The 285,549-nt window shown below is 47.4% G+C and overlaps 8 protein-coding genes across 16 annotated transcripts in view; 2 read left to right on the forward strand and 6 right to left on the reverse strand.

The window, feature by feature from the left end:
• LOC128420565 (C-type lectin domain family 4 member F-like) overlaps positions 1-1,782 on the reverse strand; it is a 16,041-nt gene extending 14,259 nt beyond the window's left edge. For 4 of the 5 annotated variants that reach the window (XM_053402191.1, XM_053402190.1, XM_053402189.1 and 1 more), the window contains exon 1: positions 1,684-1,782. The gene's annotated coding sequence lies outside the window, so the exon portion shown is untranslated. The other variant, XM_053402188.1, reaches the window with a different exon arrangement.
• A 7,473-nt stretch (positions 1,783-9,255) lies between these two features.
• LOC128420566 (C-type lectin domain family 4 member F-like) lies at positions 9,256-20,197 on the reverse strand. The gene is made up of 6 exons (XM_053402193.1): positions 20,032-20,197; positions 17,687-17,794; positions 13,749-13,835; positions 12,027-12,187; positions 10,595-10,698; positions 9,256-9,671 (listed from the first exon to the last, which is right to left on the reverse strand). Exons 1-6 carry the CDS (start codon positions 20,120-20,122, stop codon positions 9,506-9,508), a joined length of 717 nt encoding a protein of 238 aa, XP_053258168.1. The 5' UTR covers positions 20,123-20,197; the 3' UTR covers positions 9,256-9,505.
• Positions 20,198-29,750: 9,553 nt separating this feature from the next.
• LOC128420567 (CD209 antigen-like protein C) lies at positions 29,751-45,500 on the reverse strand. 2 transcript variants are annotated; one of them, XM_053402195.1, is made up of 7 exons: positions 45,101-45,500; positions 41,237-41,404; positions 39,163-39,270; positions 37,085-37,171; positions 32,032-32,198; positions 30,510-30,613; positions 29,751-30,022 (listed from the first exon to the last, which is right to left on the reverse strand). In XM_053402195.1, the coding sequence occupies exons 2-7, from the start codon at positions 41,400-41,402 to the stop codon at positions 29,866-29,868; spliced, it is 789 nt and encodes a 262-aa protein (XP_053258170.1). In that variant the 5' UTR covers positions 41,403-41,404; positions 45,101-45,500; the 3' UTR covers positions 29,751-29,865. The 2 variants fall into 2 exon arrangements, with proteins under 2 accessions (XP_053258170.1, XP_053258169.1); XM_053402194.1 differs by lacking the exon at positions 45,101-45,500 and adding an exon at positions 42,532-42,735.
• A 12,585-nt stretch (positions 45,501-58,085) lies between these two features.
• Positions 58,086-62,230, reverse strand: AP5S1 (adaptor related protein complex 5 subunit sigma 1). The gene is made up of 3 exons (XM_053402196.1): positions 62,123-62,230; positions 60,774-60,962; positions 58,086-59,712 (listed from the first exon to the last, which is right to left on the reverse strand). Exons 2-3 carry the CDS (start codon positions 60,944-60,946, stop codon positions 59,286-59,288), a joined length of 600 nt encoding a protein of 199 aa, XP_053258171.1. The 5' UTR covers positions 60,947-60,962; positions 62,123-62,230; the 3' UTR covers positions 58,086-59,285.
• Positions 62,231-74,637: 12,407 nt separating this feature from the next.
• Positions 74,638-103,451, reverse strand: CDC25B (cell division cycle 25B). 2 transcript variants are annotated; one of them, XM_053402199.1, is made up of 16 exons: positions 102,853-103,451; positions 97,674-97,783; positions 95,146-95,197; positions 89,226-89,267; positions 88,406-88,442; positions 87,617-87,727; positions 87,367-87,483; positions 86,490-86,633; positions 85,314-85,391; positions 83,203-83,382; positions 82,195-82,290; positions 81,948-82,010; positions 80,933-81,031; positions 79,503-79,636; positions 78,592-78,703; positions 74,638-77,161 (listed from the first exon to the last, which is right to left on the reverse strand). In XM_053402199.1, the coding sequence occupies exons 1-16, from the start codon at positions 103,035-103,037 to the stop codon at positions 77,021-77,023; spliced, it is 1,701 nt and encodes a 566-aa protein (XP_053258174.1). In that variant the 5' UTR covers positions 103,038-103,451; the 3' UTR covers positions 74,638-77,020. The 2 variants fall into 2 exon arrangements, with proteins under 2 accessions (XP_053258174.1, XP_053258176.1); XM_053402201.1 differs by having other exon boundaries at positions 83,203-83,379; positions 102,853-103,450.
• Positions 103,452-121,215: 17,764 nt separating this feature from the next.
• On the forward strand, positions 121,216-134,690 carry SPEF1 (sperm flagellar 1). Of its 2 annotated transcripts, XM_053402202.1 has the most exons (8): positions 121,216-121,472; positions 123,720-123,831; positions 124,817-124,970; positions 126,236-126,298; positions 130,589-130,637; positions 133,048-133,102; positions 133,862-133,973; positions 134,318-134,690. In XM_053402202.1, the coding sequence occupies exons 1-8, from the start codon at positions 121,361-121,363 to the stop codon at positions 134,423-134,425; spliced, it is 765 nt and encodes a 254-aa protein (XP_053258177.1). In that variant the 5' UTR covers positions 121,216-121,360; the 3' UTR covers positions 134,426-134,690. The 2 variants fall into 2 exon arrangements, with proteins under 2 accessions (XP_053258177.1, XP_053258178.1); XM_053402203.1 differs by lacking the exon at positions 126,236-126,298 and having other exon boundaries at positions 121,218-121,472.
• An 8,413-nt stretch (positions 134,691-143,103) lies between these two features.
• ADISSP (adipose secreted signaling protein) lies at positions 143,104-215,421 on the forward strand. 2 transcript variants are annotated; one of them, XM_053402204.1, is made up of 7 exons: positions 143,104-143,229; positions 172,392-172,508; positions 180,385-180,527; positions 191,673-191,811; positions 207,727-207,849; positions 213,310-213,387; positions 214,661-215,421. In XM_053402204.1, exons 2-7 carry the CDS (start codon positions 172,490-172,492, stop codon positions 214,693-214,695), a joined length of 537 nt encoding a protein of 178 aa, XP_053258179.1. In that variant the 5' UTR covers positions 143,104-143,229; positions 172,392-172,489; the 3' UTR covers positions 214,696-215,421. The 2 variants fall into 2 exon arrangements, with proteins under 2 accessions (XP_053258179.1, XP_053258180.1); XM_053402205.1 differs by lacking the exon at positions 214,661-215,421 and having other exon boundaries at positions 213,310-213,539.
• A 4,028-nt stretch (positions 215,422-219,449) lies between these two features.
• On the reverse strand, positions 219,450-270,682 carry HSPA12B (heat shock protein family A (Hsp70) member 12B). Its single transcript, XM_053402198.1, has 13 exons — positions 270,593-270,682; positions 259,425-259,486; positions 249,497-249,597; positions 248,688-248,812; positions 246,558-246,744; positions 244,119-244,223; positions 241,342-241,458; positions 238,467-238,638; positions 231,636-231,722; positions 229,091-229,195; positions 226,576-226,834; positions 225,031-225,134; positions 219,450-222,528 (listed from the first exon to the last, which is right to left on the reverse strand). Exons 2-13 carry the CDS (start codon positions 259,465-259,467, stop codon positions 221,885-221,887), a joined length of 2,049 nt encoding a protein of 682 aa, XP_053258173.1. The 5' UTR covers positions 259,468-259,486; positions 270,593-270,682; the 3' UTR covers positions 219,450-221,884.
• Positions 270,683-285,549: the final 14,867 nt, after the last annotated feature.

Here is a 285,549-nt window from a genome sequence, read left to right on the forward strand (position 1 = left end):
TCATCCAAATTGGTGGCCATCACTGCCTGCTGTGGCAGGGAGTTCCATAGTTTAACCATGCACTATGTGAAGAAGAACTTCCTTTTAATCTTTAAACATTTAGCTTCATTGAATGCCCACAAGTTCTGGACACTATCTACTGATTATATGAAGAAATATTATAAGCAGACAATTAGCCTAGCAGGATGGTAATATTTTCAGCAGTGTAAGTTAGAACTAGAGTTAATGGGAAGAGCAGAGAAAGACTGGGGAAACTAAGAAGACATAAGAGGAAGTGGAAGTTAAAAGGAACCATGTATTGAGAGGAAGGGAAGTCTGACAATGACTGTATTTTTTAAAATGTAATAGAATATGTAATATGTAATAATTTTCAGGTTTTGTTTTGTTTTTTTCTTGCATTGTAATGCAAATAAAATAATAATAATATTATAATAATAATATCCTTCAGCCTTTTAAATTTATCTGTGAGAAGGGGCGATTGTTGTGTTGTTGTTTTGCTTTAATTCTTTATTGTGTTTTATCTTGTATTTTATTCCATGAACCACTCTGAGATCCTTCAATGAAGGGCAGTACATATTTTTTAAAAAATAAAATGCCCAGGAGTTTTAGCATTATGAGAGAGCGAGTTGGAAAACTTTTTTCTATCCACTTTCTCCATGCCATGCAAAATTTTATGAACTTCTATCACGTCACAACTCAATCACCTTTTCTCTAAATTAGAAAGTCCCAAATGCTGCAACCTTCACTCATTGATCATTTTGGGTTGCCCTTTTCTGAGCCTTTTCCAACCCCACAACACCTTTTTTGAGGTGTGGCGGTCAGAATTGTGCCCAGTACTCTAAGTCCTTTCACACCATAGATTTGTATAATGACATTATGACCCTCCTGAGTCCTGGCAGTTTTGTTTTCAGTTCCTTTCCTAACGATCCCTAGCATGGAATTTGTCTTTTACACAGCTACCGCACACTGAGTTGACATCTTTATCTGTCTATCTACTACAACCCCAAGGTTTCATTCTCGGTCAGCCACTGCCTGTTCAGATCCCATGAGCACATACAGTGGTACCTCAGGTTAAGTACTTAATTCGTTCCAGAGGTCCGTTCTTAACCTGAAGCACCACTTTAGCTAATGGGGCCTCCTGCTTCTGCTGCACCACCGGAGCACAATTTCTGTTCTCATCCTGAAGCAAAGTTCTTAACCCGAGGTACTATTTCTGGGTTAGTGGAGTCTGTAACCTGAAGCGTATGTAACCTGAAGCGTATGTAACCCAAGGTACCACTGTTTGTGAAACTAAGGGTTTTTGACCCCAGTGTCTATCAACTTGTTTTCACGGAATTGCATTTGCAATTTTACCACCCATTCACTCGACTGGGAGAGGTCCGTTTGGAGCACGTCACAATATCTCTTTGTTTTACTGGCCCTGAACAATTGGTTGACATCAACATATTTCATACACCTCACTGCTTACTCTAGATCATTTGAAAGCATAGATCCCAACACTGATCCCTTGGGGCCTCCACTTTCTCCATTTCTCCATTCAGGGAGCTGGCCATTTCTTCCTCCTCTCTACTTTATGCTACTTAACCAATTCCTGGTCCACAAAAGGACCTCTCCTCTCATTCCATGACTTCTACGCTTACTCAGGAGTCTTTGGCGAGGCCTATTTCTCTTTTCTCCACCTACCTTTCTCACTTTCCTATCTTCCCAACATAGTGCAAGCAGCAGCTGTGTGAGTCCAGCTGCTTGCTGATTGGCTGCCTGCTCTCCTCTTCCACCATACACAATCACAAGCACACCTGTAGCTGAAAGGTAAAATGCATTGTGATGTCACTGAGGGGGGTGAGGCTGCAGACCTTGGCATCCCGTGTCAAACAAAGCAGGGCAAGAGGATCCTCACCCATTGTGGGTGTAGATACCAGCAAGTTTCTCTTCTCAGTCTCTTCGTTTCCAGCCGAAACATACCCGACTCCCTCAACTGTTCCTCACCAGGCTTGGTTTCCAGACCCTTGGTCAATTTGGTTGCCCTCCTCTGCACATGTTCCAGCTTGCCAACATCCTTCTTAAATTGTGGCACCCAGAACTGGACACAGTATTCCAGGTGTGGTCTGACCAAGGCAAAATAGAGTGGGACTATTACGATACGATACGATACAATACGATAATCTTTATTGTCATTGTCCCATACAGAACAACGAAATTGAAAATATCCAAATAAGACATTCAAAAACCAACAAGACTGCTATCCCTGCTATCCCAACCTGGTTAACCCCCTAAAAACTCTGATACCCCATTTTAAAATACAATATACTCCCATAGAGACTCCTTACACTGCATTTAAAACCAAATCGCATTTGAATAGAAACTGTTTCTCAGCGAGTCCTAGTCTTTATAACCCTGTAGCTTCTTCCAGAAGGCAGAAGCTGAAAGAGATCATGTCCAGGGTGCGCACTATCCTGCACTATCTCTGCAGCTTTCTTGTGACACCTGGAAGCATAAATTTGACCAAGGTGGGAAGAGTGCACCCAATTACTCTTTCCGCAGTCTTTACAACCCTGGACAGCATTGTTTTTTCCCTGACCGTGCAGCTCCCAAACCACACACAGACCATAAGTTAATACACTCTCCACAGTACAATGGTAAAATGCCATCAACAGGTCCTTTGAGAGATTGTTTTTCCAGAGGATTCTCAGAAAATATTGTTGATTCAAGCCAATAAAAACCAAAAGTCAGAGGAATTGGCCACCCTCCAGGTGCCCGGCTTGAATCCTTGTTGACCTCCTGTCTGCGACTCCCGGCAAGATCAAGGCGAGGTCTTACTCGGCGATTCTTCCCAACGTGAAGAAGAACACACCACTCCTCCCCCCCTCCCATTGCCAGGGAGGGGAAAGAGACAGACAGAAATATCTTTACATGCTTTTATTCCTGTCTTTCCAGCAGTACAGAGAAAACATGTCTGTACACTCTCATCACCAACTGCAGAGAGAGAAAAACTCCACCCATGTACTTCCAGTACAGGGTCATGTGACACTCTGAGCTAACATCCGGCGCTCAGTGCACAGAATAGACTGTCCCTTGTTCCTACGGTACAGTCCCATAACATTCACATCCTGTTTTGCATTCCAGCCACCTGGAGCTCGCTTCTGCATTGCTCCTTTTTCGTAACATCCTTCCCCAAAAGAATCAATGCGTGTTGCGGCAAGCAAAGCGTGATCCAGAGAAGAAAACAAACAGTTGTTATACACATAACACTCCCCTGTTGTTTCAGTTCCACCCTTGGAACTCCCCGCCACTGGTTTCCCCAGTGTACCTCTCTGGTTGTCTGGTTTCCAAGGAATGAGTGCATCTGCATTACCTTGGCTAGCAACTCTCTGTTGTGTCTTTGTCTCTGACTTAGACACAGCTCCAACCTGTCCTCGGTTGTGTACAACAGCAACACATGCAACAGCTAAGTTAGCAAACTGTTTTGAGTACCTCTTGGGTGGTGCACCCTTTGTAACTCTCTCAGACCTTCGTATGAGGTGCTGATCCTCTCTGCTCACTGGACTCACTGGACTCTTTGGAGAACCAGTTCCAATAGTAAACAGTGGTTCTTCCTTCACCTGTGAAGGCCTATCCATTGTGTGAGATTTCCTCTCAATGACTGTGACAACTGAGCTCTCCGAGCTATCATTGTCACTCTCAGTACCACTGTACTCTGTAAAATCATCATCATCATCTGAATCGTCCTCAGTGGGAAATGTGTGTACTATCACTCTCTCCTGTTCAGGAGCACTCTCTAGAAATTTTGTGAGAATCACCTGACCAGATTCAGACAAAATTACTCTGTAGAGACCCTTTTCATACCCCACAAAAATGCCTCTGGCATTCTTTACTCCACCTGGAGCTTCTGTTCTCACATGAGACCCAAAAACCTTGAAATGGGCAACAGAAGGTTTCCTATGGAACAGTTTCTCAAAAGGAGAACTCCCCAACTCTTTTGAAACCTTTCTCATCTTCGTATAACAATACGACATCAGCGACTCAGCCCAGAACTCATGTGGCAGATGTGAACTAAGCAATTGCGCATTCATCCCCTTTTGCAATTCTTTGTTCACCCGTACACAGACACCCCTGTTCCATGCTTCCGCTGAAACAGCAACCTTGTGTCTTATCCCTTTCTTCTGCAGGAACCTCTGGAAATCCTGTAAAAGAAAAATCTGCTTCTCGTCTGTGAATAGACAATCAATGTTAGCATCATGCATATTTTCAACCTTGTCACAAAACTCCTGAAACCTTTCCAAGGCTTCCTGTGGCCTCTGTAACACATAAATCCAGACAAAGTTAGAGAAATGATCCACACACACAAGATAATATCTTGCATTGCCTCTAGATGGCTCCAGAGGACCAATCACATCAGCATACACCCGCTGAAATGCTCTGTTGACCCCGGTCACCTTCTTGGTCACACCTGCAAGAGAAACTAGGTTAGACACAGATGAATTACATTCCATGTAATCACTTTGGTCAAAAGTCAACAAATACAGTCCATCTTTCTCTCTGGCAGAAAGAAATAACTCTCCATCTTTGTAGATCTTGCAGCTCTCAGCATCGTAGGACAATTTCAGTCCTCTCTTTGCAATCTGCGAAACACTCAGCAGATTGAACGTCAGTTCAGGAACCAAGTAAACATTGTTTATAGTCAAGTTCAGACTCTTAAGATACACAGTCCCTATCCCGGTCGCTTCCAGCTCCTGACCGTTGGCCTGTTTCACAGCGAAGCTTTGCTTCTTAAACGTTGAAAAGAGTCCTTTGTGTGGGGACATATGAACGGTGCTTCCTGCGTCGATTACAAACGAGTTGCCAACATCTGGCGTGGTTCCTTTCGCCATCAAAGCCTTTGCAGGTTTCACCGAAGACTTGGTATGACCTTTGCCTGACGCCTCAGGCTTTCCTGAGCGGCCCTTAGCTCCTTTTGGCTGGCGTGGCTTCTTACAGTTCCGCTGAAGATGCCCAGCCTGTCCACAATTGTAACATTGGACAACGTTCAAAGCTACAGCTTTCTCTCCAGTAGCCTCATCGGTGGGGGAATTAGAACTCCGTTCCTGCCTCCCCCTGTCCTTTACTTCCAGTGCAGCAAGCCGGTTGTGTTCATCCAGAACCACGGCACTCAGGGGAGGTGGATAAGGTAAGCCTTCCCCCTTCTTGGCATTCATTCTGAATCCAAGTCTTTGCTCTCTTCCTCAAGCCTGTAAAATCCAAAAGTTCTCTTTTGGTTTGTTTACTGCTTCACTGGCAGGCACTCCACACGCTGTTTTCAAAATCCTTGCACAGCTGCGTAGTCAAAACAAACTTTGACTTCCCAGGCTCTCTGACTGAGCCTGTGACTTTCCAAGCCTTCTGGCTGTCGTTGCCTAGCAACCTTTCTCGGGACAGGAAATCTTATCAACCACAAGAATTCCTGGTATGCAGCCTTGCTCTCAGAGCTGTTTTTCTAAACGCAGCTCCTTTTTGTGAACCAGAGAATAAATCTTTCTGCGTTCACACTCTTTAGCCCGAAATTCAGCATACCTTTTGGGCTCCGTTGCCTGGAAAACACTCCTCTCGGTGTCCAGCTTGTCTGTTCAGCTTCTGGCTGCAACGCAGATGCTTTCTTTATCTCCTTAGGTGCAGAGGATGGCAACGATTCATCGACCTCTCACCTCTCATGCTGATTCCCATGGATCAGTAAACCATCGGCATTGCTACCAGATGTTGATTCAAGCCAATAAAAACCAAAAGTCAGAGGAATTGGCCACCCTCCAGGTGCCCGGCTTGAATCCTTGTTGACCTCCTGTCTGCGACTCCCGGCAAGATCAAGGCGAGGTCTTACTCGGCGATTCTTCCCAACGTGAAGAAGAACACACCACTCCTCCCCCCTCCCATTGCCAGGGAGGGGAAAGAGACAGACAGAAATATATTTACATGCTTTTATTCCTGTCTTTCCAGCAGTACAGAGAAAACATGTCTGTACACTCTCATCACCAACTGCAGAGAGAGAAAAACTCCACCCATGTACTTCCAGTACAGGGTCATGTGACACACTCTGAGCTAACATCCGGCGCTCAGTGCACAGAATAGACTGTCCCTTGTTCCCACGGTACAGTCCCATAATATTCACATCCTGTTTTGCATTCCAGCCACCTGGAGCTCGCTTCTGCATTGCTCCTTTTTCGTAACAAATATAACCTCTGCTGTGCTCTCTTCATCAGGTCTTTGCTGTTTTCTCCCCAAGTTAGGTCATCTCTCAACTCCATTCCCAGAAATCGAAACACCAAGACCTGTTCTACACACTTCCCCTCAATAATAATTACTTCCCTTGATTGGGATACTAGACTTTTCTTGATGCTGCCTAGAAAAGCACTGGCTCCTTTTTTGCTGCAGCATCACACTGTTGACTTACGTTAAGCTTATAGTCTACTAAGACACCTAGAACCTTTTCACATGCACTACTGGCAAGTCAGGTGTCCTCCATCTTATATTTGTGAAGCAGGTTCTTCCTGCCTAAGTGCAGAACCTTACATCTGTCCCTATGGACAGAAGAAGCGAGCCAAAGAGGAAGCCCTCCAGTTCACGCCTCTGGTTAAATGGTTCCGGCCACACACCCCTGGCCAGTGGATTGGCTGGCCAGGTTTGGACATGGCCGGGATCCCCCAGGCAACAGGGGACTAAGTCCCCCGCCCCCAGAGGGGAGTGGGTGGTCATGCGGTCCACCGCAACTCCTCCCCACGGAGAAGTGGAGCAGATTTGGGACACGGATGGGGGCTGTGCCTTTTCAAATATTGGAGGGCTATCAAGCCCATCAGCCCCAGCCATCATGGCCAAAAATCAGGGTTGATGGAAGCCGCAATTCAGCAACAGCTGGAGAGCCACACATTCTTTTAAAGCTCTGTCAAATGCACGTCTTGGGTTAGGGAACCATTTAGCAGGTTCTGTTGGGGGAGGGAGCTGTTGGTATTATTGATATTAATATCAATATTAATATGTGCCGTGTAGGACATCGTCATGAGAAGAAAAGACGAAGGAGTAAACCCAACACAGATCTGGAGTGGAGTCTCTACGGCAATTGGACGGCACTTTGAACGCCTCCTTCCAGCAATTCCTGCAGCCGAGCTGGAGCCAGATTAATTGCTCTGCTTTCCTTTGGACCCCATCCGTGAGGCCGAGAGGGGGATGTTGTCATCTCGGCAGCCCAGGACCTTCAGACAAACTGCCCAGGCTTGGGCCCCAGAGAAGTCACTTGGGTTCTGCAAATGCAGCAAAAACAACACAGGAGGCAGCAGTTACGAGTTATAAGCTCAACCTGATTGGCATAGGGTATGAGCACCATGGTTTGCCTCCACCGGTAGGAGAGATCATTGTGTCTCACTGGTCAGCTGTGCAGTGATCAGAGAACAAATGACTGCTGGGAGAAACACAGAGAGAAGAAACACCATGGTACATCTGCAGCAGCACAACCGGAGGCCTTCATCTGCCCCAGCTGCAACAAAACATGTCTCTCCTATATCGATCCCTATGGCCACAGCTGTAATGCTCCAATGGTTTGACTTCACCCCCCAAAGGCACACTCCTCCATTGTCTCCTGAGACAGATGAGTGCTAGCACTTAATTTTTGTACAGTGGTACATCGGGTTACATACGCTTCAGGTTACAGACTCCGCTAACCCAGAAATAGTGCTTCAGGTTAAGAACTTTGCTTCAGGATGAGAACAGAAATTGTGCTCCGGCGGTGCGGCAGCAGCAGGAGGCCCCATTAGCTAAATTGGTGCTTCAGGTTAAGAACAGTTTCAGGTTAAGAACGGACCTCCGGAATGAATTAAGTACTTAACCCGAGGTACCACTGTATCTTCCTTTTAGACCTTATTATTTTTTTCTGTGGAAATTGCTTGATTTGGTCATGTTCTGTTAATGTACTTTTTATTGTTTATGACTAATTTTGTTGTGTTTGTAATTCTGTGGGGGGTTTTTTCATGTTGTAAGCCACTCTGAGCATGGGTTGAACTATGGAAAGCATACAAGGAAAATTATTTGTGTATGTTTCTATGTATGTAGCTTCTCCCATCACTTCCTGGCAGTTGAGGGGTGGAGTGGGCAGCAAACACAGCAGGTAGCCTGAATATTGCCATGTTCCAGCTCTTTATCTTCAACAGAGTAGCCCCTGCCAGCCATGACCTGGGAGGAAAGTGGCAACCCTTTGATGCCCCCCCAGCCCTCGTGCTTCCTTCCCAAAGCCAGGTAAGTGAGGTGCCCAACTTTCAGAAGGAGGTGCGAGTCTCTGGCAGGGTCCTAGAGTCCTCCTACCTCCTTCCCAAAGCTGGCAAAGCACTAACTAAGCTTTGGGAAAGAAGAAGAAGAAGAAGAAGAAGAAGAAGAAGAAGAAGAAGAAGAAGAAGAAGAAAATTTTATTTATACCCCGCCCTTCCCGGTTCAAAAACTGGGCTCAGGGTGGCTAACAACAAATTTAAAACACTTTAAAACAATTATAAAAGCAGCATAAAATACAGTATAAAAACATGAATAATCATAATCAAAAATCAATTAGATAATCCCCAGGGCTAGCTGGCTGAATTGGTCCTACTTGGGCCAGCGAGGAGGCCAGGGGAGAATTAGCTGTCGGGTCTCAGAGCAGGTAATCTTCATAAAAGGGGAGAGGGAGGAAAGAGAAGGGAAATAAAAGATCAGGCTGAATTCAAATTAAAGGCCAGGCGGAATAGCTCTGTCTTACAGGCCCGGCGGAAGGAGGTTAAATCCTGCAGGGTCCTGGACTCATGGGACAGAGCATTCCACCAGTTTGGAGCCATCACTGAAAAGTCCCTGGCCCTGGTGGAGGATAGTCTGACTTCCTTAGGGCCTGGGACCTCTAAGCTATGGTTATTCATGGACCTTAAGGTCCTCTGTGGGGCAGACCAGGAGAGGCGGTCTGGTAGAAGCAGCAAGGAAGCAACTGTGACAGCAGGGATCCCTTCCCAACAAAACTAAGACATTTCTTAATTTAGTTAGGTATTAGTGCAACTGCAGTGCTTAAACGGAGACCCTCCAAGTGCCCCTGTTTTCCAAAGACAGTCCCGGATTTACAGAAGCTGTCCCAGTTTCTGATTTGACCCCAGAATGTCCCACTTTTCCTTAGGGCATCCCTATTTTCATCAGAGATATATTGAAGGGGATGTCTCTATTTTCAGCGGAGAAATGTTGGAGGGTATGCTAAGTGTCCATCGTATCTGGGAAGAGGACCAGAACAACTGGTCATGCTCTGTGACTTGCTAGCAGCCCTGCCAGGTCCAGTAGGCACCAGTTTCCAGGTACCCATCACCTGAGAAACAGATCACCACAGCCAACAGATAATAACAAAGCACACTCTAATCTCTCTTGGTTTCAGGCAGCTAAAGGAACGGTGCTTTATGTTTATTCTGTAGCTCTGAAGGCTTTCCATGGGGTTGGATGGCGAAATGCAAAGCATTCTGTCTTCACACAAGCGTTGGTTCCCCCAACTTTACAGTTCTTCGATATCCAGGTTTTCCTTGCAAACCCATCTGCGCTCTTCATGACAGTAGGCATCCTTCCAGTTATATTTGTTACTCGCAGGCACGATGGAGACACAGTCCTCCTCTATTTCTCTGTTTTGCTGTCTGTGGGGAGGCTGGTTGTGAGACCAATACCTGCGGAAAGACTTCCCATTAAACAGGAAAGATAGAGACAGGCTGGGTCTACCAATGAGGAGGAAGCAAGGCATGCTGAGACCTGTGGGGTGAGAATGGGATGCAGCACCCTTGGATTGTGTGAGGCAGGAGGACCACATTTTTAGACGCTCCCCAACATTAGTATTTATTTTTTTAAAAGAAATCCCTGAAATTTAACCACACCTCAAAATAACTATGGGGCAGGTGCCTCCTTTTTCCAGGAAGAGGAGAGGCTGTGTCAGACTGTATTTGGACCCTTGCAAGATTCTGAATAGGGACACGGGTGGCGCTGTGGGTTAAACCACAGAGCCTAGGGCTTGCCAATCAGAAGGTCGGCGGTTCAAATCCCTGCGACGGGGTGAGCTCCCGTTGCCCGGTCCCTGCTCCTGCCAACCTAGCAGTTCGAAAGCATGTCAAAGTGCAAGTAGATAAACAGGCACCGCTCGAGTGGGAAGGTAAACAGCATTTCCGTGTGCTGCTCTGGTTCGCCAGAAGCGGCTTTGTACGCTGGCTCCCTCGGCCAGTAAAGCGAGATGAGCACAGCAACTCCTGAGTCGGCCACGACTGGACCTAATGGTAAGGGGTCCCTTTACCTTTACCTTTTAAGATTCTGAATAGTGTGGGACATTTGACAGGCAAGTTAAGTGTGCTCGTCTATACCTGGGAAAGAACCATCTGAACACCATAATACAGTGCATATCTTAGAACATGGAAAGAAGGTGTTCAGGGGTTTACTCCATTATGTGCCTCCTGCCTCCACATATACACACACCCTGGTCCAGGAATGTCCGTGACACAGGAAACACTCCTGTGTGAAATGCTGTAGCAAATTCTGCAAGATGATTTGACTTTTCCTCTAGCATTTGGGAACAATTCCTCGACACCGCCTATTTCAGACTTACTCTTTTTTAAATCGGGAGCCATCTGTCCATTCCCATTTGCCTTCCTCCATTTCATCTGTAAGGCCTATCCAAGTGGGGTCACTGAGCAGGGAAGTGACAAAGTTCTGTAGAAAGAAGGAACAACCTCACTCGACATTGTGTCAGGTCATTGAGGCAAGAAAGAGACAACAGCCTGCCTGGGGTAAGCCTTCACAGATTTGCCAACGTAACCTTAAATGTATGGTAAGAAAAGTTAGGTTCTGTTAAGTATAATTGGTTTAATTGTCACAGAGATGGAGAATGGCTAAAGGTATATTGCTGAAATGTTTAACATGGGGATATATTAAAGCCAAGAAGAACACTCTGAGCTCTTGCTGAGCTGAGAATTAACCGATCGTTGTTCTCTGGTAGCTAACATGTGAGTGTTGTAACCTTAGATCATGTGAGAGGTGTTGGGTTGCAAATTCGCCATCTTGAAAGCTTCCTTTGTCTCCTAAACTCATGGAATAAGGCTGCAAATGAAGTTCTCCTGAAGGGAAAGTAAGCAGCCTAAAGCCAATGGAGGCTGGAATGCAGGCTGTGGGGAGAAACAGACCTCTGCTTCTCGGTCTGCTTGGATCATTTCACCTTTTCTAAGATGTTGAGCCTGTGCTGGACAGCACAAGACAATGTATAGATATTTAGATTGTATCTTTGATGCTTGTGTTCTGTTTTTGAAGAGTTCTGCCAGTAAAACTTTGAATAATATTTTTATGGGCCTGGACAAGGCTTCATTGCCAAAGGCCTCAGTTCTTATGCTTCCAGTCGCTTCAAACTGCACAGCATTAATATCTGCAACAGGTTCAGTGTAACCCACATAAACAATTTTCATTTTAAAAAATTCTCTGCCCCAGGTTCTGAGCCAAGAAACTGCTTACACAACTGTAATGGAGCCTCTGCAGGTTGCAAAATATTCTGGGCTGTGTTCTATAATGAATTTACATTGAGATTCTACCATTGCCTACTGGGCTTCACCATCGCTGCATGTGCAATGGGATTGTGCCAAAGAACCATGTTCTCCTGTTCAAGAAAGGTCAGACGTGGAGGGACAAATGCCTTTCAGTGAAGCCTGCCTGTCATTTCTAACTTAATTGAGGAGCCTCTTGTAAGCTTTCATGGAGGCCCGGGACTATTTGGGACAGAATTTTCAAGCCATTGCATTGATGCTACAAAGGCAGAATAGTAGCAAAATCATCGAGTTGGAAGATACCCTGTGGATTTTCTAGCCCAACCCCCTGCAATGAAGGAATAAGCAGCTGTCCCTTACAGGAATCAAACCTGCAACCTTGGTGTTATTAGCACCACACTCTAACCAACCAAGCTATCCAGCTGGGATGTGTGGATAGGAAGCAGGCAAGAAATCGTACAATATTTGCATGCGAGAACAGAAAAAAGAGAAGCAGATGTCTATAACCTGTTCTTCATCGGTCAGGATGGAGGCCAAGTGGGCATCTCTGGACTCGCAGAAATTCTCAGCATCATACCAGCTCTTTTTTCCTTTTGAAATGTAGTAGAGATTCCTCCCGAAAGCATCCCACCTACCCGAAGACTTCCCACCTTTAAGGAAGAAGGATTCTAAGAAGAAATAAGTAGGAAGAAGAGGATAATGTATTCTCTTCTGTACATAGTCGAATTCAACCCCCCCTGCTCATCCCTGAGGAACAATGGGTGACGTGGGTGAATTCTTGCAGCTTAGCCTACCTCCAAGGGTTCTTGTGCCGATAAATTGGATAATCCAATCCATGCTGTTCTGAGCTCCTTATGGGAAGGGAGGGACCCCAAATATAAGAAATATTGGGAATTGCTGCAGAACCCACTTCTGGGTCCCATTAGAACTGAATTCATATTTCCCCATTTTCTGTGAGCCCGGGAACACCAACCCATCACTTCAGCACATGCTTAAAATCTAGAGCTCTGCTCCACAGTGAGGTGGAGCCAAGGTCCTCTTGCAACAGAACCATGACCCTCCCGGCCAGCACTTTCTGAAATAATGCATGACCTGAAATACAACCATTCCCCGAATTTTCTGAATTTTGAATTTCAGTTCTCCAGCCAAGGAATTTCACAAAAATACATATACTAAAGTGAAGTTTGTGTTAAATGCTTGTGTCTTGCGAAGGTAGCACACAAGAATGCATCTTGTGAGCTGAAATCATTTTGCCAAAGTATGTATGTATGTATGTGTGTGTGTGTGTATATATGTATGTGTATATATATATATATATATATATATATATATATATATATATCACAATTTCATATGACTTTGTGCGTATGAGGAAGAAATTTGCTGGTTTGTTTTCATGAGAACCTTTTCTTTAAAAAGACAAAACAAATCACAAGTGGATGTGAAAATCTTGAGAAGACCAGAAAAATGAGAAGCTGAGACAAACCAAAACTGACACACGCTTCCATCCCCAGAGGCAGAAGCTGAGAGAGGTCTGACCGTGAGAGAGTGGGTTTTGCATACATCTGCCCAGAGATCTGGATGCTGATATTGTCAGTAATTTATGCACTCTGCAACAGTTAATTGAAATGCCTGGGTCAGGGCCATGCACCTGGTCTGTCGACTAAGCTCAAGGACACTGGAGCTCAGAAGCTGTAAATACAGTTTGGCCTTGATACAGTAAGTGGCAGCAAAGGTGCCAACTCCTTGGGGCCTTGGGTGCCAGGCACCCACAAAATTCTCCACAAAGGGGTTGGGCACTCACAAATTTCGGTGCCAGAGCCATGCACACTGCATGGCACTCATGGCCCCGGGCACCCACAGTTGTGGGGCCAAGATGGCACTCCTGCATGGCAGGCAGTTCGAGGTGAACAGTAGGGGTGGTGGATGCAACAGAGAGAAAAGCAGCAAAGAAAAGGATTCTGTTTTGTATATAGTTTTCTGTCTTTCAATAAAATGCCATCAAATATTCAAACGCAGGCGCTTCTGCCTGTTTGCGCAAGAGCCAACAGATGTGTTTCATAACTTCCTCTCTGTGCCACATCTGGCGTTCAACCAAAGTGGCCTCTAATCTTTGTGCCTGCCAGCCGGGGGGTGTGTGTCCTTTTTGCAATTTAAGCATGCGCCTCTTGCCATCTGATCGCCCTTGCATTCTCAAAAAGTGCTGAGTTCAGGCATGCAGCTACTTACGGTACTTCAGTTTCCGTTTCTTGTAGGCCTTTTCAGCCTCTTCTAAAAGGTCTGGCAATGTCTTCACTTCTTCTGCTACCTGCATGGCTATAAGGATTCCCACAGTTAGAAGGTTTCTTCTTCACCTTCACCACCACAGACACATTTGCTTGTTATAGTTAAGTATTTATATCTTAGCCTTACAACCAGGGAAGTCTGGTGTGAGAACAATTCTAGATAGATGATAGATAGATGATAGATAGATAGATAGATAGATAGATAGATAGATAGATAGATAGATATAGATAGATAGATAGATAGATAGATAGATAGATATAGATGATAGAGAGAGAGAGAGAGATGATAGATGATAGATTATAGAGATAGATAGATAGATAGATGATAGATAGATAGATGATAGATAGATAGATAGATGATAGATAGATAGATAGATAGATAGATAGATAGATAGATAGATGATAGATAGATAGATAGATAGATATAGATAGATGATAGATAGATAGATGATAGATAGATAGATGATAGATAGATAGATAGATAGATGATAGATAGATAGATAGATAGATAGATGATAGATAGATAGATAGATAGATAGATAGATAGATAGATAGATGATTGATGATAGATAGATAGATAGATAGATAGATGATAGATAGATAGATGATAGATAGATAGATAGATAGATAGATGATAGATAGATAGATAGATAGATAGATAGATAGATAGATAGATGATGATAGATAGATAGATAGATAGATAGATAGATAGATAGATAGATAGATGATAGATAGATAGATGATAGATAGATAGATAGATAGATAGATGATAGATAGATAGATAGATAGATAGATAGATAGATAGATAGATAGATATAGATAGATAGATAGATGATAGATAGATAGATATAGATGATAGATAGATGATAGATAGATATAGATGATAGATGATAGATGATAGATGATAGATGATAGATGATAGATAGATGATAGATAGATAGATAGATAGATAGATAGATAGATAGATAGATGATAGATAGATAGATAGATAGATAGATGATAGATAGATAGATGATAGATAGATAGATAGATAGATAGATAGATAGATAGATAGATAGATGATAGATAGATAGATAGATAGATAGATGATAGAGATAGATGATTCTAATGGTTATGGGGTTGCTCGTGCGTAAGTTGCCGCCACTCCTGGCTAGGTGACCTGGTTAAACCTTTCCTGGCTGGACAGCCCCTCACTTCGTGGCTGTTCAGTCGCTGGCAGAATCTGACAGTGGGCGTTTCTTCAACCTTTTCCAACATAAAAGTTGTTTGACGCCCAGTCTCCTCCTAGCCTCCCTGCGCGGAAGCCTTCTGCGCAGGGTGGGTGTGGGTAGCGGAGGACCTGTGCTCTCTCCGCTGGTGTCCAGTGAAGAGTCTCTGAGCCTGCTCTCCGCTTCCCCCATTGGCCCCCCTCCATCCCTGGTGTCACACTGATTTTCTTCCCCAACAGGAAACCTGCCTCTCTCCCTACTTGGCCCCTCTCCAGCATCGTCACGGAGCCTCTCCTCCTCCTCTCGTTCCGATGGCAGTTCCCTGACAATGATAGATGATAGATAGATATAGATAGATAGATAGATAGATAGATAGATAGATGATAGATAGATAGATGATAGATAGATAAGATGATAGATAGATAGATAGATAGATAGATAGATAGATAGATGATAGAGATAGATAGATGATAGATGATAGATAGATAGATAGATGATAGATAGATGATAGAAAGATAGATAGATGATAGATAGATAGATAGATAGATAGATAGATAGATAGATAGATGATAGATAGATAGATGATAGATAAATGATAGAATATTATTGTCAGAAAAATGGAAGCAAGAAGAATTACCGACGAAAGAAGAATGGCAAATGAAATTAATGGGCTATGCAGAATTAGATAAATTAACAGGAAGGATTCGAAACCTGTGGGATCAGAGATTCTTAGAGGACTGGAGTAAATATTTGAATTATTTGAAAAGCAATTGTGATAAACAGATTACGCTAGTAGGACTGCAAGAAGTTCTGCAAGGAGGACTTTGTGAAATACTGCAAGGAAGGCTTTGAAAAGAATTATTAGTTAAGGACAATTAAAAGTAAAAGAGAAATTAAGAAATGGAGAATAAGTGATAAAGAACGGAAAATCATCAGAGGTTGTTGACGGAAGTCTAAAACATTGTATAAGAAGTTATGTTAAATGATTGTTGGAACTTATATGTTTAAAAATTAATAAATATATATATTTTTAAAAAGATAGATAGATGATAGATAGATAGATGATAGATAGATAGATAGATAGATAGATAGATAGAGATAGATATAGATATAGATATAGATATAGATATAGATATAGATATAGATATAGATAACAGAACCCACCCAGCCCAGCCTTCCTCTGCATGTGACCAGAGGTGGGCGTGACCTCACCTGCGCAGATAACGACAAAAGCACAGGGCAGGGCAGCCATCTCTCTCTCTTTCACCACATGCATCGAAGAAGCAACATCTGCTTAGCCAAAGATGCTCTCTTGGCCTCCAGCCAAAGAGGACAAAGGGACTGTCCTTATGAGATAGTTTAGCTTACTTTTCCAAGCTAAGTCTGCCTTCTGGGATCCCATTGTAAACAGAATGTGAGTAAACTCTTTTTATACTTTTATAGAAGACTGTGTTGTGTCTTATCTTTTATGAGGGAATAAGGGGGAAATACCAGAACAGTTATTATAGAGGCTTTAGCGAGCCTGAGCAAATGCATCTGCTGCAAGTTTAAAAAGGGGAATGTTACTCTGCTAAATTGTGAACTTGTTTACACAAGTTGGAAAGGCTATAATCAAACAATATATCCTCTCCTGCATCCCATAGATAGATATAGATAGATAGATGATAGATAGATAGATAGATAGATAGATGATAGATAGATAGATAGATAGATAGATAGATAGATAGATAGATGATAGATAGATAGCTGATAGATAGATAGATAGATAGATAGATAGATAGATAGATAGATGATAGATAGATAGATAGATGATAGATAGATATAGATAGATGATAGATAGATAGATAGATAGATGATAGATAGATAGATAGATAGATAGAGATAGATAGATAGATAGATAGAGATAGATAGATAGATAGATAGATAGATAGATAGATAGATAGATAGATGATAGATAGATAGATAGATAGATGATAGATAGATGATAGATAGATAGATAGATAGATGATAGATAGATGATAGATAGATAGATAGATAGATAGATAGATAGATAATAATGATGATAGATAGATGATAGATAGATAGATAGATAGATAGATAGATAGATAGATGATAGATAGATAGATGATAGATAGATAGATGATAGATATTCCCACATTGTGGACCTTACTCCCTGTGAACACACACAAGATGGATAACTCTTAGGCTCCTCACTTTGCTTATCAGGCTCTAGAAGCCTCTCCTGCTGTCTCTGGAGGCTCTCATGAGATCTCACAGGGCCATGAGAGATCTCAAAAGAGACTCTAGAGCACATGGGAGAAGATGCCCAGAACCCAGTAAGCAAAGTAAAGAGGTTAAAAGCTATTCTTGTGCCAGGAAAACTCAGTGCAAAAAGAGTTTTTAAGCCTTACATGCATTCAATTCATGTAATTTCAACTGCCTGGCCACCCAGCACATAAATTTGAAATCTTGCAAGTTAAATGCGTGTAAGTTGCAAGTTACTTGCATACCTGTGGGTGACATTTTCCATAAAGCCTGACCAAAAGTCTACATCTGTGTCTTATCTGCGATGCCTTCAAGGCAATCCTTCATATTTGCTTCAGTGGAATGGAAGCAGCCCCCATCCCCTTTTAAAACCCAGTCAGGAACAAACCATCCTTGCTTTTCCACTTACCATTTTCGGAATTGATCTTAGGACGGTTTAGTGAGGCAGCCATTGTGCTCCTTAGCGTGATCAATGGGTCTGTGCGAGGATCTTTAGGTGCTGTTTTCAGCTTGCGATCTAAAGTTATAAAGACAAGGATGAGTGCTAAGATTTGCAGGTGCCCAATTTCTGCCCCAGTCTGCTTCATTTGATACCTAGGAGCCTACAAAGGACTTTTCACTTTCAGGAGGCAAAGGAGAATACCACGCCAAGGACCTGTTGCCTTGCCCAAAGTGGCTGGGGCAACCCAGTCAGATGGGAGTATTATTATTATTATTATTATTATTATTATTACTATTATTATTATTATTATTTACATCATCTTCATTTGAATACTCTCCATTTTTCTAATCTTAAATGCAACGCTCCATCTCTCTGAAGCATTTTGCAATTATTATTATTATTATTGCTATTATTATTTTTAAAGACTCATGAAAATTCTTCAGCTTTCTCCTGTAAATTGCTCATAATAAGCCCATTTGTGTATGCTGTTTTGAGTAATGCACACACATTTTTTCTCCTAATATCTTACAAATTTCTCCTGTAATGACTTTTAAATGTGACATTCATTTTTATGCACATTCCCTGTGTTCTATACATTTTCATAAACGCTGGCATCGAAAAATTCAGAGACGTGCTAATTTCTGAGGTCAGCTGTATGTTGGTGCAGATAGATTCAGTGTCAAATGTTACCCGGACTGAGTTTCTCCCCCATCGCTAGACCCAACAAAGAATATTTGTATTACTGGTTGGGTTTTAAACCCAGCACGAGGTCTTAAATGAAGTTCTCTTGGTGCATTGCATGTGTGAAGGAGTTCTACAGCTTGAAGGAAAACATTGTCTGCCACTCACCCCCTCCAGGGGTTGTGACTCTCACTGCCCCTGTCCCCTCCCCATGTCCACCTGTTTAGTACTGAAGTCTGCAAAGCGATGGCTCCATGGCTCTCATCTGCCGTTGATCCATGCATAAGGTTGCCATATTTCAAAAAGTGGAAATCTGGATACAAAAGGTTGGTGTGTTTTGTTTGCAAAATCTCAAATCACCTTTAGTTTTGCCGGCTATGTCCAGGAAATTCCAGACATATGGCAACTCTCTCCATGCAACATCAGCTGTAGAGGCCAGCAGTGGGGACTTGGGTTTGAACCCCTCAAAGTGCAAAGGGCTTGAGGGGGCCACTTGGGAAAGCCTCATCTCTGGTGCATGAAGAACACCCAGCTCTTCTGGCCACATGACCAGGGATCCTGCCAACCGTCCCTTCTCATATTCACCAAGGGCACAGCCAACAGATGCATTCTAGATGTGGGGTGGCCTTCAGGCCCAACCCTGCGCTCCCTTGCTCACTAGGGCTGGGAGATATATTGATATACTGTCCAAAACCAGTTTGAAGTCCATATCGTGATATCGGTTTCATAATTTTTGACCTTGTTAGGATTCTTGCTCCATGTTTGCAGTCATGGGATTGTAATATATCCCATGACGGTGTATGTTTTCATTCCACAGTGTGGGAAGTGACGGAGACAGGATGTTAATGTTACTGTGTTCTGGGAAGTGGGACTATTGTCCTTTGTTCTTTCTCTCTTTGCTGTCTGATGAGAAAGAGGAAGGAACTAAGTCAGAATGCTCCGAGTGTATTATATGTAAATAAATGTAGATTAGCCAAAATGCTGTGTTACTGAGGTCTGTTACGGAAACTGTGAATACTCTGTGGATCCCTGTGTGCTGATGCTTCTTGGTATCAGTCGCTGTGATGTTCAGGCTGAAGAAAGCTTTTGAAGCTTCCGAACGATCGACCAGGAGGGAGAGAACATGCCAGTCACGCATGCCAGTCTCTGCCAGGGTTCTACACGAGGGTAGGACGGTCCTAACATATATCGTGAACCATGACGTGTGTGCTATGCAAAAATCACAATGCCAGGGAAACCATGAAGCCAGCCAATGCTCCATCTTTATTTCAGACATTGTGATATATTGGTATATCGAAATGCTTAGCTAGTGATATACAGTATCACAATGTTGGAAACCAGACATCGCCCAGCCCTAGGTAACAGTCTGGCCTATATACTCATAGTGGCTGTAGAGTTGGAAAGGACCCAAAGGGTCCATAGCTGTCAACTTTTCCCTTTTCTTGTGAGGAATCCTATTCAGAATAAGGGAATTTCCCTTTAAAAAAGGGAAACGTTGACAGCTATGAAAGGGTCATCGAGCACCAAACCCTGCAATGAGAATCTAGTCCCCCTTCAGCAGGAAAACCCACGTAGGACAATTTATTCAGGATTGTTCAGGGGAGTGCATGATCAGGGGGAGCTGAACTTACAGGAAACACCCATCCCGATTGCCACGCCAATTAAGGTTATTATAGCGATAGTGATGACAGTCCACACGACTTTCACGCGGGTTTCATTCATGAGAAGAACGATAGGTTTTCGTGGCGGTGGCGGTGGCGATCCTGGTGTGGGTGCTTTTTTCTTTGGAGGGGCTTTTGCTTTCGGTTTTGCTTTCGGTTCTGCTTTCGGTTTTGCTTTCGGTTTAGGTGCCATAGCTTGAATGACAAGAAGAAATTAAACAAAAAAAAAATGAGTGTGAAGATGGCTCATCGAGGGAAAGATTTACCATCAGGTTCACTTTTGCCCATCTGGGGTTTATTTACTTATTTACAAACTTTTTTTGAATTAAAAAAAAAAACCATAGCAAATGTAAAGTGTTGCCTTCTGCGACAAACGCATGTACAGATGTTAAACCTTGTAATCATCGGGCTGTACAGTGAAGTCTAAGCGGTATGCAATCAATAGTTTGGAAAAATGGGCAGATCAGCCCAAATGCATATCTCTCAAGGGAAGAACAGAAAGAGGCTCTCCAGACTTCTATTTGCTAGCCTCTCTAGCCTTGTTAGGAAGGCTGACAGATAGAAGGCCGGAGACTTCATTTCATACTCTAAACTGGACTGAGTTAGAATCATAGAATCATAGAGTTGGAAGAGACCACAAGGGCCATCGAGTCCAACCCCCTGCCAAGCAGGAAACACCATCAGAGCACTCCTGACATATGGTTGTCAAGCCTCTGCTTAAAGACCTCCAAAGAAGGAGACTCCACCACACTCCTTGGCAGCAAATTCCACTGTCAAACAGCTCTTACTGTCAGGAAGTTCTTCCTAATGTTGAGGTGGAATCTTCTTTCTTGTAGTTTGGAACCATTGCTCCGTGTCCGCTTCTCTGGAGCAGCAGAAAACAACCTTTCTCCCTCCTCTATGTGACATCCTTTTATATATTTGAACATGGCTATCATATCACCCCTTAACCTCCTCTTCTCCAGGCTAAACATGCCCAGCTCCCTTAGCCGGGAACTCTGTAAAAGGACGACTACAGACTTTGGTGTTCTGGAGCAGTGCATACAAAGGATGGTGTGGTATCAACAACCAACAGTGGGCCCAAGGCTAACATTTTCTGGGCCAGTTGGCTTCTACAAGTCATGGCACACACTTCCGCTTGTTCCCTGATTTCTAGATACAGGTCTGAGTGGTTTCCCCTTTGCCCTGCTGCTTTCCGATTTAACACTGAATCGGAATAAATGGCACCCTTTGGGGAACCTGGTTGCTGCTGGTTCTGATTCAGAGGTAAACCACAGTTTGCCCAGGGGGAAAGTTGCAGGGGGAACATGTGTGAATGAGCCATCAGACAGAAGACAGATTACTGTATCATTGTTACGAAACGATATAAATCAAGACCCTAGGAAGACAAAGCCATCTTTCTTTGTTATTCTTGTTATCGCCCTCCGACGGTCAGTTCAGCGTTCTGTAAGTGCTATATTCCACATTACATTGGGTCCACGTGTCTGTGGTGCTTTTCTCCCCCAGTTGGAAGCAACTATTTGTCTTGCTGCTGTCATAAGAAAGAAGATCGACTCTTTACGCTTAACATTTGGATTGATATGGTTTTCCACTGACAGCATGGCTAACACGGGGTCGGGAAAAAGGCGCTGCTCTGTAACAACGGGGAAATTGGCACTGTGCACAACACCCAATCAGCAGTGGGAACTGTCAACATTGGGTGGTCACTAAGCAGCGGCCGGTTGCACATGCAAAGGGGATTATTATTATTATTAATTTAATTTATATACCGCCCTATGCCTGGGGGACTCAGGGTGGTTCACGGGAGGCAGATCTTAGGAGGGAAACATCTTCAAGCTGCAGAAGGCTGGGAAAGAGCCGCTGCTTTTAGCAATTTAAAAAGTTATCCGATGAAATTGTTCTCTCTGCAAAGGGCCAGAAAGAAACCATCTCAACTCTAGTAACTGGAGGCTGAAGTGAAATACTCTGGGATTACAGCATTGGGGGGCCACATACTGTACCTTCTCCTTTATCTTAGGATTCCCTGCCAGGTTACCATTAAAGGCTATCACTTGCTCTTCCTCCGAGTTTGATGCAATTGATTCCTGCAATACTTCTCATCCGCATTGCCCATCACCACTCCCTCCTCCTGCCCTTACTAACTTCCTTTGTTTTCTCAATGTGGTGCATGCGACAGCCCCGGGAGTCCAGCTGCTTGCTGATTGGCTGCCTGCTCTCCCCTCCCACCATTCACAATCTCACCTGTAGCTGAAAGGTAAGGTGAATTGTGATGGCATTTGGGGGTGGGGGGCAGGGTGAGGCAGCAGTCTTTGGCATCCCGTGTCAAAGAAAGTGGAGCAAGACCATCCTCACCCATCTTGGGCAATGGTATCAACAAGCTCCTCACCTGCTTGGTGAGACTAGCCGTCTCCCATCTTCCTAGTCCCAGGAAATATTTTGGGGCTGAAATCAGGTTTCAGGCTCTATGAGACAGTTGGGGAGCAGTCATTGGGGGATCTGAAGCAAAGTTTCATCTGTAAGCTGATGACACACTGCTCTTTCTTTCTTTGTTTTTTTTAAGATACTTATTAAGATTTTACAGAATGAAAAAAAAGAAAAATACAAAATAAAAATAGTTAAAAAACAATTCCATCTTTCCATCACTTATTTTTCATTTGCTTGTTTCCCAGACCTCCTCACACCTCCCTTTTTTGTATTCCAATTCAATTTATTAGTTCAGCAAATCCTTTCCCTCTTTGTTTATCCTAGTCTTTAATCTTAAAATATTATAACATTAAGTTTTTACCTGTTAATAATCCATTTTTTCATATTCCTTATAGCGTTATAGCTAAAAACCACTTAACTTTTTATCCAACATCATTCTAACATTCATTAATTTTACAATATTTCTGTAGATAGTCTTTAAATTTCTTCCAATCTTCTTCCACCGACTCTGCTCCCTGGTCTCAGATTCTGCCGGTCATTTCTGCCAGTTCCATATAGTCCATCACCTTCATCTGCCATTCTTCCAGGGTGGGTAGATCTTGTGTCTTCCAATACTTTGCAATAAGTATTCTTGCTGCTGTTGTGGCATACATAAAGAAAGTTCTATCCTTTTTTGGCACCAATTGGCCCACGATGCCTAGGAGAAAGGCCTCCGGTTTCTTCAAGAAGGTATATTTAAATACCTTTTTCATTTCATTATATATCATCTCCCAGAAAGCCTTAATCCTTGGGCACGTCCACCAAAGGTGAAAGAATGTACCTTCAGTTTCTTTACATTTCCAACACTTATTATCGGGCAAATGATAGATTTTCGCAAGCTTGACTGGAGTCATGTACCACCTGTATATCATCTTCATAATATTCTCTCTTAAGGCATTACATGCCGTAAACTTCATACCTGTGGTCCATAACTGTTCCCAGTCAGCCATCATAATGTTATGTCCAACATCTTGAGCCCACTTAATCATAGCATGCCCTTTCTTTGTACCATCTGAATTGGATGTGGAAGTGAAGTTGGTTGGTTCTGCATTGATACCTGAGTGCAGTGGTGGACCGGATGGAGGTCAATCAACTGGTTTTAATTTTTTTAAATGATTTTTATTGCCATTTAAAAACTTTACAGATCTTACACCATCTTTTCTCTTTACAATTGCATCCATAATCTATTTTTCTTTCCTTACATATTCAACAAACTGGTTTTAAATCCTGGCTCTGTGGGTGAACGGCTCCTGTGTCCTGGAGATTGTTAGGATATTCCGTTCAGTACAGGCATGGCTGTTGTGTGTCACATGCCTGTTTACACTCCAGCACAGCTTGCTGGGAACTTCCGTTTGTGTAGAGCTTATGCTGCTTGCTTTTGGACACGAAGGAGAGAAGACATGTTTCCTTTTGTCCTGCTGTACGCTGAATAAACTGCTTGCAAATATGCTCACGCAGCCGTCTCCTGCCACTTCTGTTGTGCAGCGTTATTTGCTCTGCTGAGTGTGCGTGCCCAGCTTCTGAAGGCTTCTGAAGCTCAGGTTGCAGTTTCATGCTGATCCAAGGACGGGAGATCGCCTGGCACACTGGCCGGTGGGCTGGGACCTGCTGAGGGCCTGCCAATTGTCCATGATTCCTTGGCTGCATCACAACAGAGATAGGTTAGTTACCTTTTTTGGACAGGGTTGAATTGCCTCAGAAGGAAGAAGCATGTAGTCTGCAAGTACTTCTAGATCCATCTCTGTCACTTGAGGGACATAGAATCATAGAATTGTAGAGTAGGACGGGGCCCTGAGAATCATCTAGTCCAATGCATCTAGTCCAATTGTCAGAGGTTCCGTACGACTGAGCTGTAATAGCTCTCCTCCTCGTCGTATCTTCGAAATCTATCCAGGCTCTCACCCAACGATGATTAATGACCTAAGCCTTTGATGAGGCTCAGGCACGCTCCCTCCATTACTCAGAGTATCCAAACAGCAGAAGGAGCCGAGAAATGTGCTACGTTGCTACGTTTATTCCTAACTACGCAGGATAGAAAAGAATATACATCTGCTCTCTGTGAGCTGTAAGAGACAGTGAACAACTGGAACAAAGGAACAGGAAACCAGTAACATCAACATCTGTCTCCCGTATCCCATGCGACTTCCAGCAGTCCGGAATGTCTGGAATGTCAATAGAGTCTTGTGACTCCAAAAACTGCACAGTGGCATAACAGAAATCTAACAGGAATACGCAGCTGCCCCTTAGGAGAATCGAACCTGCAACCTTGGCTTTGTCAACACCATAGTCTAACCAACTATCAGTAGCTGGGAGTGCCTTCTTCCAGCTTCAGTTCCTAGGGCACTTATGGACTAAGATAGCTTGGCCATGGTAGCTTGAACTTTTTAAGTATTTTACTGCTGGCATCCCATCTTTCTTGGGGGACAACAGAAGAGCACGACTTCAAGGGTGAAGCCAAACCATTGGAGAGTTACAGCGCCTGTTGTGGCTAACTTCTTGTATATTTTGCTTCACTGTAAAACTTTGTGGTATATTTATGAAACAAATAAATATAATGAACCTGGCACTGGTAACTTCCAGAATGGATTACTACCTTGCAGTCTTTGTGGAACTTCCCTTGGTCTAGAAGTTGCAAGTGGTCAGCTGCAGTTCTGCCCCAATAAGAATCATGGAATTTTGCCTAAAATTGCCACCATAACGACAACAGCATATTAATATTGTTGTGAGTTGGGGAGGGGTGTCCTGCATGGTGCCTGAGTTCCTCCCAGTCCCCGGGGTCCTGGATCCAGCAAGGGTTAAAACCTAATAGAGGATCCCACTGTTGAACGAGCCGGGCAGGTTTCTCGGTGAGATTATGGCCCTAAGTGCCATCATTAGCATAACAAAGGAAGTTGCTCTGTGCCAGAGGACAAATGGGTGGCAAGGAGCGAGAAGGGCAACAGTGAGTGCAGGGGTTGTGAGAGAGCTGGAAGAAGGCTGCAGGCAGAAGCCAGGGTGTGAGAGCCATGATTGCTTTCTGTGGGATTCCAAGGCTTTGACTAGGGGGGAAGCAAGCGTTGGCATGCAACCAAGGAAATGGGGGCAATTGGCAGGCCCCCAGCTGGCTCCAGCCCACTGGCCGGTGTGCCAGGCGATCTCCAGTCCTTGGTGCAGCATCAGCGACCCGAGCTTCAAAAGCTAGGGCACGCTACTCAACAGAGTAAACGCTACACAACAGAAGTGGCAGGAGAAGTTGTGGGAGCATATATACAAGCAGTTTATTTAGCATACGTAAAGGTAAAGGGACCCCTGACCATTAGGTCCAGTCGTGGCCGACTCTGGAGTTGTGGCACTCATCTCGCTTTATTGGCCGAGGGAGCCGGTGTACAGCTTCCGGGTCATGTGGCCAGCAGGACTAAGCCAGTTCTGGTGAACCAGAGCAGCGCACGAAAACGCCGTTTACCTTCCCGCCAGAGCGGTACCTATTTATCTACTTGCACTGGTGTGCTTTCAAACTGCTAGGTGGGCAGGAGCAGGAACCGAGCAACGGGAGCTCACCCCGTCACGGGGATTCGAACCGCCGACCTTCTGATTGGCAAGTCCTAGGCTCTGTGGTTTAACCCACAGCGCCACCCGCGTCCCTTTGATTCAGCATACATCAGGACAAAAGGAAACATGTCTGATCTCCTTTGTGTCCAAAGCAAGCAGCTAAAAGCAAAAGCTATACACAAACGGAAGTTCCCAGCAAGCTGTGCTGGAGTGTAAACAGACATGTGACACACAACAATTCCATAAGGTGGAACGGAATATCCCAACAGCAAGATCTTTTGGGGTGTTGATGCTGTGATCCCCTCCATCCTAGGCTCAGACTGTGTATATGTGTAAATAAACCACATAACATAAAGACACTGCAGTCTCAGCTGTTGCTCATTCTAAGGAATCTGGACCCTGGATGAGAGCCTAGAACCCCTGGGATCTTCCACCGCTCTGAGATTAGAGTGGCATGCGGAAAATGTTAGAACTGTAATGTGAGCAGCAAAAGCAATTAAGCTGGTGAAATAAAAGGGAGTTGAGAATGTACTTTTGCTGTAAGCCATATGTTGTTGTTTAGTCGTTTAGTCGTGTCCGACTCTTCATGACCCCATGGACCAGAGCACGCCAGGCACCTCTGTCCTCCACTGCCTCCCGCAGTTTGGTCAAACTCATGCTGGTAACCTCGAAAACACTATGCAACCATCTCGTCCTCTGTCGCCCCCTTCTCCTTGTGCCCTCCATCTTTCCCAACATCAGGGTCTTCTCCAGGGAGTCTTCTCTTCTCATGAGGTGGCCAAAGTACTGGAGCCTCAGCTTCACAATCTGTCCTTCCAGTGAGCACTCAGGGCTGATTTCCTTCAGAATGGAGAGGTTTGATCTTCTTGCAGTCCATGGGACTCTCAAGAGTCTCCTCCAGCACCGTAATTCAAAAGCATCAATTCTTCAGTGATCAGCCTTCTTTATGGTCCAGCTCTCACTTCCATACATCACTACTGGGAAAACCATAGCTTTAACTATACGAACCTTTGTTGGCAAGGTGATGTCTCTACTAGACAGCATCTTGAGAAGTAGAGACATAAGCCATATAGAATCATAGAATTGTAGAGCTGGAACCCCAAGGGTCCTCTGGTCCAATCCTGTGCAATGTGGGAATCTCTGCTAAAGCATCCATGATAGATATAGAAGGGATAAGTATTCTTGGGGAGCCAGAAGTCTACTTGACCAGGTGCCCCTCAGAGCAATACTTTGAGCACATCTATTTGTGCCATTTCCTGGTAGGCAATTGAATTTCATGCTGGATCCTGTACACTGATTAGCTCAGCAAAGCATTAGAAAGGGAAGCAATCCTGTGGAACTAGCTGCAGAAATAGAATGAAATAGAACCCTCTGCCGTTCCAAAGTGCTCCTCTCTGGGGACAAATTATTAGGAATCTCGGGGTCACTTCCTAGGAGGTGACTTTGTACAGGTTTAAAATGGTCACTTCGCAATGGACGCTACCAGCACATTGTGTTGGGGTGGCCCCAGAATTTATTTTTATTGTGCGTTCTGCTGAAGTTTGGTATATATATATACTGTGCAGACATAAGGAGTCTGGTATGAGTGCTGGATGAAAGAATGAAGAAACTTACGTTTTATTATTCCTGGCAGACAAAGCCATTCTGAGAACAGACTTGGCATATGGACAGTAGGACTGGGCAATATCTGGTTTTCATCATCGTGGTATATCACCAGCTAAGCATTGCGATATACCGATATATCACGACGTCTGAAGTAAGGAGGGAGCGATGTAGAGGCATTGCCTGGCTTCACAGTTTTTCCTGCATTGTGATTTTTGCCGGTGTCAGTTCTAGGGATTTGCTGCCCCGCTGCAGAAGGCAGGGAGAGCTGAACCAGCAGAGTTCACAGGGGCTGCAGGAACTGAGAGAAACATTGGCTGGCTTCACAGTTTTCCCCACCTTGTGATTTTCGCATGGCACACACGTCATGATTCGCAATATATTGCCAGGCCAAAAACCAATGCCACAATATGGACTTCAAACTAGTTTTGGACGATATATCGCCCAGCCCTAATGGCCAATATGGAGTGAAGAGGTTAACACACATGCTCAGACACCCTTGAACTAGCTAAGCAGGAGAAGAAGAAACAGGGAAGCGAAGTCTGAAATGAATTGATCCAGCTTACCAACAAAAAGTTACTACTGCAAATGATAAGGAATCATTGAGGAGGAATGACAGGTCTGCTCTCGGTCAGAGAAATAAATCAGAGATGACAACCAGGTAAAATAAAGCAAGGCAGGCTCTTTAAGATTCATCTTTATTGATCTGCTGCAACAAAGTCACCCCCCGCCCCCAACAAAAGGAAGAGAAAGAGCCCTCAACAAAGCCAGGAACAACTTTTAAAACTGCAGAAAGTGTCCAGCGCCATTTGAGGACTGAACATGTTTGTTTATAAAAAGTGGCTTTGTTGGGTGTTATATTTGATTGGATGAAGCAAATATTGGTTTTATATAGTGGACATATGAAGAATCGAAAACCCTTTACTTTGGCATCTTATTTGTCTTATCTTTATCTTGTAACCTCTTTTCTACTCTTTGTTTATTTATTTCTTTTTCTATTGCTTTCTCCTCTCCAAAGAGAGGGGTTTGCTCTCCCAGACCTGAAATTGTATAACGAGGCGGCATGTTTGTGTTGGATGAAGGAATGGGTGGAACTAAAAAATGCCAACATCCCAGACCTAGAGGGGTTCAACCTATCTTTTGGATGGCATGCTTACCTTTACTATGGAAAAACCAAGCTGCATAAGGGATTCCTAAACCACATAATAAGGAAGAATTAATGTAGTGTTTTGGCAAGACACAAAGACCTTCTTGAAAGGAAGACCCTTGATTGGATATCCCCTACTAGGCTGTGGCAGTGAAAAAAGTAAATTTGGATAAGAATTGGGGTACTTATAATGATCTCCTTAATTTTAAGAGATTTTAAAAAATAAAATAAGGAAGGAATTCCAAATTGGATTCCAAATTGGTTTCAATATTTTCAACTAAGTGAGGTCTTTAAAAAGAATAAAGAAAGGGGAGGCTAAGAATTTGGGGGAAAATGGTATTAGGGAACAACAAATAATAACCGTAATTTTTAAGTGGGGGGATGGACTTTGGCCCGGCTCGTATACATCGCGTGGTCCGGCGCGTGCTCGGCACTGCACGTAAGTAAGAGGCGCCCAGATCACAGCCCAGATGGCCTCCCACGAAGCCTCCCTCTAAGCGCCTGGTGCCACAGAAGTGCCAGCAAGCAGATCAGGTGGCTTGCAGACTGTGCCATCCTTGCTTGGCGCCAGGATCACACAGGGCGCTTCCCTGCTCCGCTCACAGACTCCACAGGGAGGCGTGCAGGCAGCGACTCGGCCAGAAAGGGGCGCCCCACAACCGCTCCCGATCACACCCGTCAGATACCCAGGCAGCCATGGCAAGAGGGGACGTGAAGGGGCTTCCCTGAGCCGGATGCAGCGTGCTCCGATGGGTGGCTGAGAGGAGAAGAGCGGGCTGCCCCACAGCGGGGAAGGGAGCGAGCCCCGACTCTCCTTCCCGGACACTCAGCCTGTGGTGCCCTCCAAAATCTGGCGCCCTGGCGCCCTGCGCCACTAACATCTATGGGTAAGATGCCCCTGAAACAACCTCTCAACTCTCTTGGTTCCAGGGAGCACAAAGAACAAGGCTTGCGTGGAATAGTATATTTCTGTTCATTCTTTCTAAGCAGACTTCTCCTGAAGTTGAACCATGGGATGAAACCCATTCTGTCTTCAGTCACGTGTTGGCTCAGGTTTTGCCAGCTTAAATTTCTACGCTCTCCTTACAAACCCAGTTCCGTAGTTCGTGGCAATAGGTATCGCGCCAATTGTTTCCAGCCAGCGAAGGCACTATGGATGTGCAGTCCTTCTCCAGTCTTCTCTTGCTTTCTGTGAAGTAAGTGTTTTCCTCGTGCCAATACCTGGGACCAGAGAGGAAAGACTTCCATTAAATCTAAGACATACAGAGAGGCTGGGTCTACCAAGGCAACAGAATGAGGAGGATGTGAGAGGTGGCAAGACCTGTTGAGGCGAAATGGGCTGTGACACTGTTATGTACTGAGCTTGGATCCTAGAACAATAGGCAGGTAGGATCCTAGAAGACAGCAACCTGATTGGTCTTCAGGAGCCGCCCAATCCAGCTCCAGGCAGAAGTGAATCAGCAACCGGATTGGCCTGCAGGAGCAGTCCAATCAGGCTCCAGGAGGGGAGTTGAATCAGCCAATCACGCAGGACCCATTGTGTAAATCAGGGGTCAGCTGGCCTGGTTAGTTTGGGAGTGCATCACATATGCATGTGCAAGGCACCGCAGCAGATTGTGTTGTAAAGATTACTTAACTTCTTTACATGCTCAAGAACAGTTCCCTAACACCTCTTGAAATACCCCCCCCCTTTTTAAAAAAGACTTACTGTTTTGTTACCCTGGAGCCATCTGTCCATTCCCATTTGCCTTCCTCCTTTTCATCTGTAAAACCAATCCAGGCGGGCTCTTTGAGCTGAGAAGTGATGTAATTCTGCAGAAAGAAGGAACCACCTTAGCTGACAAAATGCCCAAATTCAGCTACCTAAGCCTGAGCAATGTGGCAGTAAGGAACTGCACACTGAATGCTGTGACTTGCTGCGAGGCAGACGGAAACATGTACTTTGAGGGAGATAATAAAAATGGCTTGGAACCTCTGCGGAGTTAATTTTTTCACTTGCCCCCTCATTGGGAGGAGGAGGGACTGGACTTCCAAGACTTGCCGGGGCTCTGGTGGGGCATAATTATAATTATAATTAATTGCTTTGCCTGGACGTGGAGGGGAGAACCTGGAGGCCTGCCAGGCAGGACTTTGGCAAAACATTGGGTGACTCCCTGTTAGAAATTGAAAGTGGAATTTTACAGCCGCATCAGAAGAGATGAGAACAAAGAGAGATACCGTATTTTTCATCCTATAGGGTGCACCGGCCCATAGGACGCACCTCGTTTTTTGGGGGGGAAATGAATAAAAAAAATATATTTCCCCCCCCAGCCGCGGCTGCAGCCCCAAGCCTTGCGCACACCTGCCCGAAGCACGGGGAGCCCTCTGGAGGGCTCCCCGTGCTTCAGGCTGCAGGCTGCCGCCCCAAGCCTCGCGCACCCGGCGGGACCTCCCGCCGGGCGCACAAGGCTTGCGGACACCCGCCCGAAGCAGGGGCGCCCTCCAGAGGGCGCCCCGTGCTTCGGGCTGCAGGCTGCTGCCCGCAAGCCTTGTGAGCCCGCGGGAACTCCCGTCGAGCTTGCAAGGCTTGCGGATAGCTTCCTGAAGCCTGCATTCGCCCCATAGGACGCACACACATTTCCCCTTCATTTTTGGAGGGGAAAAAGTGCGTCCTATGGGGCGAAAAATACGGTACCTCTCCAGAGTAACTCTGAGTCATCAAAGAAGATCAGGAACTAATTAATATGGACATAATATTTGATAACGGAACAATTGATGGAACTTAAAACCTCACACAGGAAGTAGAAAAGAGAATTTCGTTTGCAAATTTACAAACTACTATATGTGTTAATACGAATTGAAGTTAATCATTGTAGCTGTGGTATAAGGGATTTTATCGAGAATGGATTGCATTTGGTTTGAGCAATAGTCTGGAGTCAGAACTAAAGAGAACCAGACCCTGAAGTACAGCACATGGGAAGCCATACAAAATTTATAATTGGCTATGTAATTGATTTGTATCTGAATTGATATTGCTATTGGGTATTAATATAATTTGACGCATATTGGATTTTTGTAATTGAAAATGAATAGAAATTATTTAAAACAAAAAACAAAGCAGCCATGGAAATAGCTGCAAGAAATCATAACACATTTGCAGGCGAGGGCAAGAAGAACGAAGGTTGACAGAAGGATTGGGCACTAGAGAGGATGACCACTTTGTGGAAGAGAGAAAGAAAAATATATATAACCTGTTCTTCATCACTTAAAACGGAGGCCAGGTGGGAATCTCTGGACACACAGAAGTTCTCTGCATCATACCAGGTCTTTCTTCCTTTTGAAACATAGTAGAGATTCCTCCCAAAAGTATCCCAGGTACCAGCAGATCTGGCTTTAGTATCTTTCTTGTAGAGATTTTCTATGAGTGAGAGAGAGGAATGCCTGTATTGCATGGCGCATGGACTGCAAGCAGTTGTGTGATGGCCTGGGATTCGGACTCGGATGCTGAACCTGAGGGATCCCAGCCTGCACAGGATTCCCCGCCTCCAGAACCAGCTGAGCCGGGGCTGGGGCCAGAGCCTGAAAAGTCCTTACCTGTGCTGGATCCTCAGGTGCAGGCACCAGCTGACTCTGCTCTGGCCCCTGAGGTGATGGAGGACCCATTGCCTACAGGTGCTCCACTCTCAGCCCCATCAGGGGAAGCTGAGGTTGCCTCCGGGTCTGGTAACCCGCCAGCCTCTCCTGAGCTGCAGAGGCTCAGGGCAGAGAGGCGGAGGGAACTAAGTTCCTGCAGGAGGAGTGCTCGCCTCCAGGCCAGGAGAGGTGAGTCACCTGTGGACAGGCGTCGCCCTGTGCCTCGGGGCAGATAAAAGCTAACCAGCCCCAGTCCCAGGTTGCGGGAGCAACATTGTTGGTTGCCAGTTCCTGCCTGGGCCCTGTCCTGCTCTTCTGCCAGAGTTCCTGACTCTACCCAACTCCTTGCCTTGGACCCAGCTACAGCTTTGACGGACAGCCTCCATACTGCACCATCAACCTCGGACTGGACTCAGACCTCACCTCTCTGTTAGCCCCCAGGACCAGCACAAGTTGTGTTCAAAACCCTGTCCATCCCATGTGTGATGTGGGGCGCCTCATTCGCTCTTTTTTTTCCAAAAAAAATTATTGATTTTCCAAAAAAAATTAAACAAACACACATACATCTTAACTGTACTTAATCCAATCGTAGTAACATCGTTAAGTGACTTCCTCAAAACCCCCCTAGATGAGTTTCAGTGTATTTCATTGTGACTGTTTTTCTCATAAAATTAACTTAATCACTTAACATCTTTCTTTCTTTTCATTTTAACTTTAAACATATTATTCTCTAACATCGCATATTTAAATCCTAGGCCTATCTGGTATTTGCAAGTTTTTCCAATTAAGTTATCTTGGCATATTTAACTAGATAGTCTTTGAATTTCATCCATTCCTCCTGGTACTCTTCCGGTGAGGTCGGCTAGCTCCGAAAAGTCCATCATCTTCATCTGCCATTCCTCCACTGTTGGGACTTCTTTTGTTTTCCAGTTCTTAGCTAACAAAATTCTAGCTGCAGTTGTGGCATACAAAAGCAATCTAACATCTTTCTTGGGCAGTTCCAGACCTGTTATTCCAAGAAGAAAGGCCTCTGGTTTCTTAATAAATGTATATTTCAACATTTTTTTCAATTCATTATAAATCGTCTCCCAGAAGTCTTTCACCTTGGGGCAGGTCCACCACATGTGATAGAAGGTACCCTCTTTTTCTTTACATTTCCAGCATAGATTATCACTATTATGACAGTAAAGTTTATCAGGATCAGCCTCATGCACAAGTTTTGCCAAGTGGCTAGGACTGGTTCTTGACTGAAGAAACCATATGCATCGAGCACACAGAGGTGGTTTGAGGTTAGTGTGCCCGGTGCAGTCACACTACGTGTCCTGCTGCAGGGGGCACCACAAACCAAAAACCACCAGAATGCCTATATTACGCAAATCCAATTGAAAAAACACGTAAACATAATAGGCCGTATAGTAACAATTACAAAGTTAGTTAGTAGAAACTACTTCTCAAAAATTCAATACAGCTTCTTATAATGTCAAAATCAACATATAATATATTAAAATGTAGCTTTCTAGTTGACCACCAAGTTCATTATGTACAAAATACAAGTCCTATATTGTCACTGCCATGCTACATTCTACATTCTAATTTATTCATCTTCTCTTGTATTTTTCTGTCTGTTGTATTCCTTAGAAGAGTGGCGTGAAATAATCTTTGAAGTGTCTAATGAAGATGATTGGGTTGGCAGACAAAATAATAATAAAAATAATAATAAAAATTTATATTCCGCCCTCCCCAGCCGAAGCTTGGCTTAGAGCGCCTAACAACAATAAAAGTAACACAGCATTCTAAAATCAATTCATTTTAAAATCAATTCAAAATCAAATTACTGTATTTTTTGCTCTATAAGACTCACTTTTTCCCTCCTAAAAAGTAAGGGGGGATGCGTGTGCGTCTTATGGAGCAAATGCAGAAGCCAGAACAGCAAAAGGGATTGCTGCTTTCACTACGCAGCGATCCCTCTTGCTATTCTGGCTTCTGAGATTCAGAATATCTTTTTTCTTGTTTTCCTCCTCCAAAACTAGGTGTGTCTTGTGGTCTGGTGCGTCTTATAGAGCGAAAAATATGGTAACTTAATGGCACTGATGGATGCTGGCCCAGGCAGACAAGACAAGGATTCCTGGACTCCCTGTTTCGCCCAAAGATTATTTCCCTGCAACGCTTGGGCTTTTCTGCTGACCTGTGGCTCCACAAGTGGTTGCTTCAATGGAGGAGGGGATTTGATTTATTTATTTATTTAAAAAAAAAATATCTTTTTTTTAGTTTCAATTCACCATACAACACCAAACACTAATACAACAAAAAAAACAAAATAAAAAAAACAAAAAAGTAACGAAAAACATTACATAACAAAAAAACACACCAACAAATTAAACTTACAGTAACTAAATAATACAAGAACAATGATTGACTTCCCTTCAACTCGGTTTTGGAATATGTTACAAAAAGTTTTCTATGTGCAGTTTCACTTTCTTAAATCTCTTTATGTCGCAGGATCTATATCGAGCCTACTGTGATTTTTAAATTTCTTACATCTGTTTCAATATATGTCATAAATTTATTCCATTCATTATTAAACTTTGTACCTTTTTGGTTTCTTATTTTCTGTGTCATTTTTGCCAATTCTATTTATTCAAATAATTTAATTTGCCAATCATTTACCGTTGGGATTTTTGGTGTCTTCCAATTTTGTGCTATTAATATTCTAGCAGCCACTGTTGCGTATTGGAAAAATATTTGGTTCTCCTTTTTGATTTCTTCTCCAATTATCCCCAAGAGGAAGGCCTCAGGTTTTTTTGTGAAGGTATATTTAAGTATTTTTTTTAAATTCATTGTAAATAAGCTCCCAGAACTTTTTGATTACCTCACAAGTCCACCACATATGGTAAAAGTTGCCTTCCTTAATTTTACATTTCCAGCATGTTTTGTCTCCGGTTTTATACATTTTTTTCTAATTTTACAGGCGTGATGTACCACCTATACATCATTTTTTCCATGTTCTCTCTAAGTGTTGTACAAGCTGAGAATTTCATACCTTTATTCCAAAGTTTCCTCCAACTATCAAATTCTATATTGTATCCAAAGTCTATCGCCCATTTCACCATTTCTTCTTTTACTTCTTCATCTTTAGTGTCCCATTCTAACAATTGATTGTACATTTTGGATAGGAGTTTTGATTTACTTTCCAATATTTCTACCTGGAATCTGGATTTTTTTTCATTTATCCCAATCTTTTTGTCTTTGGTCCATAAAGCGTTAATTTGATGAAATTGAATCCAACCTGTTAGCTTGTTTTTTATCTCTTCATATGGTCTAATCTTCCATCCTTTTTCTGTTTTTACTAACAGATCTTCATAAGTCCATCTTTCTGGAGGAGGGGATTTGATTTAAAGGCCAACCTGCCCGATTTGCACTCTCCGAAACGACCTGAAACACGACCATTCCTCAAAAGTTACACTCCTCTGGGTTTTGAAATGCAGTTCACCAGCCAAGGAACTTTGGAAAAAGGGTGAAGGGAGTGTTGAAATGCCTATGTCTGTGATGACGACGGGGGACGGCGGGGACCGCATCCACTTCAGAGGAAATTACTTTGCAAATAATAATAATAATAATTGCATCTGAAGCAAAATTGCAAGCAAAACTGGGCATATTGAGGAGAAACGTGCGCTGAAATGCTTGTGCATTTTCATGACAACCTGTTTTAAATAAATGCAAACTGCTGTGGAAATGTGGGGAAACTGAGAAGATGAAGAAAGAAACCAAAATTGACAGAGCAGGGCCTGAGTAAAACACAAGAGAAAGCTGCCGAATGGCTGAGATTGAACACTGATATGTCCCAGCTCCTTCCCTTAGCCAGTGCTCTGTGCCAGCATTTAATGTTCATTCAGGGTGGCCTTTAATTTTTGTGGAAGCTAAGGGTGTGCCCACCCCCCCCTTTTGCAATTCTAGCATTCCAGGTGTTATGTACTGAGTTGAATAGGATCCAAAAGGCAGCAGTCTGATTGGTCCTAGAACAATAGGATTCAGAATGCAGCAGTCTGATTGGTCCTAGAACAATAGGTTCCAGAATGCAGCAGTCTGATTGGTCCTAGAACAATAGGGTCCAGAATAAAGCAGTCTGATTGGTCCTAGAACAATAGGGTCCAGAATGCAGCAGTCTGATTGGTCCTAGAACAATAGGATTCAGAATACAGCAGTCTGATTGGTCCTAGAACAATAGGGTCCAGAATGCAGCAGTCTGATTGGTCCTAGAACAATAGGGTCCAGAATAAAGCAGTCTGATTGGTCCTAGAACAATAGGGTCCAGAATGCAGCAGTCTGATTGGTCCTAGAACAATAGGATTCAAGATGCAGCAGTCTGATTGGTCCACAGGAGCCACCCAATCCAGCTCCAGGTGGAAGTGAATCCGCAACCTGATTGGCCTACAGGTGAATCCCGGAATTAGCCAATCACGTGGGGCCCATTGTGTAAATAATGTACATAGAGCAGACATTCTGGGGGAACTTCCATTCCTCCTCACCACTATGAGCTGAATAAAGAGCATGAAATCCACTCTCGACTCCAAGTATATTTCACCACCCTTTCAGTTTCTGGCTCACCGCCATATCCATTTGCCCCCTTGCATTCTCAAAGTGTGCCCCGTATTTAGACATGCAGATACTTACGGTAGTTTTTCTTCTGCTCTGCATATTCATGCTGGTTGCTTTTCAATGTGTCCATCAACGTCAAAGCAAAATCTGATACCTTTATGGCTGAAAGTATTCCCAAAATTAGAATGAGAGTTTCTTCAGCACCAGCCCAACCCAGACCCAGACACGTTTGCTTCTTCATTTGAATATGTTATAGGGTTCCCATATTATAAAAAGGTAAAGGGTAAAGGGGACCCCTGACCATTAGGTCCAATTGTGACCGACTCTGGGGTTGCGACGCTCATCTCACGTTATTGACCAAGGGAGCCGGCGTACAGCTTCCAGGTCATGTGGCCAGCATGACTAAGCCGCTTCTGGCGAACCAGAGAAGTACACAGAAATGCCATTTACCTTCCCACCGGAGCGGTACCTATTTATCTACTTGCACTTTGACGTGCTTTCGAACTGCTAGGTTGGCAGGAGCAGAGACCGAGCAACGGGAGCTCACCCTGTCGCGGGGATTCGAACCGCCAACCTTCTGATCGGCAAGCCTAGGCTCTGTGGTTTAACCCACAGCGCCACCCATTATAAAAAGGAGGACACCCTAAAACGTCAAAAAAAACCCACAATTTTTTAATTGATTTGCCTAAGATCTAAAGTGCTGCCTTTCAGAAATTCCCTCCCCCCCCCCAACTGAACTCCCAATAATGAGGACAAGGCAGGGATGCCCCCTGTCTCCACTGTTGTTAATCCCAACATTGGAAGTGTTAACTAGAGAAATACGGGGAAATGATGAAATAACAGGTATTAAGGTTGGGCTGAGAGAGTACGAAGTCAAAGCCTTGCAGACAACTTTGCGTCGACATTGGAAAATCTGATGGAAAGTGTCCCAAGGACAATAGAAACTATAACAAAATTTGGCAACTTAGCAGGATTCTATATAAATAAGGGGAAGGAGGGAATGATAGTTAAAAATCTAGACTCACAGGCGAAAGAAAGACTCGAGAATATTACGAGAATTAAAACAGGGGGGTTAAATATTTGGGAAAATGGATATCAGCAAAGAACTTAAACCTTTTCCAGGATAACTATGTTACAATTGTGGGATGTAATCAAAGGCAACATTCCTTCCTTAGAAAGTTGTTTTAAACTGTTATTAAGAAGTTTCAGTTGTGCTAGCATTGTCAATAAATATTAGTGCTGGCATGTTCGCTGCTCTGACTTCCTTTGAGGAAGTTGGGGGGTTTATCTAAATTATAAGAATAAGTGCTATTTTTCTAGGGAAAGGGTTACCGGAACTCACCATCAACTTTCCCCTCGTTCTCTTAGAATGGCAATGGTGCCCACCTGAGAGGTGCCGGAACTCAGTTCTAGTGAGTTCCAGCTGGGAGGGAAGTCCTGGGAACATCCTATTATGATTTGATATTATGGTGGGTATTGCTAATTGATATTATGGTGGGTATTGCTACACAGAACCCACAAACTTCCTATAAAGGCTAGCCAAAATTCCACATCTGTATCTTCAGGAGTTGCCAACAAAGGCCCATATAGTTAAAGCTATGGTTTTCCCAGTAGTGATGTATGGAAGTGAGAGCTGGACTATAAAGAAGGCTGATCGCCGAAGAATTGATGCTTTTGAATTCTGGTGCTGGAGGAGACTCTTGAGAGTCCCATGGACTGCAAGAAGATCAAACCTCTCCATTCTGAAGGAAATCAGCCCTGAGTGCTCACTGGAAGGACAGATCCTGAAGCTGAGACTCCAGTACTTTGGCCACCTCATGAGAAGAGAAGACTCCCTGGAGAAGACCCTGATGTTGGGAAAGATGGAGGGCAAAAGGAGAAGGGGACGACAGAGGACGAGATGGTGGGACAGTGTTCTCGAAGCTACGAACATGAGTTTGACCAAACTGCAGGAGGCAGTGGAAGACAGGAGTGCCTGGCGTGCTCTGGTCCAGGGGGTCACAAAGAGTCGGACACAACTAAACGACTAAATAACAACAATCTTCAGGAGATTTCCGCCTTTTCTTTTCAGTCCTCAGAGCTATGGAAACTGTGCCGCACCCCGCATTTCGAAACCGGAATTGGAAATAAACAGTTATTTCTATCCCACTTACCATTTCCGTAATTGAGCTTAGGGCGTCTGTACGAAGCGGCCATTGAGCTTCTGAGCCTGTTCAACGACGGTTCGAGGTGATGGGGTGGTTCCGCTAGCATATTGCTATCTAAAGGTATTAAGACAAGGACAGGAACTCAGATTTCCAGCTGCCGAACAACTGCCCCCTCAATAACCCCATAATAAGCACATGAAACTGCCATATTCAGAGGTTGAGCCATGTTCCACCAAGCCTTGGACTGTCTTCTCAACAGGTAGTAGCTCTTCAGAGACTCCTGCAAAGCCCTCTACCAACTACCCAGCCTGAGATCACAGAATCATAGAGTTGGAAGGGACCCCAATGGCCATCTAGTCCAACCCCCTGCATTGCAGGAATCTCAGCTAAAGCATCCATGACAGATGGCTATCCAACCTCTGCTTTAAAACCTCCAAGGAAGGAGAGTCCAGGTGAACTTCCCTGGGGACAGCATTCCATAGACGGGGAGCCACTGCAGAGAAGGCCCCGTTTTCATGTTGCCACCCTCTGTATCTCTTGAGGAGGAGGCACACAAATGAGGGCCTCAGAAGATGATCTCAGGGTCCAGGTAGGTTCATATGGAAAGAGGCGGTCCTTGAGGTATTGTGGTCCTGAGCCATTTAAGGCTTTATAGGTCAAAACCAGCACTTTCAATTGGGCCCAGAAACTAATCGGTAGTCAGTGCAGTCGGACCAGGATCGGTGTAATATGTTCAAACCATCTTGTTCCGGTGAGCAACCTGGCCGCTGAATTCTGCACCAGCTGAAGTTTCCGAACCGTCTTCAGAGGCAGCCTGACATATAACGCATTGCAGTACAGTGGTACCTCAGGTTACAGACACTTCAGGTTACAGACTCCGCTAACCCAGAAATAGTACCTCAAGTTAAGAACTTTGCTTCAGGATGAGAACAGAAATCGTGTGGTGGTGGCGTGGCAGCAGCGGGAGGCCCCATTAGCTAAAGTGGTACCTCAGGTTAAGAACAGTTCAGGTTAAGAACGGACCTCTGGAACAAATTAAGTTCTTAACCCGAGGTACCACTGTAATCTAACCTTGAGGTTACCAGAGCTTAGACAACAGTAGTTAGGCTATCCCTGTCCAGATAGGGGCGTAGCTGGGCCACCAGCCAAAGCTGATGGAAGGCTGTATAGTTACTTATCTGCTTGGCTTGGGGGGGTCACAAAACGGCACACCCTCCAACATTTCTCCAATGAAAATAAAGACGTCCTAAGGGAAAATGGGACATTCCAGGATCAAATCAGAAATCGGGATGGCTTCTGTAAATCTGTGATTGTCCCCGTGATTGATATACACTCATGGTTTATAAAAATAGGAAGAATTAAGGAATGCTTTTCATAACATAGATGGACACATTACGTGTTGCTTGTAATGTTAACAATGTGTTATTAAAATTTGATGCCAGAGGTTTCTGCAGAGCAACCAGGAACCAGGCAATAGGCAAACTGCATTGTTACCAACAAAAAACAGGTAAGGGGTATTATTTAATGTACAGTGGTGCCTCTGGATATGAACGGGATCCGTTCCGGAGCCCTGTTCACATCCTGAAGTAAACGTAAGACACGACTGCGCATCTGCGCGTGCGCGGGTCGCGTTTCACCACTTCCGCGCATGCGCATGACGTCATTTTGAGAGTCTGCGCATGCGCAAGCGGCGAAACCCGGAAGTAACACGCTCCATTACTTCCGGGTCACCGCGGAGCTACTTCAACCCGAGGTATGACTGTACCAGTATGTCCTGTGACATTTTAGAACAAAGTATCTAATATTGTTCTAATAATGTTTAAAAGTTCAGCGTAGATCCAGCCCTGGAAAACAAGGGTGCTTGGAGTGTCTGTGCATGCTAAGGGCCCCTTCAACAAGCCTGCCGCCCAGTGCGGGGTGCCAACAGACGCATCTTAGCAGTGCCCAGCCCTCCTCCCCTGTTCACTGCACGAGGACACCTTGTTCAACCCTCTGTCCTTCAGCAAGAGAAACCAAGCGGCACAGTTTCTTCAGGAGCAGTTTGGGGAAGGTGTGTGTCAGCAGACAGAGTTGAACTTACAGAGATAGCCCATCACTGCAGCTATGGTACCGAAGACCAATACCGTCCCACCAATGCACATCCATATCATCTTTAAACGTTGCGGTGTCATGCCAGGATGTTCTGGTGCTGCTGGTGGTGGTGGTGCCGCCGCCTTTGCTGGTGCTGGTGGTTTCTTGGGGGCCATGGCTGCAATGACAAGAAGGAAGAAAGACCCATGAAGGCAACAAATTGAGGGGCAAGTTCATCATCAGGCCCCCTGCCTTTTGCCTATTCAGGGATTTGGGTGCTGCACTCAGGACCCAATAGGCAGAGGGACCCCTTAGCATTTGGTGGTAGCTGAGCGACAGGCAGTCACACCTGCGATTCATGGCTGATACTGCATTTCAAATTCAGACAAATCTGTCGTGATGCAATGGAGACCAAGGGGGTCTCAAAGGAGGCAAAGCTTAGGGCGGAGGGCTCAGAATCATCTGGAGAAGGTGGGAAAGGAGGGGCAGTTGCCTAACAGATTTTAACTGTTCTTTTAAGTTCTCAAATAATGATATTCACTGTGGAAAGGGTACAGTTTAAGCTCCAGTAATGAGGAAAAGGTAAAGGTGCCCCTGACCGTCAGGTCCAGTCGCGGACGACTCTGGGGTTGCATGCTCATCTCTTTCTATAGGCCAAGGGATCCGGCGTTTGTCTGCAGACAGCTTCCGGGTCATGTGGCCAGCATGACTAAGCCGCTTCTGGCCAACCAGAGCAGCGCACGGAAACGCCGTTTACCTTCCCGCCAGAGCGGTACCTATTTATCTACTTGCACTTTGGCGTGCTTTTGAACTGCTAGGTTGGCAGGAGCAGGGACCGAGCAACGGGAGCTCACCCCGTCACGGGGATTCAAACTGCCGACCTTCCAATGGCAAGCCCTAGGCTCAGTGGTTTACACCACAGCACCACCCGCGTCCCTCAAGTAATGGAGAGCTGAGGATAAAAAAAATCAGGGATTGCCTAAATTAGGGTTGCCATATTTCAAAAAGTGAACATCCGTACACAAAGGTTGTTGAGTTTTTTGGGCAAAATTGACACCCCCACCCCAAAAAAGAGAGGTTTCTGAGCTATTTTTAAAGGAAAATAGCCGAAAACAACACTAGCGACATAGGTTGCCATATGATCAGATTTTCCCGGACATTTTTTTGCGATTCTTTGCCCGGACATTGCTTCCGACTGCGGTATTCCGGCTATGTCCAGAAAATTCTGGATGGATGGCAACCCTGGCATAAGAAGCTCTTCCCAACATTGGATAATCTGCTGTCGTGTCGAGGCAACTACTGTACCTTCTGCTTGTGGTTCACTTTAGGATTCCCTTCCAGATTATCTGTCAAGGATTTCCCTTGCTCTTCTTCGAGTCTGATTCTCTTGAACCCTACACTATTTCTGCTCTATATTTCCCATGGATTCTTATGCCTCCCTCCCACAGCCTTATACTCGCTTCCTTTGTCCTCCCAGTTTGGTGCAAGCAGCAGCCCTGTGACACAAGCCGCTTGCTGATTGGCTGCCTGCCCTGCCCTGCCACCATTCACCATCACAAGCACACCTGTGGCTGAAAGGTAAGGCAGATTGTGATGGCGCTGGGCCTGTGAGGCAGCAGTCTTTGGCATCTAAGTAGGTGAAGGTACCAGGAAACTCCTCATCAACTTTCTGACCCCAGCTGTGACCCTCTGACTTGTGTTCAGCTTGTGGTCCACCAAGACCCCTAGATCCTTTTCACACACACTGCTAGTAAGCCAGGTGTCCCTGAATGCTACTTCCAGCCTTGTGCCAAGTGAGCAGAGCTGGCAATCCCAGAATGATGATAATAATAATAATAATAATAATAATAATAATAATAATAATAATAAGAAGAAGAAGAAGAAGAAGAAGAAGAAGAAGAAGAAGAATTTATACCCTGCCCATCTGGCTGGGTTTCCACAGCCACTCTGGGCGGCTTCCAACCGAATATTAAAAACAATACGGCAAAGTTGCAAAGTCATTGTGTTTTTAACCACAAAGCCCACAAGCCTCTCTCTGGCAGCATGACACTTGAGGATAAGAAAGACACAAGGACGCAGTGTATTAGATTAATAGGCTAAAAAAAGGCCACAACTTTATTGATTACAGCATGTGAGTGATATTGGCTTAGGCATTGGATAAAACAACAGAGCTTGACTCCATACCCTCAGGAAGGGGTGAGTCTATCAAGGGTTAACCACCAGTAGAAGGCCACGACTGGACCTAATGGTCAGGGGTCCCTTTACCTTTACCTTTTAGGTGAAAAACCAAGTGGCCAGTGCCAATTTGCCAGTTCTTACCAGGCCCCTTGGACAACCAAGGCGACCAACCGCAGGTCCATGGCAAGGTCAAAAACATAGCAATGAACTAAAGGGAGGGTGCGTGCGTGATCCAACGAAAAGCAGCAGCAGAAAGAGAGGGCAGTGCTGCCGCGGCCACATTTGAGCAGCTAAACCCCGCCCCCAAGCCTCTGCCCGATTGGTTGGCTGCCAGGGGGCGTGGCAGCTGGGACAGCTGAGCAGGGGCCGGAACAAGAGGCTTAATAGAAAGGCGTTTGTCTTAGAGGGAGCAGCTAGAGAAGAACAGGCAAGGCTGGTGGCACAGAGAGAAGGATGGCGCAAGAGATCATCTATGCGAATACAACGAAGTTTGAAGTCGGTGGTAAGGGCACACTTTAATGACAGGCTCCCTTCCCTTTTAAGAAATTTCTCACATTTTGAATCGGGGCTTGGTCTGCGGGAGCAAAGGCATTACAGCAGCGGATTAGATAGTTTCATGGAGAAGAAGGCTATCAATGGCTTCTAACCACAATTGCATCCCCTCCAGCGTTTCTCCAGTGAAAATAAGGACATTCATTGCTATTTTTCTAAGGGAAACGGGGCTGGAACTCATGGACACCTCTGTCATTCTCTTTGAATGGCAATGGTGCCCATCTGAGAGGTGCCAGGAACTCAGTTCCAGCGAGTTCCAGCTGGGGGGAATCCTTGGGGACATCCTATTCCATGCCCTCCAACATTTCTCCGATGAAAATAGGGATGTCCTAGGGGACGCGGGTGGTGCTGTGGGTTAAACCACAGAGCCTAGGACTTGCCGGTCAGAAGGTCGGCGGTTCGAATCCCCACGACGGGGTGAGCTCCCGTTGCTCAATCCCTGCTCCTGCCAACCTAGCAGTTCGAAAGCACGTCAAAGTGCAAGTAGATAAATAGGTACTGCTCCGGCGGGAAGGTAAACGGTGTTTCCGTGCGCTGCTCTGGTTCGCCAGAAGTGTCTTAGTCATGCTGGCCACATGACCCGGAAGCTGTACGCCAGCTCCCTCGGCCAATAAGGCGAGATGAGCGCTGCAACCCCAGAGTTGGACACAACTGGACCTTATGCTCAGGGGTCCCTTTACCTTTTTTTAGGGAAAAGCAGGGCATTCTGGGATCAAATCAGAAATGTGGAAGGCTTCTGTAAATCTGACATGGTCCCTGGAAAATAGGGACACTTGGAGGGTCTGCAATGGCTATGTTATCACTGCACTCTGGGGTGCAGTAGTGCTTCTGAATAGCACCAGTTTCTGAGGAGTGTTGCTGTTGCACCCAGGTCCCTTTGGGGTATCGTGAGACCAGGATGAATGGGAGCCCTCTGGCCTGATCCAGCAGGAATTGTAATGCACCTTTGTCCAAAGTGAATATCAAAGTGGGGGGTTTTGGGGAGGAGGTCTGTCTGCTCCTCTTTGCCCCTTGCAGTGTTTGAAATTCCCCAGGCACCAGAATATCAGAAGACCCTGCTGGATCAGGCCATCCATCTGGTAAATTTGAGGGGAGTGGCTTTCCTTGTGGAGGACAATTGCCTTACCTGAGCAATTGCTCTTACCTGTGGCAACGCAATCCTGCGAGCCAGTCCTGGGTCCGGTACTAGGAACCTAAGGAGTCGTAAGGTCAATTGCCGGTGCCCAATGCGAAGTCTGGTGCAAGGCATCTTTTGCAAGAATGGGCTTGTCAACATCCTGCTTCCTCTCTGCTTCTCAGTGCCCCAGAGTCCACAGTGGCTTCCTGTTGTGTGAAGGTTGAATTTAATCCATAATATGGGGCTGGGGGTGAGGTGAGGGACCAAACACACACCTACAGTCCTCCTGCGGGATGCAGTTGCTGGACTCCCATCCTCCTCTGAAAAGATGGCCGGAAACGATGGGGTGGAACTCAACATCTGCAATAAAGCTCTTGTGAAACTGCAGAGCTTGCAGAGTTTCACAGATGAAAATAAATAAGCTCTTAAGAAACATCCCTCCCGCCTGATTCCCACACCAACTCTTGTACCCCACCCAAACCAGGAATCAAGGGAGACACACTGCAGAACATGTCTGCAAATGGACCAGAGACAAAATGTAAAAATAAGACATTTATATTATGTTATATTTTTGACATTTTTTGTCTTTGGGAAGTTCTATATAATTGCCTGAAGAGTTTTGTGAGCTGTGCTTCTTTATCTCTCTGTATTCCTTTGTGTTGTGTTTTACAAAGGGACCAGAGCAGGTTTTTTTCTCTTTCTTTTATAGTGGGGAATTTATTATTTGTTTCAATTCAAAAATATATACTTATAGACTGCCGATTTGCATAGCGCATGGCACCGTAAAAGCAGAACGAAGTGCAATCCCACAATGGACCAGAGCAACTCCATCTCAAATGCATCCCATAAGAGTACATAAGGAGAGCCCTGCAGGATCAGGCCCAAGGGGGTCCCCCAAGCCTAGCATCCTGTCCTCACAGCAGACAAGCAGCTGCCCATGGGAAACATGCAAGCAGGATCTGAGCCCAAGAACACTCTTCCCTCCTTTCACTTCTCATATTGTTTTGGGAAGTGTGAATTAGATGGGGATGGGGGTAATTGGCTTTAAATGTGAACTAGAATCATAGAATCATAGCCTGGTACGCAGGATGAGACCCTCCCTGCCCGCAGACTGTCTCGCCAGAGTGGTGCATGTTCTGGTTATCTCTCGCTTGGACTACTGCAATGCGCTCTACGTGGGGCTACCTTTGAAGGTGACCCGGAAACTGCAATTAATCCAGAATGCGGCAGCTAGACTGGTGACTGGGGGCGGCCGCCAAGACCACATAACACGGGTCTTGAAAGACCTACATTGGCTCCCAGTACGTTTCCGAGCACAGTTCAAAGTGTTGGTGCTGACCTATAAAGCCCTAAACAGCTTCGGTCCAGTATACCTGAAGGAGCGTCTCCACCCCCATCGTTCAGCCCCAGACACTGAGGTCCAGCTCCGAGGTCCTTCTGGCGGTTCCCTCACTGAGAGAGACCCAGTTACAGGGAACCAGGCAGAGGGCCTTCTTCGTAGTGGCACCCGCCCTGTGGAACGCCCTCCCACCAGATGTCAAAGAGAACAACAACTACCAGACTTTTAGAAGACATCTGAAGGCAGCCCTGTTCAGGGAAGTTTTTAATGTGTGACATTTTAATGTATTTTTAATCTTTGTTGGAAGCCGCCCGGAGTGGCTGGGGAAACTCAGCCAGATGGGCGGAGTAGAAATAATAAATTATTATTATTATTATTATTATTATTATTATTATTATTATTATTGAATTGTAGAGTTGGAAGGGACCCTGATAGCCATCTAGTCCAACTCCCTGCAATGGAGGAATCTCAACAAGACCATACATGGATTTCTCTCCCTGCCGAAAGCACTATTCTTCACTGGGGCACCACTCAGTGCTACTCAGCCCCTCAGGTTTTTTTCTATCAAGTTTTATGTAAACTGCTTTGCTTGTTTTTAATGGTATGGTTCTAACCTGCCCTGCCTGGGACCTGCTGATGGAGGGCAGGCAAGAAACAATGCTGTCCAGGGTTGTAAAGACTGCAAAGAGAATAACTGGGTGCACTCTTCCCACCTTGGACCAAATCTACGCTTCCAGGTGCCATAAGAAAGCTGCAGAGATAGCGCAGGATAGTGCGCACCCCGGAAAGGATCTCTTTCAGCCTTCTGGAAGAAGGTAGAAGAATTTGGATTTGATATCCAGCTTTATCACTCCCCTTAAGGAGTCTCAAAGCGACCAACATTCTCCTTTCCCTTCCTCCCCCACAACAAACCCTCTGTGAGGTGAGTGGGGCTGAGAGACTTCAGAGAAGTGTGACTGGCCCAAGGTCACCCAGCAGCTGCATGTGGAGGAGCGGGGAAGCGAACCCGGTTCCCCAGATTACGAGTCCACCGCTCTTAACCACTACACCACACTGGCTCAGGGTTATAAAGACTAGGACTAGCCGCCTGAGAAACGGTTTCTACCCATTTTGGTTTTAAACGCAGTGTAAGGAGTCTCTATGGGAGTATATTGTATTTAAAAATGGGGTATCAGAGTTTTTAGGGGGCTAACTAGGTTGGGATAGCTGGGATAGCAGGATTGCTGGTTTTGAATGTCTTATGTTGATTCCCCCCCGCCCCCCAATTTCGTTGTTCTGCATGAGACAATAAATGACAATAAAGATTATCGTATCGTATCATCGTATCGTAAAACCTTACCTGCCTCAGGGGGGTCGTGGTCCCCTGAAGCCTCAGGTTTAAGAGACAGCAGGGTCGGGGAATGAAATTTTAATCTTTCCCACCATCCTCTGCCTCCCTCAGCTTCTTCTCCATCTCGCAAGAGAGACATCTCCACCACCATCATTGTGACGCTCCTGACTCTGCTGCTCCTACTGCTGGCCACCTCCCTCATTGCAATGGCCCTTCTCTGTAAGTACAACTACGCGTTTCCAGTCTGCCTGATTTACACGGCTCTGGCACCTTATCCAGAGTCTGTCCATTGGTGCACCTAACTCCATATTATCTGCGCTGACTGACAGCAGCTGCCCAGGGTTTCAAGCACAGGTCTCTCTTTCTCTCAGCCCAACCTGGAGAGGCATGCAAAGCCCTTTGTCGGTGAGAACATCCTACTTTGAACTCAATTACATCTGTCCAGGCCCCAAAGAGGGGCGAGAGTGCCTCTGAGGACGTGCAGAATGGCACAACCATTTTGCTGCTTCAGGCAATCACACACAGGCTTGCATTATGTAAAAAAAATTTTAAGGTCTTTTATATATATAATAAGGCATTATCAGATAACCTGCCAGACAGGAGATAAAAAACGCACTCAGATTTCTGTTGTAGACCGCCTTTTCTGTGATGTAGGTATGATGTATCGGGGGGCGCGTCTTGAGCTACACCCCTTCTGTGATGTACCGTATTTTTCGCCCTATAGGACGCACTTTTTCCCCTCCAAAAATGAAGGGGAAATGTGTGTGCGTCCTATGGGGCGAATGCAGGCTTTCGCTGAAGCCTGGAGAGCGAGAGGGGTCGGTGCGCACCAACCCCTCTCGCTCTCCAGGCTTCAGGAAGCTATCCGCAAGCCGTGGGAGCCTGGCGCAAAGTCGCGCAGCTCTCCCAAGGCTTGCGGAGAGCTGCCTGCATCCTGAAGCCTGGGGCGCGCTGAGCTCAGCGCACCCCAGGCTTCGAGCTTCACACAGCTCTCCGCAAGCCGTGGGAGAGCTGTGCGACTTCGGGCAGATATCCGCAAGCCTGGGGAGACCAGCATGACTTCCCGCCGGGCTCCCAAAGCTTGTGGATAGCAGCCTGTTCTGGGGGCTGGGGTCGGGGGAAGCTCGGGCTTCCCCCACCCCAGCCCCGCGGCTGGGGGGGAAATAATTTTTTTCCTTGATTTCCCCCCCAAAAAACTAGGTGCGCCCTATGAGCCAGTGTGCCCTATGCGCCGAAAAATACACTATATATGATGTTTCTGGGGGTGGTGTTGGACTCCAGGGCGGGCAATTTAAAATGTCTATATAAAGGCAGGCACACCTTGGTTCTGGGTCCTCCTTTCCTGCGTGTGAGGGGAGCACCCTCTTGCAACAGATCAATAAAGATCAGGCTTAGGAACTGCTTTGCTAATACTACTACTACTACTACTAATAATAATAATAATAATAATAATAATAACAACAACAACAACAATTTATTATTTATACCCCGCCCATCTGGCTAGGTTTCCCCAGTCACTCTGGGCAGCTTCCAACAAAATATTAAAATACAATAGTCTGTCAAACATTAAAAGCTTCCCTAAACAGGGCTACCTTCAGATGTATTCTAAAAGTCTGATAGTTATTTTTCTCTTTGACATCTGGTGGGAAGGCGTTCCAAAGGGCGGGTGCCACTACAGAAAAGGCCCTCTGCCTGGTTCCCTGTAACTTTGCTTCTCGCAGGGAGGGAACCGCCAGAAGGCCCTCGGCGCTGAACCTCAGTGTCCGGGCAGAACGATGGAGGTGGAGACGCTCCTTCAGGTATACTGGACCGAGGCCGTTTAGGGCTTTCTCTGGTTGGCCCCTGTTATTGTCTCCTATCAATGGAGAACCTACAAAGGACTTTATAAGGGCTCTTGTGTCCCCCATAAGGGAATAAGGGCAGATTTTGTTTACGACAGTTAAAAGCTAAATGCTGATCACTGCCCACCTCTAAAAATACCCTGCAAAAATGAGAGAACCAGAGCAAAGGTGAGGTTTTTCGAAGTGGGAGGGAAATTAGCCTTGAACGCGATGGTGGGGGAGGAAGGGATTTGATCTAAATAGGAAAGAGTTGGCTGGCCTGCAGAAAATGCCACCGGGCCCATTACTGCCAGGAAGACCAGCAGAACAAAATCTTGTAAGGGCCCAAGTGCCATTGGTATTCAAGAGGCATGCTCAGGGATGGGCTGTAACATCCCAGAAGATACTGCAAGGCTCCCTAAATCAGGCATAGGCAAACTCTGGCCCTCCAGATGTTTGGGACTACAATTCCCATCATTCCTGACCACTGGTCCTGTTAGCTAGGGATGATGGGAATTGTAGTCCCAAACATCTGGAGGGCCAGAGTTTGCCTATGCCTGCCCCAGATGTACATGGGAATTTGCAGGAGAACATGAATGATAGGTCCCTGCTCCGTGGTGCTTACAATCTAGAATTTGGCAGGGCAGGTAGAAAACAGCAGGAAGGAGAGGCAAGGATACTCAAATGGATTGTGGGCCGACGCAGTTCCGTTTGTGCCTCCGCTGCAGTTGGGAGGAGAACAAAAAAAAGTTCCGACCCTGTTAAATAGAAAAGGGGTAGCAGTGAGTTCTGAGCAAAACTCCAAACTCCGAAATCTGTTCAGCGTTTTCCGATTTTTGGATTTCCTACTTTGCACGCCCCCTTTTGAGCCACTTCTTGCCTTCACCGGCACTTTTATTTGGAAGTTAATCCTGCATGTCTGCCATGTCAGGGCAGATAAAAGAAAGTCCTTCTTCACGCAGCGCACAGATAAACTGTGGAACTCCCTGCCACAGGACAGAGTGATGGCCACCAATTTGGATGGCTTTTAAAAATAATTGTCTAATAATATTAGACAAACCACAAGAAGGGGGAGTGCTGCTCTTGTGTTCAAATCCTGCTTGTGGGTTTCCCACAGGTCGGCCATTGGCTCGATCCAGCATGCTCTTATCATGTTCATATGGTTTGTAGATTCCCAGAAGGAGAAGAAACTCCAGGAAATCGAAGGAGCGATGGAGAAGATCAGAACCTCCCTGTTTCTCAGCAATATCTCTCTTTCACCAGCGGAAGCATCTGAGAGTAAGTTGCAAAACACAGAAATGAGGACAACCCTTAGAGTATGTGGGGATGAGAAGGGTTCCTATTTTTAATCGTTTCCCTTTCTTTCCTCCAGATGATTTGTGCTCTTCGTCATTTAATTTGCATAATGTAAAGTGTTTGTCCTCACAGCCAAGCTAGGAAAGTATGGTGGGTTATTGTTGTGCCCTTTTTACAGCTGGGAAACTGAGGCTGTGATAATAGGCCACACACACTCTCTCTCCTCTCCTGTAGTTTCCAGCAACTGGCAGATTTTAAATACCTCCTTCAGCGATAGGGAACAAACTTTTTCTCTGATGAGAGTACCCTGTGCCTTTAAACAGAAACCCAACAGGTGCAGCTGCCCCAATCACTACATCTCAGTGATTTTCTTAGCCAGAGAGAAGTTTATGAAAATGTTACTTTTTGTTAGAATTCCTGCTCCGTGATTGCAGTCATGGGATTGTTGTCTGTCACATGACGGTATATGTTTTGACTCCACAGAGTGGGAAGTGACGGAGACAGGATGTTTGTGTTACTGTGTTCCATTAAATTGGGACTGTTGTCCTTTGTTCTTTTTCTCTTTGCTGTCTGATGCTAGAGAGAGAGGGAGCCATGTTGCAGTGCTCCATGTGTATTTATATGTAAATAAAGTAGATTAGCCAAAATGCTGAGTTGCTGAGGTCTGTTACGCATGCTGCACAAACTCTGTGGATCCCTAAGTGTGCTGGTATCTGTTCGCATCAGTCGCTGTGATGTTCGGGCTGAAGAAAGCTTTGAAGCTCCTGAACGATCGACCAGGAGGGAGAGAACATGCCAGTCAGGCATGTGTCTCTGCCAGGGTCCTACTTGAGTGTAGGACGAGCTCCTGACACTTTTCTCCTAGTCTCCCATTTCACAAAGCTCACTTTGGTCTGACACTACACTGAACTCTGCCCTTCCAGGTGTTCAGCTGCTCCAAAACATCTCTGAGGCTTTCTACAAGATCCAAACCCGCCTGGGGAACGTCAGTGCATCAAAAACCGCTATCCAGAATCGTCACAGTAAGTAGGGGTCAAAATCAGTGACGAAGACCTCTTCCAATCCCACCTTTCCTTCAAAGGGAGTCAGCAGCCCAGACCATCTCCGGTTCTGGACATAAGCGTTGCCAACTTCTTAAACGCCTACTGCTCCTGTAATTGAAACATATTAGGAGGTGGCAATGTTGGTTCTTATTCAATTAAAGGACTTTGCCACATGATTTCTGCATATCACGATCCAGTTAAAGTTGCAAGGGCAAAACCAAGTCCCCACCCCAACTTGAGTTATGGCGATCCTCCTGGCCAGACCTGGAGCAACCAACTCCCAAGGGAGTCTGTTCCTCTGTTGAACAGCTCTTAACATCAGAAAGTTCTTTCTGATGTTTAGTCAGAATCTCCTTCTTGTAACGAGTAGATTTCCGAGCACCATTCAAAGTGTTGGCACTGACCTTTAAAGCCCTAAATGACCTCGGTTCAGTATACCTGAAGGAGCGTCTCCATCCCCATCATTCTGCCTGGACACTGAGGTCCAGCTCCGAAGGCCTTCTGGCGGTTCCCTCATTGCCAGAAATGAGGTTACAGGGAACCGACAGAGGGCCTTCTCGGTAGTGACGCCAGCCCTGTGGAACGCCCTCCCATCAGATGTCAAGGAAATAAGCAGCTATCTTACCTTTAAAAGCCATCAAAGTGCAAGTAGATAAATAGGTACCGCTCTGGCGGGAAGGTAAACGGCGTTTCCGTGCGCTGCTCTGGTTCGCCAGAAGCGGCTTAGTCATGCTGGCCACATGACCCGGAAGCTGTACCTCAGCCAATAAAACGAGATGAGCGCCGCAACCCCAGAGTCGTCCGTGACTGGACCTAATGGTCAGGGGTCCCTTTACCCTTTACCTTTAAGGTATGTATGTTCAAATATTTCTCACTGTCCGATTTCCGTGACCATTCACCAAACTTTCCGGTCACACCTTGTACATGTAATGAACAAGTAAGAATGTTCAAGAACTGTGGTTTTTCACACCTCTGCATGACAAGCTCCTTCTTGAACTGAATGGGGGGGGAGTTGGCTATAAATGCAATACATAAATAATATTTATGCACACACACCATGCTTGAGCCCCCATCCCTTCTCTAGCACACATCCATTCCCTTTTTTGAGATGCCCATGCTACATCCTCGAACAGACGATGCTCAGATCCAGCCCCTCCAATCAGCCTTTCCTGCAGTTCAGGGTTCCTGAGACCCACTCCCTTTTTTTCTCCCAAAGGGGAACTCCTGGCATTGCTCTCCACAGGCTGGAAGTTTTACAACGGCAGCGTCTATTTCCTTTCCCAAAAGGCAAAGCCCTGGCAGGAAGCTGAGGACACCTGTAGAGCCCAGAGGGCACACCTGGTCTCCATCACATCAAAGGAAGAGATGGTGAGCACACACACAGGGCCGTCTTACCCATAGGCACTAGCGTGTGGGGTGTTAGTTTCTGTTTGCCACTGAGCACCTGCTTAGAGTCACAAGGCTCTGTTTACATTCCAGAGACCTTCCAGGCTGTTGGAAGTCTCACGGAGGCAGGAGACGGATGTGATGTTTACTGGTTTCCTGTTCCTTTGTTCCTTTGTTCCAGTTGCTCTCTGCTTTCATAGAGAGAGGGTGTATTTTTCTTTGCTGTCTGTGCAGTAAGAAATAAAGCGTTGCGATGTAACCATAAATTTCATCACTTCCCTGTGCTGGAAACTCTGCTGAACGGGAATGTGCCTGAGGCCTCATCAAAGGCTCAGGTCGTAAATTATTTGACGGAGGTGATTCCGAAGGAAGATGAGCTTTATCAGCTTGGCCAAGCGGAGATGCCGACATGGGGCACCTGGGCGCCAGGCTGAGAGTCCGGGATCCGAGAGTTGAGTCCAGGGCAGAGCCCGTCTGTCGGTCGGAGCGCTACAGTGGGCTCTTCTGCTGCGGGTGGCTCTGTGCCGCGAGTTCAGGGACAACCAAGCCAGCAAGACGCTGAGGCGGCCAGCCGGCTCCGCCCTCCTGCGCACCTGGGACTGGGCAACCTGGGGGAGACGCAGGATCTTTGCACCCCGGAGCCACATATGCTTAAGACAGCCCTGCACACACACTTCAAAACACCTGGATTTACCTGCTCAGCTAACGAAAACACCAACACCTGGGCTGGCCCGAAACATTTTCCTGGCCCAAGCAGCCGCCTCAAGACTGCACTGCCATCTTCTTCGCTGGCCTCTGCTCCTGCGCCTTTGCCAGCAACTTAGCCTGCCAATATTGCCAGGCCAGTCCCCTTCCTAGGAAAAGCAGCTGCTGCTGCTCTCGGCACATCAAGCAGCTGCTAGAAACATAAGGGTTTGTTTTCTTGGTCAGTTGGCATTCCTAGAGTTGAGGGTCCTTTGCACAGAAGGGGTTAGGCACAACTCGCTGATTCCTGAAGTCCCAGCCTGCCTCTGGGAACTGGGTGGGGCTTACTTCTGAGTAAATGTGCGCAGGATCAAGCTGCCCAGCTGCAAATCCAAAAGCCATTTGCTGCTGAGCCAGAATTTGAGAATGGTATCCTGTCCCTGAGCCTAGTTCTCTCTCTCTCTCTCTCTCTCTCTCTCTCTCTCTCTCTCTCTCTCTCCAACCCTGGACAAACTGTTTTGCAGGAATACCTTGTCAGGGAAGCCAGAAATCAGCACTTTTGGATCGGACTCTCTGACCAAAATACAGAAGGCGTTTGGACCTGGGTGGACGGCACAAAGTACAACAAAAAGATTAGGTGGGTCTGATCAGCTCTTTAAAAAAGAAGAAAACACAGTGTGTGGCTTTCTGTATTCTTTCACTTCAGGTGCCCCTACAAAACAGACTTTTTCATATAGTCTTCGCCTCCGTCCCAGGAGACCCCTGGAAAAGTGCTACTCTGTGATTTCCTAAAACAAAACAAAATCAGGAAAGATAATCCCTGACCAATAGGGATCTTTGAGTAATAGGGACCTGACTAATAGGAGCACATCATGCTCCTTCTTCTGGGATAGTTTGACCACCTTTGGTCGCACTCAGCTCTCACCTGTGGCTCCTAGAATGTGTTAGCATGTGACAGTGGCCACACCCCAGGAATGGCTTCGACTGGCCGGCTAAAGAAATAGAGGGGAGCTGATGGGTCTCACGCCCTCAGTGAGTTAGGGACTTGCAAAGACAGGCTCTGAGAATTGAGTGGACGAGACTAATAGTGGGTCCAACTGTCAAAAAGGCGATTTCTGCACATGCTGTAGAGCATGGGTAGGCAAAGTAAGGCCCGGGGGCCAGATCTGGCCCAATCGCCTTCTAAATCCAGCCTGTGGATGGTCCGTGAATCAGCGTATTTTTACATGAACAGAATGTGTCCTATTATTTAAAATGCATCTCTGGGTTATTTGTGGGGCAAAGGAATTCGTTCATTATTTTTTTCCCAAATATAGTCCGGCCCCGCACAAGGTCTGAGGGACAGTGGACTGCTCAAAAAGTTTGCTGACCCCTGCTGTAGAGGGAGGAGAGGGGCAGGTGGGGCTCATCCACCTGGGAAGGCAGCCCATCTAGGAGAAGGAAAACTCTGATTCTAAACTTCTGGTGCCTTGTGGGACATCTTCCAGAGAAGAAAAGGCCAAGGAGTAAACTCTACACAATTCCACAGTGGAGTCCCTAAGACAGTTGGCTGGTGCCTTGCACGCCTCTTCCAGCAAATGCTACAGCCAAGCGGGTGCCAAAAATATTGCTCTGCTTTCCTTTGGACCCCATCAGTGAGGCTGGGAGAGGGGTCTTGTCGTCTGGGCAGCCCAGGACATCCAGGCTTGCATCCTGGGGGGTCACTGTGGCACTGCTAACATAGCAGTTTGACTTCACCCGCAGAGGTGCACTCCGTTGTCTCTCAAGACAGACGGAGGCCAACAAGGGATCTGTTGCACTGCATGCATAAAGGTAAAGGGACCCCTGACCGTTAGGTCCAGTCGCGGACAACTCTGGGGTTGCAGCGCTCAACTCACTTTATTGGCCAAGGGAGCTGGCGTACAGCTTCCGGGTCATGTGGCCAGCATGACTAAGCCACTTCTGGCGAACCAGAGCAGTGCACGGAAACGCCGTTTACCTTCCCGCCGAAGCGGTACCTATTTATCTACTTGCACTTTGACGTGCTTTCGAACTGCTAGGTTGGCAGGAGCAGGGACCGAGCAACGGGAGCTCACCCTGTTGCGGGGATTTGAACCGCCGGCCTTCTGATCGGCAACTCCTAGGCTCTGTGGTTTAACCCACAGCGCCACCCGCGTCCCTAAGATATATATATATATATATATATTAAAGCATGCCAGCTATATAATCACAGCCTCTCGCCTTCTTCTCCAGTTTTTGGGGACAAGGACAACCAGACAACTGGCATGGAGCACCACAACACGAGGAAGACTGTGTTCACTTCACAACGCACTGGAATGACGTCAGCTGCACATACAACTATAAATGGATGTGTAAGAAGGTCTTCTCCTGAGCAGATGCCCCACTGCCTTTCCAGGACAGGACTAAGGGGCCACTGAACCCAGTGTTCTGGATCCAGCAGAGGACAGCCAAAGGTCTCCAGAAGCTCATAAGCAGCTGTCACTCCAGGAGAGGCCTAGCCCCATGACTGCCAGATTTTCTTAATCGATAGGAACACTGCAGGAAAACCCTCCACCCTCTTCCTTTTCCCTAATCTGCATGTCAGAATTTTAAAGGCCTGGAGGAGGCAAGGCTGCCTTTGATGGACTTTTGCCAGACGGAAAAAGCAGGTCGAGAAATCAATTTTAGAGTTGCCTTTGTACCAAAGTCCCAAACTTTTAGGGGCCACTGAGTCCCCTACCCCATAATAAGGATTATTCAGAAGAGCACTATGCACAGCCCACGAAGGAAGACAATAACGTGACAGAATTCAATAGAGAGGCAATTTATCCAAAACCCAAATAAAGCTATTTAGTTTGCTCAATTCAACAAACTTGATCCAGGGAGACCAGCTTTGCACAGTCTGGTTTACAGCTCCCGCACCCACCTGCTACCTTATTGCCCCCCTAAACGGCCTCGATCCTGTGTCCCTGAAAGAGCGTCTCCACCTCCATGGTTCAGCCCAGACACTGAGATCAAGCCCCGAAGGCCTTCTGGCGGTTCCCTCATTGTGAGAAGTAAGGTTACAGGGAACCAGGCAGAGGGCCTTCTCGGTGGTGGCGCCCACCCTGTGGAACACCCTCCCTTCAGATGTGAAGGAAATAAGTAGCTATCTTTAAAAGACATCTGAAGGCAGCCCTGTTTAGGGAAGTTTTTAATATTTAATGCTGTATTGTTTTTAACACTCGACTGGGAGCCGCCCAGTCGAATTATTATTATTATTATTATTACTCTGCAAACCACCAGTCTAGTTTCTTCTCACACACATGGCCATCTGTCCAGGATGTTTTAGCTGAGATTCCTGCATTGCAGGGGGTTGGACTAGATGACCCTTGCTGGGGTCCCAATTCTACGATTCTACTTCTCTGTCCTCCACACAGGCAACCAAGCAGCATGATCAGAGCTCAAGGACCAATTGCAGCCAGGCAAAATCCCTCAAGGAGGCACGAAGCAGGGCTGGAGATGGGTGTGGCAGAGTCTCGAGGGCCAGGCAGAAAGGCTCGGAGGGCCGCATTTCCTCACCTAGCCCCCCAGCCCTGAGAGCTTATGGTTCTCCATTCCTGATTTATGCCATATGCTTTGAACACTGAAAAACCACAGCTATGTTTTATTATTCGAGGCAATTACAAGAGCAACTCTCCTATACAACAATTTCCCCAGTCAGGGCCTGTTTCAAGGGAGCAGAGTTTTGTCATGTAATCTTTTATTGGACTGGGAATTGATGGAGGAAGAAGTGAAAGAAACGATGATTAAATGGTCTCAGGATCTCGGACATACAATCCATCTAGAGCAATGGGAGAAACTCTGGCGAAAGGATATACAATTTACTGCCTCATATACAATTAAATTATGGGACGCGGGTGGTGCTGTGGGTAAAAGCCTCAGCGCCTAGGGCTTGCCGATCGAAAGGTCGGTGGTTCGAATCCCCGTGGCAGGGTGCGCTCCCGTCGTCTGGTCCCAGCGCCTGCCAACCTAGCAGTTCGAAAGCACCCTCGGGTGCAAGTCGATAAATAGGGACCGCTTACCAGCGGGAAGGTAAACGGCGTTCCGTGTGCTGCGCTGGCTCGCCAGATGCAGCTTGTCACGCGACCCGGAAGTGTCTGCGGACAGCGCTGGCCCCCAGCCTATAGAGTGAGATGGGCGCACAACCCCAGAGTCTGTCAAGACTGGCCCGTACGGGCAGGGGTACCTTTACCTTTTTATACAATTAAAGAAAATTTTGTAAAGATGTTCTATAGGTGGTACTTAACGCCAGTTAAGTTGGCAAAGATATACAAATTGAAATCCAACCTCTGTTGGAGATGTGGTGGAGAAATAGGAACAACAAGACATATGTGGTGGAGGTGTGAGGAAATTAAGAAATTTTGGGTAGTAGTACATGAAGAACTAAAGAAGATGTTGAAAATATCAATAGCAAAGAAACCACAGACATATCTCCTTGGGTTGATAGATGAAGAGATACCACAGGGGGAAGAAAGAATTTTTCTATATGCAAGTACAGCTGCTAGAATAGTGATTGCTACTAGGTGGAAGTCACAAACGATACCCACAAAGGAGGTATGGATTTGTAAACTAAATGAATATTTAATTTTGGCAAAATTAACTGCTATAAAAAGAAATCAGTCGAATCAAAAATTAAAAAAGGAGTGGAAATGTTTTGATGAATATATGGCAAAATATTGCTCAAAAAAATATACGCTAATATGCCTAGATTAAAACGTGAAGTACTGGATGGAAGAAAAATTAGTAAGGAAAGATAATAAGAATATGTAGATGATTTGAGAAGGTTGTAGAATGCAAAGATTATTGTAAATTGTATAATTTGGAGGAAATCGAGTGGGGGCAGTGGAAGGAAGGAGAAAAGAATAATACGATGGAGGAAATATAAATGTAATGGGGAGGAAATGGTGTTGGTTTTGGTACATCTGTATTGTAATGTAATATGTGAAAACCAATAAAAAAGGGGGGGAAAGAACTCGAGTTTTTTGGCAGAGAAGCGGTAATAAGTCTCTGAAGCCCCATCTCCTCTTCTTCCTCCTGTTTCTTCTCCATCATGCAGTGTGGCATGTGCCGTTGCTGTCGCACAGAGCACATTTCACCCACCTGCAGCCCCTCTGGGTGCTTGGGACTACAAATCCCATCGTCCAGTGCTGGCTGTGGACGATGGGAATTGTAGTCCCAAGCGCTCGGAGGGGCTGCAGGCAGGTCCAGGCTGGCATAGGCAGTACGCAGCAAACCAGCTGACCCATCCACAGCTGCCCACGGCCGTTCAAGCCTCCATCCCTTTGGAGATCCTTCATTTGCAAAGCGCCGCACTCGCCTCTCTCTCCAGGCCCAGAACAAACTGGTCGTTCAGGAAGAGCAGCTGCCCGTGCGGCAGGAACTTGTGAAGAAGGACCTCTGTCCTGTCGGCCTTGAGGACGACGTCGCTCCCTGAGCTCAGCAGCTTGAGGTGGTCGACGAGAGTCTTGGCGAGGTGCTTCAAGGTGCTCTCGGCCAGCAGGAGGTTCTCGTGGGGGTCGCAGACCAGAGCGAAGCCCAGGCACTGGATGCCCAGCCACAGAACGGTCTTGTCCTCAGAAAAGGGGTCCCCTGTGGGGAGGCGGAAGACCCCCGACGGGGCATCCTGGAGAGAAACGGGTTCGTCAGGGAGCTGGGCTAGGTGCTCGGACTGAGGCTTCCCGGAGGCTTGCTGGTGGAGTTTGCAGGCTGACTCCACTTGTCTGTGAATAGAGAGGATGCAGAGTTTTGAAGTTTATCGGAGGGAGCTTTCCTTCCGTGAAGGAGCTTGCGGGGAGAGAGAGAGAGACGCAGAAAAGTGGTGTGCATAAAAAGAGCACTGGTGGATCAGGCCAATGGCCCACCTTGTCCAGCATCCTGTTCTCACAGGGGCTGACCTGTGGGAAACCAACAAACCACTACAGTGGTATCTTGGTTCTCAAACTTAATCCGTTCCGGAAGTCCGTTCCAAAACCAAAGCGTTCCAAAGCCAACGTGCGCTTTCCCATAGAAAGTAATGCAAAATGGATTAATGCGTTCCTGACTTTTAAAAAGAACCCCTAAAACAGTGTTAACATGAATTTTACTATCTAATGAGACCATTGATCCATGAACTGAAAGGAATAATCAATGTACTGTACTATAAAATAAGTAAGACAGTATTGTAGATGATAAAAATTAAAATTATTTTTTTTTTCTTACCTGCTCTGATGATAGACATTGTTTGGATGGGGGGCTTTTATCCATTTCCACAGTCACACAATCAATCAATCAATAGCTGAACTGGGTTACACACAGTCACAAAAACAAATGAACCGAAAAAGCCTCAAAAACAAAAACGCAAAATAAATAGCAAAAAAAACACAACAACTCCAAACTTAATCCATTCCAGAAGTCCGTTTGACTTCCAAAATGTCAAAACCAAGGTGCAGCTTCTGATTGGTGCAGGCGCCCCGGAAACAATAGCCAACAGCCACGTCGGACGTCTGGCTTCTGAAAAACGTTCGAAAACCAGAACCAAGGTACCACTGTCAACCAATGCACCCCTTTGGTTCCAGACAGTACATGCGTAGACGAGTCTTAAAAGCCTGGGACACAAATTTTCATGGCCCTCTAGCGGCTATGGTGGCTCATTCACCAGAAGTGACGTATTTAACATTAATTCTGGAAGTTTATATTCCATTCTGACCAAACTAAGCCGCCTGGTGTACATTTTCCCCTAGGAGGCTGAGTTTGGTCAGAATCACGTACACTCTTCTAGAGCACAGCACGAGAGTTGTGTTACCTGGCGATGGCCAGGATCTGCTCCTTCTTGCGCAGCCGCTCCTTCTCGCGATCCTGGGGACCAGCATCTTCCAACCCTTCAGGGCCGAAGACCCTGGAATAGAGCACTCGGCAGCAGCCGGCCTCTTCCCCGGGTCGGCAGCGTAACGTCTGGATGAAGAAGGCGTGGACCATGGCAGGAGGCTGGGCACTGGGAGAGAACACAGGATAGCTCAGTCGGTAAAGTAGACTCTTTTTCCAATAATTTTTTATTGTTTTCTTTACATATGCTTTCTTACCATACATTAAAAGACACCTGCTTCTTGGGAGAAAAGCAATGACAAACCTAGACAGCATCTTAAAAAGCAGAGACATCACCTTGCCAACAAAGGTCCGTATAACAAAAGCTATGGTTTTTCCACTAGTGATGTATGGAAGTGAGAGCTGGACCACAAAGAAGGCTGATCGCCAAAGAATGGATGCTTTTGAATTATGGTGCTGGAGGAGACTCTTGAGAGTCCCATGGACTGCAAGAAGATCAAACCTATCAAACCTATCAATTCTTAAGGAAATCAGCCCTGAGTGCTCACTGGAAGTACAGATCCTGAAGCCAATACTTTGGCCACCTCATGAGAAGACTCCCTGGAAAAGACCCTGATGTTGGGAAAGATGGAGGGCACAAGGAGAAGGGGACGACAGAAGACGAGATGGTGGGGCAGTGTTCTCGAAGCTATGAACATGAGTTTGACCAAACTGTGGGAGGCAGTGGAAGACAGGAGTGCCTGGCGTGCTCTGGTCCAGGAGGTCACAAAGAGTCGGTCACAACTAAACGACTGAAGAACAACAACCATACATTCTTCAACACCAGAGTTCAAAAGCATCCATTCTTCGGCGATCAGCCTTCTTGATGGTCCAGCTCTCACTTCCATACATCACTAGTTCGAGTCCTACGTTGGGGAAAAGATTTCTGCATGGCAGGGGGTTGGACTAGAGGACCCTCAGGCTCCTTCCAACTCTATGATTCCAGTCACAGCCCTATGCTCCATGAATTTGTTTCTGAACTAGGAGGTTCCTTGCAGCAACCTTGGCTAAATATCCACTGACAGGCACCTTTTCCTCTCCAGGTTCAGAGGCAGACACTGGGCGGCCATCTGCTGGGAATTCCGTAGCTGAGATCCCGTCATTGCAGAACTAGATCTGATCCCCACAGCGGCAACACTGTGAAATGGGAGACGCAGGGGCTGACCCCGCTCCCTCTCAGCTCTAACCACTGAGCGACTCTGCCTCTCCTGCGAAGAGCCGCCCGCGGAACTTTCTGCCACAGGAGCATTGCCAGCCCCCCCCCAAGACCCCCTCTACGCCCCCACTGACCTGTCTTCCCAGCGGCAGCGGCCAGAGGCTCCCGGACCCTCCGAGAAGCGAAGGCGAAGCTGCAAAACAGCTGCTTCTAAAGGGGAGGAATTGGAGAAACTACAGTTCCCAGCATGCCGCGCGGGTTGAAAGTGGGCGCAGCCGCCCGCTGGAACGTTCCGCTATGCACTCTGGGAGATGTAGTTTTGTGGCACAAAGCTGGCCGCCCGTCCTGACTGCCGCTTCCTTTCGCCAAATGCGCATGCGTCTGCCTGTTATTCTTACTATGATTGGCTAAAGGGCTAAAGGAGGCGCGGCTTCACAATTTCCAGGTCCGCAGAGCGGTGGGCGTATCCCAAGTACGAGTGGCAGGCGCTCGGCCAATAGGAGGAAAGGGGAGGCTTAGGGGGCAGGAGGCGGGGAAAGTCTCCCAAAGGGAGCAGGCGCTGATTGGGCCGCGGTTCTGATAGACAAGGCTGTACCCTCCAACGATTGGCTAATCTTCAGAATGCAAATTTAGGCTGGATTTTGGAGCGCTCTGCGCCTTTTGATCAGGCATAGGCGAACTCTGCCTTCCAGCTGTTTTGGGACTACTACTCCCATCATCCCTGACCACTGGTCCTGTTAGCTAGGGATGATGGGAGTTGTAGTCCCAAAACAGCTGGAAGGCAGAGTTTGGCTATGCCTGCCTTTGATCTTTTCCTTTTCACAGCTTTGGGTGGGTTTTGGATGCATTTTGAAGTAAATTCCTCCCCAAAATGAACTCCTGCAAGGGAAGAGGTTTGCAAGAGCAGCAGGAGACTCTCCCCTCACCCAGGTGGCTCAGAATCCTCCAAATCCCAGCCTTCCCCTCTCTCTCCTGCTTTAATCAAAATTTATCCGTCGGGGAGGGGGGGGGATCTGATAAATTTTATATATATATAACAACTTGTTTGTGCTATCTAAATGACCCACAGCACCCAGCAATAAAACGGCTAGCACATTTGCAAAGCTAAGCAGGGTCCTGTATGGTTTCAAAGTGGGAGACAGTATGTTGAGATTCCTGCATTGCAGGGGGTTGGCCTAGATGACCCTCAAGGTCTCTTCCAACTCTACAATTCTATTATTCTAACTCATTTGTAAGATCTAAGTGACCCAGGTCACATCCACACACACCACACATTGAACACACATAAAGCACATGTTGTTGTTGTTGTTGTTGAGTCATTTAGTCGTGGATCTGTCCTTCCAGTGAGCACTCAGCTTCAGGATCTGTCCTTCCAGTGAGCACTCAGGGCTGATTTCCTTCAGAATGAAGAGGTTTGATCTTCTTGCAGTCCATGGGACTCTCAAGAGTCTCCTCCAGCACCAGAATTCAAAAGCATCCATTCTTCGGCAATCAGCCTTCTTGATGGTCCAGCTCTCACCTAGAATCATAGAATCATAGAAGAGTTGGAAGAGACCACAAGGGCCATCGAGTCCAACCCCCTGCCAAGCAGGAAACACCATCAGAGCACTCCTGACATATGGTTGTCAAGCCTCTGCTTAAAGACCTCCAAAGAAGGAGACTCCACCACACTCCTTGGCAGCAAATTCCACTGTCGAACAGCTCTTACTGTCAGGAAGTTCTTCCTAATGTTTAGGTGGAATCTTCTTTCTTGTAGTTTGGATCCATTGCTCCGTGTCCGCTTCTCTGGAGCAGCAGAAAACAACCTTTCTCCCTCCTCTATGTGACATCCTTTTATATATTTGAACATGGCTATCATATCACCCCTTAACCTCCTCTTCTCCAGGCTAAACATGCCCAGCTCCCTTAGCCGTTCCTCATAAGGCATCGTTTCCAGGCTTTTGACCATTTTGGTTGCCCTCCTCTGGACACCTCCATACATCACTACTGGGAAAACCATGGCTTTAACTATATGGACCTTTGTTGGCAAGGTGATGTACATAGCTTCTCCCAAAGAGGCCTGGGAACTGCAGTCTGCCCTTCAGAGAGCACAATCCCCAGCACCCTTAGCAAACTACAGTTCCCAGCATCTTTTGGGTAGAAACCATGTGCTTTAAAGCTTTGGTGCGGGTGTGAAAGGTGCAAAAGGACAGAACAACATTGTCAGTTGTCAGCCAGCAGGGGGAGCTCCAAGATTGGGTTTGCAACCTGCCACAGTCTTAAATCCAATAAACACACAAGGGGTAACCCGCTGTACATTTGAAAAAATAATATATACTATTCATTGTATTGAATTGTAGATTTCAACAGAAATAACTCATAAAGTTCAACAAAAAATGTAGAAGACCCTTCTACTATGTTATAAGATCCACTGTCCTGTGATATCATATATGAGCCTGTTCTACTGATGAAGCCCAAGACGGCGAAACAAGGATAATATTCCGGAAATCCTTGTCTTAGACTCTGTGAAAGGATTCTGTGGAACTGCAACAACCTTTTGTGTGGATTGTTGGACTTTATGAACAGACAGGAATAGACACTTTCACATATATGGACCTTATGCATAAACTGATTAGATAATGAACTGATCCACTGGGTCTTCTACTTTTTTCGTTGAACTTTATGAACTACTTCTGTTGAAATCTACAATTCAATACAATGAGTAGTATATATTATTTGTTCAAACGTACAGCCGGTTACGTCTTGTGTGTTTATTGAATATGTTTCACGTAACCAGAGGTTTGTTGTTGTTTTGTACAGTCTTAAATCCAGCATGATTTGAAATTTCAAATGGAGAGCCAGCGATGCCAAAAACGTAGAGAAGAGAGAAGCAAAATACATTCATTGCAATTCACTAAGTTCATATTAAACAATTAAAATTCGTAGTATACCCACACTTTGTTTCAAATTTGGGTTTTAGTAGCCTTCCATCTCTTAATCTTATGTATTCAGGTAATTTAGTACATTGGGCTGATTCCTAAACTTTCTTATCCAGTCTCCCCCTGTTACAGGTTTTTTGCTGTGATTATATATACCGCATAGCTGTGATTCCTGCATTGCAGGGGGTGAGACTAGATGGCCCTTGGGGACTCTACAATTCTATGGTTTGCCATAATTGATTTAGCAACTGTCAAAAATAAGAAAACATTATAACTCAGGCCTTAAGCATCCCAGAATACTATGCTTCTATAAAAGCTTCAAGCTTTAGTTCATATTCAACTGCTGTTTGAATTCCAGCTAAGTTCAATTCAAAATAGACCTGCTGAAATTAGGGGCCCAAAGCTTGCCATACCCATTAATTTCAATGGCCCTACTCTATTCTGGTAAACGTTAGATAAGGATACGGAAAGAGCCCGGTAGCTGGATCAGGCCAAAGGGGCCCATCTTAACACGAGTCAACAGTGTGACGATGCAGCAGCAAAAATAAGCGAGTGCTTTTGCACACACAAAAAAGCAACTTTTTCTTAGTAATAGCAATAATAATCATAAATATATCCCCTGAATCTCCTGTGCTGTGATGGAAGCCTGCCTGTTTTGCACCACCATGCCCTGAAAGGCTGCAAAAATCAAAGCAACAGAAACTAGGAAATTGTAAGGGTTCTTTGAACTTATTCCCCTATCCAGCACAGGAGCAGTTTTAGAAGGTGGCTTTCCTTTCCATTTGCTTGCTGTCAAAGTTTCCCTCCCAGATAAATGCCTGTGTGTGTGTGTGTGTGTGTGTGTGTGTGTGTGTGTTGTGTGTGTGTTGCTGCAAGAGGAGGCTCAACACAGAAAAGCAAGACCAGGCTTGAAAGTTGTGCCTTTGGGAGAACTTTAGTGGAGGTTACGAATTTTCAGACACTCCCTCAGTTTGCTTCCCACGCTTCTCCTTGCCTGGGGGCCAAGACTCCCAAGTCCAGCTCCTCCCCTTCAGATTAGGGAGCCAAACCAGGGAGGGTGCAGCTTCTTAACCCTTCTTGTGCTTCTCCGCTAACTCCTGGTGGTTTCCAGAGAGGTTTTTTTTAAAGGACCGTTCAAAAGAGGACTTTGGTTTTCTCAAGGGGTCAGCAGTTACGCATCCTTGGCCACTATGACAAAGTCCTCAGGCGTGGGGGGGGGGGGACAGCATGGCATAGTGGTTAGAGTGTTGGGCTGGGAGCCTGGGTTCCAATCCCCACTAACGCATGAAGCTGCTTTGCTTGACCCTGGGCTGCTCAGCATCTCCTGGCAGAGTCTAGCTTGCAAGGTTGTTGTGAGGGAGAACCACCGTATGGTGCAAAAGGGGGGGGGTGAAATGCACTTAATTATCGAGGGCGGAAGGAGAGGGTTGCTCTTTCTTTATTTCCCAAAATTTTGCAGGCAAGATGGGAGGGGAAGGAGAGGGGAAGGCGATGTTTCGGCTGCTGAGTCAAGGTGTCCTAGAAAAGGTGAAGACGGCGAGAGATGAGGGCCAGTCCTAGGCCGGTTTATCAGAAGAGGTTCCATCCAGTCCCCATGTTAAGGAACAAATTCCGCTCAAAATTTCTGATCTGTTACCCACCTACACAGACACACACACATGCTTCAGACGTCACATCAAGAAGATTGTTGCCTCTTTGAGCCCATTTTGCAGGGTTGCCAACTGCTGGTGGGGAGGACAGATTTGTATGCAAAAAGAACAGAGTGGAGTTTTTTTACAAAAGTTGGCAAACCTGCTTCTTTCTCTCATTTATGCCTTCTCTCTACCTCTCTTTTAAATCAGAAACAGTGAAGGTCCTGTGTGAGTGTCTGGAGGTGGTTGGAGGATGGATGGCGGCTAACAGATTGAGGTTGAATCCTGACAAGACAGAAGTACTGTTTTGGGGGGGACAGGGGGTAGGCTGGTGTGAAGGACTCCCTGGTCCTGAATGGGGTAACTGTGCCCCTGAAGGACCAGGTGTGCAGCCTGGGTGTCATTTTGGACTCACAGCTGTCCATGGAGGCACAGGTTAATTCTGTATCCAGGGCAGCTGTCTACCAGCTCCATCTGGTACGCAGGATGAGACCCTACCTGCCCACAGACTGTCTCGCCAGAGTGGTGCATGCTCTGGTTAACTCTCACTTGGACTACTGCAATGCGCTCTGTGTGGGGCTACCTTTGAAGGTGACCCGGAAACAACAACTAATCCAGAATGCAGCAGCTAGACTGGTGACTAGGGGTGGCTGCTGAGACCACATAACACCGGTCTTGAAAGACCTACATTGGCTCCCAATATGTTTCCGAGCACAATTCAAAGTGTTGGTGCTGACCTTTAAAGCCCTAAACGGCCTCGGCTCAGTATGCTGAAGGAGCGTCTCCACCCCAATCGTTCAGCCCGGACACTGAGGTCCAGCGCCGAGGGCCTTCTGGCAATTCCCTCACTGCAAGAAGCCAAGTTACAGGGAACAAGACAGAGGGCCTTCTCGGTGGTGGCGCCCGCCCTGTGGAACGCCCTCCCTTCAGATGTGAAGGAAACAAGCAGCTATCCTATCTTTAAAAGACATCTCAAGGCAGCCCTGTTTAGGGAAGTTTTTAATATTTAATGCTGTATTGTTTTTAACACTCGATTGGGAGCCGCCCAGAGTGGCTGGGGAAACTCAGCCAGATGGGCAGGATTTAAATAATAAATTTATTATTATTATTATTATTATTATTATTATTATTATTATTATTCTAAAACACCGCCTGCCATGTTCCCATCAGCCTTCCCTGTTGCCATTCCTTCACTGAAGTTTTATTCCCTCCGCAGGCTTTCCCAGTTTAGTATTCTCCATTATCTGGGGGCAGCGTTCTTTCCCAAGCCTTGTGCTTGAAATCCCGGGGGGACTGAGTGTGGTTTGTGCCTCGGCAAAAAGTGAATAATAAACATTTCCTTTTCATTGCAGGCCTCAGGAGAAAGCATGGCCAGGCAACAAGAAGTGCAGAAACAGTATTTCTCAAGCTTGTCCCTGTGTGTGTTTGCAAATGAATTATGACCTGTTCTCTCCACTGTAATAAACTTCACTCCAGTTAAATTACAGAACCCAAGACTTTGCGACTCGTCTGCCACACACCTCTTAACCTGTCGTGAAATAAAATCGTGCCAAGTGGCCGGGGGGGGGGCCGGAAATACCAACCATAGGACAGAGAGATCCGAAGGCTTTGCAGGATGGGATTTGTGATTTTAGAAGGCGGAGGGGGTCCTGTTCTCCAGCATGGGACGGAGGAAAGGGCCTCTCTTTAGTCACATGAAGGAATGTCCCATGTGCGAGGTTTGAAGACCGAGTGCGGTGGCTTAGCATAACAGTGATTCACAATTCCGGGAAGACTTGGCACAGAGTCCGGAAGCCTGAAATCTAAAGCTGAGCAGGAAGGGCCTGCCCTCCTCACTTCTGCAAAAGTCAGCCAAATTCACATTGCAGGGACACGTGAGAGGGTTTCCCTCAGCCTCACACGTGGCTCTCTGCCCTCCAAAAAGAGCCATTATTTAAACCCAAACATCCCCCCCGCTGCAAAGCAACATCCTTGTTATGTACGACCATGGTCGTCGCTGGGGTTGTTGATTTTTGTATACTTCTCGTTGGTGTTTTGTGCATATGTATATACAGTGGTACCCTGGGTTAAGTACTTAATTTGTTCTGGAGGTCCGTTCTTAACCTGAAACTGTTCTTAACCTGAAGCACCAATTTAGCTAATGGGGACTCCGGCTGTCGCCGTGCCGCCGGAGCATGATTTCTGTTCTCATTCTGAAGCAAAGTTCTTAACCTGAGGTACTATTTCTGGGTTAGTGCAGTCTGTAACCTGAAGCGTATGTAACCTGAAGCATATGTAACCCGAGGTACCACTGTATATAGACAGACAGATCGCAAACACACACATTTATTATTTCCTAAAATGTATACGTCACTTGATTGTCAAAAGCAAACAAACCTCAAAGCAGTTTACTACAACGCAGTTATTTGTTTAAAAAAAACCTCAAAACGATCAAAAAGATTAAAAACCAGCCATAAACTAAGACACACACCAGCATTCTAGCCAACTGGGTTGGCTTGCCCAGTGCTATTTTCCTAGAAAAAGAGGTGCCAGAGTTCACCATGACCTCCTGCCCTCTTAGAATGGCCAGGGCACCTACCTGAGGGGTGCTGGAGCTGAGCTCCGGCAGAAAAAAAAAAAAGCCCTGGGTTTGTGTAAACAAAAATGTTTTCAAGGGTGTGGTGAAGGAGCCTGCCTGCTCTCAAGTGGCAGGGAGTTCCAAAGTGTAGGCACTGCTACACCCAACAGCCAAGTTCTTACCAACGCGGAACGGGTATTAGGTGGCACCTGTAATAGTTCCAGTTCTGATGATCAAAGCAGCCAAGAGGTCGTATCTGGGGTAAGGCGATCTCACAGGTAAACTGGTCCCAAGTTGCTAAAGGCTTGTGTACTAACAGTTGTAGAATCATAAGAGTTGGAAGGGAGCCTGAGGATCATCTAGTCCAACCCCCTGCAAAGCAGGAATACGCAGCTGTCCCATATGGGGATTGAACCTGCAACCTTGGTGTTATCAACGCCATGTGCTATCCCACTGAGCTATCCAGACTTGTTGTTATGTTTATGCCCTGTCTTTTGCCCTAACAGGGACTCAAGGCGGCTTACGGATAAAATAATAACAGCTAAAAACAATTACACATGAATAGAATTAAAACTATGATTTTACACCATGAACCCTAAGTACCCCCAGAATCACACTGCTATTATCTCCTTCTTCTTTAGGATGGGGACCAAATGCCTTAACTATGGCATGAGAATCTGTTCAACAGGTCCAGCTCCTCCCATCACAGATTCTCTCCAATGCGAACAGGCAGAAGGTCCTACACCTGCAGGCGGAGCTGAGAAAGCGTCCCTGATTCCAGAGCTGCTGCCAGCCTGTGTAGACAAGACAGCAAGGTGGACCAATAGCGTCACTCTGTATAAAGCAGCTGCCTAGGTATATCTCACCTGTTGCCTTCCGGTGAAAGCACAGGTTGTCTAGCTACATTTCTCTGCACCATGTCTGATCTCTAAAGCCCTATTGAATCACACACCCACATATTCATAATAATAATAATAATTTATTATTTATACCCTGCCCATCTGGCTGGGTTTCCCCAGCCACTCTGAGTGGCTTCCAACAAAATATTAAAAATACAATAAAGCATCAGACATTAAAAACTTCCCTAAACAAGGCTGCCTTCAGATGTCTTCTCAAAGTCAGATAGTTGTTTATTTCCTTGACATCTGGTGGGACGGCGTTCCACAGGGCGGGCACCACCACCGAGAAGGCCCTCTGCCCGGTTCCCTGTAACTTTACTTCTCGCAGGGAGGGAACCGCCAGAAGGCCCTCGGAGGTGGACCTCAGTGTCTGGGCAGAAAGATGGAGGTGGAGGTGCTCCTTCAAGTATACTGGGCCGAGGCCGTTTAGGGCTTTAAAGGACAGCACCAACACTTTGAATTGTGCTCGGAAATGTCCTGGGAGCCAATGTAGGTCTTTTAGGACTGGGGTTATGTGGTCTCGGTGGTCACTCCCAGTCACCAGTCTAGCTGCCTCATTCTAGTTGTAGTTTCCGGGTCACCTTCAAAGGTAGCCCCACATAGAGCGCATTGCAGTAGTCCCAGCGGGAGATAACCAGAGCATGCACCACTCTGGCGAGACAGACAGCGGGCAGGGAGGATCTCATCCTGCATACCCGATGGAGCTGGTAGACAGCTGCACTGGACACAGAATTGACCTGCGCCTCCATGGACAGCTGTGAGTCCAAAATGACTCCCAGGTCCTACAGGGGCACAGTTACCCCATTCAGACCAGGGAGTGCTCCACACCCGCCCGCCCCCTGTCCCCCCAAAACAGTCCTTTTGTCAGGACTCAACCTCCATCTGTTAGCTGCCATTCACCTAGGTTCCAAAGTGTACCCTTAAAAATGCTCACCCAGAGTCACACAGACATTGTATGCCCTTGCCTCCCCAGGAAGAAACCAGACTTCCATTTCCAAATCAAACCATTTCAGGTGGGGGCGAAACAATGATTTCTTTGCATGTGATGTGGAAACGTCTGCTGAGACAGGCTCATATACCCACCCATTTGGCTTGGGCAGGGCATAGACCACACAGGCATCTGACTCCAAACCAGTGGGGGCGAAGTTGGTGGTGGGGCCTCCATTTAAGCCCAGAAGGCCCCACGCCCTTCTGTGTTCGTAGTTCCAGACACGCCTTACATTCCAGTCATAGCCCTCCCTTTCATGAATGGAAAAACATCTCTTGTGTTAAAATGCAAACAGTCTGAGAAGCAGCTGTGCTACTCATTCAGAAGTTGCACAAGTTTGGGAGGGCGCCAGCTTGGGAGACGGTCAGATCGCACATGCCACTGTTTGCGCATTTACTTTCTTTGCAAATGGCGCAGGTTTGCAAAGGCCCAACAAAATTTAAGCCAGACAAAAGCGGTGAGTGAAACCCCTTGCGTAAGGCTTCCTCGATTTAGGTGCAGGGACCAATCTAACATTTTTAAGCAGAAGACGCCTGGCAGGATCCTGACCCTTGCACCAGGTGTGTCCAAAAGGAGTGTCGGCTTTCAAAACCAGAGCGGGAGCCCAAGACATTTGGTGGCCTGAGGCAGTGAAGCCATCAGCATCTCCACCCTCCAGTAGTCAAGGTGCCCAAGGCCACTCAGGTTATTTTGGTGCCTGAGGCCAAGCAAAAAAAGGAAGAATACAGCAGCAGTACATTAAATAAAAAAAGGGATGCGGGTGGCGCTGTGGGTTAAACCATAGAGCCTAGGGCTTGCTGATCAGAAGGTTGGCGGTTCAAATTCCCGCAACGGGGTGAGCTCCCGTTGCTCAGTCCCTGCTCCTGCCAACCTAGCAGTTCGAAAGCACGTCAAAGTGCAAGTAGATAAATAGGTACCACTCCGGCGGGAAGGTAAACGGCGTTTCTGTGCGCTGCTCTGGTTCGTCAGAAGCAGCTTAGCTGTACGCCGGCTCCCTCAGCCAATAAAGTGAGATGAGCGCCACAACCCCAGAGTCGGCCACGACTGGACCTAATGGTCAGGAGTCCCTTTACCTTACATTAAATAATGAGCTATTTGCTTTCTCCTGATACCCCAAGTCAGCTACTTCATTCCATCTAATGGCAGAGCCAGGGCAGGAGACTTTTCTCAGTCTGAGGACCAGTTTCCTTCTGGAGAACTTTCCAGGGGCCTCATGCAGCAGTTTTGGGGGCCATCTGTTAGTGATTCTCCAGTTGCGGTTCCTGCGTTGCTGGGGGGTTAGACTAGATGTCCTTTGAGGGTCCCTTCCAAATGCGCTATTCTACGGTTCACGCGAGAGAAGAGCAATGGATACAGCCCTTAACTTTCTACAGCGAGGTCTTATTCCAGACAGACCGAAGCCGCGAGGTTTACACCTGGGCAAGCAATTTCATTCTGACCGGCTTTGGAGAAGGCTGTGCTAACTAGAGCAGTGAGAGAGGAGTTCCACAGCCTTGCCAGGGTTTATTTTAAACTTTCAACGTTGACGTGACCAAGGCTCCCTTCCAAGGCATGTGTTGGGACAGCTTCCCAACTTTTGAAGAGCTCACATCAGATTTCCCCTCAAATGCTGCCAGCGAATCGCGCAAGCGAAGGGTTTGGCTTTTTGAACTGATCTGGATAAAGCAGCACGTGGTTCTGCTCTGGGTGGGTAGAGGCATTTCGCTTCCCAAAAACGTGAGCCACGTGAACTTCTGCCCATTTTGGCAGCCGTCGATTGTAGGTTAGGGAAGCGCGTGCCAAGGAGGCCAGCAGTGGCAACGTGACACAAAGAGGCCGTTTAATTCCTGGTTTTAAAGTTTAAAAAGTTAACCGAGAGCTGCCAGTTGGGATCTGCTGTGAATGCAGTTTATTTTGAAGGCTGTTTGGAAAACAACAGCGCCTTTTCTAACCACCACGAATTCAGTGGGGCTTGTTTATTGATTGCCTTCATAGCTCACACCCCCCCCAAAGCTATGGGTATTGTTGTCTCCCACAAAAAACCTGTGTGGAAGGAGCAGCCGAGAGGCAGTGGATTGGCCCGAGATCACTCAGTGAGCTTCTTGAGCGAGTGGGGATTCAAACCCTGGTTCCCCAGGCCCTAGTGCTACACTCTAACCACTGCACCACACTGCCTTTGGACAGGATTATGTTCTGCAAGCTATTCTTCTGTATTTTGATTGAATAAAGTCTCCAGCTAAGCCAAGCTTGCATTTCAGGTGGTTTACAGCTTGCTAGCCTGTGCATTTAATATAGGAGAAAGCTCCACTGGGCTTGATTGGATTTACCTCCAAGTAAACATGCACAAGATCAAACCTCTCCATTCTGAAGGAAAGCAGCCCTGGAGTGCTCATTGGAAGGACAGATCGTGAAGCTGAGGCTCCAAGACTTTGGGCACATCGTGAGAAGACTCCCTGGAAAAGACCCTGAAGTTGGGAAAGATGGAGGGCACAAGGAGAAGGGGACGACAGAGGACAAAATGGCTGGACAGTGTTCTCAAAGCTACTAGCATGAGTTTGACCCAACTGCGGGAGGCAGTGGAAGACAGGAGTGCATGGCGTGCTCTGGTCCAGGGGGTCACGAAGAGGCGGACATGACTAAACGACTAAACATGCACAGGATTTGCTCTTAAACCCATATTCCCACATTTATAGATTCAACCAAGGCAAAACGTATCATTACTACTATATTGTAATATTCCTATAGGAGCCACCTCCTCCAAGCTGATTTGAACCTGGCAACCCTCATTCATGTCTCTGAGGTCTCAGAACTGGACTAAAGAAATGTTATTTGCAGAGCACTGCCTTAGAAGATTCAAATCCCATTGATACCACGGTTCTGGTACCTAGTCCTCATGAAAGTTTTTATCATTTCTAGGAGGAAAGCTAGGATCCCACCTGCACACACTCTTTTGTGTGTGTGTGTGTGTGTGTGTGTGTGTGTGTGTGTGTGTGTTTCTTCAGCTTTGAGGGGTAGCCCCACACAGTCATCCTATCCCTGCCAGGTATTTTTTGTGGGAGTGGCATATGAATTGAATGTGGCAGTAGCAAAAGTAGATAAGAGGGCACAGTAAGGCCAAATGCCTTGGGAGATGTGGAGGGGTGACAGGCCAGGCAGGAGACTGTCCTACATAAACCTACATGGTCTACTCTAAGCAATGTGGGCAGTGGAAACAGCCCTTGAGTGTTAAGAAACCAGGACAGCAAATAAACCCGACGCCATGGCGAAATACCAAAAGAACTGCAATTTCTGGGTAGAGCAGACTTTTGGGACAGATGGTGCAAAAATTAAAAATAAATTGACAGCCCTTCTTTTCCTAGAATAATGTTTAGGGGTACTCTCATTTTCCTATTCATATTGAAATACTGCCCCCCAAAAAATGTTTAGGGGTATGTGTACCCCTACTTCCCCCCCCAAAGAAAGAAAGCACTAGTCCTGTGGACAAATCACCAACCCCAGTCAAGTCGCATTCACACAGTAGAGGGGGAAATCATGTGATTAGCTGTGATTCCTGGACTAGATGCCCTTGGGTTACCTCCCAACTCTGCCGTTCTGCGATTCTGTGAATCTCCCGCTTCAAACGAAGCGACCACCGCAGCTCGCCAGGAAAGCTCTGCACAAAGACCAGCATTTGAGACTTTTTCTGAAACAGCTTCGCAGTTTATTCACTCCCTGATTACACACGACAGCATTAGGGGTGGGGCGAAGGAACAAAAAGAGTGTTTTTCCTTTTTCCAATGGAAGAAATGTCCAAGGGGTGCATAGAGCACACACTGGGTGTACAAAGCAAACAATCATCATTCTTGCAATATCCGGGAGCCCCTCTCCCCCCTCAGGTGAAAACACAAGTTTAATACACACTGGCAAACCGGATTCAAGAGTTTCACAGATGGTCACCCTGACGCAGAGAACACCCAAGTGTGGGCTTCAGGATCATGAACCATGAGCATAAATAGATATATATATACACACACAAATAGGGCCTTTCCTCTACATCAGAGCAGGGTCTCCGTGGGAACTTCAAGCGCGAGGTGGAGGGCCCCAATTCCCCGGTTCCCTGTAACCCAGGAGATGAGTCAGGGATGCAGGATTCACAGTAGAAGCGATGGCTCCTAACTTGCGGAGATTAAGCGCCACCGTGAAGACGCGGGAGACACAGCAACCGGGTCCGAGCCGCGTCCAGAATTAGGTCGGTCAACAATGGCAGTGTAACCGCGCGCCATTCCAGGCGCTTGGGAATACATTGCCCATCAGCCCCAGCCAGACAAGGTGCATGATGGGTGTTGTAGTCCCAAGGCATCTGGTTAGCAATGGCTGCAGGGTTTATCACAGTGATGTGGAGGTGGTTTATTAAGAGACAAGTGCAAAATGCACGTACACAAGGTGGAAGCCAGCAACGGGCAGTAAACAGTTCGAAGTCTAGAGTCTCCAACAATTTGGTGGCACACACAAAACGCCACAGATCTAAGCCTGACCAGTGAGCAAAGGCCTGGCCTCTCACGCTACAAATCAGTTAACGGAAAGTCCTTTTTCTCTAGACGGAAACGTGCAGCATTTGGGTGCAGGACTCTTCCCCTCCCTAAACCTAAAAATAGTTTCTTCAGGACGTTTCTTCAGAGCTCTAGGGTTGGGTTTCCAGGGCAGGGAGATGGTTCCAAGTGCCAAGTACTGCTAAAATTCCTAATACTGAAGCCCATTAGACTGCTTGTCACCCAGATACTGACAGTTTTTTTTGGGGGGGGGGGCTTTTCATAGAGGACAGTCCCCAAATACTAAAATGCAGAATTTTTTTCTTCAAAATGTTTCCCTTCCGCTCAGAACTTCTGTGACATCTCTGCCCAGCATCCTGGGCTCACTATAAATAAACTGCATCCAAATTTAAAAGGTACATCTCTGTTTTCCGTGCATCTGCCACACGCGGTGGAAACAAAGAGGACTGGTAGAATGGGTTTGCGGTAAAAACAAAAAATTAAAAGCACTCCCCAATTTTTTTAAAAAACACACGCAAAATCTACAATTCTTCTGTATCTGAATTAAACATAAAAGGGGTTAAGAAGAGTCTGATAGGAGTGATACACCCCACAACTTCATTAAAAAAAACCAACAGCAAGTCGTTCTACTTTCCGATTTCAACCTTGCAAAAACACAGAACGTGGGAATCTTTTGCAAACTAAGAGTTCCTTCGAAGTGCTTTCTCCCCACATCTGCCCCCCCGGTCCTTTGCAGTGTGCAACTGGAAAGAAGCTTTCGTTATGGACAGAGCTGATAAACCTTTGCGCCCACACTTTGGGGTGGAAGAACCAGAGATGGGAGGCAGATTCCCCAGCCAGGAGCACAGACTGGCTTACTGCGTTTCTTTTCAATGGTAGTCCTGGGGTAGAAGAGAGGAAAATACTTGCTTCCAGGGCGTGTTTTGGCCTCCGAAATCTTCGCCTCCAAGCGGACAGGCCCTTCGATGGGGCTCATGCACAACACACCATGCACAACCTCGATCTCGCTTCCTATGCAGTTTGTGGGGCAAGATTCCTCGTTGCCCCTATAGTGGACGTTTCCCAATAGCTGCCTAGTTCCCCCCCCCCTCTTGAAGGGAGGCGGCGTCACAAGCCAGAGGGTGCAGGAGATTCTCCCCCAAGTTCTCCCGGAGAAAAGGTTCAGAAGCTGGCGATGGAAGCACATCTCCGGGGTCGGAGAGAGAGAAAAAGACCCAAGCCGGCAGAGGGAGATTCACAGCATGTGAGGCAGGTTCCAGCCCGCTGGACCCAGAGGTATCGCTATTGCTGGAGTTGCTGTTTAAACAAGCAGTTGCAACTTCCCCCACCCTCCCCAAAAAGCAAATCCCAGAATCTGAAGTCTCCAAATGAGCAGTCGGTGGGGGGAAAAGAAATGTTGATTGTTTTTCCCGCGCTGCACAAGTCCACCCTGAATTAAGCGTGTGAGGAAAAAACGGCTGGCTCCTTAATTCCCACAGCAGCAGTCCCTCTCCCCAAATATCCCCCCCTTCCCAACCACTCCCTCCCCGCCTTAGAAGTTCTTGAGGCGGCTGTATAGCTCTCGCTTGCTTTTCTCCCCAGCCCAAGTGCGGCTCTTGAGGCGAAAATTGCGAAGGTCTTCTTTGAAGTCTTTGTGGTGCATCGGGCGGTAGTTCTGGGGTTCACAGTGCATCTGGTTTGTGGAGGGGGAGAACAAACAGTGCTTTGTTTATTTTTGGGATTGCTACTGTTATAGGAATTTTTAGGTCATATATATAAAATATATATATATATATAAAATAAATGTTCATAAATGTACCAAGCAAACACATATATAAATATATAAACCACATGTCTAAAACCCACAGGAAAAGCCATTTTGACTCTTTTGGTCAGCTCAAATATTTCTCTACAAGGTCAAAGGAAATGCAGAAACCTCCCCATTGTCCTCACAAATGCTGCCAGGCTCCCCAGGTAATCCAGTCAAGTGACCATTAACAGGTAACCTGGCGGATAGGGCAAAAACAACGCACTCAGATTTCTGTTGTAGACCGCCTTTTTGTGATGTATGTATGATGTTTCTGGGGGTAGTTTTGGACAATTTAAAATGTCTATATAAAGGCTTGCATGCATAACTTGGGAGAGTGTGAGGGGAGCACCCTATTGCAACAGTTAATAAAGATCAGGCTTACGAGCTGCTTTGCTTCTCAATATTCTCTGGTTGGCCTCTGTTATTTTCTCCTACCAATAGGGAAGCCATGTAAGGACTCTATATGGGCTCTTGGGTACCCCATAAGGGGAAAGGAGTAGCTTTTCACTTATATCACTACAGTCGTACCTCAGCTCCCAAAGGCCTTGGGAGTAGAACGTTCCGGCTCCCGGACAATCAAAACTGAAAGTGATGTGTTCCGGTTTTTGAATGTTCTTTTAGAATCCGAACATCTGACGGGGCTTCCGATTGGCTGCAGGAGCTTACTGCAGCCAATCAGAAGCCACACTTTGGAAGTCGAACCGACTTCCGGAACGGATTCTGTCGACTTCTGAGGCACAACTGTATTTTGTTGGTGTTGTACAAATGATAAAATGCTGCGTTGATTTGTTAATCTTACAATGTGACTTTTGGTTTAACGGTGATGTTTAGCTTATTTTCATAGAATTGTAGAGTTGGAAGGGACCCCGAGGGTCATCTAGTCCAACCCCCTGCAATGCAGGAATCTCAGCTAAATAATCCATGACTGATGGCCATTCAACCTCTGCTTAAAACCCCCCAAGGAAGGAAGAGTCCACCGCCTCCAAAACGAGACCATTCCACTGTCAAACAGCTCTTCCTGTCAGAAAGTTCTACCTGATGTTTCTGACTAAATCTCTCCTTCCTTGTAACTTGAAGCCATGGGTTCGAGTCCTTCCCTCCAAAGCAGGAGAAAACAAGCCTGCTCCCTCTTCCATGTGGCAGCCCTTGAGATATTTGAAGGTGACCTTCATTATCTCCTCTGAAGTCTCCTCTTTTCCATGCTAAACATGCCCAGCTCCTTCAACCGTTCCTCATAAGGATCAGTTTCCAGAGCCTTTATCATTTTGGCTGCACACATTCCAGCTTGTCTAAGCCCATCGCAAAAAACTCACTTGATATTGCGGGAAGAATTCTTTATAGCCTCCTTTCAAGACGTACAGTTCAGGATAGTGCAGAGAAGGGTAATCGTTGCTAGCACGGTCTTTTTCCCTGACAAAACGGCACCTATGGAGGAGAGTGCAAATTGTTAACACACATAAACTTAAATACGGAGATGCAGGTGTACACACACACACACACACACACACACACACACAGTTTTCTTGCTGTTCTGGGCATCAAAGGACTAAAAGTACAGGGTCAGGTTTAAGGTGCTGGTTTTGACCTTTAAAGCCCTATGCGGCCTAGGACCCGTGTACCTACGGGACCGCCTCTCCTGGTATGCCACGTGGAGGACCTTAAGGTCCACAAGTGACAACACCTTGGAGGTCCCAAGTTGCAAGGTGCTTAGCTTGGTCTCAACTAGGGCCAGTGCCAGGGCCTTTTCAGTACTGGCCCCGACACTCTGTCACAAGAGACTAGGGCCCTGTGGGACTTGACATCTTTCCGCAGGGCCTGCAAGACAGAGCTGTTTCGCCTGGCCTTTGCTTTGGACTCAGTCTGACCCTTATGTTTCCCTCCCCTTATGGTCTTGATCTATGGGCTACTTTTAAAATGAGGCTACATTTTGAATTGCATTTTAACCTGTATTTTAAATTGGGTTTTTTCTTTTCTCCCCTCTTTTCTCTCTTTTCTTTTCTTTGTTTTTACTGTGATTTTATTGGTGTTAGCCGCCCTGAGGGCTGGGTATAAATAATAATAATAATAATAATAATAATAATAATAATAATAATAATAATAATAATAATATGAGATTTCCACTTCAAGCCCCTAGTCCTGAAGGAAACGGAAATCTGAATACACTTATTTCAGAAAAACTGGGAGTGGCTGGGTTTCAGGAGAGGAGGCAGCAGAAGCTACTCACGTTCTGGGCCCTCTCTCGGAGGAGAACTCGCAGTGGAAAACAACGATCACCCTCTTTGCCGGGTCACATGGCACAATGGGCTTCTTGAGAAGGAACTCTTCCACATCCTTTTCCAGAGGAAGGTTCACAGCGCCCTGGAGAGAAAGAAAGGCAGGGTCAGGACAGGATCCATCAAACAGAACCATAGCAAAAAGCATCACCAGTTCCCTCCCTTCCACACCTGGTGCGCAAACACACTTTTAAGTGCAGGTATGCAACAAAATACAAAATCTTGTATTTTGGGAATCCATCTTGAGTGAACAAAGATTTCTGTGGGTGAGCAAGACTCAGACTTTCCGCCAAAGACTCTCACTGCCACTTGATGCTAAGTCTCTAGTGCGATACTTTCCGATTTTGTAGAATCAGAATTGCAAGGGACCCCCCAGTGGCTATCCAGTCCAACCCCCAGGATAGGAAGATGTCAACAATCCCTTGGCTAGTCCAGGAATAGAGAGTTCTATAGGGTCATGGGTTTTGTGCTTTGCCAGGACTCTTGAACTTGAATTGAAATGAACTGAAGGAGCGTCTCCACCCCCATCGTTCGGCCCGGACACTGAGGTCCAGCTCCGAGTGCCTTCTGGCTGTTTCCTCCCTGCAAGAAGCCAAGTTACTGGGAACCAGGCAGAGGGCCTTTTCGGTAGTGGCACCCACCCTGTGGAACGCCCTCCCACCAGATGTCAAAGAGAACAACAACTACCAGACTTTTAGAAGACATCTGAAGGCAGCCCTGTTCAGGGAAGTTTTTAATGTGTGACATTTTAATGTATTTTTAATCTTTGTTGGAAGCTGCCCAGAGTGGCTGGGGAAGCCCAGCCAAATGGGCAGGGTACAAATAATAAAAAAATTATTGTTGTTGTTGTTGAAATGCGGTCCAGTTTTAGGAAGCCAGCAGCTGAAGAGCCGGACATTGACCTGGAGGACAAGGGGTGATGAAAGGTCACCACTTTCCAGACTTCCTCTGGTAGCCTTGAATATCCATCAATATACAGTTTACAAAACACTGAGGATATTCCCTTTTTAAAAAACAAGCTTAGTTTGGCCTCTGGGGGGTTGCCCCCACCCCACAAACGCCCCCACTGGGAATAGCACCATGTATTGGCGTTTCCAGAGGTGGGGCGTCGTGTGGAAGGAGCAACCAACTCCCATTGGAAACACGACCCAACTAAAATACTACAAAAAGGTAGTTGCTGGTGCCCTGTGTCCTGTACAATCCTCCAGCCTGATGTTGTTTTATTGTCACCAGGAGGGTCCCAAGCCGGGCAGGACTTTGGCAGGGCGATCCCTCAGCCCCTTGAGCTGCGCTTGGGACAGGGGAGGTTCCTCGAACCCAGGGCAGATACGGTCCAGCACCCGACTCCAGTCGGTGACCTCAAGCAGGCAGAGGGGCTCACCTTGATGTGGCCTCCTTCGTATTCATAGGGGTATCTGCAGTCCACAATCACACAGTTCTCAATGAGGTTGCTGAATTGGCCCGTTAGCACAGCCGCCATCTGTGGGCAAACGACAACAGTAAAAAATAAAGCCATACGCAGAATCACTTGTATTATTCTGCACCGGAGACTTTAAGCACTGCTTGCTGACACCCTGGGAGTGCAGCCTGGAAGAGGCCACTGGTGCCGGACTTTATTATTAAGTTTTTATTTATACTTTTCACGTTTATACATTTCATTAGCTCTGTTGTAGGTGGTCATCTACAATCATTTTAACATTTCAAAGTTTGACTTCCCCCTCTTTCTGCGGTTCCTTAAATTTATCATCTTCTGCATATCCAAATTCATTTAACTTGCTTATTTAATTATCTACTTTAAATATATACTCTTATAATAATAATAATATTGATAATAAATGTTTATTTATACCCCGCCCTTCCCGGTTCAGAAAACCGGGCTCAGGGCGGCTAACAACAAATTTAAAACACTTTAATTGATGCTACAAAAAAAAAAACCAGCATAAAATACGGTATAAAACGTGAGTAACAATAAAATCAAAAATCAAATTGATAGGTAGGATTTGGTAGGAGTCTAAAAAGCCCTGGACACAAATTTTAATGGCTTTCTAGCGACTATGGTGGCTCATGTTCCAGAAGTAATGTTTTTAGTGTTAACTCTGAAGTGTAGACTAGATTCTGACCAAACTCAGCCTCCTGGCGTATATTTTGCTCTAGGAGGAAGTTTGGTCAGAACCAGGGCGCATCGGTTTCTAGATGTGAATTTCCTCCCAGTTCTCCTTCCCCCACTATGTTATTTTTGAACAGTTGCACTGGGGCACAAGATCCGTGGGTAAAGCAAGGCTGTATGACCAGGTCTCCCAGGTGGTGCCCCCAACAGCTGTGGAAAGCAGAGCTACAGGTCGCTTGTGCGAAAGAGGAAGAAGCGAACTGGAATATTGGATTCTGAGCTTCCTCACCATTTCTGGAGAGATGTACTTGAGGTCCTGGTGCTTCCCTTCCACCGTTTGCAAAACGTAAGCCTGGAAGGCAAAGAAATGCATTTTAAGTCCTTCTGAAACGCTACGATTTCATTCGCTTTTGCATTGTTTCGTGTTTGCACTGGTACTGCAAGCAGTCTTTTTTGGCCAAAAGGCAGTGCACACATAGCATAGCATAACCTAACACAGTTTGCAGGGATGCAAACAGCGGGATTCTTGCGGGTACCTTCGAGAAGTCTCCAATGAGCTCCCGATGGTCGTTGTCCAATATGTTTGCGATCTCGCTAGGGCAGCAGGAGCGAGAGCGAACCAGCCGAGGTTTCTAGGAAAAGCAGACGAGAAGGACTGTTAGGGAGGCCACATCCAGGATGCCAAACCCAGTAAGCGCCCTGAGATCGGAACAGGGAACCATCGGCCCTGTACTGCGACTCCCATCAGCCCCAGCAAGCATGGCAAAGCATGGTGGGAGTTGTAGATCACTGACACCCAGAAGGCCAGAGGTGGGAACTTTCTCCCACTAAAACCGGCAAAGACTCCTTCCTGGGCGCCAGCAATGGGCTCAAGCAAACCATTTGGGCAGAAGCTACATAAGAATCTCCTCCCAGGTTTCTGCTTTTTAAATAACAACTGATAATGTTATCACTATATTCTGCTTTGAAACTTTCGTCGCAGTCAAGCGCTATACAAATCTTGCAAAATGAAATAAACAAACCCACAATAAGCGTACAAAAAGCCGCTGTCACCCCTTTCTTCTGATGCAGCCCCCAGAAATTGAGCAATACCTCACAAGAAATATGTGGCAACCCATCTTAAAAGACTGGGCCAGAAAGCGCCCTAGGACTTGGAAGGCTAAACAACAAGAAGCCTTCACATCAGCAGCCTGCCTCCCCCCAAATGTATTATTTAAATTCATTAGTTGCTTTTTTTGCCGCAGTAATTTGAAGCAACCTCCAACATCTTAAGCAAAACACACACACGTTAAAAAGAAAAATCTGAAAGTTTAAACTACATTAAAATATCCCTGCAAAAAGGCCGCAGATGGTTCAAAGCCAAAGGCCTGGTGAATGAAGAACGTTTTTGCCTGGCGCCTAAAGATATGCAACGATGGCGTCAGATGTGGAGAGCATTCCACAAGCAGGGAGCCACCCCTACAAAGGCCCTGTTCCCTTTATGGCTGCCTCCAACCCTCTCTCTTCCCACATCCTTTTGAGGCAGCTTTTGTTGCATGAATTACCGGTTCCTCTTCCTTCTCTTCGATGGCGCCGCCAGCCAGACTCTTCCGCCTTTTGTTTTTCACCGGCGTCTCTTTGTCCTGGGGCCGGTCCAGCCGCTTCAGGATGGGCCGGATGACAGCGCTGGGCATGGACGGGGAGCGGAAAAGACGGCGGCATTTGCCGGTTCCCAGGGGGCTCTGCTTCAGTTTGGGGGAGAAAGAGGGAAATCGTGAGACTCCAATACTGCATGAAAGAGAGACGGACCTTGGCACGGTACTTTTTATTTACTGTATTTTTCACTCCATAAGACGCACTTTTTCCCTCTTAAAATCTAAGGGGAAAATCTAAGAGACGAGCTCTGGTAGCAGCGGGAAGGCTGCGTGCTACCGCCACACTCCGGAGGCTTCGGGTTGCCTTCACTGAAGGCGACTGAACGCACCTTGAATGCACTGGACGCACCTTGTTTTAGAGGGGGAGAACAAGAAAAAATTCTCCCCTTCTCTGCGCAGCGCCCCTTCAGCAAAGCAGCAGGAGAAATGGAAGGGGCTCCGCTTTGCTGAAGGGGCGCTGCGCTGAGAGGTAGAGATTTTTTTTCTTGTTCTCCCCCTCTAAAACAGGGTGCGTCCTATGGTCGGATGCGTCCTATAGAGCAACAAATACGGTATATAAAAACGCAACAAAGACAAAGGCATTTCACATGGCCTTGAAAAATATAGTTTGTGGAAATATCGCGGGGTCAGGAGCAAAGGCCCAAGACAAAGCGTTTTCCTGCATTGCAGGGGGCTGGAATGGATGACCTTCAGGACCCATCCAACACAACAATTCTAGAAATTCTCCACCACTGTTTCTTAGCAAGAATCAAGTTCCACATTGAAAATTAATTTTTTAAAAATTGGGGGGGAAAGAATCAAGTTCCACATGGTGGAGGCTTGAATCAACTTGACTTTTCCCTCACAAATGTGGGGCAAGGCTTTGCCGACCTGGCAACCTCCAGAGGCTTCGAACTACAACTCCCATCAGCCCCTGCCAGGACACAGGAGTCACTGAAACAGTCTAACATGCAGACAGTTTCAATCTCAGCAAGTAGTTGGAAGGCCAGGCGGCCATCCAGCCCTAGCATATCCAGAGCAGTTTGCAGGAAGCTCCAGAAGTGAGCGGCCCGCTCCCAAACACCCCACTGCAATAACTCTCTATTAGCAAAAAAACCACACACACTATCTGCACAAGTTTCAGGCCTAATGAGGACAGCAACTCATATCTGGTAGGTCTTCCCCTATGAAGCAGTTGATGAGACTGAAGGTCCCTGATTCCCCATAGCTTCCCAAGTCTCCTCCTCTCCAGGATTTCCCCCAAGCAATCGGAGACTGTGCCTCTGTGAAGCCAACCTCTCCTCCGCCCTCTTTGTTAGGATATTTCCGTTCCACCTTAAAAGGGAGCAGGCTTTGTGAGTCACAGAGTCTGCATATTTCCTGTTCACAGGATGTTTATGTTGTGTCAGTTGCTTTCGTTTTCTTCTTGTTGCCTGAACATACCGATGCAGGTGGTCATGGTTTCTTTGTTCTGACCAACGCTGAATAAACTGTAAATATGCTCTCCTGCTGTGCATCTTTTGCTGTGTGAATTCTGCTGATAGAGTGTGCACCAGCCTAAGAATGTGGCATTCTATTATTGAGGCTTCGTGTCGCTAAATGCAGATACTGCGTGTCTACGGGAGATCGATGGATCGTCCGGCAGCCGGCTTGGGGGCTATGATGGACTTTGTCTCCCTGGCAGTATCCCAACACTCTTCACGCCTCTCCTGGTTCTTCGAGATTCATCTCTACCTCTCTCCTGCTTCTGCCTCCACTGAGCCCTGTTGCCTCTTGATCTTCCAACCCATCTTCTTCCCAGTCCTCCCGCTTTAACCACTCACTGTTGTCCCACCACCACTCCCCACTGGGGAAGGAGATGGGGGTCTCAGGAGAGGAAAGAACGAGGGAGAAGGAAGGCCTGCCCTCAAGCTGAAGTTTCTCTTTCTTGAAATGCCACACCAACACCAGTACCAAGACCCTGCTCACCCACAGAATAAATTCTTTTTTGGAGGGGGGGACAGGGGACAAACAAAGGGTGTTAACACGGCACTGTCACGTACCAGGCTGGATTCATCTTCCTTCCTCACCAGAGGGGCCATTAGCAAGTTCTCCATACCCAACGGGAAATTTCCATCGCCCTGGAGAAGGGAAGGTAGGACCCATTTATTGAAGTGGGGCTGGCTCAGAAGACCCCCACCCCAGGCTGGGGGTTTGTGCAATAGGAAGAGAGGGCAGGGGAACCCCAAAGAAAACCCAACAGCGATACGAAAGGAGCAAGGAGCTAAATCTAACAAGCAGCCAGCCTCAAAACACATCAGAAGAAAGACACCCAAAGTAAAGGAATTCCAATAAATCAAAGCCAATAAATCAAAGCAGCCGATTTTAAAAACTTAGGAGAACAAAATATTCTGTACTAGCTGATTTCTGGGCCATTTTTTGATGGCTGCCCCGCATACAACACAGGACAGTACTCTTATCTGTATATTCGAATCTGCCATATGTAGTGACGCTACTGGATCAAGTTACACGAGATCTGCCAAGGATTCTTTACTTGTTGTTTTAGAGCCTGGAAGACCAGGGTTCGAATTCTCTCTTAAGCCATGAAGCTCACTCGGGTGATTCTTCAGCCAGCTGACATCTCTCTGCCTAGCCGGCCTGACATGGTTGTTGAGAACTAGGGATACCACCATTACCTTCCTCAGAGGAAGGTTGGAATATGAATGTCATACAAAAAGGCGGTCCTTGCACAGACCCACAGCGCTGTTCCCTTGGGACTTCTACAAAATTCTACAAAATTTTGTAGAAATTCTACAAAAAACTGCCTTCTGTCGAGTCTGAGCTGCAAGCAATGACAAACTCCACACAGAATTCAGAGAAAACCTCAATACTGATAGTATATTTTCTATCCAGGTCACAAAGACTAGTTCAAAAATTGGCCAGCTCTTCCCCTTCTATACGCCTAAGAAGCAGACAAGTCTAATGAATTTTGTTATTTTGGAGGAAACTCAACAAAAAACAGCAGTTCGCACACAGACATCAAAAAACAGCAGCAGAAATGGCAGCACAGGCTGAGGTTTGCAGAGTGAGCTGTGAAAGTTATATTGCAATGCCCACCAGGTTTCTTTGGGAATTTTCACCACTGAAACCTACTTCCAAGTCAGCCTTGCTTGGGACTGCAGTTCAAGCTGACAGAATTTTGCTTTCTTTGAAGCAAGATAGGATCTTAAAAGCCTTACCTTCAGGTCTTCTTCATCCAGGATTTCCAAAAACCCATCATCATCATTATCTTCATCAACCATGAAGGAGGTCAAGGACGAGCGGCGGAGGTAGACATGGCTATCAGACCCTGGGCTCCTGTTCTCTTTCTCTGGGCTCGAATACTGAAAGACATTTTGAATTTATTAAAATCCTTTATGCCCTAGGAGAAGGCTACCAGAGTGGCTTTTTAAAATAACAACAACAATCATAAATTCAGTAGCATTACTCTTGGGTTTGCAATCTTAAAAAGGCACGTCACAAGAGGAAAAATGGACAGGAGGGAGAAGGAAAACATGCAACAGTGAAAGACATGAAATGGGAGGGGGCTGTTATGTATTTGTTTCAAAGCACCTTGCCCCTGCACCTTGTTCATTTTATTATGGTCATATCCTGTTCTTCATCAAACGTAGAACAATGGCAGCAGAATGTAACAGGAATCCCAGGAGATCTCCCACGCGGGGTCTGTCTAGACTAAGACCTGCTTAAACCCAGCTATGTGACTTTAATTGGCAGTATCAATTGGCTGCAAAAGAAGGAAAAACCTGGGGGGTTTCTATGCTTGCCATTTCTGCAACAAAAGCTGTTCTCTCCCTCCGCCCGCCAATTCTTGAAGAAAAATTGAGTGCAATGCTCAACATGTAAAATGTTCTCCCGAAACGCAGCAACTGCTGGGACTGTGCATGTCTGCATCTAACCTAAGCTAAGAGTCACAGGCACAGTTATCATCCGGCTGAGAACCAAAAATCCATCTTGGATTTAACGCCATGAATTGGGACCTGGGAAACGAGAGGCGACCAAAAACTGCAGAAAAGCAAATAAATCAGAGAGTATTGCTCTTGCAAAAGAAGCACTCACCATGAGGTCTGGAGCAGAGTTTGGCCTCTGTGCAAAGGGGTCTTTCTTGCCAGCCCCACCACCGGAGAGGCACAACCTGCCCGCGGGTCGCAGGGGCTTCTTGAAGATGGCGCCTTCCTGCAGGGGGAGGAAGTAGAGATGCGCTGCAACTTTCGGAAGGACATGAGGAAGTCGCCCTTCAGCAGCGCTGCGCAGTGGGCGGAGGGGGGGGTCAGGGGGCCGCACCAGGAAGGCAGTTCTCACCACTTACATTTTCCCCATTGCCTTGGAGGCCAGAGTCTGTCTCGGCCGCCGCTGGGCTGTTGAATTCCTTGCAGTTGGAAATGTTCCTCAGCGTGGGACTTGAGCCCAGAAACTGCACCTGTCAAGCCACAGAAGGAGGATGAGTTTTGCACTCAGGTTTAGATTCTCATGGGCAACCCCACAGGACAAGCGTCTCCACCCTCCATCGTTCAGCCCGGACACTGAGGTCCAGATCCAAGGGCCTTCTGGCAGTTCTCTCACTCTGGGGTTACAGGGAACCAGGCAAAGGGCCTTCTCGGTGGTGGCACCCGCCCTGTGGAATGCCCTCCCATCAGATGTTAAGGAAATAAACTACTGTATCTGACTTTTAGAAGACATCTGAAGGCAACCCTGTTTAGGTACGTTTTAAAATGTTTGATGTTTTATCGTGTTTTTAATATTCTGTTGTGAGCCGCCCAGAGTGGCTGGGGAAACCCAGCCAGATGGGCAGGGTATAAATAATAAATTATTTGTTGTTGTTGTTATGAAATGCCCACAAAAAGCAGGGAATGAATTTCTGCAAGCACATCCTACATCACTGCAGTTCCTTGCATTGCAAGGGGTTGGACTAAAGGACCTTTTGGGTGCCCTCCAGTTCTATGATTCTACAATATGGCTGCTGAAAGATTAGGACTCAGCCTATCTGCACAAAGACTCCCTTGCTCCTGAGCATGTAAAGAATATTTCCGTCCCTACTTCTCAAGATGAGGAGGCACCAAGCGAAGCTTCCCGATTTTAAAAAAACTGGTAAACTTACCGGCAAAGATTGGATTCTTCTGATGGGAAGATAATCACTGCAAGGAAAAAGAGAGAAATCATCGTCAGCTGCAGACTTTGGAACTCTCTCCCACTGGAGATTTTTATCCTACTCTGAATCTGTGCCTGGTCTGAAATTATTTAGGAAGGTTTAAAAAATTGTTTTTGCATATGAAGCTGCTGTGTTTATTGTTGGTGTTCTATTCTCAAATCACTTTGCAATGTTCCATAAAAAGACATTCACATGTGAGTCCCGCTTGGTAAATTCTCCTTCACATGCAATAGCAATTTCCACAAGGGACATTTTCAGCCTCTCAACAACACCCCAGCAATCCCAAAAGGGCAGATCCAGGCAGGACTGACCTCTATGAAAACCTGCAGATAAACAGCTATCAATCAGTGGAGGCAATACTGAGTTAAGACAGTACAAGGCAGCTTCCTGCATGCAGACCAGGAAAACCTTGCCGCTCGATTCTGCTGCATGCATAGGCGACCTAGTTAGTTCAGTCTCCCCAGCGCCATAATGGGAGCCTTGCCAATAATAATAATAATAATGAGCAGAGACAGGAAAAAAGCCCACCCCCAGCCCCAGGAACCTGGAGATAATAAACCCTGAAATATTATTAGCGTCTGCAAGTCTTGGCGTGCTCAGGCGACGTGCAGAAGGTAGCAGATGGTTTCTTAAGCAAGACAGGAGTGGGGGGGGTGAAGCCCTCAAGGATGGGGAGTTGAGAGCATCTCAAAGGAGAAAGGGGGAGGGAGAGAAAGAGTCAGGGGGCTTTCCTGGGTCATTGTGCCACTGTAGGGTGTAAAGAACTTACTTTCTGAAGACTCTTTGAGACCCGAACATGTTCCTCTCAAACCTGTTGGATGAAGACAGGAAAATCATGCAGGTTTCGCTCAGTGTCAAGGGGCACCCCCAATGCGTTGCTGCGAGAGTCCCTGACTGGGGGAGGCCAACAGCCTCCCAAGGGTGCCGTGTGGGCTAGTGTGGGTGCGAATCAGGGCCAGCTACACCCTAATCCGGGCTGCGTTGCCCCAAAAGCAGAGAGGGAGGCAGAAATCCTCCCATTCATAAAGAAGGCACACAAGACCATCAAAAGAGCCTTCCTGGATCAGGCCCAGCTAGTCCACAATGGCCACGACCCAGGTGCCCCAAAGCAGGATTCGAACACAAGAGCAGCACTCCCACTTCTTGTGGTTTCCAGCAAGTGGGGTTCAGGAGTGACTGTGGAAGCAGAGCAGAGCCATTGTGGCCATAACCCTTTCCTCCTCCTCCTCCTAATCCACTTCTAAAGCCATCCAGTTTAACTGCTATCACAGCTTCCTGTGGCAGGGAGTTCCACAGTTTAATGGACAGGTGGACTTCATTCTATATGTCCCAAATTTCCCAACATGCAGCTGCCTCGGACGTCCCTGAATTCAAGCGTTAGGCGAAGAGGGAAGAAAACTTTTCCCCACCCTCTTTCTCCAGTCATAAACTTCTGCCGCCTGCTCTCTAAATCAAGCAATTCACCAAAAAAGACCGTCAGCTGACCAGCTACGAATTTTTCTTTTTCAACTCTGCACTTCAGAAACTAAAAGCACAGTTGCCCAATGTCTTGCTTTTTTGTGCCGAGTTCAGATCCCACTCCTCTATAGCCATACCATGTTCAGCCATTCCTGTCTCCCGCTGTGCAGTGGTTTCACACGCACGCACACACACAGTTTCCCAGCTGCCCTGAACTGGGGCCCCTTGTGCTGTGGCCACTTGAGAGTTAATAAGCGTGGCCCGGGTGGTTGCAGGGTGGTCTTTGTGGAGACATGAAAGCGGCTGCCAGCTGCTGCCAGCTTTGGGCAAGGATTCAAGGATCAAAGATCCCTTTCTGCATGGAGGCTTGGGGAGAATGAGGGCATTCCCATGGCAGCGGATGCTGCTGCAAATCTGGGTGGGGACTCTCCCGGGTGCCATCTGCCAGCTACGTGGCACAAACCCAATCCTGCCCCCGGCTATTGCTGAACACACACGCCCATTGCCAGCCTTCTGAGTGAAGTTATTCCCCTCCGCTGTTAAGCAACATTTGCAACGGAGGATCGGAAGTTCGGCTTAATTCAGCCAGGGTTGCGCAACAGAAAACGCAGCAAGCCACACGCCGCAGATCACTGATAAGGATGGCAAAGATGGCAGGATCAGGGCCAGGGGCCCATCTGGCCCAGTCAAACAGTGGCCGACCAGTTGCCTGTGGAAACAGGCAAGCAGGATCTGAGCACAGTAATAAATAATAAATTTTTATTTATACCCCGCCCTTCCCAGTTCAGAAAACCGGGCTCAGGGCGGCTAACAACAAATTTAAAACACTTAATTGATGCAACGAAAATCAGCATAAAATACAGTATCAAACACGAATAACAATAAATTCAGTTTTCAAAATCAATTTAGGGAGGAAATCTATCTAATAAACATTAGATGATCAGCAGGGCTAGCTGGCTAAATTAGTCCTATCTGGGCCAGTGAGGAGACACTGTGCAGTGGTCCGGGGCTGGCTTGCTGCGTAATCGCACAGAGTTGACCTAGATCAGGCTTCCTCAACCTCGGCCCTCCAGATGTTTTGAGACTACAGTTCCCATCATCCCTGACCACTGGTCCTTCTAGCTAGGGATCATGGGAGTTGTGGTCCCCAAACATCTGGAGGTGCCGAGGTTGAGGAAGCCTGCTCTAGAGGAAGATGCACACAAGTCCATGTTCGTCCAGGCACACCTGGCTGGGCTGGGCTCACAGCCCACAACCCGCAGGTAGGTCCCAACCAAAAGGAAAAAGGATTCAAAGCCCACCCAACCCCTCGCTGCAGGCTCTGCACAAAGGCAATCTCCACCCACCGCAGACAAAAGAGACAGTGCAGTGTACTGGTTACAGTGTCAGACAAGGGCATGGGTTCAAATCCTGCCGTGAAGCTCCCTAGGTGTGACCTTGGGGCCCCATTGCTATCTTATCTCAGCCTAGCCTACCTCGCAGGGATGTTGTATGGGGGCGGTTAAAGAAAGAGGGAAAAGAATGGATGCCACCTTGAGCTCCTGGGAGGAAAAGCTGGGATATAAATACAGAAAATGAAAATACTAATAGGAAGGGAAGAGAACTAACTTCCCCCCAATGGAAGGCCACTTCTCACAAGCCGCCTAGACGCGGGGGGGGGGGAGGGCTCTCTCCAAGGCTTTCCCTTTGCAGATACCCCTTTGCGTCTGTCCCCCAAGTACAAAAGTGCCTCACTGAAGCAGCCCCCGTTTCAAGAGGGGAGCCTGTTGCATCTCCCGACACCTTTGAAGATGGATGAATGCAAGAGGAGGCGGCAGAAGAGGAGAGAAGTATTTAAGGTCCTTCAACTGGACACTCCCAAGGAATGCAAGCTTTTCTCTCTAAAGACCAAGAGGCTGCGGCTCAGAAATCCAGGCAGATGTTCCCTGCTTCAATAAAGGGGGCGGGTGGAGTTCCAACCATCTGTCTCCGATCCCCATTCACTCGCCTTGCAGCTGCCAGGCCAGAACAGCTCCCCCCCACAGGGCAGGTGCAAAAGGGGACTTTTAACTTGTTAAAAAGACCAAGCCGAACCCGCTTTTAAAAAAAAAATCTCCAGCCCTGTGGGAAGCGAGAGAAGCTTCTAATTGCACAGTCTCAAAAAGGTGCCTTTTAAAATAATATTAGGAATGGGGGAACAGGACACATTTTGCCTGGCAAAAAAAGTGTGTCAACGCTGTATTCAGTTGCCAGGTTTTGAGAGGGAAACAGATGAACTTGCCTTAATTCCAAAAAATCTCCACTATTTGGGAAGGTTCCATTGTCACAGATGGACTGGCCCTGGTTTCAGTTACAACCCCCCCCAAAAATGCTGGCTTGACGGCTTGCCTTTTGAGTGCCCAGGGGTCCCCGCCTGCCTTCACCCCTCCAACTAATGGGGAGGGGGTGTTTTAATCAAGTTTCTAAAATGTTGGCAAACTGATCAGCTGCAGCAACAGATTAAAAACTGCAGTACTTTCAGCATGACCCAGCCTCCTGTGGTTTAGAAGGGGGGGAGAAACTGAAGGGAAAAGACCCCCAAAGGACACACGTTTCACACACACACCCAGGCCCAATGAGTCCCTGGCATATTGGGGGTTCAAGTAAAATAAAAAATGCAATTTGCTGTGGTTTCCCAACACACACTTTTTATTAACTGTCTTAAATTGCTCTGGTTGGTTTTTCCCATTGATAATTTCATCTCTCTTTTTTTCCTAACTGCTTGCAAACCGCTTTGAGGTGGGCGTGTTATTTTATTCAATCCGGTGCTGTGCAAATTTTACGAAACAGATAGGGTAAGAGCAGGCAGCCTTTCGAAAGCAAAGCAAATTTTTGAAAGGAAACCCTCAGAGTCTTTCCTGTTAGACTCTGAAGACATCAACAACAGGAAACCGTCAGGAGTGCGGTTAAGACCTTCACCCATCAAGTCCCAAGAACTAGACAGCCCCACACCTATTTTTTTGGAGGGCAGGTTTCAAAAATACCGGTTGGGGAAGAAGCTCTTATTTTCCAACCGCTGAACCATCTCTTGGCAGCGGCATGGCCCAAAGTTTTTTGCTTTCTGCTGGCAAAGGTGGAGCTTTCTTAATTCTCCCACGGAGGCTGGTTTTTCTCAAGGCTGCTGAGAGATGGGAGAGGCCTGTTTTCCCACAAGACCACACCTGTCAACCCCTCTTGGCTCGCTGGAGGCAAGGGAAGCCTGGCCCTACCTGACTATGTAAGTGCAACTGCAGGGGGCTGGACTAGATGGCTCTAGGGTCCTCATCCAACTCTCGTGGTCTGCCCCGCAGAGGACCTTAAGGTCCATGAATAACCATAGTTTAGAGGTCCCGGGCCCTAAGGAAGTCAGATTATCCTCCCCCAGGGCCAGGGCCTTCTCAGTGATGGCTCCGACCTGGTGGAATCCTCTGTCCCATGAGACCAGGGCCCTGCAGGATTTGACCTCCTTCTACAGAGCTATTCCACCTGGCTTTGAATTTGAACTTAGCCTGATCTTTTAGTCCCCTTCCTTCCCTCCCCCTCCCCTTTTTTACCCGCTCTGGGATCCCACAGCTAATTCTCCCCTGGTCTCCTCGCTGGCCCAAGTAGGACTAATTCAGTCAGCTAGCCCTGGTGATCACCTAATGTTTATTGGATGGATTTCCCGACTAAATTGATTTTGAATTCTGAATTTACTGTTATTCACATTTTATACTGTATTTCATGCTGTTTTTGTTGCATCCATTAAGTGCATTGCACACCCTACAGATTTGGTATTGATTTCAAGCACCTGAACACAGAATCTCTATTTATGCTACCGGAGGCCATGCAAGCAGATTTTTGGACTGTTGCACGCAGCCCTAGGCACAGAACAGCATTCTGGCGCACCCTGGAATGCCGGCGCGATATGGGAAATGGATTAGTCACAGTGGATGCAAACTTCCAGCGAAGACCAGCATTTCAAAGTATTGAAATCTGGGCACTTCAAATACATTCGAGGAGAGAACAAAGGCCACTCCAATCCACAAGCAGTAAAGGGATTAAGAGGGCCAGAAAACACATCCTCAGCTTTGAAAAGTCACCTGAAAACAACCAAGCCATAAACCTGCCACACACACACCCAGCAAACCTGAAACCAGCTACCTCAACCTCTCCAGCAAATGCAGGAAGGTTCCAGCAATCCCCAAAGAATAGAACCAAATCTTTTATGTTTCAGGCCCCTTGGGCTGAACTACAGATCTGAAACTGTTTTTTTAGTGCCCAACATAGCTCCTGCTGAAGAACTTCAGGAGATGCATTCTGGGTGCAAGTCCATGCCACAGCAGATTGCGGTTAACAGGAATGGAATTCACACAGATTTCAAATTAGGGGAAGCTGCCATGTTGTGGTCCTTTCCTTGACAAGGCCAGATCATTTTGAATAACGGTGGAGAGAGGACCCTTGTTTTTGTTTTCCAGCAAACACAGTTCCACCGAGAGAGTCAAGAACTCTTATCCCCTTCACCAGAAAAAGGTCAGGACCCACAACTCCCCACCTGGTCAACATGAGCCATTTGGAATTGGCACATTTACAGGGAAGAACGTAAGAAGAGCCTGCAGGATCAGGCCAGTGGGGCATCTTGTCCAGCATCCTGTTCTTACATTAGCCAACCAGATGCCTTGTGGGAAACCAGAAAGCAGGATTCGAATGCAAGAGCAACACTTTCCTCCTGCGGTTTCCAGAAACTGATGATATTATTATTATTATTATTATTATTATTATTATTATTATTTATTCTTCTTTTATATATTGTGATTTTATGTTGTGAACCACCCTGAGATCTACGGGTAGATCTCATTATTATTATTATTTATTATTATTAGTTGTAATAATCATAATCATATGATCTACCTTTAGATCTCAGGGCGGTTCACGACATAAAATCACAATATATAAAAAAAAGAATACATAATAAAAGCAAAACTAAAGGCAACCCAATAATCTCCCCTTCCACAACACAATTCTTGAGCAATTTGCTGTTGTTTCTTGGAAAAAGCCCTTGGCCCTTTCTGTTCCAAGAAGCTAGCAAACCTTTCTACTACGTATCAGCAAACTGCATCAGAAGACAGAGCCTCGGGATTAACGCTTTTTCACGCTCCATCAAATCCTCATTTAAAGCCTTTCTGCTGGGAGCTGATACCAAACAACCAACACCTCCTCACCCTCCAAGGATCAGCCAAAAAAATCCAACTTACACATCTTCCAAGATCTCCAGCTCTGGCTCCATTGGGGAATCCGGGCCCATGCCTGCGTCAACAACAAAAAGAGGTTCCCGTGAGGAAAGAGAAATTCAAGCAATATCGCCCCCTGGCTTTTGAGGTCTTCAGTGGGGTTCCTCTCTTCTCGCCAGAGTGGTGCATGCAGTGTGGTCTCCCGCTTGGACTACTGCAATGCGCTCTACGTGGGGCTACCTTTGAAGGTGACCCAGAAACTACAACTAATCCAGAATACGGCAGCTAGACTGGTGACTGGGAGCAGCCGCCAAGACCACATAACACCAGTCCTGAAAGACCTACATTGGCTCCCAGTACGTTTCCGAGCACAATTCAAAGTGTTGGTGCTGACCTTTAAAGCCCTAAACGGCCTCAGCCCAGTATACCTGAAGCAGCGTCTCCACCCCCATCGTTCTGCCCAGACGCTGAGGTCCAGCGCCGAGGGCCTTCTGGTGGTTCCCTCATTGCAAGAAGCAATGCTACAGGGAACCAGGCAGAGGGCCTTCTCGGTAGTGGCGCCCACCCTGTGGATCGCCCTTCCAGCAGATGTCAAAGCGATAAATAACTACCTGACATTCAGAAGACATCTTAAGGCAGCCCTGTTCAGGGAAGTTTTTAACGTGTGATATTTTACTGTATTTTTGCTTTCTATGGAAGCCGCCCAGAGTGGCTGGGGAAACCCAGCCAGATGGGCGGGGTACAAATAATAAATTATTATTATTATTATTATTCTGCTAAGAAGGAGCCTGACAAAACTAGACGTTTCTCAGGAAGAGCTACAAAGAGGCTCCAGAAGGCACATTAGGTTTGGGGAGCTTATGGGACAATGGTGGGGTGCAAGCATTTGAACGGGGAACCAGAGAGATGGCATATATTTGGGCTGCCATACAAAGATTCAGGGCTTCGAATGGAGAGGGGCACTTCTTGTGTTCCAGGGGCACAGAAACGCTGGACTTTTTCAGGTACCACGGAACTGAAATTTCCCACCCCCCAAAAAAAACTCTGGCCACCGCCCCCTTAAGCTCCATAAACTGAGCCCCCGTGCCCCCTACCCCATAAAAAGCATCCTTCAGAACTGCGGCTTGCACAACCCACTAAAGAAAACGGTTCAAACTGTTTAGTTTGATTAATGCATGGGTAGGCTAACTAAGGCCCGGGGGCCGGATCTGGCCCAATCGCCTACTAAATCTGGCCCACGGACAGTCTGGGAATCAGCGTGTTTTTACTGTCTTAGGACAGTGGCAATAAAAGCTCCCCCCGCCCCCCGCCAGACCCTCCAAGTGTCCCTGCATCTCTGGGTTATTTGTGGGGCATAGGAATTCGTTCACCCCCCCCCCAAGAAATATAGTCTGGCCCCCCACACGGTCTGAGGGACAGTGCACTTTACACCTCCGACGCCCCCCTCCCCGCCTTTTACTGCGCCCCCTAGATAATCGACTTGTTCTGAGTGCAGCCACCCTGCAAAAGGCCACACATTCTCCTGATCCCAGATCATACAGAATCTGTGATCCTGGATCACAGATCGTCTGCTTCAGGCCATGCCAACCTCTGATCTGCAAATGCAGGATACCACCCCCTAGGAAAGTCTCAGATGCTTTTTGGAATCCCCTGCTTTTACAGATGAAGGGTTTTACAGATTAAAGGCAGGAACACCTCTGGAATCTTATCAAGAGAGATAAACGAGGTGGGGAAACCAGCAAGAAGTTTCTCCCGTCAGGCTTCCCCAAACTGGCGCCCTCCGGGAAGCTTTGGACTACAACTCCCATCAGCGCCAGATGCTGCGGACAATGGTCAGGGATGGCGGGAGTTTTAGTCCCACGCTTAACTGGAGGACCAGCGGTTAGCTGCCTTTGCACTCCAAGAGATCAGGAGAGCTCGCCTGCGCCCAAAGACGCATTATGACCGGCAATGGAAGGGTGCCTATTAGAATTAACAGGCTTAGCTGAGATGGCAAAATCGGCATGTTTAATCAGAGAAAGAGACAAACATCCCATAAAAGACCCCAGTCAGAACTGCTGTTCCCAGAGAGTAAGAGCCACTCCTTTCGCTTTAATGGGGGTCGGTTGTTTTTGATTGCTACTATGACATGCATTTTTGTGTTTTTATATTGCAAACCTCCTTGTGATCATCGGATGAAAGGAGATACAAAATTAGTTATTATTATTTAACATAATTTAAAGTTCCATATTTTTATTCATGTTTTTATATGGTATTTTATACTGCTTTAATACTGTTTTAAATTTGTTGTTAGCCGCCCTGAGCCTGGTTTTTGCACCGGGAAGGGCGGGGTATAAATAATTTTATTATTATTATTATTATTATTATTATTATTATTATTATTATTATTATTACAGGGTTGGAAGACAATTCAACAGGGGCTGTTCTCCTAATCCCATCTCTCCCCACACAGTGAGCAGGCAGTTTTTTCTTAACACCCCCTTGACATAGTTTAGTGAAGCACAGGAGCCCGCTTTGGGGAAGGCGGTTGGCAGCCGCCTCCAAAGACCGACCTGAATCTCCCGATTCCTGCGAGGACTCGGAGGAGACGGAATCCTGCGAGGACCACTCTTTCTTGAAGTCAAGGCCCAACCGCTTCCTTCTCTTGGGTGTGTCACAATCACTGCAAACCGAGAAGAGAAAAGACCAGTGATTAAGAACCTTGGAATATAGTAGTATTATTATTATTAATAGTGATAATAGTAGTGGCACCCCACCCATCTGACTGGGACCCCCCCAGCCACTCTGGGCGGCTCCCAACCTATATAAAAACATAATAAAACATCAAGTATTAATAAAACATCAAATCATTTCATCTGCACAACCACCCTGCGAGGTTGGCCATGCTGGCCACATGACCCGGAAAGCCGTCTGTGGACAAACGCCAGCTCCCTCGGCTCAAAAGCGAGATGATGGAAATGTAAAGAAAAAGAAGGAACCTTTTACTACATGTGATGGATGTGCCCCAAGGTAAAAGACTTCTGGGAAAGGATTTATAATGGACTGAAAAAAGTGCTGAAAAACACATTTATTAAAAAACCAGAGACCTTTTTATTTGGTATAGTGGGGGGTGAAATCCCCAAAAAGGATGTTACTTTTTATCTGTCTGCCACAACAGCTGCAAGAATATTACTAGCGAAGAATTGGAAGGAACAAGATTTACCAACTATCGAAGAATGGCAGATGAAGATGACGGACTATATGGAACTTGCCAAACTGACCGGGAGACTCCGAGACCAGAGAGAGGAGACAGTGGAAGATTAAGGAAGTTTAAGGAATATTTGAAAAAATATGTTAGTGTTATATCTTAGAATAGCTTTGGAAGTGGGTTTAGGCTGTAGGGTTAGAAGTAGAAGATAGTGTATTTTAAAATAGCATTATTTGTAAGTGATAAAATGTGAAGGTTTTTTATGGTTAAAGTGTAATAAAAAAATGGTTAGAAATTATGATATGTAAACTGCTAAAGATGAGGTGAAATGAAAATCAAACAGGGGGGACTTGGGGAAGCCCACCTAACAATGTTTAAAAAAATTAAGGATAAGACAAGAATCTGTCTGTATTGTTTGTTTTTCTGTTTGTGTTGATTGTGTTAATGAATTTTTAAAAATCGTGCCCCTTTCAACTAACTTCCGTTTTACTTTTTTTTAAAAAAAAAGGATCTGGGGAAGAGTTTTGTGAAACAGAGAAAGCTTGCTCACTCCTTTGCAACTTCCCGTTTAAAAACTAAGGAGCGAGGGACATGCTTGCTAGGTTCCAGATTGTCACAGCTCCGCTTGAACTGGGGGGGGGGGGCACACCAAGTTTCAGGCCCCTGGGCAACGTACAGAGTGCCAGGCACCTTATCATAAGCCACAGCGAGATGCCAGCTGCTCAATGATTAACTTACGGGGCAGGTCGGCTAACTGATGGGAGAGGCTGCTGGGCAAGGTCAACTGCAGACCCAGAGATAAAATAATATATCTCGCACCCATTTCCTCTCCTCCACCCAGCTGCAAAAAAATTGTTCTTGCCAAAACCCCCAAGGGAGTGGGTGAAAACACAGAGAGCCCAGGAGAAGGGAAGGGGGTGGGCTAAGGTCTCGCCTGAGACCCCACCAGCCTGTCTTTGTGCTTTAAGTCCAGTGGCTTCTCTGCTAAATCTAGGAGTTTTTTCTCCCATACACAGTAGGGGCTTCACTACCCACTAAGCGGTGGTTCCCCGTCCCCCCCCCACACACACACTCCCCCCACATGTGTTCAGATTGCAAACTGGGCATTTCCAGCACCCAATTCACTGAGTAGAAAAACAGATTTGTAGAAATGGTAGGGACCATGGGGGTCATCTAGTCCAACCCCCGGCAACACAGTACTCGAACTCACAACCCTGAGATTACAAGTCTCATGCTCTACCGACAGAGCTATCCCCAGTTCTGCACTCCACCAGAGCCCTCCCCCCAGGAGATGCTCCTAACCTCGCAAAGCTGCTACTGTTGTTGGACTACAAATCCCATCATTCCCCGACTGCTGGCCCCACTAGCTAAGAGATGATGGGATTTGTAGTCCAGCAGCAGCTGGAGAGACCGAGCCAGGTGGACCCCAAAGGCCTTATTCACAGTTAAGGCAGTTTCCTCTACTCCAAAAAAAAACACTCTTGTCAAACCCCCCCCCCCCAAAAATCCTGTGGTTCAGACAGGGTTACAGACACCATAATTATAAAAACAGTCATGCAGTCACAGTTTCACAAGAGCCAATTTTTCTGCAAAGCCTTTTGCTTCTACCAGGCAAGAGCAAAAATAAAAAGTCCTGTGCGCGGCCCCGCCACATGAAAGGCATGCAAACATTATTTGCTCTGCTGCACACCCTGGCAGGAAGAGGAAACCACACACACACACACTCCAAGCACGCATTATTTCTTCTTTTTGAACAGAAGTGACATTGTGCAGGCAAACAGTCCTACTGCGAGAAGGCAGCCCTGAGAGGCAGGAAAGAGTGTTTCAAAGAGGGGAGGGAAGGGAAGAGGTTAGAACAAAGGGGGGGGGGATAAAGAATGCATGCATGCAACCACTGGAGGACAAAAGAGAGCATTTAAAAAGCAACCTAAGAAAGCACGTTTACATGGACTATGCCCTGGATTTAACAACTGAACTCAGGTTTCGATAAATCCCCATTTGATTTTCCTGTCCCGCTGCTGAGCACATGTGTGCAGCTCCAACCCATTACTAGGCCCCCCCTCGCCCAAATATGCATGCTTAGGATTACAGCCTAATGCACATTTTTTTCCAAAAGGGAAACTCCCTTCAGAAAGCCTCAGGGCTGCTGCTTGCAACCCACCCACCCAAAACTCAGATGAACCAGTTCTCTTCTCCAACATGGAGGCAAGATGGTTGCATGGAGTGGGGGGGAGGGAATGGTATATTGACAGGGCCCCTGAACAACCACAGCCTCCCCCCCCCCCACAATACTCCTCTCACCAGCCAGACCCCCCATCTTGCATGTGATTATTCAGCAGGGCACCACACATTAGCCAACAGAAAAATCCCACAAGACAAATGGAAAAAGCAATGGATCTCGTTTCTAGCGCATGCATGCAAGTTCCTAAAGGCTGTGTGGCACAGTGCTTAGAGCAGGCATGGCCAAATGTGGCCCTCCAGCTGTTTTGGGACTACAACTCCCTCCATCCCTAGCTAGCAGGACCAGTGGTCAGGGATGATGGGAATTGTAGTCCCAAAACAGCTGGAGGGCCAAATTTGGCCATGCCTGGTCTAGCAGATGTCACTCAAAGGGGTTAGATTGTGGCCACTGTGGATTGTTGGTTTTTTACACATCTGTTTATTTATTTGCCTTCATGAAAACATTATTAGAACTTGCTTTAAAAAAATTTAAAAAGAATCAGTTTAGTTTAGTTTTACACTATTCAACCATGTTTGGAATGGCTGGTTTCACATCTGACCAAAAATAAATGTTATTTCCAAGAAAGCATGCACTGTGTTGCAGGGGGTGAGGCTCCTTCCAGAAGAAAAGCGCCCTTAAATTCAACAAGCGCATGGACCACACAGCTCAATGCATCAGGTGCGCTCAGGTGCACGATGCACAACCCTGAACTGGGAAAACAGGAGTGTGTATAAGTCTGCGCACACTCAAAGCGCTTCTTGCAGCCTTCCAGGAAAACAGGATGCTAGGCTTAGATGGGCCTCTGGCCTGGATCCTGCTGTGTTACTCTTACATTTGGGGAGGGGGAGAGAATGAAAGGACGGTAGGGCAGAGGAAAGACCCTGGGCATTGCAGTGGGGCTGGGCTAGAGGACCTCTGGAATCCCCTTGCAATTCGACAATCCTAGGACGAACCAAAGGAAAACTGATCAGTGTTTAGGGTATGGCAAGGGCACCTTCTAGATGTTGCTAGATTCCAAAGGCCGCCCCAATAATCCCAGGCCAGATCCTGCTGCAAAACTCTTACACTGGGAGTGGAGGCAAAGAGAATGCAAGGAAAGGAAACTGGAAAAGATTTAGTTTCTTTGCAATTCCTGCGTGGCAGTGGGACTGTTCTAGGAGACCCTATATGTCAGAGAGAGGGGGGGGAGACAATCCTATATGGCACCCTCAAGGGGGGATGGTTTGTTTTGTCCTTATTCTGCATTTTGAGTTTCTATCTATATAAGACAATGCTATATTGTTTTAATGTTGTATTTTAATCTTGTTTTTTAAATTGTATTTTAATCAACGTGTTTTTATTATTGGTTGTTAGCCGCCCTGAGCCCGGTCTTGGCTGGGGAGGACGGGGTATAAATTAATTAATTAGTTAATTAATTATTAGGCAATCTCGAGGGGGGCGATTTGTTTTGTCTTTATTCTGCATTTTGAGTTTCTCTCTTGTATATATATTGCTGCCCCTGCCCGGAGCTCTGCAGATGAATATACAAATTTATTTTTTAAAAATGGAGAAACCAAGGGGAACTAACCAGTGCTTAGATTGCGGTAAAACATGAAGGGGGGGGCTCTTCCAGATGTTGCTGGCCCATCGCTCCCTCCCCCAGCACAATCCCAGACCGTGCAGCTGCGAGTCCCGCAACATCTGGAAAGGCGCCTCCGGCCTCTTTCCCAACCAGCCAGCTTGGGGGGGCTCCTGCAGCTCCGCAGGGACCCCGATTCCTCCTCGGCCCCACACGTGTGTGTCCCCCCCCTACCCCCAGAAAGCCCTCCGCCTCCGGCCCCCTCCGGCATTCCTGATCCCGTTAAAGGCTCCCTTTGTCCGGCTCCCACGCGGCCCGGGCGCCCCCCCCAACCCTGCAAAACATCTGCTCGCTCTTTCCACCCAGGAGAGAAGCTTGGGGGGCAGGAAGCGGGGGGTGGGTTACAGACTCTTGCTTTTTCCAAACGCACAAAAAAAAAAGCCTTGCAATGTTGCAAAGCCGCGCACGTGGCCTCCCGTTCCGTCCCGCAAACTACCCTTCCCCCTTTTCGCGTGAAATAAAACCATGGAAGACTGCACGTGAGGATCGGACTGCTCAGTCGCTTGCAAAAAGCGACATGCACACCCCCCACCCAAAAAATAAGGAATTTCCTTTTAGGCCCGGTCTGTTTTTATACCACCCCCGGGCAAATCCTGCGTGCACAAAATGACATGCAAAGCTAAATTCCTGCAACAACCCCCCCCCCCGCGGACCTGCAAGATCCCCAATTTTCCTCCTCCAAGGCGCTAGTCCTCGTGGTCTTACCTGCCCAGGCCGGTCAGCTTGTCCATATTCAGCGCCAAGGTGGTGACCGGGGACATCGCGGCGGCTCCGTCGCCGTCCGGGAAAAGGGTCTTGGGCCCGACGGCCAGGAAGCCCAGGGTCTTCCTGGATCTCCGGGCTTCGCGGCAGGCCGGGGGGGATCCCGCGGGTACCCGTGCGGTCTCCATCTGGGGCTTCTGCGCGGAAAGGCGAGAGGCTGGAGAGGCTCCGCGTTTCTTTCTAGAGGGCGAAGCGCCGCGGAAATCAGAGGAACCCGATCCAATGGAATGGCTGCCCGCTTCGGCTGCGAAGACACGTGTCGGGGCGCGTTCCCACGAGCATGCATCCAGGCTCGGCGAGAGGCTGCCGCGCCGAAGTGCTCCCTGGTGAAAGAGATGGTGCTTTGGAGAGAAGCAGAAATAAATATCCCGGAGGCTTCTTTTCAAAGGCTGGCGCTGCGAGGACTGAGCAAAAGGAGAGAGATGCTCGTTGCACAAGAGGCTCAGGGATGCGCGTCGCCCCGAGGGGGGTTTTTATAGGCGGCTGGGAGGCGGGATGCAGGCGAGGAAGCTCCGCCCGGCGACGTGGCTGCCTCCGCGGATGCTCCGCCCGCATCCCTCGCCGCGCCGCTTGCATATTCGAAAAATAACAGAGCCAAGAGGAGAATGTTGGGCAGCCAATGGCAGCGGCGCGGGAAGAAAGGAGGAGGAATTTGCAGGGGGGGGGGTCACCGCGAGAAAAGTGCACGATGCACGTGCACGTGCGAGCCCGGAAAAGGGGCGAGGGAGGGGGGCAAGATTGCACGGCCTCCAACAGTGCCCGATTTACGCATAAAATAAACAAGCTGCAGTTTAGGGCCCCACTCTCTTGGCCCCCCCCCAAAAAAAAAATTAAACGGGGGGAAAAACCCTGGATGTACATTTCCAAAATATAAGATAAAAAAACAAATTACTTTGATAAAAAAATGCATGTTTTGTTATGTGCAAATGGCTTTAAATACTAAATTAAAGGGGGGGAAACCTGGATGTACATTTCCAAAATATAAGATAAAATAAAATACATATTGCTTTGGATACCTATTAGGCCCATAAATGACCATATAGCATATATTTAACATAAAAAACGGCGGCAATTTGTTGTTGACAAAGGACAGCTGGACATATAAAGGGCTCCATTACGTTCAGTAGTTTAGGGCCTCATCAAACCTCAACCCAGCCCTGGAAACAGGAACGACCCCTTCCATAATGATAATTTTACTGTTTATACCCCACCCATCTGCCTGCGTTGCCCCAGCCACTCTTGGGCAGCTTCCAACATATATAAAAACATAATAAAACATTAAACAAACACAGCATGGCCTTCAGATGGCTTACGGGTCGGATAACAACAATAATGTTATTATTTATACCCGCCCATCTGATTGGGTTGCCCCGGCCACTCTGGGGGGCTTCCAACAAATACGTAAAGGTAAAGGGACCCCTTGCCATTAGGTCCAGTCGTGGCCGACTCTGGGGTTGCACGGTCATCTCGCTCTATAGGCCGAGGGAGCCGGCGTTTGTCCACAGACAGTTTCTGGGTCATGTGGCCAGCATGACTTAGCCGCTTCTGGCAAACCAGAGCAGCGCACGGAAAAGCCGTTTACCTTCCCGCCGGAACTGTACCTATTTATCTACTTTCACTTTGATGGGCTTTCGAACTGCTAGGTTGTCAGGAGCAGGGATCGAGCAACGGGAGCTCACCCGGTCGCAGGGATGATGATGATGATTATTATTATTAATATTTATGCCCCGCCCATCAGGCTGGGTTTCCCCAGCCACTCTGGGCGATTTCCAACAAAGAATTTAAATACAGTGGTGTGTTAAACATTAAAAGCTTCCCTAAACAGAGCTGCCTTCAGATGTCTTCTAAAAGTCCGATAGTTGTTCTTCTCTTTGACATCTGGTGGGAGGGCGTTCCACAGGGCAGGTGCCACTACCGAGAAGGCCCTTTGCCTGGTTCCCTGTAACTTGGCTTCTCACAGGGAGGCCCTCAGCACTGGATCTCAGTGTCCAGGCTGAACGATGGGGGTGGAGGCGCTCCTTCAGGTCTACTGGGCCTTTGAGGCCGTTTAGGGCTTTCAAGGTCAGCACCAACACTTTGAATTGTGCTTGGAAACGTACTGGGAGCCAATGCCAGTCTTTCAGGATTGGTGTTATGTGGTCCCAGCGGCCACGCGCAGTCACCAGTCCAGCTGCCGCATTCTGGATTAATTGCAGTTTCAAGGTCACCTTCAAAGGTAGCCCCACATAGAGCACATTGCAGTAGTCCAAACGGGAGATAACCAGAGCATGCACCACTCTGGCGAGACGGTCCGCGGGCAGGGAGGGTCTCATCCTGCGTACCAGGTGGAGCTGGTAGACAGCTGCCCTGGACACAGAATTGACCTGCGCCTCCATGGAGAGCTGTGAGTACAGAATGACTCCCAGGCTGTGCACCTGGTCCTTCAGGGGCACAGTTACCCCCTTCAGGACCAGGGATTCCTGCACACCCACCCGCCCCTGTCCCCCCCACAAAACAGTACTTCTGTCTTGCCAGGATTCAACCTCAATCTGTTAGCCGCCATCCATCCTCCAACTTGGGGGGGTGGGGTGTTCAAAGCCAGCCAGGAAGGCAAGGTGTATAAACTATATAGAATAAGAACCTAAGACGGAGAGCTTTTCACCCCACTGGACCAGCCTGCTGAAACAAAAACGTCTCTGCGTCCGACGTGATGGAGGTGGAGAAGAAGAATCATGGAAATTCTATAACTGTGACGTTGGAAGAGACCCTGAGGATCATCTAGTCCGGCCTGCAGGACTCTGCCTCTACCCCATACAGGGATTGATCCTGCAACCTTGGTGTTATCTGCACCTCCCTCTAAGCCAGGCGTCCCCAAACTCAGCCCTCCAGCTGTTTTGGGACTACAACTCCCATCATCCCTAGCTAACATGACCGGTGGTCAGGGATGATGGGAATTGTAGTCCCAAAACCGCTGGAGGGCCGAGTTTGGGGCTGCCTGCTCTAAGCGACTTAGCTGCCCTGTGATCATTTGCAAGGGGATCCCTTTTAATTCCACTGGATCAAACCTTCCCCCCCAGAAACCATAGGAAAGGATTCTTAGTTCTGTGTGTGCTCTGAGCACTTAGTTTGCTCTTACTGTAGTTCTGTGCTCTTAGTTCTGTGTGCTCTTAGTTCTGTGTGTGCTCTGTTGCCAATGAACCTTATTTTGGGGGGAGTGTCCAGGGGAGGGCAAGGGGAGCAACTTGGGAAGGGGTGCCTGTGGCAAATAATAATAATAATAATAATAATAATAATAATAATAATAATAATAATAATTTATTTATATCCCAACCTCCCCAGCCGAAAAGCCAGGCTCAGAGAAACTCTCTGCTTTCCCCAAAAAAGTTGGCAATCCCGTTTCTTTAAGCGCTAAAAGCTCTGATGGATGATCTGGCTATGCTGCAAATGGCAAATGACATGGTAATTATTATTATCATCATTATTAAATTTATTTGCCTCCCCTCCACCAGCAGGTCCCAGGACAGCTTGCAACAATTTAAAATCCAGTATCAAAAACAGCTAAAACAAACTACAGGAAGGAAAGAGGAAACATTAATCTCATAGCATCTTCAGGAGTTTTAAGGATGAGTGGTACGGAAATATTCTTAATACGTAAATATATAAATAAGGAAACTGCTCCTTTATTTCGATGGAGATGCTTGCAAACCAAAAACAAGGCACTAATTAACGCCATCAGCTTTGAGGCTATTTTTGGAGTTGAATATTTTTACCTGACCTGTTTTCCCATTTAAACTTTTAGGTACTGTAAGATAAAATGAATGGGTGGGGTTGCTGCTGTTGTTGTAAAGTGTTAATGCTGTCATTAGCAGGGTGGGAAGAGCAATGGAGAAAGAACTGGAAATTTACAGCCTGTGAAGTATTGAGGGAAAATCTAATCAAGATGTTTTGTAGATGGTACTTAACACCTACCAGAATAGCTAAAATGTATAAGACAAAAACAGATCTGTGCTGGAGGTGTGGTAAAACACAGGGGACACTTATACACGTTTGGTGGACCTGTGAAAAATAATCAAAAGCTTCTGGAACACAGTGTATGATGAGCTTAAAAAATGTTTAAGTATAACTTTATGAAAAATACAGAAGCTTTTCTACTAGGGATAATGGACACAGGTATAGGAAGAGAAGATCAGAAAATATTCCTCTATGCCACAGGAGCGGCAAGGATCCTAATTGCTAAAAACTGGAAAAAAGAAACTGTGCCAACAAAAAAGGAATGGCAAGACAAAATGTTAGAGTATATTGAACTGGCTAGATTAACAGAGGCAATTAGAGATCACACTAGACAAGAGTTTCAAAAAGCATGGGGGAAATGCAGAGAATACTTCCCAAAACAGTGCCCTAAAATACATACCTGGACTTGTTTCGACTAATGTCTGCAGGAGACTTTGTGGATATTTAAGTTAAAATTAGAAAAATCTTAATAATTATCACACTAGACAAGAGTTTCAAAAAGCATGGGGGAAATGCAGAGAATACTTCCCAAAACAGTGCCCTAAAATACATACCTGGACTTGTTTCGACTAATGTCTGCAGGAGACTTTGTGGATATTTAAGTTAAAATTAGAAAAATCTTAATAATTATTCAGAAAGGAAACAGCTTATAAGAAGTAAATAAGGAGGCCAGATCCAGGATAAAGGAAGTCTTTTATTTGGTTGTTTGCATTGTTGTATGTTATGTTTATTGTATTTCTGTATTGGGGGTGGGGGGATTATGTTATGTTGTAAATAAAATTTGCAATAAAATCTACAAATAAATAAATAAATAAATAAATAAATAAATAAATAAATAAATAAATAAAGTGTTAATGCTGTAGTGGTATTTACACTTTTTATTATGTATCGTTATTGCACTACTGTATTTCGAATATTTGTTGTGAGCCTGGTTGTGTTTGTGGAAAATTCGGCCTACATTGGCTATGAACACCAGTTTGGAAAAGCGAAGGCAGCTTTCTGAAGAAAAGGAATGCAGCAATTCTGATAGAAATTACTGCACCGCCCTTTTAAAATCACCTTATTTTTGTATCCCTTGCACTCCTCTTACAATCCTGTACATAGTGTAAAGGTGAAAACAATTTTCACCCCTTTAGCTCCAGAATGCTCACTTTGAAACACAAAGGAAACTAATTTAAATTTTATTTATGCACTCATTTAAATTTTATCTAGGTGTTTGTGGGTAAACTGCACATAGCTCCTTTCGTCTGTGATGTTGATTGGATTTTATTGATTGGATTTCATTCTCCAGCTGCCGCCCCTTCTTTCTGAAGAATGCCAGGGTGCATTGTGATGGGTTGTGGGTTTGCTTGGGGATGCAGTTTTGAATTTCAAAGCACTTTTATTCAAGGCAAAGAAGCACCTTGCCACAAGGTCACCAGGGATGCGGGAGCTGAGATTTCTGCCTTGCAGGACTCTTCTAACTCTGCAATTCCATGATTCTAAGCTAGTGCCTACCCTTCAGAGGTTTTGGACTAAAGTTCCGGACACTTGGCCAGCCAATTATTATTATTATTATTATTATTATTATTTATTTATTTATACCCCGCCCATCTGGCTGAGTTTCCCCAGCAACTCTGGGTGTTAAAAACAATACAGCATTAAATATTAAAAACTTGCCTAAACAGGGCCGCCTTCAGATGTATTTTAAAGATAGGATAGCTACTTACTTCCTTCACATCTGAAGGGAGGGCGTTCCACAAAGCGGGCGCCACCACCGAGAAGGCCCTCTGCCTGGTTCCCTGTAACCTCACTTCTCACAGGGAGGGAACTGCTAGAAGCCCCTCGGAGCTGGACCTCAGTGTCCGGGCTGAACGATGAGGGTGGAGACGCTCCTTCAGGTCTACTGGACCGAGGCCGTTTAGGGCCAGATCTCTCAGGACCGGTGTTATGTGGTCCCAGCAGCCACTCCCAGTCACCAGTCTAGCTGCCGCATTCTGGATTAATTGCAGTTTCAAGGTCACCTTCAAAGGTAGCCCCACATAGAGTGCATTGCAGTAGTCCAAGCGGGAGATAACCAGAACATGCACCACTCTGGTGAGACAGTCTGCGGGCAGGAAGGGTCTCATCCTGCGTACCAGATGGAGCTGATAAACAGCTGCTCTGGACACAGAATTGACCTGCGCCTCCATGGACAGCTGAGTCCAAAATGACTCCCAGGCTGCACACCTGGTCCTTCAGGCGCACAGTTACCCCATTCAGGATCAGGGAATTCCCCACACCCACCCGCCCCCTGTCCCCCAAAAACAGTACTTTTGTCTTGTCAGGATTCAACCTCAATCTGTTAGCTGCCATCCATCCTCCAACCGCCTCCAGGCACTCAGGCAACCAGCCTAGGCAATGGTCAGCGATAGTGATGTGAAAAATGTGGACCCCCCCCCCACAATTTCGTATGCCAGCCCTTCCTATAATTTTGAAGGAAAACGTCACCAATCCACTTTAATTTCTCTAATTGCAATGCTTCCACAGCCAGCCATTCTTTAGGAAACACGTGGGGTTTTTATTCCTTCATTGTAAATGCAGCCTTACACTGTCTACTCAGAAGCAAGCGCCACAGTGTTTAAAGGAGCTTAAAGGTAAAGGTAAAGGGACCCCTGACCATTAGGTCCAGTTGTGGCCGACTCTGGGGTTGCGGCGCTCATCTCGCTTTACTGGCCGAGGGAGCCGGCGTACAGCTTCCAGGTCATGTGGCCAGCATGACTAAGCCGCTTCTGGCGAACCAGAGCAGCACACGGAAACGCCGTTTACCTTCCCGCTGGAGTGATACCTATTGATCTACTTGCACTTTGACGTGCTTTCGAACTGCTAGGTGGGCAGGAGCAGGGACCGAGCAATGGGAGCTCATCGGCAAGTCCTAGGCTCTGTGGTTTAGACCACAGCACCACCCGTGTCCCACTAATTATCAAGTGATTAATTGCTGAAATGGATAAAATGACAGATACAGCTCAGAGAGAGGGGGGGAGAGAGGCATAGGGTGGTTTGCTGGTGCCCGGGGCAGGGCAAGCGTTGCACCTCCTTGGTGGACTGGGCAGCTGGGGTGGGGGCACACACCAATGGGGGCACGGAGCCTACATGGAGGGTGAATGGATCCTGCCTCCAATAGGCTCCTCGACCACTGGACCATCCACCTCCCCATTGGACCAACCAATCCTCTGCCAAACCTCCGCTGCTAGGGCTCTAGGCCTTTCTTGGGGGTGCCTGATCCCGTCCCCTCAAAAATGTGCACCTGGGGCCACTGCCCGCCCAGCCTCCCCACATTTTGCCTCTGGAAAGAGGGCAGTTCACCAAAAGGAAATACTTTTTCAATGACTTTAGGGAGTAAGTGGACTCCGGCTTCCAAGTCCTGGGACTCTTACTATAAGCATGTAATACATGGGTAGGCAAACTAAGGCCCAGGGTCCGGATCCGACCCAATCACCTTCTCAATCCGGCCCACGGATGGTCCGGGAATCAGCGTGTTTTTACATGAGTAGAATGTGTCCTTTTATTTAAAATGCATCTCTGGGTTATTTGTGGGGCATAGGAATTTGTTCATTTTTTCCCTTCAAAATATAGTCCGGCCCCCCACAAGGTCTGAGGGACAGTGGACCGGCCCCCTGCTGAAAAAGTTTGCTGGATCGTAGTCCCGCATACCGTTCTCACAGGTTGAAATTTTAATCTACTTTGACTCACAGGGGAACTGCATACTGAATAGTTACTGAACTGCCAGAACGAAAAGCACACACCATTTTAGCTTTAAGCAAACAAGCGACTGAGCTATGGATTCTGCCTAAGAACTAGACAAACGAAAGATGGCAATATTGTTAGTTCCTGAATTCCCTATGGCTCAGAAGAGTTAACCAGGCCTTTGTGAAATCCTAGATTTCATGGAAATAGGTGGCAAAATCTTGCTTGCTTCGGAGGGCAAGTGTCTCTGCCCACGGCATAGGGCAGCCTTTGTTTGTTGTGCGAACCGAGTTTTCCTCTGATCAAACACTGATGGAAAGGTTGGGCTCTGTTCAATCGCTGGAATGTTTGTTGTACAATGGATGCCTGGGTTGCGAACGTGATCTGTGCGGGATGCAACTTCGCAACCCGCAGCATCCGCAACCCGCAGCGGCGTGTCTGCGCATGTGCAGGTTGCGATTCGGCATTTCTGTGCATGTGCAACCGCTGAAACCTGGAAGTAACGCATTCTGGTACTTCTGGGTTTCGGCGGTCCACAACACAAAAGACGCAACTGAAGTGTCTGTAACCCGAGGTATGACTATGTTGGACAAAGGTGTCTTTTCAATTGTACTCCCAAAAACTCAGAAAAGGGGTGTGTGTGTGTGTGTGTTTGCATCCACATGTACTTCACCTTTCTGCTTCCTTACTCTATAGAATCACAGAATTGTAAAGTCGGAAGGGACCCCGAGGGTCATCTAGTCCAACCCCCTCTGATGGAGGGATCTTGGCTAAAGAATTCCTTGCAGATGGCCATCCAACCTCTGCTTAAAAACTCCAAGGAAGGAGAGGCCGCCACTGGGTGAGCTCCCGTTGCTCGGTCCCTGCTCCTGCCAACCTAGCAGTTCGAAAGCACGTCAAAGTGCAAGTAGATAAATAGGTACCGCTCTGGCGGGAAGGTAAAACAGTGTTTCCGTGCGCTGCTCTGGTTCGCCAGAAGCGGCTTAGTCATGCTGGCCACATGACCCGGAAGCTGTACGCCGGCTCCCTTGGCCAATAAAGCGAGATGAGCGCCACAACCCCAGAGTTGGCCATGACTGGACCTAACAGTCTGGGGTCCCTTTACCTAGATTCAATAAACCAGCAAATAAAATGGAAATTCTTTAATTCACCATGTAAAAAACCATTGGGTGACATCCAACCAAGTCATACTTCCTGAGTAGGCCTCTTGATATCAATGGAGTATGCCTAATATTGGCAACCCGCCTTTAATGGCTGAAAGTCTTGTGACTGCTGCTATTTTGAAACCAGCTGTGACCACGAGAGTCAGGCCAGAGATGCTAAAAGGTCAGATGTTTGTAAGTGCCTTGCGAGTGACTCCATCTTTCCAGTGTGTTGACCTTGGGGGAACCAGGTGGCAAACGGTGCCTCTCCAACTTGAATTCAGAGATTTAATTATCTGTTGGTCACCAGGTCTCAAGGTCGCTTGCTCCCTCTTTTAAAAATAGCTGTGTAAGGGGAAGTATGAGAAACCACCCGCCCCATGGGGGGGGAGGCTTCTGAAACCCCATTATCACCAGATATCCTAAAGTAATGGCTCCAGTGGGATCAGTGGCAGCTGGAGCTGGCAAGCAGCAAGTGATCTAATCATCGGTTTTGTTATGCAGATGCGGCTCTGGGAATGCGTCAGAGCTCTGAGAAATCAGCAGGTACCGGTAAATGGAAAATTAGTTAGGGGGCAGCTGGACTCCTTGATCTGCTCCTCCTTGCCAGATTGCAGAAGCCACATTCAGAGAAGTAAGTGCCTTTGCTCTACCAAAGGCTAAGCTGAGGCTGAAGGAGCCAGGAAAAGATATGCCAAGAATATCTGCAGCTAGAGAAAGCGACCGGCCAACCAATTAGGAGGCCAACCAAAACAAAAAGTCTATAAGGAATCTTTAAAGAATATTTAGAAAACTGTGGAATAAAAGGAAACCTCTTGGCAGAATTAGACTGATCCCTGTATTGTATAAATCTAAGTTCGTAGGGAGGTAAAAAGAAATTATGTAAGAAATATGTAACTGTGTGGTATAGAGTAATGGATAGATAAAGTACAGTGAGATTAACTGGAAATCAATTTTAAATTTCTTCTCTATAAGTTTTATAATTGTGTTCAGTATCAGGAGTATATATGATGATAATAATTATATTAATCTTCTTGTATCTTACAGTGTGGTGGTTTGTTTGATTTTTCTGTTATTTGTATGTTTTATTGTATGTTTGTTTACTTGTACGTAGTCTGTTTTCCCATAAATGTACTGTATTTATTTTAAATTAATAAAGATATATTTTTTTAAAAAGGAATGCCAAGAATATTTTTGCCCCAGGAGAGAGGTGTCGCAATGCTTGTGCATTCAAGTATTTTACATTCTGGATTTGGTGCACTTGAAAAAGAATATAATGTTATTTTTATTATCTGTATATATTATTATTATTATCATCATCGCCCGTATATGCCCATTCAACCGCTTTGATCTGCAGAAATGAGCCCTATAAAAGAGGTCAATAGGTGTCAATAGGCAGGGAGTTCCGAAGGTTTAGGTGCTGCCACACTAAAGGGATTCCTTTCCTAAAATGAGGAACGGGTATTGCGTGGCATCTATAAGAGTGCCACGTAATGGCAAAAGATTGCTGGCTGCGCATCACCAGTTAGCTTTACGGCTGAGCAGGGATGTGATCCCAGGTCTCCTTGCTCCTACGCTACATTTCACACACCACACTCTGCCATATGGCTCCTGTGTGACCTTGGTTGAGCTGGCTTGGTGATATATGGAATGACCCAGCAGCTCAGGAAATAGAATAGTCCAGCTTCTGAGACTGAAGGAAAAGTTGTCAGTCTGGCTGGGGTTAAAGATGGACACGGAGCAGGCTGAGGATTTAGGAGAATGAGGTTTAGGGAATCTGAAGGATAAGGAGGCCAGACAAAAGGAGACTGAAGATAGCACTTGGAATCGGGGATGGACTGATAAAGAAGAACCCAAGGGGTCAGTTGAGGCCTGAGGAGTCAGGGCAGTGAGGCGTGGAGAAGTGAATCTAGGAGGGCGCTGCAAAGTAGCTGGTGTTTGAGCAAGCGAGGGAAACGATTGGGCAGAGGCTATGGTGGGAATTTTGAAAATCGTCTCCAAAGGATTGTAAGGAAAAGTGACTCCTGCACAGCCTAGATGACCCCTTTGGGTCCCTTCCAACTCAACCATTCTATGATCCTATGAATACCTGTTTTATGAAGAACTGGCCTTCCACACTTGCCTAAAAGGGGCTAGATGAAGGATTTCGCATGGACCGCCAAGACGACTCTTCCTATCCTTTGGGTGTTGAGTTCTCAGGGAACCCCAAACTCTTGCCAGACCCCACAGAACTTTCAGCTTGCAACAGATTGGGACTCGATGAACTCATTTATTTCACTGCTTTCCACTGCCCATGGCAAAGGTGTCTTGGTCCTCGGCCCTTCCTAGCTTTGTCTCCCAAGCCAAAGACTGGCTTCTCTTTTGAGGCCATTGGAGAGGCACTGAGCCCCTTCTTTCCTGGGGAGAAGGAGGTGGGATTCAGCAGAAGAGTTCAGGAGGAAAGTGACCGGTGCTTTCTCCTCTGCTGGAAGAAAAGCTCAAAATGTTGCTTTTCTTTAAGGGCAGGATTCAGGAACCGTTTGCGTCTACACCTGGAAAGGAAGCATATACAGTAATCTCTCAAAAGCCAGCCAGATTTCAAGGGGGGCGGAATGCACAGTGTTTTGTTTTTTGTTTTTTTAAGACAGGTCTCAGACGCAAGGATCTTACAATCTACTTGGGGCTCAGAAAGGAGCGGAGGGGATACAAATGGCAAGAGCACCAGACAACGAAGTGGGGAGGGGGGGCGTAATAGGAAGGGCAGCGCTGGTATAGTGGTTAGAGTGTTCAACTACGACCAGTGAATCCCATGTTCAAATCAGCTGTGATTCCTGCATTGCAGGGGGTTGGACTAGATGTCCTTTGGGAACCCAGTCAGATGGGCAGGGAAGAAGAAGAAGAAGAAGAAGAAGAAGAAGAAGAAGAAGAAGAAGAAGAAGAAGAAGAAGAAGAAGAATTTGTCGAAAGGAGAATGGCAGACGAAATGAATGGACTATGCAGAATTGGACAAAATGACAGGAAGGATTCGAAACCTGCGGGACCAGAGATATACAGAAGATTGGAAGAAGTATATGAATTATTTGAAGAGCAACTGCAATCAACAAATTACGCTGGTAGGACTACAATAAGTTTTGTAAGGAGAAATATACGAAGTGTTACAAAGTAGAAAAAGAGAAAGATATTGGTTATGAGTTTTAAATGTAATAGGGAAAGTAAGAAATGCATACTAAGAGATTAGACTGGAAAAATTTTCAGACAGGACTGATGGAAGTCAAAAAAATGAATAAGATGAAAAAGTACGTATGTTTAATTATTGCTGAAAGCGGTATGTTAAAAAACCTAATAAAAATTTATATTAAAGAAGAAGAAGAAGAATTCCTGTCATTGTTTATTATTGATGGATAATCCTAATATTTCTTGCCATAGACAGTGGTAGCCGAGGAGAGAAAGCCACTTTGCAGAAGTCCACCCAGCCACCCACACCCCAGCTTGGAGGCATCAAAGCACTCTCCAGCGATTTCGGCTGCTTGTTGTTGCTGCTTGTTGAAAATGAAGTCCATGCACAACCACGAATCTCTTCTCTTCTTCCCACTCCCCGCAGCCTGCTGATGAAAAGGAACTGGGCCTCCAAGCCAAACTGAAAAAGGCGGATCTGGCAGGAACAGGAATCTGGGAGAATTTGCAGGAGAACCACGACCCAAGCGAAGCAGGCACCGAGAACCAACCATATTAGGCAATGGAGTCAAAACACGTGTGTGTGTGTTGCATTCTATAATCCTTTAAAAAGCTCCTGGGGAAATGTGAGTTATTGTATTTGACTGTCACTGGGAGGGATTAAATGACTTGCATTCTCCCTCTTGGAATTTATTCCCCATACGCCTTGATTTTTGCAGGCGATAAACCCAGCAGTCCTGAAAGAACAGGAGAAATGCACAACTCTTCCCATTCCAGCAGCTCACTTCCAGCAGGACACAGAAGTTATAACACCCCTCCACTGTTTATTTCCAGCATCCAATATTCAGATATATACTGCTCCAGGACATGGAAGATCCATGAGCGATCCACTTTAGCAACACTGGGAACAAGGCATAAATCACTCTTTTTAGTGGACTTCGGAACTCCCTGCCACTTGACACCAGGCAGGCGCCTTCGCTGTGCTCTTTTCGGGGTCTGCTGAAAACAGTCTTGTTCAGACAAGCCTGCCCAAGTGTTGTGAAGGTAGACGAGAGTTTAATCTGTTTTTAGCCTGCTGCTATATTCAGAAGTAAATTTTAGGAAACAAATAAACAGACATTCCTTCAAATGTTGGAAGGAGATAAAGAGACATACCTTCAAATGCTCAAAAGCGAGATGTGATTTCCTAGCTAGCCTCAAAGTGAAAAGAGCATTTAATCCCCCCCCCCCATATTCAGTCTGCATGGAACTGGGGTGGGGTCTCCCAGAAGGGAAATAGCCTGCCCCACCTGTTTTGATAGACCTTGTGATTGCAGCAACAAAAGCCACACCAGGAATGACAATCTAATCAGTGCCCAGATTTTAACCAAATCATGCTTCCTTTGACCGCTGGCAAGTGCAAACAGGGACAGCCCTTTGCCCCACTGAACGCACAGACTTTACCCACTTACCTGGGAGTAAGTTCCATTGAAAACAGTGGGACTTACTTCTGAGCAGACAGATAAAGGTTGCTCAATTTGCAATAAAGGAATAAATGCCCACGTAATTCCTAAGACGTGGCTGAATGCGGAAGCATCGCAATGGAAGGATTTAAAGTGGATTAGTGACCTATCCCTTCAAAATTATGGGAAGGGCTTTGCATGCCAGCAAAGCCCTTCATTTCCTTCATTTGGAGCCGGAGTTTTAATTTCAGAATAAAACAGGGCTCTGTTTTTGCACCTACAACCCCCCCAACACCACTTTTAATTGTTCTCCAGTTGGAATTGTTCTACACTTGGAAGGGATGTTTGGGTTTTGGTTTGGTTCTAAATACATTTTATTCGATTTTCTTCCAACTACTGTATACAAAAGTGAAAATCACCATAACAGAAACAATAATAACAAACACACACACACAAAATTATATACCAAATCCAAAAATAGGGATTCTCTTAATCGCGTGACTTCCCTCCAGCCCTTCCCCTGGTTCCTTAATTTTTCTTTTCAACTGCATATCATTACTATTCAAAAAATCATCATCATCATCATCATCATCCAATTTTCTCTATTATATCTCTAAAACTACAAGTGTTCTTAAAATCCTGCCAATGTGTTAACTTGGTTACAATACTTTTACAACAAACGTTTCCCATTCTTTTCTGAATTTCTTGTCGTCTTGGTTTCTGAGCTTTCCAATTAATTTAGCCATTTAGGCGTATTCCATTAACTTGATTTGCCAGTCTTCTTTAATTGGGACAGCTTCTTCTTTCCATCTTTGGGCTAAGAATATCCGGGAGGCGGTTGTGGCATACAGAAACAATTTCTTTGGAAGGCATATTAAAGCAACATATCAGAGCAGCGGAGTCTCTACATTACAAATATCAAAACCATCTGAACTGCAATGGCTTCTCCCTGCCCCTCAGTTCTAAGAACTGCCACCTTAAAAATAAGTGCTGGCCTGTCCAGATCAAACATAAGAAAATAAGGGCAGCCTGGTGGGTCAGGCCAAGGGTCCCTCTAGTCCAGCATGCTGTTCTCACAGTGGCCAACCAGACAGGATTCGAACACAAGAGCGGCTCTCTTGCGGTCTTAAACAAGCAGCTTCACAATAGATTGGGAAGAAAGTGCTGTGAGTTTCTAAGCGAGGAAGGGGGCATTGAGGCCGTGAGCCCAGGGCTCTTCTAATTCCTGAATCCAGCAAGGATTCAATTGCTTCTTGATAGATAATGGCCACACTAAATATGGGCCATTAAGGGAACAAAAGAAGTGGCTGTGTGCCAGAGGACAATGGCTGGAGGGGCTCCTCCCTTAACTGCCTGATACAAAATCCTTTAATGCTTGTTTAATGCTTGAGTTGAGCCTTTAATGCTTGCTTATCCCCCCCCCAAAAAAACCTTTTCTTTCCCTCTGTATTTTTGTTTGAAACCACACAGACAACCCAGTCAGATGGGTGGGATATAAGAATTATTATTATTATTATTATTATTATTATTATTATTATTATTATTAGAGCTAGCTAGAAGCTAGTGGGCTGCAGGCTGGGCAGCTAAACAACAGAGCCATGCCTGATTTCTGCTGGGATCCGAGGCTGTGGCTATGGAAGAAGCAATGCTTTCTTGGGGTGCAATGCTGTGAGCCCCTCCATCCTAGGCTCAGGTTGCATATATGTGTAAATAAACCATATATCCTAAAGACACCAGAGTCTACGCTGTCCCTCATTCCAAGGAAACCGAACCCTGGGGGAACTCCTGGAACCCGAGCTTGGAAATTGCTGTGACATCGCGCAATCGCACATACGGAAAACAAGTTCGAATCCCACATGGATTTTTAGAAAATCTTCAAGGTTTGCTGAAAATCTTCAAGGTTTGGTTTGGTTTTAAATATATTTTATTAGATTTTCTTCCAAAAGGTGTAGAGTGCCTTTGAATTTGGAGCTTTCAACTAAGGAGCAGGTGCGCAACCTGGGAGTCATTTTGGACTCACAGCTGTCCATGGAGGGGCAGGTCAATTCTGTGTCCAGGGCAGCTGTCTCCCAGCTCCATCTGGTGTGCAGGATGAGACCCTACCTGCCTGCGCACTGTCTCACCAGAGTGGTGCATGCTCTAGTTATCTCCTGCTTGGACTACTGCCATGCACTCTACGTGGGGCTACCTTTGAAGGTGACCCAGAAACCACAACTAATCCAGAATGCAGCAGCTAGATTGGTGACTGGGAGCGGCCACTGAGACCACATCACACCGGTCCTGGCTTCCAGTATGTTTCCAAGCACAATTCAAAGTGTTGGTGCTGACATTGAAAACCCTAAACGGCCTCGGCCCAGTAGACCTGAAGGAGCGTCTCCACCCCCATCGTTCTGCCCGGACACTGAGGTCCAGCACCAAGGTCCTTCTGGCAGTTCTCTCCCTGTGAGAAGCCAAGTTACAGGGAACCAGGCAGAGGGCCTTCTTGGTGGTGGCACCCGCCCTGTGGAACACCCTCCCACCAGATGTCAAAGAGAAAAACAACTATCGGACTTTTAGAAGACATCTGAAGGCAGCCCTGTTTAGGGAAGTTTTTAATGTATGACATTTTAATGTATTTTTAATCTTTGTTGGAAGCCGCCCGGAGTGGCTGGGGAAACTCAGCCAGATGGGCGGGGTACAAATAATAAATTATTATTATTATTATTATTATTATTATTATTATTATTATTCATGGGACTCATAGCTGACAACACAGTGTAGTGGTTAGAGTAGCTCTGGGGAGACCAGGGTTCACACCCTACTTGGCCTGAATTCTCTCACTGCCTTTCCTACCTCGCAAAATTATTGAACCAATAAAATGAGATGGGAAACAAACAGGTCTGCTGCTACACAGAGGAAAACAGAGAGTAATAATGAATGAAATTAGTAGAGTGCTGGCTTCTGCTCCTCCACGATCTAGCCCCGTTTACAGCCATCTCAAAAACTAATTGAAGCTGCGTTTTGTGAATGCCACAAAATAAACTCTTTCACATTTTTTTTCTGTCCTGAATTCCCCTCCCCCCCAAACCTGTTTCACTGATCCTGAGGCTGTGTTTTTAAAATTGCGTTTTTAAATTGCTGTAACCCGGCCTGGCACCTTATGGCAAAAGACAGGTAATAAATCAAAATAACCACTGCAACGTAAATGTCTTTCTGCCTCCCACTTATGAGGATGTGCCTGGACTTGCTCTGAAATCAGAATATCCAACAGATACTCTCAGCTTTCTCTAGGCAGGAAGGCTCTAATAAGTGGGAGCTGCTAAAGGCATACAAACCTTTTAGAGAAAAATATGCCCATCTGAGTTATTAGCATTTAGCACTGTAGCAGAGCTTTACCAACCTGCCCCAGTTGTTTTGGACTCCTGCCAGTGATGGAAATTGTAGTCTGAAACATCTGGCGGCAACCAGTCGGCAAAGACAAACCTGTCCTAAACCGCCAACAAAACCAAGTTCTCACAAATCTAGCTGAGATTCCCGCATTTCAGGGGGTTGGACTAGATGACCCTCGTGCTCCCTCCTAAGTCTACAATTCAATGACCCTATGATTACAGAGTAGTCTCTGCTGCCACCTGGTGGTGTTCTGGCTGAAGGACGTTGAGACCTGAGTTCCACATGTCTCTACACAACAAAGCACTTTCTCTGCTATTTTGCATGCACAAGAATGCGTGGCCCTTATCACCAAAATTGGGAAATAAAATTATATATGGGACAGCAAAGGATATAATAGATTCTTATAGAATAGTAATATATTGTAACTAGAATAGAAGTCTAAAAGGGGAAGTAAATGTACTTTTAGTATTTTCATTATTGTAATAGTTATTATTATTTCTCATCGGTAGAAGGTAATGTTAATTTAGGCTTCTTTGTTTTGCTTTCTGTATATGGGGCTACCTTTGAAGGTGACCCGGAAACTACAACAAATCCAGAATGCGGCAGCTAGACTGGTGACTGGGAGCGGCCGCCGAGACCACATAACACCGGTCTTGAAAGACCTACATTGGCTCCCAGTATGTTTCCGAGGACAATTCAAAGTGTTGGTGCTGACCTTTAAAGCCCTAAACGGCCTCAGTCCAGTATACCTGAAGAAGCGTCTCTACCCCTGGACACTAGGGTCCATCTCTGAGGGCCTTCTGGTGGTCCCCTCACTGCAAGAAGCAAAGCTACAGGGAACCAGGCAGAGGGCCTTCTCGGTAGTGGCGCCCGCCCTGTGGAACACCCTCCCACCAGATGTCAAGGAAATAAACAACTACCTGACATTTAGAAGACAACTGAAGGCAGCCCTGTTCAGGGAAGCTTTTAATGTGTGACATTTTAATGTATTTTTAATTTTTGTTGAAAGCTGCCCAGAGTGGCTGGGAAAACCCATTATCATATTATTATTTGCTTTGAAGAGTAGACCACCTCACTTCTTGTTTCCCAAGCGCTGCAGGGGGTTGGGCTAGATGACCCTTTGGGTCCCTTCCAAGCCAAGAAAAGTACCAGCTGCTGATTCCTGTTGCTCAAGCTGCGGTTAAAGTTACAGGAGCGAGCCAGGGAAGATGTTCGAAATCCCTTGTCGACCTTAGCTGCCCTTGAACTTATGAATACGTCCCGCTCTCCTGGCCTCTGCCCCCTATTCTCGCACGCTTTTTGGGCCCCCAGACACACAAACAGCCACTTTCAGGCTCTTTCCCCCCAGTTGCCTCTTAGCTGGCCAGCTCCCATCCCGTTGCTAGGCGCCTGCTAAGATGCTGCGGTTGCCTAGCAACCCTGCTGTTGCCTTGCTGTTGCTGGGCATCCGTTCAGAACTACCGCTCCCAGGGTGCTTTGGGGCCTGCCACACCTGAGATGGGGGGGTGCTGATGTTGCCATGGTCACGAAGGCAAACAATATGGCTGCGCCCAGCCCTGCAGGGCAGAAGGGAGCTGCAGGAGAAGCTCTGAGCCCGGTCGAGAGGGGCACCTAGAGGCTGCCAAGGATACAGGGCAGACGGGCATCAGCATGGCCAACGGGGAGCTGGACGAGGAGAGCCTGAACGACCTGTACAGTTGGGTGGATGCCATCCCTCTTTCGCGCCCCAAGAGGAACATCGCCCGCGACTTCAGCGATGGAGGTTTGGGGTGGCCAATTTTGTGTGTGTCCTGGCACTTGTATATGTGTGTTTCACAGTGGATTATAGAATCATAGCATCCGGGGCCTTGGGCTTGGGCCGATGCCAGCAGCTGCTGAAAAAGTCATGCAGACTCAATAATAATAATAATAATAATAATAATAATAATAATTCCCATCCTGTCCATTGGGCTGATGCCAGCAGCTGCTGAAAAAGTCATGCAGACTCAATAATAATAATAATAATAATAATAATAATAATAATAATAATAAATTCCCATCCTGTCCATTGGGCCGATGCCAGCAGCTGCCGAAAAAGTCATGCAGACTCAATAATAATAATAATAATAATAATAATAATAATAATAATAATAATTCCCATCCTGTCCATTGGGCCGATGCCAGCAGCTGCTGAAAAAGTCATGCAGACTCAATAATAATAATAATAATAATAATAATAATAATAATAATAATAATAATTCCCATCCTGTCCATTGGGCCGATGCCAGCAGCTGCCGAAAAAGTCATGCAGACTCAATAATAATAATAATAATAATAATAATAATAATAATAATAATTCCCATCCTGTCCATTGGGCCGATGCCAGCAGCTGCTGAAAAAGTCATGCAGACTCTATAAACTTCAAACATTAAAAACTTCCCTAAACAGGGCTGCTGCCTTCAGACATCTTATAAAAGTGTCCCTATTTTCCAGGGACAGTCCTGGATTTACAGAAGCCGTCCCGCCAGCTTCCGATTCGATCCCAGAATGTCCTGCTTCTCCTTAGGATGTGCCTATTTTCACTGCAGAAATGTTGGAGGGTTTGGTGGGACAATCTATACTTTCATTAATGTTGGACATTTTGGGGTTATTCTACCCTTGAGAGACAAGTAACTATACAACCTTTAGAAGGCATCTGAAGGCAGCCCTGCATAGGGAAGTTTTTTTTTAATGTGTAATATTGTATTATGTTTTTATATACATTGGAAGCTGCCCTGAGTGACTGGGGCAACCCAGTCAGATGGGCGGGACATAAATAATAATTATTATTATTATTGAATAGGATGGACCTATTTTTGTTGGAGAAATGTTGGAAGGTATGAGTCATAATAATAATAATAATAATAATAATAATAATAATAATAATATATTATTTATACCCCACCCCTCTGGCTGGATTTCCCCAGCCACTCTGGGCAGCTCCCAACATAATATTAAAACACGATAAACATTGAACATAATAATAATAATAATAATAATAATAATAATAATAATAATAATAATATATTATTTATACCCCGCCCATCTGGCTGAGTTTCCCCAGCCACTCTGGGCGGCTCCCAATCAAGTGTTAAAAACAGTACAGCGTTACATATTAAAAACTTCCCTGCTGAGATGTGGGGCCATGTGGGGCTCTTAAAGTCACATCAACACTGAGTCATGCACGCACTGTACTGAGGCAGACTCGGAGACTGCAATTAATCCAGAATGCGGCAGCTAGACTGGTGACTGGGAGCGACCGCCGAGACTACATAACACCAGTCTTGGAAGACCTACCGGTACATTGGCTCCCAGTGCGTTTCCGAGCACAATTCAAAGTGTTGGTGCTGACCTTGAAAGCACTAAACGGCCTTGATCCAGTATACCTGAAGGAGCGTCTCCACCCCCATCGTTCAGCCCAGACACTGAGGTCCAGCTCTGAGGGCCTTCTGGCAATTCTCTCACTGCGAGAAGCAAAGCTACAGGGAACCAGGCAGAGGGCCTTCTCAGGGGTGGCACCCGCCCTGTGGAACGCCCTCCCACCAGATGTCAAAGAGAACAACTACCAGAGTTTTAGAAGGCAGCCCTATTTAGGGAAGCTTTTAATGTTTGATGCATTACTGTATTTTAATATTTTGTTGAAAGCCCAGAGTGGCTGGGAAAGCCCAGCCAGGTGGGTTATAAATAATAAATTATTATTATTATTATTATTATTATTATTATTATTATTATTATTCTGCATGTAATTTTATAAGCGGCTGTCGTGTTGCCCAGCCACATGGGTGGGGTATAAATAATAAATTATTATTATTATTATTATTATTATTATTATTATTATTATTAAGGTTTCATTTGATAGTTTCTGCTCGGATTGGAGACATGTCGGGCCACCATAGATGAAGTCTGCAGGAAAAGCCAGGGATGGGGTGGGCTTGGGGGGGGGGTGATCAGCTGATTCTGCACCTACTTCTCCCTTTGATTTCCCATGCAGTTTTGGTGGCCGAAGTGGTGAAGTTTTACTTCCCCAAAATAGTGGAAATGCACAACTACGCTCCGGCTAATTCTACGCAGCAGAAGCTCTCCAACTGGGGACACCTGAACAGGTCAGTGACACCCCTGAGCTATGTCCTGAATTTAAAACCCACCGCTGCCAGCTGAGATATGGGACGTGTCAACTGGGAACACTGAATGTTAAATGCTGCTCGATTTGCTTGGTGATGTCCTCGTCTTCTTTGCGGATTTTACTGCATTTCGCTGCAAAATGGAGCATAGTGGGCTGTTGAACTTTGAAACACCTTTGGAAATCCATCACAGCCTTCCAGAGCTGCCCATGTACTCTCAGGAGTCAAAAACCTGGGTGCCTTAAGCACTTGGCAACCCCATCCTGATGCGTCCAAGGCATTGCACCCTATGTCCCAGTGGGGACTTTGGATACGCTAACTTGATTTCATTGCAACTAATCCAGAATGCGGCAGCTAGACTGGTGACTGGGAGCGGCCGTCGAGACCACATAACACCGGTCTAGAAAGACCTACACTGGCTCCTAGTACATTTCCGAGCACAATTCAAAGTGTTGGTGCTGACCTTTAAAGCCCTAAACGGCCTTGGCCCAGTATACCTGAAGGAGCGTCTCCACCCCCATCGTTCTGAGGTCCAGTGCCGAGGGCCTTCTGGCAGTTCCCTCCCTGCAAGAAGCCAAATTACAGGGAACCAGGCAGAGGGCCTTTTCGGTAGTGGCACCCACCCTGTGGAACGCCCTCCCACCAGATGTCAAAGAGAACAACTACTACCAGACTTTCAGAAGACATCTGAAGGCAGCCCTGTTTAGGGAAGCTTTTAATGATTAATAGGTTATTGTATTTTAGTGTTCTGTTGGAAGCCGCCCAGAGTATCTGGGGAAACCCAGCCAGATGGGCGGGGTATAAATAATAAGTTGTTGTTGTTGTTGTTGTTGTTGTTGTTGTTGTTGTTATTGTTATTGTTATTATTATTGTTATTATTATTATTATTATTATTATTATTATTGCACCCTGTGTTCCAATGAGGACTTTGGATACGCTTGATTTCATTGCCTTTCTTCTTCTGCAGGAAAGTGCTGAGCAAGCTTAACTTCTCCATCCCAGAAGACATGGTCCGGAAGATTGCCCAGTGCACCCCTGGGATGGTAGAGCTGGTGCTGATTCCCTTGCGGCAGAAAATCGAGGAAAAACAGAAGCAGGCCAAGATGTCTAGCTCCTATCAGGTTAGCAGAGCCCGGAAGGAAGGAGGGATGGAAGGCAATTAGCCCCGGCCTGTTGCATCTTGCACTGTTACAGCATTTCCGTTCACTGCAACCTTGCAAGTCATCCTAGCAACAGGAAACTATTGTGCCCATTTTACAGATTACAAAACTGAGGCTGAGAGGCAGCAGTTTGCCCCAAAGCGCCAACAACTCCTTGCTAATGGCTCAGCCAAGTCCAAACCGCTGCCTCCCAGATCCATGTGGAGCCATCAAGCCTGTGGGCTGCAAATGTGGCTTCTTGTTGCGCCGTAATCACCACTGCTCATGCTCTGTGCTCTTGCATAGAGCTCATTCATTTCAATGGGACTTCCACAGGAGAACTTCCAGTGGATCACGCCCAGCATTTGCGCAGTGAATATACTAAGCCACCTTAAATGCGCCAGTTTTTTGCATGCAACCTTCCCTTGTCCATTGGCGTGTTTTGGTCATTGCACCACAGTTTGCACCACATTGGAGCCAGTGTGGTGTAGTGGTTCAGAGCGGTAGACTTGTAATCTGGTGAACCGGGTTCGCGTCTCCGCTCCTCCACATGCAGCAGCTGGGTGACCTTGGGCTAGTCACACTTCTCTCAAGTCCCTCAGCCCCACTCACCTCACAGAGTGTTTGTTGTGGGGGAGGAAGGGAAAGGAGATTGTTAGCCGCTTTGAGACTCCTTAAAGGGAGTGAAAGGCAGGATATCAAGTGCAAACTCTTCTTCTTCTACAGTTTATTTTGCATGTGGGGACAAAGCCATCAGGTTTATGCCACAGAGTATAAATAAAGTGGGACAGTCCCTATCAGCAAAGCAAGAAACGGGTCAGGCTGCTTGCTATTTTCCTGGAGAGCAGTAGAGGGTGCTCGCCCCTCAGTTCACCAAACTGCTTGTTTCAGGCATTGAGAACACGGTGTCAAGATTAAGACTGCAACCAACCGCATGCATTGTTTCTGAAAGACATTTTCTTAAATGTTCTTGCTGTGCTGAAATGTTTCTTGCTGTGCTGAAATGCCCAGATCTCTGGAAAGTGAGATAAATCGATGGGGATGAAGTTAGATCTGGCCAAAGCAGCAGCTGGCTGCTCTTCTGTTTACTGCTGAATCAGAAAAAAATGGATTGGAGTGTGTTCTGATTCAGCAATAAGCAGAGGGGTTTTCCTGGGAGATCAGCGGGGCAAACGGAAAACCTCTTGGACATGTGTTTTCTAGGCAAGCCCCTTTTCACGCCTTTCCTCCCTTTTGCTTCCTTCCAGGGCCATCCTCCAACCGCTGTGGGCTCCTGCAGTCTTTGCTCCTTTCCGTCTCCATTGCCCCAGGTCTCAGCCTTTTTCCTCTTCAGCACAGCCCCTCCTCAAAGGCCCCCTCTCTCGCTCGCCCTCTTCCCCCCTCTGCTTGTCTGATTCACAGGCTCCAGGCTGGGGGGCGCTTGGGATTGCCAGTTGAGTTGGCTGTTGCTTGAAGGGTTGTCCCTCCTCTTACAAAACGGTTGCCCATTATTGCAAAATGCCACATCCTTAAGGTAAAGGTAAAGGGACCCCTGACCATTAGGTCCAGTCGTGGCCGACTCTGGGGTTGCAGCGCTCATCTCGCTCTATTGGCCGAGGGAGCCAGTGTACAGCTTCCGGGTCATGTGGCCAGCATGACTAAGCTGCTTCTGGCGAACCAGAGCAGCGCACGGAAACGCCGTTTACCTTCCCGCTGGAGCGATACCTATTTATCTACTTGCACTTTTTGGCGTGCTTTCGAACTGCTAGGTTGGCAGGAGCAGGGACCGAGCAGCGGGAGCTCACCCCGTCACAGGGATTCAAACCGCTGACCTTCTGATCGGCAAGCCCTAGGCTCTGTGGTTTAACCCACAGCACCACCCACATCCCTGCCACATCCTTATACCAATGAAATTCATAGAATTGTAGACGTGCAGAGATGGAAGGGACCCCTGGGGTCATCTAGTCCAACCCCCTCTTGCAATGCAGGAATCTCAGCTAAAGCATTCAAGACAGATGGCCATCCAAACTTTGCTTAAAATTCTCCACTGAAGGAGAGTCCACCACTTCCTGAGAGAGACCGTTCCACTGTCAAACATTTCTCCAATGAAAATAGAAATGTCCTATTTATCTTATTTATTTAATAATAATAATAATAATAATAATAATAATAATAATAATAATAATAATAATAATAATAATTATTATTATTATTATTATTTATATGTATCCCGCCCATCTGGCTGGGTTTCCAACAAAGACCAAAAATACACTAAAATGTCATACATTAAAAACTTCACTGAACAGGGCTGCCTTCAGATGTCTTCTGAATGTCAGGTAATTGTTCATTTCCTTGGCATCTGGTGGGAGGGCGTTCCACAGGGCAGGCACCACCACTGAGAAGGCCTCTGCCTGGTTCCCTGTAACCTTGCTTCTCGCAGGGAGGGAACCGCCAATACTTACTATTACTATTATTATCAGAGCTAGAAGCTAGAAGCTACAACATTTCTCCAACAAAAATGGCAACATCCTATTCAGAATAATATTAATAATAATAATTTTTATTTCTACCCCGCCTTCCCCGGCCAGAGCTGGGCTCAGGGCGGGTAACACCAGTAAAATTCCAGTAAAAACATAATGGCGGCGGGGGGGGGGGAGAGAAACCAGTTTAAAATACAGGTTAAAATGCAATTTAAAATGCAGCCTCATTTTAAAGTAGCTGATAAATCAAGACCATAAGGGGAGGGAAACATGAGGGTCAGACCGAGTCCAAACCAAAGGCCAGGCGGAACAGCTCTGTCTTGCAGGCCCTGCAGAAAGATGTCAACTCCCGCAGGGCCCTAGTCTCTTGTGACAGAGCGTTCCACCAAGTCGGGGCCAGTACTGAAAAGGCCCTGGCCCTAGTGGAGACCAATCTAACCACCTTGCGACCTGGGACCTCCAAAATGTTGTCATTTGTGGACCTTGAGGTCCTCTGCAGGGCATACCAGGAGAGGCGGTCCAGTAGGTCTTATTATCTTACTATTTATATCCCACCCATCTGACTGAGTTGCCCCAGCCCCTTGGGTGGCTTCTAAAATATATTAAACAATAATAAGACATCAATCATTGAAAGCTTCCCTGTACAGAACTTTCTTCAGATGTCTTCAGATGGCTTCAAGGGGGTCGCATAACTCTGTACCCTCCAACGTTTCTCCAATAGAAAGGATTCTGGCAAGAATAAGAGGAGACTGTAACTCTCCTTCTCACCTGCGGTGAATATGCAAAAAAATCAGATCTGCGTCGAGAGGCCAGTGCACTTATTCTTCCATGGCGTGAGCTGGGCTGCAAAATCTCTTTTCTTGGATAGATTCCAGGAAGGGAGCCAGGCCAGGGCTCTTTCATGCCAGCCTGACGCATCCAGGACTGTCACAGAGAATATGAATGGCCGCTGTCCGAAAGCTTGAGCTGTTTGATCTGCCACAGCCCATTCACAAATGACAGCCGGCGTTTGTGGAGTAATGGGTGGGCCGTGTGCACCAAAACACTGCACTCGCGCTCTGTACAGCACGTGCGGCTGTCAGACGAGAGAAGGAGCCAGCAATCCTACGTGCAGCCCGTTTGTGGGACTCAACGGAACAGGCACAGACCAGCGCTGCAACTTGTTTAATGCAGAGCAGGGCGGCCTGGCTTGACCCACCCTGTCCAGCATCTAGAAAGAAGCCAGGGAAGCCGTTTACCTTCTCACCAGAGTGGTACCTATTTATCTACTTGCACTTTGACGTGCAAGGGGGCAGGGACGGCATCCAGGAAACCCCCTTGCAGGGCAGGATTGCACTAACCCTTCCCCACTGCCTGCTCTTCCTCCCTGCCCCACAACTGCTATTCAGTGGTAACTGCCTCTGAACCTGGAGGTTCTACCTAGCAGTCATGTAGAATAGTCATTTATCTGCCTCTCCTCAGTGCATCTGTCTCTAGTCCTCCATGGCTGCCCTTTCTTTCTTTGCTTCAGGCAGAGTTAGGGTTGCCATATTTTGAAGAGCACAAAAGGGTACGCTACGATGACTCATTTTAAATACCCCTACTATACGTAGGGGACGCGGGTGGCGCTGTGGGTTAAACCACAGAGCCTAGGACTTGCCGATCAGAAGGTTGGCGGTTCGAATCCCCGCGACGGGGTGAGCTCCCGTTGCTCGGTCCCTGCTCCTGCCAACCTAGCAGTTCGAAAGCACCTCAAAGTGCAAGTAGATAAATAGGTACCGCTCCGGCGGGAAGGTAAACGGCTTTTCCGTGCGCTGCTCTGGTTCGCCAGAAGCGGCTTAGTCATGCGGGCCACATGATCCAGAAGCTGTACGCCGGCTCCCTCGGCCAGTAAAGCGAGATGAGCACCGCAACCCCAGAGTCGGCCACGACTGGACCTAATGTTCAGGGATCCCTTTACCTTATTATTATTATTCCCCGCCCATCTGACTTGCCCCAGCCCCTCTGGACAGCTTCCAACAGATATAAAAACATAATAAAACATCAAACATTAAAAAGCTTTCCTATCCAGTGCTGCCTTCTAAAGCTTGTACAGTTACTTATCTCCTTGGCTCAGGGGTCACGTAACTCCATACCCTCCAACATTTCTCCGATGAAAATACTTTATACTTTATTGTACAACTTGTATACAGTGAGATTACATGAGCACCCCCCCACTCAGTTCTCTTAGTCTTAATTTCCCTTGTTTACTGACGCACACCCACCAAACCCGAAAGTCAGTTGCCCTGTTGTTATCTTTTCATTCAGCAGCCTAACAGCCCACGGACAGAAGCTGTTCTTTACCCTGTTGGTGCGACTAATTATGCTTCTATATCTTCTGCCTGAGGGCCGGAGATCAAGAAAGTGCCGGCCAGGGTGTGAATCATCCCTGAGAATTTTCCTCACTCTCCTGAGGCAATGTTCTTCTGCTATTTCATCCAGTGGATTCACAGGACAGCCCATAATATCTTGTGCTGTATTCACCCCCCTCTGTAGGCACTTCCTATCAGTAGATGCCAAACCAGCGTACCACACCGTGATGCAGTAGCAAAGGACACTTTCTGTTGTGGACCGGTAGAAGGAGATCATAGGGACGTTCTACGGAAAAGTGGGAAAGACTGAAAATAGGGATTTCCTCTATTTATTTATTCCTCTATCTATTTATTTGGGAGTCTGGCATTGGGATGGGCTTTGAGGTCTCCTTAGTGCATGGCTGCTCATGGCCTGACCCTGCCAAAGAAAATAATCTCAAAAGCCCGGGAATCCACCAGCTCGCCTCCCCTCTCTCTGATAGCTTCTCAGGAGCCCCAGAAACGATTTCGGTGGCTGTTCCTCAACGGGTCTCCAAACTGCTGTGCCTCTTTCCTTTGCTCCCCTCCTTTCTCCGCTGCTGTGGGATTAATCCTGCCCTGCTCAGAGGCTGCTGTGACCCCCATGCTCCTTTGCAAGCTCACACCTGCATGTTACAACTCAAACCAGCATCAGACCAGAAGGTGGGGAGAAGCCAATTAAATTGAATAGCGTTGATGTGGCCAGGAGGGCTTTACATGGAGGAAGGGAGGAGCGGGACCCTGAGCGCTCGAAGAGTCAACTTGCTTTTCTTCTCTGGCTCTCTCGACACAGGAGCTGGGAATGCGCTCGACCCTGGAGGAAAACAACTACCTGGATACAGGTAGGATCAATGTTTTAGCTATACAGACCTTTGTCAGCAAGATGATGTCTCTGCTTTTTTAAGATGTTGTCTAGGTTTGTCATTGCTTTTCTCCCAAGAAGCAGGCGTCTTTTAATTTTGTGACTGCTGTCACCACCTGCAGTGATCATGGAGCCCAAGAAAGTAAAATCTCTCACTGCCTCCAATTCTTCCCCTTCTATTTGCCAGGAGGTGATGGGACCAGTGGCCATGATCTTAGTGGTTTTTTGATGTTGAGCTTCATAAATGACTAAACAACAACAAAGGATCAATGCTGGATCAGGCCAGAACACCAGAAGAGCCAGCTGCTGGATCAGACCAATGAGTAATCTAGTCCAGCATCCTGTTCTCACAGGGGCCGACCACATGCCTGTGGGAAACCGGCAAGCAGGATTCGAACACAAGACCACCTTTGTGGTTCCCAGCAGTTGGTATTCAGAAGCATTGCTGCCTCTGACTATGGAGGCAGAGTGTAACTATCATGGCTGGTAGTGATTGACAGCTGTCCTCCTCCATGATTTTGTCTAACCTTTGAAAGCTGTCCGGGCCATCATTGCCTCCTGTGGCAGAGAGTTCCATAGATTAACTCTGCACTGCATGAAGAAGGGCTTCCTTTTGCCTGTCCTGAAACTTCCATCACCCAGCTTTTAAACGTGTCTGTGGGGTATTCCAACTAGAGTTGGAAGGGACCACAAGATTTATTCAGTCCAATGCAGGAACCTTTTGCCCAACATGGGGCTCAAACCCACAACCCTGCGGTTAAGAGTCTCCTGCTCCACCAAGTGAGTTAACCCCAGTCCTAAGCCCTGGAGGAGACTTGCTGCCAGTCAGTGTAAGCCAGAGGTCGGCAAGGTTTACCAGCCATGGGCTGGATCACTCCCATGGAGATAGTCCGTGGGCCGGAGTGACGCAGCGCGATGCCGGAAATTGCATCTGCGCATATCTGCGACGCCGAAAATCGCTACTGCGCATGCCCAGACGCCGAAAATCACACCTGCATAGAAGCAATTTCCGGTGTCTGGACATGCGCAGATGCGATTTGCGGTATCTACGTATGTGCAGATGCGATTTCTGGCGCCGCTCGGTGAGTCCCCGCACCGCGCTGTGCCGGTTTAGCGCAGTGCGCAGGGGACTCGCCAAGTGGGTGGCTCGGTTCAGGGGCGGCTCGTGGGCCAGTAAAGCGGTCTTCATGGGTCACATCCGGCCCATAGGCCACACGTTGGCAACCCCTGGTGTAAGCCATACTGAGCCAAAGGACCCAGAGGTCTGACTCAGTACAGTGGATGCTCAGGTTGCGAATGTGATCCGTGCAGGATGCACGTTCGCAAACCTCAGCATTCGCAACCCGCAGTGGCGTGTCTGCGCATGCGTGGGTTGCAATTTGGTGTTTCTGCACATGCGTGAACTGCAATTTAGCACTTCTGCGCATGCACGACCGCCGAAACCTGGAAGTAACCCGTTCTGATACTTCCGGGTTTTGGCGCGTCCGTAACCTGAAAAAACGCAACCTGAAGCGTCTGTAACCTGAGGTATGACTGCTGTCCGAGGATCAAGAAGCAAGGAGTCAAATACAGCAAGGCAGGGAACGTGTTGCTGTGGCAAAGAGCCGAAGGGAAATGCTGACCTTATATCCCTTCCCGGCTCTTGCCACCAGGTGCTGTGAGTTACCAAGCGGCCTCACCTGTGCACACCTGTGCCTCACCTGTGTGGCCACGCCTTGCCTCTCCAGAACAAACTTAGGAAGGCCCCAGTCCTGCAAAGTCCTATTGGTCACAAGGCCTGGCTCCTGCACGCACACCTGACAAAGGTCAAGGAGATTAGATAAGGTGGCTGCACAGAAGGCACAGTGGATGCGAGATCAGGTTGCAAGACGAGGAAGTGACTCTGGGGGAGAAGTGGGTGTAAACCTTAACTGGGAGCACCTTAACTCCGAGAACGGACTCTTTGCTCTTCCACTGTGATCATTAGAATCTCTTTAAATGGTAAGAGTCTATTTTTGCTTTGTTCTGCTTATGCACTGCCAAAGGGAGGGAGGAAGCCACTTCCCCGAACTCTGACACCTTTCATTGCAGTATTGTCTACACTGACTGGCAGCAGATCTCCTGGATTTCAGGCAGGAGTCTCTCTCAGCCTTGCCCGGAGATGCCATCGAGGACTGAACCTGGGACATTCTGCAGCATGCAAAGCAGATGTTCCATTACTGAGCTGTGGACCTTCTCTAATAAGATAGATCAATAAATAATAAATTCTCATGGGATTTTTTTAAAAAATGTCATATAAAGGTATAGATAGCTATAAATACACTCTCCGTTGAATTCTGGTTTCATTGCGGGGCGGGGATTTTGGAGGTCCTACACGCCTCTCATTACAGTCTCTGTTTCGCATTTTACAGGCTTCACTTCAAAGCCCAAGCCCAACAGCACCCAGGACTCTCCTGGGTTGGAAAGGTAATTAAAAAAAAGAGAAGAATTACTGGCAGTTAGGGAAACCCTGTCTTGCCAGGGCTGGCAGTACAGCTGCAAGCAATTATTATTATTATTATTATTATTATTATTATTATTATTATTATTATTACCCTGCCATAACTGCCTCTTGTGGCAGGGAGTTCCATAGTTTAAGGAGCAGGCCCACCAGGTTGGGCAGCCCGGTGGAAATCCTCTTGGTTCTTTCTCTCACCTGAGCCCTGTGGCAGCCTCAGTGCCGCCCTGTCTGTGTCCTTTGCCAGACTTCCCCAGCATAGCGCCCTCCAGGCATATTTGACCACCGCTCAACTCCCACCCGCCCCCTCCCCATCTTATCCCCACAAACAGCCCTGTGAGGTAGGCTGGGAGGTGGCGAACGGCCACAGCGAGCTAAACGGGGATTCGAACCCCAGCCTCCCAGGTCCCCAAAGACAGGCACTCTAACCACTAGTCCACACTGATATTGCTGGACTCGCAGCATTCATCAGCGCCGGCAGCCAGCCAGGGAGGAGGAGTGGGGAGGTCGTAGTTCATCTGGGGGCGCCACGTTGGCGAGCTCTGCTGCGAACTGGGATAGCTAAATGGAGCCTCCAGGATTAGTGGCAGTCTAGCTGAAGCCCTGAACCAAATCTGGGCTTTTGCTTTGACCTGGTAAAGTACCTGGCTGCTCTGTGTGTGTGTGTTGGGTAGGAACCCCCAGGTTTTTGCACCACCGTGACCTCCAGAACATTTCCTTGTCTCCAGGGGGCCCAAAGGACATCAGAGCTACACGGTGCCTCTGCAAACGGATGCCAACCTCCGACTCCACTTAGCAGAGAGGGAACAAGCACTTCTGGCCTCGCAGGAGATGGTGCAGGTGAGAGAGGCGCTGAGGGGAAGTTCATCTTCCCCACCTGAACTTCAGCCCTGCCCTGCCCTTCCTCAGGTGCCAACAGACTCAAAGATCTCAGTTCCTATTGCTGCAGAATGGGCATTGTGTGGCACTTGCAACAGCGCCCCTTCCGCCTGTTTCTACAGGTGGGCAGGGTTAGTCTGGACAGACGTGTCTGAGGCTGTTAGCCACACGCACCACCCGAGGAACTCCCTGCCACAGGATGCCGGTTGTGGCTGCCTCAGGGCCCTGGGTCTCTTTCCTCTCCACCAGGAGCTGCTGGGGCTACCCTTCGAAATCTACCCCTCTCTGTCTCTTCCCTGGTCCAGATCCTTCAGATGAAGGTCCGCCGCTTGGAACATCTCTTGCACCTGAAGAACGTCCGGATCGATGACCTAACCCGTCGCCTGCAGCAGGCGGAGCAGAGGCGGAAGTGAAGGCGCCATCTCGGGTTCCCCTCTCTGATGCCCATCAGACGATTTTTTCAGATGGCCAGGCCTTCTCTCTCTCTCTCTCTCTCTCTCTCTCTGTCTCTCTTTCTCTCTTTTCTGCCACCTCTTCCTTTGCGAACAGCTGCTTTCAGGCTCCAGGCAGGCTGAGACGTCAGAGCGACAAAGGCTGGCAGAGGTCCCAAGTCTGGCTGGCGCGGGCAGATGGCCTCGCCGATGCCCAGAGGCCAGGGATGGGGTGAAAAGCAGGAGTCAGCCAGGCCAGGAGGACGTGCCCTCAATTCTCCCCAACCCTCTTGCTGGTCCACATCCAAGGGGTAGACTGCCCTGGTACAGGGGGCTCTGCTGCTCAGGGATGAGAGCTCCCTCTTGGGTTCTCCAAAACCAGCACTTGCTTGAGATTTCCCCACTCAGCAACAGTCTAGGAAATGGGCTTGTGGCTTCGCTGTTGCCTTGGACGCCTTGCTTGCCTCCTCGTCACCTGGTGACTGGGTCCAGGCCCACCTTCTCCCAGGTGAGGCCAGCTTCTCTGCATTCCCCACTCTCTCCCAAGACCTTGCGCTTGCAGGTGGCACTGGAACATCTCGAAGGCTCTGAGGGCTGTGGATGGAGCAACAGGGCGTTCTGCCAGGAGCCTTGAGCTCTGTGACTTTCTGTTGAGGAGAAACTGTAGTTTCAGGGTGCACATAACATCCCTCGGGGGGATCTTGCTGGTGCATTCCCTCTGGGAAATGTAGTTCTGAGAAGTACAGGCCTTTGTGGGTGACACGGCAATCAGGATCCAACGTCCTTCTGTGGGTCTTCTCTCTCTCCAGCATTGTTTTCAGCTTTGGGGGGCGATAGTTTTGGCTGCTTCTTTTGTCTCTTCACCTCCTGCTCCCAGTGCTGCAGATGTGCAGATGGAAGGGTTCCCCATAGACCCCACTTTTTCTGCAGTGAGGGGCAGGCACCTCGTGCATTAAATAGGGAGTGGGTCACCCCTTGAACCCTGTTGGTGCCCGTGAAAGCTTTTTGCACAACTGCACTCTGTGCCTCTGTGGCAAAGGGCATGCAAATCCCAGCTGTGAAAGAAAACGGTTGGGGTTGCAAACCCCAGCAGGCAGATGGGGCTCTTGCACAAAAGTGTAATCTGCAGATGCAGCACCGACAAAGAGGCGTCGCGACTTCTGCTTGATAAGTTAGTTGCAGGCCTGTGTTTTGAACCCCAATTTTATTTTGTTTTCAAATCCTGTTCTCTTTTTAAGTCAACTTCCTTTTCTTTTTGCCAAAATGAAAGAAGGCAGCTTCTGCTGCCCTAAGCCAGGCTTTGCCAACCTGGTACCCCCCCAATATGTTTTGGATGACAGCTGGCGGGTCGGTCGTGGCTCAGAAAGCATAAACCGACGGCTATATTATTTGAAGATTGGTGGGCAAAGGAGACCGTCCTTGGCGATAGGAGAAAAGTCATCTGCCTTACCTCCAACTCCCCAAATCTAGACCTATCAGGTGGGAGTTTTTGTGAGAGCTTGGGAACACCACCTGGGATGTCCTTTTACCTTGCAAGCCCTGTTTTTTTCTCTTGGGTTTTTGTGCTAGATCTTCACATATGCCAGGCCACTAAGGAAGGCTGGGCATTTGCATCCAATGAATTTCAGTCCAAACAGAACTGAAGGTTGTTGCGAGGGCTGCTTTGTTCTATTATTTGGCCCTTGCTGGATGCAATTCAGACCTCCAACATTCTCTCTTATTGACCTCAGGATCTGCCCATCATACGGGGGTGTGCAGAATTTTTTTGCAGCAAGCTTCAATTATGACGTCAGCAGACCCTGCACACAGCCTCCAACAGACCTCCGCATATAATTCTGCGTGGGCTTCACTGCTCAATACTGTGTAAGATTCCAAGCTTGCCACGTGGACTCTTGAGTAGTCGCTCCCTGTTTAGCTCCCATAATGACCTCTCCTTCCGACACAATAGATCTCAGGAACTGGCATGCAGATCTCAGAATCTGCTGGAGGTGCCTGCACCTGCCCCATTGTCGCAAGGGAGGGTTGAATTCAGGGGTCGCCAGTGTGGTGCTGTTTGACCCCAGCTCCCATCACATGGACCAGTGATCAGGGATGATGGGAGCAGTAGTCCCAAAACGTTTGAAGGGGCACCACATGGTCTAAACCATGGGGCCTTCTCCTAGTGCCCCAGGAAGCTGGAGGAGATATCCCACTTCCTATTCACATCATAGCTATTGTTTTCCTTGGTGAAAATGGCGCCTGCGGATTTACCCCACCAGGCCTTTGAGACCATTGCAGCCTGGAACACAGAACTTGAAGGGACAAGCCAACCTGCTTCAAAACATGCCATTCCACCTTGGCTGCTGCCCCGGGCTCTCAGAGGCTGACGCCACATTTCCTTATGCCACGCGGAAAAAGGAACGTGGCACAAGGGGTGGGGGAAGGCTGGCACCATGCCACGCCCTGACTACAATGAAGGCACACTTGAGCATTTTCTCAGGAAATGCTGTCTAGAGCAGACACAAGACGGGCACCCTTAGCCCAGCTCTGATGCGAAAACGGTGGCGTGGAAGAGCAGACTCTCCCGCCGATGGAGCAGGCGTTCTGATCAGTTGCTTTTAATCAATCGCTTTTCGATTATGGTGAAGCTAATGTTGCATCTGGGTAGCATTGGGTCATCACGGGCTGGGGTTTCTGTACAATCGTGTTGTTTCTTTGCATAGGGGCTTGTCTGAAGATCTTTCAGCATTAAAACGGTGTATCCTTCTCGTTCCTTGTCTCTTTTATTTGGAGCACTCTAGCAGCAGGGAGGAGGGATGCGGGTGGCACTGTGGTCTAAACCACAGAGCCTAGGACTTGCCGATCAGAAGGTTGGTGGTTCGAATCCCCGCGATGGGGTGAGCTCCAGTTGCTCGGTCCCTGCTCCTGCCAACCTAGCAGCTCAAAAGCAAGTCGAAGTGCAAGTAGATAAATAGGTACCGCTCCGGCGGGAAGGTAAATGGTGTTTCCATGCGCTGCTCTGGTTCACCAGAAGCGGCTTAGTCATGCTGGCCACATGACCCAGAAGCTGTACGCCGGCTCCCTCAGCCAATAGAGCGAGATGAGCGCTGCAACTCCAGAGTCAGCCACGACTGGACCTAATGGTTAGGGGTCCTTTAGCAGCAGGAAGAGTGCTCCAAAAGATTTTGGAGCAGCACTCCCAAGCTAGGGCTCTCTCGATGCTTTAGGCAAATGCATGGGGAGAAGGCTATCAATGGATACTAGCCACAATGGGCACGTTCTCCCGCACTGCCAGAGGTGTCATGCCTTTGAATACCTGTTGCTGGGAATCATAGGCTGGCAAAGCTAAACATACCCAGCTCCTTCAACCGTTCCTCATATGGCTTGGTTACCCGACCCTTGTTTGTCTTGGTTGCCTGCCTCTGCACACCTTCCAGCTTGTCAACATCCTTCTTAGATTGTGGTGCCCAGAACTGGACACTGAACTCTAGGTAGGGTCTGACCAAGGCCAACAGAGGGGAACTATTACTTCACTGAGCACTAAACTTCTGTCGATGCAGCCTAGAATAGCATTATAGAATACAGGGACATGGGTGGCGCTGTGTTCTAAACCACTGAGCCTCTTCAGCTTGCCGATCAGAAGGTCGGCGGTTCAAATCCCTGCGACGGAGGCTCTGTCCCAGCTTTTGCCAACCTAGCAGTTCGGAAGCACACCTGTGCAAGTAGATAAATAGGTACCGCTGTGGCGGGTAGGAAAATGGTGTTTCCGTGCGCTCTGACACTCATCACGGTCCTCCATGCGCCAGTAGCAGCTTAATCATGCTGGCCACATGACCCGGAAAACTGTCTGTGGACAAACGCCGGCTCCCTCGGCCTGAAAGTGAGATGAGCGCCACAACCCCATGGTCGCCTTTGACAGGACTTAACCATCTAGGGGTCCTTTACCTTTTACCTAGAATAGGATTAACTCTTATTTATTTTTTGCTGTTGCCGCTGCTGCATCATCACACTGTTGACCTATGCTAAGCTACTGGTCTACTACGACCCCTAGAACAGTTTCACATGTACTACTTGCAAGCCAGGTGTTCCCCCATCTTATATTTGTGCAGCTGGTTCTTCCTGCCTAAGTGCAGAACCTTGCTTTTGTACCTGTTGAAACTCAATTTTGTTAGTTTGTTTTCCCCCCAATTTTTTTAATTGATTGTCAACATTTAAAACATCACATAAACACATAAAAACACTCAACAAAGAAAACACAGCAATAAACTAAACACATACAAAAAAGTCTATTTCTTCTAGTACCCAACTACTTCACATTAATAGGGGACTTCCTCAAATCCCCCCTAACTGAATTTCATTATATCACTTTTATAACAGTTCTCCAAATTCATATTTCTAATGTTAACTCCTTTCATTTACTAACCCTTTCTCGTTTACTATTATTCTAATCTTTAATACTTACTAAACCTATTCCTATTCTACCCCTAAACCTATTTGATACTTCCAAGGATTTTCTATTTATCTTTAGCTAAATATTCTTTAAATTTCATCCAGTCCTCTTGTGTCTCCTTTCTGATCGCGGATTCTTCCAGTCAGGTCGGCCAGCTCCAAAAAGTCCATCATCTTCATCTGCCATTCTTCATTTTGTTAAAACAAAAATTTTTTTCCCTTCCAGTAGCACCTTAAAGACCAACTAAGTTAGTTCTTGGTATGAGCTTTCGTGTGCATGCACACTTCTTCAGATACACACTGATATTTTGTTAGTTTGGTCCCAGTTTTCATTTTGTTAGTTTGGTCCCAGTTCTCCAATCTGTTGCAGTCATCTTGAACCCTGATTCTGTCTTCTGGGGCATTAGCTATCCCTCCCAGTTTGGCATCATTGTCAAATTTGATAAGCATCCCCTCAATTCCTTTGTCCAAATTGTTTATAAAGACGCCGAACAATGGGTCCAGGAGAGAACCTTGCAGCACCCTGCTTATCACTTTCCCCCAGGGTGACGAGGGAACATTATCCTGATTTCTGCCTTCAGCGTGACTGGAGCCTTGTTTCCAGAACCCCAGGTGCCATTTGCTCCCATAGATTGTATCTCATATCATCTCATTTGCTCTGTGTTCCTTGATCTCTGGGGCTCTGGGGAGACATCATGGCGAAACCCAACCTCCCCGCTCCCCGTGAAGGGCAAAGAAATCAGGCCTAGCAAAGGAAGCAGGAGACCAAGGCTGTTGATGACTAATGGGACGAAGAAACAAGACCCCTCTCTCACCTACAGACCATCCATTAGTGAATTATGGATTCTGATGAGATTACCCAAGTTATTCTGGGCTGCTGGGAGCAGAAAACAGATCGCTCCTTGCCGCTTCTGGGAGACAATTTTATTTTCTCAAGTGTGGTGGGGTGGCATGTGGTTGCACAAAGCACATTTCGGTGACTGGCTGCAGAGGCAGACCGTCGTCACAACAACGCTTGTCATGGGGGCATTTTTATAGACTAATTGGAACGGTAGAGTTGGAAGGGAGCCTGAAGGTCATCGAGTCCAACCCCTTCAATGCAGGGGTCACAGCTAAAGCTATGGGATGTATGGTAATCCACTGGGTGTGAGATTTGACCAGCTCCGGCCCATCTGAAGCTGGTACAGGCTCGTCTTATCTTGAGCCCAAGCAGAGTGTAGTCCCGCAACAAAAGGATAAGCAGGTAATGTGCCACATGCTGAAGTTTATTTACAAGCTATGCTGAGAGCATACAAACACACATCTTGCCTCTGTGAGAGCAGAGAAGCAACTCCTCTCGACACAAAGAAACCGAGAGAACACTGAAAAACAGGAAACCAGTGCACGTCACATCCAGTCTCCCATTCCCATGGGAACCCAACAGTAACCCTGAACTGTGAAATGTAAACATTGTCTTGTGACAAGCATTTTGCTGCTCAGTAAGGGAAACAGAAACCAACACTGGGAGCAGTCAAGTACAACATTCCTTGTAATGCTAGAGAAGACATGCGAGGGTGAAATATACTCAGAGTCGCAAAGTGATTTCATGCTCTTTATTCAGCTCATAGCGGTGAGGAGGAATGAATGAATGTCCCCTCAAAGTATCTGCTTTATATACATTATTTACACAATGGGCTGCACATGATTGGCTAATTCCGGAATTCTACTGTAAGCCAATCAGGTTGTGGATTCACTTCTATCTGGAGCATGATTGGGTGGTTCCTGCCAACCAATCATACTGCTGCATTGTTCTAGGACCAATCAGACTGCTGCATTCTGAATCCTATTGTTCTAGGACCAATCAGACTGCTGCCTTTTGGATCCTATTGTTCTAGGACCAATCAGACTGCTGCAGTTTGGATCCTATTCAACTCAGTACATAACAGAGGGAATGTTTGGTCCAGCCAGTCGAAACTTCCTGTTCTTCCTGGCTGGATCATCCTTCCTTTTGCATGTGATAGGTGGGCGTGACCTTACCTGTCCAGGTAACAAAAGGAGTCACACAGCACACCTCTCTCTTTTTCACTTCCTTCTTTGTTGGACCAGCTTCTAGCTAGGACTGCTTTGCTAGCTCTCAGCTAGCAGAAGCACTGGGATTATTCCCCCATATAATAATAATAATAATAATAATAATAATAATAATAATAATAATTTATTTATACCCCGCCCACCTGGCTGGGCCTCCCCAGCCACATTGGGCGGCTTCCAACAAAACACTAAAATACAATAACCTATTAAACATTAAAAGCTTCCCTAAACAGGGCTGCCTTCAGATGTGTTCTTAAAGTTTGGTAGTTATTTTTCTCTTTTGACATCTGGTGGGAGGCGTTCCACAGGGCGGGTTCCACTACCTAGAAGGCCCTCTGCCTAGTTCCCTGTAACTTGGCTTCTCACAGTGAGGGAACCGCCAGAAGGCCCTCAGAGCTGGACCTCAGTGTCCCGGAAGAACGATGGAGGTGGTCTCGCGGCTGCTCCCAGTCACCAGTCTAGCTGCCGCATTCTGGATTACTTGTAGTTTCCAGGTCACCTTCAAAGGTAGCCCCACATAGAGCACATTGCAGTAGTCCCAGCGGAAGATAACCAGAGCATGCACCACTCTGGCGAGACAGTCTGCGGGCAGGGAGGGGCTCAGCCTGTGTACCAGATGGAGCTGGGAGACAGCTGCCCTGGACACAGAATTGACCTGCGCCTCCATGGTCAGCTGTGAGTCCAAAATGACTCCCAGGCTGCGCACCTGGTCCTTCAGGGGCACCTCTGCTGGTTCTTAGGTCTTGCTTGACATAGCTCAGTTTAACCAACTGAGTGTGATGTTTACAGTGCTAAGGTTGCAGTTACAGATAGGTAGCCGTGTTGGTCTGCCATAGTCAAAACAAAAATTTTTTTCCCTTCCAGTAGCACCTTAAAGTCCAACTAAGTTAGTTCTTGGTATGAGCTTTCGTGTGCATGCACACTTCTTCAGGTTTAGCTGATGCGTATGGAGCCCGGGGGGGGGGGCGGCGGGATGCATTTTGTGTTTACATCTTATATTTTTATGCTGTGAACCATTCTGAGATCTATGGAAGAAGGGCAGTATGCAAATTTAATAAATGACGAAATTGGTAGTAATAATACGGTAATAAACAGCGTTTTTTTTCTGGAAAAAAGGTGGAGGAACTCACCACAAGGTTCATGCAGCAACTAAATGTGTGATGAATAAACTCAAGCAGATAACGATCTGAATTAGAAATGGCCACTACAGATATAGTGGGGCCTTTTCAGCACTGGCCCCGACTTGGTGGAACGCTCTGTCACAAGAGACTAGGGCCCTGCGGGAACTTGACATCTTTCCGCAGGGCCTGCAAGACAGAGCTGTTCCACCTGGCCTTTGGTTTGGACTCAGTCTGACCCTTATGTTTCCCTCCCCTTATGGTCTTGGATTTATTGGCTACTTTTAAAATGAGGCTGCCTTTTAAATTGCATTTTAACCTGTATTTTAAATTGGGGTTGTTGTTTTTTCCTCCCCCCCCCATTATGTTTTTACTGTGATTTTATTGGTGTTCAGCCGCCCTGAGGGTGGGGTATAAATAAAATTTATTATTTTTTATTTAATTATTATTATTATAGGTGGGTTTTTGGCTCAGGCATTGGGTGCATATCCTGTTTCAGCCCTTCCGGGTGGTGTTAGTGGAGGAATTATTTAATTTAGAAAAGGGAAGGGAGAACTCAGTTCCCCCATGTTCCTGCTCAAACAACCCCTGCCCCGATGATAAAATATACAACAACAACAGCAACAACAACAACTGACTTATCCAGCCTGGCTTTGTTTGGACCCCGCGAAGCGCCGTGCGACAGAAGGTGCAGTAACAGAGCGGGGACGCTCCCGGCCGGCAGATCCACGCGGAAAAGAGTCAGGGGTTGTTGTACTGTATTGTCCTTTGCGCATCCCGCGCGCTCCATTCCCACGTGCAGCCGCACACGCGAACGGCCCCGCCCCGCCCTGCAACATTTCCCGCCTTTGCCATTGGCCGAGCCTTTCCCGCCTCGGCCCCGCCCCACGGTCTAAAGGGCGGTCCGCCCCGCCCCGCCCCTGCCCCGCCCTCTCGCCCCACCCCCGCCTTTCCTCCGGGCCCCGCCTCCGCCGCCCCGTTCCCCCGCCCGCCATTGGCCGAAGGGCCTCCCGGCGGCGGCCAATCGAGAAGAGCCTCGCCCTCTTTGTTGCCCGGGCCAATGAGCGGCGGCGAGGGCGGGGCGTCTCCGAGCTCGGCTTCTCCGGGTGGGAGAGAGGCTCGAGCAGGAAGGACGCGGCCGGCCACGCCGCCGACCCCTCCGCCGCACCAGCCGTGAGTGCACCGAACCCCTGGCTCCTCCTCCTCCTCCCCCTTGCTCGCCCCCGATCGCATTCACACGTTCAGCTGCCTTGGATCGCGAGCGTTCACGTGTCTGCTCATTCACACGTTCAGCTGCCTTGGATCGCGAGCGTTCACGTGTCTGCGCTATTAAGGGGTAACGGTAGCAATAAGCGTCTGGGAAAAGGGTCTCTGCCCCGCAGGAGTTTGCAATCAAAGTTTGATTTGTGGGGGTTTTTTGGGGGGGGGTTGAGTATCAAGGCTAAGGGGCGACCTGACAGCAGCCACGTGCTTCAGAGGACCCTGGTCTCGTTTTGTCTTTACAAGGTTTTGTGTATGTGTGTTTTTATTATAAAGGGAGGGGGATAACTAGATTGGATCCTGCTAGCGCCTGCCGTTGTGATTCCTCCTTTCTCTAACTCTTCCCCGTGCTTCTTAATGCAGCTTTAAGCCTCTGTATTTATGCTACTGTTATTACTACTATTTGAACTGATTTTATAATGAACTGATTTTAGAATCTTGTATTATTTTATTGTTGTTAGCCGCTCTGAGCTGGGACTTCGGCTGGGAAGGGTGGGATATAAATAAAAATTTATGATGATTATTATTATTACCAGTTTTTTTCTCCGGGGGTACACGTACTCCTAAACATTTTGTGAATCTTTGTACTTATGTCCATTTACTGTATTTATTTTCCCTGATTTGAACTATAAAATGGTGATTTAATGAGAGTACCCCTAAACCTTTTTTTTAATAGGGAAAAAAAAGCACTATTACTATTATTAATTTGTTTATTACCTGCTCTTTGCCCTAAGGTTCCAGGGCAGGTTGCAGTACAACTCTCTCCCTCTCACCTGCTATTAGGCTTGCTTGTTTTCTTTTTAAACTGGAAAGCTATGCTGCTCTCTGGCGCTGGTAGTTTCCCCCTGACAGAAACTCCCCAAAGCGTTTGTTAAATGGATGCTCTGCCTTCTCCACGAAGGTGCATCCAAGGTGCCTTTCCACATGACGTTATTGTGGAGAGATTGTGAGCTTTCGCAAGCGGGTCCTGCAATAAACTGAGCAGTCTTCTGGGTACCACAGCACACTTTGTGATTGCACTAGACATCTAAAGGCAGCCCTGTTTGTTTTTTGTTTAGTTGTGTCTGACTCTTCGTGACCCCCCTGGACCAGAGCACACCAGGCACTCCTGTCTTCCACTGCCTCCCACAGTTTGGTCAAACTCATGCTGGTAGCTTCGAGAACACTGTCCCACCACCTCGTCCTCCATCGTCCCCTTCTCCTGCTTCCCTTGGGTCAGGCTATGCTTGATGGATCTTGGGGCTTTAGAAGATCCTGCAAGCCCTGGTTTAGATTGTGTCGTTTAATACAGGGACCTCAGTGTGAGCTAGAGCTAGGCAATGACTTTGGAAAGGGGTTCTGGGGGGGGGGTTGCACAAGATGGAGGGGAGCACCTGTATATTCCTCTTCCTCTCTTTCACCCTAACCACCCATCCTATAGTCCAAACATTTCCCTTTTCTGCAGCTGCTGCATCTCTTAACAGCTTTCTGGGAGCTGTTCCATACTTCCTGCCTTGTGCTGCCCTGCCTTTTTCCTGATATATTATCAACTTTTTGCCGCCTCCTGCTTCAAGTAGGCAGGCGTACAGTGGGCGATGAGTGGCTCCCTTACCCACAAACCTGCTCCCCTTTCCCAGTGACACTGTGTTTGGTGCAATACAGCCTTGGACACCACGGTGCCTTTCTGCCCAAACCCATTTGCCTTGGCTCCTACCTCTGAGCAAAATTCCTGCTGGTTTTGATTCCTGCTCCTCTTTGATCTCTCGCTTGCTCCGGACTCCTGTCTTTGCCTTTGGGGAGATATTTGTAGGGGCGCCAGGTTGGCACAGAGAGGGCAGGAAAAGGCAGGAAAAGACCTAGTGGTAGTGAGGATAGAGAGAGAGAATGCTTCATTTCTCTCTGCCCTAAATGCATTTTATAGGCTGTGATATTCCTGTGAAATTCTGGCTGATTTGGGTGGGAGAATCAATCAATTAACACCTTTGTTTTTAACAAGCAGTTCCTTTGTTTTGTTTTGATACTGCAATATGGCACGAAGAGAAGACTGATTTCACATAACACGTTTTAATCGGCAAACGAAGTGAAAAAAAGCACCAGTTGATTAATTGGCATGATCAGATCTTAGTGTAGTTGAGCCTTAAGGCTATACTTCTTGTATTTATATGTTATTTTGGTCCTTTTTTTAACTGTACGGGAAGTGAGAGGAAGAAAAATATTAAAGATGATCTTTGCTTTATTGGCCTGGTTCACACATAATTCTAAGCCATGGTTTGTTTAACGGCTAACATTTTGTTTAAAAAAGGACCATTCTTTCTCCAAAGTAATGACTAGTTGTCCATCTGCTTTTCCTTCATGCCTTTGTAGCTTTGTTTTGGACGGGGTTGCTGAACAAACCATGGTTAAGGAAGGATGTTGGACTGGCACATAACTCAAAGCAGCTGTTTAAAGTAAAGATTTGTCAGCCAAAAACAAACCATATCTTCACATGGTGGTTTGTGGGCAGTAAACATACCATAGTTAAGTTGTCAGGTAAAATTCTTCCCCTTCTATTTGCCAGGAGGTGATGGGCCCAGTGGCCATGATCTTCGTTTTTTTGATGTTGAGCTTCAGACCATATTTTGCGCTCTCCTCTTTCACCCTCATTAAAAGGTTCTTTAATTCCTCCTCCCTTTCTGCCATCAATTCACACGCCTTTAGGAAATCATAGCTTAATAAAGCATGTTTTCGTGTCTTGGGTGAACCAGGCCAATGAGAGGCAGTTTAACAACTAATTCCGAAGAGGTTTTGTGTTATACACAAATGTGCTCAAATATATTAACCTGCCTGTGTTGGCTGGGGCTTTTGTCCAAAATACACGAAGGGCACCAGCTTTGGGACGTCTGGAAGCCAAGCAGTTTTTTAGTTGGCAGTCTAAAAATCCTTTAATCAGCTGACAGTTCTAGTTGACAAAGATCCTGGGAGGCAGAAAATGGAGGCAGAAGCGGAAGATATGAGTGGAAAATGCAGAGAAGCTGGTTGGGGGGTCCGTTGTTAGGAGACGCCTCTGAGCTTCTGGGGCAGTGGGTCAGGCTCTCTGGGGTGGGTGAGAAGAAAGCTTATGCCAGCGAGCTCTTTGAGGTGCTGCTACAAGGACTCGTGTTTCTACAGGCCAAGGCCTGCTTTACACATTCTGCATTTTCACGCACAAAGTGGGAAATGGAAAGAAACCAGCGATGGCTGTTTGGGCTTGGTGGCATGTGTTGTTTGCAGCTGTGGGCTGCTTGCTTGCGTGTAGCATTGCTGCATGCAAATGTCTCCATGCGCACCTTGTCTCAGAACAAAAAAGGTGCGTGAATGCTGCCAAAAAGTGCCCAAGAGTAAAATTCAACTTTGAGCCCACAAAATGGTCTGAACGTAGAACATAGAATGGGGTGGTTGTTGTTTAGCCGTGTCCGACTCTTCGTGCCCCCTGGACCAGAGCACGCCAGGCACTCCTGTCTTCCACTGCCTCCCGCAGTTTGGTCAGACTCATGCTGGTAGCTTCGAGAACACTGTCCCACCATCTCGTCCTCTGTCGTCCCCTTCTCCTCGCGCCCTCCATCTTTCCCAACATCAGGGGCTTTCCCGGGGAGTCTTCTCTTCTCATGAGGTGGCCAAAGTCTTGGAGCCTCAGCTTCAGGATCTGTCCTTCCAGTGAGCACTCAGGGCTGATTTCTTTCAGAATGGATCGGTTTGATCTTCTTGCAGTCCATGGGACTCTCAGGAGTCTCCTCCAGCACCAGAATTAGGGTAAAATTACCCAAATAATACTGATAGATGATTTCATTTACCCATAACAATGCCTAGACAAAGAATCTGTTGACGACTCTTAACGACTGGTCTTTGTTCTGACCAGGTCTCTCCATGGTTTTAAGTTTGGTAATGAGTTGCAATTCAGCAGCTTCTCTTTCCAGTCTATTTCTGAAATAACAAAGACATTGGATTCTTATCTCATTATACATGACAAAGCCATTTTTCACCTTCTCACCCCTTGCTTTTTCCTGTAAGACCTATTGCAGTCGTTAAGAGTCGTCAACAGGCTCATCACAGCTATCTGCCAATCACCCATTCCCACCACCCTTCTGAGTAATACCCCTCCCCACCTTCTCACTATATAGAAGGATCTGGCAACTTCTGTTTCAGTGTATCTGAAGAAGTGTGCATGCACACGAAAGCTCATACCAAGAACTAACTTAGTTGGTCTTTAAGGTGCTACTGGAAGGAAAATTTTTTTTTTTGTTTTGACTATGGCAGACCAACACGGCTACCTATCTGTAACTAGACAAAGAATGGATTCTTCCTCCCTAGACACCAAATGCGTTTTGACCCCCCCCCCGGGGCAAGATCACCAAAACCCACACGTGCACCCTCAACCACTGTGATCAGTAAGCTCTCGGTCACTTAGTCTAGCAGCGCATAAACTTTGGAGCTCCCTGCCAATTGAGATCAAGATGGTGACTTCACTGTACTCTTTTCGGTGCCTGCTGAATAGCATTCTTATTTAGACAAGCCTGTCCAGACGCTTAGAAAGTTGAGGGAATTTTAATCTGTTTTAGTATTGTTAACTTTTGTATGTTTTAAAGCAGTATGTCTTGATTTCAATGTTTTATACAGTGGAACCTCGGGTTTTCAAATGTAATCCATTCTTAAAGTCCGTTCAGCTTCTGAAACGTTTGAAAACCGAGGATCAAAGGGCTGTCAGCAAGTCCAATGGGGGAAATTGAGAAACGAGTCTCGGAAGCCGTTCCACTTCTGAGGCGCGTTCGAAAATGGAAGCTTTCACTTCTGAGTTTTTGGCGTTCGGCTTCTGAAACGTTTGGCATCCGAGACGTTCGAAAACCGAGGTTTGACTGTATTTTGTAAACACCACTTGGAGGGTGTTTTGTTTTGTTTACAATCAAGCGGCACATGAATTTTATTAAATTAAATAAACATGCAATCTTTCGCCCAAGGTGAGCCCGTTGCGTGATCTCTATAGATGACCAGGTGGGGTGACCTGACCCACAATGAATACAATGCAGAGCAGTGTATAGTGGTTTTTTGGGGTTTTTCTTTAGAGCAGTGTATAGTTAATTGCAGGACTAGATGATCCTTGATGCCCCTTCCAACTCTACAATTCCCTGATCCTCTAAATCTTCTGACCCTCTAATTCCCCTGCTTCGCCAGCTGTTCTATCAACACTTCCTGATACCTGCCTGATTCTGTGTTTACCACCTGTTCCCACTTTTCCTCTTCAGACCCGAGTGACGTGGGGCAGTTCGTCTGTGAGGGTAGGAGTCGTCCTTTCCTCTGTGTGTGAAAAATAATCTTATCTACGTTGCCTGCAGAGCATTCCCCCCCCCCCCGAGGGGATGGGGTCACTCCTGTTTCTGCATAGCTCTGTGCGTCCACCCCAGCTCTGTAACTATATCCACAAGGTCATGCATACCAGACTTGGCTGCAGTCCAGATCTGGTTAACGCCGTCTCTTTATGTCGCCGAACATCTTTTTCCTTCCCTGATTGTGTTACAAAACTCCTGTTAGATTTGGCCCACAGACAGGTGATTGGTTTGAAGAGAGCTGAAAGCGGTTTGAAAGAGAGGAAGCTTTCCCCACGATGTGTAGACACACTTGCAGTCATAGAATAGGAGAGTTGGGGTACCGAGGGTCATCCATTCCAACCCCTTGCAATGCACGAATCTCAGCTGAAGCATCCCTGACAGATGGCCACCTGCGTCCCTCTGCTTAAAAACCTCCAAAAAAGGAGGTTGAATGGCTCTTGCCTTCAGGAAGTCCTTCCTGATACTCAATCAGAATCTTTTTCCTGGTCGTTGGAATCCACCTGTTTGCTCCATCTTTCACGTGACACCCCTTTAGATAGTTGAAGATGGCCCTCACATCTCTTCGTCATCTCTTCTCCAGCTCCCTTGACCATTCCTCATCAGGCCTGATATAACCGGTAGAATTCTACAGGATGGGGTCTTTGTGTGGGAAAACAGTCAAGATCCAAGGATCCCCAAAGGGTGGACATGTCAGGCATCATCTTGGCACTCAGGCACCGTCACTTGGTCGCAAAATGCGCCTGGCTAATTTCAAACACTGCTTGCTGGTTGTGTTTGTGTGTGTATACAGTCATACCTCATGTTACGTCCACTTCACCTTACGTTCTTTCAGGTTACGCCCCGCGGTGACCCGGAAGCACCGGAAAGGGTTACTTCCGGGTTTCGCCGCAAGCGCAGAAGCGCAAAATGACGTCACACGCATGTGCAGAAGCAGCGAATCGCAACCCACGCGTGCGCAGATGCATCACTGCGGGTTGTGTTCTTTTAATGTTGCGAACGGGCCTCTGGAACGGATCCCATTCGCAACCAGAGGTACCACTGTACATATATATGACATACTGTTACATGCATATTTTTGGAAATAAAGTTGGGGCCAGTTAGACATGGTGGTTTCTTCCCCGCCTTCTCTCTCTCTCTCTCTCTCTCTCTCTCTTTCTCTCTCTCTGCTGGAATATCATAGTTCTGGCATCGCTAGGCGTGATCTTTTGAGCACATAGAGTGGCCTTCTTTCCCTCTACGCTAAGAGCCTGGCAAACAGCGACGGTCAGTTCCCCTTATCCCTTGCAGAAGGATAAATCAGTTGTGTGCTGGGTAGGGGGAACATTAGTTTTAAAATGGAAGAACTATCTGATGGTAAGGGCTGTTCGTCAGTGGAAGCAGCTCCCTCATAAGATTGTGGAGGTTTTTAAGCAGAGTTTGGATGACCCCTGGGGTTCCCTTCCAACCCTAGGTATCTATAAGCTTTCTTCTGAGCTCTTTCGCCTGACTCCAGGGGTGTGGGAATGGCTCACGTTAACCAGCACAGCCACCTTGGGTAGGGACAGAGGATGCGGGGTGTGTGTGTGTGTGCTGCATGAACCCTAAGGGGCAGTGGTGGTGTAGTGGTTAGAGTGCCTGGTTAGGACGTGGGAGAGCTGGGTTCGAATCCCTACTTGGCCGTGAAGCCTTTGGTAATCCTCACAGAACTCTAGCCCAATGGTTGCCATTAATTTGATTTTGAATTGATTTTAAAATGAATTGATTTTAGAATGATGTGTTACTTTTATTGTTGTTAGCCGCTCTGAGCCTGGCTTCGGCTGGGTAGGGTGGGATATAAATAAAATTTTATTATTATTATTTATTATTATTATTAAGCTCACTGGGTGACCTTGGGCCAAGTCGCTGCCTCTCAGACTGAGGGTTAAATGTGGGAAGGGAGACCCCTGTACCCCACCTTGAGCTCCTAGGAGGAGAAGTTGGGATGGAAATGGAATAAAATAAATAAACACTCTCCAGGTGCCCAGCTTCCTTTTTTAAGGGCAAGTCTCTAGTGTTTGTGATACCTAAAACACCCAGACCCTGGTTGGTTGGTTGGCACCTGTCTGCCTTGAGAGACAATGGAGTTTGCCTCCGGGGGTCAAGTCAAACCACCGCATTAGCAGTGCCAAAGTGACCTTTCCATGGTATTTACAAGTACAGTGGTGCCTCGCAAGACGAAATTAATTCGTTCCGCAAGTTTTTTCTTCTTGCGAGTTTTTCGTCTTGCGAAGCACGGTTTCCCATAGGAATGCATTGAAAATCAATCAATGCGTTCCTATGGAAACCGCCTGCAGACCAGGTCCGGGGACAGTCTGTCCCCCGACCTCTTCTGAAGGCTGGGGGGGGGAACAAGGGCTTTTCTTCCCACCGCCAGCCTTCAGAAGGCTGTTCTGAAGGCTGGCGGTGGGAAGAAAAGCCCTTCTCCCCACCTCCCACCCCGCAAGCTCCGGGGACAGGAGGGCTTTCCTCCCGACTGCCAGCATTTTCAGATCACCCCGGGACAGCGGAGAAGTCTCCGCTGTCCCGGGAAGGCAGGCGGGGGGGAGCAAAGACTTTTGCCCCCCGCCGGCCTTCAGAAGAGGTCCAGGACCTCTTGTGAAGGCCGGCGGTGGGCGAAAGTCTTTGCTCCCGATGGCCAGCATTTAAAAGAGGTCCCCGGAGATTTCCCTATGGGCTTTCTTCTTGCGAAGCAAGCCCATAGGGAAATTCGTCTTGCGGAACGACTCAAAAACGGAAAACTCTTTCGTCTTGCGAGTTTTTCGTTTTGCGAGGCGTTCGTCTTGCGAGGCACCACTGTATACTGTATCTCAACAGGAGGCTTTGTGTTGTTGTTGTGGCTAATAACCATTGATAGATTTCCTTGTCCAGGAAGTTAGCTTCTTCTGCCTCTTCTTCCTTTAAATTCGCCAAAGCGGCTGGTTTTTGCCCCTTCGCGTCCTGGTGGGTCCCAGAAGCCATCCGCCATGGGCTTCTGCCAACACAGAAAAGGAAAGGGTGGGAGATCTTGCAATCAGAGTGCACCTTATGCAGGCGAGGGTGTGCCAGGGCGGGCGCGGTGCCAGCCTCTGCAGCCGATGAGCCGGCTGCCAGCCGGTTGTTGCTGATGTTGCCTTTGTCCTCTCTGCCTCCTGAATCTTCGCCGGAGATCTGGCTGGGATGCCTTCGCCCAAGAGCTGAGCCAAACATTGGCTTTAATTTATTTTAAAGGGAAACAAACCCCGGTTCCCCTCCTTGCCAGGCTCTCTCTGTTCGCCTCTGGAATTTTTATACTCCGCCGGGGAACAGCCCAGAATGCCCTAGCTGCAATAGAGGGAATCGCCTTCGGAGGCAAGAACAAACGTATTTGCAAGAGGAGCTAGGAGTCTGTGCACCCTCGGCGCTTTCTGGGTGTGAAATTTCTGTCTAGCTCACACGAGAAATCTGTGTTCTGGGAGTCATAGAAGGGTAGAGTTGGAAGGGACGCCAAGGGTCATCTAGCCCTACAAAATTTACCGTATTTTTCGCTCCATAAGACGCAACTAGTTTTTAGAAGAGGAAAACAAGAGAAAAAATATTCTGAATGAAACAGTGGGTGTATGATTTTTGTGGTTCATGCTGTGGCCACAGACATGAGATTTGACGGTGAGTTTGGGGTAGCTCAATTCAAAAATCCTGAGGATCCATGTGGATCCGTGCTTTGTAACCACTTTTTTGCGCCATTACGGCCCCACGAAACAGTGGATGCGTGGTTTTTTTGGTGCAGGCTGTAGCCATGGACATGCAATGTGATCTGATGGTGAATTTGGGGTGGCCCAATGCAAAAATCCTGACGTTCCATGTACTTTTACCTCCCCCTCCCAGGCAGCCTCCTTTATCGCTAGCGTCCCTTATCTCCCTCCTAATCGCTTGCCGATCAGCTGCTCAGCAGCTTTGTTTCAACACCCCCTTCCCTCTTTCTTAAAAAAAAACCATGATCTGCTTTTCAGCCCTGGGCAATTTGATTCCAGGGACTACGCATTCGCTCCATAAGACACACAGACATTTCCCCTTACTTTTTAGGAGGAAATAAGTGCGTCTTATGGAGCAAAAAATACAGTAGTCACATAGAAAGTGGACAGGATCGTGTTTGTAATTGACTCCCTGGGAAGTCTGCCTCTGAATCGAGCCAGGGAGTCTATATCCACCAGGCTTGATGGGATCAGTTGTGACTCCTTCATTTCAGGGGGTTGGACTAGATGACCCTCAGGGTACCTTCCAGCGCTGCAGTTCTGTGACCAGTGTCTCACCCGTCAGTTTCATATAATCATAGAATTGTTGGAAGGGACTACAAGGATCGTCTCATCCAACCCCCTTACACCCCTTTGTCCGACGTGGTTCTCAAATCCACAACCCTGAGATTAAGGGTCTTAGGCTCTACCGACTGAGCCAGGGGTCAGCAAACTTTTTCAGCCGGGGGCCGGTCCACCGTCCCTCAGACCTTGTGGGGGGCTGGACTATACCTTGAAAAAAATAATGAACAAATTCCTATACCTCACAAATAACCCAGAGATGCATTTTAAATAAAAGGACACATTTTACTCATGTGAAAACACGCTGATTCCCAGACCGTGTGCAGACTGGATTGAGAAGGCGATTGGGCTGGATCTGGCCCCTGGGCCTTAGTTGGCCTACCCCTGGACCGAGCCATCAAGGTTTGATGGTTAATAGCTAAAATCCCTTCTCCTTGTCCTTCTTCCCAGCCTCCAGCGTCAAAAACAGCAGCCTGTGTGCAAGTGGAGGACATTAAACTAGATCATTTTTATAGAAAGCCTCCCCCCCCCCCCAGGTGACCTTGTTGAAGAGCTGGAAGCAGAATAACCTCCTTTCTCTTTCTGTGCCAAATAAATGGAGCAGGTCTTGCTCATTTTAGGGTTTGCGCCGTCCGCAGAGCTTGGCGCTTGCCTCACCTCTATCTAGGCTGAGTCCCAGAGGCATCTGAGGGTGTGGACTTTCATCATCATCATCAAACCTTTATTGGCATCCCTTACAGAATAAATAGGCCAATGCGATCTCGTTGCCATTTCCACAGTACAGTCATTTGCCAAAGGGAAGAAGAGGCGAGCAATCTATTTCACCTTTGTGGGTCTCCAGCAAGGGCAGGATCCTGTAGCGTACTAGGGCGACAGAAAATCAAATAGAGCAGGGGTCTGCAACCTGCGGCTCCGGAGCCGCATGTGGCTCTTTTACACCTTTGCCGCGGCTCCGGGGTGGATACTAGCGAGGGGAGGAGGCGCATTGTGCGCCCCGACACTCCCCACTGTGGCGGGCGCTGTACTGGCTGTGACGTCGCATGGGGCGGTGCGTGCGTTAGTCACGCACCGTCCCAACGTCACCTTCCCGCCCGCCCACCCACTACATGGTAAGGGGCATGTACGCTGGTCACTGCATTGAAAGGGGGCATGTACGCTGGTCACTGTTTTGAAGGGGAGTGAAGAACACACACACACAAAAAGGTAACTGCTTAATTTAACGTTTATTTCTATGAGGAGGAGTAATTCTGAGGGGTCAAATGAAGAAATAATAAAAAAGTGACAAAAAAGTTATTTTTATAATGACGAGTTTTGCGGCTCCCAGTTTTTTTCCCTTCGGAAACGGGTCCAAGTGGCTCTTTTTGTCTTAAAGGTTGCAGACCCCTGAAATAGAGGAACTTGGCTACTGCCTTGGTGAGCTCCTGGTCTCTCCCCTGTAATAAGAAGCGTATAACCTCTGTCTCTGGTTTCCATGTTGGGGTACATAGGTGGTCTAAGAATTGTTGGTGGAGATCATAATACAGTGGTGCCTCGCAAGACGAAATTAATTCGTTCCGCAAGTTTTTTCTTCTTGCGAGTTTTTCGTCTTGCGAAGCACGGTTTCCCATAGGAATGCATTGAAAATCAATCAATGCGTTCCTATGGAAACCGCCTTCAGACCAGGTCCGGGGACAGTCTGTCCCCCGACCTCTTCTGAAGGCTGGGGGGGGGGGGGGCAAGGACTTCTCCGCTGTCCCGTGGCGATCTGTAAATGCTGGCGGGCGGCAGCGAACGCTGCGCTGCCGCCCGCCAGCATTTTAAAAGCCCCCGGACAGCGGAGACTTCTCCGCTGTCCCCGGGCGATCTGAAAATGCTGGCGGGCGGCAGCGCAGCCTTCGCTGCCGCCCGCCAGCATTTTCAGATCGCCCCGGGACAGCGGAGAAGTCGCTGCTGTCCTGGGAAGGCAGGTGGGGGGAGCAAAGACTTTTGCCCCCCGCCGGCCTTCAGAAGAGGTCCAGGACCTCTTCTGAAGGCCGGCGGAGATTTCCCTATGGGCTTTCTTCTTGCGAAGCAAGCCCATAGGGAAATTCGTTTTGCGAAGCACCTCCAAAACGGAAAACTCTTTCGTCTTGCGAGTTTTTCGTTTTGCGAGGCATTCGTCTTGCGAGGCACCACTGTATATTTTACATTTATTTATTTTTTAAAATACATTTTTATTGATATTTTTTAAAAAATATCAGTTCCAACAGTCATACAACACACCTTCTCATCTTATACAATATTTTAGACTTCCGTCAACAACCTCTGATGATTTCCCGTCCTTTATCACTTATTCTGCATTTCTTAATTTCTATATTACATTTAATTGTCCTTAACTATAATTCTCTTCATAGTCTTTCTTGCAGTATTTCAAATAATCCACCTTACAGAACTTCTTGCAGTCCTACTGGCATAATCTGTTCATCACAATTACTTTCCAAATAGTTCATATATTTACTCCAGTCTTCTAAGAATCTCTGATCCCGCAGGTTTCGAATCCTTCCTGTTAATTTGTCTAATTCTGCATAGTCCGTCAACTTCATCCTCCATTCTTCTTTCGTCGGTAATTCTTCTTGTTTCCAAATATATTTTACATTTAAGGGCCATGTGAGCTAGAGTTTCCACCAGCTGAGCAACACATGGGCAGATCCTGTCTCCTTCTGCCATCCCCACAAACCTACCCCAAAGGAGGTCAGAAGGATTACAATTGAACCTAGCCAGCGAAAAAGCCCTTCTTTCTTGCGGGTTAAACAAAAATGGTAAATAATTAAGGTTATTAATTAATTAAGAGTCAAAAATAAAGAGGGGAACATGTTTCCCCCCGCAGCTGAGATGAGTTCCTGGCAGTCTATGTCCCACAGCCTATTTTAACATGGCCTTGGCGACTGGAAAAGCCACAACACCCAGGAGATCCTCTGAAAGCCCAAGTTGCCGTGACTTTGTGCAAAACAGTTGTAGCCCCGGGGAAGGGAAGGGGTCTGACAGTGAGACAGTGGACTTTCGGTGAGATGTTTTTGGTTCCTGGAGCCCTTGCCTCTCATTTGTGCAAGAAAAAGCATTCCTCATGTGCGAAGTTGCCTTTTGCATCCTGATGGATGGAAGTGAGACGATGCTGTTGCCGCGGCAACGGAAGCGACGACATGCCTGGAAACCTTCTTCGAACTTTGAAGGTTTGATGAGGGCGGCAGCTGAGCCTTTTCTTAATTCAAAACTTTTGCAAGCTCCTTGAGGCAGAGACCTTTCTCTTCAGGGATGGTGTTCTGTGTTTGCATCGATGGTGGTGCATGGCTTAATAAAAAACAGTCCATACATGCTGTGATCTGGTGGGAGGGGGGGTCCCAGGAAAAGTTTCCCTCTGCAGAGTCGGGTGTTAACATATATGAGACTTTCTAAACTGGATGTCCTGCTATAAAATAGGTATAATGTGCAGGCAAGTGGGGCAGAACTTTACCCTCCCTCCCTCTCAGTTATTTAATCTTTCCCACAGGAAATTTTCCATTTCATAAGGTAAACAACAAAAGGGTGCAATTGCAAATAAAGATTAATCAAGATATTATTAGGCGAGTTTCCAAGTTTTTCCGTTGGCTTACTAAATGCAAGTAAGTAGACATGCTAACTTAGATCACTCTTGAGAATAGGGGGGTGGAATCTGTGGCCCTGCAGATATTGCTGTTGTTTAGTTGTTTAGTTGTGTCCGACTCTTCATGACCCCCTGGACCAGAGCACACCAGGCCCTCCTGTCTTCCACTGCCTCCCGTAGTTTGGTCAAACTCATGTTGGTAGCTTCAAGAACACTGTCCCACCATCTCGCCCTCTGTCGTCCCCTTCTCCTTGTGCCCTCCATCTTTCCCAACATCAGGGTCTTTTCCAGGGAGTCTTCTCTTCTCATGAGGTGGCCAAAGTCTTGGAGCCTCAGCTTCAGGATCCGTCCTTCCAGGGAGCACTCAGGGCTGATTTCCTTCAGAATGGAGAGGTTGGATCTTCTTGCAGTCCATGGGACTCTCAACTGGACTCCAACTCCCATCATCCGCAGGACCTATGGTCAGTGATTGGGGTGACAGGAATCGGAGTCCAACAACACCTGAAGGCAGTGTTCGAAATGTGCCAGGAGCATTTTGGACTTGGCTATCGTCCGTCTGCGACCAAGTGAAGATGCCCGGGCGTCACAATGGCATCTGACAACTCCACCACCTGGAGGTACATTCCTGGGGATCCTTGGATCTCGACTGTTTTAATACACTGACACCCCATCCTGTAGAATCCTACCAGACATTCTTTATCTGTACAATCAGAAAGATTTTCAGGAACCAAAAGTTCATTCTCTCTGCAGCCTGAGCAGGAGCAGTGAACAACGTTATGGTGAATTGTTGCAGCTTGCCTTCACTTACCCCTTCCCCATTGTCCTGCTCACAGTTGTGAAGAATATTCCTGCGTTATGAATGGTCCGTATGAACATTAAGAAAAAGAGGTCGGAATAGGCCAATTACGGTAGAAGCTCAGTTTTCGAACGGAATCTGTTCTGGAAGACCGTTCGACTTCCGAAAAGCGTTTGAAAACCGAAGCAATTACTTCTGGGTTTTCGGTGTTCGAAAGCCGAAACGTTCGACTTCTGAGACATTTGAGAACCGAGGTTCCACTATATGTGGGCTGTCCCTGTTCCAAGTGATTTTTCTTCTTTAAGTTCTCAAAGCTCTTAACCTTCCTTCTGATCTAGCCAGATGTTTAACTGAGAATCAATCACATTTGAAAGGTAAGACCTGGGGTCAGCATACTTTTTCAGCAGGGGTCCGGTCCACTGTCCCTCATACCTTGCGGGGGGCTGGTCTATATTTTTTTTGGGGGGGGGGAATGAACGAATTCCTATGCTCCACAAATAACCCAGAGGTGCATTTCAAATAAAAGGACACATTCTACTCATGTAAAAACACGCTGATTCCCGGACCGTCCGTGGGCCGGATTGAGAAGGCGATTGGGCCAGATCCGGCCCCCGGGTCTTAGTTTGCCTACCCATGGATAAGACATTGGAGCTGTCCAGCCCCAAAATGGCAACTAGACGTTCTGTTTTGGCGACTGTAACCTTGGTTTAAGGAGCGATTTGTCGCCCGGCTTATATATCTGAGTTTCTAACACTGCCCTCCCCCTGCTCCGCTCAACCGCATGGCTTCAAAATCCCCATACATTTTGCATGACGTCATGCGCAGCGCCAAGGCAAGCATTTAACCTGCACCCTTTGCTGCCTTCTGGAAGACGGTTGTCCTTTGGCGTCTCTTGTCTGGCTGGTGCCAGGCCCTGCCACCCCTGGGTTCCCTGCCTACCTGGGAAATAGAGGATTTGGTGGGGCAGGTGGGGGCTGCCTTTTCTGCTTATGTTTCCAAAGTACAGTAATGCACAACATTCCCTGCACCCCAACACGACGCTGACAAGATTATCGTGCTTGGCTTGGTGCCAGCTGCATGAGACAGGGCAGAATTTGGGCTGCCGCTGACTGTTGGAAGGCAGCGATTAAATTCTCCCGCACTGTCTCTGCAAGACAAATTAGTACCCTAAATAAACTCAGCTGTGTGTGTGTGTGTGTGTGTGTGTGTGTGTGTGCAGAGCAGGCTTTGATGGTTCTGCTGTCGATGACGGAAATCTAGCAGCCTGATCCTGTTAGGGGCTGCTCTGAATGCTAAGCATCCGGCAAAATGGATTTTTCAAAATCTCCTTTTGAAAAGGATAACTTTCCGATATGGAAGGAAGCTGCGAACTTGTATCCTCTAAATCCGTAAGCTCTTTTCAAAGACAGAAGGCATGGAATCTTTAATACTTTCTTTGTGTTGGCTACAGGAATTGGTGCAAAGGGGGAATGAATTATTGGGATTTAAATTCTATTTCCACCCCAAAGACATGGAGCTCTTTGCCAGAAGTTTCATTGGGCTTATCTGGTTGGTGTGAAATGTTTTGGGTACAGCTGAAGGGACGGGTCTGATTCTGCTCCTTGCACTTAATATTTCTCTGTTTATCTTTTAAAGTTTGCACCAGGGTAATATTTTTCCACGTTGCTAAAACTCATGGACCTCCAACGAAGCGCTGGAAGATTTCAGGGCAGACAAGACGAAATACTTCCTCACGCAGCGCGCAGTTAAACTATGGAACTCCCTGCCACAGTTAAAAGACAACTGAAGGCAGCCCTCTTTAGGGAAGTTTTTAATGTCTAATGCTGTATTGTTTTTAATATTCAGTTGGAAGCCGCCCAGAGTGGCTGGGGAAACCCAGCCAGATGGGTGGGGTATAAATAATAAATGATGATGATGATGATGATGATGATGATGATGATGATGCTAGCCAAGACCCTAGGTGGTTTTGAAAGAGGATTGGGCAAATTCATGGAGAATTAGGCCTCTGAATGCCCTCCGCTGGGAATTGTTAGTGGGGAGAACACAGTAATCTTGAATTCAGGTCCTGCTCTTGAGTTTCCCACAGGGATGTGATTGGCCACTGAGAGGACAGGATGCCAGACTATGCCCCCAGTGACTCAGTGGGACAGTTTGCATGGCTGTTCACCAGAAGGTTGGTGGTTCAAGTCCACCCAGGGACAGGAATTCTGCATTGCAGGGGGTTGGACTAGATGACCCGTTGGGCCCCTTCTAATGCTACAATTCTGAGATTCTCTGACCTACAGCTGGGTGGTCAACAATGTCTAGACAACACGATGACCATGTACATACTCAATAGACAATCTTTATAGAATTCCTTCAAACCATAACAAGTACAGAGAGCCAGTGTGGTGTAGTGGTTAAGAGCGGTAGTCTCGTAATCTGGGGAACCGGGTTCACTTCCCCGCTCCTCCACCTGCAGCTGCTGGGTGACCTTGGGCCAGTCACACTTCTCTGAAGTCTCTCAGCCCCACTCACCTCACAGAGTGTTTGTTGTGGGGGAGGAAGGGAAAGGAGATTGTGAGCCGCTTGGAGACTCCTTAAAGGGAGTGAAAGGCGGGATATCAAATCCAAACTCTTCTTCTTCTTCCTAGAAAATGAAATCTTTAGTCTCAAAGTCTCTGAAAATCTTTAAATGAAGCGAGGTACCAGACTTTGTACGATGAAATACAAGCTGTGGAGCTTTGTGTATTCAGCCAATATGATGTCCAACACTGAACAGTGATTCCGCATATTGACTATTGTTTCCTAGAATTCTTTGTCAGCGTAGTGGGAGGATATAGAATTGCTTCATAAGCCCATCTTATTTTGAATGAATGTATGTAAATGAAAATATCAAATGAAAATATCAAATGCTGTTAATGAAATGAAAATATCAAATGAACAGTGCTCATGTCAGACGCTGATGAAGAATTCTGTGAAACAGTAGTCAATATCTGGAATCACTGTTCAGTGTTGGACATCATATTTGCTGAATACATAAAGCTTCAAACCAGTTTCCAGTGCAAATTATTCGAATTCTGCAGAGGGAAATTTTCTAGCAAACACTCCCAGTGCAAAAATCCCGGAAAGGAGCTTGCCCCAGTGAGTAGGATGCAGTTGCTCTCAAAAAAAGTATAGAGTTGGATTTTTATTTTTAGTATAACAGAGCAGTTTAGTTACTGTTTGGAAAATAATTCCTTTCTGCTATATTTAATGCTAACAGCACACACAGGGTGGAAGCTGGCCAATTTGTTCTTGGTTTTTCTAGGGAGATAAACACCAATTTGTCTAGTTGTCCTGAAAGTACATAGAAAACTGGACAGGTGGGGATGGGATGCACTTTTAACCTTCTTAAATTGTGATGCCCAGAAGTGGACACAGGACTCCAGGTGGGCTTTAACCAGTTCAGAATAGAGAAGGACCATAACAAAACCCAATGTTCAGTTATGATATTTGGTTACCATAAGGACAAAAGAGGGAGCTTGCAGGATCAGGCCAATGGCCCTTTCAGTCCAGCATCCTGTTCTCACAGTGGCCAACCACATGCCTCGGTGAAAAACCCGCAAGCAGGATTCGAACACAAGAGCCCTCTCCTCCTCCATGAATTTGCCTAATCCTCTTTTAAAGCCACCCAGATTACTAGCCATTGCGGCATCCTGTGGAAGGGAGTTCCACAGTTTAACCAGTCGCTGCGTGAAAGAAGAGTTTCCTTTTCTGTGTCCCGAATCTTCCAATGCATCTGAAGGACCAGGTGCGCAGCCTGGGAGTCATTTTGGACTCCCAGCTGTCCATGGAGGCGCAGGTCAATTCTGTGTCCAGGGCAGCTGTCTCCCAGCTCCATCTGGTACACAGGATGAGATCCTACCTGGCCACAGACTGTCTCTCCAGAGTGGTGCATGCTCTGGTTATCTCCCGCTTGGACTACTGCAATGCGCTCTCCGTGGGGCTACCTTTGAAGGTGACCCGGAAACTGCAACTAATCCAGAATGTGGCAGCTAGACTGGAGACTGGGAGTGGCCGCCGAGACCACGTAACACCGGTCCTGAGAGATCTGCATTAGCTCCCAGTACATTTCCGAGCACAATTCAAAGTATTGGTGCTGACATTTGAAGCCCTAAACGGCTTCGACCCAGTAGACCTGAAGGAGTGTTTCCACCCCCGTCGTTCTGCCCGGACACTGAGGTCCAGCGCCGAGGGCCTTCTGGTGGTTCCCTCCCTGTGAGAAGTGAGATTACAGGGAACCAGGCAGAGGGCCTTCTTGGTGGTGGCGCTCGCCCTGTTGAACGCCCTCCCAGATGTCAAAGAGAACAACAACTATCTGACTTTTAGAAGACATCTGAAGTCAGCCCTCTTTAGGGAAGCTTTTAATGTTTGATGCATTACTATATTTTAATATTCTGCTGGAAGCCGCCCAGTGGCTGGGGAAACCCAGCCAGATGGGTGGGGTATAAATAATAAATTATTACTATTATGCAACATGTAATTTTATAAGCGGCTGTCATGTCATCTCCTATGGCCTCTTCTCTAAGCTCAAAAATCCCAAACACTGCGACGTTTCTTCGCAGGTAAGCTGCTCCATCATCCACGCAGTTCTTGAGATTTTACACGCACCATGTAGACCCAATTCTGTTATCTGTCTCGGTGGCTTCCGGGGCTGAGCCAGGATCTGTGGCGCTGCGGCAGCTGCAGCCATTGCGTTCCCCGCGAAGCAAGCACAGACCAAACAGAAAGGCCCCCCCCCCCAAAGCCTAGCCTGGATTACACATTCAGCGAGGAGGGGAGCAGGAGAAATGGCTGTGATCTTTCAATGCACGAAAGCACAGCAACGGCTATAACCCCGTATGTCTGCACCATTTTGGCAGAGGGATGTGGTTAGTGAAAAAGGCATTATATAGTCTGGCGGCTGAGAGCCAAGCCCTGGGGTGTTTCGGCTTTTAAAGAGCTCCCTTCCTAATGGAAATGGGCTCGGTAAATAATATTTCCACGAGAGGGAAAGGGCAGGGGGAGAGAAATCTATTTAGTGTTCAGCGTAGTAAGATGGAGGAAGGCAGGTGATGGAGAGACAGCAAACACACAGAGTTGCCCCATTTTTTTTAAAAAAACCCAGGTACACGAAGCCAAGTTTGAGCTGTCGTGGTAGTGAGTCTGTGGCCCGCGGCTCTAATTTGGCCCAAACGGAGATCTAATTTGGCCCGTTTTCCCCAAACCACAGCCACCTGCCTTCCCACATCTGAGATCATCAGGTGCAGGGAAGATCATAAGGAGAATAGGCCGTTTAAGACCTTCGAAAAGTTAAAATACTGTTGTTGTTGTTTAGTCGTGTCCGACTCTTCGTGACCCCCTGGACCAGAGCATGCCAGGCACCCCTGTCTTCGTTAAAATACTAGTAAGCTCAAAACAGTTTTAAAACCGACAATAAACTAAGAGCAGATTAAATATCCAGGTAAGCTTGTCTAGAAGGACGCAGGTCGCGCTGTGGGTTAAACCACAGAGCCTAGGACTTGCCGATCAGAAGGTCGGCGGTTCGAATCCCCACGACGGGGAGAGCTCCCGTTGCTCGGTCCCTGCTCCTGCCAACCTCGCAGTTCAAAAGCACGTCAAAGTGCAAGTAGATAAATAGGTACCGCTACGGCGGGAAGGTAAACGGCGTTTCCGTGCGCTGCTCTGGTTTGCCAGAAGCGGCTTAGTCGTGCTGGCCACATGACCCCGAAGCTGTACGCCGGCTCCCTTGGCCAATAAAGCGAGATGAGCGCCGCAACCCCAGAGTCGGCCACGACTGGACCTAATGGTCAGGGGTCCCTTTACCTTAAAGCTTGTCTAAACAGGAATGCTTTTAGAAGGCACTAAAAAAAGCCATCACTGAGAAGGCCCTGGCTCTGGTGGAGGATAGTCTGACTTCCTTAGGGCCCGGGACCTCTAAAAACTATGATTATTCATGGACCTTAAGGTCCTCTGCAGGGCAGACCAGGAGAGGCGGTCCCATAAATACGATTGCTCTTATGCCCACTTGAGCTGCCTCCACGGTCGGTCTGAGGCAGAAATGCTTCTGAATACCTCTTTCTGGAAACCACACGATGGGAGAGGGCTGGTTTTGTGCTTGAATCAGCCCAGTGGCCGACCCCCTCCAGCCCCCTGTTCTCGCAGGGGTCAACCAGGTGTCCAGCAAGGAGGACCCTAACACAAGATCCCTCTCCCCTCCTGTGGAAGCAACAGCAGAGCCATCCTGGCTGGGAGCCACCCATAGTCCTCTCCTCCTCCACAAATTTGCAACCCGGTGCTAAGTATGTTTCCTTGAAAGTGAGCCCCATTCTGACCAGTGGATAGTGGGGGTCAAATTGCAGCCTAGTGGGGCAACCCTATTGGGTGTTGACTCGGATGTGGTTCCCTTTGCGTGCAATGGGGGCTTCTTGAAGGTAAGCCTGCCTCGTAGGATTGCAGCCTTTGCCTCCAAGGTGATTTTCCCTAATCCCTTCCTTTTCTTGCTAATCCCATAAGACCCTCAGTTAGCACAATCCTTTCCCTGTATGTTCATTCTCTCCCTCCCTCCCTTCCAAGCACAAACAATCTATTTTGCTCTGCCATTTTTGGGAATGCTAGAAATGCGGTTTGTTTTTATTCCCTATGTTTTAAAGCCCTATATGGCCTAGGACCCACGTACTTATGGGACCGCCTTTCTTGGTATGCCCCACGGAGGACCTTAAGGTCCGCAAATGGCAACACTTTGGAGGCCCCAGGTCGCAAGGTGGTTAGATTGGTCTCAACTAGGACCAGGGCCTTTTCAGCACTGGCCCCGACATGGTGGAACGCTCTGTCCCAAGAGACTAGTGCCCTGCGGGACTTGACATCTTTCCGCAGGGCCTGCAAGACAGAGCTGTTCTGCCTGGCCTTTGGGTCGGACTCAGTCTGACCCTTCTGTTTCCCTCCACTTATGGTCTTGATCTATGGGCTACTTTTAAAATGAGTCTGCATTTTAAATTGCATTTTAACCTGTATTTTAAATTGGTGTTTTTTCCCATATTAAGTTTTTACTGTAATTTTACTGGTGTTAGCCGCCCTGAGCCCAGCTCTGGCTGGGGAGGGCGGGGTATAAATAAAAATTATTATTATTATTATTCCTCTGTGCATAAAATGCACATGTGATAACACAAAAAAGCATGCCTGCAGTTCACCTTGATTTCAGGTCTTTGGGATCCCTCCTCCTCATAATCAAATTGTTTATTCGGCTTTACGCCCATCATGAAACACAACACAACAAAACAAATCAAATAATACAGCGGACTCATACAGACCACAAATAGTATAACACAGTTCACAACTCACAAGGACAGATATTAGCCGTTCATAAAAAAAAAAAAGTTTAAGACTAAGATTAAAAATTTTAGGCACTACACTAAAATCAATATCTGATGTCATTATAGAAAATTCTTATAACCATCAATAATCAGCTAACATTCCATTCCGTCTCTTGTACGAGAGGACGGCTGTTAGGAATTTAGCAACCTGTAGGGTAATATAAGGATCCACATCTTGAAGAACCCAGGCAAGCTGTAGGTCTACTGGTTTGTCAGCCATAGGCTGGATTATGGAGTTTAGTATACTAGCACGGGCTGAACTGTACAAAGGGCAGATAAACATAACATGATGTAGAGATTCAGATGTTTTCATTTCACAAGCACACATTGAAGGGACTTGGCCCTTGGTGAATCTATGTCTCAGCACGTTTGTTGGAAAGACATTGAACCTAGCTCTAATGAAGGCATATCGATGAGACGCGGCCATAAGCTAAGTTAAGTAGGACGGAGCGCGGTAGATAGGGGTTATGCCGAAATTTAACGGCGAGCAGGCTCCACCACCAGCTACGAAATTTTGGTATAGCTCCACATCATCCAGCCTTTGATTTATACACCTTTTTGCCACATTTAGATCCAGTTTGAGCAATTCAGTGGGCGAGATCTCATAGGACAGCAATTTGGCATGGATGTTTCCTGACCATCCCTCCTCCTCACTTTTCTGCACCTGCTCTGAGTAGGCTGCTCCTGCCCTTGGTTGACCTTGAGCTCTTCTGAATGCAGGATTTGAGCCATATGTGATGCTACCTTATACAGTGCTGGGTAGGCAAACTAAGGCCCAGGGCACGTATCTGGCCCAATCGCCTTCTCAATCCGACCTAAAGGTGGTCTTGGAATCAGTGTGTTTTTACATGAGTAGAATGTGTGCTTTTATTTAAAATGCATCTCTGGGTTATTTGTGGTGCATAGGAATTCATTCCTCCCCCCCAAAATATAGTCCGGCCCCCCACAAAGTCTGAGGGACGGTGGACCAGCCCCCTGCTGAAAAAGTTTGCTGACCCCTGGTCCAGGGTCTCAGTTAGCAAGTAATGGCCAGTGTCAGACACCCATGTGGGTTTTCTGGAGGGGTTTTCCTGTGCAGATTAGAATCCTTTCCCTCTTGCATTCAAAATAAAATAAAAATGAGAGTGATCTGATTTAGCTTGCTTGTTTCCTGAATGCAAGGAAGAGAGAGCTAAGAACAGTGAAGCTGTCAAGCCTAAATAAATAAATTTTCCGCTCTGCATCACTTGATGTCCAGGGATTGAAGCTGAGGCGTTCTGCAAGCCAAGCAGCTGTTGTGTCTCTGAGCTATAGTCCTCTCTGCCTGGAAAAAAATGGATATTTCTTCGATTTCTCCCTCCCATCCTCCCATCTCCATTTCTCAGTCAGACACCCATCTGCTTGAAGGCCGTGGGAGGTGAGCTGCCTGAGTCTTGCCAGTAAATTTACTGAATGGCAGGTAGCGATGGTTTCGAAAAAAAGGGAATGTAGACATGCTGCTGACAGTAGACTGGAGATCCATTCTTTTCTTGATGGGGGAAAGAACAAAACCCAAAACTCTTTCAAGGAACAAAGCAAACAGCGCTTTATTTAGAGCAAGCCCCCTGAGTTCGGTCTTGTGGAGCCCTTCCTTTTAATTTTATGTGGTTGCATTCCTGAAAATGCAATACATCATAGTTAAAATAAAGAAAAGAAAATGTACCCACCACCCACCCTATTGTAACAGATGGCATGAGAACAGCCCCGATTTAAAACACTACTGTAAAAGCCTGTGTGAATTCATGTTTCGTCACTTTTATTATTAGTATTAATATTCTGTTGGGAGCCACCCAGACTGGCTGGGTTAATAATAATAATAATAATAATAATAATAATAATAATAAGGCCCTAGAAAGAGGGAGATGAACTTCCCTTTCTGCATTTTCCCTATCATCATCATCATCGTTCTGTGAACTTCTTTTCATTCACCCCCCACCAATAGAACCCTTAGTTTGATGTTCCCGTGCCAACTCAACTCCCAAACCTGCTTTTAAGACTTTTTGGGGTGGGTGCGGAATGGCCTTCAGCGCTGGACCTCAGTGTATGGGCTGAATGATGGGGGTGGAGACGCTCCTTCAGGTATACGGAAGAAACTTGCAATCAGTTAATTCTTGGCAGAGGAATTTTTTCTGCTTGCAGGTTCTTTGTTCCACAGGACTTTCTGACTCCCAGAAAGGGTTCCTCAGACGTTAGAGTTCATCGGCCCCTTGATAATAGTAATAATAATAATAATAATAATAATAATAATAATAATATATTTATTGATGAGCTCATAAAGTTGTTGTCGACACCAACCCAAGTTTTTTAGGAACGTAAATGTAATCAAAAGTCAAGAAACATGTTCGGGGAGGGCAACCAAGTTGACCCAGGGTTTGGAAACCAAGCCTTATGAGGAACAGTTGAGGGAGTTGGGTATGTTTAGCCTGGAAAAGAGGAGGCTAAGAGGAGATTTGAGAGCCAGCTTCAAATATCTGAGGGGCTGCTGCTCTACAATTCTATGATTCTATAATCAACATTTGCTAATCATCATTCATCATTACAAGAAATTGTAGAATTTGAATAAAATAAGGAATATTGTTGCATAACGGAATCATCTTCCTAATTCAGAGGGTCCTCATGGTGAGGGACGTGCACTCTGCACATGCCCACACTCTTTACTTCTAAGGCTCATAATTCCTAGTGAAATCTTTCATGTCCGTGGCATTAGAAGGGACCCCAAGTGTCATCTTGTGCAGCCCCCCCCCCTGAAGTGCAAGAATTGCAGCTAAATAATCCACGAGAGACGGCACTCCAGCCTCTATTTGAAAACCAGACACGGCTCTCACTGTCAGGAAGTTCTTCCTAACGTTTAGACGGAATCTCCTTTCATTGCAAATAAATTGGCTATTTTTTAAGAAAAGGTGCTGCGACGTGATTCTTTGTTTTCTGCTAGAGACCGACACAGGGGCCCATCTGGAAGTTGCTTCCCAATTCAGCTCCGAATGACTTTTTGGCCTGACGTGCTTTAAAAGGACATCTCCTCCTCTGGAGGATGAGCAGAACCAGATGGTCCCAGGCTGGGGGAGAAGTTGGCCCAGAGCCTGATGGTTCTGCCAAATCGCTGGAGCGGACCATGGGATCTGGATTGGAGTGTGTTCAGGGCTCCCTCTCCAGGTGCCCCTGGACCGAGAATGGGCTCAGGGTAGGCTGGGATCTGCTGGTGGATCTCTGGGTGATTTGCAGCAGATCTGCATACGATTCTTGTCCACAGCAGGGAGTCATTTTGAACTCACAGCTGTCCATGGAGGCGCAGGTCAATTCTGTGTCCAGGGCAGCTGTCTCCCAGCTCCATCTGGTACACAGGATGAGACCCTCCCTGCCCGCAGACTGTCTCGCCAGAGTGGTGCATGCTCTGGTTATCTCCTGCTTGGACTACTGCAATGCGCTCTATGTGGGACTACCTTTGAAGGTGACCTGGAAACTACAACTAATCCAGAATGCGGCAGCTCGACTGGTGACTGGGAGTGGCTGCTGGGACCACATAACACCGGTCCTGCAAGACCTACATTGGCTCCCAGGATGTTTCCGAGCACAAGTGTTGGTGCTGACCTCTAAAACCCTAAACGGCCTCGGCCCAGTATACCTGAAGGAGCATCTCCACCCCCATCGTTCAGCCCAGACACTGAGGTCCAGCACCGAGGGCCTTCTGGCGGTTCCCTCACTGCAAGAAGTGAGGTTACAGGGAACCAGGCAGAGGGCCTTCTCGGTGGTGGCGCCTGCCCTGTGGAACGCCCTCCCATCAGATGTCAAGGCAATAAACAACCATTTTACTTTTAAAAGACACCTGAAGGCGGCCCTGTTTAGGGAAGTTTTTTATGTCTGACACTGTATTGTTTTTAATCTTCAGTTGGAATCCACCCAGAGTGGCTGGGGAAACCCAGCCAGATGGGTGGGGTATAAATAATAAATTATTAGTATTATATAACTTGATTTAAAACAACAAACATGCAGGTGCAGTCATCTTTTCCCCAACACGGGATTTGAACCCACAACCTTGAGATTAAGCGTCTCATGCTCTACCAACTGAGCTACCCCGTCTAGTAGCCCTCAAAGGCAACGTCCGTAATTCCCATTGTTCTCGGCGCATTTTGCGACAGGAAATGTCATTAGTGCAAGCAGTTTCTGAGCTCTGGGCGCAGGACTGGGCCTAAGATTTGAGATTAAAACTACAGAGTGGAAGGAAAGGACGACCTTTTTCTGCCTCCGTGCTTCCAGCTGCTCTCTGAAGACTAGAGAAGAGAGAGCAGGAGAAGGTCTAGGCCAGGACTGTCCAACAGGTTGATCACGATCTACTGGTCAATCGCGGGGTGTGCCCCTGGTCGATCCTGGCCGATCTTGGGATCAAAAATAAAAAATTGCTCAACAACTTTGGTACTCTGATCAGCGCTACCCCCAAAAAGCTCAACAACTTTGGTCAATACAACAGGCTGATAACTGCCAGTTTTGTTTTTTTTAGTTGGAATATATCGCAGTCTCTTGGAAGCTGGACTAGACCAAGTGAAAAACGAGCATAATATTTTAGCTGCAGTTCATTCATTTTCAGCTTTGCATTCTTGTTATTAAAAGTGCCCATTTCATTGTTGCGCCCATAACCTGGGCTTAAGGTGCCATTAAGCTCCTAGCTTTCATATCTCAGTTTCTAACACGGCTCAGTAGCCCTTGCCCTCCATGAATTTGCTTGATTTTTAAACCCATCTAGGTTGGTGGCCATCCCTATGAGTTCCATAGTTTAATGGTGCACTGCAGGAAGAAGCGGTTTCATGAAGAAGTCCAGAACATCTGAGGGGCACCAGGTTGGCAATGGCTGCATGGTGCATTGCCTTCTTGGTCTCGCTTTATAGCTTTCTTTCTTTTGCTGAGCTCTCAAGACTGCAGCTCCCGTGTTTCTGTGTGCCTGCCCCTTCCCATTTCTTTTAAAAATGGGTCTAAGAACTGGGATGCTGTTGATGCAAAGGCTCTGTAAGATAATACGTTCAGAAGCCAAGGAGGAGGTGAGAACTTCAAAGCAGGCTCTATTTTTATATCTGGCGCATCTCTCTCCACAATTGACACCAAGGTCCCAGGCGTGCCGGCATCTTGCACAACCTGTTCAGGACTCAAGAGGCTCTGGAGAAATAGGGGAATGAAAGCGTGCTAATGAGATTTATGTTTATGAGCTCAGGGGCTGGTGGCGGGCCGGCATTCCTGAGTGTTCGAATCGGCAGCTGTGCGCATGCCCTTTATTTGATCATTCTTGTTTACAGTGGTACCTCTGGTTGCGAACGGGATCCGTTCCAGAGCCCCGTTCGCAACCCGAGAGGAACGCAACCCAACGTCTGTGCGATTTGTCGCTTCTGCCCATGCACGTGACATCATTTTGCGCATCTGCGCATGCGCGAGCCGCGAAACCCAGAAGTAACCCTTTCTGGTACTTCTGGGTTGCTGCGGGACACAACCTGAACCAAACGTAACAAGAGGTATGACTGTATTTATAGCCTGCCTTTCTCCCATGTCGGCGTTCAGCTCATAGAATTGTAGAGCTGGGGGGGCTCCCCAGCGGTCATCTAGCCCAACCCGCTGCCACGCGGGGACCACCGCTCCAGAATCCCTGACAGGTGGCCACCCAACCTCTCTTTCAAAAACCACAAGGAAGGAGATTCTGCCAGCTTCCGGACGACTCCTGCAAGGCAGCTAACAGCACTTAGAGGCATTATAAAATACGAAGCAGTAAGAACAAACCAGCTGAAAAGCAATAATTAAAATATGTCAAAACGCATTTGTGTGGGGTTTCTCTCACGCTTCTCCCAGAAGCTGCAGTGGGTGCAGAATGCTGCAGCACAATTGCTGACAGGAGGGAGGTGTTGCCAGCATATAACTCCCGTGCTCACAGATTTGTACCGGCTGCCCATCTGCTACCAAGCCAAGTTCGAAGTGCTCTTATTAGCATATAAAGCCCCAAACAACTGGGGAGCAATTTACCTGTGAGATTACCTTACCTCACAGCTGCCCACTCAGCCACTTCGATCAGAGGAATTGGCCCTGCTACAGGTGCCCCATAATACTCATTCCGCATTTGTAAGAAATCCATCTTTTAATTTGGCACTTTGGAACTGCCTGCCTACTGATATCAAGCGGGCACCATCACTGTATTATTTTTGGTGCTGTGATGAAGACATTCTAAACAGGCAGCCCTGTTTAGGGAAGCTTTTAATGTTTAATAGGTTATTGTATTTTAGTGTTTTGTTGGAAGCCGCCCAGAGTGGCTGGGGAAACCCAGCCAGATGGGCAGGGTATAAATATTATTATTATTATTATTATTATTATTATTATTATTATTATTTGGACAAGTCCACCCAGAGACTTAGAAAGTTGAGGTAATGTGAATCTGTTTCAGTATATTAACTTTTGTATGTTCCAAAATAGGATTCCTGCCCCCTTGATTTTTGTCTTTTGTAAACTGCTTCAAGGGTTGTTGTTTTTTTACAATCAAGCAGTGTATAAATTTTATGAGATTAATAAATTTAGAACCAGCTATTAAAATCCAGTTTGCCCTGAAAGAAGCCCAGCGATCAGCTTGGTCTAGACCAAGGTTTCCCAGCTATTTTTGGGGTACAGTTCCCATCATCCCTTACCACCGGACCTGCTAGCTTGGGGTGATGGGATTTGTAGTCCAGAAACTTGGAGACCCAAGTTTGGGAGACCCTGGTCTACATGTCAGTTCCCAAAGGCTTGTCTGAGCAGGAAGGTGGAAGAAAAGCGAGGTGATGGTCAACCTGACCTCTTGAGAGGAGGGAATTTTGTGTCTGGTGGCACCACCAGCCTTGCTTCTGATGGGATCGAGAGGAGGTGCCTACGAGTCGCTTCCCACGAAAACATACGTTTGTTATTAAGAATAATAATTTTAAAAATCAACAGTAAAGCTTTGCAAAACAAACAAACAAACAAACAATTTCAGTCCCAGTGGAGGGAAACTGGATGGGATTAGAAACTTCCAAGCCTTTAAAAGTCTTGCAAAAAGAAAAAGGGAGGAAGAGTTTGCAAAGGAAATGGTAGAGTTGTTACCTACCTCAATATGCAGTGGCAGGGAGTTCCAAAGGCCGACGCTGCTATAGTAAGCTTCCCAGATTTTTTTCAATGAATCCGGGGACACTTTTCAACTCCGATGGATTTTGTATGGGGACTGACTTGTAAATCCGGGGACTGTCCCCCGGGAAATGGGGACGTATGGTAACCTTATGCTATAGTCAAGGTCCAATTCCTGCAAACTGGCCTTCTGGATATTTGCTTGTGGAAAACTCTGCAATTCCTGGGGTTGGGGGTGGCTATAGGGGTGTGTTAGCTTTTGTCCTGAGCTCATTTTGTCTTTTTGCCTGTGGGTCACGGAATCTGCAATTGGGGTTGACGGTTCACTTCCCTAAGAATGCTTAGCCTGCTTGCCCACTCCTCCTCCTCTTCACCCCCCCCATGAAGAAAATTGTTGGTATGGGCTTGGACATGTCAGCCCTTAGGACCCAGAGGGAACGCTTCGGAGAACTGTTTGGGCAAGGCGGTTCCCTACCCTGTGCAAGATCTTTTGTCGGGGAGAGAGAAGTCTCTTAACTGTGGCTCAACCTGCCTGTCTTCTTCCCCTCTCCTGCTCCCCTTTGTGCACCCCCTCTTGGTCTTCAGAGGCAGCCCGCTGCACCCCCTCGGAGCATGGCCCCTCGCTGACAGGGCTGGCCGAAGTTCGACGCAGAGCAAGCCGGAGGAACTTCTCCCTGGGTCAAATGGCGACTGCAAACAAGGGTGAGTGGCCGGTGTGTGGTACCCGAGTGGGGCTGGATGCCCGTTGCCACGGCGACCTGAGCATCCTGGGTGGTCTTGGGCTGCTTTGGCCCTTCCGTCGGGCATGTTCCTCGAGTGCAGGGTTCCTTGCTCTTAGTTTGAATGCCAGAGCTTCCCTGGTGGATCAGGCCGAGCCCAGGCAGCTGCAGTCTCTCAGCCTGCAACCTGGAGGGTTGCTAGCACAGCGTTCGCCAACCTGGTGCCCTCCAACTCTTTTGGATCCCAGCTCCCATCAGCTTCAGCCAGCACAGGCCTACCTTGCAGGGTTGCATGGGCCGCAGAGACGATGCAGAGCAGTCTGAGCACAAATGATCAGGATTGCGCTTGAAATATTACGCGTTCCCTTTTGCAAGTTTGGGGAGGCTGCGGTGGTCCTGGGCTGGACGAAATTCCTGCCCACACTAACCCAGTGCCCTCCGGAGCTTTTGGACTACGACTGCTGTGCTGGCTGGGGCTTCTGGGAGTCGTCTAGTGGTACCTCAGGTTAAGTACTTAATTCGTTCCAGAGGTCCATTCTTAACCTGAAACTGTTCTTAACCTGAAGCACCACTTTAGCTAATGGGGCCTCCCGCTGCTGCCGCACCGCTGCTGCACGATTTCTGTTCTCATCCTGAAGCAAAGTTCTTAACCTGAAGCACTATTTCTGGGTTAGCGGAATCTGTAACCTGAAGCATATGTAACCTGAAGCGTCTGTAACCTGAGGTACCACTGTAGTCCAAAACCATGGCATTGCTTCAGGTTGTGCTATGCAAAGGCTGTGCTGTGCCGACGTCGCACGAATTCTGTCTTGAGCCTTTTTGGTTGTGATATGTCCAAACGAACATCCATCACTGCACCTGGAGGTAGGAAAGATGAGGGAAGAACATTCTTTGCAAATGAACCTCGTGCCCATCAAAGGGCAGTAGAGCTGTCCTTGGGCAAGGCGGCTGTTGTGTCCAGAACATACAGAACGGAGCTGGCTGAAATACCTGGCAGAGTTGCTCAAATCTTTTGCTCCATTTCTGCCTTTCTGTGTTTTGTATTCAGTCCTTGCACCCCTTTAATAATCCGTTTCAGAAAGCGGATGCAAATCGGTTCAGAACGTCTCCGGCGAGGAAAATCCGCATGCCGCAGCAAAAACCAGAATGAAAGGGGTTTGAGTCAGTTTGGTGCAGAGGGCAGCGCTGTGACTGCCTGAACTGGGGACGGGTTCAAATCGCTACTGGCTCTGGCTTGGCAGACAGAGGGCTGCGTCTCAGGCTTGCCTTCCTTGCAAGGTCGTTGGGGGTCTAAGACTGGATAGCCCCTCAGCTCCTTGGAAGAAAGGAATGCTTCTGCATGCAACGTATGGTGAAACTATGGCGCTCAGTGCACCAGCAGGTGGTGCTGGCCCCAACCTGGATGGCCTTAAAAGATGAGTAGAGAGATTCCTAGAGGAGGAGACAGCTGTCGATGGCTACTAGCCATGATAGATATAAAATAGCTCCACAGTCAGAGGCTGCAATGCTTCTGAATCCCAGATGCTAGAAGCCACAGGAGGGGAGAATAGCTCTTGTGCACGAATCCTGCTTACTGGTTTCCTGGCTGGCCATTGTGAGAACAGCATGCTGGACTAGACGGGCCATTGGCCTCATCCAGCAGACCCTTCTCACATTCTTACGCGCTTACAAACTCAGTGAACAGATGCCTCAACAGACCAGCTCTGCCCCTTTGCAAGGCACGCCTGCCTTTTCTTGCAAAAAAAATATTAGCAGACGTCTGGAGTCTCCTAAGAATCGGTGCTTCTATTTCTCCTGCCTTCCACTGCCGAAACCTCTCTGCGTTAACAACCCTTTTCTCCCCCAACTCCCAGTGGCCTCAACCTCCATTATTTGGCCTTATTGACAACACAGTTACGTACAGTGGTACCTTGGTTCTTGAACTTAATCCATTCAGGAAGACGCCTGAAACCATTCAAAAACTAAGGCGCAGCTTCCGATTGGCTGCAGGAGCTTCCTGTCGTGTCAGACGTTCAGCTTCCGAAAAACATTTGGAAACCGGAACACACACTTCTGGGTTTTCGGTGTTCGGGAGCGGGTTTGTTCAACAGCTAAGCTGTTCGGGAACCAAGGTACCACTGTATCTCCTTGTCTCTTCTTGAGGGCTTCTTGAGTTCAGTGGGGCAGAGGGAGGTTCACGTAGGATTGCATTGCAGGGGGGTTGGGATAGATGACTGCTGGGGTTCCCGTCCAACTCTACAGTTCCATGATTGCAGCCTCAGCGGCTGATCCATGGCTGATGGGCAGAATTTGGAATGTGCCACCCACCCTCCTCTTTCCTCCTCCTCCTTTGTTGGACAGGAGTTTCTGGAAAGGCAAGTCCATGTACTTTGACCTGGGAGGGGGACGCGGAAAACCTTCCTGGACAGGAGGAGGAAAGCCTCCTAGAAGCTAGTCGCCTTGCTTGGGGCATAATTGTAAACTCATCAGCACCAGATGGGACTTCAGCCATTGCAGATTATGCTTTTTTATAGCACTGTATCTTATTGGGACCCTGAAATCCACCAACTGGCGTCTGGTATAGAAAGACGTATGCTTAGGGTTCAATAATTTTCAGCAAAGGAGTAATTTTGAGTACCAGAACTGAATGGAGCCCAGCCCTCACCCCCCCCATAAACGTGGTCTGTTCTTTCCCCCAATTTTCTTCATTCCAGCTATGATATACTGTCAGTGGGTGAGTCATTTCTGTTGCAATTGCTGAACAACCGGGAAGTCAGGAATCCTTTGCTTACTCAGACATTAATACGAGGTTAGGAGAGAAAGGTGTAGTAGTAAACAGCCAGCTGGGAGATCCAGGTTCACGTCCTTGCTTGCTGTCGTGAGTAGGCTGGAGTAGTGGTTAAAACTAGGACCCGGGAGACCAGGGTTCAGATCCTGGCTCAGCCATGACTCTCACTGCCAGTCCACTGCCTTGCAGCTTAACCTACTTTACAGCATTGTTGGGATTAAACCAGGCACAGGGCCTTCTCAGTGGTGGCACCCACCTTGGACACCCTCCCATCAGATGTCAAGGAGATGAGTAGCTATATACCTTTTAGAAGACCTCTGAAGGCAGCCCTGTATAGGGAAGCTTTTTAAGGTTTGATGTTTGATGATGTTTTTATATATATGTTGGAAGCTGCACAGAGTCGCTGGGGCAACCTGCTCAGATAGTCGGAGTACAATTAATAGAAATTATTATTATTAAATTATGGGGGGGGGGGAACCTTGGATGAGCTCCTTGCAGAAGAAGGATGGGATTATAGTAAGTGCAGTCAATCGTGAATTGCTTCGCTTCTAAACTGTCTGCATTTCTGAATACAATGAGCAAGGAAGAGGAAGCATTTGGCTCCTGAAATAAATGACTGCTGTGTCATGTATCTACTGAACCGGCAGCCTCTTCTAGGGCCTTTTTAGTTTAGAGCAGGGTTTCCCCAACTTGGGTCTCCAGCTGTTTCAGAACTACAATTCCCATCATTCCCGACCACTGGTCCTGTATCCAGGGATGATGGGAGTTGTAGTCCAAAAATTAGCTGGAGACCTGAGTTTGGGAAACACTGGGTTAGAGAAAAGGTAAGAGGCCACATGATATTGTTGGCATCTATCTTGAGAGACAAAGCAGGAGGGCTCCTTTGGGGGTGAGGTCAATCAGTTGGAGAGTTGCAGCGCCTGCTGTGGCCGCAGAGACCAACAGGGGAGAGACATGTTTTGTTGCAGCCGGAGCAGATGAAGGCATCTGGTTGTGCTGCTGCAGATGCACCAAGGCTAGGGTTACCAGATGTCCCCGGTTCCCGGGGACAGTCCCCGGATTTGCAAATCTGTCCCTGGACAAATTGCATCTCTGGAATGTCCCCAGATTTGCAAATCTGTCCCCTGTGGCAGTGGCAGTCTCAGCAGCTCGAAGCCAGCCTGGTAGCGCAGTTGGCCCTGGCTCGCTCCAGGAGCTGCCTGCTGCCATGGCGCCTGCCATTTTTCCTCGCCGAAACTTCTGGCAAGAAAAAATGGCGGGCGCCACGGCAGCGAGCAGCTCCTGAAGCCAGCCAGGGCGCTACCAGGCTGGCTCCGGGCTGCTGATTGCTGCTGCCGCTGCCGCTGCCAAAGGAGAACCGGGGACGTCCAGCGGTACAGATCTCCTGCTTCCTTCCCCCTTTGCTTTGACTGATCAGGGGAGGGTCGGGAGTTGCAAGCGGCCGGCCGTTGCCCAGTTTTTAAAAAGCTGTGCGCATTTATGTTTCACAAGGTGCGAAAGAAGGGCTTTGCGCCTTGCCTGGCAGAGAAACTGCTCACCTTGTACCGCTCCTGGGCAACGGCTGCCCGCCCGGGACTCCCAAGCCTCCCCCGATCTGTCAGAACAAAGGGGGAAGGGGGAAGGAGATCGGGGAAGGCTCAGGAGTCATGGGTGCACGGTGATTTTTAAAAACTCTGTGCAAAAGAAAGGATTTGCACCTCACCATCCCCACTACTGATGCTCTGTTGCTACTCAGCTTCAAAAAAAAAAAAGTGTCCCCGGATTCATTGAAAAAAATCTGGTAACCATAACCAAGGCGTTTCTTCTCTCTGTGCTCCTTCCAGTGGTCATTTCTCCTCTGGTCACTGCTACAGATGCACGACCTGACGGTCTGTCTTCAGGCACGGCAGTTGTCTGCAAAGGGATTCCCCCACGGTGTTGCCATCCTCCGTGCCACTTTTGCAGACATTTTTGTGTCACAGAGTTGGGCCTGGTGCCAGAAGCCAGGAGCACATCCTTGGGGATATGACAGGAGTTGATGATATGGTTCACGGCATGGAGAAACCTGAAAGGGGATTTCATCTCGGTGAAAAACAGGTCTGCCCCTGTTCCTGCCGTTGAACAGACACAGCATAAAAGGAAAAGGCAACAAGGAGGGAGGAGAATGGGGGAAAGAGCATATTTAGGGTACCGGTGCTTCAGGTTACAGAGCTCTTGCAGTGAGCAGCTAGGTTGGAAACAGTTTAGGGGAGCCTGATGGAATTGCTGTTGCTTGGGATCAGATGCAGGAGAGCCAAGGGCAGCTGGGCTCTGCCTTTGGTGTGGCCTGATGGAAAGGTTGCTTCCAGGTGGCTGGGCTCATTGCTCTGCTAATGCTGAACCCCACCCTGGGAGTGGAGAGGACTCGGCCACAGCTGTGCAGCCCTCTCCCTCCAGCTATCGGCACCACCACCTGGTCTGAGCTTGTTGGGGCTCGTGTCCCTGACCTTCTGTTTTTTAAGCACCTGCCCAATATCATGTTTTCCGTCCATCAGATACGCAGTGACCCATCACTCTGAACTTTTCCTCATTTTTTAAAGAAAATAACTGCGTGATGGGCTGATACGGGCTGAGAGTGCTGCTTGCTAGATTGGTTTGGGGGATGGGGGAATCTTAACAGGTTTGGCTGTAGAGGCGATCAGGCTGGGTAACACAGTTTAGGACCTAGGCTAACGGTTTATTGTCGGTTCTCAGCTGTGGAAACGAAAGACGCCAGGCAGGCCTTTTAAAATGTGCATCTTCAAAATAAACATATTTTAAAAATATAATTTGTTCCATTAGAAAGTGTTTTTGTCTTCTTCCTTTGTCTCTTTGTCTTCTTCTCTGTCTTTGTCCTCTTCTTTGTCGTTGTCTTTGTCTTCTTCATAGTGAAGGCGCTTATCCAAAGCGGGCTCCCTGGAAACATTTATAAATAAGTTTCCTTGGCAGAAACCCTCTGCAAAAGGAAGAGCTGGATCTTTTCCACTTGACACGCCTCTGCTCATCAGTCAAACTGTGCACCCTTTTCACCGTCTCCTGAGCACCAAACTTATCTCTGCCATTTGGTGCATTGTTGTCTCTGAGAGCTGCAGCTGTTGCCTGTTGATAGCAAGCCCATTAAACGCACAAGACGAAACTGGCTGTGTTCTTAGATAAATAAGGTATACTATTCATAGTATCAAATTATAAATTTCAACGGAAGTAACTCATAAAGTTCAACATACGAGCAAAGCAGAAGACCCAGTGTGGATCAGATCATTCTCTAGTCAGATCATGCATAAGGTTGTTTATGGTTTTATATTACTTTTGCTGTAAAATGTGTGAGATCATGATATTGTATTTATTTGCATTACAAATAAATAATCACTGCAGATGGTGACTGCAGTCATTAAATTAAAAGACGCCCGCTTCTTGGGAGAAAAGCAATGACAAACCTAGACAGCATCAAATCAAATATCTTTAATACGGTCAGTAACCAGGAAGCCCTAGACAGCATCTTAAAAAGCAGAGACATCACCTTGCCAACAAAGGTCCGTATAGTTAAAGCTATGGTTTTCCCAGTAGTGATGTATGGAAGTGAGAGCTGGACCATCAAGAAGGCTGATCGCCGAAGAATTGATTCTTTTGAATTATGGTGCTGGAGGAGACTTTGAGAGTCCCATGGACTGCAAGAAGATCAAACCTCTCCATTCTGAAGGAAATGAGCCCTGAGTGCTCACTGGAAGGACAGATCCTGAAGCTGAGGCTCCAAGACTTTGGCCACCTCATGAGAAGAGAAGGCTCCCTGGAAAAGACCCTGATGTTGGGAAGGGCACAAGGAGAAGGGGACGACGGAGGATGAGGTGGTGGGACAGTGTTCTCGAAGCTACCAGCATGAGTTTGACCAAACTGGTGGAAGACAGGAGGGCCTGGCGTGCTCTGGTCCAGGGGGTCATGAAGAGTCGGACACGACTAAACGACTAAACAACAACAGCATTACTTAGAGCTTTAAGTACTGATGAAGCCCAGGACGGCGAAACAAGGCCAATATTCTGGAAATCCTTGTCTAGACTCTGTGTAAGGATTTTGTGGAACTGTAACAACCTTTCATGTGGGCTTTTTGGACAGGCAGATGGAATAGGCACCATTATACAGATGGACCTGACTAAGAAATGATCTGATCCACTGGGTCTTCTTCTTCGTTTGTTGAACTTTATGAATTACTTCCATTGAAATTTATAATTTGATACTATGAATAGTATACCTTATTTATCTAAAGAACACAGCCGTTACGTCTCGTGTGTTTATTGAGTGTGCTTTACGTGACCATAGGTTGTTGTTTTGCTAGTGTTGATGGCATGCCGGCATTGTGGTGAAAGCCTCTATAACCTCAGCTCCTTGGTGTCTTTTGTGCAAGCCTCTCTTCCCTTCCACCCACCCAAACGACTAATAATAATAATAATAATAATAATAATAATTTATTTATACCGCTTTCCTTGCTTGGCTACAAGACCAGATGCTGAAGAGGAGGAGAAGGAGCCTGGTGTGGCTTTCAGTGCAAAGCCAAATCTGGTTTTCTCAACCAAGCCTGAATGCCGGGCAGATCAAACTTGCCAATATTATACAAATAATAATAATTTATTATTTATACCCCACCCATCTGGCTGGGCTTCCCCAGCCACTCTGGGTGGCTTCCAACAAAATATTAAAATACCGTAATGCATCAAACATTAAAAGCTTCCCTAAAGAGGGCTGCCTTCAGATGTCTTCTAAAAGTCAGGTAGTTGTTTGTTTCCTTGACATCTGGTGGGAGGGTGTTCCACAGGGCAGGCGCCACCACCGAGAAGGCCCTCGGCACTGGACCTCAGTGTCTGGACTGAACGATTTGCAACACAGGGGTTTAATTCTTTGGTTACTTATTGTTGTACAATCCTATTGGGGCATCTGGTTATCCACTGCGAGAACAGGATGCTGGGTTAGGTGGGCCTGATCCTGTGTTCACCAGACCAAGCCAGCTGCAAATCAGCAGCTCCAACTTCTGTCTAACGTTGCTAGTGGATTCCTCTTCCTGAAATTGGCACCTGATCCCTCATTGGCTTTGATGTGTCTCCTCTAGGCACCAAGTCCAAAGTGGGAGGTGTCCGCTTCGCCCCGCCTCAACCGGCAGAGGGGACTTCCAGCCATGTGCACTTTGACGAGAAGCTCCACGACTCCGTGGTCATGGTCACCCAGGAGAAAGATGGCAGTTTCTTGGTGAAGGTAAGAGCGCACTGTTGACTTACGTCATGCTTATGGTCCACTGAGACCCCTAGATCCATTTCACATGCACTACTAGTTGGTGTGCGGGTGGCGCTGTGGGTTAAACCACTGACCCTAGGGCTTGCCGATCAGAAGGTCGGCGGTTCGAATCCCTGCGACGAGGTGAGCTCCCGTTGCTCGGTCCCTGCTCCTGCCAACCTGGCAGTTCGAAAGCACATCAAAGTAGATAAATAGATAAATAGGTACCGCTCCGGCGGGAAGGTAAACTGTGTTTCCGTGTGCTGCTCTGGTTCACCAGAAGTGGCTTAGTCATGTTGGCCACATGACCCGGAAGCTGTACACCGGCCCCCTCGGCCACTAAAGCGAGATGAGCGCCGCAACCCCAGAGTCGGCCACGACTGGACCTAATGGTTAGGGGTTCCTTTACCTTTTACCTTACTAGTAGGCTAGGCGCCTGTTTTTGCATCTGGAGTCAAGAGGTGGGACTGCATGTTGGTGCTCCCATCATGTTGTTGTTTAGTCGTTTAGTCGTGTCCGCCTCTTCGTGACCCCCTGGACCAGAGCACACCAGGCACTCCTGTCTTCCACTGCCTCCCGCAGTTTGGTCAAACTCATGCTGGTAGCTTCCAGAACACTGTCCAACCACCTCGTCCTCCATCGTTCCCTTCTCCTTGTGCCCTCCATCTTTCCCAACATCAGGGTCTTTTCCAGGGAGTCTTCTCTTCTCATGAGGTGGCCAAAGTCTTGGAGCCTCAGCTTCACGATCTGTCCTTCCAGTGAGCACTCAGGGCTGCTTTCCTTCAGAATGGAGAGGTTTGATCTTCTGCAGTTCATGGGACTTTCAAGAGTCTCCTCCAGCACCAGAATTCAAAAGCATCAATTCTTTGGCAATCAGCCTTCTTTATGGTCCAGCTCTTACTTCCACACATAGTCCCATCATGGTCCCTCCCCTACCAGAAACCCTGCCTGTATGCTGTCGTCCCTATCTGTGCAGTATTTATTTATTTATTTCCCTTCACTTCCCTCCCCCTCCCCTTTTATGAAGATCACCCGCTCTGAGACCCCACAGCTAATTCTCCCCTGGTCTCCTCGCTGGCCCAAGTAGGACTAATTCAGCCAGCTAGCCCTGGTGATCATCTGATGTTTATTGGATGGATTTCCCCACTAAATTGATTTTGAATTTAATTGTTATTCATGTTTTTATATTGTGTTTTATGCTGTTTCTACAATTAAGTGTTTTAAATTTGTCGTTAGCCGCCCGGTTTTCTGAACCGGGAAGGGCAGGGTATAAATACAAATTTATTAGTAGTAGTAGTGTTAGTGAGGACTAGGAACATGCTTTAAAAATAAAAATTGAGTTTTACATAAGATATTTCAATTTACACATATTGTTCACCATCACATTTAGGATTCTCAGAAGCCCTAGACTTCCCACCGCTTTCTAGTTCCCAATGTCAATCCCTTTTTCTTTCAGCTTATCCATTTGTTATCTCATTTGTTAACAGTATTACTAACTTTTTCCATTGTTGCGCTTTTTAAACCCCACAAACCTAGCAGCAGCAAAACGCTGAGTTCTTCTGAATGCAAAACTCTTCTGTGTTGAGCATTGCACCTTGTGTTTCTGATGAACTTTCTGCAAGAGGTTTTCTCTCTCTCTCTCGACTTTATTCTTTGGCCCCTATAACTGAGATCCTTCCAGGTTCCCAGAGGGGACCCCCTCTCCCAACAATGCTCTTTCCAGGAAGGGCGAGCTATATATAAACCCTATGTGTCCAGATCCTGCCTTGATGATAGCATATTGAAATTAGCAAGTCCTTTTCGTAGCTCAGGGAATTACTGGTTTAATTTGCTTTTGCCCTTGGCGCTTGGAAGCCGTCCAAGCAAAGGGGATCAGGCAAGATTTTCAGCCTGCTAGAGTTGGTGGCTTAGTTGCTGTTGACTCAGAGCTTACCCAAATTAGCACCAATTTACCAGGACTTCCCCTGCTTCCTTCTTCTGCTTTGGCTAGCAAATTGTCAGGAGACGGAGAGCATCCAGTTCTTTGTAACTCTTGAAGCAGGGGCAATAAAGAACTATTTTACTTATAAAAGACAACTGAAGGCGGCCCTGTTTAGGGGTAGGAGGGTGCAGAGACATGGCAGATCAGGAGGTTTGTGTCGTGCAGAAAGCTTCAAAATGGAGAGGCTGGGAGCCTTGCTTCAGGGTGGGGCTCAAGGCCTTCTCAATGCGCTGGCTCTGGGATGCTCTCGTGAGATTTCACAACGGCGCATGAATCCCCACGAGAATCCCTGGCTTCTCCCGCTAGCTAAGGGGTCGGATGTGCACAGTTTTCCTGTATACACGAAACTCCTGGTGCCAAACCCCCTGGCTAAGATGCTTTCACACTGGGATCGATAAAATAAACGCGCCGAGGGCACCACCTTGGCCACCCCTGTTTTGGGGTTCCCTCTGTGAGCCTTAATCCATGCGCAAGTGCCTGCTTCTCCCCCTTTCACTTCTCCCACAGCACTTTGTCTCCCAGCTGCTCCAGATGCCTGCAATGGCTGTTTCCTTTCTGCAAAAGGCTTTTGTTTTTTTTTAAATTAACAGTAATTAAGTCCTCAGTGTAGACTTCAAGGAGGCCCCTTCTCTCTATCCCACTGCCGAGAACTTTAGATCCCATTCTGGAAGCAGCTGTCCCTCTCGTTTTCATTCTCTTGCCAACTTTTTGTCCCCCCTGAGCAAAATGACATCTGGGGAAGAGACGGGAGGGAGAGTCCTTGCATGTTGGGCTGGTGGAAAGCCAGATGTGCGGAGAGATTTGTCGCCTGGCTTGTGGCGTTGTTTCGTCAGGTGTGGGGGTCCCTTCCTGCCACAGCACCTGGTTTTGCTAGCAAACCCAGTGGGAGTGGGTGAGGGTAGGTAGTTTTTGCAGTGTAAAGGTAAAGGGACCCCTGACCATTAGGTCCAGTCGTGGCCGACTCTGGGGTTGCAGTGCTCATCTCGCTTTACTGGCCGAGGGAGTCGGCGTACAGCTTCCAGGTCATGTGGCCAGCATGACTAAGCTGCTTCTGGCGAACCAGAGCAGTGCACGTAAACACCGTTTACCTTCCTGCCGGAGTGGTACCTATTTATCTACTTGCACTGGTGTGCTTTCGAACTGCTAGGTTGGCAGGAGCAGGGACTGAACAACGGGAGCTCACCCCGTTGCGGGGATTCGAACCGCTGACCTGATCAGCAAGTCCTAGGCTGTGTGGTTTAACGCACAGCGCCACCCGCGTCCCTTTTGCAGTGTGGGGCCCTTCTAATTCCTATTACGTTTCCCGCTCTCAGAGCAGCCATAGATGGAGTCTTTGGCCTGGTTCAGACTTAGCAGCAAGCTGTGGTTTCCCTGGTAGAATCACACAACCAAGTTTTGGGGTGCCACGGCCCTGTGTGCTCACCCTCTCCTCACTTTTCACGACTGAGAAGAATAAGCTTTCGCATACAGTGGGCAACCCACAACATCTGTTGCATCACAGGTAGCTCACCTCTGGCCTTCCAGATGTTCACAGAATCATAGAATTGTAGAGCTGGAAGGTCATCTAGCCCAAGGGTCATCTAGTCCAACCCCCTGCAATGCAGGAATCTCAGCTAAAGCACCCATGACAGGTGGCCACCCAACCTCTGCTCATAAACCCCCAAGGAAGGAGAGCCCACAACCTGCTGCGGGAGTCTGCTCCACTGTCTAATGGCCCTTACTGTCAGAAAGTTCTTCCTGATGTATCTTGAAGCCATGGGTTCGAGTCCTACCCTCCAGAGCAGGAGAAAACAAACTTGCAACCCCTTCCATGCGACAGCCCTTCAGATATTTGAAGATGGCTATCAGCTGGACCATCAAGAAGGCTGATCACCGAAGAATTGATGTTTTTGAATTCTGGTGCTGGAGGAGACTCTTGAGAGTCCCATGGACTGCAAGAAGATCAAACCTCTCCATTCTGAAGGAAATCAGCCCTGAGTGCTCACTGGAAGGACAGATCCTGAGGCTCCAAGACTTTGGCCACCTCATGGGAAGAGAAGACTCCCTGGAAAAGACCCTGATGTTGGGAAAGATGGAGGGCACAAGGAGAAGGGGACGGCAGAGGACGAGATGGATGGACAGTGTTCTTGAAGCTTCCAGCATGAGTTTGACCAAACTGCGGGAGGCAGTGGAAGACAGGAGTGCCTGGCGTGCTCTGGTTCAGGGGGTCACGAAGAGTCGGGCACGACTAAGCAACTCAACAACAACAATCATATATCCTCTCAGTCTCCTCTTTTCCTGGCTAAACACACCCAGCTCCTTCAACCGTTCCTCATAAGGTGTAGTTTCCAGACCCTTGATCATCTTGGTCGCCCTCCTCTGCAGACTTTCTAGCTTGTCAACATCCTTCTGAAATTGTGGTGCCCAGAACTGGACATGGTATTCCAGGTGTGGTCTGACCAAGGCAGAAGAGAGTTTTGTTGGAGTACATCTCCTCTCAGCCCTGGCCAAATCTGGCAGCGCTACACGTTGGATACCCTCCTTGTTGCATCCTCTTTGCTGTGTCATGATATTTATCTTGTGTGTTAGATGTGCTGCGGCCTTCAGAGGCAGCTGGGAGTTTGTATGGCACACACACACAAAGGCACATGCCTAGCTAAAGGAACTCAAATCTCAGAACTGCCTTCGGTCTTTGAGCCTCCACGTGTCTCTGAGCATGGGCAGAGCGTCTCCTCAAACACAAAGTCCCACGTCTGCATACACCAGGGTGACCCTGCATGCGAGGTGACGAGGCTGAGGCTGCTTGACTTACAGCATTTTTGGGAGCCCTGCAATTACAAGATGGCATCAAGCTCCCTTTTCTGCCAGGCCTTCCCATTTTTATCTGCGCGGCACTCCCGCCAAGCCTAATTACTTCTGGCATTTTGGACATAAAAACCAATTATCCAAGTTTCATTCCAGGAACAGCCTGATTACAGCAGCCTCTTCCGCCTCTGCGTTCTTATTCTTCCCTTGCTAGGCGTGAAACCAACAGGGTGGAAAAAGCGAAATTGGAGCTAGTTGCTGGGTATTATCTCATTCCTTGCTCTCTAGTTCTCCAGTAACGTACGGAGGATGGGCTTTTTCACTTGGTCGTTGGGTGTGTTTATTAAGGTTACAATCCCTCTCAGCCCCCCAGTCCCGGAGCTTTCGATCTTAATTTCCTTCTGCTCAGAGAAAGCTATTTCAGCTACTATTCTGTCTCAGGCAGGATTAAATGCCGTTTCAAGGGCACTAAAATATTTATCGGTATAGATCTTGCCTGCTGGCACAACTACGAAGCTGCCTTTATTGGAGGACTTTTTGGCAGTGGTTTGGGGATCGGGACCTGTAGCCCTCCAGATATTTTCGAATTCCTTGGCTCCCATCAGCCCCACCTAAATTGGCCAGTGGTCAAAGAAGGCAGGTGGCCCTGGGTGGCCTGTTTGGGTAGCCAGCTGCTCTCCAAGTCCATAGGACCAGTTTCAAGCACTGCTCTCCAAATCCCCTTCTTTGCTGAAGGCGCGTCTCCACCCCCATCGTTCTGCCCGAACACTGAGGTCCAGCGCCAAGGCCTTCTGGCGGTTCCCCCACTGCAAGAAGTCAAGTTACAGGGAACCAGGCAGAGGGCCTTCGCAGTAGTGGCACCCGCCCTGTGGAACGCCCTTCCATCAGATGTCAAGGAAATAAGCAGCTACCCTATTTTTAAAAGACATCCGAAGGCAGGCCTGTTTAGGGAAGCTTTTAATGTTTGATGCATTACTGTATTTTAATATTTTGTTGGAAACTGCCCAGAGTGGCTGGGGAAGCCCAGCCAGATGGGTGGGGTATAAATATTAAATTATTATTATTATTATTATTATTATTATTATTATTATTATTATTATTATTATTATTATTAGCCAGAGGTTCTGTGTGTTCAGCCTGGGGCCTCCTGTGTTCAAAGCACTTGAGTTATCTCTCCGCACAATGCCACTGAATTCTTTTTATAGTGGACATAGGAAGCCCCAGGTTAGGCTAGGCTGCCTTGGAGCGCCACCCTAAACCATGGCAGAGAGAAGTGAATCAGCCTAGTCCCCTCCTCCCGAGTTAACTGTGATTCGTCATGTGGCCCAGATTGACAGACAGCCTGTCCTTAATTGCGGTTAGCTTAAAGCAGGCCAGTGCCATTTCACAGTTTCTGAAGCCTGTTAACTAACTACAGTTAGATGGCCATTGCTCTGGGTTTCGATAGCACAGGAAACTGTGGCTTGCCGAAAGCGAAACGAAAGATTCTGAACTCCCCCCATGGCTTGCTAAACTATGGTTTATTTAGCATGTTGCCTGTTCATGCCCACTTTATCTGCTCTGAGTGATAGTGGCTCTCCTTGGTCTTAAGTGAAGTGAGGTTTTAACTGGAGCTGCTAGGACTGAACCCGGGACCAGCAGCATGCCAGATACTTGCTCTGCCCACTGAGCTAGAGTCCCTTGCCGTATGGAGTGTGTGATCTGCGTCGGTTGCAAAATGACACTTGACTTGGCCAGGATCTGGGCTGCTTGAGTGCAGCGCTCCCTTCATCAAGGCTCTTATTAAGCAGACCTAAGTGTTATCGCAGCAAAGCATTTATTGGGAAGGCCTGTGAAGTACATCTTATTATTAGTATTATTAAACTGCTTTTAGTCTTCAGCCACTTTCTCAACCTGGACGGAGGCGTTTCTGCAGAAGCAGATCTGCTTCCCAACGAGTCGCCCAGATTACTCTCCCCCCACCCTTCTGGGCTCTTTTCAGGCACCGAATCTCATTTACTGATGCGCGCCGTTGCTAACACATTAAGGCCTCGCCGCGATCAAAGAAACTGCGAAAGCAGCCAGGCTGGTGCAGCTTAACGGCTGCCGACGTGCAGCTGGAAATGTTTTGGAACATGCACAAAGCAGTTTTCGCCGTCCTCATCTTTGCTTGTTCGTACTTGGAGCAGGAAACTGTATGAACCTGGCATCATGAGAGAGAGAGTGATGGAGAGAGAGAGAGAGATTTTTGCAGGGGGGTGCTTTAGTACCTTAAGGGTAGCATTCCCTGGTGTGCCACTTTTGGGGTGGGGGCATATGACGCTGTTGAGTGGGGCAGAGGCATCTTATGTGAAGACGTGGCTCTGGGGCTGGAAAGGGTTTCGCCAACCCTGACTGGGACCCACGTAGGACCCACATACCTACGGGAGCGCCTCTCCTGGTCTGCCCCGCGGAGGACCTTAAGGTCCGCAAATGACAACACTTTGGAGGTCCCAGGTCGCAAGGTGGTTAGATTGGTCTCAACTAGGACCAGGGCCTTTTCAGCACTGGCCCCGACATGGTGGAACGCTCTGTCACAAGCGACTGGGCCCTGCGGGACTGACATCTTTCCGCAGGGCTTGCAAGGCCTGGCCTTTGGTTTGGACTCGGTTTGCCCTCCCCTTATGGTTTTGCCCTCCCCTGACCCTTATGTTGCCCTCCCCATATGGTTTTGACTTTTAAAATGAGGCTGCATTTTAAATTGCATTTTAACCTGTTTTTTAAATTGTTTTTTTCTTTTTTTCTTATTATGTTTTTACTTAAATTTTACTGGTGTTAGCCACCCTGAACCCGGCTCTGGCCGGGAGGGCAGGGTATAAATAATAATAATTATTATTTGTACATGCTTTGAGTGGCTTGTTAGGAAATGGAGGACCCAACCGCCCTGGTCCCAGCCATAAAACCATAAGATAGTTGGAAGGGACCACCAGTGGACATCTATTCCAACCCCTCAATCCAGGAATCACAGCCAAAGAATCTTGGACAGATATCCAGCCAACTTCTCCGGTGAAGGAGAGCCTGCCACCTTCCACCCACCCACGGGCGGTCAGTCTCATTCACTGCCAGTCTGCTCTTGCCGTCAGAAAGTTCTTCCTACTGTTTAGTCTGAATCTCCTTTTGTGTACAGTGGTCCCTTGGTTGTCAAACTTAATCTGTCCCAGAAGTCCGTTCCAAAACCAAAGCTTTCCCAAACCGAGGCGCGCTTTCCCATAGAAAGTAATGCAAAATGGATGAATCCATTCCAGACTTTTAAAAACAACCCCTAAAACAGCAATTTAACATGGATTTTACTATCTAACGAGACCATTGATCCATAAAATGAAAGCAATAATCAAATGTTCTGTGCTATAAAATAAATAAGGCAGTATTGTAGATAACTAAACTTAATTAAAATTAATTTTTTTCTTACCTGCACGGTTTATAGTCATTGTTTGGATTGGGGGGCTTTTATCCATTTCCGCAGTCAATCAATCAATCAATCAATCAATCAATCATAAAACGAAGAACAAGCCACAGACACAAAAATGAAACGCCACATAAACAAAAACGCAAGAAATCGCAAAAACAAAAGCACTGAATATCACCTCAGAACACTGCAATCCGAAGTGGAAGGCTTTAATTACGAGGGGGGGGGGGGACGGACAGATTTAAATCTGCTGCTTAAGGGTAAAAACGGGAGCAAATAAGCCTTAATTAGGATGGGGGTGACTCAAATTTCCTGCACAACAGGAAAAATGGAAGCTCAGGAGCATGTTCGGCTTCCAGGACAAAGTTTGAAAACCGGAACACCTACTTCCAGGTTTGCAGCATTTGGGTTCCGAGTTGTTCGGGAACTAAGCTGTTTGAAAACCGAGGCACCACTGTAATTTGAATTCATTGATTTGGGTCCTCTGGAGCAGCAGAAAGCCAGTTTGCTCCATCTTCCATGGGTCCATTTGAAGATGGCTGTCCTATCTCGTCTCAGTTTCCTCTTTTCCAAGCTAAACACTCCCGACTCCCTCAGCCCTTCCTCAAAAGGCTTGGTTTCCAGACTCTTTATGCAGGAACCAGATTTCGGCTGGCTTAACCAGGCCTTCGTCTGATTAACACCCTATGTCTGGATAGCTCAGTTGGTTAGAGCGTGGTACTGATAACGCCAAGGTTGCAGGTTCGATTCCCTGTAAGGGACAGCTGCATATTTCTGCAGAGCAGGGGGTTGGACTAGATGATCCTCAGGGTTCCCCGTTGGGGGTTCCTGGCTGAAGATGCCCGTTCTTTGCCAGCCTGGTGCCCTCCAGATATTTAGGTCTATAGCTCCCATTGGCACTACAGTGGACCCTCTAGTTACGTACCGCTCTGGAAACGTAACTTTCAGTTTATGAACACAGCAAACCATGCACACATGCGCAGAAGCACTCTGCGCTCCACAGGCATGCGCAGAAGTGCTCTGCGCACCGTGCACATACACAGAAGCGCTCAATCACGATGCACTTGTGCACAGAAGCGGCGCCTCTGCCCACGGACTTTTCGGGTTGTGGACGGACCCCCGGAACAAATTTAATTCGTATCCGGAGGCTCCACTGTACTTTGTGTTCTCATCACCTGCCGTTCCATTTTTTTTTAAAAAAAGGACCGTGTGAGTCTTTCCGCAGCCCAATACGTCTTCATCCCCTTTCTCGCTGCCTCAAATCATTTGCCCTGGGAAGCTAAGCTCTGCGCTCGAAGCAATTATATAAATTATGCCTAATTTCTGCCTTTCGGGTGTAATTGCGCGATTACGCCTAATGTGCCGTGCATCCAGCTCTCTCCACCTGCCATAACCGAGTGATTTGTTTCCGCTCAGAGGCAAGCAGGGAGGGCTGCCGGCCTTACACCCTCCCAGGCTGGCTCTCACACTGACCCTGTTTCCAGTCCGCCTGTTTCATCAGGGGCCTCAAATCTGGGTGTAAACTTCTTGCCAATGGCCTTCAGCAAAAGGCCGTCCCGTATAACGCAACCCGCACGCCCCGGTTTAATCCCGGTTCACCGTTTCCCCCTGAAAATCCAATCAGGAAGAAAACCCAGTGGAAAGGGTAAAATCCAGATTTGTACGAGACGACGGTGTTTTGTTGACGGTGGTGTTTTGCGGGGGCGCCGCAGAAAACATTGGTGTGCATGAGTCGCAGAGGGTTGACAACCAACTGCTGTGTGGGCGTCCCTGAAAACATTGTGCGTCAGGATAAATTGTTGCTGAGTTCTTCAGGGCCGTTAAAACAAAAAGATATTGTGGAGAGCTCTAGAAGGGCCTCTCCAAATGGAATGAATGGGTGGAAAAGCAGGAAATGCAGTTTCATGTCAATGAGGGCGCAGCGATGCAGGGTAATTAATCTTAATTTTGCATATTCGCCCATGGGGTCTGAACTGGCAGTGATGGACCAGGAACGAGACCTTGGGGGCTCCAGTGGATAGCTCGATGAAGATGTAGACCCACTGGGGGGGGGGCCTGTGAAAAAGGCAGACTCCACTCTAGGGATTACAGTGGTACCTCAGGTTACAGATGCTTCAGGTTACAGGCTCTGCTAACCCATAAATATTACCTCGGGTTAAGAACTTTGCTTCAGGATGAGAACAGAAATCATACGGTGGCAGCACGGCAGCGGCGGGAGGCCCCATTAGCTAAGGTGGTACCTCAGGTTAAGAACAGTTTCAGGTTAAGAACGGACCTCCAGAACTAATTAACCCGAGGTACCACTGTATAAAAAGGGACGTGGGTGGCGCTGTGGGTTAAACCACAGACCCTAGGACTTGCCGATCAGAAGCTTGGCGGTTCGAATCCCTGCGACAGGGTGAGCTCCTGTTGCTCGTTCCCTGCTCCTGCCAACCTAGCAGTTCGAAAGCATGTCAAAGTGCAAGTAGATAAATAGGTACCGCTCTGGCAGGAAGGTAAATGGCATTTCCGTGTGCTGCTCTGGTTCGCCAGAAGCGGCTTAGTCATGGTGGCCACATGACCCAGAAGCTGTACGCCGGCTTCCTCGGCCAATAAAGCGAGATGAGCGCCGCAACCCCAGAGTCGGCCACAACTGGACCTAATGGTCAGGGGTCCCTTTACCCTTTACCTTACCACTGTGTAAGGAAAGGAATTTGAAGTATAACTTGACAATATCATAATGGCATTAGACACCCCCTGATTTGTGTGGGGGTTGCATTCTGGGTCATCTTGTGGAGTGCCCCCCTTTCCTGTCACTTCTGAGTTTGTGGCAATGCACTTGTGCAATTATTATTATTATTATTATTATTATTATTATTATTATTATTATTACTACTACTACTACTACTACTACTACTACAGTGAAAGCTTGGTTCTCTTGCCCCTTCTCCTTCTCCAGGTTGGGTTCTTGAAGATTCTGCACAAGTACGAGATCACTTTCCACCTGCCCTTTGTGCAGCGGCTGGGGCAGGATGTCTGTGCCGCTCAGCTGGCCAACCTGAATCTCCGCGTGACCAGCATAGCGCCTGCAACGGAAGGTAAGGTCTTTCTGCCTTGCGTCACCTTCTGCGCTGCGAGACGATGAGTGTATCCGAAGGGGACCCTTTCCTGCGGTCTTGAGATTCTCTGTTTCTTAAAATGCTCTTCCTTATGTCCTGAAAACCCTGTTTTATTTTATTTCCAAAAAAATTAAAAAATCATTTTATAACACAAATAAACAACACAAACAGAAAAAGAAACAATACAAACAGATTCTTGTCTTATCCTTATTTTTTTCTAAACCTTGTTAGCTGGGCTTCCCCAAGTCCCCCCATCTGATTTTCATTTTGCCTCATCTTTAGCAGTTTACATATATCATAATTTCTAACCATTTTTTTTATCGCACTTACTTTAACCATAAAAATCTTCACATTTTATCACTTACAAATGATACTGTTTTAAAAGACACTATCTTCTACTTCTAACCCTACAGCCTAAATCCAGTTCCAAAGCTGTTGTAAGATTTAAATATTAACATATTTTTTCAAATATTCCTTAAACTTCTTCCAGTCTTCTTCCACCTGTTTTATTGATCCTCTTAAAAACACACCCACACACACCCACACACATCCAGTGTTTCCCCTCTTGGTTCTGACTTTGCCTCTGTACGAATCTGTGCTGCAATCGCGTTTGGAATATACAAGGTACAGTTATGGCTGCCTTGCCTCAAAAGGGATGTTGTGTAGCTCAACCTGGGAAACAGCTACTAAAATGACCAAGGAGGTGGAGCGATTCCTCTCTGGGACTTCCTACTTTGCAGAAAAGGCAAGAGGCAACTTGAGAGCAGTTTATAAGATTAAGCAGGGCACTGGGGATGAGTTCATGGAGCCAAGCAGGCGGTGCCCTGAAAAGAATTGGGAGCCACTGGTATAGGCAGTACTGACCAATGGTCTGACTCGGTCAGAGGGAACGCTGGGAATCACAAGTGGGGAGAGTGTTCTTGTTACTGGATTTTCCTTGCGGGCTTCCCCTAATGGGCATCTGGTTGGCCTCTCTTAAGAACAGGATGTCCATACCTCATAGAATCTCAGAGCTGGAAGGGCACCCAGGGTCATCTAGTCCAACCCCCTGCAGTGCAGAAATCTCAGCTCAAGCACCCATGGGAGATGGCCACCCAACCTCTGCTTAAAATCCTCCATGGAAGGAGAGTCCATCACCTTCTTAGGGAAACTGTTTCACTGTTGAAAGTTCATCCTGATGTTCAGTCGAAATCTCCTTTCTTGTGCAGTGGTACCTCGGGTTACAGATGCTTCAGGTTACAGACGCTTCAGGTTACAGATGCTTCAGGTTACAGACTCCGCTAACCCAGAAATAGTACCTCGGGTTAAGAACTTTGCTTCGGGATGAGAACAAAAATCGCATGGCAGTGGGAGGCCCCATTAGCTAAAGTACCTCAGGATAAGAACAGTTTCAGGTTCAAAAATGTCAGATAGACTAAGAGAAAAAGACAACAGAGACTTTGAAAAAGATTGGGATCCATTCATATTATATTTGCAGAAACAAAGAAAGTCAATAGACTTGATGGCAGGATTTAAATAAGCATTCACATTACAGTGGTACCTCGGGTTACGAACTCAATATTTATTAACCTTGTTGCTAATGCCACTTAATTTCAATCCAGCATCATTTTAACATTCATTAATTTTACAATATTTCTGCAGATAGTCTTTAAATTTCTTCCAATCTTCTTCCACCAACTCTTCTCCCTGGTCTCGGATTCTGCCAGTCATTTCCGCCAGTTCCATATAGTCCATAACCTTCATCTATTTCCTATGGGTTGCTCTCGCATGCCTCTTCCTGGGGAGGAACAACACAAGATTCGCTTTCTTTGGCATTTTGCAAGAGAGACACAGTGAGAAGTTGTGTTGCTGTGTTGAAGCCTACGATTTTGGGCGTGCTGTGCCCGCAGGAGACCGGATGCAGGAAACATGCAGCCTCTGAGAAAGCTGTGCAGGGTGGAGAAACCCGATGATGGATGTGAGCGATCAGGTGCCCGCTTGTTTTCTCCAGCCGGGTGGAATGCGAGGGAGGTTTGATCTGGGAAGCGCAGGCTGGCCTGCAGAATCTGGCTGGGAAGAAAGAGCCTTGTCTTCCTGTTTGGGATTATCTCTCGCTTGAAGCAGGGTGTAGGTTGGGGTTTGTGGGGGTGGCAGGTGTGCGTCTCCACCCCCATCGTTCAGCCTGGACACTGAGGTCCAGCTCCGAGGGTCTTCTGTAATTCACTCTATGCGGGGCTGCCTTTGAAGCTGTCCCAGAAACTCCAGCGGGTACAGAATGCTGCAGCGAGGCTCCTCACGGGGTCTCTGCCATGGGAGCATATTCACCCAGTGCTTTTCCAGCTGCACTGGCTCCCGGTGGAGTGCAGGGTCAGATTTAAGGTGCTGCTTTTGACCTTTAAAGCCCTTCACGGCCTAGGACCCTCGTACCTACGGGACCGCCTCTCCCGGTATGCCCCACGGAGAGCCTCAAGGGACCATAAATAGGAACACCCTAGAGGTCCCGGGCCCTAAGGAAGTCAGATTAGCCTCAACCAGAGGCAGGGCCTTCTTAACACTGGCCCTGGCCTGGTGGAACGCTCTGCCTCATGAGACCAGGGCCCTGCAGGATCTGATTTATTTCCGCAGGGCCTGCAAGACAGACTTGTTCCGCCTGGCCTTTGGCTTGGAATCCACTTGATCCCCTTCCCCTCTTTTTCCTTTCTCCTTCTGTGATGGAACCCCTATTTGGGGACTTCCCTGGCTTTTCTGTCTTACAGGCCCTGCGGAAAGAAATCAGATCCTGCAGGGCCCTGGTCTCATGAGACAGCGCCCCAGAGGTGCACTCCATTGTTTCTCGCTCGAGAGATGGATGCCATCAATGAGACACAACCCAGCAAGGCCACATCCGGTGCCATTTGAACCCATTTCGTTGGGCTTCGCTGGAGACTGGATGGCCACCTGTCAGAGATTCCTTCGCTGTGATTCCTACATTTCAGGGGGTTGGTCTAGATGACCCTTGGGTCCCTTCCAGCTCTACAATCCTATGATCCATCTCTGTGTACTGGTGCCCTCCCTTCTTCTTCAGGACAGGACAGGCTGTGCATTTAACTAAGTAAGCAACATAAGGAACCCAGGATGTCCCTTGAACCAGATTTGGCTGATGAAGGCACACCTCTCTCGCCCTGACCTCATCACTGTGATCCACACGACGGTCACCTCCAGGCTTGATTATTGTAACTCGCTCTACGCGGGGCTGCCCTTGAGACTGACCCAGAAACTCCAGCGGGTGCAGAATGCTGCAGCGAGACTCCTTACGGGGTCTTCGCTGTGAGATCACATTCACCCGGTGCTATACCAGCTGCACTGGCTCCTGGTGGAGTACAGGATCAGGTTCAAGGTGCTGGTTTTGACCTTTAAAGCCCTATGCGGCCTAGGACCCTCGTACCTACGGGACCATTTCTCCTGGTATGTCCCACGGAGGACCTTATGGTCTTCAAACTAAAACATCTTGGAGGTCCTGGGCCACATAGCCTGGCCTCAACCAGAGCTAGGGCTTTTTCGGCCGTGGCTCCAATCTGGTGGAATGCTCTGTCACAAGAGAGTAGGGCCCTGCGGGATTTGAGAAGATGGAGCTGTTCCACCAGGCATTTGGCCAAGGCACAGTCTGACCTCCTCCTTTGGTGATCCTCACAGAACTCTAGCCCAATGGTTGCCATTAATTTGATTTTAGAATGAATTGATTTTAGAATGCTGTATTATTTTACTGTTGTTAGCTGCTCTGAGCCCGGCTTCAGCTGGGGAGGGCGGGATATAAATAAAATTGTATTATTATTAATATTATTATTATTATTATTTTTAAAGTTCCTTTGTAGCATCCTGCTGCCTTCCAGATGTTTGGGGCTATAGCTCCCACCGCCCCCAGCCAGCACAGCTTGGAGCAGCAGCTGAAAACATCTGGTTGGGGAGGGCTGCTCCGTTGGGTCTAAGAACATAAGAAGAGGTTGCTGGATGAGGCCATCGGCCCATCTAGTCCAGCATCTAATTCTCATAGTGGCCAACCGTAGGAAACCCACAAGAGGGATCCGAGCACAATAGCAACTCTCCCTTCTTCCCGCTGGAATGGGAAGAAACTGGAAGAAATCTCCAACAACTGGGATTCAGAATCATTGCTGCCTCCAGCCGTGGAGGCAGCGCAGAGCCACCTAGCGATTTGTGCTCTACAAAACTGTGTCTTTCCGACCCCAATTTCCTTGAGATGCTTCTAATTATCAAGGGATCCTGCCGTGCGCTGTGAAAGGAAGGCCACTTTGGTGTGCAAGTTTTAATGTGACAAGATGAGTCATCGGTTTGCATGTTTACCCTCTGCAGCTGCTGGCAAAACGGCTCGGCTCGCATCTCTCCCTGCTGTTGCAGCGGCAGAAACAGGGTGCAGGTCTGCTCTCTGCACAGAATTGGATAATTAGATCATTTCTGCAATCTTTGCAGTGGCTTCGGCTGCGTCATCCGTGGCAGGTTGGATGTGTTGTGATCCCAGAAGTGCACAAGATGTGCTCTTCCAGCCCCTCTGGAATTGCCAGATCTCTGTGGAGTAATCAGTCACTCGGCTAATTTTCTCTCGCTCGCTCTCCCCTTCCATTTTCTCTTGCCAAAATATATGGGGCCGGCTTTGCCGTTATGCAAATTTCACATTTTGCTCAGTTAGGGGCACCCGATGCTTTGTGCAAGGGGGTTGTGTCGCTTCCTATCTTTTTATTGTAAAGCTTTCTGCTTTGTTTTATAAAGGGCATAAAACAGAGAGAACAATTAGAGCAACAGACAAAAAGCAAAAGGTTAAAAGCCAATCCATAAAAGAGGAGCGCAGGATGAGTGCACACGGGTTAAAAGAACTAGGCTATCAGCACTGTCAGATTATCAGGTCTCGCTCTGGATTTGTCAGGCCTTGTGACGAGGGCTGCCTCAAAAATGACGGTTCCGCTGTGTGGGGCACAAAAGATGGCCAAATCAGATAAAAGGCGCCTGGGGGTTCTAGTCCTTGTCGAAGCCTCAAATTACGTTTTTATGCTTTATCGTGCATTTTGCTCAGCTAGGGGTACCTGGTGCTTTGCACCAGACAAGGCCAAGGGGGTTGTGTTGCTGAATACTTCTTTGTATTCCTGTCCGCACCTTGAAGAGCAATCAAGAGATTCTCAGGTGGCCTTTTCTGGAGGGTGGAAGGGATTTGTTTTCGAGGCCAATGGCTGACTGTTTGGATCTGTTTGGATCATTTGGGAAGGCAATACCATACATCAGGGGTGGCCAACTCCCAAGAGACATGTGATCTCCTCACAGAGTTAAAAACTGGCAGTGATCTACCTCCTTTTTTGGGGTTCAGGTCAAAGTTGTTGAGCTTTTGTTAGGAAGGAAAGCCCCATTTTTAGGGGTGCAGGGAAAAGTTGTTGACCTTTTTTTTCGGGGGGCCAAAGTTGTAGAGCTTCTTTGGGGGAGCCAGTGATCTACCACAGACATCCAGTGATCTACCGGTAGATCACGATCTACCTGTTGGACATGCCTGCCATACATCATCCTTTAAGGGTGTAAAGGGGGACACGCGGGTGGCGCTGTGAGTTAAACCACAGAGCCTAGGACTTGCCAATCAGAAGGTTGGCAGTTCGAATCCCCATGACGGGGTGAGCTCCCGTTGTTCCTTCCCTGCTCCTGCCAACCTAGCAGTTCGAAGGCACGTCAAAGTGCAAGTAGATAAATAGGTACCGCTCCGGCGGGAAGGTAAACGGCGTTTCCGTGCGCTGCTCTGGTTCGCCAGAAGCGGCTTAGTCATGCTGACCACATGACCTGGAAGCTGTACGCCAGCTCCCGCGGCCAATAAAGCGAGATGAGCACCGCAAACCCAGAGTCGGCCACGACTGGACCTAATGGTCAGGGGTCCCTTTACCTTTACCTAAGGGTGTAAAGCTGCCCTTGCCATCCCGGTGCCCTCCTGATGTTGTTGAACTACAGCTCCCATCAGTCCCAGCCAGTATAGACTCAATGTTTTCTTCTGAACGTATTTCTTCCAACCTCTGGTTGTGATCACCTCTATTTTCTGTTCTTTGTGCCTTCGTTTTTTCAGTCTTTGCCTCCACCTTTAACCAAACTGAATGAATGATTCAGCTGTTGGGGCCTTGCCTGGTTTTCACGCACAAAAACACTCAGGGTCCCAGTGTGGCAAAGCAGAACCCATCTGCCTTCTGATTCTGTGCATCTTTTTTAATATGTACTGGAAGCCGCCCAGAGTGGCTGGGGAAACCCAGTCAGATGGGCAAGAGTATAGGTAATAAAGTTACTATTATTCTGCGTAACTCACGAAGGGGAGAGGAATTCAGTTCGATTTGCGTGGAAAAGTGGGCCTTACATAATTGGCTCTTCACAAAACAAGATGCAAGGAGCGTCCCTCCTTCGAAATTTTTGCATCTCTCAACGTTGCGATACAGTTCTCCAGCCAAGTCATGTTGGGTATATGAGTGGAAAGGGCAGATATTGGAGGCTGGTTCTCTCCTGGTGTCTTCCTTTTGGAAGGAATAATAATAATAATTTTATCATTTGTACCCCTTTCCCATCTAAGTGGGTTGCCCCAGCCACTCTGGGCGGCTTCCAAAATATATAAAAACATTATAAAACATTAAACTTTTTTTTTTATTATAAAGAAACCCTTCCCTATACAGGAAGCAAGCAGCAATGTCTGCAAGGGACCCTGTAAAAGTGCAACATGATAAAAGATTAGATCAATGTATATTATTAGTGTTGCCATATTTCAAGAAGGGAAAATCCGGACACAAAAGTTGTTGGGTTTTGGGGTTCAGGGTTTTGTTTTGTTTTTACAAAATCTTCATGTTTTTTAGCTACTTTTCAGAAATTCACCCCCAAAATCAACACTTTCGATATGAGCTGCCGCACTCCCAGTCCCGTCCTCCCCCCCCCCGATATTTTAATCAACTTCCGAAAATTCCGCCCGGATGCCAGCAATGTCCCGAAAATCCTGATTGGATTGCAGCCCTAACCTATATGCCGAATCCCGCTTTGCTTATTGCCCAGTTACCCCTTGAAAAACAAGTAGATGTCTTGCGCTGGGAGAATGCATTCGTTGAGAAAACAGGAGACGCTTCCATTTGTGGAGGTTTCCCTTCAGTCGTGACTCAAACGGGGTAGAAGGTTTCAAGATCGTGACGCCTTCTGGCTTCTGTGCAATGAGTCTGTTTGGTGGATCCTGTCCAGGAACTCCTGAGTTTGTTTTTATATTTAGCCTCGGAGGGTGACTAATGATACGCTACATGGAAGAGGATTGTGACGACAGGGAATTTGGCGGCATGTTGAGATGCACCCAGCAGCTCACAGCCGCTAAACACAGCCACCCCTCGCAGGCTCCTCATTCCCTGAAAGAGTTGCTGCCAGAGGTGTGCTCAGAGAAGCCTTCGCCAACCTGGTGCCCTCCAGGCCTTTGAAGAACATAAGAGGGGTCTCCTGGATCAGCCTGGTGGGCCGTGTACTCCAGCCTCCTGTTCTCAACGTTGGCTGAACATTTGCCCCGTTGGGAAACCCGCAAGCAGGACTCGAACCCAGAGCGCTGTCTCCTCCTTTGGTTTCAGAAGCATTGCCGCCTCGGACTGTGGAGGGCAAAGCATGGATAGGAGCCGTGAGTAGCCGTCCCTTCCAAGAATGTGTCTGAGCCACTTTTAAAACCATCCAAGTCAGAGACTCTTGAGAGTCCCATGGACTGCAAGAAGATCAAACCTCTCCATTCTGAAGGAAATCAGCCCTGAGTGCTCACTGGAAGGACAGATCCTGAAGCTGAGGCTCCAATACCTCGGGATGCGAACGGGCTCTGTTCCGGAGCCCCGTTCACATCCTGAACAGAACATAAGGCACGACTGTGCGTGCGTGGGTCGCGTTTTGCCGCTTCCGCGCATGCACGTGACATCATTTTGAGCGTCTGCGCATGTGCGAGCGGTGAAACCCGGAAGTAACACGCTCCGTTGCTTCCGGGTTGCCGCGGAGCAAACGCTCAACCTGAAGCACATTCAACTGAGGTATGACTGTACTTTGGCCACCTCATGAAAAGAGAAGACTCCCTGGAAAAGACCCTGATGTTGGGAAAGATGGAGGGCACAAGGAGAAGGGGACGACAGAGGACGAGATGGCGGGACAGTGTTCTCGAAGCTACCAGCATGAGTTTGACCAAACTGCGGGAGGCAGTGGAAGACAGGAGTGCCTGTCGTGCTCTGGTCCAGGGGGGTCACGAAGAGACGGACACAACTAAACGGCTCAACAACAACAAAATCAGTGCCCGTCAATGCCTCCTGTGGCAGCTAGTTCCACGGTTTAGCTATGTGCAGTGTAAAGAAGCTGGCATCTGTCTGCCTTGAGAGACAGTGGAGTGTGCCTTCGGGGGTGAAGTCACAGAGGCAACCTCCCCGGGGGGGGGCAAGTCTGGGCAGTGTGTCTCTTTTTTCTGAAAGGGGGAGCAAGGAAGAGCCCCCTCCAACTCCTAAGATCAAACTGCAAACATCTACCATGCAGTGTTTCAAACATTGCTGCTCCTTTTATCTCTTTGCAGTTTTCCTTGGCTGCCTCCCCCCGCCCTGTGGCTTCTTGCAGCGAGAAAACAAAACGCATGCATTTCCACCCCTTCTGAGCTGGATTAAGGGTGCGCCGTACTTTTCACCTGCCGCACAGGGCTGCATCTGATTGGCACAGAGAGGCAGCCCTCTGGCATTTGAGTCAAGGCATTGATCTTCTTGCAGAGTGTTCCAGACGTGCCAGGAATACTTTTCTCGGTGATGCGCTGCCCTTTTCAGAAGGCTGGCTTGCAGCAGGCGGCCATCCACTCCCGCCCGTTTTGGAGATGGCGCAAGGCTGTAGTTGGGCACCCCTCCTGGTGGCAACAGCTGCAGGCTGGCAGCCAGCTCCTCCAAGGCCGGGGAGGGTCCTTCTGGCCTGCCAAGCAAGGGGTCGAGATGGACCGATGGGGCACCCCGTAAATGTCCTTTGCGATACGTGCATTCTCCTCCGCAGGCACCCCATCCGTCCTGACGATGGGCATGCTGCTGTAATTATGGATTGCGACAGTCAATAGTGTGATCCGGCAGAAAAAGTCTACTGTGAATAAAGGCTGCGTCCACAGAAGTCTAGTGTCCAGATCAAAGGAAGCAATAGTTCCTCTCTGTATTCTGACTCTATTCTGGGGTACCATGTCCAGTTCTGAGTGCCACCGTTTAAGGAGGACATTGACTGTTAAGTCCATACAGTGGATGCTTGGGTTGCGAGCATGATCCGTGCGGGAGGCACGTTCGCAAGCCACAGTACCACGTCTGCGCATGCGCGGGTCGCGATTCGGTGCTTCTGTATATGCGCAAAGCACGATTTAGTGTTTCTGTGCATGCACGAGCGCCCAAACCTGGAAATAACCTGTTCTGGTACTTCCGGGTTTTGGCGAGTTCGTAACCCGAAAACGCGCAACCTGAAGCGTCTTTAACCCAATGTATGACTGTATTAGCCACAATGCTGTGCTACTGAGTTCGTTATGCAAACTGTGATAACTCTGCAGGATCCCTAAGTGTGCTAATACCTTTTGGCATCAGTCGCTGTGATGTTTGGGCAGCAGCAGCCCTTCATTCAAGACATAATTTAACTAACGGGGAGTTGGAAATTTCACCTAGCAGCGTCATCATGGGAAGATGAAATACGATATCCACATTCCATTCAATGCAACTCCCCCACTCCTAGGAATTGCCATATTTCAAAAAGTAAAAACTAGGACATTCTGGAAAACCCCAAAGTTGTTAAGCTGTTTCTTCTTCTTCTTTTTTTACAAAAACACCAAAAAAACACTGCAATTTTTCAACTGTCTTGCCTAAGATCCAGGACAAAGTGACACCTTCCAGAAACATGAAGTGTTTACATAATAATATCCTTTAAAATTGTTGGGTTCACACACACACACACACACACACACACACACACACACGAAGCATCTCAATGCACAAGGTGTTGGATAATTAACGCAACTGCACGAGCAAAAAGGAAGGATTCTGTGCTTTTGCATGGGGAACAGGATAGGAATTTAAGCCAACGGTGAATAACAATGTATGTCTGAAGTACAGTGGTACCTCGGGTTAAGTACTTAATTCGTTCCGGAGGTCCGTTCTTAACCTGAAACTGTTCTTAACCTGAAGCACCACTTTAGATAATGGGGCCTCCCAGTGCCGCTGCGCCGCCAGAGCACGATTTTTGTTCTCATCCTGAAGCAAAGTTCTTAACCTGAAGCACTATTTCTGGGTTAGCGGAATCTGTAACCTGAAGCATATGTAACCTGAAGCGTATGTAACCTGAGGTACCACTGTATGTATATTTGGACCTACCTTCCATTTTAGAGGAAGACTGGCATGGCTTTATCTGGGTCTTCCCAACCTCTGTCTTGGACTGCCAATCCCATCGGCGGCATCCAGTGGGTACCAGTGTGAACAGCAGGTGGAGCAGTTTCTCTACTTATCGTGCCTTAATCCAAATAAAAGTCAGTTCAGCTTCCACCAACCTGCCCGGAGTGGAAGGGCGAGATTCATTCAGCTGGGGGCAAGGAGAGAGGCTGGTCACTAGGGCAATATTTTGCCTGCTCCCCCAAACCCAGAGCTGTAGCCCAGCCGTCTTGAGTCCCTCAGAGCTATATTTACTTTTTAGAAGTCATTTCAGTGAGCGGCTCCTTGTAGGTCCTTTCTGTCTAGTTTTCTTGATGTAAGCAGAACTGGAGGGGGCGGGAATCACAGGTATATCTAGGTCATGGGTGGGGTGGGCAAACTAAGGCCCGGGGGCTGGATCCAACCCAATCACTGTCTAAATCTGGCCCACGGACGGTCCAGGAATCAGCATGTTTTTACATGAGTAGAATGTGTCCTTTTATTTAAAAGGCATCTCTGGGTTATTTGTGGGGCATGGGAATTCGTTCATCCCCCCCCCCCCAAAAAAAAATAGTCTGGCCCCCACAAGGTCTGAGTGACAGTGGACCGGTCCCCTGTTGAAATACGTTGCTGACCCCTGATCTAGGTTTTGAACCTTGCCTCCTGGAAATGGGAGTTTTTTTCTAAGTGTCCAGCTTCTCTCTTCAAAGTCTGTGCTTTTAAACAACTGATGCTCGAGTCTTGAGAACTGCTTGTGTCCACTGCATCTTTGCAAAGGATGGGGAGGAAATCAGAATAAATTGACTGCCTCCAGTGACACCCCACCCTCAACAGCTCGGAGTCCTTTTAGCTGGCCTGCTCACTGCTCCATCAACCCTCTGTTGCTCTCCAACTAGCCAGGCAGGATTGCACCATTCTCTGGAAGATCTGGCTGAATAAACTGTCCACATTACCACCCTGCCCCTTCCAAACCATGATAAAAAGCTCTTCTGGCCTGTCCTTTGAACCTCTGTCCTGCTTCCACTTCTTAATGCTTGTAATATGTCGCTTTGTAGGAACCCACCCAAAATTTTATTTTTCTATATTGTGTATAAACCCGCACTCTCTCTCTCCCTCGGGAGAACGGGTGGACATTCATGAGCTTGTTGCGGCCAATGTGGCTTTATTAGAGAAAAATAAACGGAAGTGATTTTTGCTTTCCTCTTCTGCGAGATGAGTGTTTGGGGCCCAGGTGCGAGTGGGCATGGAGGCTTCAGCTGTGATTCCCCTTGGGGGGTTTTCCTTCCAACTCTACAATTCCTTGTCAGGCAGGAGGAATGTTTGGCAGGCAGATCTGCTCTTGGCTTCCTGAATCGCAGAACTCTGACTGGAAGGGACCCGAGGGTCATCTAGTCCAACCCCCTCCAATGCAGGAACTGGACTTAAAGGATCCCCTTTTTTCTGTGGAAAATGTTCTGCTTCACAGATTAATTAGTAACTGTGAATGTCAATTACAAACAAGTGTTAGACAAGCTGGCAATTTAATTCCCCCCCCCTTTAGATCACTATAAGGCATTTCTGATTTCTCTAAGTGAGCCCGTTCAAATTTCCTGGAAAACCCACATCGCTGCCTGTCCTCATTCTTTAGACACTGCCACCTCCTTCAAAAGATTCAAGGTTTAGGAAAGAAACCTTATTGTGGGTTTTGTAATGTAAATTTTAGACAAATGGCTGCCTAGTAAGCTACGCCCCTGGATTCCAGTCTGCAGCACTTTGTGAAAGGATCATTTATCTCCTAGTAGAAGCTTTAAGTTTTGCATCAATATGACAAAAAATTCTAATCTCAGCGATGAGAAGATGTATAATCTCTTGGACCTTTCCCAATTTTATTTGAACATATATTAAAAGGTTCCGTCACATTTTCATAGAATCATAGAATCATAGAGTTGGAAGAGACCACAAGGGCCATCGAGTCCAACCCCCTGCCAAGCAGGAAACACCATCAGAGCACTCCTGACATATGGTTGTCAAGCCTCTGCTTAAAGACCTCCAAAGAAGGAGACTCCACCACACTCCTTGGCAGCAAATTCCACTGTCAAACAGCTCTTACTGTCAGGAAGTTCTTCCTAATGTTTAGGTGGAATCTTCTTTCTTGTAGTTTGGATCCATTGCTCCGTGTCCGCTTCTCTGGAGCAGCAGAAAACAACCTTTCTCCCTCCTCTATGTGACATCCTTTTATATATTTGAACATGGCTATCATATCACCCCTTAACCTCCTCTTCTCCAGGCTAAACATGCCCAGCTCCCTTAGCCGTTCCTCATAAGGCATCGTTTCCAGGCCTTTGACCATTTTGGTTGCCCTCCTCTGGACACGTTCCAGTTTGTCAGTGTCCTTCTTGAACTGTGGTGCCCAGAACTGGACACAGTACTCCAGGTGAGGTCTGACCAGAGCAGAATACAGTGGCACTATTACTCCCCTTGATCTAGACTCCCTTGGAAGGTGGTGGACTCTCCTTTCTTGGAGGTTTAGAAGCAGAGCTTGGATGGCCATTTGTCGTGGATGCTCAAGCTGAGATTCCTGCATTGCAGGGGGTTGGACTAGATGATGATGATGGTGATAATAATAATAATAATAAATTATTTATACCCCACCCTCCCCAGCCAGAGCTGGGCTGAGGGTGGCTAACACCAGTAAAATTACAATAAAAACATAATAGAAAAAAACACCCAATTCAAAATACAGGTTAAAATGTTATTTAAAATGCAGCCTCATTTTAAAAGTAGCCCACAGATCAAAACCATAAGGGGAGGGAAACAGAAGGGTCAGACTGAGTCCAAACCAAAGGCCAGGCGGAACAGCTCTGTCTTGCAGGCCCTGCGGAAAGATGTCAAGACCCGCAGTGCCCTAGTCTCTTGGGACAGAGCGTTCCACCAAGTCGGGGCCAGTACTGAAAAGGCCCTGGCATTAGTTGCGACCAATCTAACCACCTTGCAACCTGGGACCTCCAAAGTGTTGCCATTTGTGGACCTTAAGGTCCTCCGCGGGGCATACCAGGTAAGGCGGTCCCGTAGGTGCGAGGGTCCTAGGCCGCATAGGGCTTTAAAGGTCAAAACCAGCACCTTAAACCTGACCCTGTACTCCACCGGGAGCCAGTGCAACTAGAAAAGCACTGGATGAATGTGATCCCTTCCAACTCTGCAATTCTATGCATTCCCATCACCCAGGTTCCCTGACCTGGAAGATGGGGGCTGGTGTGAGTTGGCGGCTGCAGGACCCCCATTACCATTTAAATTCCCCTGGCCATTACCATTTAAATTACCCTATGAGTGCAAGGTTTAGCACACAGGAGGAGAGTAGAAGGCTTGAAGGAGACGAAGGAACTGCTCTCTTTGAGCGTAGGGGTAAATTGAATTGCTGGTAGCTGCCCAAAGGCAATTAATCCCAATATAAAAAATTCCCTGGACTTTTTAACATGCCAGTAGGAAAAGCTAGGTTTGGTTTATTAAAAAACCCACATCGTACAAGGTGTAATAACCATTATGGTGAGATCCTTCCCTCTGCCAAAGACCTCTATATTCCAAACCTCAGGTACCTATTGAAAGCCTGCCTCTATCTTTAGGCAAACCCCTTGCCCCGCTCCCCAAATTAATGGGTTCTTTAATGGCTTATAGTTTTAAATACACCCCTCCAGCTTTGCCGATTTAACACGTAGGAGGCGAGTCATTTGTGAAAAATTTCAAAGCGCTGTTCCCACGCCCAGCGAGTCCCGTCATTGTTCAGGTGAGGAAATTAGGCATTTTTCCTGATCGTTGGAAACCTTCCCCTTGAATGCACCAAATTATTACGCCCCTCCCCAGATGAATGACTGTGTTTATCTTCCTCTGAGTCAAGCGAAATTATTACCGGTGACAAAAAAATAAAAAAGGTTTTGCTCTGCTGAAAAGCTTGAGGGGGGTCATTTTTTTTCTATTGCTGGAGGGTTTTTTTTGGGGGGGGGGCTTCTTTCCCAATCATGCCCAACGCCCCGCCTATGTGGAGTGAGTGCTTGAATTAGCAAGCATATTTTATTAAAAGTGTTTGACGGCTTTTTAGGAAAGGCACCTGTATCAGCTAGAAGAGGCCCCCTCCCCCCAATTTCTCTCTCTGAAGAAGCGGGGTCTGTAATTTGGGGGGGTCGGCCTGGATCTGCCGCTTTGACCAGAGTGCTGTAGCATCAGTTAAGAGTGCCGGGCGAGGACCTGGGAAGAGACTCGGGTTCAAATCCTGACATGAAGCTCTCTGGCTGTGACCTCTGGCCGGTCCCTGCCTCTCTGAGCCTAACCTACCTCCCAGGGTTGTTGTGTAGATTAAATGAGGAGGGGGGGGAGAGCAATGTTTAAACCATTGTTTAATGTTTCATTGTGTTTTCATATATGTTTAGGTAAGCTTTTAATGTTTGATGCATTACTGTATTTTAATATTTTGTTGGAAGCCGCCCAGAGTGGCTGGGGAAGCCCAGCCAGATGGGCAGGGTATAAACTATTATTATTATTATTATTATTATTATTATTATTATTATTATTATTATGTTGGAAGCTGCCCAGAGTGGCTGGGGAAGCCCAGTCAGATGGGTGGGGTACAAATACAGATGTACCTTAGTTTTCGAGCAGCTTAGTTCTCAAACGTTTTGGCTCTCGAACGTTGCAACCTGGAAGTGACATTTCAAGTTTGTGAACTATTTTTGGAAGCCGACGGGGCTTCTGATTGGCTGCAGGAGCTTCCTGCAGCCAATCATAAACCGTGCTTTGGTTTCCAAACATTTTGGAAGTTGAACGGACTTCCGGAACGGATTCCGTTCGACTTCCGAGGTACGACTAATAAAATTATTGGTGTTATCATCACCAGCATCATTATTATAATTATGCATGACCACATGAGCTCCTTTGAGGGGTACAATATAAATCCGTGGTTCCCAAGGTGGGGCACATGCCCTACAGGGGGGCAATTATTTTTAAGGGGGGGCAATTCGAGAATGAATTATTAACAGAGAATGGCTCTTTCCTTTCTATTTTACTATTCCCCAGTATTCCTGAGCTAAGCATTTCTCTATTGACTTCCATCTTAACCTGAAAATACATCAGAAATAACCTTTATAATCTTTTGCCAATATTCCTTTACACAAATACACTCCCACCACATATGTGCATATACCCCTAACTCTTGACCACAAGGCCAACACTTAGGACTCAATCCTTTAACTATATATGCCAGTTGCGCCCGGGTTGTATACCTGTGTGCTTCCTTTGTGATGTTGCGGTACCGCAGCAATTTTTTGTCTGAAGCAAAACCAAAGCTGTCGCCTAGTCCCAGGGCATGTGCAGAGTTGCAGCTGAGCTGAGCTTCTGCGTAACAGTGGCAGGGAGTTCCCCGGGTTAATGACCTGCCGTGTCAAGGAAATCCTTCCCTCTGCCTCTTTGTCTGCCGTTTCTGTGATAATCGCGGGGGTGTTATATGATGACACCTGCCACTCTTGTCTCCCCCCCTGCCGCTCAGGTTACAACATCAAATGCGAGTACACTGCCCACAAGGAAGGGGTCCTCCGGGAGGAGATGGTGCTGCACAGCCAGACCAATGACAAAGTCTCCATCAAGGTGGTCGTGCAAGCCAGGGTGATGGGTAAGTGCCCCCTTCCTCAAGCCTACATTTGGGGGGGGGGGGCTGAGGAAGCCGTTGGAAGAACTGAAGACTCCCACCACTTTTCCACGAAAGAGAAAGTCCTCCATTGGCTCCCAGGACGTTTCCGAGCACAATTCAAAGTGTTGATGCTGACCTTTAAAGCCCCAAATGGCCTCGGCCCAGTAGACCTGAAGGAGCGTCTCCACCCCCATCGTTCTGCCCGGACACAAAGGTCCAGCTCTGAGGGCCTTCTGGCGGTTCCCTCCCTGCGAGAGGCCAAGTTACGGGGAACCAGGCAGAGGGCCTTCTTGGTGGTGGCACCCGCCCTGTGGAACGCCCTCCCACCAGATATAGGAAATAAACAACTATATGAAATTTAGAAGACATCTGAAGGCAGCCCTGGTCAGGGAAGTTTTTAATGTGTAACATTTTAATGTATTTTTAATCTTTGTTGGAGGCCGCCCAGAGTGGCTGGGGAAACCCAGCCAGATGGGTGGGGTATAAATAATAAATTCTATTCTATTCTATTCTGCTGTGACGTTGCAAGGGATCCTTAGGCATCCTCTATTGACAAGCGTTGGTGGGCCAGCCCTGGCGTCCCGCCCCGCCATTTTAACGCATAAATCTCCTGTTGAACTGCACCCACACACCAGCCGGGTGCCCTTGGGCTATTCCACCTTTCGGCATCTGAGCCCATATATCCCCGAATTAATATCCTCCTCTGGCGCAGAGCCTCTGCTGCTCAGGAAATTAAACTTGCTGTGTGTTGGAATATTTATCTTTCGGGTTAATTAATGTTTGCTGGAGACCTGGGTGTCAGCGATAAGGACCCCGATTGCTGCTCTCCATCCCTTGACTGCAGGAGATCAAAGCAAAGATTGCAGAGGGTGAAATGAGTGCGGCACTGTTTTTAATAAGCGCAGGAAAGGAGCTGAAATAACAAAAGGGAAATGATAGAATGGGTTTCATGATGGCTATAACTGCCCCCTCGAGGTGGGGGCATGAAGTTATTTTCCAGCTACCCAAAATAAAATTTCTTTTACAAAAGGCATGATCGGTAGTTCTGCCTACCGACGATTTTTGCAGACCCTTTATAATAATGATAAATAATAATAATAATAATAATAATAATAATAATAATAATAATAATAGTTACAGAAAGGTAGCCGTGTTGGTCTGCCATAGTCAAAACAAAAAAATTTTTTTTCTCCTTCCAGTAGCACCTTAAACACCAACTAAGTTAGTTCTTGGTATGAGCTTTCGTGTGCATGCACACTTCTTCAGATACACTGAAACAGAAGTTGCCAGATCCCTCTATATAGTGAGAAGGTGGGGAGGGGTATTACTCAGAAGGGTGGTGGGAATGGGTGATTGGCAGATAGCTGTGATGAGCCTGTTGACGACTCTTAATGACTGCAATAGGTCTTACAGGAAAAAGCAAGGGGTGAGAAGGTGAAAAATGGCTTTGTCATGTATAATGAGATAAGAATCCAATGTCTTTGTTCAGACCAGGTCTCTCCATGGTTTTAAGTTTGGTAATGAGTTGCAATTCAGCAGCTTCTCTTTCCAGTCTATTTCTGAAATTCCTTTGTAGAAAAACAGCTACTTTGAGATCTTGTATAGAATGTCCTGGGAGATTGAAGTGTTCTCCTACTGGTTTCTCTGTCTTGTGATTCTTGATGTCCGATTTATGTCCGTTTATTCTTTGGCGTAAGGTTTGGCCTGTTTGTCCAATATAGAGAGCTGAAGGACACTGTTGGCATTTGATGGCATATACAATGTTAGACGATGAGCAATTAAATAGTCCCGAGATGGTATGTGTGATGTTGTTGGGGCCAGTAATGGTGTTGTCCGGGTGTATGTGGCAGCAAAGTTGGCACCATGGAGAGACCTGGTTTCCCCAGAAAGGCACACAGAACAAAATAGGAAAATCCGGACTTCCGGGTTAGCGCCATCGCCTAATGGCGGATTCCCTCCGAGCTCCGGAGGGAATCGGCTTAGTAGGGGTCGGGTCCTGCCGCGGCGGCGACGCGGGGACCCTCAGAAACCACAGGCGCTGAAGCCTGTGGACCTGGTGACTCGGCGGGCACCATTTGCGCCCCCCCGACCCGCGAAGGAGCCTTTTTAAAGGCTCCGGAACGGGGGACGGAGAGCGGTGCGGTGCTGAGAGTCGACTGCTTCCCCTACTGAGTGAAGCCGCATGCCATGGATGGAGAGCGCTGACTTCTTTCTCTGAACGTTTGGACTAAAAGTAACAACCCGTGAGTAATACGGAAATTGGACTTAAAAAGGGAAATTTTTCTTGGGAATTAGGCACGACCGGGTAAGGTGCAAAGAGGAAGTCCGCCTACCCGCCTTGTAAACATCTTAAAGCAAGGATTTTATAACTAAGGTTGAGAGAACACCTTTCTCTTTTGTGGATAAAAGCAATTAACTCCACGTTTTGGCAATATAAGTGATTGTGCTGGAGGATAAGAGCTAATATTGAGAGCGGAATTGTCTGTCGGAATCAAGCCTTGTCAGAGGAATTTGCCACTCTCCAGGCACCTGGCTTGAGTTCCTTGTTGACCTCCCCGTCTGCGACTCCCGGCAAGATCAGGCGAGGTCTCAATCGGCGATCCTCCTCTAACGTGAGAAGAACACACAACTCCTCCCCTGCCATCCCCAGGGAGGGGAAGAGACAGACAGAAATGTATTTACATGCCTTTATTCCTGTCTTTCCAGCAGTACAGAGAAACGTGTCTGCACTTTCTTAACACCAACAGCAGAGAGAGAAAAACTCCTCCCATGTACTTCCAGTACAGGTCAGGTGACACTCTGAGCTAACATCCTGTGCTCAGTACAATGAATAGACTGTTCCTTTGTTCCCACGCTACAGTCCCATTCATCAACATCCTGTTTGGCTTTCCAGCCACCTGGAGCTCGCTGCTGCATTGCTCCTTTTTCGTAACATTGTCACCCCTCCCCCAGGACCCGGGAGCGATCGGTGAGAGAGCCTGCTGATAGAAGACTTTGACAGCTGTCAAACTAGCTGTCAAAGTTGGGAAAAAAGGAGAACTTTGTTTCTGTTGTCTTTGCTAGTTATATTTGTTACAATTTGGTAACAAATTGTTAAAAATAAAGAAGAAAAGGCTAATTTGACTTTTGGGTTGGAACTGGAAGATACTAAGAAACCAGAACCCCTCTAGAGGGGGTCCAAGACATTACAAAAATGGCTGTAAGTGGAAAAACACTGGCTGAACTGGAGAGGACTTTTTTTCTCTTGGGAAAGTTACAAGAACAAAGTGATGTTTTGGCTACAAATGTTACAATATTGAATGGAACAGTAAATAAAGCTACTGAGCCTGGAAGGGACTTGACTCAAGTCTTTGCAGCTGAACAAAAAGGTTTTGCAGCTGAACTAAAAATCTCTGCAGCTGAACAAGAAAAGAAATCTGAGAAATTTGAGAATGTGAGGAAAGAGATACATGATGATTTGAAGGAAAAGGAAGGAGGAGCTATAATGCCACAGATGATTAAGGAGAGCCAGAGGCCGGTTAAGATGGATACAAAGGAAAATAAGATCAGGATGATGAAAATTTGGTTTGAATTGAAGAATGGAGAATGGAGAGATCTCCTTATGTGGAGATCTGAAGACCTATGGATTACAAACCTGGCTAAAGTGGAAACTGGAGCTTTTGGGAAATTTGGACTTAAGAGAAGTAAGAAACAAGATTTTGGCTCCACTTTTAAATATGGAGGCCTGGCTGGAAGAAACATGGACCTTATTGGGACAGAGCTTCTTCGAGATTTGGTGTTCAATATAAAGGACTACCAAAAAAACCGGTAGAGAGGAATTGAGAGAGAATTAAGAGCCTCGGACGTGAGGTCGCCAGGCTGACAGCAGATAGACTGATGGACATTTGCTGGGGTTCGAAACCGGGAAAGGGGGGTTGGGGCTTTGGGAATCCAAAGGGTGTACAATTATACTCTGTTTCATTTAATTTTGTTTTGCCACTAATATAAAAATGGGGAATTCGTGGAAGGGAATTGGGGTCGACCTTAGAAAAAGATTTTTAAGAATAAGTATTGATGTATAAAGATTGAGGTTTATAAGTTAAAATTGGTTAACTAAAATGAATTAAAGAAAATAAGGTAAAGTTTGGGGACAAGAACTTGCTGAGCTAAAAATTGGAACTGGAATACAAGAAGGGGAGGTGCGGGGAAGTCAAGGAAATTGGTTATTGATAGTAAGGAATGTAAATTTTATGTGTTTTTAATTGTTTTTTTGTTTTTTCTTTATTTTTTGAAAATTTCAATTAAAAAAAAAAGGAAAATCCTCCTTTTAAAATTTATTTAAAAAACAAGATTAAACATACTTAAAAGTAGGCACATTTGTTAAATGGTTCAGACAGGAAAATAACAACATTGTAAAGCATTGCTAGCTAAATGTACTTACAAAAAACGAGAACCCAAGAAAAAAAGTTAAGGCAGTTCGTAAAGTTCTCGGCTGAATCCACATCTCAAGAAGACAACAGGAATTCTTCATTACAAGGAACACACATATGAATGACGACTGCCAACAAGGTGGTGAATCTGGCAGAAGGGCTGATGGATGCTGCCGGCTCCTTTCCTAAGGTTTTTATCCTTAAAACCCCACGTGTAATCAGACCCCCAAGGACCAATCAGAATTTCTAATTAATTCAAAATTTACCAATGGTCACCGAGTTGGATAATAACTCAGCTCGTGACAGCTGAAGCTTGTTTGTACTCAAAACCTTGGGATCAAAGGGTTCCTCCCAAACTTCTCAGAGACACAGCAGATCCTCCTTTCTCCTATAATGAGGCTTGATAGCCCTGATTCACTCAGGGGCAGCACTTAGTAAAAGGTAAAAGGTAAAGGTACCCCTGCCCGTACGGGCCAGTCTTGACAGACTCTAGGGTTGTGCGCTCACCTATCTCTATAGGCCGGGGGCCAGCGCTGTCCGCAGACACTTCCGGGTCACGTGGCCAGCGTGACAAGCTGCATCTGTCGAGCCAGCGCAGCACACGGAACGCCGTTTACCTTCCCGCTAGTAAGCGGTCCCTATTTATCTACTTGCACCCGGGGGTGCTTTCGAACTGCTAGGTTGGCAGGCGCTGGGACCGAACAACAGGAGCGCACCCCGCCGCGGGGATTCGAACCGCCGACCTTTCGATTGGCAAGCCCTAGGCGCTGAGGCTTTTACCCACAGCGCCACCCGCGTCCCTCAGCACTTAGTAACCAGGTGTTAAATCACCACTAATCAACTGGAAGTTTTCCTTCCTGCAGATGCATGAGATAAGTATTCACACTCCTAGAGTTAGTTAGTTAAAGCAACAGATATACATTTCCCATAAATCCTTTGGCCTTTGGTTTTCCCATAGTGCTTTTCTTCAGGTTGACCAAAGTTTGTCTACTGAAATTTCCTAACTTCACTACCTCTCTGCTTTGCCTTGCAGACCGCCACCACGGCACCCCCATGCTTCTGGAAGGGGTCAAGTGTATCGGAGCCGAGGTGGAGTACGACTCGGAGCAGAGTGAGTGGCACGGCTTCGACTAGGCCTGCCCCCCAACCCACCGCCTCCTCTTCCTCCTCCTCCTCCTCCTCCTCTTCTTCGAACCCCGCTGGTCCTTCGAAGGCTTTTCTATGTATAAATATTTTCCGGTTATAAAGAGCTTGAAACGAGAATGCCCATCCCAACCGTTCGCTGGCTGCCTGACGCAGATCGTGCTTGTTTTGTGCCCGCCCCCATGGCGCTTGTCTTGTGGGTTTTTGGGGGTGCTGTGCTTAATCCCACCCTCCCGCTGGTTTCGAAAAGGCGGTTCTGTGGCTTAAGGCGAGAGCCGTATCTCCGGCCTTCAAACTGCGTCTGTGGATGTGTGGCTTTTTGTCCAAAAGACCGTGCACACCCCAGTTTTTGCAAGCGGGTGCACATGTGCAGGGGACCCCCAGAGACCAGTTGTGTGTGTGTTGATTTTCCTCCAGGTTTTAGCATTGTCTTGCTGCCTGCAAAAGCGTTTCCCGCAGCCGCCCTTTTGCGAGCCTCAGTTTCCCAAGGGTTGCGCAGCGGCCGAGCGCATCAGCAGCCATCTCTAAACAGCCAGCAACTGGCTGCTCCCAAACAGCTGCTTCGGCTGGCTGTTCGGAGGAAATCTGTGTTCCTTCAGGCATTCGGATAACTTAAGGTTTTGCTGCCTTGCTGTAGATAGGTCAGGGTTACTTAGAGAGCCTTTGCCAAGCCAGCACCCTCTTGATGTTTTCAGACCGCAACTCCCAGCTGATGGGAATTCTAGTCCAAAACATCTGGAGAGCGCTGGCTTGACTTAGGGCTGCATCAGTTGCTGGGGACCAATTTTACACAGCCTTTGGGTTGGTGCTCTTATTTTCTTTCGCTTCCCACTTCCCCGTTCTCAGGGCAAACAAGCCTTCAAGGCGGTACTTTCTTGGGAAAGGTTCCCCCAGGCAGATCAGCTTCTGGCAGAGCCAAACAAGGCAGCCCATTGTTTCTACTTTGAACGGTAAAGGTGGGGCGGCCCCCAAAGGTGAAAAAGTTGCCCGGTTGCCCTGCAAGAGTGTGTCTCTCCACCCCAAAAAAACTCCTGTTTCTGCTTTGCTGTAGCCTGGGAAGGTTTGTTCCTTCCCAAGGCTTGAACCCTCCGTTGCCTTTCCAGAGATGCCCCGAGCGAATCTCTTCTTCTTGCAAGCCATACGGTGTCTTGAAACCCCCGCGTCACAGAAAACATGTGTTTTGTTCTCTCTTCCTTCCTGCTGCAGTTTGTTTGCTTTTTAACGTCTTTTTCATGTTCAAGATTCGGACCCTCCGCACCCGACACGAAAGGAATGAGTTGCATTTCCTAGCGAAATCTACCCACGGCGTGGCTTAGGAGGGCAGGTTGAAGAGCTTTGACTTTTGGATTTTGCCCCCCAACCCCAAAGCAGTCCCCTGCAACTGGAAAAGTAGCTCTTCAGGGAGCTAGACTGCCACAGACTGATGTGCTAGATTTTTTACTTTCTTCTCCCTTCTCTTTTAAATTTTAAGTTTTCCACTTCCTGCAGCAGAACCTCCTGATTTTGAAATTTAAAAATCTGCTCCGGCGGTAGGAGGGAGGCAGTCTGATGTGCTCCTGCCTCGGCAACCCCATAACTAGACCACTGCCCTCTCTGGAGCAGCAGGGAGGTGAGGGCGCAGGATGAGACCCAAGGCTCATCCATTCTTCATGGCTGACACCTGTTTCATTTGTCTGAGGTGGGCACCCCTCCAGTGTTGCTCAACTCCCATTGTCCCTAACCATTGGGCCACGCTGTCTCAGGCTGCTGGGGGCTGCAGCCCATCAACATCTGGAGAGCTGCAGATGTTCTGTTCACTTGTTGGAGCCTTGTCTTTAAACACGGCGCTTCCTCTCCCAGATGTGTTTTCTTAACCATTCTCTTTCCTCTCTCACTTTTTTTTCTTTTTTCAAAAAAGATTCATAGTTCAAAGACCAGGAATGTGATATAGTTAAGAAAGAAACCAATGGGTTTTTTATGTGCCTATATACATATACATATATACATAAATATATATATATATATATATATATTCAAATAAACTTGTGTGTTTTTTGGGTTTTTTAAAAGCAAAAAAATCTCTAAAGGAAAACAATAAACTTCAGTTGGAACAAAAAAACCTCCTCTGCTGTCCTGTGTGGAATGACTGGGGATGTGGTTGGGGTTTTAAGTTTTCTCTTTTGCAATGAGGTCCTTTGTCCTCTGCACCCGGCTACCTCCAGCCTGTGGCCTTCCAGGTGGACTACAACTCCCACCAGGCTGTGCTCCCATCAGTACCGCAAAGCGCCTGAAGGGGGCGCCCCGTTGGCAAAGTCTGAATCTTGTGGGTGGGAGACCAGGAGTTGCTCTGCTGCTACCTACAGGCTGGAGCCCAGTCCAGCGTCTCTTCTGGAGCCTTGTCTAGGTCCCCAAACTGGGTGGCACTGCCCCCTGCAGGTGGGAGGGTGTGTGGTTTCCCCCTTGTTTTAATCATGCATTTTGTGTTTTATATTTTATTTTTATGTTGCGAGCCATCCTGAGATCTACAGATGAAGGACAGCACACACATTAAATAAATAAGGCGAGGGGGCATGATTAGCAGACCTTGAAAAGCCAGTATCGCTGGGTCATCTATTACTATTGGATATTTATTTAGAATCATAGAATCATAGAGTTGGAAGAGACCACAAGGGCCATCGAGTCCAACCCCCTGCCAAGCAGGAAACACCATCAGAGCACTCCTGACATATGGTTGTCAAGCCTTTGCTTAAAGACTTCCAAAGAAGGAGACTCCACCACACTCCTTGGCAGCAAATTCCACTGTCAAACAGCTCTTACTGTCAGGAAGTTCTTCCTAATGTTTAGGTGGAATTTTCTTTCTTGTAGTTTGGATCCATTGCTCCGTGTCCGCTTCTCTGGAGCAGCAGAAAACAACCTTTCTCCCTCCTCTATGTGACATCCTTTTATATATTTGAACATGGCTATCATATCACCCCTTAACCTCCTCTTCTCCAGGCTAAACATGCCCAGCTCCCTTAGCCGTTCCTCATAAGGCATCGTTTCCAGGCCTTTGACCATTTTGGTTGCCCTCCTCTGGACACGTTCCAGTTTGTCAGTGTCCTTCTTGAACTGTGGCGCCCAGAACTGGACACAGTACTCCAGGTGAGGTCTGACCAGAGCAGAATACAGTGGCACTATTACTTCCCTTGATCTAGATGCTATACTCCTATTGATGCAGCCCAGAATTGCATTGGCTTTTTTAGCTGCCGTGTCACACTGTTGGCTCATGTCTAGTTTGTGGTCAACCAAGACTCCTAGATCCTTTTCACATGTAGTGCTCTCAAGCCAGGTGTCACCCATCTTGTATTTGTGCCTCTCATTTTTTTTGCCCAAGTGCAATACTTTACATTTCTCCCTGTTAAAATTCATCTCGTTTGTTTTGGCCCAGTTCTCTAATCTGTCAAGGTCGTTTTGAAGTGTGATCCTGTCCTCTGGGGTGTTAGCCACCCCTCCCAGTTTGGTGTCATCTGCAAATTTGATCAGGATGCCCTTGAGTCCATCATCCAAGTCGTTGATAAAGATGTTGAATAAGACCGGGCCCAAGACAGAACCCTGTGGCACCCCACTAGTCACTCTTCTCCAGGATGAAGAGGAACCATTGATGAGCACCCTTTGGGTTCGGTCAGTCAGCCAGTTACAAATCCACTGAGTGGTAGCATAGTCAAGACCGCATTTTACCAGCTTCTTTTATACCTTGCCTTCTTCCCTGACGGGGCTCAAGGCAGCTTACAGATGAAAACCAAGAATTGCCAAAACATAGAAACAAACAAACGAACACTGCAAAACAGTTTATCCTTAGCAGAGTAATTAAAACTATACGCACAGCTAAGTTTGCTGAAATAAGCAAACTGGCTTCAACTGGGCTTTGAGTAAATGCTGCAATTAATGGTTGTGGTTTCAGATGTTTACTGTGCGCGATTATCTTCCTTGATGGGTTGTGCAAACTGCTATTTCGGACCATGCTTTTCGTAGTGGAGGCCCTGGGGTGCGGAACCAAGACGGCCGTGGCCTCCAAAACTTGGGGGACCCCGGTCTAGTTTGTTCAGGGTCAGGCAGCAAGAAAGCAATTTTACCTGTTGTTATTCCCCACCTATCCAGCAGAATTCAGTTGACTGGCGTCGCTTCACTGCCCCAGAATCCCTCCTGTATATGTGAAATTGCTTTTCTGCAAATTGCTGGCCCCCCAAGCCAAACTCCCTCTGGATAATGGAGGCTCCCCAGTAATGGAAAGCCTTCCCCAGCCATCCTCTGCCTGCATCCTTTTAGCTCACCTGCTGGCGATCCTTTAACTACAGTTCCTTTTTAAATAATAATAATAATTGTTTATTTATTTATATGCCACTCATCTGACAAGGTTGCCCCTGCCACTCTGGGCAGCTTCTAGCAAATTAAAACATCCAACTTTACTGCTGTTCCATGGCAGGTGAGTAAAGGTACAGGTTGAGCGGAGGAGTGCTGGGACACTAGTCCAGAACCCTTTTAAAAATAAAACGACCTTGACAGATTAGAGAACTGGGCCAAAACAAACAAGATGAATTTTAACAGGGAGAAATGTAAAGTATTGCACTTGGGCAAAAAAAAATGAGAGGCACAAATACAAGATGGGTGACACCTGGCTTGAGAGCACTACATGTGAAAAGGATCTAGGAGTCTTGGTTGACCACAAACTAGACATGAGCCAACAGTGTGATGCGGCAGCTAAAAAAGCCAATGCAATTCTGGGCTGCATCAATAGGAGTATAGCATCTAGATCAAGGGAAGTAATAGTGCCACTGTATTCTGCTCTGGTCAGACCTCACCTGGAGTACTGTGTCCAGTTCTGGGCACCACAGTTCAAGAAGGACACTGACAAACTGGAACGTGTCCAGAGGAGGGCAACCAAAATGGTCAAAGGCCTGGAAACGATGCCTTATGAGGAACGGCTAAGGGAGCTGGGCATGTTTAGCCTGGAGAAGAGGAGGTTAAGGGGTGATATGATAGCCATGTTCAAATATATAAAAGGATGTCACATAGAGGAGGGAGAAAGGTTGTTTTCTGCTGCTCCAGAGAAGCGGACACGGAGCAATGGATCCAAACTACAAGAAAGAAGATTCCACCTAAACATTAGGAAGAACTTCCTGACAGTAAGAGCTGTTTGACAGTGGAATTTGCTGCCAAGGAGTGTGGTGGAGTCTCCTTCTTTGGAGGTCTTTAAGCAGAGGCTTGACAACCATATGTCAGGAGTGCTCTGATGGTGTTTCCTGCTTGGCAGGGGGTTGGACTCGATGGCCCTTGTGGTCTCTTCCAACTCTATGATTCTATGATTCTATGAAAATGTGACGGAACCTTTTAATATATGTTCAAATAAAATTGGGAAAGGTCCAAGAGATTATACATCTTCTCATCGCTGAGATTAGAATTTTTTGTCATATTGATGCAAAACTTAAAGCTTCTACTAGGAGATAAATGATCCTTTCACAATGTGCTGCCGACTGGAATCCAGAGGGGTAGCTTACTAGGCAGCCATTTGTCTAAAATTTACATTACAAAACCCACAATAAGGTTTCTTTCCTAAACCTTGAATCTTTTGAAGGAGGTGGCAGTGTCTAAAGAATGAGGACAGGCAGCGATGTGGGTTTTCCAGGAAATTTGAACGGGCTCACTTAGAGAAATCAGAAATGCCTTATAGTGATCTAAAGGGGGGGAAATGAAATTGCCAGCTTGTCTAACACTTATTTGTAATTGACATTCACAGTTACTAATTAATCCGTGAAGCAGAACATTTTCCACAGAAAAAAGGGGATCCTTTAAGTCCAGTTCCTGCATTGGAGGGGGTTGGACTAGATGACCCTCGGGTCCCTTCCAGTCAGAGTTCTGCGATTCAGGAAGCCAAGAGCAGATCTGCCTGCCAAACATTCCTCCTGCCTGACAAGGAATTGTAGAGTTGGAAGGAAAACCCCCCAAGGGGAATCACAGCTGAAGCCTCCATGCCCACTCGCACCTGGGCCCCAAACACTCATCTCGCAGAAGAGGAAAGCAAAAATCACTTCCGTTTATTTTTCTCTAATAAAGCCACATTGGCCGCAACAAGCTCATGAATGTCCACCCGTTCTCCCGAGGGAGAGAAAGAGAGAGAGAGAGTGCGGGTTTATACACAATATAGAAAAATAAAATTTTGGGTGGGTTCCTACAAAGCGACATATTACAAGCATTAAGAAGTGGAAGCAGGACAGAGGTTCAAAGGACAGGCCAGAAGAGCTTTTTATCATGGTTTGGAAGGGGCAGGGTGGTAATGTGGACAGTTTATTCAGCCAGATCTTCCAGAGAACGGTGCAATCCTGCCTGGCTAGTTGGAGAGCAACAGAGGGTTGATGGAGCAGTGAGCAGGCCAGCTAAAAGGACTCCGAGCTGTTGAGGGTGGGGTGTCACTGGAGGCAGTCAATTTATTCTGATTTCCTCCCCATCCTTTGCAAAGATGCAGTGGACACAAGCAGTTCTCAAGACTCGAGCACCAGTTGTTTAAAAGCACAGACTTTGAAGAGAGAAGCTGGACACTTAGGAAAAAAACTCCCATTTCCAGGAGGCAAGGTTCAAAACCTAGATCCGGGGTCAGCAACCTATTTCAACAGGGGACCGGTCCACTGTCACTCAGACCTTGTGGGGGCCAGACTATTTTTTTTTGGGGGGGGATGAACGAATTCCCATGCCCCACAAATAACCCAGAGATGCATTTTAAATAAAAGCACACATTCCACTCATGTAAAAACATGCTGATTCCTGGACCGTCCGTGGGCCAGATTTAGACAGTGATTGGGTTGGATCCAGCCCCCGGGCCTTAGTTTGCCCACCCCACCCATGACCTAGATATACCTGTGATTCCCGCCCCCTCCAGTTCTGCTTACATCAAGAAAACTAGACGGAAAGGACCTACAAGGAGCCGCTCATTGAAATGACTTCTAAAAAGTAAATATAGCTCTGAGGGACTCAAGACGGCTGGGCTACAGCTTTGGGTTTGGGGGAGCAGGCAAAATATTGCCCTAGTGACCAGCCTCTCTCCTTGCCCCCAGCTGAATGAATCTCGCCCTTCCACTCTGGGCAGGTTGGTGGAAGCTGAACTGGCTTTTATTTGGATTAAGGCACGATAAGTAGAGAAACTGCTCCACCTGCTGTTCACACTGGTACCCACTGGATGCCGCCGATGGGATTGGCAGTCCAAGACAGAGGTTGGGAAGACCCAGATAAAGCCATGCCAGTCTTCCTCTAAAATGGAAGGTAGGTCCAAATATACATACAGTGGTACCTCAGGTTACATATGCTTCAGGTTACAGATTCCGCTAACCCAGAAATAGTGCTTCAGGTTAAGAACTTTGCTTCAGGATGAGAACAAAAATCGTGCTCCGGCGGCGCGGCGGCACTGGGAGGCCCCATTATCTAAAGTGGTGCTTCAGGTTAAGAACAGTTTCAGGTTAAGAACGGACCTCCGGAACGAATTAAGTACTTAACCCGAGGTACCACTGTACTTCAGACATACATTGTTATTCACCGTTGGCTTAAATGCCTATCCTGTTCCCCATGCACAGAATCCTTCCATTTTTTGCTCGTGCAGTTGCGTTAATTATCCAACACCTTGTGCATTGAGATGCTTCATATGTGTGTGTGTGTGTGTGTGTGTGTGTGTGTGTGTGTGAACCCAACAATATTTAAGGATATTATTATGTAAACACTTCATGTTTCTGGAAGGTGTCACTTTGTCCTGGATCTTAGGCAAGACAGTTGAAAAATTGCAGTGTTTTTTTGGTGTTTTTGTAAAAAAAAGAAGAAGAAGAAACAGCTTAACAAATTTGGGGTTTTCCAGAATGTCCTAGTTTTTACTTTTTGAAATATGGCAATTCCTAGGAGTGGGGGAGTTGCATTGAATGGAATGTGGATATCGTATTTCATCTTCCCATGATGACGCTGCTAGGTGAAATTTCCAACTCCCCGTTAGTTAAATTATGGTCTTGAATGAAGGGCTGCTGCTGCATCCTGGACCATTCTATCTGCAAGGCCCATCATTGCACGCAAAATTGTCTCTCCAAAACCTGAAGGGAAATGGAAGGGAAGGTTATGGGACCAACCGCAGCAGAATTTCTCTCCTTGGCGTTTTTTACTGCTGGCCTGCAAAGCTGCCCACCCCTCTGCTCTCTTCTAGAGTCCTGAGAAGATAATACATGACTGTGATCCAGTTGCCACCACCAAAGACCAAGACTAATGATGGGAAAGATGAAAGGGTCCACCTGGTAGACCAGCTTTCCTTTCTTTGGCGAGTTGAAGCAAGGAGGATGTGTTTCTGGAACCTGACCTGTGCTGGATTTCTTCCCAAGTCTGACATGACTCAACCAGAAAAATCCACAGAGGAGAGGAGGAGGAGAAGGACCTTAGCCAAACCCCTTCTTCTTCCTCCTCCAAGGCCTCAAATGTCCAGGGCATCAGTTGGAAAGGAAATCGATAGAAGCTCTCACGGTCTTTGACGTCTGGACATCCATGGCTGCCACCTTGATCTCAGTGTCTCCAAACTGCATGCTGGCTCGGATCTCCCTCCTGCTCTTCTTCGGAGAGCTGGGCTCCTCCAACTCATCCAGGTCCAGGCTGATGGTACCGCATTTCCTGACCCCGGGGTCGGTGATGTAGACCACGTCGTCGGTGCCACAGCAGTAGATGTTGATGATGATCTTCCGCTGTCCGACCCGCGCGGGGCAGTAGCTCCTCTGCACCACCTCGCCCAGCGCCACGGACTGGTCCACAGAGACAAACTTCTCAAAGATGTCGGTGCACCAGTTCTTCCCTTCCTTGACCAGCAGTTTCTCCCTGGGGTGCTTGCCCTCCACGAACTTGTTGAGAACCCCCACGCCATAGGTCAGAGGGGAGCGCCTCACACGGACGATGGTGGGGTCCAGGCCGAAGAGCACCGCGCCTTTCAGGATGGTCAGGCCCACGTCCTGCGGGATGATGACTCGGCAGACGGCGCTGAAGGCCGACTGGACCGCGTGCTGCAGCATCGAGGACTCGGCAAAACCTCCCACCAGGAAGAGGAACTTGATGCCTTTGACTTCCGGCTTCTTCATGAGGTCACCTGAAGGGAGAGAGGGGACAGTGGAGGGACGTGGACAGGCCACAGTGGTCAAAAGGAGGGTGGAAAAACTTGGCAAGGTTCCATTTGGGAGCCAGTAGCTGTCAATAATAATAATAATAATAATAATAATAATAATAATAATAATAATAATAATTTATACCCCACCCATCTGGCTGGGTTTCCCCAGCCACTCTGGGCGGCTTCCAACAAAACACTAAAATACAATAACCTATTAAACATTAAAAGGTTCCCTAAACAGGGCTGCTTTCAGATGTCTTCTAAAAGTCTGGTAGTTGTTCATCTCTTTGACATGTGGTGGAAGGACGTTCTACAGGGCAGGTGCCACTACCAATAAGGCCCTCTGCCTGGTTCCCTGTAACCTCACTTCTCGCAGGGAGGGAACTGCCAGAAGGCCCTCAGCATTGGACCTTAGTGTATGGGCTGAACGATGGGGGTGGAGACGCTCCTTCAGGTCTACTGGACCTCTGAGGCCGTTTAGGGCTTTCAAGGTCAGCACCAACACTTTGAATTGTGCACGGAAATGTACTGGGAGCCAGTGTAGGTCTTTCAAGACCGGTGTTATATGGTCCCGGCGGCCACTCCCAGTCACCAGCCTAGCTGCTGCATTCTGGATTAGTTGTAGTTTCCGGGTCACCTTCAAGGGTAGCCCCACGTAGAGCGCGTTGCAGTAGTCCAAGCGGGAGATAACCAGAGCATGCACCACTCTGGCGAGACAGTCTGAAGGCAGGTAGGGTCTCATCCTGCGTACCAGATGGAGCTGGGAGACAGCTGCCCTGGACACAGAATTGACCTGCGCCTCCATGGACAGCTGTGAGTCCAAAATGACTCCCAGGCTGTGCACCTGGTCCTTCAGGGGCACAGTTACCCCATTTAGGACCAGGGAGTCCCCCACACCTGTCTGCCCCCTGTTCCCCAAAAACAGTACTTCTGTCAAGGCTCCAGGGCAGAGCTGAAGCTTTTCTGAAACTCCACACCTGTCAGGTAGGCTCACTATCAGCAGAAAGAACCTAAGAGGTTCCCTGCAGGATCAGGGCAACATTCTATCTGGTCCAGCATCCTGTTCTCACAGCCAGATGTCTGTGGGAAACCAGCAAGCAGGATTTGAACACAAGACCTCTCCCCCCTCCTGCAGTTTCCAGCAACTGGGATTCAGAAGCATTGCTGCCCCCAACTGCATACCCTCCAACGTTTCTCTGGTGAAAATTGGAATGTCCTGTTCCATGAAAATAATAATTTTATTACTTGTATGAAACCATTCGATTGGACAGCTTCCAACATACAGTGGTACCTTGGTTCTCGAACGGCTGAGTTGTCAAACAAATCGACTCCCCAACGCCGCAAACTCAGACGTAAGTGTTCCGGTTTGTGGTCGTTTCTCAGAAGCTGAACGTCCGACGCGGTTTCCGCTTGAGTGCAGGAAGCTCCTGCAGCCAATCAGAAGCCGTGTCTTGGTTTTCAAACGGTTTCGGGAGTTGAATGGACTCCCGTAACAGATTAAGTTTGAGAGTACCACTGGATATAAAAATATAAAGGTAAATGGTAAAGAGACCCCTGACCATTAGGTCCAGTCGTGGCCGACTCTGGGGTTGCGGCGCTCATCTCGCTTTATTGGCCGAAGGAGCCGGCGTACAGCTTCCGGGTCATGTGGCCAGCATGACTAAGCCACTTCTGGTGAATCAGAGCAGCGCACGGAAACACTGTTTGCCTTCCCGCTGGAGCGGTGCCTATTTATCTACTTGCACTTGACATGCTTTCGAACTGCTAGATTGGCAGGAGCAATCCCCGTTGTGGGGATTCGAACCGCCGACCTTCTGATCGGTAAGTCCTAGGCTCTGTGGTTTAACCCACAGTGCCACCCGTGTCCCTTATATAAAAATATAATAAAGCATTAAACATAAAAAAACACCTTCCCTATACAAGACTGCCTTCTAAAAGTGTCTAAAAAGTTGTATACTTTCCTATCTCCTTGGCTTGTGGGTTGCACAACTCCATACCCACCAACAAATCTCTGATGAAAATAGGGAGGTCCAAGTGGGACATTTTGGGATCAAATTAGAAACCGGGGTGGCTTCTGTAAGTCTGAGACTGTCCCTGGAAAATATGGACACTTGGAGGGTAGCAAGAGCACAGGCCAGGGGGATCTTGGGAGTCTCACACTTGGGCCTTGCGGCTGTCCGCAGGATCAGCCTGCAAGTTGGTGGAACTGACCAGCAAAATGATATCAATATAGAATTGGACGGGACCCTGAGGATCATCTGGTCCATCCCCTGCCACGCAGGAATCTTTTGCCCAATGCGGGACTCGAACTCACAACATTTGAGTTTAAGTGGTTCATTCTCTACCAACGAAGCTATCCACACTCACAAACTGACACACGTTTTTTCCTTTTGCCCATTTCAGGGCATTGCCCACAGGGGAAAGAGGGTTGGCACCCAGCTTGAGTTTCTGCACGCAGCCGAGCACTCTAATTGGGGGACTCACCGATGTGTGTGATAATCTGGCTGATGGTTGGCTGGAAGAGCTCGTTCATGGCTTCAGAGGACATGCGCAGCATCCCTTGTGAGGACCACTTCACTAGGTTCACGCTGGAGAAGCCAGAAAAGAGATTATTTATACATTTTTATTTGTTTTGTGTTTTTTGTGTAATTTTTGCTATTTATTTATTTATTGGTTTTCACATATTACATTACAATACAGATGTACCAAAACCAACACTATTTCCTCCCCATTCCCCCATACATTTACATTTATATTTCCTCAATCCATCATATTATTCTTTTCTCCTTCCTTCCACTGCCCCCACTCGATTTCCTCCACATTATACAATTTATAATAATCTTTGCATTCTACAACCTTCTCAAATCATCTATATAGTCTTATTATCTTTCCTTACTAATTTTTCTTCCGTCCAGAACTTCACATTTTAATCTAGGCATATTAGCGTATTTTTTTTGAGCAATATTTTGCCATATATTCATCAAAACATTTCCACTCCTTTTTTAATTTTTGATTCGACTGATTTCTTTTTATAGCAGTTAATTTTGCCAAAATTAAATATTCATTTAGTTTACAAATCCATACCTCCTTTGTGGGTATAGTTTGTGACTTCCACCTAGCAGCAATCACTATTCTAGCAGCTGTACTTGCATATAGAAAAATTCTTTCTTCCCCCTGTGGTATCTCTTCATCTATCAATCCAAGGAGATATGTCTGTGGTTTCTTTGCTATTGATATTTTCAACATCTTCTTTAGTTCTTCATGTACTACTACCCAAAATTTCTTCATTTCCTCCCACCTCCATCACATATGTCTTCTTGTTCCTATTTCTCCACCACATCTCCAACAGAGGTTGGATTTCAATTTGTATATCTTTGCCAACTTAACTGGCGTTAAGTACCACCTATAGCACATCTTTACGAAATTTTCTTTAATTGTATATGAGGCAGTAAATCGTATATCCTCTCACCAGAGTTTCTCCCATTGCTCTAGATGGATAGTGTTAAGTTGTGGGTGAACATATCAGACGACACAGCAATTCTTCAAACAGCTCTTGTTTATTCACAGGCCAGACCAGAACTGAACTGAAGGGTTCAGCTTATATAGAGCTCCACTAGAATGCAACAGTAACCACTATCTGTAACTATCCAATCACTGAACATCACTTTTGATCCCTTATTTGCATATGTGGATCTGAGCAAAAACTATCTACAGTATCTCCATGCTGGCCCAGGGTGAGAACTTCAGTACATAACAGATAGTATGTCCGAGATCCTGAGACCATTCAATCTTTCTGCTTCATTTTATGCTGTTTTAGTCTAATTGCAGTGTCCGATCTACACTGCCCTGATGGTGTTCTACTGAAAGAAGGCCTCCAATTTTTAACAAAAGGGGAACGAACTTGGGGTGGGGCAGTGGAATTGTGATCCTTTTATCCTTGCCAGGGCCAAGGTCATCCGAGAGTGAGGAGGGACCCCAGTGGTCACCTATCCCAACCCCCATTTTCATCCAACCCTCTGGGACCCTCACCTGCTGCGCTTCAGAGCCGTCTCCACGTTCTGTCCCCGGTGCTTCCGGTAAAAGTCGATGAAGGAGAAGGGCAGGGAGATGTTGAGGGAGTTGGCGCGGTGAGGGGCAGCCGTCCGCTTGCGGGCCTCGAACGCGATGGTCAGGTCGACCCAGGCCGCCGGGCGCTTGGCCTTGAAGGTGGCGATGAAGTCCTCACCAAAGATCTGGCAGAGAAGTTTCTCGAAGGCCAAGTCCACCCCCACGGCCCCGTAAGGACCTCCTGGAAGGCAGCGACGGGAGACGGAAGGTCAAAGGAGCAATGGAGAGGGGCAGCGCCGCACAGTGGCTAGCGTGTCAAACTAGGGCTTCAGAGGCCAGGGTTCGAATCCTCACAACATGCAGTTCGCTGGTTGGGACCTTGGGTTGCCTCTCAGCCTAGCCTACTTTGCAGGCTTGTGGGACAGAATGAGGAAATGGGAAACCATGTGTGCCATCTTGAGCTCCTTGGAGGAAAAAGGTGGGCTAATAATAATAATAATAATAATAATAATAATAATAATAATGGCATGAAGGATATGGGGCTTTCAGGGCCTAAGAGATGCTAGCCTCTGTGTGTGTTTTCTGTGCTCCCAAAGGTCAGGGCACTGTCTAGGATAGCCCCCTGAGCTAAGGAATGCATTTCCTTAAGGTGTTGTTGCAAATATGAACAACCTATCTGAAGAATAAGGGATGCGGGTGGCGCTGTGGGTTAAACCACAGAGCCTAGGACTTGCTGATCAGAAGGTCGTGGTTCGAATCCCCATGACGGGGTGAGCTCCCGTTTCTCGGTCCCTGCTCCTGCCAACCTAGCAGTTTGAAAGCACAGCAAAGTGCAAGTAGATGAATAGGTACCATTCCGGCGGGAAGGTAAACGGCGTTTCCGTGCGCTGCTCTGGTTCGCCAGAAGCGGCTTAGTCATGCTGGCCACATGACCCGGAAGCTGTATGCCGGCTCCCTCGGCCAGTAAAGCGAGATGAGCGCCGCAACCCCAGAGTCGGTCACGACTGGACCTAATTGTCAGGCGTCCCTTTACCCTTACCTATCCGAAGAATGCAGTGAGTCCCAGACATTTGCTTTTCCACTTTCAAATAAAGGCTTTGATTTTCCTTCTTATTTCGCCTCTTGCTTGCTATTTCAGTTTCAGCCACTGGGTGGAACCCTAACATCAGAACACCAAAAGGGGAGGCCAGCTTCAAGCAGCCCTGGACACCCAGGAATGGCCGTTCCAGCCAAAGAGCTGGGTGAGAGACAAACTTGGGCACAAACCCAGCTGCCTTTCAAAGCTGCAAAACTCCACAGCTTACATGAAAGTGCAGGGCTGTGGTCATGATTGTGTGGAATTTTGCCAAATACAGTTGTAATTGGGTCCCGAACGCCCTGGAACTTGGACGTTTTGGCTCCTGAACACCGCAAACAGTGACTGTTCCGGTTTGCGAACATTTTTTTGGAACCCAAATGTCCAACGGGGCTTCCACGGCTTCTGATTGGCTGCAGGAGCTTCTTGCAGCCAATCAGAAGCTGTGATTTGGTTTTCAAACATTTTGGAAGTCAAACAGACTTCCGTTCGACTTCCAAGGTACAACTGTTTGCACATTTCTGCAAAGCAATTTCCCCCCCAGTATGAAGAACTTCTTAATGTCGTTTTCACTAGCAGTGTGATGGCCTGGGAATCTGATTCAGAGGCTGAACCTGAGGAATCCCAGCCTGCACAGGAGTCCCCGCCTCCAGGGCCGGCTGAGCCAGGGCAGGGGCTTGAACCTGAAGGGCCCTCACCTGTGCTGGATCCTCAGGAGCAGACACCAGCTGAATCCGCTCTGGCTCCGGAGGTGATGGAGGACCCATTGCCTGCAGGTGCTCCACTCTCAGCCCCATCAGGGGAAAAGGAGGTTGCCCCTGGGTCCGGGAACCCTCCAGCCTCTCCTGAGCTGCAGAGGCTCAGGGCAGAGAGGCGGAGGGAACTAAGTTCCTGCAGGAGGAGTACTCGTCTCCAGGCCAGGAGAGGCGAGTCACCTGTGGACCAGGGCCGCCCTATGCCTCGGGGCAGATAAAAGCCAGCCAGCCCAGTCCCAGGCTGCGGGAGCAACATCGTTGGTTACCTGTTCCTGCCGGCACCCTGTCCTGCTTTCTCCCAGAGTTCCTGACCACGCCCGACTCCCTGCCTTGGACCCCGCTTCAGCCTCGGACCGGACACAGACCTCGCCGCACAGTAACCCCCCCCCCTCCGGGACCAGCACAAGCAGATTCCTTTCCCATGCTCTCCTTACCATAGTTATAGGCAGTTTTATCCACGCTTTACCACAGTCACGTGCATTCTTGCACGCATTGTTTTGCCGGAGAACTGCATCGCAAAATTCGGAGAAGTACAAATTCTGTGTTTCAGATTCCACAGGGTTTCGGAAAGCGTGAAAGAGATAAGTTTGCCTTTCTCCTCCACCTGCAGCCCTGGACCTCTTTGCAGGTGGCCTTGCTCTGTGGACTATCCCCAGCCCCCCCTCACCTGACGCTTTGTAGAGCTCCTTGAGGGTCCCCTGTGGCTGTTCAATCTGGTGCACAGTCAGATCGACTGTCCCTCCGCCACAGTCGGCCACGATGTAGCGGTCCCCTGTGGGATGAAGGAAAGAAGGTGGTGATGCCAGGTTCAGGAAAGGAATCACAGAATCATAGAGTTAGAAGGGATACCTGAGGGTCATCTAGTCCAACCCCGTGCAAGGCAGAAATCTCAGCTGAAGCATCCGTGACAGATGGCCACCTAACCTCTGCTGAGAAACCTCCAACGAAGGAGGGCCCAGATGTATGCAACAACAGCCGCGAGAGTTCTAATGCAAAATGAAGTTTTGATGGATGCAGCAATGGAATACTGAATGGTTTCGTTTATATAAAATATACAGGGATTTATGTTATGCAGAATGAGCCCTGGAAAGAGAAGAAGGGAAGTCTTTACAGGGGGTGGCGAACACAGCGCATGATATCATGGGCTTTCCCCCTGAGCCAGCTAGATGACATCGCAAGGGATCGTTGCCTTCGGAGAGCGAGAAAAATTCCCAGGGACGATTCACACCTCAGCCAGCACCTCTTTAATCTTCCAGCCTCGGGCAGGAGATATAGAAGTATAATCAGTCGTGCCAACAGGCCGAAAAACGGTTTCTATCAGTGGACTGTTAGGCTGCTGAACGGAAAATAATATGTTGTTGTTGTTGTTGTTTAGTCATGTCCGACTCTTCGTGACCCCATGGACCAGAGCACGCCAGGCTGTTGTTGATATTTTAGGGATGTTTAAATGAATACAGTCATACCTGATGCTTCAGGTTGCATTTTTCCGGGTTACCGACCCGCAAAACCCGGAAGTACCGGGACAGGTTATTTCCAGGTTTTGGTCTCACGCATGCGCAGAAACACCAAATCGCAACCCGCGCATGTGCAGACGCGCCGCTGCGGGTTGCAAACATGCATCCCACACGGATCACGTTTGCAACCCGAGCGTCCACTGTATTCTAAATTGTAAAACAGAAAATTCAATAAAAATTATAAAAAATTATAAATTAAAAAAAAGAAAAAAAGAAACTCCTTAATCCTGATTTTCTTTTCTTTATGGGAAAGCACGTCTTGGTTTAAGTCCACTTTGGTTTAAAACCGGACTTCCGGAATGGATTAAGGTTGTCAACCAAGGTACCACTGTAATCAATCCATCAGTCCTGCAAACTGCAGAATATTTCGCTCCACACACACATCCCAGCTGACTTGTGAATTCTTCTTTAAAAAAATCAGTCAAATTTCCCTCTTTCCCTCGCCTTTGAATTACCCCACTGGCTTCTGTATGCCACAACAGCTGCGAGAATATTACTAGCGAAGAATTGGAAGAAACAAGATTTATCAACTATCAAAGAATGGCAGATGAAGATGATGGACTATATGGAACTTGCCGAACTGACCTGGAGACTCTGAGACCAGAGAGAAGAGATGGCGGAAGAAAATTGGAAGATGTTTAAAGAATATTTGAAAAAATATGTTAATAATAGCTTTGGAAGTGGATATAGGCTGTAGGGTTAGAAGTAGAAGATAGTGTATTTTAAAATAGTATTATTTGTAAGTGATAAAATGTGAAGATTTTTATAGTAAAAGTACCGGTAAGTGTGATTAAAAAAATGGTTAAAAATTATGATATATGTAAACTGCTAAAGATGAAGTAAAATGAAAATCAGATAGGGGGGACTTGTGGAAGCTCACCTAACAATGTTTAGAAAAAATAAGGATAAGACAAGAATCTGTTTGTATTGTTTGTTTTTCTGTTTGTGTTGTTTAGTTGTGTTATAAAATGAATTTTAAAAAATGAACTTTTTACCACGTGTGGTGGACCTGCCCCAAGGTGAAAGACTTCTGGGAAAAGATTTATAATGAGCTGAAAAAAATGTTGAAATATACATTTATAAAGAAACCAGAGGCCTTTCTTCTTGGAATAACAGGTCTGGAACTGCCCAAGAAAGATGTTAAATTATTTTTGTATGCCACAACTGCTGCTCGAATTTTACTAGCTAAAAAGTGGAAAATGCAGGAACTACCTACGGTGGAAGAATGGCAGATGAAGATGATGGATTTCTTGGAGCTAGCCGACCTGACCGGAAGAGTCCGCGACCAGAAGGAGGAGGAGTATCAGGAACAATGGACAAAAATTAATGATTATTTAGTTAAATATGTTAAGTTAAACCAACTGGAAAAAGCTTGCAGGTACTTGATTGGCTTAGGGTTTTACATAAGTTAAGTATTAACATTGATCTAGAAACGAAAAGAATCAAGGATTTTAATTGTTCAAGTTAAATTTATAAGAACTTTATTTGGAAAACCGTTAAAAGGATATACATTGAAATTCAATCAAGGGGAAACGAGGAAGTCAATTAACAATGTTAATAAGTGTAACTTTAATAAGGTTATGATTTATGTTTGTTTGTTTGTTTGTTTATAATTGTGTGAAAACCAATAAAATAAAAAAAATGGGAGGGGAAATTTTTTTGGGGGGGAAATGAATTGCCCCCCCCGGCTCTTCCTACCTGTCTGCATTTCGGACCAGAGCTCTCCCATCCCGGACTCGACCAGGAAGGTGCGGCTGTGTCTGGAACGGCGGAGTTGTTCTCGGGCTGCAGGAAGACGAATCGGAAAGTAAGGCAGCAGCAAGACGGGGAAAACACAGGCACAGAGAGAAGAAATGGAATAATCCCTTCGTTGTTTTGTTTTATAACCATAGAATGGACCCTGAAGATCTTCAATGCCCTGCAGTGCAGGAATATGCGATTGTCCCACACAGGGATCGAACCTGCATTATCAGTACCACACTCGTAACCGACTGAGCTATCCAGCTCCTATTCTTTTCTTTTCTTTATTATTTATTTATATCCCGCCAGTCCTCCAAGCAGCACAAGGTGGCGCACGGCTCTCCACCTCCCCATGTCGTCTTCAAAACAACCCTGCGAGGTAGTTTGGACTGAGAGTGACCCAGGGAGTTTCAATTGGACTAGTTGCAGATGAAAGTACAAGGTGCAAGCTTCCATGTCACACTAACTCTTCGGCGGGGGAGCTAGGACCCTCGTACCTACGGGATCGCCTCTCCGCGTTCTGCCCTGCGGAGGACCTTAAAGTCCATAAAAAGCAACACCCTAGAGGTCCGGGCCCTAAGGAAGTCAGATTAGCCTCAACCAGAGCCAGGGCCTTTTCAACACTGGCCCCGGCCTGGTGGAATGCTCTGTCTCATGAGACCAGGGCCCTGCGGGATCTGATTTCTTTCCACAGGGCCTGTAAGACAGAGTTGTTCCACCTGGCCTTTGGCTTGGAATCAACTTGATCCCCTTCTCCTCTTTGCTTTCTCCTTCTGTGATGGAACTCCTATTTGGGGACTTCCCTGGGGGTTTTTCTGGCCCACATAGGACTAGTCTGGATAGTTGGCCTTGGTGAAAATTTCACATTTTCATCCCCCAAAACATTTTTTATTTGAGTTTCTACTGAAACTGCATTTTAATGTTGTATTTTAATCTTGTTTTTTAAGTTGTATTTCAATCAATTGTTTTTATGCCTGGTGTTAGCCGCCCTGGGCCCGGTTTTGGCTGGGGAGGGTGGGGTATAAATAAAATTATTATTATTATTATTATTATTATTATTATTATTATTATTATTATTATAGTTTAAGGTAAACAATAATTGAAAGCTGAAAGAAAACACAGTGTGTGTCCAGGTATGGTTTTAACCGGACTCTTGGGATGGCATTTCACGCCGTTCAGCTTAGCTGTAACCCCAGTGCTCCAAAGGGTCCTAGAATTCTAGAGTCGGAAGGGCACCCAAAGGCCATCTAGTCTGACCCCCTGCAATACAGGAACTCTGCCTCTGGCCTTGAGCTTCATCTTATTAGGAAGAGCACAGAAGGGAGCTGGAGAGAAGCAGATACACAGAGGGGTGTTCTTGCCTTCAGAAACCTCTCGGGCTTAGAATCATAGAACCAGTGCTTTTTTCATGTATATATATATATATATATATATATATGTTTGGGGGTACTCTCATTTTGACTCAAGAAAAAACCAACATTTTATATTTCAAATCAGGGAAAATAAATACAGTAAATGGACAAAAGCACAAAGATACACAAAATGTTTAGGGGGGTGCGTACCCCTGTGTACCCCCAGGAAAAAAAGCTCTGCATGGAACTGGAGAAATGGAAGGGGGCCCCCAAGAGTCTCGGTAGTGGCACCCGCCCTGTGGAGCTCCCTCCCACCAGATATCAAAGAGAACAACAACCACCAGACTTTCAGAAGACATCTGAAGGCAGCCCTGTTTAGGGAAGCTTTTAATGTTTGATGCATTACTGTATTTTAATATTTTGTTGGAAGCTGCCCAGAGTGGCTGGGGAAGCCCAGCCAGATGGGCAAGGTATAAATGATAAACTGTTGTTGTTGTTGTTGTTTAGTCCAACCCTTTGCAATGCAGGAATCGCAACTAACACCACTAATAAATGAGGCAGAGACTCAAGATCTGACTCTCTCCTCCATCGGACCAATGGTTGCAAAAATCGTTTGGGCAAGAAAATGGGGAGATTGGGAACGCTCCCAAGAAGTCCAGGAGCAATGCTCAGCAATCTGAAGTTGTTCTGGAGTCACCACAAGCAAGATCTGGAGCGCCTTGGGTAAAAGCAGCACCACAGTGCAGGCCAGATGGTCTGTGGTGGGGCTGAGGACAGCTAGCCTTCTCCCCCCCCCAAGGCTAAACAGATGTAGGGAAACTCCCTGACCTGGCCAAGGTTTCAGGAAACAGGCCATTTCCCCACAACTTCCCTCTTGAGAATCTCCTGGCTTCCGGCTTCCCTCCCTTGGCTTCAAGACAGAAGCCTTTCTTTAGAATTGCAGTGGATGCTCGGGCTGCGAACGGGATCCGTGCGGGACATTGCTGTAAACTTACAGATTTGAAAATAAGGGACCAGCAGCCTCGAAAATAAGGGATCAGCAGCCAAAATAAGGGAGTTTCCAAACACAGGTATGTTCAACTTCTGAGCCCCTCCGAGCTCCCTCCCTGTGGAACGCCCTCCTATCAGATGTCAAAGAGAACAACAACTACCTGACATTTAGAAGACATCTGAAGGAAGCCCTGTTTAGGGAAGTTTTTAATGTGTGACAATTTAATGTATTTTTACATCCTATCAGATGTCAAGGAAATAAACAACTATCTGACTTTTAGAAGATGGTGCTGACCTTTAAAGCCCTAAACGGACTTGGTCCAGTAGACCTGAAGGAGCGTCCCCACCCCCATCGTTCTACCCAGACACTGAGGTCCAGCTCTGAGGGCCTTCTGGCGGTTCCCTCATTGCGAGAAGCCAAGTTTCAGGGAACCAGGCAGAGGGCCTTCTCAGTGGTGGCACCCGCCCTGTGGAACGCCCTCCCATCAGATGTCAAGGAGATAAACAACTGTCTGACTTTTAGAAGGCATCTGAAGGCAGCCCTGTTTAGGGAAGCTTTTAATGTTTGAAGGACTATTGTATTTTAGTGTTCTGTTGGAAGCCGCCCAGAGTGGCTGGGGTATAAATAATAAATTCTATTCTATCCTAATTGTAGGGCTGGCCCTGCAGATCATCTCTATGGTTTTGTGTTCAGAAAGGGTCCCAAGACTGTTGATCTGAGACAGGGGTTGAATAACTTCTGCTTAGAAGGAGAGGGGCGCTGTGGTTCAGATCCTGGAAACTTCAGGCGTGGCACTCGCTCGTGGACTCCAGAAAGGCTCCCTCAGCTCTCTTTCCTACAGGCAGAGCTGCAGAAGACTCCGCAAAGCTGTTTGCAGTGAGACGGGCTCTTTAATAACTGTGGTTTGTTCTGCTAATAAAATCAAATGAAGACCAGATGTGTGGAAACCTTAATTTAAACCACTGTCTTCTGATGCTTTCCCCCTTTTCTTACTGTATTTAAAACGGCTCCGTCAGAGAATAGGCGGCCCAAGAGGGAAAACTGGGTGGAGCTGGGTAGAAGATGCACACACCACCTGCGGAACTCACTGCCACAATATATTCTCCCATCTCTTGCGGGGGCGCAATTAGTGCCAGCACTGTATGTTAAGAGTTTGGGTGTAATCTTAGATACCTCCCTTTCCATGGAGGCACAGATTGCAGCTATAACAAAGGCGGCATTTTTTCAGCTCCGCCAAGCTAAGCAGTTGGCTCCTTACCTCTCTCGCCCTGATCTGGCCACTGTGATCCACGCGACGGTCACCTCCAGACTGGATTATTGTAACTCGCTCTACGTGGGGCTGCCCTTGAGACTGACCCAGAAACTCCAGCGGGTGCAGAATGCCGCGGTGAGACTCCTTACGGGGTCCTCGCTGCGGGATCACATTCACCCAGTGCAATACCAGCTGCACTGGCTCCCGGTGGAGTACAGGATCAGGTTTAAGGTGCTGGTTTTGACCTTTAAAGCCCTATACGGCCTAGGACCCTCGTACCTACGGGACCGCCTCTCCTGGTATGTCCCACGGAGGACCTTACGGTCTTCAGACAAAAACATCTTGGAGGTCCCAGGCCACAGGGAGGTTAGGCTGGCCTCAACCAGAGCCAGAGCTTTTTCGGCTGTGGCCCCGATCTGGTGGAATGCTCTGTCCCAAGAGACTAGGGCCCTGCGGGACTTGACATCTTTCTGCAGGGCCTGCAAGACGGAGCTGTTCCACCAGGCCTTTGGCCAGGGCACAGCCTGACTCCCTCCCTCGGCAATTCTTCACAGAACTCTAGCCCAATGATTGCCATCAATTTGATTTGAACTGATTTTACAATGAATTGATTTTAGAATGCTGTATTATTTTACTGTTGTTAGCCGCTCTGAGCCCGGCTTTGGCTGGGGAGGGCGGGATATAAATAAAATATTATTATTATTATTATTATTATTATTATTATTATTATTATTGCAAAGGCAACTGACCACATGGGTATCAGCACATCTCACCTTGGCTTAATATGGATTGTGCTTCCTTTTAATACCCCCAGCTACTGTCGCCCCACACTTTCTCATCCCTATGCAGTCAGTGGCCTAGTGCGCATCCAGATTTAGGGAGGATGCCGCACTGACGAGAGGGAATTGAAGGAGGCTAAAAGGGTCACGATCCGAATTAAGAAGAGGTCACCACAATTTAAGAAAGATGTTGACAAACTGGAAGGTGTGCGGAGGAGGGTGGCCAACATGACCAGGGGTCTGGAAATGGAGCCTGATGAGGAACAGTCGAAGGAGCTGGGTATTTTATTTTATTTTTTAAATAGTTTTTATTGATTTTTACATTTTTATCTTCATCACAAGAACATCATCTCAGATATAAACCCAAACCCAAATACAGCCCCTCTACGACTTCCCTCGCTTCCTCTTCTGGTTTGTTGCATAATAATTTTCCTGCTTTTTGGTTATACCGCAGTACTGTATTCTCTAAATTAGGTCCTTTCTTTATTCTGGGGCTACCTTTGAAGGTGACCCGGAAACTGCAATTAATCCAGAACGCGGCAGCTAGACTGGTGACTAGGAGTGGCCACTGAGAACATATAACACCAGTCCTGAAAGACCTACATTGGCTCCCAGGACGTTTCCAAGCACAATTCAAAGTGTTGGTGCTGACCTTTAAAGCTCTAAACAGCCTCGGTCCTGTATACCTGAAGGAGCGTCTCAACCCCCATTGTTCAGCCCGGACACTGAGGTCCAGCGCTTCTGGCAGTTCCCTCATTGCGAGAAGTGAGGTTACAGGGAACCAGGCAGAGGGCCTTCTCGGTGCTGGTGCCCGTCCTGTGGAACACCCTCCCATCAGATGTGAAGGAAATAAGCAGCTATCTTATCTTTATGATACGCTCCGATACAATATCTTTATTGTCATTGTCCCATACAGAACAACAAAATTGAAAAATCTACATAAGACATTCAAAAACCCTAAAAACTCTGAAACCCCATTTTAAAATACAGTATACTATAGAGACTCCTTATACTGCGTTTAGAACCAGAATTGCATTTGGGTAGAAACTGTTTCTCAGGCAGCTAGTCCTGGTCTTTATAACCCTATACCTTCTCCCAGAAGGCAGAAGCTGAAAATGTCTTAAAAGACAGCCCTGTTTAGGGAAGTTTTTGATATTTAACGCTGTATTGTTTTAACACTTGACTGGGAGCCGCCCAGAGTGGCTGGGGAAACTCAGCCAGAAGAGCAGGGTAAAAATAAATTATTATTATTGGTAATTGTAAGTGTTTAGTCTAATCCTGCTAGGGTGTTCATTTCTTTACAATATTTCTGTAAGTACATCGTAAGGAGCTGGGTATTTTTAGCCTGGATGAGAGGAGATACAATAGCCATAACCCCTGGAGCGATTGGATTTTAAAGCAGAGATTGGATGGTCATCTGCCATGGCTGCTTTAGCTGAGATTCCTGCATTGCAAGGCGTTGCCCTAGATGACACCAACCAATTTGACCTTCACGAGTCCTTTTTCAAAGCCACCCAAAGCCTTAGACGGGTCTGATTCAGCAGGAGCAGCTCCCTAAAAGCTAGGTACTCTGTGTTTTTACACAAAACAAATGAAATACCGTGAAAACCCCTGAAACGAGAAGTAATCGACCTTATAATGGTAAAGGGACCTCTGACCATTAGGTCCAGTTGTGACTGACTCTGGGGTTGCGGCTCTCATCTCGCTTTATTGGCCGAGGGAGCCGGCGTACAGCTTCCGGGTCATGTGGCCAACATGACTAAGCTGCTTCTGGCAAACCAGAAAAGTGCACGGAAACGCCGTTTACCTTCCCACCAGAGCGGTACCTAATTATCTACTAGCACATGATGTGCTTTTGAACTGCTAGGTTGGCAGGAGCAGGGACCGAGCAACGGGAGCTCACCCCGTCATGGGGATTCAAACAGCCGACCTTCTGATCAGCAAGTCCTAGGCTCTGTGGTTTAACCCACAGCGCCACCTGCGTCCCTTAATTATCTTATAGAAATAAACTAAATAATAAAAATCAAAAAGTTTAAGGAAAAAAATAGAAAAACCTAGAATTGTACAAAGCCTTAATGGGATGCCGGCTACAAACTTCGTTTCACTGAACTATTCAGTTTCCTCAGAAAGAAATAGAAAAATCATAAACCTTATATGACCAAAATTCAAAAAAGGGGGTTAAAACCTGAAAAATTCTGAAGCATTATAATCCTAGCTCAACCTAGGTGAAGCAAAGCGCAGTAATAAAGGATTAAGGACTCAAAGGTACAGTTTCTAATACTAAGTTTACAAAAAAGGTTTGAAAACCTAACTGGCAAGTTTTAGACACAGCCCAACTTAAAGAAAGCCAAACACAGCAATAAAGAGTGATCTGCCCTTCTGCTCGCTCAAGAGCGCAGGATCCGTGCGTCTTACCCTGCCTGAAGCTGGAATCGATGGGCAGATCCGACATGAGTCCATTGGCCTGGGGCTTGTAGCTCAGGTCGATCAGCTGGTTGAGGCGGAGTTTGCGGCAGTAGATGGAGGCTGCTTCCGGCTCCAGCGCGATCAGGAGCTGCTCAGGGTTTTCCGAAGGAACCAGCCCAGCCTGGAGGAAGGAAGAGAAAGGAGGTCACTGGGAGGAAGGAGTCGTTGCAGAAGACAGCCCAAAAATCTCTCTGGAGAGCCCCTGGCAACAGCCACTCCTGGAGGAGTGATTAACATCATCCATAGAAATATGCAGTGCAGAATTCATTGGGCAAGGCAGTTTGCATGCCCTCCAACATTCCCCCCCCCCATATATATATGTATGGAAGTGAGAACTGGACCATAAAGAAGGCTGATCGCCAAAGAATTGATGCTTTTGAATTCTGGTGCTGGAGGAGACTCTTGAGAGTCCCATGGACACAAGGAGAAGGGGACGACGGAGGACGAGATGGTGGGACAGTGTTCTGGAAGCTACCAGCATGAGTTTGACCAAACTGCGGGAGGCAGTGGAAGACAGGAGTGCCTGGCATGCTCTGGTCCATGGGGTCACAAAGAGGCGGACACAACTAAACGACTAAACAACAACAACAAATGTGTGTGTGTGTTTTAACATATCATTTTCAACAATTATTAAACATACTTTTATATCTTATACAATTTTTTGACTTCCATCAATCACATCTGAAAATTTTCCAATCTTTTCACTTAATCTACATTTCTTACTTTCACTATTACATTTAAATCTCATAACTAATGTCTCTCTTCTTTCTCTTCTTTGCAATATTTCATATATTTCTCCTTACAAAACTTCTTGTAGTCCTACTAGCGTAATTTGTTGATGACAGTTGCTCTTCAAATAGTTCATATATTTCTTCCAATCTTCTGTAAATCTCTGGTCCCGCAGGTTTCGAATCCTTTCTGCCATTTTGTCCAATTATGCATAGTCCATTAATTTTGTCTGCCATTCTTTTTTCGTCGATATTTCTTCTTGCTTCCATTTCTGAGCCAACAATACTCTTGCCGCCCTCCAACATTTCTCTGATGAAAATAGGGACGTCCTATTCCATAAGAGTAGCTTTATTATTTATACCCCTTCCATCTGACTGGGTTGCCCAGTCCAACACATATAAAAACATAATAAAATATTAAACATTAAAAAAAACTTCCCTATACATGGCTGCCTTCAGATGGCTCAGGGGTCTGACAACTCCATACCTTCCAACATTTCTCCAATGAAAATTGGGACATCCTAAGGAAAAGGGGGACATTCCAAGATAAAATCAGAAACTGGGACAGCTTATGTAAATCAGGGAAGTCCCTGGAAAATAGGGACACTTCGAGGGTCTGAGTTGGAGCATTTTACACTGGCAAGAATGTTATTTGCCCAAGAATGGAAAGAAGAAGAAGTCCTAAGGAAAGAAGAATGAATGCAAAAACTTATGGAATATGCAGAAATGGCAAAACTTACTGGAAAAATAAGAAATCAAGATAACAAACTTTTTAATAAAAGAATGGAAATGGTTCATTGAATATCTACAAACAAATTGTAAACAGATAAGGACATTGGCAGGATTATTGTAACAACCTGCAGTTATACAAGAGTATATAATTAAAGTAGTTTAATAAAAGAATAACTTAAGTTAATTTAGAATATGCAGGAAATGATAAAAATAAATTTAAGGAACCACAGAGGAGGAAGGAAGTCGTGTTTTGAAATTTTAAAATTACTGCAAAACTATTGAAAGGTACCATATATAACTGAAAACCATAATTTTTTTTAAAAAAAAGAAAGAAAAAACAGCTCAATGGCAGCCAAAACCACAGAGGGGGCGTGAGTCTCGCAGGCATCTGACATCCTGAATTTATTGTGTGAAGGCCAAACTCCTGAACTGAAACACTTGGTCTTGCTGCAAGACAGACCCAAAAGAGAAAATAGCAGAACACCACTAGGAATCACATACAGCTCCCAAGTTAAAACAGTTTAATGCGTCATCAGAGATTTACAACATCTCCTAGATCAGCCTTTCTCAACTTTTGGGTCTCCAGATGTTGTTGAACTACAACTCCCATCACCCCTAGCTAGCAAGGCCAGAGCTCAGGGATGATGGGAGTTGTAGTCCAACAACATCTGGGGACCCACAGGTTGAGAACCGCTGTCCTAGACAATGACAGTTCTCTTTCTCAAGCTCTGGGAGGAAGACCTTTCATTGCCTACCGACAGCCACCCAATCTTAAACAGCTCCTCACCCACAATAATACAGCAACTAGACTTAACACGGACACTGGTACCAGAGCCTGCAATAAACCCAGATGCTAACTTTGCTGCCACATAGACCCAGACAACACCATCACTGGACCCAACAACAACTATAACAATACCATCCCAGGCCTATTTAATGGCTCATCTTCTAATGTTTAGTCGGAATCCCCTTTGTTGTAACTTGAAGCCATTGGTTCATGTCCTACCCTCCAGAGCAGGAGAAAACAAGCTTGCCCCATCTTCCATGTGTCGGCCCTTGAGATATGTGAAGATGGCTATCATATCTCCTCGCAGTCTCCTCTATTCCAGCTTAAACGTACCCAGCTCCTTCAACCATTCCTCATAAGGCTTGGCTTCTAGACCCTTGATCATCCTGCTTGCCCTCCTCTGCACACATTCCAGCTCGTCAACATCCTTCTCAAATTGTGGTGCCCAGAACTGGACACAGAAGGACTCCAGGTGTGGTCTGGCCAAGGCAGAAGAGAGCAGTACTATGACTTCCCTTGATCTGGACACTAGACTTCTGTTGATGCAGCCTAGAAGAGCCATGGCTTTTTCACTCACCAGGTAGGCAGCCTCCCTCATGAACTGCTTGGCAGGCTGTTTCCAGATGGCCGGCACGGTGATCACCCACCGGATGGCATCTTTCTCTGGCAAGGCTGGGCACTGGTCCTTGAGTTCCTGCAAGGCACAGGGAACAAAGCAGGAGGAATTGACTCTCCACTGGCTCCAAGAAACGGAGGGAGAAGGGAGCAACCATAGGAAGGAGAGGCAAACTTATTCACTGCCACAGCTAAAAATTGGCCACTGTTTCTTTAATGCTAAAAGAACTAAGTCAGCATGAGTCAGTGGCCTACAATGACTCATGCAACCTTTCACCAAATTGTACCTGTATATATAGAGGGGTCAATGTTAGTGTTGGGTGTTGGGTTGGTTGGATTGATGGTAGAAAGCTGGTTGTGTTTGGTGTTTGTAAAAGCTGTCAGTTGTGGTTGGAGAGGAAGACTTTTTAAGAATAAAAGCAGCAATACTCTGCAAGAATAAAGGTAAAGGTACCCCTGCCCGTACAGGCCAGTCTTGACAGACTCTGGGGTTGTGCGCCCATCTCACTCAAGAGTCCGGGGGCCAGCGCTGTCCGGAGACACTTCCGGGTCATGTGGCCAGCGTGACAAAGCTGCATCTGGCAAGCCAGCGCAGCACACGGAACACCGTTTACCTTCCCGCTGGTAAGCGGTCCCTATTTATCTACTTGCACCCGGGGGTGCTTTTGAACTGCTAGGTTGGCAGGCGCTGGGACCGAGCAGCGGGAGCGCACCCCGCCGCGGGGATTCGAACCGCCAACCTTTCGATCGGCAAGCCCTAGGCGCTGAGGCTTTTACCCACAGCACCACCCGCGTCCCTTCACTCTGCAAGAATACTCTTTCTCAAAGACTCTTTTGTGCCAACTAAGGTCTGAGGACTGGGCAAAGGAGTAAAAAGGAGGTCAGAACCTTTTTCTTTTCCGAACACTGACATTCACTGCTACTTCTAACTGGAAGGAATGCAGATTGTTGCAAGATAACACGCAGATAGCTGCCTGGCAGCCATGTCCCAGGCCATCCCATGATATTTTGCTGCCTGAAGTGGAGCCCAAATGCTGCCTCTTCCACACAATTTGGACCACCACCTTCAAGTTCCTCCTGCAACATCCAAACACCAATTTTTCTCTCTTCTCCGCCCACCTCTCCCTGGAGGTGCCTGAATCCAGTCACTCTTCTGTGCTGCACCAGCCCTGGGAATTGCCATATTGTGGGTGCCTCCCAAATCTGTTTGGAGAGGGAGATATTGGAAATGTGGGGCCATCACTGAAAAGGCTGCTTATCCAGTTGGCACCTACCTCAGCTTGGAGAAGGGCCTGTGTAGCTGATTTGAGTTTCGTGATCAGGCAAGCTAATGGGGAGAAGGTGGCTACTCTGGTCCCAAGCTGTGTATGTGCGTGTGTGCATGCACAGGGGGCCTGCAAACCCATCCCACAGTGTGTCTCCCTTACCTTGCTGTTCCCTGCTTGCATTAGAATGGAAAAAAAGCTTTCTATTGCAACAAAGGGCTTTTTCCAAGCCTAACTGATCGCCGAAGAATTGATGCTTTTGAATTATGGTGCTGGAGGAGACTCTTGAGAGTCCCATGGACTGCAAGAAGATCAAACGCATCCATTCTGAAGGGAATCAGCCCTGAGTGCTCACTGGAAGGACAGATCCTGAAGCTGAGGCTCCAATACTTTGGCCACCTCATGAGAAGAGAAGACTCCCTGGAAAAGACCCTGATGTTGGGAAAGATGGAGGGCACAAGGAGAAGGGGAAAACAGAGGACGAGATGATTGGACAGTGTTCTCGAAGCTACAAACATGAGTCTGACCAAACTGCGGGAGACAGTGGAAGACAGAAGTGCCTGACGTGCTCTGGTCCAGGGGGTCACGAAGAGTCGGACACAACTAAACGACTAAACAACAAACAACAACAACAAACTGCAGCACACAAGTAATTGGGGGGTAAGCTGCAATATAGGGCATGGGTGCCCCTCCAGAGGGCAACAGTGCAATAACAGTGGGGGAAGCACTGCAGAAGAACTAATAAAGCAGAATGATGAACTGGCTAGATTAACAGAGGCAATTAGAGATCACACTAGACAAGGGTTTCAAAAGCATGGGGGAAATGCAGCGAATACTTCACAAAATGCCCTAAAATTCATACCTGGACTTGTTTCGATTAATGTCTGCAGGAGACTTTGTGGATATTTAAGTTATAATTAGAAAAATATTAATAATGATTCATAAAGGAAGCAGCTTATAAGAAGTAAATAAGGAGGTCTTTTATTTGGTTGTTTGTATTGTTGTATGTTATGCTTATTGTTTGTTATGTTTGTGTTTAACGAGGGTGGATTTCTGTATTGGGGTGGGATAGGAGGGGTTTATGTTATGTTGTAAATAAAATTTCCAATAAAAGTAAAAATTTAAAAATATAATAAAGCAGAATGATGTCCGGTGTATAAACCCACCTTGAATGCACTATTATTGCATTGGTAACGTGTTTCAGAAAACCCCTGCAAAGGATCTGCCATCTATAGGGGCCCCAAGTCTGCGAAGAAGAAATATTAGCAAAAAGGGGGTCTCTGAGTGGGGAAGAAAATGTGGGAGAGGCTAAAAAGGAGGCTGCAACAAATTATTACGGTGGAGGAGAAACACCAGCCGGTCAAATGCCTTCTCCAGACAACTGCAGAAAGTTATTTCAGCCAAATTTTGCCTCTGTGTGACTTCTCTGCATGAGGGACATGCGCCTCTGGGTGTCTCCCCCCCCTTCCCTTACCTGCAGTGCTTGTCGCTTAAAGAAGTGGAGAGCATGGGCAAAGACCTGCAGAGCCTGCACCTTCTTCCCATTCACTGCTTCCAGTTCGGTTTTCATGGTTAAGTCCTAGCAAAAGAGGAGGGAAACAGAGATGGATTGCTCTCAGTTCATTCAATAGCCCCCCCCCCCGGTCTTTGGACACCCAGGGAAGCAAGCTTGTCCTTTGCTTATTCCCTTGTAGGCTTTCTCCACGGGGAACTGACCAGGGTCCTGATCTTCTCCCACCGACACGCCCTGTCCCCTTGTTACATCTCACCTGGACTCCTGCTGGCTTCTAGCCTCAAGTGGATATACACAGGCCCCTTGAGCCTCTCATAAATATTCCCTTCTCCACCTGCATGCTTCCACCTGGACCACCACCCCGTGACAGACTGCCAGGTTTCCCAAGGGCATTGCAACTCCATTTTTAAGCTAGCCTTAAGCATGTCTTTGTAACCGAATTGTCCTTTTCAGCCTGCCTGAGCAAAGCTGCTCTGTTACTCTTCAAGAAGTATTCTGAGTGAGTAAATGTAATTTTACCTTGTTTTTGATTGTTATTTTAAGAGGGGGGGAGATGGAGTAATGCTGGGAGAACCCAGTCTGCTTTAAAGCATCCTGAATTCCTAATGTCTCAACAAATGAAAAACACGAGAGAGACATTGCAAACACTTTTGTAAAACAAGAAAATCTTTAATAAAAAAGCTTATCAATTCAGTATATTTTCTTTTAATTGTCAAATAATTCTGTGTACATTGCGGCAGCCTTTGGCTATGTGCGATAAAACTGACTGAGACTGAGACTAATACAAAAGCAAACAAAAATTAAACGCTAAAACTAGCCTACCTAAGCTGCCCTTTTAAGATGGAAAGGGATACCATTCTGCTGAACTCACAAACATGAGGAAGGAAGGACAGTATCTAATAAATATATCTTCTCTTAGCATCTATCCATATTCCAACATGACCATCAGCTGCAAATTGCACATGGGAGTTTGAAGATCACCCGGGAGATCACCTGTGCCATGGCCCAATGGAACAGACAGAATCTCCCTGAAGGCAAACGGGTTTCCTCTTAAGTAGCTTAATTCAAAGTTTTCACATGGCATTCTTAACAAAACAGATGTGCACAAACAGGTTAGAATCACCAACTCCTGCCTTTAGGTTATCAGAACCTGCCTAACTTGTTCCTGGTCGTCTCTGAGAGATATCGACACCAATCATCACGCCTCTCTTTGGAAAGGAAAAAAAACCAAACAACTGAGAGAGGCTGCTTTCATTTTGGATAAAGAGCATCCAGCATCCAGGAGAGGCTTGTGGGCATCTGAAAACTGAAGGTCACTTTTTCTGCATTATTCTCAACGAAGAATGCAACAAACATCTTGCAAAATAAATACAGCAGAACAGATTGAAGCCTTGTGGATACAAATTGCACAAATTGCTTCCCTTCACTGGAGGTTTTTAAGCAGAGATTGGATGGGCATCTGTTCAGGATTCTTTAGCTGGCTTCCCTGCATTGCAGGGGACATCTAGTCCAACTCGCTGCAATGCAGGAATCTCAGCTGAAGCATCCCTGACAGATGGCCACCCAACCTCTGCATAAAAACCTTCAAGGAAGGAGGGTGTGATGGCTTGGGACTTGGGCTCGGACTCGGAGCCAGAGGAGTCTCAGTCCGCACCGGATCCTCTGCCTATGGCGGCATCTGAACCGAGTCTGGGGCCTGATTCTGAAGAGCCCCAGTCTGCACAGGTTCCCCTGCAAGAAGCACCAGCTGGGCCGAGTCAGGGGCCTGAGGCTGCCCTGGCTCCAGACGCGGGGATTACCTTTTTGTCTCCAGCTGGGCCATCGCTTACAGCTGCTCAACTACCAGTTGGGTCAGGGGAGTCTGAGGTGGCCCCTGGGTCTAGTAACCCACCGACATCTCCTGAGCTGCAGAGACTGAGGTCTGAGAGAAGGAGAGACCTGAGTACTCGCAGGAGGAGTGCTTGCCTTCGAGCGAGACAGGGAGGTGAGACATCAGGGGATCAGGACCGACCGTTACCCCGTCAGAGATAAAAGGCTGCCGGACCCCGCCCCAGGTTGTGGGAGCAACATTGCTGTATGCCAGATCCTGCCTGAGATCCCGTGACTGCCCTTGCCTGGTTTCCTCCCTTGGCCCTGTTGGACTGACTCCTTGTGGAACCCTTGGATTCGGGACTGGACCTGGACTGCGTTTCTAGGGTTAACCCCTGGGCCCAGCACAGAGAGGCCAGAACCTCTTGGGGCTCAACCATTCCACCTTCAAACAGTCCTTGTGAGCTCAAATATTGAGCCTCAGGGCTGAGAGGAATTTGTTGGCTGCCCTGAAACTGCTTCCATATCCCATCAGTTGGGGATACTGTGCCTTGCATGGCCCCCAAAGGAGGCTTCAGCCACTGAACTCACACTAGTGCTGTGGATCTTCATTTTGAACTTCTCAAAGTACAGCCAGTCGCGAGCTTCATCGGGATCCAGGTCGTGGTAGTAGTCCCTGGCGGTGTAGCCAAAGCTGTGGAAACTGCCGTCCGGAGTCAGGAGGAGGCTGGTGGGGGTCTTCTGGTGGGCTACTCCTGGGTCTCCGCCTTCCCATTTCCTGGAAGGAGGGGTCAGAAAGTGGGTTGACTTGTCTGTGTCCTAAACAGGTGTGGGGAACCACAGATGCAATGGCTGAGTGGTGTCCACCCAGGCCCCTCTATTCAGCCCACGGACTCACTGAAAGAGGTCACACACACCCTTGTCAGTCCACTTCCCTCACTGGTCCACAACCTGCTGCACAACTGGAGCATCCACAGGCAGGGGAGCTGTAAGGGCAGTTGGCCCTCCACCAATAAACCCAGGTTGTTGTTGTTGTTGTTGTTGTTGTTGTTGTTGTTGTTATTATTATTATTATTATTATTATTATTATTATTATTATTATTATTTATACCCCACCCTTCCCGGTTCAAAAACCGGGCTCAGGGTGGCTAACAACAAATTTGAAACACTTAATTGTAAAAGCAGCATAAAATACAGCATAAAAACATGAATAACAATAAAATTCAAAGTTCAGAATCCATCTAATAAGCATTAGATAATCCCCAGGGCTAGCTGGCTGAATTAATCCTACTTGGGCCAGCGAGGAGGCCAGGGGAGAATTAGCTGTGGGGTCTCAGAGCAGGTGATCTTCATAAAAGGGGAGGGGGAGGCAAGAGAAGGGAAATAAAAGATCAGGCTGAATTATTCAAATTAAAGGCCAGGTGGAATAGTTCTGTCTTACAGGCCCAGTGGAAGGAGGTTAAATCCTGCAGGGCCCTGGTCTCATGAGGCAAAGCGTTCCACCAGGTCAGAGCCATCACTGAAAAGGCCTTGGTCCTGGTGGAGGATAGTCTAGCTTCCTTAGGGCCTGGGACCTCTGAACTATGGATATTCATGGACCTTAAGATCCTCTGCGGGGCAGACCAGGAGAGGCGGTCCCATAAATATGAGGGCCCTAAGCCACAAAGGGCTTTAAAGGTCAAGACCAGGAGCTTGAACCTGACCCTATACTCCACCGGGAGCCAGTGCAACTGGTAAAGCACTGGGTGACTATGCTCCCATGGCAGGGACCCCATGAGAAGCCTCGCTGCAGCATTCTGCACCCGCTGGAGTTTCCGGGACAGCTTCAAGGGCAGCCCCGCGTAGAGCGAATTACAGTAGTCAAGCCTGGAGGTGACCGTTGCATGGATCACTGTAGCCAGATCAGGGCGGGAAAGGTAAGGGACCAACTGCTTGATGCGGCAAAGATGGGAAAATGTCGCCTTAGCTGTTGCTGTAACCTGCGCCTCCATGGAAAAGGAGGTCTCAAGGATTCCACCCAAACTCTTAACAGAAGGCAGTGTCACTAATTGGGCCCCCGCAAGAGAAGGCACAGGTACAGGTAAAATTCATGTCAGGGACTGGTCATGGTGGAGACCACCTTCCCAGCCTGACCCTTCCAAAGAAGAAGATGACAGTTCAGAATTTGAGGGAGGTCACAGCTCAGAGGCAGATGAGGGGGAAAGCTGGGAAATAATGGGAGAGGACGAGGAAGAAGCAGACCCTCCCTCTCCCAGAACCCAGTGGGCCTTGAAAGCAGGAGAGCAAAGAGCTCAAAGGCTGTCAACATTTCCCTTTTCTTGCGAGGAATCCTATTCGGAATAAGGGAATGCACTTTTCAGCACCCGTAGCGATGGCGCATGAGAGAGGGAGCGGGTGGAGACTCACTCAGGGCAACACCATTCTTCCAAGAGGCGGCATTCCCAAGCCTCTCTCTGTGAATATTGAATAAAAAGCAGTTGGTAAGAACTTTTCCTTGTCTTATCTATTCCTGGCGACCAGCCCTGGGGGTTGGATCCTGTGCCGCCTGACAGTTCACCCTTCAACCTCACAGAGGGGGATTTTAAGAAGGTGAATGTTTAACGCAGGGGGAGGCTTGCAGGGAATTCATTCTGATCCTCTTAGAATCGTAGAGGACCCCAAAGGCCATCTAGTCCAACCCTCCGGCGATGCAGGACTCTTCCTTCCAGCAATGCCACGTACCTCATCATGTGGATGGCCTCTGGGTCACTGGCAAAACTGAAGGCGTAGCCGCTGGACGTGGTCCCAAAGTCAATGGCTACCACCACAGAGAAGGGAGTGGTTTGGCGCATCCGGATTTCATTTCTCTGGAAACAGAAGGCAGAGGATTCAGTTCCTGGAGGGCAATTTCACCACACCTGACTAAGAATCTGTGGGCTTAGCAGTGCCTTTGCCCCCCCCCCCCAATGATTTGGACGACAACTTCCATCAGTCCCAGACCAGGGCTGATAGGATTTGTAGTCCGAACCCTCTGGAGGGCACCTGAACGGTCAAGACTGGCTTAACCCATTGCTCAGAGTGAGGTGGTGGAATCCCAGACTGTTCCACTGCAGGCTAGATGGTGGAGGATTGCTTTAGCATTGTAGACTTGGAAGGGACCCCAAGGGTCATCTAGATCAACCCCGTGTGATGCAGGAATCTGAGCAGTTAATTTTAAAAAATTGCTTCCCAGCTAAGTAAATAAAACTGGGAGATACGGGGAAAGAGACAGAGAACTGTTGTAGGCAGCAGGCTTAAGACAAGCGAAAAGGATGTGTTTTGCACACTGCAGGTGGCCTCTAGGACTCACTGCCACAAGATGCGGTGACAACCCCTTTTTAAACAAGGCCAGATGAATACCCAAAGGGACATGGCAGGCAATAGACTGAACTTAGGCTATTTTGGATGGGGGTGCAGGGATTATCACCCTCACACCCTGGCCTGTGAACCTCCCCAGGGCACTGCTCTGAATTGGGTCGGTTTTTGGTTCGCATGCCATTCTCCCCGCTTACCGGTGACTGGGACGGCGTCAGAGGGGCGATGCTGCAGCTTTCATTGTGGAGTCTGGGAGAGTTTTGGGGAGACGGGGTGTGGGATCGCTCTCCGTTTGCACCTGGCGGATAAGAAGAGATAGCAAGGGAAGTAGGTTTGCGAAAGCCCCTGTCCTGGTCACCAAGAATGAGTGGGAATCTCCCTCGGGGTGACTAGGAAGGGACACATTTATTTTTAATCGTATCAGCTCTTTGCTTTCTGTCAGGCTCCTCATTTGCAGGGCTGAAAGGGAAGTATGAAAGGAATAAAGGAAGCTGCCACAGATACGGAGTCAGCCCATTGGTCGATCTAGGAACAGCCACACCTTTTAAAGTACATTTGATGCCAGTTTAAAGCATCAGTTTAAAGAATCCAGGGAATTTAACCCTTATTAAAAACTACCCTTAATCTGGGTAGTTTAACCCTGGCAGAGTTACAGTTCCTACCACCCTTAGCAAACTACAGCTTCCAGGATTCTTTGGGAGGAAGATGTGCGTTTTAGTATTGCCTGCACACTGACGCCAAGGTCTCAAGCAGGGGCTTTTTAGCCCTAACCCTAGATGTCACCAGGGATGATGATGATGTTAATAATAATAGTATTAGTAATAATAATTTATTTATTTAAACCCCACCCATCTAGCTGGGTTTCCCCAGCCACTCTGGGCGGCTCCCAACAGAATATTAAAAACACAATAAAACATCACACATAAAAACTTCCCTAAACAGGGTTGCCTTCAGATGTCTTCTAAAAGTCAGATGGTTGCTTATCTCCTTGACATCTGATGGGAGGGCATTCCACGATACGATATGATACGATAATCTTTATTGTCATTGTCCCACACAGAAGAAGGAAATTGAAAAAAATCTACATCAGACATTCAAAACCCAACAAGCCTGCTATCCCAGCTATCACAGCCTGGTTAACCCCCTAAAAACTCTGATACCCCATAATTAAATACAATATACTCCCACAGAGACTACCTTACAGTGCGTTTAAAACCAAAATCTCATTTGGATAAAACTGTTTCTCAGGCGGCTAGTCCTAGTCTTTATAACCCTGTACCTTCTTCCAGAAGGCAGAAGCTGAAAGAGATCATTTCCGCGGTGCACACTATCCTGCGCTATCTCTGCAGCTTTCTTATGGCATCTGGAAGCATAGATTTGATCCAAGGTGGGAAGAGTGCACCCAGTTATTCTCTCCGCAGTCTTTACAACCCTGGACAGCGTTGTTTTTCCCCTGACCGTGCAGCTCCCAAACCACACACACAGACCATAAGTTAATAAACTCTCCACAGTACAATGCACACCTGATCCTTCAGAGGCACAGGTACCCCAATCAGGACCAGGGAGTTCTCCACACCTGCCCACCCCCTGTCCCCCCAAAACAATACTTCTGTCTTGTCGGGATTCAACTTCAAAATGCTTTATCCCTGAGCAAGTATGGATAGCAGCACTCTATATTTCCCCAGAATGAACCAGGTGGTTCAAACTCCAAATCTTCTGTCATCTTGCGAAAGGTTTTGGAGCTGTTGTAACTCAGGGCTCATCCATACTCTTCTTTAATGTGGATAGTAAGCTTCCTATACCTCTGCTGGGGTGTTAGGGGAGTGGTAGTACCTCTGGTGAAGGACTCATCCTGCTCCTTCTGTCCACATTTGGTTGCCACCCTGCACTCAGCTCTTACCTGTGGCTCCTAGAAGATTTCAGTATGTGACAGTGGCCACACCTTGAGAATGGCCAAACTGGGTAGCCAATGGGTTTCAAACCCTTAGGACAGTGGTTTTCTTTTTTTAAAAAAACATAATTTTTTATTTGATTTTACAAGTATAAAATTATAAAGATAACATAATTATAAAGTATAAAATTATAAAGATAACATAACACATATCCACAGTTAAGAGATTTCTCCGAATCTCTGGACTTCCCACCATCCCCTCCATGGGTTCTGTTATTAAATCTTTTCTACTGCATCTTTTTCTATACTCCATATTTTTTATATATATAAAAACTTCATTATCTGCATAATACCCATTACATTACAAGTGTTATTGCAATTCTGCTAATGTTTTCATCTGTTTACAGTGGTCTCCAAGACAAATTACAACCCCCCTCCCATTCCTCATTAAAGTTTTGGTCTTCTCGGTTCCTGAGCTTTCCGGTCAATTTTGCCATTTCGGCAGAGTCCAACAGTTTGATTTGCCATTCTTCTCTAGTAGGGGCTTTATCTTCTTTCCACCTCTGGGCTAATAGCATCTATGCTGTTGTCGTTGCATACATAAAAAGTTTTTTTCTACTCCCTTGGACTATCAGCACCTAGAATTCCTACTAGAATGATGGTGCCTTGAACTCTGGCCAGGGGTTCAACGGGCAACACTGGCCTCTGTCCCTCTTTCCTTCCCTCCTTCCTCTGATGCCCTCTTCCATCTCTGCCACACAAAGGCTTGCACGGCTGTTTGTTGCAGCACCCCGGCCAAGCTCCCGAGGCGAATGGTGCCTCTGGGGCTGGCCAGCGGGTGCTGGTTGCCAGGAGCAAAGACAACTCAGAGTAAGCAAGCAAGCGGCTGAGGGACCCAAGCCAGCCAGTCCGCCAAAGCCACTTCCACCCTCCAAAGGAGGTGGCGTTGCGGGCGTCACACCCCCACCACGCCTGCGGCGGTGGCTGGAGCTCAGCCTCTGCGCGATTGAGGGAATCCCCGACCATGTCACCCCCTGGCTAGCCAATCGGCTGGCTTGGGGGGGCGTGGCCTGCCCTATTTAAGGCAGGCATGGCTGTAGAGCAGCGGTTCTCCACCTGTGGGTCCCCAGATGTTGTTGGACTACAACTCCCATCATCCCTGAGCTCTGGCCTTGCTAGCTAGGGGTGATGGGAGTTGCAGTTCAACATCTGGGGACCCACAGGTTGAGAAAGGCTGCTGTAGAGGGAAGTGAGGGGCAGATGAGACTCGTCCACCTGGGAAGGGAGCCCATCTAGGAGAAGGAAGATTCTGGTCCTCAACCTCTCCTGCCAGTGAAGTCTGACCTGGAACCACCTATACGGCCTAGGACCCTCGTACCTATGGGACCGCCTCTCCTGGGATGTCCTACGGAGGACCTTACAGTCTTCAAACAAAAACATCTTGGAGGTCCCAGGCCACAGGGAGGTTAGGCTGGCCTCAGCCAGAGCCAGGGCTTTTTCGGCTGTGGCCCCGATCTGGTGGAACGCCCTGTCCCAAGAGACTAGGGCCCTGCGGGACTTGACATCTTTCCGCAGGGCCTGCAAGACAGAGCTGTTCCACCAGGCCTTTGGCCAAGGCACAGCCTGACTCCCTCCTTTGGTAATCCTCACAGAACTCTAGCCCAATGGTTGCCATTAATTTGATTTTGAATAGATTTTAGAATGAATTGATTTTAGGATGCATTTCAATTAATTGATTGTGATTTTATGTAAACTGTGTTACTTTTATTGTTGTTAGCCACTCTGAGCCTGGCTTCGGCTGGGGAGGGCGGGATATAAATAAATTATTGTGGAGTTTGGAACTGACAGGATCAGAACTCCGTGGTGTCCTGTGTCTGGGAAGAGGAGGAGGAGCTTGTCGCAGAGCAGTGACGCACAGCGTCTCTCTGCTTCCAGACTGGCTTTCACTTCTCACTAAGCAGCTTTCTCAGAGCTCTTGGAATGGCCTGCCTGGCCTGCCCCCCCACTGCTTCTTGGGGTGCAGCCTGTGCCCTCTTCCACAGCTCTCAGCTGCTCTCTAGCACCATCACACAGACGTGTCGAAGCATGGAAACAGCTTCCCGGAACAGCCCCCTCTGGTCTGGCTCCCACTTCGGCCTGACATGCCGTCTTCAGTGCCTGCCACGCGACCCAGGGCTTGCTCCCTTGGCCCTCGGCTTCCTCCCGGCCCTTGGCTCCTGCTGAGCTTTCGCACGCAGAATTATTATTATTATTATTATTATTATTATTATTATTATTATTATTAAGCCAGGAAGGTCTTTGCCACTTGGATGCCCCAAATGTGCAAACTGGTTCTTTTGCTCTGTTGAAATCAATAGGACTCAAGCTGCAATTAAGAAACCTCAAGCCTGGAAAAAAGGAGGGATCTCTCTCTCTCTCTCTCTCTCTCTCTCTCTCTCTCTCTCTCTCTCTCTCTCTGTGTGTGTGTGTGTGTGTGTTGCAGACTGCAATTTTCCAGGAAGGGGATTCTGCTCCAGCCCAAGAGAGGCGGGTATCGTTCTCTATGCTATCTGAAGCAAACATGCCTCTGGCTTTGCTGTCAACTTTTCCCTTTTCTTGTGAGGAATCCTATTCGGAATAAGGGAATTCCCTTAAAAAAGGGGGAAACGTTGACAGCTATGCATGGTGTTCGTGCGGATTGGAGCCCTGAGTGTGCTGGACGCCTCGTCTTGCCCACGCAATGCGCGCTTAATGAGGCAGACATGTCTCCGTCCTGTCGGCGCATAGACCGCACTCCCCTGCGCTGCAGATGGTTCCAATTAGGGGATGGAGTTAATTGCTCCCTCCATCACTGCTGCCCCGTTCCAGACCAGAAGTATGGCTTCTTGGCTGACAGGATCCAGCTGTTGGTTCAGGGGAGAGGAGGAGAAGGAGGAGGTGGTGGAGGAGAGTCACTTTATCTGCAAGGCATCTGAGACCCCTAGCAGCGAGGGCCTCTCTCAGAGCTGGAAGGGGGCCGGGGGTGCTGGTTCAGATCTCAAGGCCTCCTTTGAGCAAGGCTGGTCTGCCTAGGCACTTGCCAAACAGCACCCTAAGAGGAGCGCGGCTGGATCAGGCCAAGCGCCCATCTTGCCTGGCATCCTGTCCTGGCAGTGGCCACGGGGTGTGTAGCCCGAAACTACGCGAGAAGAGCCTGCAAGATCAAGCCAATGGCCTCTCTAATTCGGCATCCCTCCAACATTTCTCCGATGACAAAAGGGACGTCCGAAGGAAAAGCGGTACGTTCTGGGATCAGATCAGAAACCACTTCTGTAAATCCAGGACTGTCCCTGGGAAATAGGGACACCAACCACATGCCTCAAAGGGAAACCCGCAAGCAGGATTCATTGCCATCGATAGCCCTCTCCTCCTCCATGTATTTCTCTAATCCTCTTATAAAGCCATCCAAGTTGGTGGCCATCACTTCCTCCTGTGGCAGGGAGTTCCACAGTCTATCTGCTCTGAGTGAGCACATATTTCATTTGGTCTGCCCTGAATCTTCCAACATTCAGCTCCATCCGACGCCCACAAGTTCCTGTGTTATGAGAGAGGGAGAAAACCCCTTTGCTGTCCAACTTCCTCCAGACACGTATATGCGGCAGCTAGACTGGTGACTGGGAGCAGCCGCCGAGACCACATAACACCGGTCCTGAAAGACCTACATTGGCTCCCAGTACGTTTCCAAGCACAAGTCAAAGTGTTGGTGCTGACCTTGAAAGCCCTAAACGGCCTTGGCCCAGTAGACCTGAAGGAGCGTCTCCACCCCCATCGTCCAGCCCGGACACTGAGGTCCAGCTCTGAGGGCCTTCTGGCGGTTCCCTCACTGCAAGAAGTGAGGTTACAGGGAACCAGGCAGAGGGCCTTCTCAGTAGTGGCGCCCGCCCTGAGGAATGCCCTCCCGTCAGATGTCAAGGAAATAAACAACTACCAGACTATTAGAAGACATCTGAAAGCAGCCCTGTTTAGGGAAGCTTTCAATGTTTGATGCATTACTGTATTTTAATATTTTGTTGGAAGCTGCCCAGAGTGGCTGGGAAGCCCAGCCAGATGGGTGGAGTATAAATAATAAATTATTATTGTGATGATGATGTCGCCTCTCACTCGCTTTTTCTCCAAAAAGTCCCCAAACTTCAACCTTTTCCCCTACAGGAGTAGTTCCATTTCTTTGATCTTTCTGGTTGCCCGAGGTTGACAAAGGCAGAGACAGACAGTATTTTCTTTATATATGGTATAACCAAACATTACCATCCCTTTAAAGTAGGCCTCTCTTATCCTTCCCAGACCACCAACATCCCGAGAAGGACAACCTTTGAGAGAGTTACTCCATTGCAGCTCCTGGCTGAACGCCTGGAGAAGCGAGTTGTTTTAAAAGGCTTTGGTTTTATGAGCCTGTCAAAGATGGGGTGTTTTTTTTTGTCCCCTTCCAAATACAGCTCCAGAGATTAGTCTCAGCAACTCTCGCTGTGAAGAATCAGCGACTGGAGAGACACGACACCAGACCCTTCTCTCCGATTCCCTAAGTGGCTTTTTCTGTCTCGGGTGCCTGTCATGTTAATATTTCATCTGGTACAAAAAATAGACAGAAACCAGCCAGGATTTTGAAATGAAACCAGCATGTTCTCAGAGAAGGCACTTTACCCAGATCTTCTTACTTGCATGTTTTTGGGGGGTGGTGGAAGGGAAGAAATGAAAGAGGCACTCTGCCGAAATGAAAACAAATAGCTGCTTTGGGATCAAAGCCGCTGGAACTGAGCTCACGCAGCAAAGAGGATACCTCGCAAAATGGTACACAAATTCTTAGGAAACAATAACATCACGGGTGTAAATTATAAATCATGCCACAGATAAGTTGAAACACTCAGGAGTGTGCCCTCTGTGCGAAAGGAAGGGCAATTATGTACGCAGGCAATGCAAATACATCCCCAAGAAAAGTGGAATGACCACTGGCATAAGAAGAGCCTGAAGGATCAGGCCAATGGCTCTTCTAGTCCAGCATCCTGACCTCACAGATGCCTGTGGGAAATCTGCAAGCAGGATTCGAAAGCAAGAGCCACTCTCCCCTCAGGTGGTTTCTAGCCCTGCTACTTCCAGCTGTGGCGGCACAGCAGAGCCATCATGGTTAGTAGCCATCCATCGCCCTCTCCTCCTCCATGAATATGTCTAATCCTCTTCAAAAGCCATCCCAGTTGGTGGCCATCCCTGCATCCTGTGGCAGGGAGTTCCACAGTTTAATGATGTGCTGCATGAAGAACGGTGGCTACATTCTGCGTCTCGTGTCAGAGGATCTGGGCTTCCCATTGGGGCAGCTGGTTGGCCACAGTGAGAAGGTAGAAAAGGAGAAAGGTAAAGGACCCCTGGGTGGTTAAGTCCCGTCAAAGGCAACTATGGGGTTATAGTCTGCCATAGTCGAAACAAAATTAAAAAATTCCTTCCAGTAGCACCTTAAAGGTAAAGGGACCCCTGACCATTAGGTCCAGTCATGACCAACTCTGGGGTTGCTGCGCTCATCTCGCTTTATTGGCCGAGGGAGCCGGCGTACAGCTTCTGGGTCTTGTGACCAGCATGACTAAGCCGCTTCTGGCAAACCAGAGCAGCGCACAGAAACGCTGTTTATCTCCCCGCCGGAGCGGTACCTATTTATCTACTTGCACTTTGGTGTGCTTTCAAACTGCTAGGTTGGCAGGAGCAGGGACTGAGCAACGGGAGCTCACCCTGTCATGCGGATTCGAACTGCCGACCTTTTGATTGGCAAGTCCTAGGCTCTGTAGTTTAACCCACAGCGCCACCCACATCCCTTAGAGTAGTACCTTAGTAGCACCTTAGGGACCAACTAAGCTTGAGTTGTGGCACTCATCTCGCTTTCAGGCCAAGGGAACCAGCTCTTGTCCACAGACAGCTTTCCAGGTCATGTAGCCAGCAGGACTAAACTGCTTCTGGTGCAATGGGTCACGAGGACGAGTGCCGGAGCGCACGGAGATGCCGTTTACCTTCCTGCCAAAGCAGTACCCATTTATCTACTTGCACTTGACGTGCTTTCGAACTGCTAGGTTGGCAGGAGCTGGGACAGAACAACAGGAGCTCACCCTGTCGTGGGGATTCGAACCACCAACCTTCTGATTGGCAAGCCCAAGAGGCTCCGTGGTTTAGACCACAGTGCCACCTGTGCCCCTTTCCCCACTGTGAGAATAGGAGGCTGGGCTAGATGCCATGATCCAGAAGCGCTCTGCTTCCACAGGAATTCCACAAGGTGCCTAAAATATGCAAATAAGTGTCACTTCTTTACTTTTGGATATTTTTTTCTGCTTTTGCGGATCATGGGGAGGGGGCAAGGTCAGAGCGCTTATTGCCTTATACTCTCTGACCCATGGAAATCCATTTTTGACGCCTCTTTGACTTCTGAGATATCAGCATGGGCTTCCTGCACACTTTCTGAGCAAATCTGAGATTCTATACGGGCTAGAATATAAAATAAGGGTTTTAAAAAAACATATGAATTCTAACAAAGATCTGTATGGTTAAAGCTATGGTTTTCCTAGTAGTGATGTATGGAAGTGAGAGCTGGACCATAAAGAAGGCTGATCGCCAAAGAATTGATGCTTTTGAATTCTGGTGCTGGAGGAGACTCTTGAGAGTCCCATGGACTGCAATAAGATCAAACCTCTCCATTCTGAAGGAAATCAGCCCTGAGTGCTCACTGGAAGGACAGATCGTGAAGCTGAGGCTCCAAGACTTTGGCCACCTCATGAGAAGAGAAGACTCCCTGGAAAAGACCCTGATGTTGGGAAAGATGGAGGGCGCAAGGAGAAGGGGACGACAGAGGACGAGATGGTTGGACAGTGTTCTCAAAGCTACCAGCATGAGTTTGACCAAGCTGTGGGAGGCAGTGCAAGAGAGGAGTGCCTGGCGTGCTCTGGTCCATGGGGTCACGAAGAGTCGGACATGACTAAACGACTAAACAACAACAACAACATGAATTCTGATTTTGATTGTGTAGTTCTGCAAGAGTGCAGGTTCCCTCTCTCTCTGTCTCACTCTCTCACACACTGCCAACACAAAGACAGACAGATAAACTTTATTCGCATTAGCCAACAGCCATAGCAACATAAAACAAACAATATATACAATTAAAAAGACAACAGTGGGTAAAAAGGACAATCAAAGGACCAAGATTATCGTTCAGGTAGTGGCCCTTAATCTCATTGCACCCTTGATAAACCTAGCAACCTTTGCTGTTGTCTGATCATTTTGATCTGATAAAATAAAGACCAATGTGGCCGCAGATGGGCGGCCTGGGATGGTAAGTAAGAGTGGGGTGATGATCTCATCCCTCAGATCTTTATAAAGGGGACAGACAGGAGAGCATGAGCCACTGTTTCCAGGTTGCCATCTCCACAGGGGCAGAGTCGTTTCTCGGTTGGAATCTTTTGGTATCTGCCCTCAAGTACGGCAGAGGGCATCACATCCAATCTGGCCAGTGTGAAGGCACGTCTGTATTTTGGGATGGTTAATTTATACAAATATGGTGCCAGGGAATCAAACTGAGAAGGGGGGGGGGAGGCATACCAAGGGCAGAATTTCTTTGTAACGGCCAGATTGTTCTGTTGCTCTAAGTCCAACACAAAGACCACAATCTGGATCAAGACCCTAAGTGTAGCTAGAAGGTCTTTGAACCTTTGTCCATCTTTGCTCCCCCAGCAAAAAGGTCAAATTGAAATGCCTGGAGTTGTGGTTTTTTAGGAAAGGAGCCTGATAAGTAAGTGGGAAGGTGGGTTGATATTCTCTCAACACATTCTGAAGTGCCGCCTCCTAAGCAACTTCTCTGTTTTGCCTCTGGCTATTCTATTCTGCAGAAATCTCCAAGCCCATCATCGTTGCAGAAGTGACACTTATCAATTCCTCAGAAAGTTCAGGAACGCAACACAGCTAAGGCTGCCAATTCAAAACATGTTTGAAACAACAACGTGTTATCTTTCCTTTTCCCTTGGCCTTGGACAGAACTCCCACCCAGTGCATTGGTAAGTAACAGCGAGGTAATGTAAGATTGCCAGGTCTAGTGTCTACTGCCCTCTGAGGCAGTAGAGAAATTGTCTTCACCCTCTTCAGAGATTTGGAAAGTGGTACCCAGGTCATCCACCTACCAACCACCTTCTTTTATTTTTCCAGGCTGAATATGCCCAGTGTTTCCACATCACTGATTATCTTCCTGTATTTCTTACCAATCTGGAGAGTGTGCATTGCTGGTTCCACAAGCGTTGACATCTTCACATCACTTTTCTGGCTGAAAGACAGACAGAACATCCCAATCAAATTGCCCTCTGATTTATTTATTTTAAAAGATTTTAATGAAGTAAATAAAGCAAACCAATTTAATAAAAACAATAGAAGTACAAAAAGGCAGCACAGCATATACAAAAATAATTTAATATTAGGTGGGTGAAGTATTTGAAACCATCAAGGAAGCCAAATTTCATGTTGTGCTGTGGAGAGGTTGTCCTGTGTTTACTTCTTGTAGATAAGATAAAATCCCAACAAGCAGCAATTAATTTTTCAGGGTTCTCCAAACCTTTATTTTTCCAGCTAATGCTAAACTCCACATATTTTTACACCATGCATCAGTTGCCCAGATTGAAAGTCCCCGTCTCCCCACAGATGTCTAAGTCCCCTCCTCTCCAGGGTTTTTTCCAAGCCTGTGTGCAGCCAACCTCTCCTCCACCCTCTTCACGCCTCTCCTGGTTCTGGAAGACCAAGAGGGAGGGGAGCTGGTCACAAGAGAGGGGGAGACACCTTGACTTCGTCAGCAGCCTGACTCCTCTCTGCCTCTCCCTCCTCTCTGGCTGTCTCCTTCCTCTCCGGCTTCAGCTTCTGCCTCTGGTTCTGGACTGCTCTCTGCCACAGAGTCTCCCTGCTCACAAAGCCCTGTTATCCCTTCAGCTTCCAGTACCTCCTCTTCCCAGTCTTCTCTCTCATCTCCATTGGGCCACTCATCATCGTCCCACTACCAATCCCCAGGCTCTGAGCCTTGTTCCCTTGGTGGTTCCTCAGCTGGTTCCTTCCTCCCATCATTTATCTGTGTCCAGCCAGTCCATGGCATCTGATGATGATATTTACTTATACATAGAATCATAGAATCATAGAGTTGGAATAGACCACAAGGGCCATCGAGTCCAACCCCCTGCCAAGCAGGAAACACCATCAGAGCACTCCTGACATATGGTTGTCAAGCCTCTGCTTAAAGACCTCCAAAGAAGGAGACTCCACCACACTCCTTGGCAGCAAATTCCACTGTCGAACAGCTCTGACTGTCAGGAAGTTCTTCCTAATGTTTAGGTGGAATCTTCTTTCCTGCAGTTTGGATCCATTGCTCCGTGTCCGCTTCTCTGGAGCAGCAGAAAACAACCTTTCTCCCTCCTCTATGTGACATCCTTTTATATATTTGAACATGGCTATCATATCACCCCTTAACCTCCTCTTCTCCATGCTAAACATGCCCAGCTCCCTTAGCCGTTCCTCATAAGGCATCGTTTCTAGGCCTTTGACCATTTTGGTTGCCCTCCTCTGGACACGTTCCAGTTTGTCAGTGTCCTTCTTTAACATACATACATACATACATACATACATACATACATACATGCATGCATACTCTGCCCATCTGGCTGTGTTTCCCCAGCCCCTCTATGTGGCTTCCAACAGAATATTAAAAACACGATAAAACACCAAAGATTAGAAACTTCCCTAAACACGGCTGCCTTCAGATGTCTTCTAAATGTCAGATAGTTGTTTATTTCCTTGACTTTCTGATGGGAGGGCATTCCACAGGACAGGTGCCACCACTGAGAAGGCCCTCTGCCTGGTTCCCTGCAACCTCACTTCTCGCAGGGAGGGAACCATCAGAAAGCTTTCAGAGCTGGACCCCAGTGTTGATGGGAGTGGAGACGCTCCTTCAGGATGATAATGTTGCTGAGATGCCATTATACTGGCAGACCTCTCTGAACACCCCACTGCCTGCCCTCAGAAGGCGACACCACGCCAAGCCCATCAATATGTGTTGGTTGCTGGCAAATGCGTATTATTTTTGGTCACAGCCCATGCACTCCATACACTGCATATTTCAGAACGCTCTATTCATGCTGCAGTGGTCTGAAGACTCCTTGAGTTGGTAACCTCAAGGCGGTCTGTGTGGGGCTGTCCTTGGGTTTGGTTCGGAAGCTCCAGCTGGTGCAGAATGCTGCGGCCAAATTGCTGATGGGGGCACCTGTCTGACAACATGTGTTGCCATTGTGAAAACAGCTGCCCACTTCCAGTCACGCCAGATTCAAGGTCCTTCTCTTAATTTACAAAGCCCTGAACAACTTGGGTCCAGGGATTTTCTGAGCCTTTTCATCCCAGCTCGATTCCTGAGATTCTCTGCAGGAGCGTCACTGCCCATCCCTCAAGCGAGGCTCGTTTGACAGCAAGAAGAAACCAAGGCTTTAGTGCCATCACCTCAGAGTTGTGGAATACTCTGCAAATAGAGATTTGGAAGGGACCTTCTGTTTTAAATTCTAAATGCCTGCTGACAATTTTTCTATTCTGCCAGGCCTATGCAGCCAATTAAGGAAACATATTTCCACAAAGGCTAATTGATGTCTGTTTTTAACTTCTAAAATATGTTTTTATCGCATGGTTTTAATTTGGAATATTGTTTATGAAAGATATATTTTTAACAACATATAAAATGTAATAAACTGAAGTCCAACAGAATATGACGCACACTGGAAAGAGCTTTAGTGATTAGCAGCCATTGCGAAAGGCAGGTGAGATGTGGTATTGAACATCTGTCTCAGGTGGGGATGTGCATTGCCCACAAAATTTGGTCCTTCTCCTTCTTCGGCAATCATCGTAACTGAGTAAGATTGTCTTCCATGAACATGGTCTTAACCATGGGTAGGCAAACTCAGGCCCGGGGGCCGGATGTGGCCCAATCGCCTTCTAAATCCGGCCCGCAGACGGTCCAGGAATCAGCATGTTTCTACATGAGTAGAATGTGTCCTTTTATTTAAAATGCATCTCTGGGTTATTTGTGGGGCATAGGAATTCGTTCTTTTTCACCCCCTTCAAAATATAGTCCGGCCCCCCACAAGGTCTGAGGGACAGTGAACCGGCCCCCTGCTGAAAAAGTTTGCTGACCCCTGGTTAACAGTGAGTCCGTAAGTGACTGTGGAGGCCAGTTCTGGATCCACACGTCCTTCCACAGTGAGGACATTGGTTTCTGGGCAGGAGCTGACCATGGTGTGGATTTGCCAAGTGTGCCTTCCTCTTAGTACGTTTCCCCCTTTTGTCCCGAGTTCGAGCATACAATGCATACCCTTTGGGGAAATTGCTTGCCAAAGTAGGAACAAGAATATGTGTGAACGTTCAAGTCCACTTGAATTTGTGGCAAGCCAAACTGAAGAGTTGAAAAACGAGGCAGCAGAGCCACACATGTAAAGCACTCCCGATACACACTTGAAGTACATGATTCCCCCCCTCCAAGTATCCTGGGAACTGTAGTTTGTGACTGTGTGACTGAAACTACAGTTTCCAGGATTCTATGGGGGAAAGTTGTGTGTTTTAAATGTGCATCAGTTTTTAATGTGTGACATTTTAATGTATTTTTAATCTTTGTTGGAAGCCGTCCAGAGTGGCTGGGGAAACCCAGCCAGATGGGCAGGGTACAAATAATAAATTATTATTATTATTATTATTATAATTATCATCATCATCATCATTATCAGATGTGCCTTAAATTCATGGTGTAGGTCAGCTGTGAGAGAAACTGAAATCAACACAGCCCTCCATTCCTCCCTGCCTAGGAGCTGATCTATCACCAAACACGCCTTAATGATCAGAATCAATATGCCAACGATCGCCAGATACTGGGCACAAACAACAGGAGCAGGCTATCTGAGGAGGGGCCACACCCCATGTTCCAAACAGGCTGCTCCAAACCCCGGAAGTCCTGAGAGGAAAGATCTCATTCTGAAACTGCAGCTGCCAAGCTCTTCCTGACCAGGAACACATTTCCGTAGCTGCACCACCTATAAATAGAGACGCAGGAATGGGTGGGAAGGGGATGGAGAATGACTCCAGTGATATCAGCTGTGGAGATCTCTAAAGCTGGTTTAAAGAGCACACCCACTGCATTAGAGACCAGGGGCACCAATCAAACTGATGCCAGGGCCTCGTCTGCCTGGCCCTTGTGAGAACAGGATATAGGGCAAGACGGGATGCTGGCCCGATCCAACAGCCTCTGATCATGTTCTTATGCAGAGAAGTTAAAGGTGGTGCATAATTTGGCGGTCTGTCAACCCACCAACTTTGGGCTTTGGGGCGATCCCCGTTCACATCTGAACACATCCTGTCTGCCTCCACTATTTGAGGCATCATCTTAAAAGTGCTTCCAGTGCATTTATAGTTTTAATCCGAACAACAGCCCTATAAAGTAAACCGGGATTCTTATTCCCATTTTGTGGATGGAAGGATCAAGGCTGAGAGTGGGTTTGACTAACACTACCTAGTGAGTTCATGGCAGGTGCAAGATTTGAACCAAAGCCCTCCTGATTCACAGCGCAGTCTCGACACTAGCTCTCTAATCAGAGTAGAATAAAGGGAACCAAACCGATTTGTTAAATATATGGTTCATAGTGCCCTGGTTCACTTTTTTACTAGTTTCCCCCCACTATTCTGTTCTAAATTTGCTATTCTCAATTTAAAGTATCATTATGGGACGTGGGTGGTGCTGTGAGTTAAACCACAGAGCCTAGGACTTGCCAATCAGAAGGTCGGCGGTTCGAATCCCCGCAACGGGGTGAGCTCCCACAGCTCGGTCCCTGCTGCTGCCAACCTAGCAGTTTGAAAGCACGTCAAAGTGCAAGTAGATAAATAGGTACTGCTCCAGCGGGAAGGTAAACGGCGTTTCCGTGCGCTGCTCTGGTTCGCCAGAAGCGGCTTAGTCATGCTGGCCACATGACCCGGAAGCTGTACGCCGGCTCCCTCGGCCAATAAAGCGAGATGAGCCCTGCAACCCCAGAGCCGGCCACGACTCGACCTAATGGGCAGGGGTTCCTTTACCTTTATCTTCACTACTGAGCAGTCATGGAGCACCCTGGGAATTGTAGTTTGCTGGTGGGTGCCAGAAACTGCAGCTCCATGAGATCAGTCAGCAGCCTTAACAGCAGTTCCCAGGATTCTCCATGACTGCTAAAGTGGTTATAGAAATAGATTGAAACGGATGGTTTGGATTTGACCAAAGTCATCTCCCGAAAGGCTTGCTGGCCATTTTGCTTACAAAGCCTTAGATCTGAGTTTTCAGGCAGTTTCTAGCTGTTCCGGAGCAAAGCAATTGCAGATATGCCATTGGAGCTAAGCTGTTGTAATTCAGATTCTGCAAGGCTTGTCTCAGCTTGCGGCTGAGCAGTCTTAAGATTATCATCATCACCAAGGGCAATTTATTTACAGAGCTGCCGGTGTTTCATACAGGGCGGTGTGTGGGTTTTAATTTGCAAGCTGCTTTGGGGGTTTTCTTTTGAATGGAAGGACCGGGCAATTGTTTGGGTTTTCTTGATAAATTGTTTGTCTGAATTCAGTCATAAGGATTACTGAACTCATGGACATGGAGGTTTGGAGTACTCTGCAATGCTACTATTAGACTCTGGATTTAACCATCTTATTTCCACCCCACCCACTTTTTAGATGGGAATGTGTGTTGCTACGTATCAGGGGGCAAAGTTGGGGGAGAAGAAACTTTGGGAACCTGGTTTTCCTTTTACAAAGCACCCTCAGGTGCTCATATTTTTGACTTCTTCAGAACTAGTCATCCAATAATAGATCACTAAAAAAAGGAGACTCTTGAGAGTCCCATGAACTGCAAGAAGATCAAACTGATCCATTCTGAAGGAAATCAGCCCTGAGTGCTCACTGGAAGGACAGATCCTGATACTGAGGCTCCAATACTTTGGCCACCTCATGAGAAGACTCCCTTGGAAAAGACCCTGATGTTGGGAAAGATGGAGGACACAAGAAGAAGGGGACGACAGAGGACGAGATGGTGGGACAGTGTTCTGGAAGCTACCAGCATGAGTTTGACCAAACTGTAGGAGGCAGTGGAAGACAGGAGTGCCTGGCGTGCTCGGGTCCATGGGGTCACGAAGAGTCGGACACGACTAAATGACTAAACAACCACAACAAAAGGAGAGCCATCAGGATGACAGACAAAGATATTATTACAAAAGGTATGGGCAGGTGTGGCCCTCAAACCACTTATGAGTGCCAGAGCATGGGTCATAACAAGAAAAGGGCCCCTGAGCATATGCAGAGTGCCTTTTCTTCAACAAGAACTACCCTAACACCGTTGGGTTCATAGGCAAGGAAGGAGCTTTGAGTGTCAAGTAGAACTGGCACCTTTCATTTTAGGAATTGCTGGAGATCCTTCTCTGGGCTTACAGAATCATAGAATTGTAGTGTTGGAATGGGGACCCCAAAGATCATCAAGTCCAACCCCCTGTGATGCAGGAATAATTTAAGGTATGCGGTCTACGCACCAGTCCCAACACAGTATCTGGGTTTAAGTATTTCTAAAACATGGAGAGAACATCCGATCCAGCGACTGTACCAATAATTCTCCCTCTCTCCTGCCTTGCATATGTTTGCTTCTCTGCCCTGACTTCTGGTAGTGAAAGTATTTTGTTTCCTATGATGTAAAAGGCAAAGCATACATAAGATTATAATTTCCATCTGTGGGATCAAAGGGCACTGCTACAGAAAGAACCACAAGCGCTTGATTGGCTGCAGCGGCGTTGTCCCCGCACGCACCTCCTCTTGCAAAAAGAGAGAGAGAGAGAAATACAACTTTGAGCAGAAGCCAAGCGAGAGCAACCACCAAGATGCGATCATAATTTGCTTCCGAAGCAGTTTTCAGCGTGCAAAAAGGGCTCTGCAAAGCATTGTGCCTTTTCTCACAATCAGCCTTGAGAAACTGTTGGCTCACTCGGCCTGCTTTCTGGATAAAGGAGCACTGAAAGCGTTTGTTGTCTACAGCAGACTAGTCAAGGGGGGGGGGTCTGGTGGCACATTTTTCGGCAACAAATCAAGAGCCACTAAGTGCAGGAAATCTCCTGCCCATTGAGACATGGTCACCAAAGTGGACAGCCAGTTGGTTCCTTCTGAGGGACTGAGGGGAGGCAGGTGGAGAGAAACAGAGTGAATTCTTAGAACAGGGGATCCTCCCTTTGTTAGATTCCGGAATAAACACTTCTGCAGAACAGGAATTCAAGAGAATTTCTTTCCAACCTTACTAATGGTTAAAGTCTGCAAGCCCATTATGAAAACGAACAAAAAATGAACCAACGGCAGTTTGCAGGATCAGCCCAAGCCTCTCCTAACTTGATGCCTTGGACCACAATTTTCATTAGACCCAGCCAACGCAGCCTCATGGGAGTTGTAGTCCTAAATATCTGGAGAGTGCTAGGTTGGAGAAGCCTAGTTTAAGCTGAAATTGAGGGCTTATCCATACTGTTGCTTAAGGTGGGTCCGAACGTAAGAAGAGCTGGATCAGGCCAATGGCCCATCTAGTCCAGCATCCTCTTTTCACAGCGGACAGCCAGATGACCGTGGGAAACCTGCAAACAGGATCTCTCTTTCACTGTTTGTCATCCCAATCTTAAGTGCTAATAGAAGCTTAGAGGTTTGCAGTTCATGGTCTTGTTCCATCTTTTGGCTGTTCTGTTTACAGGAGGAAAGAGGAAGAAAACAAAGGTCTGCACCTCCAGATATCCTCCTCATCAGGCTCTCCTTCCATCTTCCTCTTCTCGCACAGTTCACAGGAAATTAATTTCGAAGAAGTACCACCACCATGCTCCACACTCAAAGTCCTTGAATGGTTAAAATGAGTTTGGCTTCTTATTTTCTCATCTTGGGACAAGTTTAGGTAAGGAGATCAAGAGCCCAGAAAGAAGTTTTTCTTTGACACTTTTGAGTCTAAACCAAGAAATTTTAGCAGCCCACGGAGACATGGACATTTGTCAGGGAACACTGCACCATGGGATACGGAGTGTTTTCAATGCATTTTCCAGGCTGTTACTCATTTCACAACTATCTTCCCTGTTAAACACAAGTGTGTCTTCTTGTAAAGGTGAGCGGGGAGAAATATACCCTACCCAAACCCTGATTCTGAATATCATGGGATGGTTAAAGAAGGTGGGGTCTCTGTTGTCTCAGGCCAATATTCTTCCCTGTATACACTTATTTGCTTCCGAGAGCTCTTCCCACCCTTTTTACCTACTGGACTTCTTTTATACTCTTTCCAATTGCAGGAATGAGACTCAGAAATTTTGGGAATCATAATCAACAAAAAAGCCCCACCCTGACCCCTCTCACACATTCATAAGTTCACCTGTTCCAAGAGGACCTGTAGACCTCAGCCAATACCAAGGCAACCCTTAACTATTCCCCAGATGGGAACTTAAACTTTTCTTGGCCCATGTTTCTGCAAGGGTCGCCTGCCTATTATTATTATTATTATTATTATTATTATTATTATTCCCCATCCATCTGACTGGGCTGCCTTCAGACGTCTTCTAAAAGCTGTATAGTTACTCATCTTCTTGACACTGGATAGGAGGGTAATCCACAAGGTGGGAGCCACCACTGAGAAGGCCTTCTGCCTGGTTCCCTTTCCAGTTGCTGACCAGTAGATACTCAACAGCAAAAGCTTTTACCCACTACTGAGAAGTCGTGATTCGAAGAAACTTTCATGCCACTGTTATAGAGCAGGTGTAGAACATTTTGACCCCCAGGTAAGAAGAGTTACGATCCCACTGCAAGTCCAAGGTTTTCTCCAATATTTTGTAGCTAAGCAAACCTGGAAACTCCAGATGTTTCAGATCTCTACTCCTGGAATTGGGACCGAGGGCTCTGACCTCACGAGAGCCAGTGTGGTGTATTTATTCTTTATTCCTTATTTAATGTATTTTTTAATAAAAAATCTCAAGTGGTTTACGTAAAACAAATAAGCAGATAACAATAAAATGTATTGGCTAGAGAGCTGGACTAGGGACTTGAGAGGGTCCGCGTTCAAATCCCTCTTCTGCTGTGAAACTGACAGGATGACCCTGGGCCTTATTACCTCACATTGTTGCTAAGGGTATAAAATGCAGAGCTGGGGAGCTGCGTTCAGCATCCTGAAGGAGAGATAAGAGTGTTGAACTAGGGGAATGGGAGGCCTGGGTTCAAATCCTGAATACTTATGGGATTAAAGGTAAAGGTAAAGGTACCCCTGCCCGTACGGGCCAGTCTTGCCAGACTCTGGGGTTGTGCGCCCATCTCACTCAAGAGGCCGGGGGCCAGCGCTGTCCGAAGACACTTCCGGGTCACATGGCCAGCGTGACATCGCTGCTCTGGCGAGCCAGAGCCGCACACGGAAACGCCGTTTACCTTCCCGCTAGAAAGCGGTCCCTATTTATCTACTTGCGCCCGGGGGTGCTTTCAAACTGCTAGGTTGGCAGGCGCTGGGACCGAGCAACGGGAGCTCACCCCGCCGCGGGGATTCGAACCGCCGACCTTTCGATCGGCAAGCCCTAGGCGCTGAGGCTTTTACCCACAGCGCCATTGCCTTACCCCAAATAAGCCCACTCAATACAGCCTGGGTAGCTCAGTTGGATAGAGAGTGGTGCTGATAACACCAAGATTGCAGGTTTGAGCCCCATATGAGACAGATGCATAGTCCTGCGATGCTGAAAATTTCTGCATTGGGCAGGCTGGACTAGATGATCCTCAGGGTCCAACTTTACAATTCTATTATTCTGTGACGTTTCTGAACTATGGAACTGGCCCTGCTACAGAGGCCATGTCACACTCACCCACACTTGTAAGAAATCAATATTTTAGCGAGGCAGCACCTACGTACACTTTGGAACTCACAGCCTGTTGACGCCAGGCAGGTGCCTTTACTGTACTCTTTAATAATAATAATAATAATGATAATAATAATACCCTGCCCATCTGGCTGGGTTTCCCCAGCCACTCTAGGCATCTGCTTAAAACATTTTTGTTTAGGCAAGCCTCCCCAAACATGAACAACTTAATGGCCTCAAAGGCCCAGTATACCTGAAGGAGCGTCTCCACCCCCATCATTCTGCCTGGACACTGAGATCCAGCACCGAGAGCCTTCTGGCAGTTCCCTCCCTGCGAGAAGCCAAGTTACAGGGAACCAGGCAGAGGGCCTTCTCAGTAGTGGCACCCTCCCTGTGGAACGCCCTCCCATCAGATGTCAAAGAGAACAACAACTACCAGACTTTTAGAAGACACCTGAAGGCAGCCCTGTTTAGGGAAGCTTTTAATGTTTAATAGACTATTGTACACTGGTACCTCGGGTTACATACACTTCAGGTTACATACGCTTCAGGTTACAGACTCCGCTAACCCAGAAATATTACCTCGGGTTAAGAACTTTGCTTCAGGATGTGAACAGAAATTGTGCTCCAGCGGCGCGGCAGCAGCAGGAGGCCCCATTAGCTAAAGTGGTGCTTCGGGTTAAGAACAGTTTCAGGTTAAGAGCGGACCTCCAGAACGAATTAAGTACTTAACCCGAGGTACCACTGTATTTTAAATTTTTGTTGGAAGCCACCCAGAGTGGCTGGGGAAACCCAGCCAGATGGGCGGGATATAAATAATAAATTATCATCATCATCATCATCATCATCATCATCATCATCATCATTATTATTACATGCATTTTATCCTGTTTTAGCTACTGTTTAATCATCTTTTGGATGTTTCCAAATCCTGTTCTAACTGTTTTTATTGACAATTTCAAATATTTTACTTTAAAAAAAACCAAAATAGGTTTGGTGGGTGGTGGTTGTTCTTACAATCAAGTGGGGTGTAAACTTTGTTAAGCAGATTTATTTATTTTTAATGCACCTGATAATCCATACGTAAGTAAAAGAAGACCTGCAGTCTTACCCCAAGCTATTCCCCCGGCCCTCCCACATTGCTTGGGGTGGTTTTTGCAGTCTTGGGTAACTTACAACCTGCCCGTATCTCCATTTATCTTCACAACAACCTTACGAGGTGGTCTCTCGCCCAGAAAGTCTAGCTCAGAGGCCGGGAGCCAGCCAGCGAGCTTCTGAGTCGCATGAGCAGGGCTGAGACCCAACTCCTTTTTCCTCCCCGACTCCAAGGCCACCCCACCAACCACCCCACCCTCCCCTCCCCTGGCATGAAGGGCTAGGAGAGATGCCACCTAATCTCCAACCTCCTTCCGCCCTGCATCCTTCGTTCGCCACAAGCCGCCACCCCCGACCCCAACCTTGGCACTGCCCATGGCTTTCCGGAACTGCCTGTCTCCTTCTTCCAAAACTCTTCTCGCCCGAAAGGATTTGCCGAGAAGGGAGCCTCACCTCTTCTTCACGGGCGGTGCCAGCGAACCGCAAACGGCGCGGCCGGGACAAAGCCCCCCAAGTCCTGCTTCCCTTGAGGCCACCTCTTCTTCTGGACCTTGCAAGACCTGAAGACCATGCCCAGAGAGAGTCCTTTGGTATGCTTGGTCCTCGGTCTCTCTCTGCCTCTCCCGATTTCCTCCAGGCCTCCCTCTCCTCCCCACCCCCTTATCCTGGCCCAGCCCAGACCTGGCTCTCGTTCAAATTGCAAGCCCAGCTGCAGATGTGCTGCATGGGACGGTGGGGTGGGAGGAAGAAGGGGGGGCCAGGCTCAGCCTACCCCACCCTGCGGGACAGAGACCCCCAACACCTCCCTCCTCCCTCCTCCTCTCTCCTTTGCCTGGGCAGCGCGGGAGCCCTTGCCGAAACATACCACCCCCTTCCAAATGTAGGGAGGCTCCCCCCCCCCAGATTCCTTTGCAGGAATGTGCAAGATGTGGAGGGCAGACACAACATGTGGGGAGGGGGGGAGGGGGGGAGGAAAGACCCTCCCCTTCCCCAGCGCAGATTCTTCGAGAGAGAGAGGCCTGGGGTGGAGAATTGCAGGAGGCCAAGAAAAATAGAGAGAGGAAAGAGGGAAAAGGTTAACTGCGTCTCATATATAGCCCGCCTTTCAAGATCTGTTTTCTTTTCCTTTTTAGAGGGGGGGGGGTTCAAACGTGCATAGGAAGCAACAGACGGTACCACAGAGAGCATCTTCTGCATCACCTAGCCAGAGTCTTAGCACCTAGCCCATGGGCTATGGAGGGTTACTAAGCACAATGGCTAGTCGGAGGCAGGAATGCTTTTGAATCCCAGTTGCTGGAAATCGCAGGAGCGGAGAGGGTAATAATAATAATAATAATAATAATAATAATAATAATAATATATTTATTATTTATACTCCACCGATTTGGCTGGGTTTCTCCAGCCACTCTGGGCAGCACCCAACAGAATGTAGTGGTACCTTGGGTTAAGAACTTGATTCGTTCCAGAGGTCCACTCTTAGCCCGAATGTTCTTAACCTGAAGCACCACTTTAGCTAATGGGGCCTCCCGCTGCTGCCGCGCCGCTGGAGCACGATTTCTGTTCTCATCCTGAAGCAAAGTTCTTAACCCGAGATACTATTTTTGGGTTAGCGGAGTCTGCAACCTGAAGCGTCTGTAACCTGAAGCATCTGTAACCCGAGGTACCACTGTATTAAAAACACAATAAAACATCAAACATTCCCTAAACAGGGCTGCTTTCAGATGTCTTCTGGAAGTCAGATTGTTGATTTCCTTGACATCTGATGGGAGGGCGTCCCACAGGGCAGGCGCCACCACTGAGAAGGCCCTCTGCCTGGTTCCCTGTAACCTCACTTCTTGCAGGGAGGGAACTGCCAGAAGCTGGACCTCAGTGTCTGGACTGGATGATGGGGATGGAGACGCTCCTTCAGGTCTACTGGGCCGATGGCTTTAGAAGGGGATTGGATAAATCAATGGAGGAGAAGGCTTTTGATGGCTACTAGCCAGGATGTCACTGTCAGAAGCAGTTTCCTGGAACCCACAGAAGGGGAGTGTTGCTGCTGAACTCAGGTTCTGCTTACAGGCTGTCTGTCGGGGCATCTGATTGGCCCCTGTGAGAACAGGATTCTGGACCAGATGGGCCCCCTTTGGCCTGATCCTGCAAGGTTCTTCTTCTGTTCTTACAGGGCTGAAACAAAATAGTTGAAGAGAAGCATTGTTTGCTCCATAGTGTGTAAATGAACTGCTGTGTTTTGTTCCATTGTCACCTCTGGCCAAACAGATTCGGCAGACTTTCAGAACAAGGCTGGAACTTATAGTACCTGTTTACCAAAGGTGAAAGTGAGATCACTGTGTTAAGGATGGGCAAACCTGTCAGGTTTTTTCTCCCTCATTTCATAGTTTTCTCAGTTCTCCATATGTGCATTTTTTAAAAAAGTCTGTGTGAAAATTCAGAATTTTTGGATGCTGTTTTAACTAATATACATGCCTTTTACAAGCACTGTCCCACAATAGAATGTATTTCTGTACGTTATTTTCACTCATATAGGCATTATCTATGCACGCCCCTTAATACATCTGCATTTTTGTACATTAGAGAACGGCATCACAAAATTCAGAGATGTGCGAATTTTGCAGGATAATTGTGTTTCAGTTCATGTCTCAATCTAAGATGTAAGAAGGAGGTAGTTTTCATTAAAAATACAAACAAAGATCAGTTTGCTGCAATGCACTCTATGTGGGCCTGGTTTGGTGCAGAATGCTGCAGTCAGATTGCTGATAGGAGCATCCGAACTGAGATCATGTGATAGCATTATGATAACAGTTGCACTGGCTGCCCACTTACGACCAATCCAGGTTGAAGCTCCTGTTCGACCGTGGAATGAATGACCTTAGAATGTGGTGCAACCCCCTCCCCCATTCACTGGAAGTCCTCTGGTTCTATGATCCTAGGACAGATTCTAGTGGCATGCTTCCAAGAGAGCAAAACGTTGAGGTCATCATGTCACGAAAGACTCAACAGATTGGGAGAGCGTTTCATCAGGGCTTCCAAGAAAGCCACTTCTGCCCTGCAGAGGAGGTAGGATTGCAGGCATCACAGCCCCACCATGTGCGCGGGGGCTGGAGCCCAGCCCCTGCACGATTGGGGAAATCCCCGGCCGTGTCACACCCTGGCCAGCCAATCGTCTGGCTTTGGGGGCATGGCCTGCCTGATTTAAACGCAGCCGGGGATCTCCCTCTTTTGCCGCCTACCAGCTGTTCCTGCTTTTCCCACCCTCCCGCCCTATAAGGTTTTCATCTCTTGACCTTGCTATGGACTTTGGTTGGTCGCCATTGAGGGGCCTGGTAGGAATTTTTCCACTTGGCAAATTGGCACCAGCCACTTGGTTTTCGCCTACCTCATAGCAAATCGTCACAACTTTCTGGGTATTGGCAGTTAGGCATTGGTATTGTTTTGTAGATGGAAGAGGGGAGGAAGCGCCATCACCTGCCCTGCATATTGAAGGGTAGTCCGGTAAAAGATTCCGGGGGGCTTGGCCCTGTCCGAAGCCTAAGGAGGTGAGGGCCTAAGGCACGCCCCCTAGCGGTGACCCCGGGGGAGTTCCTAGTTGATGTGCATCAGCAGGACTCCCCCTACTGGTGGTTAACCCTTCCTGGACTTCTAGTGGATGGGCTGAAGTCGGATATAGTCGGTTAGGACCAATGCCTAAGCCAATACCGCTCATCACCTGTAACCAACAAAGTTGTGGCCTTATTTAGCCCATTAACCTTAATAATTGTGTCATGTGTCTTTATTTCCACTGGGGGCAGGAACTCGCCACGCAAGCACCACCCAATGGAGACGGCCGGCCTCACACCCTTGAGGTCCTTCCTGACTCGTTCCGAGTTACGTTCTAGATCCTGACCTTCCCGCAGGGTCAGGCCTCCACCGGCACGCCTGAATTCCCAGGGTGGTGGCTGCCCCCCGGGACACTGCTTATCACTCACCTCACTGCCCCGCCTTGTCCAGGGGCATATTTTTGTCTGAAAATGTCCGTGGTTATTTGTTGTTAAAAAGAGAGAGAGCGAGAGCCAAATCGTGGACTGCAGACTGAACACACCCTGCTTGGGAAGGGCTGGTTTGCTTCCTGCTGCACAATAGAGGCCGTGTTACTAAATCCCCTCCGAAAGGTCTTTTGCCAGGTCCTAGAATAAATAACCCAAGTGGGACAAGGTCATTGTAAAGACTGAGTCACGGGTGTGGCCTTTGGGGGGGGCCTCCCCTAGACGTCCCGTGACTCAGGAATGCTCCCTTGGAGGAGAACATGCACTCAGACAGAACCCTTTGCAGTGTGATGGCCAGGGACTCGGGCTTGGACTCGGAACCAGAGGAGTCTCAGCCCGCACCAGATCCTTTGCCTCAGGCATCATCTGAACCAAGTCTGGGGCCTGATCCTGAAGAGTCCCAGTCTGCACAGGTTCCCCTGCAATAAACACCAGCTGGGCCGAGTCAGTGGCCTGAGCCTGCCCTGGCTCCAGATGCGGGGATGACCTCGTTGCCTCCAGCTGGGCCATCACTTACAGCTGCTCCACTACCGGTTGGGTCAGGGGAGGCTGAGGTGGCCCCAGGGTCTAGTAACCCACTGATGTCTCCCGAGCTGCAGAGACTAAGGTCTGAGAGAAGGAGAGACCTGAGTATTCACAGGAGGAGTGCTTGCCTTCGGACAAAACAGGGAGGTGGGTTGCCAGGGGATCAGGACCGGCCGCTACCCTGACAAAGATAAAAGGCTGTCGGACCCTGCCCCAGGTTGCAGGAGCAACATTGCTGTATGCTATACCCTGTGCCTGACCTAGCCTGGTTTCCTGCCTTATGTCCTTCCTTGGCCCTGTCGGACTGACTCCTAGCGGAACCTCCGGGTTCTGGACTGGTCCTGGACCGCATTTCACAGGTTATCCCCGGGCCCAGCACATGCAGAAGCTCAGGGATGAATAGAAGCGTTAATTTGGTATCATTCACCCTCTTCAAGAAACTGTGGGGCAGAGCTGGATTACCCCACAGGCAGACTAAGCCTGTGGCTTAATTCTACGAAAGGCTACATGGGGAGACACAAAGCCTCAAACTCTGGGGTGGGGCAGGGGTCCTACCAGGCAAATGGCAGCCCAGATATGCAAGGGGTTGGACTAGATGACCCTTGTGGTCCCTTCCAACCCTAAAATCTTGTACTCTGCCAGAGAAAAGCACGCCCACTCTAGGTAGAGATTTCCAGGTGATGCAGACTGCCGTGTCCTGAACCAGGCTGCCAACTCCTCTGCAGGACTTATCGGCTGCTGAGTACGAATCAGGCTAATCAGTAAATGCTTATTAGTGTTGATTTGTGCTTTAATTGCACATAAAACACCCAGGCACTCCCTGCTCCTCCGTCTCTTCCTCTCAGTCTCTCTCTTGCCTGTTATGCCTTTGTCTTCTCCTTGTCTCCCTTCTGAGCACAGTAACAGGCCTGGGATTATTGCAATCTACGCGACGCCAAAAAGCTTTTAGCCGGGCCTGTCTCCTTGCCATCTTGGTGTTATGCTTTAATAGCTCCTTAATGTTTTGACTGAGAGGTTTAATTCCAAGGCTCCCTGTTCCAGCCGCACTGAGAGGGAGGTTAACATGTCTTCCCATTTGCCTGATGTAATTTCCCTTGGCAGCAAGAGGTGTGACCCCGTGTAGCACCGAGGAGGCAGGTTTCGGGTACATCCTAGCAATTGGCTTGAACAGCAGATTGGTGCTGGGGTGCAGGGAGATTTCTCAGTACTTTTCAATAAACTGAGAATATTGTCCCTTGGTGGAGGAAAGAGAATGGTACAAATGGTTCATGCGGCCGCCTTTGGAACTGTGTCCAGTTCTAGTTTCCTCACCTCAAAAAGGATATTGTAGAGTTGGAAAAGATTCCCAAAAGTGCAGCTCAAATGATCAAAGCGATGGAATGATACCCCTATGGAAAAAAAGAATGCAGCATTTGGGACTTTTTAGCTTAGAGAAAAGGCAACATGATAGAAATTTATAAAATTATGTGTGGCTTGGAGATAGTGGATAGAGAAACTTTTATTTCTTTGCTCTCTCGTAGGATCGGAACTTGTGGACATCTGAAGCTGAATGTTGGAAGGTTCAGGACAGGACAAAGAAAGCCCTCCTTCGCACAAGGCAGTGTTAATCTATGGAACTCACTTCCACAGGATCTTCAGGAGGGGACTGTGGCCACCTGTAGTTCTGTGGTTTACCACATGGGACAGCTGCATCCCAATCAAGCAATCCTTGACAGATGTGTACAGCCAGGCAAGGAGGATCCTGGGCCGGCAGGAATGCAAAGCAAAGGACCAGCTGGTCTGTAAACCTTTAGCCCATCACGGCCCAATCAAAAGAAGCCTGGGCGGGGCTGAGAAAGCAATCCTGCTAACAAACAGAGCCCTCTAGTGGTAATGGCTGGGAACCCTCCCTGACACCCCTTAGATAAGCACCTGGTTCTAAGAGACAAATTGGGGGATATCAGTGCTCAGTTCTATGACCCAAGACCTCAAGTCCCCAAGATGGCTGACACCTGGAAACCTGTGTCCAATTCTGGGCCCCACAATTTAAGAAGGGTGTTGACAAGCTAGAAAGTGTGCAGAGGAGGTCAACGAAGAGGATCAGGGGTCTGGAAACCAAGCCTGATGAGGAACGGTTGAAGGAGCTGAGTGTGTTTAGCCTGGAAAAGAGGAGACTGGGAGGAGATATGATTTGTTGTTGTTGTTTAGTCGTTTAGTCATGTCCAACTCTTTGTGACCCCCTGGACCAGAGCACGCCAGGCACTCCTGTCTTCCACTGCCTCCCACAGTTTGGTCAAACTCATGTTTGTAGCTTCAAGAACACTGTCCCACCATCTCGTCCTCTGTCGTCCCCTTCTCCTTGTGCCCTCCATCTTTCCCAACATCAGGGTCTTTTCCAGGGAGTCTTCTCTTCTCATGAGGTAGCCAGCTTCAGGATCTGTCCTTCCAGTGAGCAGTCAGGGCTGATCTCCTTAAGAATCGATAGGTTTGATCTTCTTGCAGTCCATGGGACTCTCAAGAGTCTCCTCCAGCACCAGAATTCAAAAGCATCAATTCTTCGGTGATCAGCCTTCTTTATGGTCCAGCTCTCAATTCCATACATCACTACTGGGAAAACCATAGCTTTAACTATATGGACCTTTGTTGGAGATATGATAACCCTCTTCAAATATATTAAGGGCTGTCACATGGAAGAGGGAAAAGCTTGTTTTCTGCTGGTCTGGAGGGTAGGACTCGAACCAATGGTTTCAAGTGACAAGGAAGGAGATTCTGACTAAATACAGTCGTACCTTGGTTTTTGAACAGCTTAGTTCTTGAACCTTTTGGCTCCAGAACGCTGCAAACCCGGGAGTGACTGTTCCAGTTTATGAACTATTTTTGGAAGCCGAATGTCTGACAGGGCTTCTGAAGCTTCCGATTGGCTGCAGGAGCTTCCTGCAGCCAATCAGAAGCCGCGGTTTGGCTTCCGAACGTTTTGGAAGTCGAACGGACTTCTAGAATGGATTCCGTTTGACTTCCAAGGTACGACTGTATCAGGAAGAACTTTCTGACAGTAAGAGCTGTTTGACAGTGGAACAGTCTCCCTCAGGAGGTTTTTAAGCATAGGTTGGACGGCCACCTGTCCTGGATGCTTTAGTTTAGATTTCTGCCCGGCAGGGGGTTGGACAAGATGACCTCTGGGTTCCCTTCCAACTTTACAATTCTATGATTTGGTACCTAGAGCAGGAAGGCCCAGTGGCAAGACCTCTTCTGCTCACTGTCCTGGCAACCATTGCCCAGAGCCCTGTGTGACCCTCATGGAAATACAGGACCTGGGCAAGAGTGGGGTGGGGTCTTTGCAGGAGAACCTCCTGCTGGGTTGCACCCCGCGGGTCAGATCTGCACCTGCCACCGCCAGAGGCACTGAAACCTGCCATCTGAAGTTGCCGCTTCGCCTCACCTTACAGCGGGGGAGCTGCCCGCATCCGCTGGCACTCGTCGTAGGAGATCGTTCCTGACGTGGCTGCCCTAATCTTGCTCTTAAACACTGTGTTCACATTAGACAGGGACATTATATCCCTCCCACCTTCCCTCTTGGCGTGTCCCTCCACAGCCCGGAGAAACGGAGACGGCAAAATGCCAGGGAGTCGGGGGCTTGAGCAGCGATGGCACTTTGTGTCTTTGTCACAAAGATTTAGGCTCCTGAGCCTTGAAGGACAAGAAGATGGCATGCTCCCTTTGCTAGATAAACGGATACAGTGTCTTGCTATTAAGGCATGTCTTGTTCTATCAAGGCTCCCTTACCGTATCGCTCACTTTCACTGCTCTTTTGTTTCCAGATCTCTCTCCTTTCACTCTCGCCCCGAGCCATTAGCAACTGATGGAAAAGTGGGAGAAGAGGGCAGACTTTGCTGGAAACTTTGGTGCTGACCTGCTAATAAACTGGGTTCAGTCACAGAATCACGCGGCTGGATCAGGCCCCAAGGGGATCTGTCTCTGTCTATTTATCTAAGGGACTGTTAGCATTTGGCAAAAAAGTGAGGAAGAAGAAATACATACGATACAATAATCTTTATTGTCATTGTCCCTTACAGAACAACGAAAGTGAAAAAAATCTACATAAGACATTCAGAAACCAACAAGCCTGCTATCCCAGCTATCCCAGCCTGGATAGCCCCCTAAAAACTCTGATACCCCATAATTAAATACAATATACTCCCACAGAGACTACCTTACACTGCGTTTAAAACCCAAATCACATTTGGATAGAAACTGTTTCTCAGGCAGCTAGTCCTAGTCTTTATAACCCTGGACCTTCTTCCAGAAGGCAGAAGCTGAAAGAGATCATTTCCGGGGTGCACACTATCCTGCGCTATCTCTGCAGCTTTCTTATGGCATCTGGAAGCATAGATCTGATCCAAGGTGGGAATTATTATTCTCTCCGCAGTCTTCACAACCCTGGACAGCATTGTTTTTCCCCTGACCATGCAGCTCCCAAACCACACACAGAGACTATAAGTTAATACACTCTCCACAGTACAATGGTAAAATGCCATCAACGGGTCCTTTGAGAGATTATTTTTCTGGAGGATTCTCAGAAAGTATAACCTCCGCTGTGCTCTCTTCATCAGGTCTTTGCTGTTTTCTCCCCAGATCAGGTCATCTCTCAACTCCATTCCCAGAAATCGAAACACTGAGACCTGTTCCATGCACTTCCCCTCAATAATAAGTGGCTGAATATTCAATTTACATTTCCTAAAGTCCACAATAATCTCTTTTGTTTTCTTTAAATTAAGGAGTAAGTTGTTTTTCCTGCACATGGTATGGAGGAAGGGGGGGATTGGGGTATGCAGAAAGGAGTTAAGCTATGGAACTGCCAGTGACCGCCACAAATCTGGGTGGCTTTAAAAGAGGATTAGACAAATTCATGGAGAAGGAGAGAGCTGTCAATGGTTACTAGCCAGGATGGAGGCAGTGATGCTTCTGAATCCCAGTTTCTGGAAACTACAGGAGGCGAGAGTTGCTCTTGTGCTCAAATCCTGCTTACAGGTTTCCCACTGGAGTATCTGCTTGGCCACTGTGAAAACGGGATGCTGTACTAGACAGGAGGGGACGCTGGTGGCGCTGTGGTCTAAACCACTGAGCCTCTTGGGCTTGCCAATCAGAAGGTCAGTGGTTCAGATCCATTCTATGGTGGTGAGCTCCCATCACTCTGTTCCAGCTCCTGCCAACCTAGCAGTTCAAAAGCACACTAGTGCAAGTAGATAATTTTTTTTGGCGGGGGGGATGCGGATGAGGACCCTTAAGTGGTCAATGAAGGACATCATCTTACAAAGAATCGTGTGTGTGTGTGTGTGTGTGTGTGTGTGTGTGTGTGTGTGTGTATGCCAACAAACATACAATCAATCAATCAATCAATCAATCAAATAAACAAACTATAAATTGACAAACAGACAATAGCAATATATGAAATAACACAATTCTTATAACTAACATCCTTTGTACTCCCAATGATATGAACGATTGTAAAACTTATAAAACAAGAAATTAAAAATGACTTCCAATTAGTCTCGGGGTACTTCATCTGTTGATTATCTTATACTGCATAGTTACCGCATAGTTTCTGTTAACTTCCCTACAAACTTATATTTATACAATGCAAGGTTCAGTCTAATTCTGCCAAGAAGTTTCCTTTTATACTGTAATTTTCAAAGTATTTTTTAAAAATTCTCCAATCCTTATAGACTATTTGTCATCTTAGGAAGAATATTGTCTGACCAGTTCAGCAACAGAACCTTCTACTAGGTAAAGGACCCCTGGGTGGTTAAGTCCCGTCAAAGGCAACTATGGGGTTGTAGTCACAGGTAGGTAGCTGTGTTGGTCTGCCGTAGTCAAAGCATAATAAAAAAATTCCTTCCAGTAGCACCTTAGAGACCAGCTAAGTTTGGGGTTGTAGCACTCATCTTGCTTTCAGACCAGGCTGGTGTTTGTCCACAGACAGCTTTCCGGGTCATGTAGGCAGCAGGACTAAACTGCTTCTGGTGCAATGGGTAACCATGACAAGTACCAAAGTGCACAGAAATGCCGTTTACCTTCCTGCCGCAGTGGTACCTATTTATCTACCTGCACTGGCGTGCCTTTGAACTGCTAGGTTGGCAGGAGCTGGGACTGAGCAACGGGAGCTCACCCCGTCGCGCGGATTCGAACCACTGACCTTCTGATCGGCAAGCCCAAGAGGCTCAGTGGTTTAGACCACAGTGCCACCTACTCCCTAATTATGTTCCAACCCTCCCTGGGGGGAAGGACCCCAAACACTGGAAGGAACTCAGGGCATCAGAGGATTGGAACCCAGAGAGAAGGATTAAAAAGCAATGCACAAAACAAACAAATCTTAAATCCTCCTGTTATTCTGGGGCGTCATGGTGGCAGTGGGGTGTTGGTGACAACTACTAGGGAAACAGCATCTTAAAAAGTAGAGACATCATCTTGCCAACAAAGTTCCATATAGTTCCATATAGTAAAAGCTATGGTTTTCCCAGTCGTGATGTATGGAAGTGAGAGCTGGACCATGAAGAAGGCTGATCGCCGAAGAATTGATGCTTTTGAATTCTGGTGCTGGAGGAGACTCTTGAGAGTCCCATGGACTGCAAGAAGATCAAACCTCTCCATTCTGAAGGAAATCAGCCCTGAGTGCTCACTGGAAGGACAGATCCTAAAGCTGAGGCTCCAAGACTTTGGCCACCACATTAGAAGAGAAGACTCCCTGGAAAAGACCCTGATGTTGGGAAAGATGGCGGGCACAAGGAGAAGGGGACGACAGAGGACGAGATGGTTGGACAGTGTTCTGGAAGCCACCAGAATTTGACCAAACTGTGGGAGGCAGTGGAAGACAGGAGTGCCTGGTGTGCTCTGGTCCAGGGGGTCATGAAGAGTTGGACACGACTAAACGACTAAACAACAACAACTAGGGAAAGGGTAGCATTTTTGCAAGATAGCCTTTGGTTTCCTAGGGAGTCAAGAAAAAGAAAGCCACCTCAGAAATTTTCTCAGAAAACCCTGCTTCCAAAACTTAAATCTTTTTGAGGGACAATACCAGGGGTTGAGTTTGGGGGTCCTTTGGAACTCAAGGCTGCCCATGGCTGCTGAGCTCTGTCTCACTCCATCTGCATAAACGGCAGGAAGTCTTAGCTAGAAATGCTATCTTTCCCCCTGATTTTCCAAAAGCTGAGCATTACACCTTGTTCCCATTTCCTAATGCATCTCGTATTGTTAGCTGTCATCTGTTCTGCCTCTAGATTTGAACCAACGAAGCCTGTGCACATTGCGATGTAAGGAACTGATATTACAGATAGGGATCTCAAATAAGAAGCGAAAGGAATTGCCGGGGGGGGGTGAGCCTTAACTTCCCAGGCGGACAGAAAAAGATCTGAGAGTAAAATCAAGATACTGTGTCCTGAGGAAGGGAATGAGGGGGGTCCTTTCTCAAGGTGAGGCATTTTGAGAGAGGGGTCCTGAGCCCTCTGGGATGACTGGACATCCTCTTTCTGAATGATTCAAGAGTCTGGAGCGACTTGAAAAATCTAGGATTCTGTCCTCCTTTGCAAGGGCCCAACCCACATACTAATCTTGCCCCTGCCTAAAATTTGTTTATTGGTGTGTGCTTTTGGTAAATTTACCAAAGAATAATAATAGTTTTAAAAAATCAGGATTACAGTGGGACCTCTGGTTATGAACTTAATTCGTTCCGGAGATCCGTTCTTAAGTAGAAACCATTCTTATCCTGAGGCGCGTTTTTGCCAATGGCGCCTCCTGCTGTGCATACGCCTCTGGCGTGCAACTTCTGCTTGCATCCTGGGGCAAAGTTCAGAACCAGGAGCAACTACTTCTGGGTTAGCAGAGCTCGTAACCCAAAGGGTGCGTAACCAGAAGCGTTTGTAACCAGAGATACCGCTGTAAGGGGTTTTCTCAGGGCAGTGGAGGGTTATCCTTCGAAGACAGAGGTCCTCTGGCTGGGACGGAACGATATGGGATTGAGGGGGCAACTCCCATCTCTTGCGGGGGTGCAGTTAGTGCCAGCACCGTCCGTTAAGAGTTTGGGTGTAATCTTCGATACCTCCCTCTCTATGGAGGCGCAGATTACAGCTATAACAAAGGCGGCATTTTTTCATCTCCGCCAAGCTAAGCAGTTGGCCCCTTATCTCTCTCGCCCTGACCTAGCCACTGTGATCCACGCGACGGTCACCTCCAGACTGGATTATTGTAACTCGCTCTACGTGGGGCTGCCCTTGAGACTGACCCAGAAACTCCAGCGGGTGCAGAATGCCGCGGCGAGACTCCTTATGGGGTCTTCGCTGCGAGACCACATTCATCCGGTGCTATATCAGCTGCACTGGCTCCCGGTGGAGTACAGGATCAGGTTTAAGGTGCTGGTTTTAACCTTTAAAGCCCTATACGGCCTAGGACCCTCGTACCTACGGGACCGCCTCTCCTGGTATGCCCCACAAAGAAACCTACGGTCTGCAAATAAAAACATCCTGAAGGTCCCAGGCCTCAGAGAGGTTAGGCTGGCCTCAACTAGAGCCAGGGCCTTCTCGGCTGCGGCTCCGATCTGGTGGAACGCTCTGTCAGAAGAGACTAGGGCCCTGCGGGACTTGACATCTTTCCGCAGGGCCTGCAAGACAGAGTTGTTCCACCAGGCCTTTGGTCAGGGCGCAGCCTGACTCCCTCCTCTGGCAACCTGCACAGAGTTTTGCTTAATGGTTGCCATTAACTTGATTTTAATTAATTTCTATAATGAAATATTTTTAGAATGTTGGTTTATTTGATTGTTTGATTATTTGATTGTTGTTAGCCGCCCTGAGCCCGGCTTCGGCTGGGGAGGGCGGGATATAAATAAAATTTATTATTATTATTATTATTATTATTATTATTATTATTATTATTATTATTATTATGTGTGCTGTGAGCCATTGGTGGGACTCAGCTCGCCCTTCATCTGATAGGATAATAATAATAATAATAATAATAATAATAATAATAATAATAATAATAATAATTTATACCCTGCCCATCTGGCTGGGTTTCCCCAGCCACTCTGGGTGGCTCCCAACAGAATATTAATAATAAAAAGTGACAACATCAGTCATATCAGTCATTAAAAACTTCCCTGAACAGGACTGCCTTCCGATGTCTTCTGAAAGTCAGAGAGTTGTTTATTTCCTTGACATCTGATGGGAGGGCGTTCGACAGGGCGGGCGCCACCACCGAGAAGGCCCTCTGCTCTGCGACTGGAGGGGAATGGGGGTGTTGAAGGGGATAAGTTGAAGGGAGGGAGAAATGTCCCTGCAGTCATACCTCAGTTGAGTCCTTTTCAGGTCCGGTCTTTTCAAGTTGTGCCCCACGGCAACCTGGAAGTACCGGAACTGTTACTTCTGGGTTTTGCCGCTCGCGCATGTGCAGAAGTGCTAAATCACGCCACACGCGCAGATGCGGTGCTTCTGGATGCGAACGCTTCGAGTTGCGGACGTGCCTCTGGGATGGATTACATCCCCAACTCAAGGTCCCACTGTACAGTGGTACCTATGGTTGCGAACGGGATCCGTTCCGGAGGCCTGTTCACAACACGAAAAGAATGCAACCCGCAGCGGCGCGTCTGTGCATGCGCGGGTTGTGATTCGCCGCTTCTGCGCATGCACATGATGTCATTTTGCGTGTCTGCGCATGCGCGAGTGGTGAAACCCAGAAGTAACCCTTTCTGGTACTTCCGGGTTGCTGCAGGATGTAACCTGAAAGAACGTAACATGAAGCGGACGTAAGAGGAGGTATGACTGCATTTTTATCTGAGGAATGTTGGCGGGTATGTCAGGGAATAAGAACAAGAACATAAGAAGGGTCTTGCTGGATCAGCATCCTGTTCTCACAGTGGCCAACCAGATGCCCATTATGGGAAACCTGAAGGCAGGATCCGAGCACCAGAGTGCTCTCCAGTGTGGCCAGTGTGGTGTAGTGGTTAACAGCAGTGGACTCGTAATCTGGTGAACTGGGTTCGATTCCCCGCTCCTCCACATGCAGCTGCTGGGTGACCTTGGGCCAGTCACACTTCTCTGAAGTCTCTCAGCCCCACTCACCTCACAGAGTGTTTGTTGTGGGGGAGGAAGGGAAAGGAGATTGGTAGCCGCTTTGAGACTCCTTAGGGTAGGGATAAAGCGGGATATCCAATCCAAACTCCTCCTCTTCTTCTCCACCCCCGTGGCTTAAAGCAACTGGGATTCAGAAGCAGTGCTGGTGCCAGCTGTAGAGGGAGAGCCATCGAGACCCCTCTCCCCCTCCATGAATTTGTCTAATCCTCTTTTAAAGCCATCCAAGTTGCGTGGCCATCCCTGACTCTTGTGGGATGGAGAGCAGGAACACAGACCAGTTTAGCATTCCCAGCTCACGGGCGGCTGGTGCCCTAAGAGCCATGGTCTGCTCTGAAGAAGAACCTCAGCAGCGAGTCCCCATTCCCACCCATCCGTAACTCCTTTAGAAAAATTCAGCTTTGGAATGACACATTCCCATACCTGGGCCCCATCCGAGGAAGAGGGGAGGCCGAGGGTGGCGGCAGAAACCGGAGAGGAAAGTGGACTCTTTTGGAAAGCTTACAATAAAAACCCTCCAGCTGTTCCGAGGTTTACGTCCATTTGATCTCGGAAAAGTCCTTTCTACCGACCAAACGGGGTGGGAGGGAGGGAGCCCCAGGCATTGTTAGAAAGGAAGTCCTGCTACATGCCAAAGGCATTAAGGGGGCTTTGGGGGGGGGCTCCCTGCCAGAAGCGGAAGAAGAGGGAAACACTCTCCAGAAGAATCTCAGGGAACTTTCAAGAGTCAGGCAGCAG

Source organism: Podarcis raffonei, chromosome 9 (assembly GCF_027172205.1).
Source record: "Podarcis raffonei isolate rPodRaf1 chromosome 9, rPodRaf1.pri, whole genome shotgun sequence".
Classification (NCBI taxonomy): Eukaryota; Metazoa; Chordata; class Lepidosauria; order Squamata; family Lacertidae; genus Podarcis; species Podarcis raffonei.

Bases quoted from the DNA above. Each gene is read 5' to 3' on its own strand.
- LOC128420566 (XM_053402193.1), bottom strand. From the start codon at position 20,122: ATGAATGAAACCCGCGTGAAAGTCGTGTGGACTGTCATCACTATCGCT. The intron at 12,188-13,748 runs GTAAGTAGCTGC...ATTTCTTCTTAG, and splicing joins GAAACGGAAACTGAAGTACC to AATCCTTCTTCCTTAAAGGT. The intron at 10,699-12,026 runs GTTATAGACATC...TTCTTTCTACAG, and splicing joins TCCTGACCGATGAAGAACAG to AACTTTGTCACTTCCCTGCT.
- LOC128420567 (XM_053402195.1), bottom strand. From the start codon at position 41,402: ATGGCCCCCAAGAAACCACCAGCACCAGCAAAGGCGGCGGCACCACCA. The intron at 30,614-32,031 runs GTTATATATATT...TTCTTTCTGCAG, and splicing joins TTTTAAGTGATGAAGAACAG to AATTACATCACTTCTCAGCT. The intron at 30,023-30,509 runs GTAAGTCTTTTT...CTCTGGTCCCAG, and splicing joins GGCTCCAGGGTAACAAAACA to GTATTGGCACGAGGAAAACA.
- AP5S1 (XM_053402196.1), bottom strand. From the start codon at position 60,946: ATGGTCCACGCCTTCTTCATCCAGACGTTACGCTGCCGACCCGGGGAA. The intron at 59,713-60,773 runs GTAACACAACTC...CTCTATTCACAG, and splicing joins CAGATCCTGGCCATCGCCAG to ACAAGTGGAGTCAGCCTGCA.
- CDC25B (XM_053402199.1), bottom strand. From the start codon at position 103,037: ATGGAGACCGCACGGGTACCCGCGGGATCCCCCCCGGCCTGCCGCGAA. The intron at 87,484-87,616 runs GTAAGTGGTGAG...CTCCCCCTGCAG, and splicing joins TCCAAGGCAATGGGGAAAAT to GAAGGCGCCATCTTCAAGAA. The intron at 85,392-86,489 runs GTAAGGCTTTTA...TCCCTTCTCCAG, and splicing joins TGGATGAAGAAGACCTGAAG to GGCGATGGAAATTTCCCGTT.
- SPEF1 (XM_053402202.1), top strand. From the start codon at position 121,361: ATGGCCAACGGGGAGCTGGACGAGGAGAGCCTGAACGACCTGTACAGT. The intron at 126,299-130,588 runs GTCTCAGCCTTT...CTCTCGACACAG, and splicing joins TTCCGTCTCCATTGCCCCAG to GAGCTGGGAATGCGCTCGAC. The intron at 133,103-133,861 runs GTAATTAAAAAA...CCTTGTCTCCAG, and splicing joins GACTCTCCTGGGTTGGAAAG to GGGGCCCAAAGGACATCAGA.
- ADISSP (XM_053402204.1), top strand. The intron at 180,528-191,672 runs GTAAGAGCGCAC...CTCCTTCTCCAG, and splicing joins ATGGCAGTTTCTTGGTGAAG to GTTGGGTTCTTGAAGATTCT. The intron at 191,812-207,726 runs GTAAGGTCTTTC...CCTGCCGCTCAG, and splicing joins CATAGCGCCTGCAACGGAAG to GTTACAACATCAAATGCGAG.
- HSPA12B (XM_053402198.1), bottom strand. From the start codon at position 259,467: ATGTCAACGCTTGTGGAACCAGCAATGCACACTCTCCAGATTG. The intron at 246,745-248,687 runs GTACGTGGCATT...CCCTCCTTCCAG, and splicing joins GAGGCCATCCACATGATGAG to GAAATGGGAAGGCGGAGACC. The intron at 222,529-225,030 runs GTGAGTCCCCCA...CTCTCCCTTCAG, and splicing joins CCAGATTATCACACACATCG to GTGACCTCATGAAGAAGCCG.